The sequence below is a fragment of the Sciurus carolinensis genome, chromosome 12 (assembly GCF_902686445.1).
Source record: "Sciurus carolinensis chromosome 12, mSciCar1.2, whole genome shotgun sequence".
Taxonomy (NCBI): Eukaryota; Metazoa; Chordata; class Mammalia; order Rodentia; family Sciuridae; genus Sciurus; species Sciurus carolinensis.
Window position 1 is genome coordinate 113,324,400 of NC_062224.1, and position 288,358 is coordinate 113,612,757.

The 288,358-nt window shown below is 39.1% G+C and overlaps 6 protein-coding genes across 22 annotated transcripts; 4 read left to right on the forward strand and 2 right to left on the reverse strand.

The window, feature by feature from the left end:
* Positions 1-11,982: 11,982 nt before the first annotated feature.
* On the forward strand, positions 11,983-147,491 carry Kifap3 (kinesin associated protein 3). Of its 3 annotated transcripts, XM_047520463.1 has the most exons (21): positions 11,983-12,222; positions 37,862-37,993; positions 42,110-42,264; positions 44,735-44,790; positions 45,353-45,494; positions 49,483-49,582; positions 51,046-51,170; positions 52,862-52,960; positions 58,999-59,177; positions 64,251-64,413; positions 84,945-85,045; positions 91,918-92,026; positions 93,181-93,293; positions 94,004-94,169; positions 94,746-94,871; positions 97,415-97,513; positions 102,100-102,185; positions 114,257-114,446; positions 120,815-120,914; positions 143,198-143,266; positions 146,870-147,491. In XM_047520463.1, exons 1-20 carry the CDS (start codon positions 12,191-12,193, stop codon positions 143,241-143,243), a joined length of 2,319 nt encoding a protein of 772 aa, XP_047376419.1. In that variant the 5' UTR covers positions 11,983-12,190; the 3' UTR covers positions 143,244-143,266; positions 146,870-147,491. The 3 variants fall into 3 exon arrangements, with proteins under 3 accessions (XP_047376419.1, XP_047376417.1, XP_047376418.1); XM_047520461.1 differs by lacking the exon at positions 143,198-143,266; XM_047520462.1 differs by lacking the exons at positions 11,983-12,222; positions 143,198-143,266 and adding an exon at positions 36,862-37,091.
* On the reverse strand, positions 144,945-168,355 carry LOC124961633 (putative uncharacterized protein WWC2-AS2). Of its 5 annotated transcripts, none has more exons than XR_007104313.1 (2): positions 167,455-168,355; positions 144,945-145,232 (listed from the first exon to the last, which is right to left on the reverse strand). XR_007104313.1 is itself a non-coding variant. In XM_047520470.1 (2 exons), the coding sequence occupies exon 1, from the start codon at positions 168,040-168,042 to the stop codon at positions 167,575-167,577; it is 468 nt and encodes a 155-aa protein (XP_047376426.1). In that variant the 5' UTR covers positions 168,043-168,355; the 3' UTR covers positions 163,418-164,966; positions 167,537-167,574. The 5 variants fall into 5 exon arrangements, 1 of the variants encoding a protein (XP_047376426.1); XR_007104311.1 differs by lacking the exon at positions 144,945-145,232 and adding an exon at positions 163,418-164,966; XR_007104312.1 differs by lacking the exon at positions 144,945-145,232 and adding an exon at positions 163,418-164,907 and having other exon boundaries at positions 167,100-168,355.
* Positions 167,342-200,003, forward strand: Scyl3 (SCY1 like pseudokinase 3). Of its 5 annotated transcripts, none has more exons than XM_047520464.1 (14): positions 167,343-167,764; positions 171,408-171,620; positions 179,312-179,497; positions 181,650-181,763; positions 183,673-183,729; positions 185,068-185,170; positions 186,367-186,478; positions 188,959-189,036; positions 190,162-190,301; positions 191,507-191,691; positions 194,891-195,062; positions 197,340-197,501; positions 198,208-198,854; positions 199,331-200,003. In XM_047520464.1, exons 2-14 carry the CDS (start codon positions 171,456-171,458, stop codon positions 199,388-199,390), a joined length of 2,181 nt encoding a protein of 726 aa, XP_047376420.1. In that variant the 5' UTR covers positions 167,343-167,764; positions 171,408-171,455; the 3' UTR covers positions 199,391-200,003. The 5 variants fall into 5 exon arrangements, with proteins under 5 accessions (XP_047376423.1, XP_047376420.1, XP_047376422.1 ...); XM_047520465.1 differs by lacking the exon at positions 167,343-167,764 and adding an exon at positions 167,870-168,362; XM_047520467.1 differs by lacking the exon at positions 197,340-197,501 and having other exon boundaries at positions 167,342-167,764.
* On the reverse strand, positions 194,995-236,200 carry Firrm (FIGNL1 interacting regulator of recombination and mitosis). 4 transcript variants are annotated; one of them, XM_047520456.1, is made up of 24 exons: positions 235,983-236,200; positions 233,434-233,473; positions 231,957-232,045; positions 230,184-230,288; positions 229,587-229,727; positions 228,533-228,698; positions 226,996-227,080; positions 225,314-225,452; positions 220,326-220,406; positions 218,493-218,557; positions 217,146-217,294; positions 216,753-216,882; positions 215,538-215,724; positions 214,674-214,756; positions 213,990-214,041; positions 212,548-212,637; positions 209,887-210,072; positions 207,817-207,939; positions 206,550-206,645; positions 204,824-204,937; positions 203,104-203,208; positions 202,519-202,599; positions 201,368-201,487; positions 194,995-200,341 (listed from the first exon to the last, which is right to left on the reverse strand). In XM_047520456.1, exons 1-24 carry the CDS (start codon positions 236,076-236,078, stop codon positions 200,144-200,146), a joined length of 2,721 nt encoding a protein of 906 aa, XP_047376412.1. In that variant the 5' UTR covers positions 236,079-236,200; the 3' UTR covers positions 194,995-200,143. The 4 variants fall into 4 exon arrangements, with proteins under 4 accessions (XP_047376412.1, XP_047376413.1, XP_047376415.1 ...); XM_047520457.1 differs by lacking the exon at positions 212,548-212,637; XM_047520459.1 differs by lacking the exon at positions 233,434-233,473 and having other exon boundaries at positions 235,822-236,099.
* A 33-nt stretch (positions 236,201-236,233) lies between these two features.
* On the forward strand, positions 236,234-242,469 carry Mettl18 (methyltransferase like 18). The gene is made up of 2 exons (XM_047520469.1): positions 236,234-236,366; positions 238,528-242,469. The coding sequence occupies exon 2, from the start codon at positions 238,735-238,737 to the stop codon at positions 239,851-239,853; it is 1,119 nt and encodes a 372-aa protein (XP_047376425.1). The 5' UTR covers positions 236,234-236,366; positions 238,528-238,734; the 3' UTR covers positions 239,854-242,469.
* A 35,948-nt stretch (positions 242,470-278,417) lies between these two features.
* On the forward strand, positions 278,418-286,579 carry LOC124961068 (E-selectin-like). Of its 4 annotated transcripts, none has more exons than XM_047519807.1 (13): positions 278,418-278,498; positions 279,115-279,498; positions 279,968-280,075; positions 280,242-280,427; positions 281,113-281,298; positions 281,395-281,583; positions 282,476-282,664; positions 282,789-282,977; positions 283,165-283,341; positions 283,835-283,933; positions 285,053-285,074; positions 285,176-285,257; positions 286,120-286,579. In XM_047519807.1, the coding sequence occupies exons 1-12, from the start codon at positions 278,462-278,464 to the stop codon at positions 285,231-285,233; spliced, it is 1,824 nt and encodes a 607-aa protein (XP_047375763.1). In that variant the 5' UTR covers positions 278,418-278,461; the 3' UTR covers positions 285,234-285,257; positions 286,120-286,579. The 4 variants fall into 4 exon arrangements, with proteins under 4 accessions (XP_047375763.1, XP_047375764.1, XP_047375765.1 ...); XM_047519808.1 differs by having other exon boundaries at positions 285,176-285,248; XM_047519809.1 differs by having other exon boundaries at positions 285,179-285,257.
* Positions 286,580-288,358: the final 1,779 nt, after the last annotated feature.

Sequence of the window (288,358 nt, forward strand, 5' to 3'; positions counted from 1 at the left end):
TGAAAATTAACAAAAGCTGGCAAGAATGAGGATAAAGGGGAACTGTTATGCACTGTTGGAGGATATGCAAATTAGTACAGCCATTATGAAGAACAGTATGCAGGTTCCTCAGAACGCTGAAAACAGAACTACCACATGATCCAGGGATTCCACTACTGGGTACACATCCACAGGAAATGAAACCATTGTATCAAAGAGACACTTGCATCCTGTTCATCGTGGCACTATTCACAATAGTCGAGACTTGGAATCAACTGAGATGTTCATCCGTGTTGAAGTAGATTAAAAACATTAGGTATATATGCACACTGGAATACCATTCAGTCATCCAAAAGAATGAAATTGTGTCATTTGCAACAACATGGATGGAACTGGAGGTCATTATGTTAAGTGAAAAAAGCCAGGCACAGAAAGACAAGTACCGCATGTTCTCACTCATTCAAGAGTTGATCACCTCAAAACAGTGGAACAGAGGTCACTAGAGATTACAAAGGGTAGGGAGAAGGGGGTTTGGTAAGAATAAACAGTGGGTACCAAAGTACAGTTGTGGGGAGTAGTTATAATATTCTATAGCATCTAGCACCATACGGTAACTACAGTCTAAAACAAATTTGCATTTTGAAAAAACTAAAGGGGAAGGATTTGAAGGTTCCCAACACATACAAATGATAATATCTGAGGAGCTGGAATTGCTAATTATCCTGATTTGATCTTACACATCATCTACAAGTACTGAATTACTGTACCCCATAAATAAGTACAAATGTCAATTAAAAATAAAAAATGAAATTAAAAGTAACCTACACTAACCTACAAGAGTGATTAAAAACAAAATTAATGTATTAAAAATAAAGTCAAAATAAGAAAAATCAACAAAGAAATGAAGAAACATGAAAAAATTAAAAAAGCAATGAAGATAGGCAAAAGTTACAAAATTGGTTCTGTTTCCAAATATGCAGTTATTTCTAGAACACACTTGCTGTCTACACAAGGAAGAAAAGAAAGGCAGAAGGGCGGAAGGGAGGGAGCGAGGGAGGGAACAAGGGGTAAGTGAGTTGGGAAGGAAGAAGAAACAAGGAAGAGAAGGGAAAGGAAAATGAAAGAAGTTTTAAAGTTGAGTTTAAAATGGACAAAATTCAGCTTTGGCTCCACGCTTAAGCTGAGATGATGGAAGACAACATATCTCAACCCTAGAAGCAAGGATTTATTTTTCACTCAATTTTAAAGTTACTATTGCCAGCTGGCCCTTGCTAGGAACTAATCTGGAATGAACTGGCGATTCTGGTTCTGTTGCCAGTGACCCAGAGTCTGTGTCACAATGCTCAGGCTATGGCAGTCCTTTTGTTAAGGAGGTGAAGTGGGAGCACTCCTCGGTGGCCAAACGCCTGCCGAGCTGTCCCAGCCGAGGTGTGCGCCAGCTGTAGTGAGGTGCATTTCAGCTCTCAAAATTTTCTCTTCAGCTAGGGAGGCTTCAGAGGAAGCCCTGGAGGCTAATAGAACCATTGAATGTATCCCGTCCTGTCAGGAGGCCTTCGGCTATTACTTTGGCTCTGAATTGTGCCTGAAACGCACAATATGCACCAGAAAAGTGTGTAGTGAGTGAGAGATGGCACTCACTCGGTACCTCTAATGCAAGTGAAATAGAGATGTGGAATCAAAGCAATAGATGGAAAAGAGATGGTGGTCGTGTTCTTTTATGAGAATAGACGTAGTAGGTGAGAACAGCTCAAAATAACAGAATCCAGGGAGAAGAAAAAAAAAAAAAGACTGGAGATGCAGCAGCATGGTTGAGACACTGTAAACTTGTTCTGTAAACTGTAAACTTGTTCTGTAAACTTGAACTGTAAACTTGTTCCCCATTGCCTTTTCTAAGACTTGAATCCTTTATACTGAGCTCTCCATCTTATTCTTCTGAATAGGCATTAAGTGCCTAATTAATGATTCTCCAGTACTTCCTCCTTGGTTTCTACAGATATGTTATAGCTCAAACATTGAATGTATTGCTTTGAATTGCATTTATTTGTTCACTTTGTGTGTATCTCTACTGGAGTTAGATATCATTTTCTAAGTAAGAAATTTGTCTATTCATTCTTGCATACCTAAGTCTATCTCAATGTTTTCTCATAAGTTTTGGTTACATTAATAAATGCATCTGATCTAGCTGTATATACTTGGAGCCTTTTTCTTCCTTCCTCACCATGTCATGTACATTTCTCCAACACACATACACACACACATACACACATGCACACACAAATGCATAATTTGCTATGCTGTCTTGCAAGCAACTTCCACTTGAACTTGTATGTGTAAGTCCACATGTATGAATTAACAAACAGGTGTGTGTAACTAAACACACTTAGCTAACACATTCATTTGATCACATGCCTTTAAGGATCATCAGGTGGGCCCATCACATAATTATTTCTTAAAGTACTATTCAGACTGGAAGAGAATCTGGAGGAGGAGAGAAGCACAGGGATTCATTACTCATTTTCCTAATAGTCACTTCCCTCCCTATCCTGACCCTTGGAACAACCCAGTGATGTCATAGTTCTTTTCTTATGTCATATAGGTTGTCAGTAGAGATGACCACCTCCAAGAAGGGATTGTATATTAAAGGTTCCTCGCACCTGAAATCTCCTTTGCATTAACATGTGCAACAGGAGCTCAACTTAACTTGAAAAGTGGGAAGATGGCTGCATTAATAGCCAGTGGACGTGGACTCTTTGGACCACAGTGGCCATTTGATGATGTCCCAAAGGCAGTCACGAGGTAAGGAAGAAGTTTCTATAGATTGTTGAAACAAATCAGCATTGAAATGTAAAAGCAGGGTATTTGGACCATTGAATACCTAATTTTTACATGTCTGTTTTCTGTTGTTGCATGGATAAAATGCAGAACGATTGCTAGTGCTAAAAGTCATGATTTTCAACATGACTCTCCTGTATTAAAATCCTTCCATGGTGCCCCATACCTGTAGGAAAAGACCCAAATATCATACTCTCCTCTATCAGATTCTATATAATTATATCCCAACTGGCTTTTCCAAATTTGTTTCACTCACACCTAAATCTCTCTCTTAAACTACACCATGGTATTTCATGCTTTGTACTTGCATGTATTTTGTCTCTCCCTAGGTCATCCCTGTTATGTGCTCTTTAAACAAACTTTGTCAGCTAAGAGTCCCACTCTGAGCCTCTCTTCCCCAACATGAGCAGATTTCACCCCCTTTGGGGCCAGAATTCCACTCATGTCATGCTGTTACTATGTCATGTCTCAATATGTTAAGCAATTTTTTGAGTGTACATACCTGACAACTATGTGTTCCTTGAAGGTAACGACTATGTTTCACACAGCAGTGGTTGTTACTTATTGAACAATTACTGTGTGCTAAGCACTGTGATTGGAAATATAATTAGAAACAAAATCATGTCCATAAAATACAACGTATGCAGTAGAAGAAGAGAGAAGGCACTCTACTAAGTCCTGAGCTTAGAGAAAGGTGCCAAGAGGAAGAGTTTTTCTTGGAGGAATGACTTGAAGTACTAACACAAGGCTCCCTGGGCATCGAGGCCAGGGTCTGGTCCCTGCTAGGACAGTGCCTCACCACTGAGCCACATTCCCAGCCCTTTTAGACTTTTCAAGACAGTATCTCTTTAAATTGCTCAGGCTGACCTCGAATTAACAATCCTCCTGCTTCAGCCTCCTGAGTAGTTGGGATTATAGGTGTGCAGGCTAAGTACAGTATTCAATATATACAGTTGACAAATTTCAGATGCTGTCAAAATAATAATAACCTCTGGCATTTTCATATAACTTTCAAGTTTGAGTCTCTTATACAATACTAGTTTATTTTCTCCTCACCACGACCTTTTACAGTATATTTATCACAATTTTTCTAAGAAGTAGACAGTGCTAGTGACTTGTCCAGAGTTAGTATTAATAAATAGGTTGTAATGAATGAATAATAGGTAGGTAGGTAGGTAGGTAGGTAATAAATTAACTAGGTTTTTCAGACACTTGGTTCAGTCAGTATCAATTACTGCCATTTATGTGATAATCGCTCTGCATAAATTTAAGTATGCTCTCATTTAACATCATAACCACTGTAGGACAATGGATCATTATCGTCCTTATTTACAGATGAGCAAAGTATGGATTGCTTCTATTCATGTTGCTTGGAATTTATATTTTTTATTAACTCAGGTTATTTTTCGGTCTTCAAATATTGGCTTGTCCCTAGTCTACTCTTTGTTTCTAGAAGTCATATCAAAGACTTATGAATATAGTTTATCACTCCTATCTCTTATTTTTTAAAACTAGTTTTCCCTATCACTTCATACTATATCATGTTACTTCCTTTTATTATTCACAAATTTTCTCTTTAGTGGTGTTTAAGGTGCTCTTTAATCCATCAGTTTGGTTTACTAAATTTTTGCCTTGTTTGTTGTATATTCAAAACAATTTTATTGAGTAATAATTTATGTACAATATAGTAAAATGATTGAAGCATAGGTATACGGTTAACTATGATCGCCCACCGCCCGCGGGGATAATCACAACGCATACGCTCTTCTCCATCACAGGAAACAAAAAGGGCTTTATTCCACAAGTCTCAGACTTATATTGAGAACATCAGCCTATCAGAGAGTAGACTACCAGGAAAGTCAGCCTATCAAGGAACAGTCTCCAGGCAGATACCAGGATCGCCTCACATACAACAGCCAACCAGAGTTACTTCCTAAAACTTGTTTTCGAGTGCAGCTAGGTCTGGCAAGCTGCCAGGCGCCATCTTAGAGATCAGGCCACGGTGCGGCTCTGGGGCCCTCAGAGCCCGCCCCTGACATCTCCCCCTTATTCTTTAAATAAAGAAAAGATGACTTGGGACCATGCCTGTCTTAGGTTGTCCATGGCAAATTACATCCTCACCCGTCATTGGAATTCTGACCTCCAGGCGTCAGAACCCTGTCTTAGGTTGGTATGCATTTCCACGGATCTTACCCGTCTTTGACTACTGGTCCAGCATGCTTAGCCATACTTGGGGGGATGTGCCTGTCTCAATGACTGTCAAAGCCTGTACTATAGCCCGTTGATGACATCGGGCATCTTGGCGAGCTCTGATTTGGCTGCGTATAACATAGGCTATCCCTAAGCAGATAATAATCAGAACAGCTACTGTTCCAGCCCACTGTTTTATCAATCCCAGGGCTTTAGATACCGATGTAACTTGAACCTTGGTGGCATTGACTCTGAGTATTTCAGCTCGTAGCTGACTGGTTAAATTATCAAACGTAGATGACCAATTGCCAGTAAGGTAGACAGAGAGATTTTTAGATAACATAGCCGCAGAGCTAAGGTTATTATAAGCAATAGGGGTGACACACACTGCTCTTAAAGGATAAACACATCCCAGTCCCAAAAGTTCTTGCAAGATATCCACTTGTTCTTGTAGTAAGTCCACTCTTTGATTTACAAGGAGTATGCCTGCTGTTAGATGTTGGTTTAGGGTCTCTTTAGTCTGTAAGGCTGCAGCTGTATTTTCGGCCAAGTGATTATTGTTGCTGTCTGTATGGTTGTGTCAATGCTGCTGCTGCAGAGGCTGCAATGGCAGTGATCACAGCTGCTGTGATGCCAAAATCTCTTCTGTTTCTTGATAATAGCACTGGCAGTTCTGTATCTGTAACAGAGACTGGGACTGGTAGGAAGGTAGGAATACGCATTAAGACTGCCCATGAAAACCTGGAAGCATTCCAACATTGAGAGAGATAGCACAAAACTATAGTACAATTGAAAGAAACATCTTTTTTGTTTGTTAGCAGAAACATAAAAGGGGGAAAAAACAGAAACTGGCGTAGGTGGAAACGTAATATTTCTGGTACAGTGGGCGCTCGATGCAGCGCCAGAGAATTTAGAGCTCCTCCATTTAGAGGAACTCCAAGTACATAGCCTAAATGATCCTCCTAAGAGAGCAAAGAAAGGTTGTAAGTTAGTATATCCTGAGGTCAAAGTGAAGAGTAGCCAGCTGTCAAAAGGATTGACACGTCTCATGCCTAAATGAACATCATTATTTGTAAAATTATCATTAGCACTGAGAGAGGTAAAATTGGGAGTGAAGAAAAACCCTTATTGAATAGGAGAAGCTGGTCCAGCATGTTGACAGTCTGTCCATATGGGAGGTGTGCTATATTTAGGGTTACATGGAGGGAAAATTCCAGGGGTATAGAATTTTGATCCCGTAGCATTATATTTGCGAGGCATTAATCCTGAAATTAAAACAGCATCTCCTGTTAAATTTTTCATGAATTCTGAAATGAAAGAGTCATTAGAGTTCCGTTGCAGTGCGAGCTTCCCTATGGCTAAAACATTTGGGGATTCTAAAGCATTATAAAATAGACCTTGAACTTGATGTTGAAGAACTATACAAGGGTTAGAAACATTTGCACTAGTATTAGTAGGTATATCAAAGCATAGCGTTCCAGGGAGAATTACAGAGGAAACATTGTACCGTATAATTTCTGGGTCATATAGAATGTAGTAGGCAATCCCGTAGAAGCATTAGTGCTAAATATGGGAGGGAGTAAGGAGGAGGTATTAGTTAAAGGCAAAGGATATGGCCAAGCTCTAACTATTGCCCATAAGTTCCAAGTCTGGCTGTCCAGTTTTGAACATGTTGAGCTAGTTCCTCTCCTGATAGTTCCCCTTCAGAGTTACTTCCCAATTCTTGTGTTTTTTGTGAGCGGCATGAGCGTTCCTCTTTTATCTCCTCTAAAACTTGACTTCCCTCTGTAAGGGGCTCAACAAATTTGTCTTTATTTGTGTCTAGACACCCTCTCACTAAAGACCATCTAGCCATAGTTCCAACAGGCAGTGGATCTTGTCGATCTGCCTTATGAAGATCCTCTCCAAGATGTTCCCACTGTGGAATATTTAATAATCCTTCATCTAAAAACCAAGGAGCTACCTTCTCTATTGTATCTAAGAATGTTCTAGCAGTTTTGGTTTTTAAAGATGTACCATTGGCCTTAAGCAGTTCCCGTAAGGGTTGTTGCATACGAACTTTTGATATTTCAGACCCCATCTTGTACAATGTAAGCCACGTTCCGCGTGCTTATCTAGTCCTTGAACCGCCTTTCGCTTAGTTCACTGTTTTTGGACCGCTTTCCACTTAGTCCACTGTTTTACTTTCCTTTTTGGACCGCTTTCCGCTTAGTCCGGATAGTCGCATACCGTGAACGTTAAGGCTGACTTTCACTTGTTTATTTTTGACCTTTTTATAACCAGTTTAACTTGTTAAAATTTTAGAATATCTTACCTTGTTTTCTTACTTATCCTTGTAAAGTTTTCATTCCCGGGTTTCGGCACCACTTATGATCGCCCACCACCCGCGGGGACAATCACAACGCATACGCTCTTCTCCATCACAGGAAACAAAAAGGGCTTTATTCCACAAGTCTCAGACTTATATTGAGAACATCAGCCTATCAGAGAGTAGACTACCAGGAAAGTCAGCCTATCAAGGAACAGTCTCCAGGCAGATACCAGGATCGCCTCACGTACAACAGCCAACCAGAGTTACTTCCTAAAACTTGTTTACGAGTGTGGCTAAGTCTGGCAATCTGCCAGGCGCCATCTTAGAGATCAGGCCACGGTGCGGCTCTGGGGCCCTCAGAGCCCGCCCCTGACAGTTAACAATGTTTTGTTGTTGTTGTTGTTGTTGTTTTATAACAGGGATTAAGCCCAAGGATGCTCAACCCCTGAGCCACACCCCCAGTCCTTTTTATTTTTATTCTTTTAATTTTGAGACAGGGTCTTGCTAAGTTGCTTAGGATCTTAGTTGCTGAGGCTAGCTTTGAACTTGTGATCCTCCTGCCTCAGCCTCCAAGATTACAGGTGTGCACCATGGCACCCAACATTTGGAGTTTTAACAGATGTGCTCAAGTGGGTAACAATCACCCTACGGTTCCCTTCAGGTTGGCTGAATTCAGTCTGTCTACTTCCTATCCCTGGCCCAAGACAACCCCTTGTTTGCCTTCTGTCATAATAGATACGTTTTTCTTTCTCCATTCAAGAATGTCTTATAAATGAAAAACATGTGTTTCTTTCATCAGAATGGTTTTGAATCTGATTCATGTTGCATATATCTGTTGTTGTTTTGTTTAATGCTGAATGATATCCTCTGGTGAATATCCCACCATTTGCATCAGCTGATGTGTTAATGGATGTTTGGGTGGTTTGCAGTTTTCTGTCATGAATAAAACTGCCATGAACACTTGTGAACAAGAGTTTTCATAGACATATATTTTCATTTTTCTTGGATAAACACCTAGAAGTAGAATTGCTAGGTCGTGTGGTAAATGAATATTTAACTGTTGAAACTGCCAAACTGCTTTTCAAAATGGTGGTACCATTTTGCATTCTCCCAAGCAATGTATAGGAACTCCAATTGCTCCACATCTTGTCAACACTTGGTACTGTCTCACAGTTTAATCTCAATCATTATAGTGGGTATTATGACAGTCAAAATTTGTCCCCTCCAAAAGAAAAAAAAAGATACATCCTCACATCCTATCCTGGAAGTTGTAAATATATTACCTTAAGTGATAAAAGGGACTTAACAGATATTATTAAAGTTAAGGACCTACCTTGACATGGAGAGATTATCCTGAATTACCCAGTTCAGTCCATAAGAGTTCTTAAAAGTAGAAAACCTTTCCCGTCGGTGGTAACAGGAAAAAAATATAAGAAAAAGAGGACCAGCAAGAAGCAGGATGGGGACTGGAGCTGTTATGGCTGGCTTTTGAAGATGGAGGAGAGAGGCCATGGGTGTAGGAATGTGGATGGCTGCAAGAGGTTAAATCAGGCAAGGAAGTGGATTCTCTTCCAGAGCATCCAGAAAGGAATACAAGCTTCCTCACACCTTGATTTCAGCTGAGCGAGTCCCATTTCAGACTTCTGACCTATAAAACTGTAAACTGATGGACTTGTGGTTCAGTCTGCTTGCCAGCAGTAGTAGTTTGTTACTGTACAGTGTAGGTGTACCCTTGTGTAGGTGCACAGTGTATCTCACGGCGAGTTAAATTTCCATTTCCATGATGAAAAATGAAGTTGAGTCATCTTTGCTTATAAGGTATCTGTGTACTTGTACACATCTTTTACTCATTTTAATTAAGTGGTTCAGGTTTCCGCCTTTTTATACCATGAATACAATCCTTTGGTCAAATATATTTACAGCAATACTTTTTCTCAGTCACTTTTCATTTTCTTTATGGTATCTTCCAAAGAGAAGTTTTAAATTTTGGTGATATCAATTCAAAATTTTTGTTGTTGTTTTATGGTTAGTTCTTTGTGTATCATGTCTAAGAAATATATGCTAGCCTATAATTATAGTCTCAAATATTTTTGTTTTCTTTTAGAAGCTCTATAGTTTTTTAGATTTTATGTTTATATCTATGAACTTGTTAGTTATCTTTAGTGTATGGTGCAAAGAAAAAAAATGAGGCCTGTTTTGGTCAACTTCTCCATTGCTGTGACCAAAACACATGACAAGTAAAACTTAGAGGAGGACGAGTTTATTTGGTGCTCACAGTCTCAGAGGTCTCAGACTATAGATGGCCAACTTCATTGCTCTGAACCCAAGATGAGGCAGCACATCATGGGGGAAGGGTCTAGCAAAGGAAGACTGCTCCGCTTATGGCAAGGTCAGCAGAGAAACAGAGAGATGTGTTCAGGTTTAGATGAGGTGTCCCCCAAAAACTCAAGTGTAAGACAATGCAAGAAGGTTCACAGGAGAAATGATTGGGTTATAGCCTTAATCTAATCAGTGAATTAATCCCCTGATAGGGATTAATCGAGTGATAACTGAAGTGGTAGGGCATGACTGCAGGAGGTGGGAACTGGGGTGTGACTTTGGGTATATATTTGTATCTGGGAAGTAGAGAACTCCTTCCCTGTTTTCTGATCATATGAGCTGCTTTTCTCTGCTACACTCTTCCGCCATAATGTTCTGCCTCACCTCAAGCCCCAAGGAATGGAGCCAGCCTTCTATGGACTAAGACCTCTGAAACTGTGAGCCCTCAAATACACTGTTCCTAATTTAAAATTGTTCTGGTTGGGTCCTTTAGTCACAGCAGTGAAAAAGCTGACTAAAGCAAGAGGGACACAGGGAAGATGCACCCTTCTCAGACACACCCCAGTGACCCACCTCCTCCAGCCCACAGTTACCACTAATCAGTTCATTTAAACTAAAAGATATAAAGATATCAAGATATCAAGATATAAAGATATCTTGATTAGGTTACAGCTCTTAAAATCCAGTCATTTCACCTCTGAATATTCTTACAGACACACAGAGTTCTTCAGGATACCTCATACCAAATCATAATGAAACCTATTTATTTTTCACATGTACATTCAGTTGTTCTGGTGACTCTGGTTAAAAGACCATGTGTTTCTTTTTAATTTGGTAATTTCACCAAAAATTAGTGAAACGACGTTCAGTTCAACACTACAATGAAAAAGAGGCTCTTCTCCATACTATTTCCACTAAATATTGCTAAGTCTCTAGATGATATGTATAAAACAAACATTTAAAAAAACTCTGACAGGTGAACAAAAAGCAGACCATATAGCAATTTTATGACTTAAGGACTGGCACAATAGTGACCTTCATGGATATTTTTCCTTCATATACTCCATGCCAGGTTCTGGAGAAGTCAGAAGCCCAGAAAACCAAATAGACACAGACCTCCAAAAATTCAAAGAAAGGCCTTCTCTCTCTCCTTAAAGAAACAGGAAAGAAGTAAGCTACCAAACAGAAAACATTTAAATGATAACTTTCTATTCCATTCAAACACTAAGAAAAAAAAACTGATTCTGCTTTCATCAACATAAGCAAAACCTAAGTGGAGGCCCTAGATTTCCACCACCCTTGAGCTGTAACGAGCTTCCCTCACCCCACTAGAACTTTTGCAACCCTCCTGTGATAAGACCTCTACCACCATGACCTCAGTGGAGACTATGTGGGGAGCAAAAATAGCGTACTCCTACCCCTACAGCTGTCAAAGGAGGCTGAGTAGGGAACCCAGAACATCAACCCCCACATGTTAGTAGCAGGATGGTACCCTCCCTTCCAGGGCAGTGTGGTCTTAGAGGAAGCCTGTTAGAGCATATTGAAAGAAGATCAAGCATTTCATAATGTAATATCCAAAATTCAAAAGTCATGAATCATAACAAGAACCAGGAAAATATCAACTTGAAATAATCAACAGATGCTGACACTAAGATGACACAGATGTGAGAATTATCTGACAAGTATTTAAAACAGCCATAATAAAAATGCTTCACTAAGAAATTATGAATAGGAATTTACACATGTGATATAATGGCATCGAATAATATGCACACATCATGTCACTATCCGTTCCCTGGTGTTCCTATTGTAGAAGATTTATGCAAGATACCACCATTGGTGAAGCTAGGTGAAGCTACACTGTCACGGCTCAACAATTTTTGCAACTTCCTGTGAATTTAAAATGTTTTCAGAAATGACCTGAAAAAGTAATTGCACTATAATCGAATGAGTCTTTTTCTGAGTGCTGTTGATCTGTACGTCCATCCTGAGGCCAAACAGACTGATTTGATTAACAAAGTCATGGTAGCATTTTTAATCATGATAGCCTCAAATCTGTTCCTCAAACCTGTGCAAAGTTAACTGTGTAAAGTTAACTTCTCTCAAATTCTAGTTTTGTTAAAGGAAACAGCCCTTTGTACTTCCACTCTCTAGGGGACAGGGACCAGGCAGCCACTCAACCACAGCTGCTCCACCAGGATCCAACCTTCCCGGGCAACCCTGTCCTGTCAGACGAGTCGCGGGGCGCAGGCGCGTCAGAGGCGGGCGGGGCGGCCGCAAGCGCATGCGCGTCGGGGGCAGGCGGGGCGGCCCTAGGCACTGGCGCATGCGTGTCGGGGCGGGCCGGGGCGTGTCTGGTCAGCGCGGGCGCGCCGGGCCTCGGAGCAGTGGGAGGAGCCCGCGGCCTCACCGTGGTAACGCCGCGCCGCCGCCGCCACCGCCCCGCCTTGCGGGCCTCGGGACTGTCAGCGCCTTTGCGCGTGAGGGTGCTCCAGGCCGGGTCCCGGGACAGCCCGCCGGCCTCTCCGCTAGCCGTGCCCCCAAGCCGCTGCCGCCGCCATGCAGGGGGAGGACGCTCGATACCTCAAAAGGTGACGACCGGGTCGCCCTGCCTCCTCCGGGCTCTGGGCTCCGTGCAGGTGTGCCGGTGGCCGAGCTGTCACTGCAGGGCTCTGACGCGGGGAGGCCGGGGAGGGGGTTGGGGAGCGAGGCTGCGGGGCGCCCGGGCCCGGCCCGCCCCGCCGCGCCTCCCTCGGGGCGGAGAAGCGCACCTTTCTTTGACTCGGGGCCGCCCCTCCAGGCCGCAGGGAAGGCCCGCGGGGGCCGGGCGCGAGCTCCCCTGCCCCTCCGGTCCTAAGGACAAGGCCCGGGGAGACCCCCGGCCTGAAGTCCCCCCGCCCCGCTCGGTGGGTTTTGAGATGATGGGGGAAGTATGGCAGTCTGGATTGGCATGTGGCATCGCAGTCTGCTGCTACTCGCTCCCACCCTTTCATCCATTTATGGTGCATACAATATAATTTTCGGTATAAATATTTATAGTATCAGTTACTCCTTGAAGAAAATTGAAATCTGTTTTTTTTTTTTTTAACTTGTGTCAAAGATAAGATCATTTCTGGTGAAAAAATAATAATAATAACCTCTCATTGGACCCAGATTTAGCAGGGACCCAACAGGAGAATTCTGAGTTTGAAAGCTCCATTTCTAGTTAAGACTCTGTTCCTGATGCATTAAATACACTGTGAAAATCACGTGTTTTCTTTTGAACACCATTCCCTCATCTGAAAATAGGACATATATTTATCTTGCGAGATAAGAGAACAAAATATGACGATATTTTAAAAGATAAAACATGCATGTTAGGTGGTGACATTACTTCAAGTCATGAATATAATTCATTGAATATGTTTTTCCTGGCTTGGCAGGCTCTGGTTATCACAGAGAGGTCTTTTAAGCTGTAATAGGCTCTTGAAAGAGACTCAAACAATAGTGAATTAAATAAACTCCACTACCTTTGCAAGACTGGGGAATATGTTGCTTATTGTTTTAATTTTATGTAAATGTATCTGAAACTGGGTAATAGCCAGACTTTATCAAAGATTTTTTAGAATGGAATATATATATAATCATAACAAATATATAGTTGACACTTATTTTTTCTCTGAATTTTGCTTACGTTGATCTTTAATATTCCCGGTTAAAATTTTTCTTAATATCCCTTGGTTAAAAAGAAAAATTCTTTCAACTTTAAATTCAAGATTGTTCTAGAGCAAAGTACTGCTCTTTATCATTTGAGATTTTCATGTAACATAGTTTTAATTTAGGATTATTGTACTAGTATGAACCCTTAGATATATTGTAACTTGTAATTCTCAACCTTTACTTTAAAGCCAGATAATCTATAATACAAAAAATAAAACTGAACCAATTGCTTATGTTTGAAGTAAGTTAAAGTCAGAGTCTGGAAAGGTTGAAAAATACATTTCTCAATTTTGCATAATCTGACAAAATTTTTACCTGCTTCAGGTTAGAAATATACAACTGACCTGTATTCAAACAAGGCTGATGAAAAATATTTGTCAAAGCTTTTCATTTTAATTATTGGTTCTTCAATAATGATCATGTATATTTCTAGCCATATTTTTACTTTTATATTTGTTTTTAACAAGCAGCAGAATGTTTCAATCCAATTCATTCCAGTTTTAACTAATTTCAGAAGTTTTATTGTAGCCATGATCTACCTTCTGAGAAATCTAGTTTATGTATACATATGTAATATTTGTATATATTTGCATGTGTAATGGATTATAGAATCAGAAATCTTGGGTTTCATTTTCATTCTGCTACCACTAGTGTTTTTATTTGATATCACTGAATACATACTGAATATGTAGGATGGTGCCTAGCATTATTCTGGTCACTGGTGAAATGACTAAATAGATACAGTTCATATCCTCAGTGTAATATACAAACAGGTAAAAGATAGCTACATTCAGTGATTTTTCTTTTTTGCTTCCTCTTAAAAATTCTGGTGGTTTTCCATTGTTTTAGGGTTAGAGTGTCTATCTTTTCAACTTCTTCTCTCTCTGCTCCCCTCCTACTTCTTGATAATCCATAATTTAACATTACAGAAATAACATCCTTTCAATCCCTATGTTTCAGTGTTTGGTTCCTGTATGCACATTCCTGTGTTTGGAACTTGCCCTTTTCTTTAGCTACCTCATCTTTCTGTTTGAGCCAAGATGTCATTTTTCCCAGAGAACTTTCCTGAGCCTCTTTTTCCCACCCCTGAATCCAGGTCCTATATGCTTGTTAGGTTCTCATGATACCTCACACCTTTTTACTACTTTGTTGTTTGTATTTCCTTCTGGTCCATAGACTTCATAAGGGTGAGGTACTGTTAGTCTTCCTGTTGTATCCCTAGCACAGTGCCTGGGACATTAATGAAGCTAGAATGAGACTAGAAAGAAATATGGGACAAATCATGTAGGACTTATGAGCTGTATGTAGTGAAGAGTTGAAACTTTATTGCAAGCATATTAGGGAACCATTGAAAGCTTTTGAGTGCATAACACGCCATTCATTCATTCAATAGTTATTTGAAATCCTACCATGTAGAAGTCATTCATACAAGTTATAAAACATTTAGTGAATGAACTATACTTTTCTCTGCATTTATGACATTTATATTCCAGCAAAAATACAAAATTTAAACACTATATTATGTGAAGCCATATACTAATATTTATTATATTTATCAATGCTGTATGAAATAAGTTTGTGGCTTTTGTGTCAAACTTTTTTTCATATAGTATAATCAGGGTCCATCTGCATTGTAGCATGTTTCAGTTCTTCGTTGCTTATTACTTAGTAGTGTTTCATTGTGTGGATAATACCACATTTTGTTTATCCATAACTCGGTCTTTTGATGGACATTTGGATTGTTTCTATCTGTTGGCCATTGGGAATAAAGTTGCTGTGAACATTACAAGTTTTTGTTTGAATACCTGTTTTCAATCTTTGATATATACCTAAGTGTGCAGTTGCTCTATCTTGTGATAATTCTTTGTTCAACTTATTGAGGAACCACTGAAGCATTTTCCACAGTGACTGCACCTTGTAAAAATGTAATATTCCCACCTACATTGTATGAGTTCCACTTTTTCACCTTCTCACCAACATATATTATTTTCTTATTTGTTGTTTTATTTTTGTTTGTTTTACAATCATGGCCATTCTAGGTAGTATAAAATGGTATCTTATTTTGATTTTGATTTGTATTTCCCCAATTACAAGTGTGTGCTTAGTCATTTGTATTTTCTTCTTTAGAAGGGTGTTTTAAATATATATATTCTGGATAGTAGATCCTTACATGATCTGCAGATATTTTGTTCTATTCCCTGGATTGTCTTTTTATTATTTTATATTATTTTGATAGTGTCCTTTCTTGTGTAAAAGTTTTAAATTTTGGTGAAGTCCAATTGATTTTTTTCTTAGTTGCTCTTACCTTTGATATCATCATTTCAGAAACCATTGCTAAATCCAAGATCAGGAAGGCTTCCTCTTATGTTTTATTCTAAGCATTTTATAGTTATAGCTCTTAAATTGATTTCTTATCCATTTTGAATTAATTATCATATATGGTGCGTGGTAAGGGTTCAACTTCATTCTTTTACATGTGCATATATAGTTGTCCTAGCACCATCTGTTAAAAAGATTGTTCTTTCCATTAATGGTTTGAGTATCTTTGCTGAAAATTGACTGTAGAGGTAGGGGTTTATCTATGGAATCTCAATTCTATTCCTGTGATATGAATGTCTATCCTTGTACTAATACCTCGCTATTTTTATTACTGAAACTTTGTAATGAGTTTTGAAATTGGAATGTCTTCCAACTTTGAGACTGGGTCTTCCAACTTTGTTGTTCCTTACTCAGATTGTTGTATTTAGGGGCCTTTGTGTTTCTGTGTGAATTTTAGGGTTGGCTTTTCCATTTCTGCAAAAAAGACTGGTGAGACTTGTAGAGATCATATTAAATCAGTAAATTACTTGGGAAAATACTGCCATCAATATTAAGTCATCCAGTCCATGAATACAAGATGCCTTTACATATATTTAGTTCTTGTTAATTTTTTCAATGATGTTTTTATAGTTCTCAGTACATAAGTGTTGCACCTCCTTGGTTATATTTATGTCTAAATATTTTTATGTATTTATTTATTTCTTTATTTTTGGTGGTGTTGGGTATTGAACCCAGGGCATTGTGCATGCAAGGCAAGCACCCTACCAACTGAGCTAACTCCTCAGCCCCTTTATTTTTAATACTATTGTAAATGGAATTGTTTTCTTAATTTCTTTTCAGATTTATCATTGCTAACATATGAAAATACAATCGATTTATTTTTTAATGTCTTGGTGTATCTGCAGCTTTGCTGAATTTGTTCATTAGCTCTAACTGGATTTTTTGTGCATTTTTAAAGAGTATTTTGCAAATAAAATGTGTTATCTGAAGATAGATAATATTACTTCTTTCTTTCCAATCTATCTCATTTCCTGGGTTGTCTTTTTGCTACCTTGATAGTACCTTTCTTATGCAAAAATTTTAAATTTTGATGACATTTTAAATTTTTAGGAAAAGTTTTAGATTTTTTTCCCCATACCTCATTGCTCAAGCTCAAATTTCCAGTACTTTGTTGAATAGAAGTGGTGAAAATAGACATCCTGGTCTTGTTCCTAATCTTAGGGGAAAGCTTTCATCTCCCCATGACTATATTAACTGTAGGTTTTCCATACATGCCTTTTATCATGTTAAGCAGTCTTTCTTCTATTCCAGATTTATTGAGTGCTTTTGTCATGGAAGGGTGGTGAGTTTTGTTGAATTTTTTTTCCTTCATCAATTGGAGTAATCATATATTTTTTCTTCATTCTATTAGTATGTATTACATGAATGTGAATTATCCTTGTTTTCCTTGTATAACTCATTAATGTGAATTTTCCTTGTAAAACTTACTTGGCCATGGTGTGTAGTCCTTTCAATATGCTGCTAGATCTATTTGTGATTATTTTGAGAACATTTGCATCCGTAGCCACAAAGGATATTTGTCTATAGTTTTTTGTAGTCTATTTGTAAGAATACAAATCACCTAGGTTATCTAGTTAATTGGCATATAGTGGTTCATATTACTCCCTTGTGATTTTTTTTTAATAAGGTCAGTAGTGATGTCCTACTTTCATTTTTTGATGCTGTAATTGGAGTCTTTTTTCTTAATCAGTCTGAATAAACATTTGCCAATTTTGTTGATGTTTTCAGATAATCAACTTTATTTCCTTGATTTCTCTCTATTCTTTTTCTCTTTACTATTTTATCTCTTATCTTTATTATTTTCTTCTGTTAGCTTGGAATTTAATTTTTGCTTTTCTTTTTCTGGTTTCTAAGGTATAAAATTAGGTTATTGGTTTGAAATCTTTTTTATTATAGGCATGTGCAGCTATAAATTTCCCTCTAAGCACACTACTTTTGTTTTGTGCTTATTTCCATTTTGTTTTGTTATTTCCATTTGCATTCATCTTGAAGCATTTTCTTATTATTCTTGTGGTTTCTTTTTTTCCATTGGTGGCTTAGGTATGGGTTGCTTAATTTCCACATGCTTGTGAACTTTGTAGTTTTCATACTGTTGTTGATTTCCAGTTTCATTCACTCGTGAATGGAGAACATAGTCTATATAATCTCAGTCTTTTAAAATTTGTGAGTTGTTAAGTTACATAACATAAGAGCTGTACAGAAGAATATTCCATGTACACTTAAGAAGAATATATATTCTGTTTGGGGGTAGAATTCCTTTATATGTATCTTAGGTCTAATTGGCTTATACTATTCAAATCCTGTTATTGGCCATCTATGTAGTTCTAGTCATTATTAAATGTATTATATTGAAGTCTTCAACTATTATAGAACTGTTTATATTTCCTTTTCATTCTGTCATTTGTTAGGTAGATATGTTTATAATTTTTATATCTTTTAGATTGATTAACCCTGTTGTCAGTGTTATGTTTTGGACATGAGGTACCCTCCAAAAACTCCTGTGTTAATGCAGAAATTTTCAGAGGTAAAATGATTACATCATAAGAGCTATACTGTAGTTCGAACCAGTCCATACTAGTTTAAATAGACTGGGTGGGAATTATAGGCAGGTGGGGTGTGGCTGGAGGAGGTGGGTCACTTGGGGGAGGACTGTCCTAGAAGGATGCTTCCTCCTCCCTTTCTCTCTGATTCCTTGCTGCCATGAGGGAAGTAACTTTCCTCTCCCATGCCCTTCTCTTATTGTGTTCTGCCCTACCTTGGGCCCAAAGCAATGGAGTTGGCCGTCTATGGACTCAAACCTCTGATACTATGAGCCAAAATAAACTTGTCTTTCTCTAAGTTGTTGTTCTTGAACATTTTGGTCATAGGGATATAAAACACTAAAACAATTAGTATATAGTGTCTTTCTTTGTTTCTTATAACAATTTTTAAAGTTTGTTTTATCCGATATTTGTGTAGTTGCTCCATCTTTCTTTGGGTACTAGTTTTCCATCCTTTACTTTGAACCTATTCATGTCTTTGGATCTAAAGTGAGTCTCTATAAACAGCATATACATGGGTCATTTCTTAATTTTCTGTTCTGCTAGTCATTGCCTTTTAACTGAGAGTTTAGTTCATTTATATTTAAAGTAACTACTGATAGGGATTTACATCTGCTCTTTTGCTCTTTGTTTTCTGTATGTCATATCTTTTCTGTTCTAAGGTTATCCATTATGTCTTTTTATTTTTTTGATTTGTATTTTTTACTGTTTTGATTCTCATTTCTTTTTCTATATATCTTTTTTAGTAATTTCTTTGAGGATTATAATTAACATCCAAGGCTTATAACAACTTTTGTTTGAATTAATACTATCAGCTTCAGTAGTAAATAAAAACTGTACTCCTGTCATATCGCGTCCCCTCTGGCCGCAGAGAGAGACACGACAAATGTCTGAAGCTTTGGAAGTTTATTGTGCACAGTTCCTCTCCTACGCTTCTCTTACCCCTAGCTTCTGCGCACTCCCAGCTTCCTTTCTCCCAGCTTCTTCCACTCCCGCGTACTCCCTGCTTCCAGCTCAGCTCCAGCCTCTGCCGCCGTCGCCGCCGCTTCTTCCGCTTCTTCCGTCCCCTCCGTTCCCTCGCTCTCCCACCCACCAGGCTTATATACACTTCAACCAATCAGGGGAGAGTACACGAGATAAACGCGGACAGCTGCAGGCATAGGATGGGTACACGAGGGGGGCATGCTCTAGTCACATCGTTAACTAGCCAATCATTGGAATTCGCTGGTTGTTTACTGTATAGCTGGCCGCTTTTGGCTCAGCGTCAGGCGCCATCTTGACCATGCCTAAGGCTGGGGGCTCTAGAAACCCCGACAGATCCCCCTTCTTTAATATTAAACTAAGGCTCGGGACCGTGTCTGTCTTAGGCTGAGTGGTCAGCATATGTCCTTACCCGTCATCAGAGCCTGCAGAGCATGCTGCAGCTCCTGTCTTAGGTCGGTACACAGCCACCTCCTTCATTACCCGTCCTTGACTACCGGTCCAGCATCAAGAGCCATACTAATGGGGGGCTGTCAGCCTTTAGGGCGGTCATGGCCTGATAAAAGATAATTTGATCTCTCTATGGGCTAGCTCGTAGATGCATGCCAAAACGAATGAAGAGAAGAAGGCCAAGGCAGAGGAGTACCACCATAGCTCCTAAGCTTGCCCGCTGTTTGACAAATCTATAAACAGAAGAAAAACCATATAGCCATATTAAATACAGAAACAATATACATCCCAATGGAGTTACAATATGGGCAACACAAAACAGCTCTCAGGGAATAAACACATCCCAGTCCCAAAAGTTCTTGCAGGGTATCCACTTGTTCTTATAATGAGTCCATTCTCTGATAGAGTCTCTATGGTCTGTAACGCTGCAGCTGCATTCTCGGCCGAATGATCGTTGTTATGGTTGTGTCAATGCTGCTACTGCAAGGACTGTGGTGGCAATGATCACGGCTGTTGCAATGTCAAAGCCTCTTCTGTTTCTTGATAATAGCACCGTCAATTCTATATCTGCAACAGAAACTAGGACTGGTAGGAAGATAGAAATGTGCAAATTGCACGGGTGGCAAAAGAACCATTCCAGTATTGTGAGAGATAGCACACGATTAGTGAACAGCCAAGAGGTGTCATTAGAAATGTTAATTGGTAGAAACATAAAAGAGAGGAAATACACAAGCTGACGTGGGAGGAAAAGCAACATCACAGCTAGGGTCAGCAGAACGAGTTGCTCTACTCTGGGTCTGATTTGTAGTATGATTCCAACGGCAAAGTGCAGAAATTCCTCCTGTTAAAGCAAAGAAAGGCTAGAAATATCCTTGTCACCAAAAACAGCACGACCTGAAAAATCATCAGTAGAATTGACAGGCTTGTAGAGAAATTGGTGAAAAACAAGAAAAGGAAGGATAAGAAATGTGTTAGTCAGAAATGAAAAATATGGCCAGGCTAACAATGGCCCATAGGTTCCGGGTTTGCCCTTCCGTCTGAGTTTTTGTTATTGGAGGAAGGCTCAGACTCGCCATTGTGAGGAGGAACAGCATCACTTGCATGCTGTAAAACTCTGATTAGCCTTTCTGGAATCCAGACTGGAGTCTGTTGATCCTGTGGGAAAATACAAATAGACCCTCGGACCCAACGAAGGACTGGATCCGGTCCTTTCCAACAACCTGTCAGGATATCTTTCCATTTTGCCCATACTTGAGGAGTATTATGGGGATTATAATGTCGATCAGCTGCAGAATGGCCGTCCCTATCCAGAGTTAAGAAATTTAGAATGAAAAGAACTAAATTAAGTTTATCTTTAGGAGACTTGTAGGAGGCTCCTATTCCCCCTTTTTGTTTATTTAGACAATTTTTTAAAGTAAGATGTGCTCTTTCCACAATGCCCTGTCCCTGAGGATTATAGGGGATGCCAGTGACTGATTGGATGTTAAATGTTTGTAAAAACAACTGGAAGCTTTTGGAAATATAAGCAGGACCATTATCTGTTTTAATAACTTTAGGTATGCCCCAGCCAGCAAATGCTTGTAGGCAGTGTTGAATGACATCTTTTACCTTTTCTCCAGAATGAGCAGAAGCCATAATGACCCCTGAAGCAGTGTCTACTGACACATGTACATACTTAACAGTACCAAATTCAGAAATATGGGTTACATCCATCTGCCAAATATGACCAGGCAGCAGTCCCCTGGAATTAACTCCAAAGGATTGTACTGGAATTAAAGGAGCACAATGTTGACAATTTTTTACTATTTGTCGAGCCATACATTTAGATATAGGAAATTTTCTGCTCAAAGTAGTGGAATTTACATGAAATTTTTCATGAAAGAGTTTTGCTTGTTCCTCTATGGAAAAAACAAAAATTGATTTGGTGGCCATATCTACCAAGTCATTAGCATTGGCCAAAGGTCCTGGTAAATTAGAATGAGCTCTAATATGTCCTACATAGAATAGATGTTTACGCTGCAGGATAAGGTTTTGTAGCGTAATAAAATAAGAAGCTACCATGGACATGGAAGAAATATGGGGTACCGTTTCAAGAACCTGTAAAGCGTTAACGATATATAAGCTATCAGATAGAAGATTGAATGGCTGATTATCTGCTAATTTAAAGGCTAATATTACAGCTGCAAGTTCAGTAACCTGTGCGGAGTTGGGTGGAACTATTATGGTGTGAAGTTGTTTACTGATAAGTACTGCACCTACTCCATTTTTGGAGCCATCAGTAAAAATGGTTACACAATCTTTAAGAGGCTGGACACTAGTCACTTTTGGAAAAACTATGGGAGTATTTTTACAGAATTGAATCCAGGGATGTTGGGGATAATGGTTATCGAACTGAGCTGAAGTGGAACAATATAATACTGATCAATCATCATCATTATTAATTAGCCATTTAATTTGCTGAGTGGAATAAGGAGTTATAATAATAGACGGATGGATTCCAAAAACAGTAATGCAAGATTCTATTCCCTTGAATATTACCTGAGCAACAGCTTGGGATATGATTGCAATGTTTTAGCCGGAGAGCTAGGGAGATTTATACTTTGCAGAGGTCCTCCTTGCCAAACTATGCCAAAAGGGGTATGCTTCTCTGAGATTATGATTAAACTTAATGGTTGAGTAGGATCACAACGATCAACGTAACACTGCTGAAGTCTATTTTCTACTAGCTGTAAGGATATCCGTGCTTCGGGAGTAAGTTTCCTAGGGGAATTCAAGTCAGGATTACCTTTTAATATATCGAATAAAGGTTTTAATTCCCCTGTGGATAATTTTAAATAGGATCTGATCCAGTTAATGTCACCTAAGAGTTTCTGAAAATCGTTCAAGGTATTCAATTGATCTGTCCTGATGGTCAACCTTGTTGGTCTGACTGTAGTAGCAGTGAGCCTTGTACCCAGATATTCTTGGATCTCCTCTAATTGTAATTTTTCAGGAGCTATCGTTAGTCCTCTCTTTTCTAATGCTTGAGTTATAAATTGTAATGCTTCTAACAAAACTTCTTTTTCTGGATGGCAAATAAGTATGTCATCCATATAGTGATAAATCAACAATCTATTAAACTTTTGTCTAGTAGTTGTTAACGCTTTATCTACGTATATTTGACATATAGTAGGACTGTTAGCCATACCTTGAGGCAACACAGTCCATTCGAATCTCTGGTCAGGCTGAGTGTGATTAAGAGAGGGCAAAGTAAAGGCAAATCTCCAACAATCATTTTTGTGTAAGGGTATAGAGAAAAAGCAATATTTTAAATCCAGAATAATAGTAGGCCAATTTTTTGGTAGTGCAGTGACAAGAGGGAGTCCACATTGGATGGGTCCCATAGGGTACATTTGTTCGTTTATGGCTCTTAAATCATGTAACAACCTCCATTTTCCTGATTTTTTCTTTGTTAAGAATATTGGAGTATTCCAAGGAGAGGTAGAATGTTGTAAATGACCTGCTTGTACCTGCTCTTGTACTAACTTATGAGCTGCCTCTAGCTTCTCTTTTGTTAGGGGCCACTGTGGAATCCAGCGAGGCTTATCATCTTTCCATATTATAGGGATTGATGGTTTATCAGTGGCCCCTAGGAAAAACCCAATCCATGAGAATCATTTTTTGGTGGAGGTAAAGGCAGTGGTTGGGTAGATCCTTGGCTATGTCTTCCTAATCCTTTTTTATCATCATATTTTGTAACATATTTCTTACAGGAGTCTCTTGGTAAATCTGATCAGTGGTGAGTTTCATATCCATTTGCTGCAGGACGTCTCGTCCCCATAGGCTAATAGGAACATTACAGACATATGGTTGAAATATTCCTGTGTGTCCCTCTGTATCTTTCCACGATAATGAGGAAGCACTTTGATTAGGGCTTTCTGCTACTCCTAAGCCTCTCAAGCTCTGAGCTGCTGTGATCAATGGCCAGTGCTTTGGCCAGACCATTGCGCTAATAATACTTTTGTCTGCTCCCGTATCTAATAAACCTGTAAATTCCATATTTCCCACTTTTAATTTTAGGAGGGGCCTCTGTCCCATATCCATAGTAAGGTTTATTAAAGTGGTTCCTGTTGATCCAAAACCTCCTTGTCTTTTATTTGTATTTTCACTGGGCCACAAGGAATGTCGACCGGGCAATATAAGCATTTGTGCAATGCGATCCCCTGGAGAGATGACCGTAATTCCTTTTGGTGAAGAGACCAAGGCTTTTATTTGTCCAGTGAAATCAGGATCAATAACCCCTGGGTGTACTATAAGTCCTTTTAGTGTTGAGGAACCTCTACCTAGTAATAGTCCTACACTGTTCTGTGGGATTTTTTCATGCCAATCAGTATCAATCATCTGCACCCCCATATCTGGGGTTAGTATGAGTCTGGAGGTGGCACAGATGTCCAATCCGGCACTTCCTGAGGTGGCTCTGCGCTCCCCTTCTCTGTGGGAGGATACCACCGTCGGGGAACTTGTTGAATTACCCCGTATATTTGTTGCGGGCCCCGGGGAGGGCCCTGTCTCCCGTTTTTTTGAAGTTCAGGATTCGACCCTAGGAAATTATCCTCCCTATCTCTAATAGGCTGACAGGCACTATTCCGATGACTTCCTCTTCTGCATCTTGGACATAGCCCTGGGGCATAAGGTGTAACAGATTTTACCATAGTTATCTCTTATCTTTTGTTAGGGCATTATCTCCTTGCTGCTGATTTTGTGCATCTATTGAAACGTATTGGCCTTCTCCTATTAACATTTCTATTGGGAAACCTTGCCACTATGTTTCTGCAAGCAGTTTCAACAGCTATTTCTTGCCACTGAGCTTCTCCAATTAGACATTGTTCTCCAGATAACACTGCTCTGCATAGCTGTCTCCAATAGTCTTAACTGCCTCTTTAAAGTTTTTCTAATGGTTGATGGTATCTCCATTTGCTCCTCAAATACGGGCAGGTTCTACAAATTTTGAAGCTCTTTTTATTAGGCTTAGGTTTCTCCAACCTTTTCCCCTTGTTCTTAAGTTTTCACTACCACTTGGTTATTCCTTTTGGGGGTTCTTTATGTTAAACTTAATTCCCTTTTTTCCCTTGTTCTCAGATTTTTTGAGCAATTATTTTCTAGGTCACCACCACTCAATTTTTCCTCACTTTATTCTTTTTAAGCGTTCTTTTCTGTTACTATTAAATCCTGTTCATGAAGATCCCCCTTGTGGCACACTGAGCAGCTTTTCTTTACTTTAGCTGTTTTTTTCCCTCAATGGCGTCCCATTGTTTTTTAATGGTTCCCTGAGGGGTTGCTGCATTCAGACCCCATTGTTACTAATTTGAATAGCTATAGTTATGGCAATTACAATAACAAACAGTGGCCTAGCTGCCAGGAGCAACAAAATTACTGAAAGGAAAACTATCAAGTGCGCATTAGAATTTTTATAGCGGCTTTTCACGTACTACCTAATTGGACCGCTCCAAGCGTGTTCCTACTTTCACTTTAATTAGACCGCGTTCCACGCGTCAGGACCGCTGATGGCGTGTCCCGATACCCCCCCGACCCCCGTTCTACGCGTTAGGATCCCGGTACCCTTCAACCCGCGTTCTACGCGTCAGGACCGCTGATGGCGCGTCCCGATACCCGCGTTCCACGCGTCAGGACCCCGATACCTTTCAACCCGCGTTCTACGCGTCAGGACCGCTAATGGCGCGCCCCGATACCCGCGTTCTACGCGTCAGGATCCCGATACCTTTCAACCGGACCGCACTCCGCGTGTCCCCAGGACCGCCAATGGCGCATCCTGACACCCTTTTAACTTTTTTATAACCGGTTCAACTTGTATACAAAAAAATTTTTTTCAAATATCTTACCTTGTTTTCTTTTATAAGGCCTTCATCTTCCCGGGTTTCGGCACCAGTTATCGCGTCCCCTCTGGCCGCAGAGAGAGACACGACAAATGTCTGAAGCTTTGGAAGTTTATTGTGCACAGTTCCTCTCCTACGCTTCTCTTACCCCTAGCTTCTGCGCACTCCCAGCTTCCCTTCTCCCAGCTTCTTCCACTCCCGCGTACTCCCTGCTTCCAGCTCAGCTCCAGCCTCTGCCGCCGTCGCCGCCGTCACCGCCGCCGCCGCTTCTTCCGCTTCTTCCGTCCCCTCCGTTCCCTCGCTCTCCCACCCACCAGGCTTATATACACTTCAACCAATCAGGGGAGAGTACATGAGATAAACGCGGACAGCTGCAGGCATAGGATGGGTACACGAGGGGGGCATGCTCTAGTCACATCGTTAACTAGCCAATCATTGGAATTCGCTGGTTGTTTACTGTATAGCTGGCCGCTTTTGGCTCAGCGTCAGGCGCCATCTTGACCATGCCTAAGGCTGGGGGCTCTAGAAACCCCGACACTGTCATTTTCAACATTCCTTTATATTGTTATAAGGTACATTTGTGATTATTATTTTATACATTCCTCTTTCAAATAATCTGGAGATAAAGACATTTCACGTTCAAAATATCATAGAATGACTTTTCTATTTACCTGTGTAGTTACCTTTACTACTGTACTTCTTCACATGGTCCTTTCACTTCAGACTGAAGGATTCCCCCTTTTAGCATTTGCTACAGTGTTGGTATACTATTAATGAACTCTTTTAAGATTTTGTTTGTCTTGGAATGTGTTACTTTATCCATCATTCTTAGGGTAGTTTCTCTGTATATAAAATTCCTGTTGACAGTTTTTTATTCAGCACTTCATGCCATCCATTGCCTTCTGTCCTCCATGATTTTTGTTGAGGTATTGACTGTTGATCATAGCAAAAAGGATCCCTTCTGCATAATGAGTCACTTATTTCTTGTTATTTTCAAGATTCTCCATCTTTGACTTTCAATAATGTGATTATAATGTGTCTCATTGTTTCTTAGGTTCTATTCCCTTAAAATTTTTTTTTCATTCTGTTTTTCTTTCTGTGTCTCAGGCTGGTTAATTTCATTTGACCTATTTTCAAGTTTGATGATTCTTATCCTATCTAGTCAAATCTGCTATTGATTCCCTGTTATAATTTTTTATTTCCGTTATTATATTTTTCAGCTCCAGTATTTTTATCTGGATACTTTATATATTTTGTTGATATTACTTACTTTTTGAAACATTTTCTGACTTCATTTAGTTCTTTGATTTCCTTCACCTTTTTTTTTCTTCCTTTTTTTTTTTTCTTTGGTACTGAGGATTGAACCCAGGGGGCTGAGCCATATCCCCAGTCCTTTTTTATATTTTATTTAGAGACAGGGTCTCTCTGAGTTGCTAAGTGCCTCACTAAGTTGCTGAAGCTGACTTTGAACTTGTGATCCTCCTGCCTCAGTCTCCTGAGCTGCTGGGATTACAGGCATGCACCACTGTGCCCAGTTCCTCTAGCTCTTTGAGCATATTTAAGACAGGTTTTCAAAAGAACTTTATCTAGTAATCCAGTATGTGTGCCACACCATGGACAGTTTCTGTTAAACACTTTTCTTCTGTGACTGGGCCACAGATTCTTGTTTCTTTGCACATTTCATAAGTTTTTGTTGAAAATTATATATGTTGGATATCATGATGTGCCAAGAAGGGAGGAGGGAGGGAGGGAGGGAGAAAGGGAAGGAAGGTAGGAAACAAAATACTAAAATACTTTTTAGTTCTTTACAGGTTGGCTCTGTTTGGGCATTCCTTTTTACATTTAGGTAGGTGACATATAATTCTACCTTAGTCTTCACTTCCTGCTTGCACAGAGCATAAAGATTAACTAGAGGTAAAAGTTTGTGGTCTTCTGAGGTCTTTTCTGCAGGGGTGCCCTATCCTGAGCATGTACATGGATTTCTAGATTCCTTTTCTAGTCAGAAAACCTTTGTTTCCCCCAAAAGTCTTTACCCCCTTAGACTTTCCTCCAGGATTTTCAACATTTTCCCCTTTTTTTGACTCAACTATTCTTTGCCCCAAGGGCCAATAATTTGTGTGCTTGGCTTCAATTTCATTGACCACATAGCCATATTGTCCTGATAAAGTTCCAAGTTAGGCAAAAGGGAAGCCCCTTGCAGCAGACTTTAAGGGGAACCCAGACAGTTTCAAACAGATAAACAAAACTCCTTGGGAGCAAGGTCTACTTGACTCCCTCTGGAATCAAGTGCCTGCAATGGGAACATGGACAGCAGTCCTCAAAACTACCATTAATTTTAACATAACTTATTTTTTGAGTATGATATTTATTAATATGAATGTATCAAAAATAACTTAAATGTATTAAAAAATCATTTGAATGGACATGGTGGCACATTTCTGTAGTCCCAGCTACTTGGCTGAGATTGGAAGACACTTAGTCGCAGAGTTTGAGGCCAGCCTGGTCAACAGAACAAGTTCTTGTCTTTAAAAGCGAACTAAAAAGAAAGAAAGGAAAGAGATCACTTGAGAGCTAGGTTGATTTCTCTGTCTTCAGAGGAATTTTTTTTTTTATGATATAAGTGGTACGGAAAAATCCCATGTCACCCTAACTAGTTCTCAGGAATTCAAATATATCAAGCAGGGCTTTTAATCTAATTGGGGACGAGTCTGCATCTGATTCACAATTACACCTGAAATGTAGTCCTCCCATTTTCCACTCAGTTTGGAGCTTAACAGTGTCACTGCTGTTTGATGCACCCTGAACTCCAGTTTTTGTATCCCTAGCCACATGCTACTAATAAAAGTTCCAAGCCTCTCAGTTACATCTTTTCAATTAGTAAACACCTCGAGGGAAAAGCAGCCTTGAATTCAAATTTACCTTTCTTCATTTTCTTCTGGAACTTGGTCATTTTTTTTTCTGCCGTGTTAGTGTTCCTATGAACTCAAACAGATACACATGCACACACGTGCACACACATATTATTCTCAGCATTTTAGATTTTTTTTAAAAAGGAGCATGATTTGAGCTACTAATCCTCTTAAGTTTTATATTTGTATAAAACTCCATTACCAAGTTTTATATTTATAATAGAAATATAAAATCAATTTGTTACCCACATGAAAAGAGATTATAAATATTTGGTAAATATAAAACATTATTTTTCCTCTTAAACTCTAAAATATATCAGACTTTTAAGCAGAAATTATAAAGCTTCTGTGTAGGCTTATAAGGTATGTAGATGCAATGCATGTGACAACTATCCCATTAAGGTGGGGGCAGGCAATAGACCTACAATTTTGTGAAGTAGTACAATATTAACTCTTAAGTACCTTGTGGAAAAAAAGTCAACTAATGTATTGTTTTCCTTATAGTAACCACTGAAAACAACTTAAAATGCATAGCTAAAACATCTAGTAGAAAAATTAAAATGGAATTTTAGAAACCCTAAATAATCCAAAAGATTATTTGAAAAAAATAATCAAAATATGGACGTGCCAAACAAAAAATATAAAGTAAAATGGTAGACCTGAATCCATCCATTGTTTGGACAGTAAGTGCTCTAAGCAGTGCTTTCCAATAAAGCTTTCCACTGATGGAGATGTCTTTTATCGGCTTTGTCCAATACTTTACTAGCTGTATGGCTAATGAGCACTTTAATGTGGTTGGTACAGCCAAGGAATAACATTTATTATTTTTAGGATGTAATATATTTAAATTTATCTTTAAGTAGACTCATAGGGCTAGTGACTATTATACTGGACAGTACAAGTCAGAACACTCTAGTTAAAAGCCAGGAAATCAAACGGATTAGAAAACACAAAAAGAAAGGAAAAGCAAGACCCAACTATATGTCATACTCAAAAGACTCACCTTTAAATATAGGCATAGATAAATTAATCCAAAGATGCTGTCAATAGTAAACATAAGAAAACTGGAGTGACTAAGTTATCAAATACAAGGACATTTAAGCAAAGTATATTATCAAAGAGAGGAGTTTTATTTTATACTGGTAGAATCTGCTACCCTTAGTTTTAAGTCAAATTCTAACTAAATTTTCAGGGAATAAATGATTCTAAATGTACACAACTCTTCTAAGGAATATAGAAAGAGGATATGCCATGACTAACTCCTGTTAAATTTTAGAAAAATTTTTATGTGAAGATCAGAAAAGGGACATTATTATGAAGGTAAATTATAAGCCAGTATTTTTAATAAGAATATATTATCAGGTTGTGTTTATCCTAAAAATATGGATATAGTTTAATGTACTCAAAGGATTTGATTTGGTACATTAATCAATTAAGAATAATAGCACATGGTCATCTAGTAGATGCAGAAAAACATTAGATGACTTTCACTACACATAAATTATTTAAGGAAAAAAGCTTAAGTCATAAATGAAAGGAAACTATGATATAAATGTTTTTCATGAGGAAACTATAGAAACATTTCCTTTAACATCAAGAATGAGCCAAGGAGACCTATTTTAACCACTTCAGCATTTCATAGGGGTCCTAAACAGGTAGTAACCTAAGAAAAAGTATAAAGATATGAAGAAAAGAAATAAAACTGATATTATTCATGAATCATATAACTGTAAAGAAAACCTCATGTTCAAAATATTGGAATTAACATCACAGTAGTTAAGCAAGTGGTTGGATAGACCCACTCTGAACTTCCCATCTCCAAAATTGAATTTTAAAATTCAAGTTAGAAAAAGTTATTTACAAAAGGAAATAACAATATAACATACTTTGGAATAAATCTAACAAAAAATGAATATGGCCTTCCTACAGAAATTGACAGCGGTTCATTGAAAGAAAATTAAAATTTTGATATATTTGCCATGTTTATGGACAAATGCCTTAAGAAGCATTTTGATTTATGATAGTATCACAAAAGGAATTTTACCTAATTTAAAAGATAATTCTAGAATTTTAAGTGGAGAAGCAGAGGTCCTACAATGCTGAGAAAAAAATTTAAAAACCAGGTGAGGGGCACATTTTTACTGATATAAAAATATATCAGTTAAAGCAGGCTGGGGTTGTGACTTGGTGATAGAGCACTTGCCTAGCAAGTGTGAGGCTCTGGGTTCGAGTCTCAGCACCGCATATAAATAAATGAATAAAATAAAATTAAAAAATCAGACCAGTTAATAAAATTAAAAACCTAGGAATAGATATGCATATAGATGCATAATTAATATTAGTCAGTAAATTAGTTTTTGTTTCCAAGCTCCAGGTTACATAGTGTATCAGTGGATTGTGAGTAGAACAGAATGTATTTCAGATGGTAAGAACAGGCATTAGTTCATGAAATTTTTGTTTCATTTATGTGTATGTGTACGTGCTTTTGTGTCAAAACAATAAAAAATTTAAAAGACTGCAGATGTTGCTAATACAATTGATTATTTCTCTGAAAAAAGTTTAAATTATATTCATAAACCCTAGGGAACACAAAAATAAAAAACAGGTAAATTGAGGAGCAAAACTGAGAGCAACAGAGAGGAAATTGATGACCTTTTCATAGGGTCAGGGTAGGAGCAAAAATCTGACTGGAATGGATTCACCAATGAATAGAATAATTAAGGCAGTTATCAGAAACAAAGTAGTTTTTATTTCCATTTTTATCAGTGCATTACAGTTGTACATGAGGAGGGAATTTGTTCCTACATGCACACAGTACAGCAATATAATTTGGCCAATATACATTCCTCAGTATTTCCTCTTTCCCTCCCCTCTTCCCTTTCCATGGTCCTTTTCCTCTACTCTATTGATTTCCCTTCGGTTTTTGTGAGATTCCCCCCACCCCACCTTTCTTTTCATGTTTCCCCTTTAGTTCCCACATATGAGAGAAAACAATACAACCTTTGACTTTATGAATTTGGTTTATTTCACTCAATATAATAGTCTCAAGTTCTGTCCATTTTCCAGCAAATAACAATTTTAATCATCTTTATGGATGAATAAAATTCCATTGTGTACATATACCATATTTTCTTTATCCATTCATCCATTGATTGACACTAGGCTGGTTCCATAGTTTGGCAATTGTGACTTGTGCTGCTATAAACATGGATATGCATGTGTCAGTAGAGTATGATGACTGTAGTTCTTTAGAATAAATAACAGGAGTGGTATAGCTGGGTCATAGGGTGGTTCCATTCCTAGTCTTTCGAATGTCCATACTGAATTCCATAGTGGTTGTACTAATTTATAATCCTGCCAACAGTGTAAAAGTGTTCTTTTTTCTCTACATCCTCTACAGCATTTATTATTATTTGTATTCTTGATGGCTGCCATTCTGACTGGAGTGAGAGAAAATCTCAGTGAAGTTTTGATTTGCATTTCCATAGCTATTAACGATGTTGAACATTTTTTCATATGTTCGGTGGTCATTTGTATTTCTTATGAGAAGTATCGTGTAATTCATTTACTCATTAATTGGGTTTTTTTTTGTTCATGTGCTAAGTTTTTTGAATTCTTTATATATTCTATATATTAATTCTGTATCAAAAGAGTAGCTAGCAAAGATTTTCTCTAATCCTGTAGGTTCTCTCTTTACCTTTTTAATTGTTTCTTTTGCTGTGCAGAATCCTTTTAATTCGATGCATCCAGTTTATTAATTCTTGGCATTATTTCTTGAGCTTTAAGGGTTCTAGTGAGAGAGTTGTTGCCTGTGCGTACATGTTGGAGTGTTGGCCCTGTGTTTTCTTCAAGGAGTTGCATAGTTTCTGTTCTGATTCCTGTGTCTTTGATCCATTTTTGTTGACTTTGCTGCAGGGTGAGAGAGAAGGGTCTAGTCTCATTCTTCTACCTATGGATATATAAGTTTTCCCAGCGCTGTTTATAAAAAGCCTCTATTCGAATGTATGTTTTTGACACCTTTGACAAGAATGTGATGACTGTCTGTGTCGGTTTGTCTGTCTTCTTTTGTGCCAGTACCGTGCAGTTTTTGTTACTATGGCTCTGCCAAAGGAATTTTGAAAGCAGCATTGAAAAGTCTTAATGAGAGGGACTTTTTTTTCCTTTTGGTTTCTAACTTGAGACATTTTGTTGTGTTTATTTGCAGATGGGGATGCCCAAAAAATTTGGAGAGACAAGAAAGGATCAGATTTGGTTAGGCTCCTCATTTTTTGCTTCTTTGCCCTAGACAGTACTGGTTTTCAGCTGTTGCTCCCCTGTCCTTTCAGATTTAGCATTTCTCCCGATTTATTTTTTCATTTTTATTTATTTATTTTTTGGTACTGAGGATTGAACCCAGGGTTTATTAACCACTGAGCCACATTCCAGCCCTTTTTATTTTTTTTATTTTGAGACAGGGTCTTGCAGATTTGCTTAGGGCCTCACTAATTTGCTGAGGCTGGTCTTGAACTTGCAGTTCTCCTGCTTCAGCCTCCCACATCGTTGGGATTACAGACTTGTCCCACCACACCTGGCTTTTCTTTTTCTAAATGAGATATCATTAGGCATTTCACTAAAATAAACTGGGATGAATTTAGTAGATTTCCACTTTGTATTTTCATCTTTTACCATTGTCTTGTCTAACACTGTATGAGACATATAAGCAGATAACAGAGTTCCTCTTTAAGCAGCCTATTGTGCCATACCCAAGCTGTAAACTGCAAAATGCAGAAAGATGCTACACTGCCAATTGGTAGGAATTGGATGATTATATGTTGAGTATTTGTGAAAAATATGCAGAAGATACTCAGCAGTCCTGTCAGCACGCAGAGAGTAGTTTGAACACTTTCTCCATTGGCTTTGTGATTTCTTGCATAGTTGTAAATGTACAACTGTTCATTAATCTTCTTATTTGGTACAACTTTATTTTGCAGTACATTCTTTTGACAGCAGTGTTTTTTTTCAAAAAGTACCTATTTATTAAAAGAACCACATTATTGTTTCTCAAGGAAAATGATAATGAATATGACACTATCGGCATTTATTATGTATGTTAGAGGTCATCATGCTATCCCATGATATCACATGAACTCTAGAAACAAGGATGTCCTTCAGAAGTCAGTAATTAAGAACACTGTGCTTAAGGGCTAGGCATGTAGCCCAGTGGTGATGCTCTTGCCTAGCATGTGTGAGGCCCTGGTTTCAATCCCACTACTGTAAAAACAACAAATAAACAAAATTCATTACCCAAAGGTGACAGTTTACCAGTGCAGTTATAGAAGGTATATTTTATATTTACTTTGTGAAACATGACTTATCAATGACATAAAAAGTACAAACTTTTTGTAAAATAATTTAGCAAATGTATAAAAACAAAATGAAGCAAAATTATTGAAATGTAGAAGAAATTTGAAATTTAAAGATATCATTTTGATGTCATTGTTATATGATGATGCTTCAAGTAGAAAATCATTTTATTCCAATAGTAGCTTAAATTTTTTTCACCTAATTGATGTCATCCAAGTAAAACCTTTTGAAATTGTGTCAGTAAACATTTGGCATCATTATACATGATATGTTAAATTCACTTTGCAAGTTAAGCATTTAAGATAAAGTTACTCATGTAGTAATATTACAAACATAAGTTTCGATGGACATCATTATGATAAAAACAATTATCTTACTAAATCAACAGTCCACAGTAGAAGTACATTTGCCATAGGTTGCATGCAGACATAATTCATAACTGTATCCCAATAGGCAGTTTTCTATGTACATATATAAATACACCACAGTGAATCTCCACATCTTAAACAACCACAAAACTGGGATCCTAATTAGAATAAGAAGTACTCCATGTTTGTATAAATATGTCAACATATACTCTACTGTCACATATAACTAAAAAGAATGAATTTTAAAAATAACAAATAGGCTGTGATATTTTAATGAAGTAGAATTTAAAATCATGATTGTTAATTTAAAAATATTTCTATGATGCATGAATGTAGAATAACTGAACTTAAAAATGTTTTGAGTCTTTAAAGAATTACTTTGCACATCAACCAAGGACCATAAAATAGTTTTGAAGGTGTTGTAAAGGATTCTAGAAATTTTATTCAATTCAGTTAGAAGTGTTTGTCAAATGGAATGTAAGTGTATGAAATTCAAAAGGCAGAATATTCCCTTAAAGCCACTCTACAGTAAGTTCGCTGAATAGTATGTATAATATGAACCCAGTTTGTAATACATGTATTTTTATGTATGCATTGGCAATGCCAGAGGGGAACTAGGAAGAGATTTCTTTTCCCACAGTCTATCAGCCGCCTACATGATGTAAATAATACTTTTACCAATTCTGTGTAAAATAATAATGTTCAAATAAAATTTCACCAGATTGCTACCCTTAGGTTTCTTCTATAAAGAAATCTATATCTATCACCCTTGTGTATTGTTACACAGAACAATTTGTGGATGCTAAAATGGCAACATTATTTCTAAGTTTTTGAACTTAGGTTTTTTTTTTTTCTTTGCTAATTTATGTGTTATTTTTCCTATAACATACCTAATTTTCTTTTGTGGTATGTAAATACATTGTAATTAACTTACTCATCTAACACAAGTAATGAAAAAGGAATGGTGACATTTTTTTAAACTCATTTCTTTGAAGGAAAGCAGGGGATCAGACCCTAGAGGAAGAGAATCATCTTTACCTGCAGCTGCTTATTGTAGAAGACCCACTTTCTATGTTGTGGTAGTAAGATCTTAGGATCTGCACTTGACCTCCTGTTTCACTTACCTTAACTGGATACAGTTTCCTCCTCCTCCCTGAGAAGTCCAGGGCTGGATTGCTTTCCAGCTTGCCAGGAAGCAAATAAACTACTTGGCTTTATAATTAAGACAGTGTCTGTAGTGCTGCATTATATGTGGTTTTTAGCTCTCCTTTGGTCTTTTGATTTCTGTAGTTTTGACTAGCTTGAGCTTCTGTTCATTATCTTTTAGAATCTGTACAATCCTTTTAAATTTATGTCTATGTCTGATTTCCTAATTCCTTGATTTTTGCTTGTTTCTAATTACTTTCATTCCTTACAAACTTTTTCATTCTGTATGTCTTACTATCACTTCAGTTACTCATCTACCTAGACTATAAGCTTCACTATAAAGTAGTCCCCCATTATCCATGGCTTGATTTATTTGGAAAATTACAGAAATGAACAGTTCACAAATTTTAAGTTGTATGCTGTTCTGAGTAGCATGATGAATTCTTAAGACTTCCTGCACCTGTACATGAATCATCCCTTTGTCTCACAATTCCATGCTTAGTCACTTAGCAGCCACCTAGGTTATCAGATTGACTGTCCAGATACTGCAATGCTTGTGTTCTAGTAACCTTTATTTTACTTAATATAATAGCCCAGCATGCAGGAGTAGTGATGCTGGCAATTTGGATATGTCATAGAGAAACTATAAAGTGTTTCCTATAGGTGAAAAGGTGAAAGTTCTTGACTTAATAAGGAAGGGAAAAAATTGTATGCCGAGGTTCTGAGATCTGGTAAGAACAAATTTACCCATGAAATTGTGAAAAAGAAAAAAAATCATGCCACTTTTCCTGTCTGCAAAAGTTACCACAACAGTATGTGCTAAGTGCTTAGTTAAATGGGGAAGGCATGAAATTATAATAGGGTTTGGGGAGTAGTTCCACAGTAACAGGCATCCACTGTGGTTCTGGGAACATTCCCTGTGGATAAGGAGGAACTACTGTTTTAATTTACTACCCTGTCTCTATACTTGTTACTCTTCATGCTGATTGCAGATCTTTCTCCTTATTTTCATAAAGAATTTTGGAGAGTGAATTGTTTAAAAATTACATTGATAATATGTGACGCCGTCCAGTGGAGTCAATTTGGCGCAGGAGACAAACGAATAGCAAGGCTCTTGAATTCCGAACGGTTTATTGTAGATTCAGGAAACCCGGGAACCCTGGCGCCGGAGGAGAGCCGGTTTATATCCCCTCCAGGAGGCAAAGGGTAGGACTGACGCCAATTATGCGAAGATTAGGTGAGGAGCTAGATGTCCGAGCAGGCACAATTAGGAGCACTTGGGAATACATGCCCACGCATTGTGTGCGTGGACTTAATTGAATACGGCCAATGACAAATCACCTGGGTGTGCTTATGTTAATCAACCTCCTCACCGCCTTTGTGATCAAAACAACTTCTGGCTGGCTTCCAGGCGCCATCTTGGCGTAGTCCGTATGGCATAGCCCCCAGCAAATATGCATGAATCAAATATTCCTAACTATTGGAATCAAACTAAACCCAAGGTCTCGTCATAGTTCTGTTCTTTCTCATCTGGCTAAAACGCCCCACTAGCCAGCTAGCTGGCTGTGACTAAGAGTGGGAAGTTTTGCTTGTTTATGTTTCTTAATTCTTCTAGGACAACTTATTTTGTCTCTTTAATTGACCAAGTGACTAGTGGTAATTACATCATCATTAGTTTGCTGCAATTAAGAATTCATTTTGTAACTTGAGGGGCTTGGGCAAAGAGTATACACAACCTGCCTATGGAAATTATTGCTGACACTGTGATTTATGTGAGTATAGAACATAACCTGTAAGTACTTTTTGTTTTCTTGCTTGTTTGAAATATCCAATGGTATCTTTTTAATTTTTAGCACATTAATTGTACAAGTTAATGAGTTTCACTGTGACATTTCCATACTTGCATATGTTGAGCCTTGATCATGTTCACTTTCCCTTCTACCTACTTTTATCCTCTCCTCTCTCCCCTCTTCCCCCTGGTCCCCTTGCCATTCCCTAATAGTCACTCTTCTTTTTTATTATATAATTTGGAGGTGATTGGGTAGTGATTTTATTTAGATACTAATGCTATAATTTATATAGTTATAGTGATGATATGCAATACCTATTATAACCTATATAATTTCTTCATGTCACTCTGATATAGTTAATGGGTTAATCATTGGGCAGGGTAATTTTTTTAAAACATAAATTTGGATACAACTATCTTTTGGGTTGAATAGCTGACTTTCAGGTGTGGTCATTCTCTCCAAAGCGATCTTAATTGCTTGTCTTTCATTCACTTGCTTTTATGCAGGATTCTTTGGGTAAATATATTTTTTCCAAGGTAGCACTATTCATAAAGGTACTTTCTGCAGAACTAGAAGTTATATGTATGGTAAAAGTTGGAGAAAACTTGTTGTTTCTTGTCCCAAGTTTAGAGTAAATCTGATTCAAAGACATATATTAATCCAGTCTATGGGTTTTAGAACTAGAAGCTAGATTAAAAACCATGGACATTTTATGAGTTCTTAATGTGGCTCTTTTTTATTTTGTGTTACAGGAAAGTTAAAGGAGGGAATATTGATGTGCATCCATCAGAAAAAGCACTCATTGTTCAGTATGAAGTGGAAGCTACCATTCTTGGAGAAATGGGGGATCCCATGTTGGGAGAACGAAAAGAATGCCAAAAAATGTAAGTTTTCTTTATTTGTGTACATTTTGAAAGTGGTGAACATTATACAAACTTTATATGAATCTGATACTGTTTTAATCTTCATAGATGACAAATGATTATAACATTCTTCTAGATGTATTATTTCATCTTAGTGAAAGAAAGATTATATTAAATTATAAATATCAAGTTTATTCCAGAGAAAATAGTGTATCTACTAACTTGTGAAACCAATCATAAAAGATATGTTTATTTGGGACTTGTTAGATTAATTTAGGAAATTTAGATCTTAGGGAATTCTGTGTTCTTTTTTCCCTGAAATTGCAAGAAATAATATAACTCAAGTATTGAAAAGACATTGAATTCCTCCTTTGGAAATCTAGTCCTCTGAAAGGTGTTAGTAGTAAGACAAGATTTTTCTGACTCAAGCAGTTGATCTTAGATCTCCCAGTGTCCTACAAACTTTCCTTCCTGCTTTGGCAGGAGTCCTTTGAGAACTGGCCTTTTTCATTAGCCTGCTATATTGGTGATTATCTCACCTTCCTTCTATAATTTTGTGGAAGTAGAGACATTGAGATTGCCTCATAATTTCTCCCTCAACCCTCTTTCCTTCATAAGATATTTTGGCTTGGTATCTACTTAGAATTCCTATCCTATCTTGGTGTAGAGTTAAGTATATACTGATTACTAGGAGTGCAGATGGTATTTAGCAAACTGAGAAAAACTAAGTATATTGTGGTGATTCTCAACAGGAAGTGAATTTTTCCACAAGGGGTCATTGGATAATGCCTGGGGACATTTTTAGTTGTTGTAATAAAAGGAGTACTATTGACACCTAATGCGTAAAGGCCAACCAAGTGCCACTAATCATGCTACAATGCACAAGACAGCCACCTGTGACAAAGAATTACTAAGGCTAAATTTCCATAGTGCTGCAGCTTAAAAACCCCAGTTTATAGTGGCCTTCGAAGAGAAGTTGCCTAGTATTTTACTAGGATCTCTTAATAGGTCTTCTTATTTGTGTTAGAAGGAGACTAAATTACGTTAATAAAAATGAGTCCTTTAGATAATTCAGTAGATTGAAGAGAAACACATGCTCATACAAACACTATAGATTCCAGCCCATGCTTTTTTTTTCTTCTCTCACATGTTCTTTCATTAGAGTTTTTGTGATTGCTTATTTTGAGAATATGTGAAACCATTTTATTATTGGAATTCCAAAAAAAAGCTCACAGGTCAGGTTCTTTGCCTTTAGAACCTCATATGTCCACACTTCAGGAGAGAAATTTAGTTTTGGTTCTTTAGAGTGCATTCGCTAGCCTCATTCAACTGAAATTCAATGATAAATTTATTCCTTTAAAATCTACAAACTTTCAAGATAAGAGTTACATTTGGTAGCGTTAGCTACATGGAAAGAGTTACTTCCAATTGTGGTTAAAGTGCATTTAAATTTTAATAAGAGAAAAACTCGGTAGGTTAACAGTAGATTGGCTGAGAAATCATATTGTGGTACTAAAAGTGAAGTGTGGTTCGTTGATTATCAGTCGTGAGAAACAGAAGCACCTCATAGATTGAGATAGGTGTGAAGTGAAACGGCCAGTGGAATGGCCCCCTCCAGAAGTCTTACATTTCATTCTTCCTTTAGATTAAAGGAATTTATAAACCTGTCCTCAACTGAGTTGAATTTTCTGAAGATTTCTTTATGAGAAAGTGATGGTCATAATCCAAAAATAGTATAGGCGATATTGTGAGTTTTTGATGTTCTTCATAGGCATACAATGCCTTCTAAACATTGATAGGATATAGCTGACACCTTCTGAAAAATTCTCACCCTCCTGAATTTTTCCTTGTTTTTACAATAAATGACAGATTTAGGAGAGAGACTACATGCTAAAAGCAGAAAATCTATCTTTTTATCCTGAGTGGAAAGAAGATGAATCAGATTGCTAATATATATTAGAGGCTGAAATCCAAAACACTGACAATAGCAATAACAAGATACCAGCAAGGATATGGAGTAACAGGAACTCTAATAACTGTTGGGAATATAAAATGGCATTCATTTTGTAAGAAAATGTGTTAGTTCCTTACAGAGCTAAACGTAGACAAACCACATGATCCAGCAATTATTCTCCTAGATATTCATCAAATGAGTAAAAAACATAAATACAAATAAAACTCAACATGTGAATGTTTATAGTAGCTTTATTCATAATTGCCAACAATTGGAAGCAGCCAAGACATCCTTCAGTAGTGAATGGAGAAGCAAACTGGTGCAGCCATACAATCAAGTGTTATTCAACAGTAAAAAGAAATGAATTGTCAAGCTATGAAAAGACATGAAGGAATCTAAAGATATATTGCTAAGTGAGAGAAGCCATTGTGAAAAAGCTAGATACTATATGATTCCAACTATATAACATTTTGGAAAAGGCAGGATATAAATATAATAAAAAGATTTTATATTGCTAGTAATTAAGGGGAGGAACAGGTGAGGAACAGGGCATTTTAAGGCAGTAAAATTATTCTGTGTGATACTATGATTGATATATACCACATACTTTTATCAAAACTCATAGAACACAAAAAGTAAACCCTATCATAAGCTATGGACCTTGGTTAAAAATTGTATGTATTGACTTTGGTTCATCAGTTGTAATAAGTATACCACACTAATGCAAGATAGTAATAATAAAAAATATTAAAATAGAAACTGAGGGAGGGATATGTGGGAGCTCTACTTTCTGCATAGTTTTTCTATAAACCTAAAACTTCTCTAAAAAGTCTGATAAAATTTTTTTAAAAATCTGTTCATAGTGTTTCTGTTTTGAGTCTTTTCCATCAGATTTGTTGAAATAGTCAGGATTTCCCAATCTTTGTTAAAATTAAGCATGGACATGTTTTTTTAGTTTTCTTCTAAATGGACCCTCCTTTCCATCTCTACCTTCTGTTGTACAGCTAAAACTATTCAAAAATATAATCAGCAATTTATAAGACTTTAAAGTTAGGGAGCAAAAACTCAAGTAGGTTAAAGAAAAAAAGATGAAGGACAGGCTACTACTAGGGTTCTTGTTAGAAACATTAGACATGCCACTCTAGCAAATTTAAGCATAAAGGAATTTATTAGAGACCATTAGGTGGTTTGCAGAATCCCTGGAGAACAAGATTTGGGTTGTCTATGCTAGTTAGGAATGGTATCTAAGGCACTCTGTTGGACTGGTTTCAGAAGAGATTATCTGCATCTAATAATGGTTTCACAAATGCTAAGTTTAGAGCATTCTCTGGGATGTCCACTTCTGCTCCAATAGCCTGATGTCTCCTTTCCCACAAAAATTAGCCATCGTCACCAAGAAGTAATTTACACAGTGGATGCTTGTGGGTTTTCTCTTTTTGTATGTAAGTCTCTCATGGGAGCATCTGCTTGACAGTTTTCTTGCCAGTTTGACTCTTCACTCTAGACCTGATGTTATGTCTTCCTAGTTTCCCCTCATGCCATGAATCCATTAGTTAATTGTCTTAAGACTCTGTACTATCTTTTCTTATTGGTCTCTCAGTGGATCTCCTGGGATATATTTAAAAGGAAGGAGGAGCTGGTTATTATTTTTAATAACCACAGAATTCCACAGAATTCTTCATACAGGTCTTAAAATGTTTCTTGCTTTTTTTATGTTTTAAACAAATACTACCAGAGCAACCAAATCTGAAAAAATCAATATTGTGTCTTGTTCCTAACTGAAAAAAATAAAAATGTGGGCAAGGCTAAAAAATTGTGTGTGTCTGTGTCTGTGTGTGTGTGTGTGTGTGTATTTATTTCTTTGTGGCAGTATGGATTTTTATATCCAGTAATGACTGAAGACTATATATTTTACATCAGAAATGCTGCTCTAAAATGAGACCTCAGAATGTGCTGTCCTGCCTCAACAGAAAAAGATTTTATGTTGTTTTGTTATTTTGCTTGTCCAGCTCAAAGAAAATCACTGTCTAGTATTTTTCTAAACCTAATTTTACCTAGTACTTTATTTGTTCTACTGAGATTCTATGGCCAGATACATATTATAATCTATAAACCATTTTAGAGTAGTGTTATTGAATCTCATACTCTGGAATAACTGAGTTAGAATTTGGATGTGCTTGCAGCATTCGTCTGAAGAGTCTCAATGCCAACACAGATATAACTTCTCTGGCTCGGAAGGTGGTTGAAGAATGCAAGCTCATTCATCCCTCAAAACTCAATGAGGTGGAACAGCTGTTATATTACCTGCAGAATCGCCGTGATTCATTGTCAGGAAAAGGTAGGTAGAATTCCTGGTGATTTTTTTTTTTTTTTTGGAGGTGGTGGTGCTGGGGATAGAACCTAGGACCTCACAAAGCCAGGCAGATACTCTGCCACCGAGCCACACCTACAGCCCAAGAATTCCTGATTTTTTAACATAAAACCAAAGTAAGTTGTTTGACTGGAGTTTTGACTATATATTTGAATGTTGGGTGAAGTGTTCTTTTTTGTTTTTTGTTTTTTAACTAATGCTCTGAACAAGTAAGCAAATGATAAAATAAATAAGCATTACTTTCCTTTATGCCAGGTTTTATGCTTTCACATAAAATGATCTGACCTGTTTCATTGTTTTTGTACTGAAGTACAATAAGAAATAAAAAAGGAATCTGTCAGAATGACTATGGAATAATAAAAGAAGATAATTTAGAGAAGAAACCTATTTTCTCCACTCTAACTACATAATATTTTCTAAATTTCTTAATTGATATTAAATTTATAATTTGAATGGGTTATGTAAGTTTTAAGAAAAACATATGTCATGTGCTATCCTAAAGATGTAACTTTTATGAATCTTCCTAAGGGAAATATAATCTTTTTTTCATTTCTCAATTCCTCTATTGTATCCTCGATTCCCTCATAAAAGAACCATAGCATTAAGGTATTGCAATTAAGAAAATGATTACAGAAGACATTTGCAAATAATCAGCCAGAAAACAAAGCAAAAACTTATTTCAGTGAAAAGTATCTCAGATTATTGGATACTTAGTTATTGTGTTTCACAGTATTTACTAAATTACATATCTTTCAATGTTGGTGAGTTCTAAAATATGGTGCTCTTAAAATAACATGTCAGTGTTTAAATTTTGATTGGATTATATAGAAAAATAAATAAAGTTTTGTTTGACTTTTTTCAAATTAGTCTTTTTTCTCTACCCAGAAAACAAAATGCCTTGTGTCTAATGTATACTTCCATTATTTAGCCCTAAATACACCTTCTAACACATATAAAATGCTCACTATATATTTGTCAAATGAATTGAATAGCTATACATTTATTTAAAAGCAAAAATAGGCATTTTGAACTTGATTGCTTCTAATCACATAGTAAGTATATCGGTGTATATACTTTTTAAATTAATAAGTGTTATATGAATAGAAAATATCAATACAAATTTTATTAAATATCTAAAAAGTACTCTTGTTAAGATGTCTGTAAATGATGAGAAATAGCATCTTCAATTAAAATGAAAGTAAGCAAAGCAAACCTGGTAGTGTTTTCAGATCTGTGTGTACTTATTGTGGGTTGTACAATATTAGTTAAAATTGATCTTTTCTAGTGGAAAATTCATATAATTCCAAAGGAATTTATACTAAAAATCTTTAAATTAGTGAAAGCCCTATCAGTGAGTTTTTAGGCCAAATCATCTTTTTCCCTTCTCTCCCCAAAATTAAAGGACTATGAAAATTTTTTTATTTATCATACATGAACAAAATAATTAAACTCATTATTTTCACTATCTAGATATTAAAAGTTGAAGAGATATGCAAAATGCTTTACTATATTAAATGTACACTTATTTTTAAAATTATTATTTTTCTTAACAATTTTGCTTGGTATTCAGTATTCCAAAGCCTTTTCCTAAAAGTGACTTAAACAAAGTAATAATTGATTATGTGATTTGTCACCTTAACTGATTTTTTTTCTTTACTAATTGAAACCACTATCCATTTGAGCCAAAATTTAGCTGTTGAGATTATATCACTCTAGAATGCCTCCTATCCTCTGAAAATAAGAGCTAATTCTATTATGTGTATATTTAGTTAATTATAGAATCAGATTTTCATATTTTTCTAACTTAACTCATTGTAATATGCATTACTTAGATCACAAAAGTATTTTAGATCAGTCTTTTTTTTTTCTTTAGATTTTTTTTAGATTTTTTTAGATATTTTTAGTTTTTTGATTAATTTATCTTTAGGTGGCTCTTTGGGAAAAACTATATAATATTTTAACTTGAAAGTTGATCTGTCATTTCTTATTCTTCACCTTTGTTAGTTTTTATTTTTAGTTTTAACATTACTCAGTTTTATTATTTTATCCATTATCTTTTTCTTTACCTTATTGATTCAACTATTTCCACCTTAAATTTGAATAAGGAAGGGAAAAAGAGAATAAATAGAAAATTAGAACTATTGTGCTTTTTGTTAGCAAGTCTGGCAGTACACATACCCAAAAAGTTAACCAAGAAGGAAGTTAAAATAGTTGCACAGCATAACTTGGGGATTATAGATTTTGTTTATACTCTCCTTGATGATATGATTAGAACAGATGGATGGATTTTAGATGAGTATTTTTATACATTGAAAAGAGATAGATTTCATCACTTAATATCCCCAGTTTAATTAGAATTAAACTCAGCTGTTGAAAATAAAATTACCCAGAAACCCTAAAAACCTAATTCTCCTCATTAAAAAAAATCTTTTTGCAGAAAAAAAAGAAAAATCAAGCAAGCCCAAAGATCCACCTCCTTTTGAAGGAATGGAGGTAAGAGTGTATGAATTTTGATCTAATAAAGGACTTTTTGTAAGGTATTGCCTTTTACTATAAATAATGCATACAGTCACATTAGTCAGATGTGGAATTTTTAAAAATGATTGAACCTAATTAGAGGTACCTGGGAAAGGTAGAAAATCAGTATTAATTGATATTTGATCAGTATGTAATTGAAAAATTATTGGTTGTGTGTTTTAGACATTATTTTGCTAAAATAAATTGTAAAAATGTTTAGAATTTTCTTATTGCAATATTTTGAAATACTTATTCTCTTACAATAGATACAAATTACTTTGTATTACATTTAAAATACTTCATTGACAAATTTCAGAGTTTATATACATCACATTTTGTTATTGTTACACTTCGGTGTCAGAGTCCTAGAACCAAAGGCTTAAAATCCCTATCTAAAAAAAAGATGGCTACTATGAGGTCTTTAGAAATTTATTTGTGATTATAAAGGGTAGTATATTGATCCCCAAATATCAGTTTTTTGGCAATGAATCTGTTGAGCATTAATTGTTGAACCTTTCTGCCTCTTATTTTGTTTCAGATTGATGAAGTTGCCAACATTAATGACATGGATGAATACATTGAGTTATTATATGAAGATATTCCTGACAAAGTGCGAGGTTCTGCTTTGATACTCCAACTTGCTCGAAATCCTGATAACTTGGAAGAACTACTATTGAATGGTGATTTATGTCTATAAACATTTTAAAAAATATAAAAATTATTGCAAAATAGTCCTACCTCTAAAGTTTATATTCATATCTTAAGTATTATATAAGTGCATATCCATGCATGTGTGCACACACACATGATTTTCATGTCTTGAAGATTTACATTCTGAATTCTAATACTTTTTAATGTATTTAGGAGTATTCTCACAATCTGTTACTTGTCTGTTTCTATTTCTGTTACTTATCTGTTTCTCAATCTCTTACTTATCTATTTCCCATGGTGTATCTTTTTTCCATACTTCTACTTGCACACCTTGTGTGCCTTTGATTCTAAAGTGTTTCTATTAGAAATAGCATATGGTTGAATTATAATTTTTTATTCATTTATATCCATCAAAGTGTTTAATCTATTTAAGATTAATGTAATTCTTCATAAGGTAGGATTTGCATCTAGCATTTTATATTTGTTTTCTATGTGATTCTTTTTTTTTCCTTCCCTTTGTTGGTCTGTTCCTCCTTTGTTCCCTTCTTTTATTTTAAATATTCTCATTTACATTTTAATCTCCTTGTTCTGTAACTGTGTTTTCCTGAGTTATTTTCTTACTGATTACCTGAGATTGCAATTAATTTCAATTTCATTCAAATTAATATTGATCTCATTTTAATAATATATATAAATATTCTCCAATATACCTTTTTCTTCCTTACTCTCTGTACTGTTATAGCCATACAAATTACATAGCTATATAAGTCCATCAACACAGTTATATAATTATCACTGTATGCACTTCTTTTTGTGGCTTTAAGTTACTGATTAATGTTCTTTCATTTCAGCTTGAAGGAGTTCCCTTAGTATTTCTTGTTGTAAAGTCTGCTAGTTATAAATTCTCTTTAAGTTTTTGTTGACCTTACAGTGACTTAATTTTCTTAGTTTTTTGAAGGATAATTTTGCAGGATATAGAATTTTCAATGGATTGTTCTTTTACCATTTTGTATTATCCCACTGCCTACTTGTCTCTCTGGTTTCTGATATGAAATCAGCTGTGATCTTTCTGAGGATCCCATGTGCATACTAAATTACTTTTCTTTTGCTACTCTTGGTATTCTCTTTGCCTTCATTCTTACTAGTTGACTATGATGTGCTTTATTGAGTGTTGTTGTCTTTGCATTTATCTTGCTTGAAGGTTGTTCAGTCTCTAGGAGATTCAAATTAATATTTTCCCACACAAAGAAAGTTTTTGGTCATTGTTTCATTAACTATTCATTCTGCCTGTTTTCTTTTCTACCTCTCGGACTCCCATTATATATGTTATTGTGTTTTGAGGTGCTCCCTAGGTCTGAGACTGTTTATTTTTTCTTCATTCTTTTCCTCATACTGAATAATCTCAGTTGATCTTTTTTTACAGATCATTTCTTTTTCTGGTTCATATCTACTGTTGAGACCTTCTAATGAATTTTTTGTTTCAATTAGTTTACTCTTCAACCACAGAATTTCTACTTGGCTCTTTTTTTATAATTTGTATCTTTGGTGAAACACTATTCTTACACCTTTATACACTTTCATTTGTTCTCTAGTCTTGGTTTGCTTTGAATATTTGTTTTGAATATAATTATAGTAGCTGACTTAAAGTCTTTGTCTTATAAATTCAACATCTATACTTCCTCATGTACAGTTTCTTGTGAATACTTTTATTTCCTGAGTATGGTCCACACTATTCTGTTTCTTTGTATGCCTCATTGATTTTGAAATAATATCATATGGCAACTTTGAAAATCAAATTCCCACTAACCCTAAGGGTTGTTATTGATACTGTTTGTCTATTTACTGAGTTATGTGAATTGATTCTGTAAAGTCAGTATTGTTTGCTTGTATGTCCACTAAAATCTCTCTCTCTTAGCTTAGTGGCCAGCTAATGTTTGGACGTTTCCTTAAATGTTTGGCAATAAGTCTCTGAGCCTTTGCTAAGGAGTTCTCTGTATTTTGGGGTACATCTTTAATGCTCAAGCAGATTGTTTAAAAGATTTTGTCTTCACTTCCTGCTTTTGCACCTTTTCTCAAGTTTAGCCAGAGATGAGAGATTAGGGCCTCCAGGTCTTTCCCTGGTATATACACAACCCTTCTCCTATGCATTGCCTTCTAGATTCCCTGGGATATACTGGAGCTTTTTAAACCTTGTGAATATCTAATTTCTCTTTTTTCCTTTTTTAAGTTCTTGGTAAGCCTTTTGTTAATCTTATTTTAAAAAAAAAAAAAAGCTGATAAGATTGTCTCAGGCAGTTGTTATGTTACCAACAGTAACTTTTTTGACAATTATCCTGAGTTTTAAGACACACCCCAAGAATTCGGGTTTTTAGCAAGTATTCATATAGGTCAGTTAGTGACAATTCTCTGCAGTGGAGCTTTGGGGAGCCTCAGACTCTTCTTCCCTGTAGCTCTTGCCAGGCTGCTGGTTTTACAGTCGTCATAGTTGTGATGCTGTTGGTTTTCAAGGAACCACAGAGCTGGACAGGGATAGAATTAGGGCAAGTTGAATTGCTATGAAACTCATTTTTCTTACCAATAATCAGCCAGTTTTCTGAGTTTTGTTAAGTTTTTAGTTAATTCCCATGGTTTTGAAAAAGTAGATTTTGGTAGTTTTTGCCAGTTTTCTTATTTGATCATGGAGGAGTGGATTTTGGGAGGTAGTGTGCCATTCTAGAAGTGCCTTAAATTCATTTTTGTTAAAAATTGGGGGTTAGGGAAGTAATTTTCCTTTTTTCCATATTAGAATAGCCACTTATTCCAACCCAGCTAGTGAATGCTCTTTCCCTTCTCAGATATTCAGAATGTTATTTTTATAATATGCCTACCATTCTTCTGTGGAATGGATGCTTTTTGAAAAGCTTATTCTTGAAAAGTTATCATTTGCCAAGTACTCTGCCCATGTATTCATGAATCTATTTTAGTGTTACCCTTTTTTCTACCCTTGGTCTATTTGATGTGTTCCAAACCAGTATAACACTGTTTGTTGTTGTTGTTATTGTTTCTTTTGTTTTATATTTTTACTAGAGTTTTAGAATATGTAAGAAAAATGCTCTAATTTGCCTTTTTTTCTTAAAAATTTGCGTTGTCAGTGTTATACCTTTGTCTTATGTATAATTTTGAGATACATTTACATATTCTGTGAAAAATCATAATGACATTTTGATTGTAATTGTTTTCAACTTATAGATAAATTTTTGGTTACATTTTGACCTTTTATCAACTTTAAGATTTCTTTTGGCTATTTATTAATAACATGTATGGAATTCCTATAATTATGTATTTACTGACATTATTTTTCTATACTAAAAGAGAAGGATGATGTAAAACAACTCTAATTTAAAACCAATGTCATTACTTTATATTTACTTAATATATGGTAATTTTCATTTATCAATTTATTAATTTTTACCTTCCTTTAGGTAAAAATATAGCAGAGATGCATATTAAAACATATGTGAGCTAATTTTTTAAAGATATTTATGACTGTTTGCAGATGATACTGAAACAGACATATTTTTCTGTGCAAAATTTTGTTTGATTAATTTACTTCAATGCAGCTAGTGTTAGTCTGCTAAGGTACTTATTTTTTCTAGATTTATTCTAATATTTTCCCATATATATTAAACAATATGTTAGAAAAAGTCATTACTACAGTAGTAAGATTCCAAGTGGGAATGCAAATCAAGAGATGAATGGCCTTTTTATTTTATTGTCACGCATAATATAAATGTTACTTTAAACCATATTTTACTTTACAGTATAGATTTGAAGCTGCCCATTATGAGTTTTAAATAAAAGTTTATATTATAGTTTTTAAAATAGCTTTCTGTATTGGAAAGAAGTATCCTACTTTTTTGTCCCAGTTTTATCTTAGCTTTGTTATTTATTCATAAGTCGACATTTAAAACCAGTCACCCTTTATATCAGAGGCAAGGAAAATGATTACCTTTGTATGTCTGTCTCCTTTTTCTTCAGAAACTGCCCTTGGTGCATTGGCAAGAGTCCTGAGAGAAGACTGGAAGCAAAGTGTTGAGTTAGCTACAAACATAATTTACATCTTTTTTTGCTTTTCTAGGTAAGTATAAAATAAAAGCACTAGTTTATCTCCATTGCTGTCTGTCTGCATCAGTTTGTAGATTATTGGTTCTCTGGGTCTTTCTTTATGTTTGCCTATCCTCTGCCTATGAACTTTTATTCCCTCTGTTTCCCCTTCTCTGTTTTGCTCTCAGTTATCTCTTCAGTCTGTACTCACCCATGCCAGCACACACACCCAATGGGTTAGGATAATGGCTTAGAGTTTAATATTGGCTCTATTTGAATCCAAGCCTGCTATTTTTCAACTGTGTGATTGTGATTACTTTATTTATTTGTGCCTCAGTTTTCTCGTGTGTAAAATTTGAATAGTAATAGTAGTAGCCCTTTCAGATAGTTTTTAGTTTTGGATGAGTAAAAATTATAATTCTTAATAAAGTCTGATCCAGAGTAAGTACTCAGTATATGTTTTTACATATACACATGTATGTGTAAATACAAGTACATATGTTATGTATCATATTTATTTATACACATTTTTAAATTTTAATGTTATTTATCAATTTTGTACATATTTATGGGATAGAGTATGATAATGAGATAATTTGTATACAGTGTATAATGATCAAAACAGGATACTTAGCATTTCTATCTCCTTAAATTTTTATCATTTCTATGTGTTGAGAACTTTTGAACTTCTCCATTCTAGTCCTTTATAAAATAGATAGTAAATTTTTGTCAGCTCTAGTCATCACACTATGTTGTAGAATATTAGAATTTATTCTCCCATGTAACTGTATTTTGATATCTGTTATCTAACTTCACTCTTACCCCCTTCTTTCAACCTTCCACTATTATTCTCTCTACTTCTATGAAATCAACTTTTTTCTTCTATATAGAAACAAAGAGGGACACTTAACATAGTATACTCCAGTTCCATCCATGTTGCCACAAATGACAGGATTTTATTATTTTTATAACTGAATAATGTTCCATTTACACACAAGTATTCTTAAGAAAAATGTTTATTAAGACATCATGAAAAATTTCTAGCAATTCCTAGAAAATTGCTTGCCTCCATTCTAAAGTGCCAGCATTAGGAAATAAATATTTATGGAATAAATTATTTGTATGAATTCATTGTCTAGGAAATATGTAAAACCATATTGCTAATACTTTACTAATTTATTCTGTTACAGTTTATTCATACTATCTAGTTTTGTTAGAAAGTAGTCTGAAAATTTATTCTGAGAATATATAAGTAGTTAATACTTTGATGCTTAATTATAAAAATTTTATTCTTAAATTCTTAAAATAATTATATGTTTGGTCAGTTTAGTATATTAAAATGTATTTAAAGTAATATTGTAATTTCAAATCTTCTAGTATATTTCAGATATATTCATTTATTGAAATGTGTTTGGGTTGTGCCAGTATTTGCTGAAACCAAATTTCATGAACCAACAAAATATATTCCTTTAAAAATATATTAAAATTTCTTTAAAGCTTTTCTCAGTTTCATGGACTTATCACTCACTATAAAATTGGAGCTCTATGTATGAACATCATTGATCATGAATTAAAAAGACATGAGCTTTGGCAAGAAGAACTTTCTAAGAAGAAGAAAGCTGATATCCTTTCGAATGCCATTTCGATGTGTGCTGCCTACTGATAAGGATGGTTTTGTTTTTTTTTTTAATTACCACTTTGCTTGGAAATCATACAAAAGTATGTGGAAGGTTAAAATAAAGATTCAGAATATCAGAATAAATAGTTTGACATAAGCACTTGTCTTTTCTGGATTAGTTAATGAAGTGGAAGGAGGAAGCCAGTAGAGGTTCAGGATAACTGAATAGGCAAGACTAAATAGCCCTGTTGTACCTGCTAAGATCCATTGATTAACTGAAGCATGGGTCACCTTTGTTGGTCATGTACTTCTGTTTGAATACAGAGGAGACTTTAATGGGAATTGATGTAAATTGTGTAATGAACCTAATTTAAAATTCTGTTTTTCTATTATGTTACATTTTTCTAGTTAAGTGCAAAAATACTAGTTTTTGGTTTTGGTTTTTGTTTTTGTTTTTTGGTACTAGAGATTAAACCCTTGTACTCTTTACCATGGAGCCACATCCCCAGTTCTTTTTATTTTTTATTTTGAGATAGGATCTCACTAAGTTGCTGAGGGTCTTGGTAAGATGTTGAGATGGTCTTGAACTTGCAGTCTTCCTGCCTCATCCTACCAAGTTGCTTGGATTATAGACTTGTGCTACCATACTTGGTGCAAAATACTGTTCTTAATAAATACAAGTTCAAGAAGACTATAGAATGATAGAACCTGTGAAACAAACCTCAGAAATTATGTTTTAACCTATATTACAATAATGGAATATTTTCTATAGTTACTTTGGAAAATAGTTACATAGTCTTCTTTAACAATGTTATTGTCTATGGTTTTAACCTATTCTGTGGTTTGGAATTCTAATTATTATAATGTTCCTTCACTTAATGAACCAGTTCATCTCCAAATAATTTCCATCCCTTTATTTAACTCTTATCTACTGAAGTAATATAGAATAAGGATATTCTTGTAAATTTTACAGTTCTCCTCTTATTTAAACATACATGTCATATTTTTCTATAATTTAATTTTATAGATTGAAGATTGGTTTATTCATATCTATACTAACATGACGTTTTACAGATCAGCAAGCCATGCTTATAACATTCATTTTAACCCAGTTTTTATTGATATCTTTAAAAAAATGAAAACATCATTCCTATTTTGCAGAATATCATACATTTCTTCACTCTGTTGTGGAAAAAGTGGGCCTTTTTCTTTGGTATGTTTTTCTCTTGGCATCTCTAATCTGAAGAGAGTACTACAAAGTTTTAGATTTAATCTGCATTCTTTGAATCCATTTTTGGCATCTATCTGAAGTAGAATCTAGTATTCTTAGTAACCGAATCATTTTCCTCAAGGCAATAATCTTGTCATGAACCCATTTGATAATCAGTTGAAAGTTGCAGAGTTGGCAACCTACCTAAAATATTTACACCCAATGTCTAGGAATTCAGATATTTGGTGAAATTGAAATATTTCATCATTCAAGGAATCTGAGGAAAACCTTGAATACTTGGCTAAGGTGTCCTGTTAATAATAGCACAAATATTGTGCAGAGAACATTTGAGTTAAACTGTTGGTTAGAGAAAATAACTAGATAAAGTTGCATATAAAACATTAATAGTGATATTTGTCATAGTATTTTTCAGTAGGTTCTCTTTGCTTCGATTAATGTGTATGATCCTTAACTTAAGTTTTTACTTGATGAAGACCTTGAAAACCAAACCTTGAGAAAGGATTATGAAAAAACCTTTAAAAAATACCAGGGGCTTGTGGTAAAACAGGAACAGCTATTACGAGGTAGGAATTTCTAAGCAATGAATAAAGCAAGAGTACTTACTCTGAATACATTTGTTTTGTTTCATTTTTGTCCTGCCAGTGAGCTATACCAGAAAAAGTGGAAAATTCTATAACTTTTAACATGCTTCAAGTTCTTCTGTCCTTAGTATGAATAATAGTGTTTTAAATTTCACTCTACTATTTTTCCCAATTTAGCCCCTAAATGTATTTTAATTCAGTGTGTGACCTTTTCAATGAGAATCTCTCTCTCGAATTCTTAACTTGTTTAATGAATTATTTAGTGAGTCATTTGGTTGCTTTCCTAGAAAAATGATGCAAAAACTTTCAAAATATTTCTTGTTTGATAGCAAATAATCTTTATTTATAAGCTTTATTGAGAGATACAAAATTTAAATAGTGGGGTTTTGCAGTAATAGATGAGATGCAAAATCTTATGATGATTAGTGAGAAGGATATGGATCTTTGATGTGTTGCATTCATTTTCTGGTTTGTTCATGACTATGGATATTTAATTTAGTTTGTTGGTCATTTGATTACCTTTGTACATGGAAATATTTGTGAACTCCCCAATTATTTTGAGTCCCTGTTAATAGCACTTTTAACTGTACTGAATTTTTAAAATAACTGAAGTTGAGTAATTTAGCTCAATCTGTTGAAGAAAATGCCAGATTTTCAAAGTTAATTTTAAACAATCTAGAAAATAATACATATTACCTGTGTCAACATAAATTCATACTACATCAGATCTAAAAAAAATCAATTATTTACATGTCAGAATTCCAAAGCACTAAGTTGATTTTTTTTAACAAGTAAAACTTAAAACTTTGTTCCTAAACAAATATTTTATTTTTGCATATATTTTATGTTCTCTTAAATGGCTTTATCAAATTATAATTATAGACAATAAAGTACATAATTTTAAAGTATACAATTTGGTAAATTTTAACATATGTAAGTAACAGTAAAACTGTGATCACAAGCAAAGTAAAGAACATGTCTTTTACTCCTAAAGTTTCTTCATGGGTATTTAGAATCATTCCCTTTCCTTCTCCTTTCACCCTGATTTTCAGATAATCACTGATTTGCTTTCTGTTACTTTAGTTTAATTTACCTTTTCTAGAGTTTTATATAAGTGGAATAATACAGCATATATTCTTTTCTGTCTCTTCTTTTGATCAGCATAAAGATTTCATCCATGTTGTTGATTTATCAATATTTTATTCCCTTTTATTTTTGAATTATATTTCTTTGTCTTCACTTGTTGATATCACTTGGAATATTTCCAGTTTTTGGCAATTACAGTGCTGGTATGAACATTCATGTACAAATCTTTGTATGGACAACTTCCTTGTTTTCTTTTGGTTACATACCTACTGATGATTTGGCTGGATCATGTGAAAGATGTATGTTTAACTTTACAGGAAACTGCCAAATGGTTATCCACCATCGTTTATGAGAGTTCCAGTTGTTTCACATTATCAGTGATTGACATGGTCATTCATATTAACTTTAGCTAATTTTAAATGTTTGGAATGATGCTTTATTGTGATTTTGATTTGAACTTCCTTACGAATTATATTGAACATTTCTTCATAAGTGCTTATCTGGTATCTCCTTGTCTTTGTTGAAGTATCTTTTCATATTTTTTATTATTTTCTTAATTGGATTCTTTATTTCTTTATATGTTTTTGGATACAAACCTTTATCAAACAGGTGCTACTCAAAGATTTTTTCTCAGTCTATGATTTAATTTTTCATTCTCCTAATAATATCTTTGAAGAGCAGAATTTTTTTTATTTATATTTTTTTAAATTTTTTATTTTTTTAATTTTTTTGGTGGAGCCAGGGGATGAACCCAGAGCTTTGCCTGTAAGGCGAGCACTCTACCAACTGATCTATACCCCTAGCCCCCAAAGAGCAAAATTTTTTAAAAATATTTTTTTAGATGTTAATGGACCTTTATTTTGTTCATTTATTTATATGTGGTCCTGAGAATCGAACCCAGTTTCTCACGCATGCTAGGCAAGCACTGTACCACGGAGCCACAACCCCAGCCCAAAGAGCAAAATTTTAAATTTTTATGAAGTACAACTTATTTAATGTTTTATTGGTCATGATTTTGATATTGTATCTAGGAGATCTTTTCCTAACCAAAAGTTACATTTTTCTCCTGTGTTTTGTTCTAGAAGTTTTATAGTTTCAGAATTTGCAGTTAAGTCTATAATACATTTTAAGTTAGTTTTTGTAAATGGCATGAGGAATGGATTAAATTTCTTTATTTTTGCATATGAATGTCTAGTTACTCAAACACTATTGATTCAAGACTATTCTTTACTGAATTGCTTTCTGTCTTTCCAAGCTCATTCTTCTACATATGTGTATGCACTTTTTTGCATTGTATCCTGTTCTGTTCTTTACTTTGCGTAGTTTATTGCCAGCAGCACATGTAATTCCATTTAGTATAGTTTCATTGATTTTTTTGTTTTTTTATATTCAATTGGTTTTTATTTTGATCTTTTTTTCAATTTTTTTATTTGTTCTAATTATGCATGACAGTAGAATGCATTTTGACACGTTGTACACAAATGGAGCACAACTTTTCATTCCTCTGGCTGTACATGGTGCAGTCACACCTGTAGTGTAATCATGCATGTATATAGGGTAATAATGTCCATTTCATTCCACCACCCTTCCTATCACCACACCCACTCCCCTCCCTGCACTCTCTGCACAATCCAAAGGTCCTTCATTCTTCTCTATCTTTATTATTTCCCTTCTTCAGCTTACTTTGGGTTTAATTTGCTCTTTTTTTTTTTTTAAGATGGAATCTGAGATCATTCATCTAAGACCTTTCAACTCTAATGCAGATGTTTAGTGTTATAAATTGTCCTTGAAGCACTGCTTTGACAGCATCCCACAGATCTTGATATGTGCCATTTTCCTTTTCATTCAATTCCAAATCCTTTCCAGTTATGATTTTGGTTTCTTCTTTGACTCATAACTTATTCAAAATGGAGTAATTTTGTTTCCAGATATTTTGTTTCTAGGGAGTTTCCTGATATATTTGTTATTGATATTTAATTTAATTCTATTGTTATCAGAGAAAATGCTTCGTGTGACTTGAATTCTTCTAAACTTATCAAGACTCTATGGTCTAGAATATGGTCTTTCTAGCGTGGATGGAGCTTTCTATAAATGGTGGTCAGGTAAAATTAGTTGATAGTGATATTCAGGTCTTTACATCTTGTTGATTTTTCCTGTTCCTTCCCTATTAATTATTGGAAAAGTAATACTAAAACATCTGATTGTAGTTGTAGATTTGTCTGTTTCTCCTAAGGGTCTATCAGTTTTCATTTCATGTATTTTAAGTCTCTGTTCTTGGGAACATAAAAACATAGGTTTGTAATATACCTCTCATAACCTGTCCTTATTATCTTTATAAATGTTCTTCATTATGAGTGGTAATATTCTTGGATCTGAAATCTACTCTTTCATGTATTAATATAGTCACTCTGGCCTATTTGTGAGTTGTATTGGCATGGTATAGATCCCTTATTTTCATTTTTAGCATGTCTTTAAATGAGGATGTTTCTTATTAACCACATGTGGTCAGGTATTGATCTGTGTGTGTGTGTGTGGGTGTGTGTGTACACACACATGTACAAGTAAGCATAGGTATGCATACTTCCCTTCCCCATTTTTCCTCCTTCTCTGTTTTCTTGTGGATTGAGGGTTTGTAAAATTCCATTTTATCTCCATTGTTGACTTAGCTATAAATCTTATGTAATTGTATTGATTGCTTTAAGGTTTGTATTATACATCTTTAATCATAAGTTGTCTATCTTGAAGTATACATCTTTAACTTACATAAGTCTGCTTTCAAGTAATATTATACTATTTTATGTTTAATGTTAGAACAATTCTCCTTTCCTGCCTTTCTGCTCTTGTTAACATTTATTATACTTACACTGTAAATCCTAGAATGCCTTGTAGGCATTTTTATTTTAAAGATGATCAAATCATAAGAAAATAACCTTATGTATGTGTATAGTTACCGTTTCCACTGATCTTTTTCTGTTGTATTGATAATGTATTTCTGTGTGGTAGCATTTTCTTTTTGCCTCTTGGATTGCCTTTAAAAATTCTTGTAGGACAGGTGTACTGGTGATGAGTTATTTTGTCTTTTGTATATTTAAGAAAACTTTATCTTTTTTTTGAAATATTTTTAACTTGGTTTTGAATTCTAGTTTGAAGGTATTGTTTCTCTATACTCCACTGTTGCCTTGCTTGCGTTGTTTTTGATGAGAAGTCTGCTGTCAACCCATCTTTGTAAGATTTCTTTTCCTCTGGCTGCTTTTAAGATTCTCTCTTTATCATTTGTTTCAATCAATTTGTTTAGAATCTTCCTTGGTGTAATCTTCTTCATTTCCTTATTCTTGCGGTTCAGTGAGCTTATTGGAATCCTGGGTTAATGGTTTTCAGTAAATTTGAAAGTTTTCCTCTACTTCTTTAGGGACTTCAATAGTCCACTTGAAGTTGCCATAGTTCTCTCATACTCTGTTTTTGCTGTTTTCCTCCCATGTGTTTTTGATAGTTTGTGATTATTTCTTCAATTTCACTAATCTTTTCTTCCATCTCTAAATTGCAGGTTAATGGCATCTAGTTTATAATCTCAAGCATTAGTTTCCATTGCTGGAAAGTTTGAATATTTTTTATATCTCCCATGTTTTTACCTAACTTTTAGAAGATCCAGAATACAATTATTTAACATTTAATATTCCCATTTAATAATTCTAATCTCTTTGTCAGTTCTAGGACAATTTCCATGGCTTTTTAAAAATACATATAGATTTCATTTTCCTGCTTCTTTGGATGAATGATAATCTTTGACTGTTCATGTGAAATCTACATTGTTGTGTGTTATATATTTTTTATTCTTGTAAACATTCTCTAGCTTTATTTTAGGAAATAAATTGAATTACTTTGTAAACAATTAGACCTTGTTGTAATAATTTGTTAGTCTGGACATAAGCAGCATGCTTTAGTCTAAATTAATTACTCTCCACTATTGAAGCAAGATCCTTCTAATGACTCTATTCATTACCCCATAAATTATGAGATTTTCAGTGTGCTTGGTACAAACAGGCATTATTTCCAGCCTGGTGTAAGTTCCATGTGTTTTTTCTTCTAATTCTCTCATTTGATTCTGATCCCAGCTTCAGTTAGATTGAAAGTGGTTTATATGGACACATTAAATAAAATGCTAAAATAATAAATAACATCAAGACTGTAAGAGAGCAAAAGGACAGTTTACCAAGTAATCTACATAATTCTGACAGAACCTTTTAAATCTTAACTCTGAAGCTCCCTGTCAACAAGGCAAAATGAAAAATGTTATGTTACATAATTTTTACTATCAGAAGGAAACAATCACAAGTTTCCTTTTGAGAATCTAAGCATTTTTATTATGGAATCTAAAAGAAATTTTACTTAGAACTAGTAGACATTGACCTCAATTCTATCTAGGATAATAGTCATATTACTAAATTTCATGTACCCTTTCCCTATGGTGACAAACAAAAAATTAGTTTGAATATGCAAAACAGATTTTCATATCCTTTCATGTGGCTGTACTTATGTTATATATTTTAGATTGCTCTTAGATTCAACAGACCTTAGGGGTTGAGGTTTGATGTCTTCCATGTGTCTAAAAATATTTTCCCTGTCTCGTTTTATTATCTGCTAACTTAAATACCTTTAATTGCTGTTTCATTACTAGTAAACTCTGGGCTCCAAGAAAGTAGGTATCAATGTCACTTTGGTTACTATATCCTTCTTAGCATCATAATAATATTGTTATCTTTATCTCTCATTCTAATTGTATGAAGAATATGAAATTTATGCCTCATTCATAATAATACATTTTTTTAGTGAGCCAATTACTAACCAGTTATAATTTTCAAAATAATATATTACCTATTTTTAATTGTTGATTAAATATGCCAAGTATTTAACTCTCATCTGTTTTACTTTTCTAGTTGCTCTTTATTTACTTCTGAATCTTGCTGAGGATACTCGCACAGAATTGAAGATGAGGAATAAGAATATAGTTCACATGTTGGTGAAGGCTCTTGATCGGGACAATTTTGAGCTGCTTATTCTAGTTGTGTCATTCTTAAAGAAACTGAGCATTTTTATGGAGAATAAAAATGATATGGTAACTTACAAAGCCCCTTCTTGAAATAGTCTATGTTAGCCATTTCAAGTTAGGATATTTTGGTTTAAAAATAAACATTTTATACCCTTACTAAAGCTATTCTGAATTTTTGAATATATATTTTCAATTGCAATAACTCACTGAAATTGCTTTATAATCCAGATAATTAAAGCTTTCTGTTTAAAAATATTTTCTAATGTACAGAATACATCTTGCCATATTAAACATAATAAGTAGAAAGTAGTTTAAACTTAAATTTGTACTTCAGGATCATCTGATCTTATTTTCCCCTAAATATTTTGCCTTCTGCATTTCTGATATTAGCATATGGAATTACAGTTTAGCACAGTCTCTTCTTTGTTGCCCACCATTCCAATTGGTAACTACAACTTGTTGATTTTGCTTCTTAAATATCTCCAGAAACTATACCTTCTTTATAGTTCCCTGTGCTATTGAATTAGTTCGTACCCTCTAAATTCATTCCTCTTCATTTCTTGTTTACTTTTTACATTAGGCTTGTTTGCCTTTTTATATTGTGTTGATATAATGATCTTTAAGAAATACAAGTTAAGAAATACAAGTTGAGCATGTATTATTTTCATTCTGTAGAATATATATAATGTGTAAATATATAAAGATAGATTTTCTTTTGTCGGGGGGTCGTGATGCTGGGGATTGAATCCACTGTCTCAATGCATGCCTGGCAAGAGGTCTACCTCTGAACTACATCCACAGCCCTGATGATAGAAAAAAATTTTTACCTGCTTTTTTCCCACATTAAGAAGTCATTGTTGACACATATCATATTAAAATAGATTACACATTGACCATACCTTATTTTCAGATTCTTAAGTTGTCTATAATTTTAGGTATTATAAATAACATATTTGTATACACATATTTGTATATACATCTGTTCTCTATATTTCTGATTACTTTCTTAGAGTAGATTCCTAGAAATGGCCTTAACTCCATTGAGGACCATTTTTAGAACTATGTGTCATTATGTGGCTGGTATAAGTCACTTTTCCTTCAAATAGTCTTCTAAATATTTTATAATTCAGCCTATTCTTTTTTCTTCTCTTATAATAAAATGAACTAGGAAATTGCTTTTGTTATATTAAATGCCATGCCATGCTCATTGAAAGCCTGAAATGAATTTATCAAATTCAATAAGTGCCTTGAATTGTGACTCTTGATTATATGAAATTTGATTTTACCTTGATATGTTTAATGTGTTTTTATCATTAATACATAATTCTTATTATGAATTATATACCTTCACATTGTTTTGAGAATGTGTGTATCCAAAGAGAGATTAATCAAAAACATTTTTTTTGTTATCACTGACTATATCAAAGAAGAATATGATGACATGATGATAGATACACTTCTGAGTAGTTAGAGTATGGCTAAGCAGTTGCTTTACTTTGCTATAAGTTGAAGTGTATTCTTCCATTTGTGTATTTAGATTAATTAGGTTAAGCATTTAGATTAGTAGTCTCAAAATTCAAATTTATTTACCATTGGCATGTGTCTGCTATGTGTATTAGATTTGTATTTAAGCATTGCATGTATGATTTCCTTCTGCCAAAAAGATCTTAAGATGATTGTTAAAATTGTTTTCTAGTGAAGTCATAGGGTTGGATGATATAAATCATCTCATCAAACCAACCTTATTTTTTCTCTTTATTGAAGAGAAAATACTGAAGTCCCAAACAATTAATTATTCATCCGGAGTCTTGAGAAGCATTTGATAGCCAGATTTTTATTATAGATGTTATGCATTTCATTTTTATTATGGAAGAAAGGCATCTTACAGAAGCAGGATTTTTAGAACTCAACAACACTAAACTCACATGGGTAGATTTGGTGACTCCAGCCTCTGTTTTTGCAGACAAGTATCAGAAGATCAGAGGCAATAATTAATTTACTTAAGGAAACAAGTCCCTCTATATTCTCTGCTTCATACTCTTTCTTACCTTCTGGGCAAATTTTTTAAAGTTTTGTTTTTGTTTTTAAAGACATCTTTAGCAAGATTAATAAAAAGGAGTTTTTAAATGTTGGTTTCCAGAACCACTGAGAAGTGTACACTTAAAGGCTGAAGTCAACTTGCTGATAGATTATTGCTAAACTGTCACTTTGTATGAAACATTTTCTAAAAATACTAATTAACTATAAATTGTACTTTATAGAAATAGAATTTAAAGGTATTGCATGTTGAGACAATTGCTAAATTTAGCTTTTGAAGTTGAGTTTTTTTTCATCATTCTTTAACATGTAGGCTACGTTAAATATAAGTCAAGAATTTTACCATCTGATTGACCAATAGCCCCTGCTTCACATTCCGTGGTATGCAGTGGAAATGCAAATTGATAAGAAACTCATCAGGCTATTGTATTGTGTTTTGTTGTACAGTGTATACATATGCTATTGCTTTTTCAAGAGAAAAATATTACCTAATTAGTAACAGCCTGTGGCAGAATGGGGGGAGTTGGCTGATCTATTTGTGAGGTTATATTATTTATTTAATTAAAGTGTTCTTTTTTTCTGCTGATGGGAACTAATACTGACCTTGCTTTTTAGTAATATATTTTAAAGCAAGTTCAGTTAAAACAATCTTTCAACTGGTAGTTTCAATTGAATTATCATATTTCTTATGTAGCATTAATATAATTGTATTTACGTAGTGTATTATTAGTGTAATAAAACAGAACTGAAATAAATCATATTAGAATATGATCTTAAAAGGAACAACAGAGTGTATATATGTTGCTTAGTTCCTGATTTTCTTACTAAAAACTTTTGGGAATTTTTTTCTATATTTTGGGCCCAAGTCTTTTGTCAGTTACAAGCTTTCTGTGGCATGTCTTTTCATTCTTCTGTGAGTGTTTAATATTGGTGAAATCCAGCATTTTAAAAAACTTTTTAATGGATTATGTTTTGCTCTTTCACTGAAACCTCTTTCCTTTGATTACTGAAACTTTTATTTTTGAAATCAGGCAATGTGAAGCCTCCCATTGTTATTCTTATTCAAAATTATTCTGGCTATTCTATATTCTTTTCCTTTCCATTTCCATTTTTAAATGAGCTTTTAGTTTCATGTTTCATTTTTGGAAGGTTTTGGTTTGGTTTGTACTCTAATGAAAAATATGGCTACAGTATTACTGTGTAGTGTACATAGACGTATGAAGGAAAAGGCAGATGTTGGTTGTCAGTTTAGCAGTTTTTAAAAATTTTGTGTTCATTCCTTGGCATGAAGTGAAAGAACAAAAGTAGAGCAAAGGCTCAGTCACTTATGTGATGTTTATGAGGGCAGTGAATGATTGCAAAAAAGATATGGAAAGGACAGTATAAATAAATTTTTAGATCTCCAATGAAAGGAAAAGTAGAGAAACATTATTCATAAATCCTTTTGTTATGATACAAAAAATTTGAACTTATATAGAATTTCTTAACTTTTTAACCCTTGCTTTGTAGCTAAAAGACGTGAGATGTTTTTATAACCAAGTTTTTCTGATTGCAACCTTAAAAAAATTTAGTGTACAGTTTCCATTACCAACTAAATAGTTTTAATGCCCTCTGTAATTTATCATTCTAATGAAAGATCTCTTGACACAATTTCTTTATCTTGTAGAGCTTGGATCAGCAAATTCCTTTAAATAGTCACATGGTCAATATTTTAGTCTTTGCCGGTCCTATGGTCTCTGCTGTAGCTACTCAACTCTGCTATAGCATGAAAGCAGCCATACACAGTCTATAAACTAATGAACTTGGCTCTGTTTCAGTAAAACTACTATTTGTGGAAATTTAAATTGCTTATAATTTTCATGTGTCATGAAATATTCCTAATTATTTTCTGCAGTTTAAAAATGTAACAGGCTAGATGTGTAGCTCAGTGTAGAGAGCTTGTCTAGCATGCATAAGGCCATGGGTGCAATCTCAGTACCACAAAAATAAGTAAGGAAAAGAAATATAAAAACCAAAAACATTCTTAATCTTAGGTTGTATGATAACAGATGGTAGGCCAGATGAGTTTCATTAGCTGTGTTCTGCTGATCCCTGTTGTAAATTTTAGCTATTACTTGTTAGCCTTGCTTCTTTTCTGAGTTTTTAAAGATTTCCAAATATCCAATGAATATCTCCTTAAATTAAACATGACAAAAATTAAAATAACTTTTTGCCCTCATTGTCCTAGACTTGTTTTTGCATCTGTATTACTGACTCTGCAGAAAAGGAACCTGAGATGTCTATTCCTAAATAAGACTACTTGCAAGACTGGCCCTGGCTGGTGTGGGGCACTTGGATTTCAGGAGTGTCTCCTTCCTAGGAAATAGTCTGACCATATCATCCCTTTGGCTTGAGATCATGAAGAACACCTGCTACTTACAGAATGGTGTGAAACCCCCAGCAGAGCATTATAAGCCTCTGTGATCCAAAATCTGTTTCTAAGTCTCTGCCAGTCCTCAGTATATGCTTTATACTGTTATTATGCCAAAGCACTTACAACTCCCTGAACAAGCTCTTACTACTAAATGCCTGTCCACTGGCTTTTTTTTCATCTGGTCAATATTGCCATTCCTCTCAACCAGAGAACAAACTCTGTCTCATTTTTCAAGAGTTATTCTAAATTTGAAGCCATCTTTTCTTCTACGTAGGGTAGTATCTTCTTTCATGTTGCTTCCAGAGCACTTTGTGCATTCAGTTTTTATCACACTGGGTCCTCATTGTTCTATTTGTCCATTCCTTTTAGACCAAGGAATCCTTGAGAAGGCCAAGATGAGATCTTGTTTTGATCTGGCATAGGGCCTGATTACATAGTGGGTGGTGTTCAGTTAGGCAGAGTATTTTCAACCATCAATTAATGCAGACAGATGAGGGAAGAAAGGGATGATGTAAGAGTCTAAATTTTCTCTTCAAAAGTTTGATATCAGGAAAGTTCATGGGTTGAAATGGAAATATAAGATTAATATTTTTAAATAGATACATATTAGGTTAAAACCAAAAAATAATTATTTGTAATCTTTTTCAGCTTATATGTAATAGAACTTCATTGCATATTATTTTACTTAGGTGGAAATGGATATTGTTGAAAAACTGGTAAAAATGATACCTTGTGAACATGAAGATCTACTGAATATCACCCTCCGGCTTTTACTAAACCTGTCCTTTGACACAGGACTGAGGAATAAGATGGTACAAGTTGGACTTCTTCCAAAACTCACTGCACTCCTAGGTATGCTTTCTAAGAATTAATGTCTGTTTTTTAGAATTCCCAGCATCATTGGGAAATTGAGTTCTGTGTTGAAAAGCCTCTGAACAGAAAGTTTTGTGTGTATATTCTTTGATTAGAAACTGAATAATAAAAATAAGCAGAATAAATGAAAAATTACCTGATTCAGGATTTCTGTGATATAATGGGATGAAATGAAATAGGAACTTTTGACTCTTTTATTTCATTAGCCCATATTGAACCTAAGTAAAAGTGTATAAGTGCTTCCAGGGAAGAAGAAAGGAAAATGGATTTTTTCTCTTCAGGATGTCTTAAAAAGAAGATATTATTTAAATTCTTATATCCTGCCATAGTTTTCTAATACTACTTACAAACACACACATTTATGGAAGTTCTTTGTCATTAAGTTTTAACTGTTTTTTCTATGTCATGAATTAGAAAGCTGTTGTACTGGAAGATTCGTTTATTTTGAATATTAAACTTAAGTACTTAAGCTATTCTGTTTTAGCTATCAACTATCAAGATACCTTGAACAAGGATGGGTTCAATACTGAATGCTTTGGTGCTCTTAATGAATGTTAGCCTTAGCAGAGCGTTACAACACCCTTACAGTCTACCCAAGCAACTCCCAAACTAGCTTTTCTATTCCTAAGTGACTGTCCATTTGCTTTTTTCCTCTACCTGCAAATACCATTGTCTTTCTTAACCAGAAATTAAATAATTCTAACTTGTCTTTTAACATTTCATCCTTTTATTTTAGTTCTGTAGTTTCTTTCTTTTTGCAGCTTTCTCCATATATTGAAGCATTGCACAAGAATGTTATGCATTTTAGAAGATATTCTGTTGAGGTCCACTTTCAAAATTTGCTTTTGGGGGAGTCAAGGCACTAGAGACATCTGGGGGAAGGGAGTTTTAAAGTCAAATTTAATTCATATGACAATTTATCATAAATCTGACTCTTAGTCGACTTTTTTGCTGCTCTGACTAAAAGATCTGACTATAACAATTGTAAAGGAGGAAAAGTTTATCTGGGGGCTCATGGTTTCAGAGGTCTCAGTCCATCCACAGTGGGCTCTATTACTCAGGTCTTGAGGTGAGGCATAACACCATGGCATTGGCTGATCTTAAAAAGTTCAGGAAACAGCACCAGAAGATAAAGCCATCCAGGCAGAATTGCTCAAAGTCAAACAGAAGATAAAGGCAGAGAAAGATAAAGAGAAGGCAATATATGCAAAAATATCTACTTAGTAAGGATTCAGTTTTGCTTCAATTTTATGCATTTATTGTATAAAGGCAGTATGACAATGTATGAAGTATTTTCTATATATAATTGCTAATGTGATTCCTGTAACATAGCAGTTCTTCATTGTTTACACTTTAAAATATTGATATAGGTTACTTCTTAATAAAAAGTGCACAAAAAAATAGTCATTTTAATAGGATGATATTTACAAAATAATAAGAGAGACTTTAGAAAATGTTTTGGATAAAGCAATCAATATTACCTGAGGCATAATTAAAGCTAGGTTGGTTTGAGGAATAATAAATTGCCATTTCAATTTCAGTATAGAATATGACTAGTAAAAAGTGAGAGACTTGAAAATGGGTTTATACTCATAATTATGTAAGATTATAAAGTTTCAAGCATTGTTAAGAAATTATACTTAATATGCTGATGGTGGGCATCATTGCAGGTGGGTTTTAATCAGAACTCAGTCTAGAAAATTAATCTGACATTATTATATGGCATGGACTAGAACCAGAGTCTGAAGACGAGATCAGTAGCATGCTGTAGTAAATGAGACAAGAAGCAAAGAAAACCTCAGTTAGAGCAGAGGTAGTATGTCAAGTGAGAAGTAAAAGGAAAGGCAGAAGACAGGGAGGGAGAAAGAATGAGTATGCCCAGGTTAATGTTCAGATGTGGGGAACAGTGGGAGGAGACATCGTAAAATCAACAACTGATAGAACGCTGGTCCAGGAACGGAAATGGGGAGGCATGACGGAGTGGTTAGAGCAAGACAATAATAGAGAAATCTGAAGCAAAGACACTCAGTGGACAGATAGGAGCATGAGTTCAGAACCCGGGAGAGGTAGGGGTGTTTCTTAACCCTTACCCATGTTGTCAAATAAGTAAAAAAAGTTGAGCAACAAAATCACTAAAGGAGACATGACGGAGAAAATGCTTATCTTTAAACAAATACATACAATATAGAAAGTTTAATCTGTTGCTGAAAAGTGATGATGATCTACATGTAGATTCTACATGTAGTAGGGAAATGAGGAAGCTTTGTGTGAGTACAGCATCTGAAAACCTTTATCTCTTTTTTGAATCATTTTTTTCGTGTTTCTTAATCATTTTCTTTGGAATATTGTGGATTCCTAGGGTACAGCTCTTATATACTTTGGAGAGTAAAAAGTTGGTACTGTTCTAACGCATCATGACCTAGCTAGAGGTGGACAATTTTAAAAGTTTTCTTCTCTGTTCTTGACTGATTTATGAAAGCTGATTCAAACTAAAATCATTGAGAGACATTTATGGTTAGCTCTAAGTAAATTCTTGATTTATTTGTCTTTGGTGAGTAAAATAGATAAATGGCCAAATAACATTCCACATAAAAACACCCATGAAAATTTTCTAGGAAACTGAAAAAAATATGTAAGAAAAAAATGTTTTGACTTGAATAATCATTAAAAGCAAAGAAGAAGTTGGTTACAGCTCAGCTCTTTTGTTATGTAACTAGTATTCACTATGAACTCATGATGACTTTGGACCTATGTGAGAACTAGAAGGTAGGTTCCTTGCTTGTTCCTGTCCTCATGCTCACTTCTTTTCCATCTCTGTTATTGTCACAAGTCATCAGATTTCAACTTTGGGCAAGCTCCTTCAAATGTACGTGGCTTTTACTTAGCAACTTTTCTTTAGTTCCTCCCTTTCATTGCATTTACAAGCCATGGAAGTAACTGCAATCCTAGTAAGGAAAAGAGAGTATCTATTGATACTCCAGGATCAAATTATGTGTATTTTGAAGATAAATTTAAGATATACTACAGAACTACACCTTCAACTTCTTTAAAATACTTCCAAATGTATACATAGTTGCATATATAATTATACTTTTTAATAACTATAAGTTTATATGTGCTTACTTTATATTCTTAATGACTTTAATAGAATTAGTTTTCTACTTGTTTCCATTTAAATTGTGGGTTAAATAAGCTTTGGCAGTTCCTTTATAAGATGAACCTACAGGGGAAAAAACATGTTGCTCATTTTAAGTAACTGATTCAGTCTGAACTGTTGAAACACAACCAAACTTTGCAGTCATTCTTCCTTTCCAACTTGGATACCCTTTATTTCATTCTCTTGCATAATTGCTCTGGCTAGAACTTCTAGTACTATGTTGAATAAAAGTGGTGAAAGTAGGCATCCTTGACTTGTTCCAGATCTTAAAAAGTTTTCAGTTTTATGCCCATTCAGTATGATGTTAACTTTGGTCTTGTTACATATGACCATTATTATATTGAGGTAGTCCTTCAATCCCTAATTTGTTCAGAATTCCTACCATGAAGGGATGTATTCTATCAAATGTTTTACCTGTGCCTGTAACAATCATATAGGGTTTTATTCTATTGATGGAATATCTTGTTTATTGATTTGCATGTGTTGGACTATCCTTGAATTCCTGGGGTGAATCCCACATAATCATGGTAAATAACCTGTATAATGTGTTATTGGATTTGGTTTGCTAGCTGAGGATTTTTTTCTTCTATGTTCATCAATGACATTGGCCAATGGTTTTCTTTCTTTTTTTTTCTTCTTTTTGTTGTTGTTGTTGTGTCTTTGAGGTTTGGACTTTATAGAATGAGTTTGGAAGAATTCTCTTCTTTTCGAATTTTTGTAATAATTTGAGAAGAATTTGTATTTTTAAATGTTGAGTAGAGCCAGACATGGTGGTACATGCCTATAATCCCAGCAACTTGGGAGGCTGAGGCAGGAGGACTGCAAGTCCAAAGCCAGCCTCAGCAACTTAACAAGACCCTATCTATAAATAAATAAATAAATAAATAAATAAATAAATAAATAAATAAAGTGGGCTAGGGATGTGGCTCAATGGCAGAGTGCCCCTGGATTCAATCCCTAGTACCACACAAACACACACACACACACACACACACACACACACACACAAGTTAGTGGAATTCAGCAGTGAGACCATCTGGCCTAGGGCTTTCTTTGGTGGGAGTCCTTTTATGACTGATTCAATCTCATATTGGTCTGTTCAGATTTTCTATACCACTCAGTGTTTTCTAACTCACTGGTGTCTCTTCCTTTAAATTTGAAGTATTCTATGTATCATTTCTTATAGGACAGGTCTGGTGGAGATAACAGTCTCAGCTTTTGTTTATTGGGGAATATCTTATTCATTTCTGAAAGATAAATTTACTGACTATATTATTCTTGGTTGGCAGTTTGTTTTTTTATCCTTTCGTACTTTGAAACTCTTATCACACTCTCTTCCTGATCTATAAAATTTCTGCTGAAAAGTCTCCTATCAGGTGAACTGGGACACCCGTATGTAGTTTCTTTTCTCTTGTTACTTGAAGAATCCTCTTTTTGGGCCTGAGGTTGTAACTCAATGATAGAGAGCTTGCCTAGCATGTATGAGGCACTGGGTTCAATCCTTAGCACCACATAAAAATAAATAAATAAAATAAAGTTAATGTGTCCATGTACAACTAAAAAAATTATTTTAAAAAATGTATACCCAGCAATCAGCTTAAAACAAACAGAAAAAGATCCTCTCTTTGTCTTAACCTTTAAGAACTTGATTTAATGTTTTTTTGTGTTGCTGCTGTTGTTTTTTGGTACTGAAATTACATACCCACCCTTTTTTATTTTTTATTTTGAGACAGAGTCTTGCTAAGTTACTCAGGACCTCGCTCAGTTGCTAACTCTGGCCTTGAACCTGAAATCTTCAGCCTCTGCCTCCTGAATCACTGGCATTACAGGCATGTTTTACCACACCTGGCTTGATTATGTTTTTAGGGCATATTTTGTTGAAATAAATCTTGACTGGTGACCTTTGTCACTCCTGTATCCAAATATTTGTATCCTTCTCTAGGATTGGGAGATTTTCTGTAACTGTCTCTTTGAGTGAAATTTCTCACTTTTGGCATTCTCAAGTCCCTCTTGAACCCAGTAACCCCAATATTTGCTCCTTTCATGCCATTGCAAAGTTCTTATAGACCTTCTTCATTTCATTAAATTCTCTTTTTCCTCCTCTGTGTATTTTCAAATAGCCTTTCTTCTAACTTACTGATTCTTTCTTCTTTTTCATCTATTTTGCTATTGATGCCTTCTCTCACATTTTTCATCTCATTTAGCAAACTTTCCAGCTGAAGGATTTCTGTTTGGTTTTTTGAACTACTTCAATGTCTCCTAAGTTTCTCTAATAAAGTGCTGAATTATTTCTCAACTTTTTTGAATTTTTCAAAAACAGCTATTTAAAATTGAGTTTTTCAAAAACAGCTATTTAAAATTGTTTGAGAGTTAATGTGTAGATAGCTGTTTCTGACACCTTATTTTATCCCTTAGGTGAGGATATGAGCTGAAAGTTTTTGATGCTTGTTGTCATGCAGTGGCATCTGCACATTCAAGAATTGGTTATTCTGGTCTTGATGATCTTTTTTTTTTCTTCTGGTCATTCCTGGAATTTTGAGCTGTTTTTCTTCTGAACCTGTGGTCATGCTGCTGTTTCACCACTAGATGGCACCTTAATTCCAGGTTTGCCATGAATCCATCATTGGTGTATTATTATCCTTTCGGCTCTAGGGGAAGCCCAAGCTCAAGTTTGTCCCGAATCTGAAGTTGATGCATTGTTCAGGATGGACTGGTTAAGTGCCTAAAGGGGATAATTTATCTCTGCACATATCAGCCTGGATCCAAGATGGGCCCAAATTTTATTATTTCTGTATTTTGACAAAGAGTTTCTTACATTTGATAACTTTATGTTACCATCTGGAAGATCTATCATGTCCAGTACTTTCAGCAAATGTGAGTATAGGTAAATCAAGTTAGACTTAGGAAGCTTAACTTTACTTACATAATTGTTAAAGTCTGTTCAGACTTTTTAGGGTGTTAACTCTTTAAAAGTAAAGATTTTTTGGCTCATCTAAGAATCAGATTTTCAAAAAAATTTCCTTGTCAAAAATCTTTAAGCCAGGATTAGGGCTATAGGTCAGTGGCAGAGCACTTACCTAGCATGTGTGCCACATTGGGTTTGATCCTTAGCACCACATAAAAATAAACAAAATAAAGGCATTCTGTCCATCTACAACTACGAAAGAAAAAAACAATCTTTAAGCCATTTGACATTCATGTGTCTCAAGAGAGCTTCCTTATGTCAGAGTATCCTAGGGCAGGAGATGGCAAGGAAATTCCTTGTCACAATGTATTCTTCAGTACCCTGAAATATGTACTGATAGTATTTAAAATACAACTTGAAAAGCTACATTTTCTTAGTTTTTTGTCTGATGTACTGGACAAATGTTTGTTATACCTCTGAATTGCTTTGTCCTGAATGTTTCATGAGCTAAAGTTTGATTGACACACTTGGGAATTGTTAAGGTTTGGATGTGAGATGTCCCCAGAAGCTCACATGTGATGCAAGAAGGTTCAGAGGAGAAATGATTGAGTTTTAATTGTTTTAACCCAATCAGTGATTTAATCCCCTGATAGGGTTTAACTGATGTGGCAGAGTGTGACTGGAGGAGGTGGGAATTGGGGCATGGCTTTGGGTATATATTGGTATCTGGCAAGTGGCGACCTCTCTCTCTGCTTTCTGATCACCATGTGAGCTGCTTCCCTCTGCTACAATGTTCAGCCTCACTTTGAGCCCCAAGGAATAGAGCCAAGCTGTCTGTGGATTGAGACCTCTGAAACTGTGAGCCCCTAACTAAACCTCTCCTCCTCTGTAGTTGTTCCAGCTGGGCCCTTTTAATCATAGCAGTGAAAAAGCTGACTAAAACAGGGATAATGTTAGTACAGAAGCCAGCATAAAAATACCTGATTGAAATGTGTTCTCTTGAAGGGCCTAGTTCACCATGACACTGGTTCTTGTATAAAGCTTAGACCTCACATGGCGGCAGAGGCAGTGCTTTCCAGAATGCCTACTTAATGATAATAGACTGACACATTGCATTGTTATGCTGTTTTCTGACAATTATAAGTTATTTACACTAGATTTTTTTTTGCTTGAATGATATTTATATTAATTTTAAATTGAGTAATGGTCTGAGTTTTCACATCAACTTTTAAAATATTAACTTGATTTTCAAAGAAAGCTAAATTCAAAGGAATAAGACTATAAAAATATACAAGTCTCATCTTACATATGTGAATACTTACACATTAGTTAAAACAAAAATAGAACAGGCACCACTAACCTAATGGTTTAGGGAGATTTAAGTATTACAGGTACCTATTGCTTTCCACAATTTTTCTACTATCTGTAAGTCTTCCCTATTAGGTAATTGTAGGAATTTAGTTGATCAGAGCATCAATTTAAAGCTTTTTAGTCTCACAACCCCTTTATAGTCTCTAAAATGATTGAAGACCTCAAAGAGTTTTTGTTTCTGGGAAGTTATATTTATGGATATTTAGTTAACGTTTATGTCTTTATAAAAATAACTATTTTCATAAATAGAAAAGTGGCACCACTTTACACTCTGCAGATCTCTTTAAAATCAGTCAAGCTTACTAGGCAACAGCTGACATCATGTCCTCTGTAGCACTGGATAACTCAGTTGTATGCTTAGGAGAGACTGAGAGTTAAAAACAGGAAAAGATTTTAAATTAAAAATTAGTAAACTATTGTATTAGTATTGTTAAAAATGTTGTGATTTTTGTAGTCCCCTTCTTGTGTCCTAGGACCACACTTTGAAAGCCAGTGCATAAGTGCATTCCTTTAAAGCTTTTAATGCCTATAAATTCTCCTGGTAATAGTATTAACAACTCACATTCAGCTACAAGATATGTGTGGTTTGGCTATACTTTCTAGTTTCATATCTGGATGTCTGAGCAGTACTAAAACCATCCCATTCCCCCAGGACAGCCCTCTTTCTCTTTAAACATTTAGTTATATTTCCTGTCTTGCACTGTCAGTGTATGAGTGTTCATCCTGCTTGCATCTTGGTGAGAAGCATTTTTCCCAATATTTTGGCACTTGTGAAGGAATTGGGAGAGGGTGGCATCACATGAGAGGATGGAGATGGCAGATCCTGAGCACAGAGAAATTAACCAATTTTAATGCTGCCCAGCAATCATACTACGTTTTTGGTCTGGTTATTCTACTCCTTTCCTAGGTGAGAATTTCATTCCTCTACCTTCTCAGCATTAGTGAAAATAGCTCTGTTCTCATCCTCATTCTAAGCTCATTACCCTGCTTTCCATTTTACTGAGAACATAGAAACGAGAGCTTCTCAAGTTCCTGTTACCATGGTTGACTCCTGCCTACCTGGATCTGCAGCTGCACTGTGTCGTCTTTCCCATTACCCCATGGTTGATGAACCTGCTCCTCCTGCTCTTGCCCCAGGCCTATGTCCACTCCCCTCTCCTGTTTAAGGTTCTTGCTTAGGCAATTCTTCTTTCCGTCTTGCATTACTATTTTTCCCTCTCTAGGGGATCTTTTCTGTTATCTTACAAATGTGCTGTTGTTTCTTCCAACTTTACAGAGATTATATGTGTCATTTTTTAACCTTCCAGCTATCTTGCCATTTATTTTCTTCCCATTTCAACTCTCATCAGAAGAAATCTTCATTTCCTGTCACCAGCTGTTCTCTTCCCATTCGTATGCATTCATACCCACCCCCCACTTCTCTCTTTTATCTTTTCCCCTTCCTGTCTTCTTTCTTGTCTTTTTCTCCCTCCCCTCATTTTTCTCCACACTTTTGAATTTTCTCAGATCAAGTTCTCCACCCAGGCCTTTCTCTCTCTCTCACACACACACACATACACACACACACATACACACACCATCACACCGCACTGGTTGAGTCCACATCAGTAAATCCGGTGGTCAGTTCTCACTGATCATATTTCTTAACCTCTGAGCGGCATTCGCTACAGCACACCCTCCTTTACTTGTTCCAGTGGACACAGTACTTTCAGAGTGTTCCTCCTCTTTACCACCCATTTCTTCTCAGTCTTCTCTTTTGCTTGCACCTCATCTTCCCAACCCATAAGCATTACGTGGTGCATAGTCCTCTGTCTGTAGTCACTACCTTGATGACTTCATTCATTCCATTGAAATACTCTGCCTGTGTTGATGATTCCAAAATGTAAAGAAACATAATCCCAGCCTCCTTTCTGACTCCCTAACTCCACACATTACCACTTTGAGGCCTGATTAGCAGATGAGATTTAATAGGTTCATAATTAAGCTTTCAATCTCTTCCTGACCCTAACCCAAATCCACTATTTTAACAATCTTTCTCATCTCAGTAAATGGACCTTCATCTTTCATAGTTAACTAGGTCAAAATTGGGGGAGTTAAAATCCTTGACTCATGTCTTTCCCTCCTCTCCTACGTCTAATCTGTCAGATAATCTTGTCAGTTCTGTATTCAGAATATAACTGCTCCCTGTCTGATCCCAGCCATCACCATCTCTTGCTGACTTAATAAAGTAGCATTTTAACTGATCTTTGGGCTTCTACTCTTGCTCTTCAGTCTCTTCTTAACATAGTAAACAGAAAGAAAAAATTCTATTAAAATTTAAGTTAAATTTTTCTCCACTCAAAACCCTCAGTTACTTTCCATCTCACTTAGTGAAAGAGACAGAGTCCTTACAATGGGCCACAGAGTTTACATGTTCTGCCCTGTATCCTCACCTCTGTGACAAGGACAGTCATCTTCTGGTGCTCTCTGGTTCTTTCCTTGCTTTTTATTCCTTTAATTCAACAGGCACTGTTTCTGCCTCAGGACTTTCATTCTTCCCGTTCCTTCTGCCTGTGATGTTCCTAGTTTTTTGCATGATCTTTTCCCTCACTGGTTTTAGACTTTCACTTCTGGTCCCCTATTTAAAATTTTAATCCCTGGTTCCTGATGCTCTCCTTACCTTTCCTGTTTTACTGTCCTCCATAGTGTTTAATCTCTTATAATACATATTTCACATAACCATCTATTTATTGTCTCTGTACCACTCACCTACCAGCACTACCAGCTGTCTGACTCTGAAGACTATAAGCTCTATGAAAATAAAGAATTATGGATTGGGGTTGTAGCTCAGTGGCAGAGCATTTGCCTGGCATGTGTGAGGCACTGGGTTTGATTCTCAGCTTCACATATGAATAAATAAAGTCCATTGACAACTAAAAATTTTTTAAAAAATAAATAAATAAAAAGACAATAAAGAGTTGTATCAGTGTTATCCACTCTGTATTCCCAATGCCCAGAAGAGTACAAGCACATTGTGGGCTCTCAGTATTGGTGGTGGTTAGATGTGAATGGATGAAAGGAATAAATTTCAAAAGAGCTAAGCTTGTGCCTTCCTTCTGCCCTTTATTAGCCAATGGTACTATGCAAATCAACTGAACTTCCCTGAGCCTTTTGTCTCATTTAGAAAATAAGGGAATAAAAAAGGGCCTGTCCCACAGGGTTATTCTGAGAATCAAGTGAAAGAATTAGCATTTATTTATTTCACAACTAGAAAGTTCCACAAATGTTAAGTCATGATAAGAAGGAAGAAAAGGAGGGGAAAGAAGATGCTAATGGTTGCAGAATGACCCATCAGGAGCACAGAAATTCATCACGGTTTTGAATATTTCTAGCCTGGTTATAGAGGTTTATTTTAAACATTAAAATAGCACCTTGATTTCACTGATAAAGTTTCCTTTAGTGAATTGTGTGATTTAGGACAAGAGCCTGCTTTTTTTATTGGTTATTTTTAGTTACACATGACAATAGAATCCATTTTGACATAATAATAAAAGCATGAAATATATCATGTTCTAGTTCAGACCCCAGGACCTCTACTTCCTCCCTTCTACAATTTTCTGCCTATTTAACTACAGTTTTTTTTTTTTTTAAATTAATTTCTTGTGGATGTTCTCAGTGGTGAGATTCCCTGTTATATTCATGTATGTCCACAGGAAAGTTATATCAGATTTATTCCACTGACTTTCCTTTTCCCATCCCCGCTCCCTTACCTTCAGTCCTCATTGTCAATTCCACTGAACTTCTAATCTCCCCCACCCTCTTATTGTGGGTAGCTTCCACATATCAGTGAAAACATTTGACCTTTGGTTTTTTGGAATTGGCTTATTTCATTTAGCATGATAGTCTCCAGATCCATCCATTTACTGGCAAATGTCATAAAGTCTTTCTTCTTTATGACTGAGTAAGCCAGCTATTTTAGTGACATTTTAAATGTGGTCCACAGACCAATGCTTAGTCTAATGTTACTATTTGTTACTGGTCTGTAATGAGTAAGTCCAGAAAGTGAAAGTAAGCATTTAGACATCTAAAGCAATTTCACCAAATAAGATTTTGTCTCTTGAATGAAACAACAGTTTTGGCCTTCTATTTTTGAACTCTGTTTTTTTTTAAATTTCATTTTAATTATACTTCACCAAAGTACTAGTCCTTAACACATAGGGAAGAAAATAAACACTGGCCTTCTACCACACCATCAGTGTGAGAAGCACTGTTCAGCTAGATAATAAGTTGAACCTTAGATTAGCATACTGTTCTTTATAAAGTATTAGCAGGTCCAGAACTGGGAAACCCAGCATCATAGATCTTCTGCCTTAGGTTCTTCCTCAGCTCACTTATAAATAGTGGGGAGTCTTTCCTTAAAATTCAGGGAATCCAAAGCCAGGCAGAGTGGTGCACACCTGTAATCCCAGAATTTGGGAGGCTGAAGCAGGAAGGTAGCAAGTTCAAAGAAAGCTGGCATCTTAGTGAGGTCCTAAGCAATTTAATGAAACCACTATCTCAAATAAAAAGAATTGGAGTGTGGCTCAGTGGTTAAGCACCTCTGGGTTCAATTACCAGTACCTTAAAAAGAAAAAATTATTTTTTGAGGAATTCATAGTGTTACGTACAGATGTTGCTAAGCTTTTTTATATATAATTATTATATATAAAATTATAATAATTATAATACTATTATTGAAGATTCATAATAAATATTCATTGAGTTCTAATATTAAGCATTTTCACACATAATCTATGAACCCACAAATAAGTTAACTAAAAAGTTAGCTAGCTCAGATGTCCTTTCCTTTAGTCACAGAGCCAGGCTGGTCAATGATTCAGGTATGGCACAGAATATTACTAGTACAGAGGCTATGGCACTGGTACTGTTAATATGAGCCATAGGTCATGATTTAAACCCCACCAGTTCTTATCTACATAAACTTAGGGGTTTTAAATCAGTATTTGTTTACATGACTGGTTTGTATAAAAGTAACTTAATGGGTTATGGCAGAAGAATTGGGATTCCCAGATTCCACAGAGCCTACTTCACAGTTTCACATGCATCATTTCAAAAGGATGCACATTTTCTAAGGGTAATGTTAGAACATATCATGTTCATTGGAAGACAAATTAGAGTTTCTAAGGTGTTCCAAATTGATATAAATGTGCCTATATTTTGTGAGTAGACTCAGATTGGTTTGGAGAGTAACAGTGGCACCTGATTTATTGTTGTCTAGATTACATTTAGGTAATCTGGGTTTCAGGGCATTTTACAGGGCTGTAGAAAGATTTCATCAGCATGTAGGAGTCGGTCCAGGTCATGAGTTAAGTGATAAATGTTGGATTTTTTTCCGGCTTAGACAAGTTTGATTTCCTTTGTTGTTAGAGATCACTGGAACAGATACTGTTGGACTCTAAACTTTGATCACATAGAAATTAAGGTTATTTTCTTTGACCATTCTGTCATATGTCCTTAAAAGAAAATTGACAAAGTTAAGTTCTGAACACCTTTGAAATTCTCCCATCATGTTAAATTTATTTTTTCATCATATATTATTATGACTTAATTTTTAATTCACCAAGAGTATCATAAAATGAAGAGGTAAAACTTTAGTTTTTGAAAGAGCTATATTTATAAATAGTTCAAACTTTTTTTTAACAGTTCAGATATAGTCAGAATAATGTTTTCCAAGTAGAAGGGTCTTTCCTTTTGAAATGAGGTTACTTTTGTGATGGTGTCTTTAAGAAACTTAAAGTAGATTTTTTTAAAAAATAACTGAGTTTGGCCTGGTTCTTACCAAACTGTTATGGAATTTCACACATCTGTTTCAGAAAGCAGCTTCTCTTAGACTACTGCACTGTTTCTCAATTTTAATAGGCCTCATTTATCCTATAAATAAACCTACATTTTCTTACCTGATCAAGTGAGCAAACAATAAGGGTCAGATGTGGCAAACACTTTAACAAAAAGCATATGTCCCGCCGTCAGGGTGAGGTGGAGTCATATCAAGATTGCTTGAAGTTATTAATGGTAGTAAAATTTATGCTTCCTCCTGTTTTCCCAATTAAATCAAGAAGCCTTTTTTCTTAAGATTCTTCTATCACCAGCTGTTTCCAATACTCTGTGTGTGAATATTGCCTGGGGTGTCTCCATTTTTAGATGATAAAATTTGACCAAAGCACATTAAGTCCATGGCATGGACCTTTAGGCTAGAAAGCAGTCATTCTTTGTTAAAGGCTTTATTTTGGTCCTTATCATTTTTACCACAAGTCTGCTTTGTAGAGTTTTTTACAAATAAGTTGTCGTAGTATCCTCTGGATGTAATCAAAGAATTCTATAGACAAGGTAATAAAATAATTGAAGACATATTGAAAAATAAGCTGTATAGTTAAAATCAGTCATACACTTTAAAGAATGAAAATCCATCGGAAGTATTGACTATTAGAGTACTCATTTTGTGAACAGCTGTTACTGAGAGAGCTATTTAGCTTCATAGCAGATTTACAGTTTGTTTCTTATTGTGTTAAATAATTGGGCACAAAAATCATTTATCCCAAATTATTGTTATACTTGTTTATATTACTAATCATTGTAACTTACAGATTATTTTTTTTCCCACTTAACGCTTGTTTAAAAGTTGTTGGCTTTTCCTGTCTTCTACTACTTTTGGTATTGGTCTGCTCTTCTTTTTCTAGTGCTTTGAGCTGTAGTGTTAACTCGTTTATTTGTTGATTTCTACTTCTTTTTTGGCTTTTATCTATTCATCTCAAATCTTTTTTAGACTTGCTGTTGACAATTTTTTAATAAAACTAAAGACCATCTAGTATAGTTGAAATCTTAAAAATTTGTTTATCTAAATTGCAGTGTAAGCTAAAGCTGTCTGATTGTACCAAGTTTGTATTTGCAGCATATGCCCTGATAAATTAGGTTCCATTATGTGGAAACATGATTTGGGAATGTTCTAAAATATATTCTAAATATTTTTAGTATATTTTGATATAGATATCGATGTTCAATAATTGTTGCAGTTGTCTTTAAAGCAGTGGTTTTAGCCTGTGGCATTTTCATTATACTGTATTCATAGGGCTTTAAGGGCTCTAACGCCACAGTAAACCTACAGATGTGTGGTTTTTGAAGCGTGTTGTGTAGGTTTCCAGAGATGTATCACCTTAGTACTGTTCTGCTCTAACATAGGTGTGCTTATATTCCCACTTCTCTTATCTTTGCATGGAGCCTTTGTGACTTCAAAGGGAGTGTTCTACTTTGAACAAAGACATGGAGTGTCGAAGGGAATGAGAATCTGGCTAATAATGTAGCCCATAACTTGTGTTCTCACTCTGTTTTCACAAAGTGTTGGGCTGGGTCTGCTTCAGGAGCGGAAATTTGGCTCTGAGTTCTGGTGTTCAAAACTCTTATTTCTGCTTGACTTAACTATGAATGGAAAATCTCAAGTGTCTTACAAAATTAGTAGCTGAATGGTGTTTTTACTAATCACTTTGGAGATGAAAAAACTGAAGACATTTTAAAATTCAAAACCAATCAGCATGTGTTTTGCCCTTTAATTGGCAGAAAATGGATCATGAGAGTAGCCCAGAGAGCTGATTTTTTTTTTCCCGTCCTTCAGCTGCTGCAGCTGAACTACAGCTGTAAATTTCTTTAAAAAGAAAAAAAAGGGCCAATTTTTTTCTTATAAACTCTTGAATGTACTTTATAAGTGCAATAATTCCCACAAAATCAGTTACTGGAGTTAATGACCAGTTTGTTAAGGCATTAACTGCCCTCAGCTGGGAATGACCAATTTTGGGGTGAATGGCTGCACAAATGCTAAGATAATTCAGTAACACTTTCAAATAATGATCCAGCTAATTAACGGTGAATTCCTGTGGAAAGCCTATGGAAGCACTTATGACCTCTGCATTTAATAGCCAGTGAGTTCATCGTGATTCATGTTTATTACCATAAATACCAAAGGAATCATAATGACAAGGACATTTTTTTCCACCCTGCCCTTATTACTTGAACAGATTTGACTAATCCACCTCTAGTCATTAAGAACCTAGTTCTCAAAAATATTCAGTCTTTGCACTGCTCTGCTCAAAATTCACAGAGCCTTTGGTGCCGTGCCAGCATACCGATTGTTGGCCTCCTGTTTTTACTTGGGATGCCATTAGGGAATAATTGATGTCTGTAAGTCTTAAAGGAGCCTTTTTGAAATGCCTGCCATTTGTAGGATGTGGAGGAATCATAGCTGGTTAGCTAGAGTTTATGGCTTTTACTCATGAATCTTATGAGAAAATCAGACCCTCCAACCCCCTTTTCTTGTAGAATTTATTTAGGGTATGTATTTTTTTTTTTTGAGGTTTATTTTTTTAAGAACTCAGATTTCTTTTCTTGCAGTGAATGAAGAAGACTATTTATTAGCTTATAATAAAGGATAAGCTCTTAGTTTTACTTGGACCATGTAATCTCTCCAAAGGCTGTTTATTGCTGTGTGATCTGCAGATTAGCCTTTAAGTAATAATAATAAATATTGGCTGCCAAAAGCCTTTACTTTCTGTGTTCAGCAGGCTTGCATCGATAAATCTAGGTTATTCTTCCAGACATCTTCCCACTCAACATACTCATTGTTGTCCCAAATTACCTTGTCCTTATAGCTGTCAGCTATCTGCTAGATGCTTTAAAGTTAAAAGGCTGCATTTTTTCAAGGAATTATCATTTATATAATAATTTATGGCACAGAATAAGAAACCTGTGGTTTATAAATTGTAGTCTTCATTCATCTATTGCAGTTCCTTAGAGGAGAAGAAAAATTTGTGATCTATAACAGTAGGCTATGAATGAGAATCAGCAAGGTAATATGGGTAACAGGAACAATTATAAAATATTTATGTATTTTTTAATATATATTTTTAGTTGCTGATGGACCATTTACTTATTTATTTATATATTTATATTTGGTGCCAAGAATCGAACCCAGTGCCTCACACATGCTAGCAAGCGTTGGACCACTGAGCCACAACCCCAGCCCTGTATACATATTTTTTGGAAAAAGAAAGCACATGCTAGTTTGTATCTTTTTTTCATTCACGAAATAAATATAGAAAGGGGAAGTTGATTTTATAGGTATATGTTAATTAGTTGTTTGAATTTTAAGAGACTATCTACCCAGATAAATTCTAGAATACACATCAGCAACTTAGGTTACCTTAGATCTGTCACCACTTCCTTTCATACACTTTCCTCAAGAAAGAAAGAATTTTTTTTGGTGCAGCACTTGTTGTATTCTAGTTCTTCTGTTCAGTTGTGCTTAGCCCAACATGAGGAAAAAATACCTGCGTTCATCAAGGTTTTATTTCCCTAGGATCCGGTGTTTAAAGGTAAACGAAGCAGGGGAGGTAATTGTAAGTTTTGTTTTCAGTGTTCTTAGACTTCTGTCTGTGTCCTTTCATCCACTTGATGGCCCATCACTGTTGACCATTGCCCACTCTAGGAGTGAAATTTAAGTTCAGATACAGATAAGGAAGTCTGAAAGGAGGAGGAGAGATTCATAATGTTGTGTGGAGGGCAATGAGAGGGTTCATTTCTTTTTATTAAGAAATTTATGAGAATGAGGGCTGAGGTGGTGGTTCAGTGGTGGAGCACTTGCCTAGCATGTGTGAGGCACTGGTTCGATTCTCAGCACCGCATATAAATAAAAATAAAGGTCCATCAACAACATATATATATATATATATATATATATATATATATGAAATTTATGAGAATGTGAAAACAATGATGAGTTCTTACTAGTTATGGGTCACTGAGTTGAGCCTCAAGTGTAAAATGGTTCTCCAAGGACTTACTTTAGAAACAAATAGCAGAGCTTTAACCAATCAAAATAAATAAACATACAAATGAAAAGAAGACCAGTAAAGTAGAGGAAGGAGAACAGGGGGAGTGAGGAAGAGAGGGAGGGCAAGGGGTTCTGGGTCACTAGGGACTGAAATGAAGTAAATAAATTTCCATGCATGTATGATTTTGTCTAAATAAACCCAGCTATTATGTATAACCGTAGTACACTAATAAAAGAAAAATATTTAAAATAAAAAGAAATAGCAGAGTTTTATAGGAAATAAGTAGGTAGAAACATAAATGATCAGTCACAGGCTTGGCCTATACCTAGGAATTCTGTCTAGCTCATCTCAGAAACCTCAGTTGCCTCTCAGCCTACTTTACTTCTACCTGTAGTTTTAGTGTAGAAAAACAAAGCAGCATACATAAGGAACAGTGATAGTACTACTCCCTCGGTAAAACAGAAAAATGTTATTGTTGACATAATGATAATAAGCAATCATATTTATCAAATTCGTTTAGTATGTGTCAGACTTTTTGCTAATTGCTTTACCATAATTCTCTCACCCAATCCTTGTATAACAACCTTTTGAGTTAGATAAATTTTTACCGCATTTTACAGATGAAGAAACTATTGCAGAATTTAAATAACATAGACAATGCCAGATAGCTGTTGAGGGGCAGAACCACAAATTTAACCCAAAGAGCCCACCCCCCAAGGCAATTTGCCCCTGTTAAGAACTTCCTTCATCCTTTCAAACCTACTTTATCTAGACAAAGGTTCTCTGGCAAATATCTGATTTCATGTCTGTGTTTCATTTCCCCAGAACCCCAGATCCAATGGATACTACAGAGGCCCTTCTAGAGGCCTCTCTTTCCTGTCCTGAGTCCTAAGGAATGATGATGATAACATATTTATTTGGCATTATTGATTTCACTCTCTCTGCTCTCTCCTGGAAGCCTTAGTGGATAGTACATACTACATGAGCTTTAGTCAGACCTAGTTCTGAATCCCAGGCTCACAACTGTGTTTTCTTTTTGAAAGAGACATAACTTGAATAAATGTTATTGCCTCATCTCTAAATCAGAGAATATCTTCCTCTTCCATTGTATGCTGAGCATGCAACAGCAATAATGCCATTGTTTGTTAACCCTTTCTCTTTCCCTATCTCTCAAAAAATTTTGATGTTAGAAAGATTGTCTATAACCTTGTGTTCCTTAAACCTTCTGTTTCCTTCATTCCTTTAGTTTTCAGCAAGCTTTTGAGAAGGCTGATCATTTTAAGAAAAGATTATAATAAATTGGGGACATGTTCAGAGTTGTTGTTTTAATAGACGATCATAGATGGTGAAGAATTAGGAAAGTAAGGGAGAACTTCCTAGAAGCTTTTACCTTTGACCGTGAGTATGAAAGCACACCACAAGCACCCAATTGGGACTGGCTATAGAATGAATGATACTTTTTGTGAGTAGACATTTAGATTTACTGTGTAAAAGTAATACAAATTATTGTTATGTTCGAGAACTGTTTCTTACACGTTATTCATCAACTTGCTACATATCTCTTAAAATTAAATCTTCATTTTCTCTTGTCTTACATGAAGGATATTGCTTTTTAGAATTTTTTTTTTATTGGCATTAGCAACAGACAGGCCTTCCTGGAGCATAGTTGCTTCTTATTTCTTTCATAGTTCCACAGTGAATTTTAATGGTTCATGATTCATGGTTTGGTTTGATGTCAAAGAATCTTTTGTATTGGTTATTTGGTTTGATGTCAGAGAATCTTTTGTATTGGTTATTGATCTCTCTTTGTCTCCTTTGCCATTTCATTACTTGGAATTCAATTTTTCCATTAATCTATTACATAAAATATCTTCAGATAATTTATTTGTAAAAATTAAGTAGGACTAGAACTTACAGATGAATGATAGAAAATAACTGAAATGGCAGGGAGAGAGACTGACCTTCAGAATACAAGTTCGCTTGAAGACCCCTTTTAAAAAGATTTTATCATACCTCAGTCTAGAGGGGAGCTAAATTTTGTGAAATGCAGACCAGAACCCAAGGGATGTCCACCTCCTTGGGGAGCAAAGTTGGATGGCTTTCATTATTCACCTGCACATCATGAAAATCTATGTAAACATGTTTTCCTCTGGCAAGTGTACTTTATAGCTCTAAAATAATTATAAATGAAGGCCTTCAAAAGTGTAAAAATATGATTTATTAAAATCTAACATTGCGGGACACAGTGGTGCACACCTGTAATCCTAATGACCTGATGACTAAGGCAAGAGAATCCTGAATTCAAGGCCAGCCTCAGTAACTTGGTTGAGACCCTATCTCAGAATCACAAATAAAATGGGCTGGGGATATAGCTCTGTGGTAAAGCACCACTGGGTTCAATCTCAGTACCAAAAAACAAAACGAACAAACAAACAAAAGAACTCTAGCATAAAAACCTATGAATCTTTTATTTAGATAGGATCTAAAGAACAAAATATTGGGGTCAGTAACACCACATTTGTCTCTACTTTTATCTTATTTGGAGGAATTTTACACTTTTTATATTATACTTCCTTCCAAATAAAATTGTACTCCTGAGTAGTATAAATACTACATTTTCTATAACCATTGACTTCCTAGTCTTCACCTTAAAAATTTTACTTTATCCTCCCATATTGTTAGATCTAAACTTCATATCTGTGCAAGTTTTCTACCACTGAGCTACCTCCCCGACACAGAGCAGTCTTCCCTTAGAAGTACTGAGACATTCTTACACTCTACTTAGTTTAACTTTTTGCATTGTATAATCATACATTTCACTTTTTATTATTATAAATACTATTCTACTTCTTTCTTCATTTGCATGATTTTTCCAGTTTCTGATTCATAGGAATTATATATGTTTTTGTTTACTGCTGCTTACACATCATCACTGTCAAAGTATTGTATTAATCCCATATTTTGATAAGGTTGTAAAAGTGGGAGGCCAATACCCATTTTGCTTTATATTGCTCTACTAAAAAAGAAATGTTTAGGGTTGTGGTTATTGTTTTTTTCTAAAAACATACCTTGTAAAATAGAAATTCTGTCTTGAAAATTAGTAACATTTTACAGGTTAATGAGTGTTTCAGACTTTGGATTTAAGATACGAAGTTTAAAATATTTTTCAAGATTGAGATTATGTATATATTACTGTATCTATGATTGTTTTTAATTCTAGGCAATGAAAACTACAAACAAATAGCAATGTGTGTGCTTTATCACATAAGCATGGATGACCGCTTTAAATCAATGTTTGCATACACTGACTGTATACCACAGGTAAGTGGTTTAATGTTTTAGGAAAAACATCGAAGAAATATAGTTTTTACTTTTTTCTCTTGATTTGTTAGATCTCCTTTTACTTAAAGAATTCTTCTTATTATTAACATAAAGTGTATGTTATAGAATACTTAAAAAGTATGGAACTATTGCTGGGAATGTAGCTTAGCAATGGAGCTCTTTCCTAACATGCACAAAGCTCTGGGATCAATTCTTATTGCCAAAAAAAAAAAAAGAAAAGAAAAGAAAAAAAAACAAAGGAAAGTACAGAACTATATAAAAATGAAAATAACTTTTTGTTTTTCCAAAACCCAGAGATAACTATTTAACATTTTGGTACACTTTCTTCTACATATTTAAAAATAATAATATAGAAGGATTATATATGGCAATGTAATTTTCATATTCTGCTTTATTTACTTAATAAGTAGACTCTCATGTCATTGAACAACCTTCAAAAATTATTTCTAATAGTTGTGTAATATTCTGTTTAATGACCATAATTTAAATATTTCTAAATAGTTTAGATTTTTTCAAGTTTGTTATAAAAATATATATAAGCAAATGAAAATAATATGGAAAAACATCATAGTCATAGTTTATCTATATCCCTGAATTTTTCTTTAAAGTTCCCAAAAGTAGAACAACTATGTCCAAGTGTAAGAACACTTGTGTCTTTGACACATTTTGACCAAATTACTTTCTAAGAAGGCATAAACATGTTTCCAACTAGCATTTTACTTTTAACAACAGTGGTTATTATTGTTTCTGTAAAACATGGTGTTTAATATTTGTTTGCTTGCACTTCCATGAATATTGGGGAAGTTGAACATTTTCATGTATATTATTCATATTCATTTGTAAATTGTTCATTTTTTTCTACAGGCGTATTAGTATTTATTATTGATAAAGTCAATATGTATAATAACTATTTTAGCTCTCATGTTATAAATATTTCCCAAGTTTGTCACTTGCTTTTTAATTTTGTTTATAGTTGACAGTTTCAAATACTTTGCATTCCTTTTATTTTAGATCAGTGTTCTCAAAAAAGATCTTTCTAGGGCTGGGGGTAGCTCAGTGGCAGAGTGCTTGCCTAGCATGTGTGAGGCACTGGGTTCAATCCTTAGCACTGCATAAAATAATAAACAAAGGTATGCTATCCATCTACAACTACAAAAAAATTTTTTTTAGAAAAAAGATCTTTCCAGTGACTCAGATGCTTGATACATTTCATATGTTAGGTCTGTTTGACTTGAAGGGGTTTACTGATTTTTTTAACACAGACTGTGTTGTAAGATTAGAGATTTTGTTTATATATGTGATTATACTCTTACGGAATTTACATTTAGGGAGTCACTCTTATGCCATTAATCATTAGTAAACCAAGCTCTACTACTTTGAATATTTGATGGTTTTAATACTGGTTGGGCTGCTTTTTTAATATTATAATTTTTTATAAAATAGTTTTCTAAAATAGAAAGAGCAAAATTGCAAGATATAGGTATGATAAAAATAACACACTTTAAAAACCACTTTTTAAAAAGAATATGACTAAGTCAGACTTACTAAAGTAATTTTTCTTAATACTCCTACCAGATAATTTCTTGACATCCTAATACGAATTATTGTATGTATGTTACTTTAAATTTATATGGTAAAAATAGATCATGCCTCCTTTTTTCATTAATTCTAATTGACATTCTTTATTCCAAATTAGAGAAATGGCATTAAAATTGAATTTGCTATTACATGTAGTTAAAAAACTGTTGAACTCTCTAAGATAACTTCCTAGACTTTCATATTGGGGGATAAACTAATTCTGATTGTTTACAGGAAATAGACATCCTTCAAGGAATACACAGCACATCTTATCTAACAAGGCAAGACTTCTTGTAGAGATAACGGGTGCCAGACTATAACCAGTGCAAAGTGTAATCACACTCTTTGCCAAATAACTTTTCAATAAAGAGTAGCCATGTCAAAGGGAGATCACAATTGATTTACTGTGGTCTCACTCCATGTGTTGTAAAGGTTCCGGCTTTGCAGTTTCAAAGGGTGTTCCTTTTTCCATCTCATTTAGTGTCAGAACTTCATTGACTACAGGATATGAATTGGAAGGCAGCCAAAAAAGAGTAATATTCTTGCAGAGATTGACCATTTTAAACAGATTAGATTTTAAAGAGAACAACATTAAATAAAAGACAAATAAATGCAAGCCAGGAAGGAATAGAAAATTTATGACATTGAATTTTGAGTTTAGAGTTATCCTACTGTTCTAGAATGTATAATCTCAAATATAAACTATAAAACTTTACTTTAAATGAATGTATCAAAAATAAGAGACTGTTTGGATTATCTTTTACACATTGTTCTGATTGCAGTGAAAAACTTTGTCCATGCCTTTTCAAGAACAATATTCCTGCATGTTTTCATTCCAGTTTTCTAACATCAAACAATTCAGCCACGGAGTTTTCAAAAAATTTGTGATCTATATTTCATAAGCAGAATTTTCCAAACTTATTCAGGATTCAAAGTTTTTAGTTGTTTTTTTTCCCCTTGTTTTTGTTTTGTTTTTTAACTTCAACTCTTATAAGAATCATAAGTTTATGTGTGCCAAATTATGTTGTAAACATCCTGAAGCTTTTTAATACAAGGCAGTATTTTGAGAAAACCAAATGATATTCTAGGATATATTTGCTCCTAAAGTGTCATCTGACCTCTAAATTGTTCTTCAAGGTAACCAGTTTTGACCTACTTAGGGAAAAGTTGACATGGATGTTGCTACCCAGTGCCAAGTTCTTTGCAGAATAAAAGAATAATATAAATATCAGAATTTAAATGAAATTCTCAAAGTTTCCTTCAGGAATTAAAAAGTTATTTTTGTCAGAGGTAATGTTTATAATACTCATAAGGCAAACTTGTGACAGCAACTAATTAACCTGCTTATTAAACCAAGTCATATCAAGGTTGTCTGAGAATTAATGTAGTATTTTATTCTCTTTAAATTATGCACATTAATTTTGGTTTAGTACAGATCTTTACTTGTTGCACATGAATTTTTCAAAGAGAAGCCAAAAATAACTTTGCAAGTAGAAAAGCAATAGCTTGGTACTAAGTCATATTCATTTAAATAAGAGAATATATAGTATGTGTTCTTTAATTACATTATGTATGTGTGTGTATATATATGTACACACAGTTTATAAAATCCTTTTATATATCTATACATGTAAAGGGGATTATAAACCGTAAATCACTTTACAAAATAAGATACTTGTAGTAAAATGTCAAATCTTTCTCATCATTTTCAACTCATTCATAGTCCAGTTTAAATACAACCATTCTTATGTGTGTTTTATTGGATAAACTTATAATTAGATTAGAATTCACTTTTAGGAAATAATTTAGCATCCAGAGTAGGTGATTATACATACAACCCGACTTATAATCTCTTCCAATATTGTATTGCTTTGCTTTCTTTGTACTCTTTGTAATTATTGCCTCTAATTATACCATGGATTCTAATTTTCTTTCCGTATTTGTTACTATTTTGCAATATTTGGGGCCAGGTCAAATACATGATCTTAACAGTCTCAGTGGGTAGATTGTTTCAGGTAAGCATACTTGGGATAACCAGGAGTTAATGGTTGTATTCTAATAATAGTTAAAAGTGCACATTAACAGTTCATTGTTATTTAGACCTCTGAGATGTATGTTTTGTTTAAATAGGTGCAAATGCCATCCAGATGCTTATAAAAGTATTTATTGGTAATAGAATGGCCAATCAAAGTACATGGTTAGGTAGTGATGTCATGGTGTTATTTAATATTTTACCCCAGAACAGTGTGCAAGAGTCTTCATGGCTATCCACATGTTTTCCACCGCAGTTGTCCTATTCGGCCCCTCTTTGATCTACATGCTTCTTTTTAGCTGAATGCTGGTAAACGTCCTTTCTGACAGCCCCCTTTGCTCTTGCCTGCCATTATCTGCTGAAGTTCAGAAACCAGAGCATCACTTCAAACAGGAGAGTGAGGGAGTAGCCAGTCAGAAGAGATTCCTGAGGCATGCGAAGTTCTGGCATAATCATTCAAAGATGTTTGGGTAGGGGAGAGGGGGTGGTAGAGGTGTATGTGAATGCAGAGAGCTGTGGGGGTTGGCCTCTGGTCACTGGTAAATAAGTGAAGTCAGGTGCCAGAGAGTCTAGACACAGTGATTTCAGTCGTGGGTCTTTGGTATCTGATACTCAATATGGGACTTGTCTGATTGAACACCATTGCCTCCTCCTTGCAAAGGCTGAAGCCCTTTTAGTGCTTTCCTCTTAAATTAGTAAAAGATGAGGAAGGACATAGTTAAAATAGAACAAATCTAGTTTTAATATTTCCTAGTTGTCAGCAATTACACTTTTGAAGTGCCAGGGGTAGTAGTCATATTAGAGACAATGATGCACTGTTGCACTTGGAATTTGAACTAAACTGTTTTTAAATTTGAGTGTTTTAATTATAAGTGAAATGTGTCTCTTTCTTATTATGAGGAACTAATTCACATTTAGTTCAAACCTCTCAATTTTGAGGCCAGGGATTGGGTAAGATTTTAAACCATGCATTATTTTAAATCTATTTCTACAAAAGATATAACATGGAAATTACTTTTTTAAAAAATTCTGGCCTTCTAAACAAATCACCTGTAACTCCATTTTCAAGGACAATTGTCATACTGCAAAAGTTAATTTGAAGGAAATAAGTTTTGTTAGCAATAAATATCTTTGTCTTCTTAAAACATTGCTTTGGCATAACACTTTTTCTTTATTAGTTAATAATAACACTTTTTCTTTATTAGTTAATTAGTTTAATATTTCTCAATATTAGTAAAAGTTTGGAAGGAATCTATAGGTTTTGAAAAACAGTTTGGAAAACATGCATTAGAGGAGTAGCACACACTTTACTAATTTGTAATTTAATTTTTATTGACAATTTTATTTGTAATTTAACTTATTAACTAATAGGCAGCAAAATTTGTTAGATATATATCTAGTAAATTAAGGTTATTTTATTTTTGCCAAGGATCTTTTTACTCTATGGCATTATGAAGTGTTAATGGTTCTTTGCTCAGAGATTCCATTGATGGCAACATTTGTGACTAAAGAGCTACCTTCTGGGAAAGGGCCTGAAATGTACCAAGCATTCAGCTGCTGTACTGTCTCAGTTTCAGCATACAGAGTAGTATATTTTAGTAGACTTATATTTAGTAATTGGAATGGTGTATTTATTATTCACTTACTATATATAAGGAGGCACTATGTAGGATTGATAAAGACATTGTTCTAGAAAGGCGTTTCCCTGAGCTAAAACATGAGTATTTTTTTAGGGTGTAAATCTTAAGAAGAGCTTCAGTATGTTATTAGCAATTTGGAATTGAGAAATTATCTTCACATAATATACACCGTTCTGTCTGTTCTCCAATCCTGGGTGACTAGCTTCTCCAAAACACAGCATGGTACTCTTCCCTTCTCCTTACCATAGCAGCTGTCACACCTGGCCAGCACAGGTAGCCCACCTTTCCTTCTTCATTTCTTTCTTTGCTGCTCCTTCACACTTTCCTTTCTCTTATCATTAAATATAGTTATTTTCTCATTTTATACCCACATCCATGTTATTGAATCTAGCTTGCAGCTTTGGTTATCAATCATATATAACGATTTCTAAAATTGTATCTCCAGTCCAGACATTTCTTATAAATTTAGGCCTGTATTTATAACTTTCTCCTGAATATTCTGCCCTCGACTGTTAATAGGCAGCTTAGACTCAACATATCTATAGCCAAAAGTACTACCTTCCCCTTAAGGTTTTCTCCTGCCCTAGTTTCCCTTTTTTGGTAGATGTTAGCACCACCATCCATGTTGTTGTTCAGGACAGAATCCTGGGAGTTGTCCTAATCCTCTTCTCCCTTAAACCCAGTATCTACTCAATTATTAAATCCCATTTTGATTCTGTCTGCTACATAGATCTCTAATCAATCCTCCTAACTGTCCCCACTGCAACCATCATCTCACCTGGACTTTTCCTCTAGTCTCCTACATAATTTCCCATATTTTCTTGCCCTGATCACTCTTATTTTTCACACTGGTCAGATCTTTTTGAGGCACAAATTTTATCCTAACACCTTCCTATTTAGAAGCCTTTAATAGCTTCCAATTATCCTTAGGATGAAGTCCCAAATCCTTAACAAGTACTTCAAGACCCTACATGATCTGGCTTTTACCTTCCTATTTCTCAGCTATTTCTCTTTCTCCAACCTTGCTCACTTTCTTTTGGTCCTTCAGAAGAATTGGGTTCTCTTGGGGGTGGGGGGAGCAGGAAAACCAAATGGATATCAGTAGAGGAAAGGAATCAGGGAAGAGGGAGGAGGGGGTGAATTATTGGGGAGTGATAGTGGCCAAATTATATTGTTATATCGTGTGCATGTATGAATATATAGCAACAAATTCCATCATTGAATATAACATGTCCCAATGAAAACGTGGAAAGAAAAAAAAAAAGAGTTGTGCTCTTTCTTTTGTTGTGACCTTTACATAAGCTATTTTCTTTATTTGGTATGCTCAAATTCCAAATAATATGTTTAATTCCTTACAAGCAGAGGTTTTTATTTAATATTACTCTTATATTTGCCACTGTACCTGGAAGTTTATATTTAATGCTGAGCATCTAATAGTTGATTATTTACTTATGCAGCATTGAAGAGTAAAAACTTGCCAGTTTTGTGTTTTAATGTAGATTATATTACTTTCAATGTACAATCTAAGATAACACATTATAAGATATTGCTTCTGGGTTTGAATTTTGTTTGAATAAAGTGTTCCCTCTGCTTTTTGCTAGTTAATGAAGATGCTCTTTGAATGTTCAGATGAACGAATTGACTTGGAACTCATTTCTTTTTGCATTAATCTCGCTGCTAACAAGAGGAATGTACAGCTTATCTGTGAAGGTTAGTGACTTTGAGCTTCATAGGTAACTTCTGTAGCATATGCTAATTGGCATATGATAGAAAATAGGAAAAAAGGAACTAAGAATTATAATAGTTACGTAAATCCTATTTTTAAATAAGTTTTTTCATTATAGCTATAATTCTTAATGGTCAATAGAAAATAGTGTACGTCATGAGAGAAACACCCTTCAGTAACATTTTCAAAATTTAAAACATTTTCTAGGTTAAAAGAAACTTTATTTGCAAAACATTCAATTACAACAAAAGGTGATAAAATACAAGTGTACTAGGTTATGTGTCTACAATGTCTTTGTAAAGTAGCTTGTCATACATTATAATGTTTCAGAGAATAGTTAATAGTTTTGCTTATTTGAAAAGTTGTAGGTGCTCATTATAAAAAGTACAAGTGAGCAAATAGGAAAAATTTAACCTTTACTCTTACCATTCAAAGATAAATGTTAGATTTTGGTGAAATACTTCTGTGTATTTTCAAATAAAAATGTGAATCTCTAAATATTATTTTAAAATGAATATCTTGAATACCATTACATGTGGTTAAAACCTTTATAAAACAATTGTTAGTAGATACAAAATAGTTCATTAGAGGATTTTGCCAGGATTTATTCTATTTTGGATGTTTGGTTTGTTGTCACTTCTTTTGTTACAAACAATATTGCAGCAGTTATCCTTTCTCTGCATCTTTATGCATTTCAAGTTTTATATTCTAAGGGTAAATTCCTGAAGTACAATTTTTTTTCTGGGTCAAAAGATTTTATGTTTTTTAAAATTTCACTCTGCATATTCCAGACACAAAAGAGAAAATACTGTATGAATCTGTTTATATGAAGTTCTAGATCAGGCAAAACTAATCTGTATTTTAAAAAAAGAAACCAAAAAAGGAGACAAAGGGAAAAACTGAAAAGTGTGTCTGGGGAGGAGGATTTGACTGGGAAGGCGCACAAAGAGAACTTCCTGTAGTGAATTAAAATACTCTACATCTTGATATGCAGTATGGATTGCATAGGCATATATACCTTTGTCTTCCAGTTCTATGCTTAGGATTTGTGCATTTTATTGGATGTAAATTTTTGTAACAAAAGAAATCTTTAAATTTAAATTAACCTAAATTTTAAAGAGAGAATTTTCTTTTTCAGGAAATGGGTTGAAGATGCTCATGAAAAGGGCTCTGAAGTTCAAGGATCCATTGCTGATGAAAATGATTAGAAACATTTCCCAGCATGATGGGCCAACTAAAAATTTGTTTATTGTAAGTATAGTTTTGGCTTTCTGTCTATTAAAATAGACTGTGAGTTATAGTTTTAAGTTGCTGCATTTGAAAAGATAACCCTTAGTGAACTCTCATCAGATACTTATTCATAATCCCATTGACTCATCTGCCATAAACTTGTTAGGTTTAGCCTGGTGTGGTGGCACACATCTGTAATTCCAGGGGCTTGGGAGACTGAGCAAATTGGCAAGGCCCTAAGTAACTTAGCAAGACCATCTCCAAAAAAAAAAAAGAATAAAAAATGGGCTGGGGATGTAGCTGAGTGGTAAAGTGCCTCTGGGTTCAGTCCCTGGTACCAGAAAAAAGAAAAAGAAATCCCAATCTACCTTTCTTATTTATTTTTATTTTTTTTAATTGTCAATGGACCTTTTATTTATCTATATGTGGTTCTAAGTATTGAAAACAGGGCCTCACAAATGGCAAGCAAGTGCTCTCCCACTAAGCCCCAACTTCAGCCCGGGATCTGCCTTTCAATGCTGATTTTGTTTTGTGATCTCTACTGCTAATCCACCACTCCCACTGCACTTCTTGCCTCATACTAGCTCACCATAAGCTCCCTTAGCAATTTAACTCAATATTATTAAAACAGGAGAATCACATTTGATGTTTACTTTTAATTCCTATGGGTTAAATTATTAGATTGGTTCTTCTTGTAATTTAAATCTGAATTATAATTCTGTTTTATTCAGGATTATGTTGGGGACCTTGCAGCCCAGATCTCTAATGATGAAGAGGAAGAGTTTGTGATTGAATGTTTGGGAACTCTTGCAAATTTGACCATTCCAGACTTAGACTGGGAATTGGTTCTTAAGGAGTACAAGTTGGTTCCATACCTCAAGGATAAACTAAAGCCAGGTCTGTTCTAGGTATTTCACTTTTGCATTATCACTAAGGTCTTTCTTTCTGTTATGAACAAGGCTGCTAGAGCAACATTTTCAACTATTTTTATACTAGGCAAAGCATATTCTTACGACAACTCTGTTCTCCCAGAAGGATGGTTATTAGTCTCCTCTTAGGTGAACATTCTCTTTTCTCTCTCCTAACAATATTTCTTCTTAATATTAGTTTTTCCTTCCTTATCCTACCTTTATTATTGTTTTTTAGTTTTTTTAATCCTCTTTTTAATTACCAAATACCACCCCTGCCTCTATACATACATACACACACATGAAGTTTTCAAGCATTCAAATAAGTCTCTTATTTTTTGTCTGCATCACCATTCAGCTATGTTTTCAAAGACATTTTTCCACCTTTCTATCATCAATGAACGTGGGAAATTTGGGGAAAGGACAAATTTTTAAGTATGTCAAAGATTTATAGGAACTAAGTTAACAACTTTAACTATCTTTTCTGTGAATTGAAGTTTGATGATATAATTAGATTTGAATAAGGACATCTCAATGAAAATTTTCTCTGATTTGACTTTTCTAGGTGCTGCAGAAGATGATCTTGTTTTAGAAGTAGTTATAATGATTGGAACTGTATCTATGGATGACTCTTGTGCTGCATTACTAGCAAAATCTGGGATAATCCCTGCACTCATTGAACTGCTAAATGGTAATTATCTTAATTTATTTTCATGCTAATGACTAAGCAGTTTATTAGTTTAAATTTTCATGTAGAGTCCTCAGCATGAAATAGTATTTACCTTATTACATTAATCAGAAGAAATTTAAATAGTTAAGAAAAATGAACAAAATACTGCTAACTGGGATTGGATAGAATAATGTCAAAGACCTTTAGACTGCAAAGTTCAAACTTTCTATAAAGCATTTTAGGTCCAGTTTTACAGATACCGACCTCCCCTCACCTTCTCCCCTCATTAATAATCTATCATTTCTTCTTTTTCTTTTTGTCAGTTTTAGTTCAGTCTGTTCTCTTTTTATATCTTGATCCTTAAGTAGAAAAGTGCATCTAGAAGCTGACTCTAAACACCATATCTCTGTGGATCCAGAGGCATTGTCTTCTAAGCGTCCTGTGATGGTGAAAGTGCTCCTTCTACATCTATGCTGGCCGACATATATAGCATTGGACAGTTGGAATGCGACTGTCAGGAATGAGAGTCTGGACCTCTAGTTTTATTAGCTGGGGTGGCATTCGGCCACAGTGCTGATTGTCCCCTTGAATTCGTATCGCTCTCAAGGGGCCAGGACCCATTGCTTTCTGTATCGCATAAAGATCTATCTGGATCTGATATCATCTCATTAGGACCAAGTTCTCTAGCATCTTTACACTGAACGAAGTTGATACTATGAATCTTTAAATGGCTACTGTGAGACACCTAAAATCTCAGTCCTTACTACGGCAGGTGTGATGTATGTGCATTTTGTATTGATTTTAGTAGATGTTTTGGAACTGTAACATACATAAAGAAAAATACATGACTTTTAGGTGTATAGTTCAATGAGTTTTCAAAGTGAGCAGATCCACGTTGCCTTACCCACATAGGAAAATAAAACATTGCCAGAATCCTAGAAATACCTCTCCCCTTCTCCCAGTCATTACCATCTCCTCCAGAGTAGTTCCCATCTTTTTATCACTGATAGATTAGTTTTGCCTGAGTTTGAACTTTATATAAGTGGAATCTAGTTTATTTTGTCCCTCATTTTATTTGTGAGATTCATTTGTGCTATATATACAGAAGATTGTTCATTTTCGTTGCTATATATAGTATAGTATTAGAAATAATTAAAAGAGAGACAGGTAGTTGGGAGATAAAAGTGAAGAAAATATAACTGACAGAATGATAATGAAGATTTTGTGGAGAACTAGAGAGAGTTGAAGCAAAATGATCAATGTCCTGGAATTGCTGGTCCCACCGTGATTTAATTGAGAGAGCCAAGGTATGTGAAAGGGAGCTAAGAGTTAACTCCGAGTATTCTACCATGCTTTGGTTTATCTGCTGTGAGGCAGGGGCTACATAATATTCTTTTTAAAGAAATATATGGATTTTCTCAATTAAAAAACCCTTGGGGTTCAGTGAAGGGACACTATATATCGCAGGAGTATTTAACAGTGACAGTTTCAACCCATATTGTTTTAGGAAGTTAGGGAGATCATTTGGGGCAAACTGGACTTTAAGTGGCCCACAGTTTACTCCACACAGTTAATTATAAACCATGTTAACCAAGAAATCTCTTTCTAGCATGTCATTGAACTGTTGGCAAGAGTTGATGGCAAACTACAGTGTTAGTATATCAAATTTCATAACTAGTAGTTAAAATTAGATTTTGCTTTTAAATATCAATCAGTGAACATCAACCATTCTGTTATTTTTGTGTAATAAACATTTATGAATTAGTCTTTATTATTATATAACTTTTTTATGATTATAATGAGATTGAACCTAAAAGTATTCATCTCATGCCAATATGTAAAGTTAATTTTGTGAACATTATTCAACCAAAGGAAATACCTTTTTATAATAGTCCACTTGCTGCCAAAACTTAGAATGCAGAAGGTGTTTTTTTAAGAATTGTTTTTCTCATATGAAATCAACATTATAGAGATAAAATTCAGATGAACTTATTTAAATTAGAATTGTTTGAAAAATTCTTGTGATGAACAGAAAGAAACAAGTGGTGGTAAGTGTTGCCATTTCACATTAGGGGCACAGAAGTCAATGTAGTCTGTTTTTTTCATGTGTGTTGGCAAAATGCAGGGAAGGGAACAGAGAAGCACGATTTCTATTCTTTTAAATCAGTCTTCTCCCTCAATTCCTTTTCAATACTACCTGATCTTTTCAGATGAACTATCCCAAGTAGACTGATTAAACCTCTGAATTGATGTAACTTCTCTTTTTCAAAATCTTCAAATTTTTCTTTGTATTTCAAAATAATTAACCTACCTAATTTAACTACTAAATTTCTTAAAGCTTCTATAAATATACCATCATGAAATTTCTCCACTGATCATAGTCATGTATTTTAGAAGGAACACCAGAGACATAGATGATTATGTGTTGCCTATATATTATAAATATTTAAAACTGTTGTCCCTTATATACTTGCCACAGTGAGTTTATCTCTCTGTTATTCCCAGTGATTCTCAGTTTGGTATGTAAACATTATTTTTTCATATGCAGTTTTGTTTCCTTTTAGCTCAACAGGAAGATGATGAGTTTGTGTGTCAGATCATCTATGTCTTCTACCAGATGGTTTTCCACCAAGCCACGAGAGACGTCATAATCAAGGAGACGCGTATCCTTTCAGTGTTAGAGTAGAGGTCACATCTCACGTCATCAAAAACATACATATTTCTTGTCGCATTTCATGTAAATATTAAAATATTAAATGCTGTAGAAAATATTAAAATTAATATTAAAAATTAAAGTAATAAATGCTGTAGAAAACACAAAACTTTAAAATAAATTTAGAAGACGCACTATTTTCCATGGTACTGTTTACCCTAAATCCATACAGGTTGAACATGACTAATCTGAAAATCTGAAATTGAAAATGCTCCAGAATCTGAAACTTTCTGAGTGCCAGCATGACACCACAAGTGGGAGAGTTGATGTCATATAGCATTCTCAGTCAACACACAAGGGTACTAAAATAGTCTTCATGATCTGTACATAGGGGTCTGTATGACACATAAATTGTTTCATGGTCAGACTTATGTCCCATCCCCAAGACAACCCGTTATATATAAACATATTCTAAAATCTAAGTAAATATAAACACTCTTACTATTTCAGATAAGGAATGCTCAACATGTATATAAATAGAATATAATGAGAGCAATTTTATTAACTTGTCAGATTTTGATAACTAAGAAACTTAAATATGTCAGAATTTCCTTCTCTGCTAATATCACTTCACTATCACAGGCTCCAAGGTCTGTCCTTGGTTCTCTTGCAGTAACTTTTTTTATTCTATATTGGAAAACATATCTGTTTGCAGGACTTCAGCTACTCAACTGTATGTTAAGTATGTAATGTCTGCAAAACTTCTCAAGCCTCAGACTTTTGTTGCTAACTGCTGTCTGGATGTCCTCATCTAAAGGGGCCTTGCTTGGTGTATTCTAAGAGCATTGTGCTGGGGATCAGAGCCTTGCACATGCTAGACCAGTGCTTTACCACTGAGCTATAACCTCCACCCTCATGTAGCCCTAAATTTTAATTACCTTTTGCCATTTACTAGCAGTAGTACCTCAAAAAACTAGGTGACTTCCTTAGCACACATTCTTACATCAATAAAATGACTGTAGTATTAAATAAAAAGGCTTCCTACTTTGTGGGTTTGTTGTAAGTATTAATGGATTTAAGGTGCCTATTATAGTTCCCAATTCCCAGAGGTACTCAGTAAATAGTAGTTAATCATTACTGCAGCCAGGGGTTACTCTATACAGTCATCATCCTTCCCTAAAGAGCAAAACAGTCCTGCCTTCTGTATTCATTGTTAATAACAACAATGTCATCCACACAACCCCTCAGGCTGAAAATGTTAATATCTACTGTTACTATTCATAATTATCATATACTGTACACAAGCGCTGACCATCAAACACATACTAATTTGTAAAATCAGTCCTGGTTCTCAAGTCTAGTTGAAGAGATAGATAAGTAAATAAGAAATATAAAACAGTAATCCAGTATGTTCAGTGTCATAAAGACATGAGTATATGAGACACATGAGTATATATAATTAAGTCTGAGATTTTCTTTCAGTACATCAAATTTCTTATCATCAGATATGACTTACCTTGTAACTTACTGCTTTTTTGTATATTTGTCAACTTCAAATGCATTCTCCCCCTTTATGTCTCCTACCCATCAAAGATTTATATAGTCTTCTTAATTAAGCCTTTCTAAATTCTATGCCTCCCTTGTTCCCAGTAGGAGAGTTCTTCCTTTTTTACCTCTAAAAAGTACTTTAAATCATCTGTGTATATGCTTGTCTCTCCCAAAAGACTTTGACATCCTCAACCTTTATCTTATCTTTATTTATACCCAAAAGTTAACACAGTACTTGATATTTGGTAAATACTTGTATGGTAAATGAGTGCTGGTACCTCACTGGTTAATGTCGAAAAGTAATATCCTAAAAGACTTTTTAGTTTTAAATGATGCTAACATAACTCAAAGCATTTTATAACTCCTCTGGTGTTACATTCAAAGCTAACAATACACACTTTAGGTATCACCTTTATAGGAAAATTGCCTTGCTTTTGAGGGAAAAATTAACTTTTGGAAGCATATAAAGGCTCCAGAAGTTAAGTCTGGGGAATAACAAGTCTAACTGAAAGAATATTCATTTTGATGAGGGCTATCAAAATCAAATACTGGTTTGCCTTAAAAGCTACATTAGAGAGATCTTTTATCTTAAAGTAATAAGTATTTTTAAATGTAAATTATAAACTGACTTTCCCAGGAAGATAGATTCAGAATGTACATTTGAATAATATTAAAATCATTGAAAGAAATTAACTTTTCCCCAGCTGTATTCCATGAAACATATTCCTCGAGTATTAACACTTGCTTAATGAAAAATAGGGTTCTGAATGAACTTGGGAATAAAGTTAAACAGACTTTCTTGCTGCAGGGTCTTTTTGGAACCTGCGTGTATAAGCTTTTACAGGTCTAGAGTCTCTGGAAGGCTATTTTATATAGAGAGAATATCTAAACTGTAACTGCAGAAGCCACTACAGAAAACAGTCAAATGAAAGCATAGCTTTCCTTCTTTGAAAGACAGCCTGTTTGCAGTTCATTTCATAGGGTTTTTTCCTGAGGATTAAAAAATGAAGTATTTAAAGTACCTGCCAAGTGCCTCACATATAGTAAATGTCGCTGCCTCTGCTACCTACTCAGTAACTTAGTAGCCAAACTCACAGTATTAAAGGAACTTCTGTTTGACTTTTCTTCATTCTAAATTTCATTTTCCCTCAAGTTCAATTTTTACTTAATACCAATGTATTTGGGGTCTATACTTTTTAAATAGTTATCCTGAAGAATACAAAATGTTGATAATGGTGTGAATGGTCAATAAAAGACTGGATGAATTAAAATTTTTACAAAAGCATCAAGAAATACTGCTTCAATCTGATGCTTTCTTCCATGTTTTAAGATTAAATATTGTTCAAGTGCTTCTGCCAAAATAAAGAACTCAGAAATGTTTTGGTGTTCAGAAACCAAGATTTTTGTTGATGTCAGTGACAAATATATCTTGTTGCAACTTGTCACATACTAAACATTATTAAAATATTTAACTTCACCTTTAAATAAAATATTTATTTTAGCCCATTTTACTGTGATTTCTTGTGGAGCCAGTATATTTAAACATTTCAAATAAATAAAGAATGTGTTAGAAAGAACCCATTCCTTTTAAATGAAGAATTTTTATAGTGAATATTACCTATGAATAATAAAATATATCTTTATCTGAAATAACTAGTTTGTCCTCTTAAATAATAATTTAGCAAAATATAGAACTGTAGGTTGACAGTCATTTCCCTCAGCAATTTAAAGGCACTTTCCCACCCGTCTTCTGGCCTTCATTGCTACCAGTGAGAAGTCTAATCTGTCTAATTATAATTATCTGCCCCAAAGTCTGCTCTTAATTTAATTTCCTTTCCCTTTAGAAATAACTTGTCTTTTTTTCTAGAAAGACCAGAAGAATGTTCATTTTCTTTAACATCAAATTGTTTTACTAGACTTTGACTTGATTTGTCATCCTTAGTAGACTTTTCTGAGTGTACAAATGTGCTTTTCCTGTTTGTAGTTTTAAGTCTTTTTTTTTTTTTTTTTCCAGGTAAATTTTCTTGAATGATAGTTTTCAGTTATTTGTTTTGTGCTGTTTCCTTGGTTTTCTTTTTTGAGGTGTCTATTAGGTTGGCTCTTCTTTGCCTATCTTTAAGATCTGTAATTTTCTAGCCTTTTTTTTTTTTTCTTATGTTTTGATTTCATAAATTTACTTCCTTTTTGCCTCATTTCTTTTAAGATTTTTATCTGTTGTATTTTGTGTTATTTTAAATTTAGTTTTATATATCTAAAATTATTTTTACTTTCATTTTTTGGTTCTTTGCTAAATTACCTTGTTTCTGTGGGTTTTCTAGTTCTGATTTATGTTGTTTGTTCATATATATTTTAATATTTTCTTAAATTCTTATCTCTTTCAAAATGCTGGGTTCCATCTTTCTCTTACATAAAATGCCTTACCTTGATTTCTCTTTCTTTTCCTCTTCTTATTATAACCCTAAATGGGATTTGACTGTAATTATTTTTTGTTGTTCATTTTTTTTAACAGTACCATAACATACACTCTTTATTTTTGGAGTTATTTTTGGCTGTTGTTCATTTTTGTGTGAATTCCATCTCCTGAACTTCTAGGAGGGCAGAATAGATCAAGAAAGCATTGATAGCTACCCAACTCTAGTGCTCCCTCTTCAGTTGTTTTCATGATCTTCATGTTTCAAAACGATAGCCTTTCTAGGATTTATTGCCTTTGTTTCCCTTTTCCATTTTTATGTAGAATTTTCTTTGTGTGTGTGTATGTGTGTGTCCCTACTAGCCTTATTTTTTTAACAAATGAAATATTAAATGTATTAATTATTTTATTTTAAAATTTGAATTAACCCAAAAACTGGTTGTTCTAATTATAGCAGCATGTTACAAATGACTGTTTTTTAAAGTATTAATATTAAATCCTTTAATTTATCCTGAAAAAAAATTTTTGAAGTTAAATTTCAATTTAGCATTTAAACTTAGAGAAATGTGGGATTTTCTAATATGACTAAAGAGTCATGATTTCAAATGCAGTTTGTATCTTTAACCATTTTTATTCAGAGGCTCCAGCATATCTCATAGACCTCATGCATGATAAAAACAATGAAATCCGTAAGGTCTGTGATAATACGCTAGACATTATAGCGGTAAGTAATTATTCTCTAAACATGTACAATTGCCATTGTTTTAGGGAGACAAAGACATTATACACCTAATTTGAGCTACTCATTCATTGTTAACACAATTTTGTATTTTGGTAAGGTTCAGGAAATTCTGATATTAATTTTCTTTTAATACATTAAACCCATTGGCATCAACTTCTAACTGGACGCTCCTTACTTAAAGAGTACACATGTTCAGAGTTTAAGCCTTGATCTACATGTCATTTTGGAATCTCCTGGTGTGTTTTTTTGTTTGTTTGTTTGTTTTTCTGTAGGATTGGGAAGTTTGATAATTTCTGTCAAAATTAATAATTTTATAGCCCTTAATTTTTTTTAAATGAATCTTGTGTTAACTATTTGTTTCAGTTTAAAAAAATGTTAAGTTTAACTTAAGGTTTTTAAACAGATCAGACTTTCTAAAAGAATAAATTAACTTAATTTTTGTTAAATGCATAGACTTGCTTTATAAGTTGCTTTGGAATGAGGGGAAATATAAAAACCTTCATGTTATTAATGACTTTGAGTTTTTTTTTTTTCTTTTGGTATCAGGGATTGAAGCCAGGGGCAATTAACCACTGAGCCACATCCCCAGCCCTTACTTAGGGCCTAGATAAGTTTCTGAGACCGGCTTTGAACTTGCACTCCTTCTGCCTCAGACTCCCGAGTTGCTGGGATTATAGGTGTGTGCCACCACACCCAGAAACTTGAATCAGAGCATGATCTAAGTCTTGGGTTAGAAACATGCTGACCCTGCTGTCTTTTCTTGAGAAATTATGCTGCTCCAACAGTCCTCTGCTGGTCTTAGGCCTTATGCCAGGGATATGCCAGATTCTATGTATTTAAAAAATTTTTAATATATATTTAATATTATATCTTTAATAAATATATTAATATATTTTATATATTTAATAATTTAATGTTTAATTTAATATATTTATATATTATTTTTAATATATTTAAAATATGTTTATACATATATATACACATATATATATATATATTTTTTTTTTTTTTTTTTTTTTTTTTTTATGGTGCTGGGGATCAAACCCAGGGCCTTGGGCTTACAAGGCAAGCACTCTGCCGACTGAGCTATCTCCCCAGCCCCTATATATATTTTTGATGTGAAGACTTCAACAGAGGAAAATTGGCAAAGTGGCAAAGTGAAATTTGGGATATAACCACTAGCTCTGTTCATATGACTCCCTGAGATGCTATCTTATCACTTTTGAGTGAATACAAAAAAAATTGGAACAAGTAAATCAAAGGATTTAGTTAACCTAATCTATGAATCTCTAAACTGGATTTACATTTAACTATTGATGTCTTGCCACATAATCATAGATCATTTCACACTGTGGAATACCTTAGTCTGAAACACTTACTTAGAAAAATCAGACTTATTAAGCTGAGAGTATTTAAAGATATTGCCTATGGATGATTCATGTAATGTGGCACTCCTGCTGTGCTGCTAAACTGAGTCATTCATAGATGATTTTCTCAGAAGCAAAGTCCAGTAGAGCTAATAGAAGGTCATCAGGCCATGGAAACATCCCACATTCTTCTAGAAAAACAAACAAAAAATAACATTGCTTTGCCTTTCTGTTCTTATGCTCCTATACTGTCCAAGACCCTGGTTCACTTTTAACCAGATAGTAGAGAATTTTAGTAGGTCTCAAGGCTTGTATGTCCTCTGTTGGGTAGGGATTCTGGTCTTAAATTAAAATGGGCCTCCTGGAGTGGCGACTGTGTTTATAATACAATGGACTGTTCTCTTACCTGCTGAATAATCTCAGGCAGATTACTTAACTTCTTAAAGATGTGCTTTACAACGATGCTTCTGATGATTATAGAGAAGATACATATGATACATCTACCACATAATGGTCAGTTGGTATTTTTTTTTTTTTTAAGCTAGACCGAAACTCAGACCTTGCTGAGGACTTTATATGTGAATTAAATATCTGGGTCAACATTTTCCTTCCTCAGGATAATTAAATATGTATGTTATTTCTTTTCACTTTAATTTTTTAAATGACTGGAGAAGGTAATCCATTCGCTATTTGGAATTTATCTGTGAAAAGTTATTTGGTATGAGAATTTTGGCTAGGCATATTACTATTTATAGTTTATATTTGAAGTTGTCCTGTAAAATGACTGAATTCAGTATTTTTAAACTTCATGTCAGGGCATTTGAACAGGACGATTAACTGAAAGACCTTGATTAAGATCTTTAAATAGGCAGCTGCCATTTCTAATATGGAGATACCTCATTTGTGACCCATGTTCTGAATCTGTAGTGACTTATTTGAATTTAGACCCAATTTTTAAGTTAATCTCAGACCAAAGATTTTCTCTTAACTTGCTGAGCATCCTTATTTGGGAGAAATTCGAGGAGTTAGCCACTTACTGCATCATACACACACAATTGGGAAATAACAGCCCTTCTTTGGGTGTTTGAGCCCAGGCTCTGTTACTGATCACAACTGAGGGTACCAATTGCTTGTCCTTAATATTTTTCCAAGAATAAATCAAGAGCATGTTTTTAATTTGAAACAAAAAGTTCAATTAGACACAGCACAGATGATTGAAACACTAGAAAAAGACTACTGAGGGAGAAGGTGAAATCTCTGTCCAGTTAACACTAGTCATGTCTAAATAACAGACTTCTTAAATAGTTTATTAGAAACCTGCCTAGGACATGAGTGGATGATTTAAGACTTCACTGCTTGATTTTAATTTCCTACTATTGTCAGAATAACTGTATGGTATGATAAAAAATCTAAAGTATATATAGGGAATGGGAGTATTGATAGCTCAAAACCATTCATCTTTAAGGAAGCAAGCTTTGCTGCTCAAGACAGATAATGTGGAGTAACACTAAGAAAAATTAGATGCTTTGCAAGCCTTTGGGGTGTATGCCTTCTTCAGTAAAGAATTTATCCCTGAAAATTATGCAAATGTTGACATATTGATGATTTATTTAATGTAATTGGGCCCATGCCCTGAATTGATGAGTTGAAACAGATGTGTGATGATAGTACTCTGTACCAAGCATGGCGACATTACTTGTATTATATGACGAAGTCTTTGTGACCCCATCTGCAGATTGTTGTCTGTGACTCGGGTACATATAGCTTGGGGAAGCAGGGAATTGTATAGGTGCAGAGGAACCAGGAGGCAGAGAGAGAGAAACCTAGGTGCCTGGTCTTCCAAAGGGATAATGAAACAGTCCACTCTTGCCTTTTCTTTTCCAAACGCCTTAGAAATCATAAAAGGAAGAACCTGCACATTTGATCTAGAAAGCATCTAAAAACTCAGTAAGAAGGCTAGGGATGTGTCTCAGTGCTAGAGCACCTTCCCCCTGGCATTGGTGAAGTCCTGGGTTTGAGCCCCAGCACTGCCAGAAGAAAAATCTTGATTACATCGTGATTCTTCAGTGTTTCTTCAAATTTTGTGTTAAGTGTGTGAGAACTTCAAAAATTCCTCCCCAGTTGGCAAATTAAAAAAAAAAAATCCCTTCCCTGACATTTCTGGGTTGTCAAATATTTAATACTTATTTACTAAGCACATAGTACATATCAGAAACTAAGATAGACATCAGTAATACAAAATTCAATAACATGAAGCCCCTTGAATATAAAAGTTTACAATCTGGACTAGAGAACACCAGGACTCTGTCATCTAAGCACGTGAACTAGTCTTCCAGGAACTTCAGTACTACACGGCTCTATCAATAGATGCTCTCGGCTAATGACACAATGTATCTGCAGTGTGTATGAGAAAAGGGATGTAACTAGGCTTTCCGGTAACACTGATGTATTTCTTGGCAGCAACACATCAGTATATGATTTCCTACTATCAAAGGATTGTGTCACTGATATACTGAATGGTAGTTTTCCTTTTTTAGTAACTCTATGATCATGAGAAGACTATATGTGTTTTAATCTCAAATTAATACCTAACTGTAGTATCTTAAACTTAAAAAAATAAGATGGTGTCTTCATCTAAGGATAAACAAAATTATATTTAAAAAGGTTGACTTATTAAAATGACATAAACCAATATGAGTTTAAATGAACCTCTACTTTGTTAATTGTTAAGAGTACCTACAAATTTTCCTGAAAAGCCTTGATCAGACAGAAAAACTGGTGTTTATTAATAGTCTTGACAAGAAGCTTAAATACTCTAGAAAGTGTCTTACAACACCTTGAGAAGTAGTTACAGGAGTTTCATGGGGTTAGAATTAGAACTGAGGCTTTGAAAAGCCAGGAAATGGGTAGAAGGTGAATAAAATGGGAGAACAGTAGTTAACTTTCAGTTGGTGTGCAGGTTGTGTATGGATGTAGAACAGGGATTTTCAAGTGAGCAGTTGACAGAAAATTTTAAAATTGTCTCTTTCCAAAGGGGTTCTTGCTTGTTTTACAGGCTTAGTAAATTTTTATTTTTCATTGTGAGTTTGATGTTTTTATTTTTTGAATTTCATATCATCAAATTGGATTTAATGAGATAAGTTTTGGTAACCCTGTTTTACAGTTCATTTTATATTGCACAAACAAAAAGACAGAAATTTAGGATATTTTCCCAGCTTGTTAGAATTTAAATATATAAAAATTTACTTATACATGAATGTGTGTTTCTTATGCATATTACTTTATTTTTGTTCCTTAATTGGCAACAGTTGGACTTAAAAGATTCAAAGCATAGTATGAAAGAGAAAAATGATGATTTCTTAAATAAGTTTCATTTAGTTCTGTCTTTTATTTTTTGGCCTAACATGGCATATTTGAAATGATATTGTCTGGGTTAGCCTCCCAGTATTTTAAGCAGAGGTAGTAGGAGATAATTGTACTTAGAGGTCTGATTAGAAAATGCCATGGCCAAGACTAGAGGTGACACTAGGGATGGTTCTATTGAGAGATAGTATGTGCATAAAAGTCAGTCAGTTTATTATGTGTGTTTAATTTGTGTGCGAATCATTTGGAGAAATGTTTTTCTAAGACATAAAAGCATCTTTTTAATTGCTGCTGCCTTAATCTTAATGAATAGCTAAATTACTCTAGACCTGCTTTAATTTAGTATGAAAAATTGTATTAAATAAACCATATTACAGCCTCAATTAAGGGGCTGCCACATTAAAGGAGAAAGGAAAATCTGTTTTCCATCAGTTTTGTTAGAACACAAAGCAGATCTATGTAGCCCTATGTTATCCTATAGTGTGTTAATCAGATACAAGGTGTGACGGAAGCCAGTGACAAAGAGTTTTCCTGATAGTGAACAGACTCTGATAATAGGCCAGTTAAGGCTTCATAATGTTTCACTGGTTAAGTAGTAAACAAAATGATGTAGGACTTCAAAAAGGATGGCACATTCCATGTAAAATCAAACCATAAGTCCTTTGTGACACTTAAGAATTTATGGAAACTGAGTGCTTAAGATCATAATGTCGGAAGCTGAGAAGAGAATATGAGACAAGGCACATTGTCCTCTAAACACAGGATAAACTCGAGGCTCAAAGCCAGAACACAGTATAATCCTCATGAAATGTAGTGATTCAAATGTGGACATAAAACAACTATATCCCTAGAATATTTCCACAAAAGCTTGTTAGGTTTTGATGACATATCTTAGAGGTGACTGAACTCTGATATCTCTTGAGTTCTAATAGTTGCTGCCTGTTAGAGTGTGGGCAGTGGGCATTACCAGGGAGTAGAGATTGGGAGAGGGTGTTAGAATTCATTTTTTTAAGTCTTTTTTTATTTGTTCTTTTTAGATATACATGACAGTAAAATGTATTTTGACATACGTCCATGAAGTATAACATATTCTAATTAGAATCCCATTCTTGTGGTTGTACATGATGTGGAATTTCATTGGTGGTATATTCACATATGAACATAGGAAAGTTATGTCCAATTCATTATACTGTCTTTCCTATTTCCCATCCTCCCTACCTTCCCTTCATTCCACTTAGTCTAATCCACTGAACTTCTGTTCTTCCCTCCTCACCCCCATTGTTTGTTAGCATCCATGTATCAGCGAGAACATTCGGCCTTTGGTTTTTTTGGGATTGGTTTATTTCATTGTAGCATGATAGTCTCCACTTACCAGCAAAAGTCATAAAGTCATTTTTTTATGACAGTAATATTCCATTGTGTATATCTACTACATTTTCTTTATTCATTCATCTGTTGAAGGGCGAGAATGGATTTTAATTAATTATGTTTACCTTAGTAAACACTTTGACCCTGGATATTCATTTTGAGTTGCTTTTTATACTATAGCAGTATTTTTCAATTATTTGAAATAGTTATTTCACTGACATTATGAAGTCATGACATTAATTATAGGCTTTTATTCTTAAAATATTAGAGCTTGAATAAGTCCTAGACTTGTGTCATTGTGTAAATGAAGAATCTGAGGCCAGCAGAGATTAAGGTACCTTGGGACAGGTGCCTACTCCAGTGGGTGGCAGAGCCAGCACAGGGAACCAGGTCTCCTGACTCCTAGTCCAGTGTACTCTACAGTACGCCTGCCATGTCATTGACACTTGTCAGTCCAAACTCTGAAACATAAAGAGACTGATGTTTCCCTCAAACTGTGTTGTTGGGGATTCCCAGAGTGTATGTGGAAGATAGGATAAGGGCATGAGAATATGGTCCATTGGGATAGGACTAAGCATTTACTTGGCTTTCACTGAGATGGAAGAGGGAAGAAATAAAAAGGAAAAAAGTTGTTTGTGGGGTAGGGGAGATGGAATGTAAAGTTGTTAACACATTTTATCTTGGGAAATATATTTTAAGATTCTCTTTTTCACATTTTTAGCCTTAAAAATGTCTTTTATAATAGAATAATAGCAGTAGGTGGCAATTGACTTAATATCGGTTCCTAAAATGTGATTTTGAACTTTTCCTAAAATTTAAATATTGAGACCATTGGCTTAGCCTACTAATTTACTGCAGTTGCTAAATAGAATCTCAATAGCCATAAGCTAAAGCTTTGATTTTCAAAAAATCCAATAAATCTTTTCAGAAACATAAAGATGAGTGATCCGCTTCATATAGCAAAACACTGCTATCTCATTTGATTCTAATACTTACCATCAAGGAATAAAATGTAACTATTTAAATGAATACTGTGTTAACTAAACACATATTTTATTCTAAGATGCTTTATTGGTAAACATTTGAGACTTGAGGCTATATTATCACAAACTATAACAAACTTATGGCAAAAGTACAATATCTTACTAGTGTTCCATGCTTAGCCTCTAAATTTAAAAATACGTATATTTAAAAATATTTTTCAAAAATAGCCAATAGTATTGGAATTTAGAATGTCATTAAAAACTGGTGGGATTGCCAGGCATGGGGGTAGGAATGGTAGTAGAATGAATCGGACGTCATTACCCTATGTGCAGGTCTGATTGCATGACCTGAGTAGCTCTCCTGAGTAGCGTATACAGCCAGACGAATGAGAAGTTATGCTTCATTTATGTGTGATGTGTCAAGAGGCATTCTGTTGTCATTCATAGCTCATTAGAACAAATCTAAGAAAACCGGAGGGAAGCCAGGTGTGATGGCGCTCTCCTGTAATCCCAGCAACTCAGGAGGCCAAAACAGGAGGATTGAAAGTTCAAGACCAGTCTCCGAGACTCAATGAGGCTCTAAGCAACTTAGCAAGGCCCTGTCTCAAAATTTAAAAAAGCGTTGGGACTTCAGTGCAGAGTTAAAGCCCCTGGATTCAATTCCTATTGTCCACCCTACCACACACCAAAAAACAAAACAAAACAAAAAACTGGTAGGATATATACCAGTATTTATGGCGATTCCATCTAGGTAAAGGTATTGACTATTCTTTTATAATTTTGATGATGAAAGTATTCCCTTTGAAATTATGAAAATTCAAGTATTTTCAAAAAGTCGTGGTATAATTCTTTAAGACTTTAAAAATAGAATTTAATAAAGCCTACCTGCTCAAGGGGGTTTTTTTGGCCAGTTTTCAATCTATGAGCTATAACAAAAAAAAAAAAAAAAAAAAAAAATATATATATATATATATATATATATACACACACACACACACTAAATCTTGAAGCCACCTCTTACGAAAATGCTGCTTGTCATTGTAGTAGGATTCTATAAATATCGTTGGGTCTTTTTGTAAGACATAATTTTCAATATTCTGGGTAATGACAAAGTTTCGTATTTAATAATGTTCTGTCTCATATTTCCTGAGGAAAAAACTTGTTTTGATTTTTTTTTTAAAGAATTGAGAAAACAACCGTAATATTTGCATTGTGAGACTGTAAGTAGTATGCTACAGTAAACATACTATTCATAGATATTAAACCTATTGTTTTATAGTAAAAATTACTTAAAAATCAGAATAAATTACTTTTAAAGAAGAAAATAACAGTATAATCTACATTATTGCTAATGTGCTGTTCAACCTTATAATGCTAAGAGAGGTTCAATCACAAACTGATACAAGAGAGAGATGAAGACTATAGAGGAATGTAAAGTCAGTCTTGTTACATGTGGTGTTAGGTTCTGTGCTAACTTACTGCCTTAGAAAACCAGTTTTACCAAGAGAGTGTCAAAAGTTAGCCATGGATGCTCATGTATGTTTTTGGTTTGTGTATTTGGACTTCTGTCAAATAGTTTCTTTAAAAATAAAACAACACCCAAAATGCAAAGAACCCAGTCAATAAATGGGCCAAGGAACTGGGCAGACACTTCACAGAAGAAGATACACAGGTGATCAACAAATATATGAAAAAGTGCTCATCATCCCTAGTAAATAGAGAAATACAAATTAAAACCACCTTAAGATTTCATCTGACTCCAATTAGAATGGCTATGATCAAGAACACAAGCAATAATAAATATTAGCATGGATGTAGGGAAAAAGGCACACTCATACATTGCTGGTGGAGTTGCAAATTGGTGCAGCCACTCTGAAAAGCAGTATGGAGATTTCTTAGAAAACTTGGAATGGACCCACAATTTGACCCAGCTATCCCACTCCTTGGTTTATACCCAAAGAACTTAAAATCAGCATACTACAGTGACACAGTCACATCAATATTCATAGCAGCTCAATTCACAATAGCTAGATTGTGGAACCAACCTAGATGTCCTTCAGTTGACGAATGGATAAAGAAACTGGTATATATACACAATGGAATATTACTCAGCCATAAAGAAGAATAAAATGATGGCATTTGCTGGTAAATGGATGAAGTTGGAAAATATGCTAAGCGAAATAGGCCAAGCCCAAAAAACCAAAGGCCAAATGTTTTCTCTGATAAGTGCTTTGCAGTATATAAGGAGGCAGGTGTGGTGGGGGGAAGAGAAGAATGAAGGAACTTTGGGTGGTGTAGAGGAAAATGGGGTGGGAGGGATAGGGGCAGAAAGATAGTACAATGAAACAGACAGTATTACCCTGTGTACGTGTATGATTACATGAATGGTGTGAATCTATATTATGTACAACCATAGAAATGAAAAGTTGTACCCTATTTGTGTACAATGAATAAAATAGTCTGTAAAAATAAAGATCTTAATAAAAAAAAAATAGAGAATTCAAAACACAATGAAAATCATTATCAAATTACTGTTCCCATTTAATAAAGTATAACAGATCCAACATCAAAAAAATAAAAAAAACTTGAGCTTGTGCATGTAAGTTCATGAATAAAAATACTGCTGTGAGCTTGTAGAATGGTAAGTCTGGAGGTGTCAGAAGAGCTACTCTTTGTGAAGAGACATCTTTGTTACTTTACATATTTCTACATTTATATTTTTTGTTATTGTCTTTAGGATAATAAAATCTTTAAGAGGGCATAAGATGACAACTCAGCAGGATTTTTTTTCTTCATAAGAACATTACCTACTAGGCTAACTACATTTTGTGAATATGTCATTTAAGGATTTATTCACAGGTATTCTTAGGAGGCAGTCTTCATTCACTCTTATTGAAATAGCAAGTTCTACATTTTATGTTGTTTCATTAACTGATTTATTTTTATTGGTATATTACCTAATAGTGGGATTCATTATGCCATATTCACTCGTGCCCATAATTTGATCATTCCCCAGCCTTCCCTTTCCCTCTTCCTGCCTCCCCATCCACCAATCTCCCTTCTATCTTTATTTTAGTTAGTGCATTGTAATTATATATATGCAGAATTCATTGTGGTATATTGCTTTTTGGATAGCATAATTTGATACATTTCATTTAACACTTGCTTTTATACTAGGAATCCATATGCTTTGATATATTTTTGTCATCTTTGAATAAGTCTTTATTCAGATAATTTAGTCAGATTTTAATTTTTTTTTACCAAAGTGAAAAGTTAGCTTTCTGCTTTTTACCAAATAGAACAAGCTCAAATTAGTTCCAGTGTTTAATGTGAATTTAATAGAATTTATGATACTATAAGACATATTCTTGGAATTTGGGTGACCTGTGACTGACTCATTTTTTTAGAAAAAAGCCAATTAATATGGATTAGTTTCTTCCCCAAATACCATTTTGCTTTCTGTTTATGAGCTAAATGTTTACCTCACTGGGTGTAATTTATAAGTTCATTCTTTGCTTCCACTGTACATATGATAACTTTGTAAATTATCTAGCCACTTCTAATATGACACTATCTTTTTTTTGTAACTAACTTTAATTGCCCACATACACAGAGCCACATATTGAACCAAAAACTATCCTTTTGGGGTAGAATCAATTTTTTTACTTTTTATTTTTTTTCATTTTTAATCAATTTTAAAGAGGCTTAGATTTATATTTAGCATTTAGGCTAAATTACTCAGAAGTGGCCATAGCATCTGTATTTATAATTAGGCATCACTTAATACTTAATTTTGTTGTTTTTTTTGTTGTTGTTGTTGTTTTTGGTACTGGGGATCGAACTCAGGGTCTTATGCTTGCAAGGCAAGCACTCTACCAGCTGAGCTATCTCCCCAGCCCTTAATACTTAATTTTGAAAAAAACAAGGTGAACTACTAAAATCTGTAACCAGTGAAACTGCTTGTAACAACATCTCTGTGAGTGTTATTTTTCAACTTCTTTCTTTCCCTAACACTTCTCAAGTATGGCTAGGTCAGAGAAAACATAATTAAGAATATACTTTGTTATTTAATATAATATCCATTATATTATACTTTTTACCATTATTTATTCAGTAATTTAACCTATTCACATTGTTAGAGCTGAAAGTTGACATTGGAGGCCATTTATTCTCATCCAGTGTAGAATTCATTCTACAGTGACCCTGACAAATAATTTTTAAAAACATTATTTTGTGAGTGAACAAAATTTAAATTCAGCAATGCTATTTATTTTCTGTAGCAAGCCATTTCAGCAGTTAGAATTAGTGCTTTAATAGTGCTTTCTTCCCCTGGTGATATCTAGACTAAAAATATATATCAAAAGAGGTCATTTAGCCACCTGTCATTAGTGCCACAAATAATTATAGCCACAAGAACTCATGGGAAGCAAAAGTCTTATCTAAATTTGGGCAACATTTAGATTGATATTTAAAGAAGAATTTAGGAAATTTAGATTCTTCCAGTGTTTCTCATTGTCATTAGTGATTGATACTCCAGAGACTTATTTAATATATATTGAATTGCTTTTTATTGGCTATTATATAAAATAATTCTGAAAGATATTTTTTAATGTGTCCTCTGACACAAAAAGATTCTAAAAATTTTTGGGCGAGCATGGAGGCTCACACCTGTAATCCCAGTGGCTCAGGAGACTAAGGCAAAAGGATTGTGAGTTCAAAGCCAGCCTCAGCAACTTATCGAGGCCCCAAGCAACTCAGTGAGACCCCCTCTGTAAATAAAATATTATAAAAGGCTGGGGATGTGGCTCAGTGGTTAAGTGCCTCTGGGTTCAATCCCTAGTACCAAAAAAAAAAATTTTTTTTAATTTATAAAAAGGGTTCTAAAATTCTTTTCTCATGAGATATAAGTATTGCTACTGAGTACCAAGAAATTGAATTCATGTAATAATAGTTGAATACTTGTTTTCAATAGGAGTATGATGAAGAATGGGCTAAGAAAATTCAGAGTGAGAAGTTTCGCTGGCATAACTCTCAGTGGCTGGAGATGGTGGAGAGCCGTCAGATGGACGAGAGTGAACAGTACTTGTATGGTGATGATCGAATTGAGCCATACATCCATGATGGAGACATTCTGGAAAGACCTGACCTTTTCTACAGCTCAGGTGGGATGATAGCCAAAGTAAACCCTTGGTCTGAATGCTGTAAATACAGATTTTGGTCTGCCCATCTTCCACATTCCCAAGTTTATAAGCGCTTCTTTGAGTACATAATTGGTCTTCTGCTGATAATTTCAGGTCTAACATGTATATACACCAAACAAATGTAATAATTCACCATCATTTTTTCCTACTTAGTCTTTAATGTGATCTCCATTTAAAAAGAGTGGGCAGCCAGGAAAATTAATTGCTCTTAGAAGTTTATTACTTTCTAGAATGTTTCACTTAAACTGACATTGTCAAGATTTCTAACTTCTGTTTTAAAATGTAACATTCATTTTCCTCTATCCTGTGTTTATTAAATGTATAACTTACTAATTTATGTTTTGTTTTCCTATGTATTTAATCTTAACAGTTTAATTTTGCTGTAGTTTCAAAAAACCAAACTATTTGGTGAGTATTGGAAAGACTTTTAGATACTTTATAGCAATGGTTTCTTCCAAACTCTACTGGAGTTTTCAAGGTAAAATTTAATATTTTCATGAACCTTACATAGATGATAACTTGTTGATTATGTCATACTGCCTTTTTCCACAGTTGAGTCTGGAACAAAGATGGGTAATTTTTTTGCATATTGTGGCTTTCAGTATTTTGCACTGTTGTCAATATTAATATTACTCCACTGAGGTCTTTAATTGAGAAGAGGAAGGAAAAGGTTTCTAATGAGGAAATAAAAAGCATTAGAGCTAGGGGTATATAGTTCAGTGGTAGAATGCTTGCCTAGCATGTGTGAGAACCTGGGTTCAGACACTAACAAACACTGGAAAAAAAAAAAAAAAAGCATTAAAGTTATTATATCTGAGGGCTGGGGATATAGCTCAGTTGTAGAGTGCTTCCCTCGCATGCACAAAACCTTGGGTTCAATCCCCAGCACCACAAAAAAAAAAAAAAGTTATTATATCTGAATTTATGACTTACCCTTTATTTTTCCTACTGTGTTTTTGCCATAAATTTATTAAGTGCACTCAATATAAATTTTATAAATGCTTAACATGTATTATAAAAACTATTTGTGTGTGATCAATGAATGGTTGATTGTATAAATTACCATCACATGTAATCACTAAAAGTTAACATCATATCTAATCACTAATACTATTCACATATTCATCCATATGTTTTCATAATTGAGTTGTGCAAATTTCCTGTAGATAATGTATACTATCTTTATATTTGATGTAGATACATGAATCCTGGAAAATTTATGCTTAGCCATATTTCACCACATAATTGTTGCCACCACATGAACATATTCATGAGTAGTGCATGAGTCCTAATCTTGCACCAAAGACAGTTTAGTAATAAATTATTTTTAAGTAATACTGGAACAATTTTTTTTAAAAAGCTTCACATAATGATCACACCCTACATTTTTGCAAAAAGTATTGTTATAAAATCTCCAACTATTATGCAGTGACATATGGGTACTTGAAAAATTGAATAAATTTCTTCCTAACTGAACTTTACAGTAGTTTTGAAATGCTGCTTTGTGTTTCAAACCAGATGGAATAAATCATTAATTTCAACCAACCAGAATTTCTTAGTTCAGTAATGGCAAGCAGCTGTTCCCTACATATTCTGTATTCATAAAGTAAAATATATGAGATAAGAATTTTTTTGTTTATAAGAATCAGAATATTCTTAGAATCAATTTTCTGGCTTTGAAATTTGATGGGTACCTGACAGTGTGAATCAATTACCAGTTTCCAAAGTTGAATGAAACTATTAACCACTTCACTGTTCAAATTTGTTGTTTAATACAATTAAATTTCAGAACAGATTTTTTTTAAATTATATCACATTCTAAAATTAATTAATTTAAATTAACCTCTTAAAATGAAAATTATTGATATTTTTCTACTTTATAATGAAAATGTATAATTTATAATTTGTGAAAAACTGAATTATATATATTTTTATATATCAAAATTTAGAAAAAGTAGTAACTGTGATAGAAAAATAAGTAAATTTAAATACTTTTGAGGGATGAACAATATCATTAGATATCCCGAAGGTTTTTTATTTTTTAATACCTGTAACCTGATGATATGGTAGGCATTTGACAGAAATTTCATACTTTTAAAATGTAGAGATACAGTTCTCGTAGCAATCTATCTGTGATTTTTCAGTTCATGAATCATTTTCCCTGAGTCCAGAGACTAAATGAATGTGTCTAGCATTTCTTGATTTTTCTCATGGAAATCTAGATAACATCAGTTCCTTTCCATGTGTTGAGTGCCATGGTATCTCAGAAACATCAGATAAATTTGTAGTGCTGCATATACTTTTGAATGCTTGAGCCATTTTATTAAACCCCAAGTCTCTGTGAAAATTCAGACTCTGTGAAAAGCAACTCTAGTCTATATTATTCCCTGGATTTATCTTTTATTTCAAAATGAAATGGCATATACTCTTCCTAGTCATTTGTATTGCCCTCTGTGTTTTCAAGCTGTTAAATATCAGCCAAAATATATCTAATATTTCCTTTGCCTTTTTTTCTTTAAAAAGAAATCTTAGCCAAGCATGTTGGCTTATACCTGTAATTTCATCAACTCAAGAGTTTGAGGCAGGAGAATCCACAAGTTCAAGGCCAACCTCAGCAACTTAGTGAGACCCTGTCTCAAAATAAAAAGTAAAAAGGGTTGGAAATGTATCCCAGTCATAAATCACCCCTGTGTTCAATCCCCAGTACCAAAAAGAAAAAAATCTTAGCGTTAAGAACCTAGCATCTCCTTTAGTTACAGTATTTTTTCCTAAAAAGTCTAAAATTATAGTCATTGATTAATTTCCTTTGTTATGAAAATAAAGCTGTTTGGTACTTTTTAACCATAGAGGAAGTGTATTATAACTTATATAGCTGTACTGCTACTACACATTTCTAAATGACTTTGGAGCTTCTTTTTTTATTCTTCATCAATTATGAAGCATCTTATATATTCCTGGAATATGAAGCTTAAGACAGTTTGTTTCTGTCTCAAGATCATTATAAAAACCATAGTCTTTATTTACCTGTGTTTCTATGACATATCAGGTATAGCCAAATAAGTGAAGATTTATTGTTGTAGTTATTTCTATTTCTCATTTTCTACATTATCAACGTCTTTCTCCTACACAGGCACAATTTCATTTTTAGCTAGTTTACCAAAGCCCAATATTACATTTTCATTTGATTTTGAGAAAAAAATAAGTTCATTTCAGTAACAATATATAAGAAGATTACTGAGTTTTTAAATTTTTTACTTGTATTCACATTGTCTATAACCAGTTTTTTAACTGGCTTTCAGAATTCAGAAGTCAATGGATGTGCTTTGATTCTGTCACTGTTCCAGCATGTTCTTCATTTTGTTCATAGCTGTCCTATTTATCATCATCACTTGAAAACTCGAGAAAGGTGTGTCCCTCAGCGATGTGTTCTATAGCTAGGCGATTCGTGTGATTTGATCACCAAGTGTATGTGTATAGCTTGGAGTGCTTTGGTGCACAGCATCTGTTTTCCTTTTGTTCTCTGGCCATTTAAATGTTATATAAAATTCTTTGATTCCTTGTTGCTATATATCATTGAAACCAAACAGAACTTTAAAGGACACTATTAGGTTTATCAAGGATTGATAATCAAGAAGATAGAATTTTTAGTGTTTCCCTAAAGAAATAATTTTGGTTGCAAATTCTAAGAATAAATATTTCCAAAGAAGTTGAGGTATGTGAGATGAGACTTTAATGCCGCTTTTACACCTTATTTTAGAGAAGAAAAAGTACCCGTTGTCAGAGCTGCCTTTAAGGACACCATTAAAGCTACAGTTTATTTAAGCTGCAGTGTACTGGTATTATTGAAAATAAACTTCATATAAGATCAGGCTTATTATATTATTAAGCTAGTTGTATTCTGTGTTTATGAAAATCTGGCTACACCTTAACCTCAAGCATTTTCAGTTGAACTGTTTTGATCATGTCCCAGTTTGTAGTTTCTCTGTACACCATTATCCTTTTGTTACTCTTTGTTTCCTTTAAAGATGATGGGAAATCTGAATCAAGATATGATTTTGAGAATTTGATCAGTTTTTTAAACTTATTTTGTTCCTAATCTGGCTCACTTCAGTAGTTTGTATTTCATAAATATAAACCTTTTTTAATATAATGTACATATCTTTTCACTTGGTTATATTTATTTCTTAAAATACTGTATTTCTGAGTGTTAAAGCTTCTATTGGCATAAAGAACATCTTTGCTTTCATTTTCAAAGTGTGGAATACCTTTTATTACACATTTGTATGTACACACCTTTGATCCTCTAAATTAGCGGTTTATTAAAACTTGATCCTCAATTATTTAGTTTTAACAGTTATTTTGCTATTTTTATCTTAAACTTGTTAATTTTGGCTACATTTTCACAAACTCTTAGATACATATGAAATGGATTTTTAAAAATCATTTTTAACAGTCTGAGATGTCGTGGCATTTCCAGTGATTTCTTTTTTTTTTTTTTTTTTTGGTACTTTTTCAGTGTTATCAGGTCTTTTGACTAGAGAATCTTTAAGTGGACATAAAAACTGAGCTAAACATTACTGACACTTTTAGTGGAAGCTCAAGTGTTTTATATCTAGTAAAGTAATAAATTAATACAAAAGGTATCTGTTAATAATTCAATTAAATAATAATCAAGGTCTTTAATATATGATGTGTCACAAATGAATATATGTACCAAATGACGAGTAGTAAGGGAGGCTGATGGAAATAGAGATTACCTTATTCATTTACCAGTTCTGTTACTTGATCTGTACTTCCTTTAATACCTTTTCCCTCAGATTTTGTTATTTAAATACTACCTGTATTTCAAGACTCCAGTCATTTACAACTCAACCCTACCTCTCCCCAGGTAGGGTTTTTCTAAAATCCTATAAAACATAGTTCCCACCACAGTTTCTATTGCCTCTGCTATTTATTTCATATGTCTACTCTTGTATTATTATTTATTTAATAAATCATATTATTATATTTTTAAAACAAAGGTATATATTATAATTTTTATATCTCCCACAGGCTCTATCACAGTGTTATTATGCATGTGCTAGGAATAAAAACAACCAGCTGGTAACTGAGGTAATTTGCCTACTGTGTGCCAGCCTCACCAGTGGTTGCAGTGGGCATGACCTGACCAACATTTTAGCTAGACTCTCCAGCCCTCAGACGTTCAGAAAAGGAAGCTTCGAAAGTTCTCACAGCCACTGAAGTGTTTGCTCAATGCATATGACAGTCCTGAAACCATCATACCCATCTTTTTTTCTTCAAATGTTTTTATTCATGATTATATAAAAATAACTTATCAAGATTCCTAGATTGGAGCAGTTGAAAAAGTAATGCAACTTCAAAATCTGCACACAGAAAAAGAGAATAACAAAGTCTTAGATTTAAGAAAGGAAGCACTTTTAAACAAATAAAAGAAGAGCTGGGCTTGGGATGTAGCTCAGTGGCAAAGTGTGTGCCTTGCATTCACAAGGCCCTGGGTTCGACCCGCAGTTCCAAAAAAATAAAATGAAATTAAGTTAAACTAAACTTTAAAAAGAGCTCAAAAACTTAGTAATGTAGAGGCCATTTTTAGTAGAGTGAGTCAAATATATCTGGTAACCTTAGGGCACTATTGTGTTAATAAATGATATTTATAATAACAATCAAGTCACCAAGAAGTATTTAAGTTTTATACAGTATACCCTTAAGAACACATGGTGTATAAACTATATTTATGAAAATTCTAGGAAATTTTTTGCGTTTTAACATTTGTCATTTAAGTTGTCAAGCATCACTGTTTAAAAATTCACTTATTTAATGTGTCTAACTCCCTAATCATGCTACACCATTGAACTGTCTTGGTGTAAAAAGTAAAATGTACTCAAGTATTGCTCTGTTACAGACACCATGCTGTTCAATGCTTTTGCCTGTTCATGCTGTTTCCTTAGCATTGACTGTCCTTACTGTCCCTCCACCCCTAGCCTTACCTCCTTACCTCTTCCTGTCTTTTCCACAAAACTGTAAGCCCTTGAGGGCAGAGACTGTCTCATCCATCCCTGTGCTAGTATTACCTAGCACGTGGTTGATGCTCAATAAATGTTGAGTTATTGTGCAGAACTGTTGTGAACAAACTTTTGAGTGTGTGTGGTCTGTGAACACTCCTGGAGAGAACAGCATAACATGCTAACATGCTAATATATTTCTTTCAGATTAAATATGCAGGTTATTTTCTTAATGTGTTGCTTGACAGGGTAATTTCCTTTTTATTCCCTACAAATACATTTCACAAATACCATTTTTCTTCTCTCTAGATGGATTAATTGCCTCCGAAGGAGCCATAAGTCCAGATTTCTTCAACGATTATCATCTTCAGAACGGAGATGTAGTTGGGCAGCATTCATTTCCTGGCAGGTAAACAGTCTTCCAAGAAAAATCTGATGTATGGTGTTTCCTTTGAAAACCCAGAATTTTTTTCACTCCTCATTTCTCTTTTTAATTAAGAGGGGGGTAAATCTTCAAACTTTTCAAGAACATGTTTGATTTTAAAGTAATTTGTGAATTCACATTTTTTTGTGTAGAAAAATGGAGATCACAGATTTGAAAAAAGTATGCTTCACCATTTTGGAAAATATGAAACAGACCAGTACTTTTGCCAAGTTAGTGAATATAGACTGTTTCTTGAGCACTTCCCAAAACCAATAAAATGAGAAGACAAGATGTGTATTTTAACAACTATTCATATATTTCTGTACTTAAAAGTTGATGCTTTGATTAAATTGAAGACTTCTCTATCATAGATGGAATTCAAGTAAAATATTTAAGAAAAAAATACATGACAAGCCAGTGTTCTACAGTTATTATAAAGTTCTGCATCGCAGATATCCAACTTTATTACTAATGGTATATAGATTTTTTTTAAATCTTGCTTAAAAAATGTAAACAATATTTTCCTCTTTATACTATGCCTAGAGGGCACAGTATTTTAATTCAGACTGACTGTTGAAATTTCATATTAAGCTACTTTAGTGAACAGTTAAAATCTTATTTTCCCTTAAACCTATTTATATTTCATTTCAATTATGGATTTAATTTCTGCTTCTAAAATGTATTTTACATTAGAATAAAATGTTTACTATTTTGAGAGGTGCATTATGTATTTTTTAAATGAACAAATAAGTGTGACCAACAACTTTAAGTAGTCATAATTCAATTTAATTCAATTATAATTCAATTTAATTCAATTATAATAATTGTTGCAACCATTATTGATCATCTGTTATGGAGAATCTGTTTTACTAAAATTAATTTTTTATTTTAGCCTCACAGCAACATTTTAAAGCAGAATTATATCTGTTGTACAGATAAGAAGTCAAGGCTATAAATATTTTAATTAAGTAATCAACTTACACAGGTAGTATTATAGAGCAAAAATTTGAACTTGGGGTTTATAAGCCACCAAAACTTATGTTCTTTACAGCATAACATGATCCTAAGTCGGAGGAAACAAAACATACAATAGTGACTTTTAAAACTTTTTGACCACAATCCACATTAAAAGAAAGAACTTTTCAGCATTGAGAGATGGGGGTGTATGTAGCTCAGTGTAGAGCACTTGCCTAGCATGCTTAAGGACCTGAGTTCAATTCCCAGCACTGCAAAAATAAAAATTAAAGAAAAAAAAAAAAAAAAACAGGGAAAAGAAGTACCTTTCATATTGCAGCCTCAAGCACATATACATATTTGTTTATATATATGTGCCTACCTCTATACATGTGTGTAAAACAAAATTTCTTAGTGATACTTATTCTTCTTGTAATTCACAATGATAAATTAACCAAAATCTTTTAAAATGATATTCACTCTTACTACCTATAATGTACAATAGCATGTTGTTTTATTCTATTTCGTTTGTTAAATGGAGATTGCCACCACTAAGTCGATTTCACAGCTCATTGATTATCTTGACCCAGAGTTTAAAAGCATGGTAAAGAAACAAAGGAGTATTACATGAAGTGCATAGTTCATTGTTCTATTATGGACTGTCAATAAATAGTAGCACTTTAGAAACAGTTTCTCCGGTACACTGGTTGTCATGGTAAGAAATTCCTTGCCTCAGGAAATAAAAGCTAACCATGGTTAAATAACAGAAAGCATATGGCTTTTGATTACTTAATTATTGAAAAAGAAGCTCTGTTTAATCATTATAAATACTCTGTCATGTGACACTTGACTGTATAAATGTCTTCTGAAACATAATTGAAAAAGGAAGAAATGATTTGGGTTTATGATCCAACATTTATCTTAAATAATTTTTCTTATGGCATTTATATGATTAATTATTCTGCCTTTATAATTATAATTCTTTTCATTTATATCTTACTATGAGCAAGACAGTATTCTGCAGATACTTCCAACCTAAAGAAAGCAAACTGCTATTGATTATGCATTACTTATTTGAAGAAGACCTGCTTTCATTTTTTACATATTGTGTGACTTTAAAGAAACTAAACATTTTCATTAAAATTGGATATACAAAATGACAACTTTATGAACCCAACTCAGCAAAATCTCTCATTTCTGGTTTTCAAAATGGTCCTTTTATTTAAAAATGTTTTTAGAGGTATAATGAGTTGCTAAGTTATATAATTAGGTCCAAAGATTTCAGGATTTTATTGCTCAGTTCATAATGTTTTTAAATGACTGGGAAAATCCTATTAGAACCTTCAGTTCCTTTTCATGGGTCAAAATATTTAAGTAGCTTCTTTTACTTCATAAAAGACACATCATAGTAATGTTGACCTAAAGGATTAGTTAGTAAAAATAACTATAGACTTCTTCAAGTCAAAAGAGTAATAAACCTATTTATTATTAATCATTTTGATTTGAAAATTATTTGTTCTTTAAAAGCACACTTCCTCTAAGAAAGTTAAGTGTTCCATCTCTTGTATTTTGTAATCCTTCAAACCTTATATCACATAACTGTATCACTTTTTTATTTCCAGAAAAAATAATTTACAGTGGATCTTAGGTCAGGTATTTTTTTCATTTTGCAAAGGTTCATGTATTTTACATTGCTATGTAATTATTCACATATTTCATATGACAATTTTGCTACTTAATGTCCCAGATGTGAAATTTTAGTAACTACCTTTCAGTTTCCAATATCCAATAGGTAAATTTAAAAATAATTAGATTAAATAACACTGACTTAAAACTTGGTTGGAAGTCCTTCATTTTAACTGATTTTCAATAGGACTGACTGTTTTTCAAGAAATGTTAAGCAGAAATTGTTGAATTCCTATTCTTCATCATCACTATGAAGGTGAGAATAAACAGACGTGATGAAGAATTTAAGCTACCTATAAAAGAATAATGTCTTAATTGGGATCTTAAATATTGAAAACACTAGTTCTCTAAATATATGTAAAAAGAGGAAATGCTATTTACTGAAAGCTTTTTTTCTCTTTAAATCAGAAAAATGGTCCATATGACTTATAAATTCTTTCCCTGCTTCTTTATCATATGGCTTTGATAAATAAGCACAGTCAAGTTATCTGGAAAAAGAATAATAAAAGATTAATGTATGAAATGTGAATTTTTATCATTACCAATGTCTCTAATGGTATGACTGACAGTGGTATATGGTGAAACATGGAACAGAATGTGATACTGCCAGGGGCTTGCTCCGCGGCCAGCTCTCATGGTTTCCAATCTTTGCTGGTTTTTGAACATGTCAATTTGAGCAGATTCACATAAAGTACATGATCTCAGGTTCCTGCAAGGTAAAGAATAAATTGCTAATTGGTATGTCACGAGGCCTTTTTTGTTTTTTAATTGTTCAATGAATTTTTTTTCCTAAATTGACAAAAGTATAATAATAAGACAAATGTGTTAAAATCTGAGAAACCAATTGGTGTTTTTCTTAAAATCCAAGTCAAGGGTCCTTCTTAGTCTGCTTGCCTGCATTTGTGTAATATATCAAGGCAGTTTAATTGGAAACAGTGAAAACTGTTAAACTCATTTATCTCATTCTGCAAGAGAGACTGGATGTTTGATAAAATAGATAGTGGCAGTTGACAGCGAATCCTGGGTTTTAGACATGTATCACTATTGGTTTGAACCTCTTGGCGCCAGGATTTCCCGACATTTAGAGTTAATGCAAAATGCATTAGGGCTCCAAGGCCTTAGCTATGGAGTTGCCAATCCCAGGGTGTCAAATGTAAATCTTCCCCTCCCCAAATCTGAACTGGTGTTAGAAAGTAAAGTGGAACTTGCTATTGAATCTAATTAAAAATAATAGCACCAAGACTAGCTTTTTTTCCTGTTATATACCATGTATCCATACCATACTTTTGGACCGTTTTTTTTATTATAACTCTTACTTTTCAAGACTAACTAGAACCTCATGTTAAGAGTATTTTTAAACTGCTTCCAGCTTTTACAAATCAGTTTTTGTTGCAGTAAAAATGGTCCATTTTTCTTTTATAGGAATCCAATTTTCATAAACTGGAAAAAAAATCAGAGACTGCTTAGGTTTCCTTGGGGCTTTGAAAAATATTTTTCAGAGAGCCAGGCGTTCTTTGTGGTTGGCAGAGTGATGTCATTTACTGACCATTTCACTGAGGTCAAGATGAAGTGGATATGAGCATTTTCTGAGCCATCTGACTCTTACACTTCCATTTTCTCTATGTGTTAGAGCCTCTCTTTATTCTTTCTTAGAATAATTCAGCATTAACATTTTGTACATTTAAGTTTGTTATATATTAATACATAGGTACCTTTCATTCTCATCTCTTACTTTTTCAAATATTAAATCACAGTTGAAATGTTAGTTATACTTTTAAAAATCATACCAAATAGAAGTAATGCATTACTTCTTTAAAATACACTTGTATCTAAATTCTTCAGTGTATGATTTTTTCCTAAGACATTCTACATGTAAAAATTAGACTTTTTTTTTAACTGTAAGGCCACCTTAATTATACCCAGTACATAGTTTTCTCCTTTTTTTTTACTTGAGAAAAATACTTTCAAATTCTATATTTTCTGCCTAAAAGATATTGTGTAGCATTTATAGAACTGTGTGTTAATTGACAGAGCTACATATTATGAGTTTGCCTTAAAGTAGTTATTCAAAAAAGCAGTCAAATTGTTGTCCATGTTACAACCCTCATTGGCCAAGCTTTGCTTCTTCTTTACTGAAAAATCTTTTTTATAAAATTGTTATTCACATACGATGTTTTGATAGCATAAAATTGGATATGGCACTGCCACATCTATAATTCTGGTAATTCAAAGTAGATGGTAGGGTTAAGAATATTTGGTCATTCCATTTATTTTCATTTGCTTATATTGAAACATGATAACCGAGCTCTTGGTTTATTCTTAGTGTGTAAACCTGTCTTGATTTTAAGAAAGTCTATTATTAAATAGTATCTAATATTAAAAAACTAAAACTTATTGAATGTCTTATATATGCAGGATGTTGTTACACATCTTATTTACTCTATGCTTTTGACAGGTGCATTTGATAGGTCCCTAATATTTGTTCTTAGCTGAATCTAGGTTGGGAAGAGTCTGCAAGAGTTGCTTCTCAGATTAACAGAGTTTGGTCAAATCATGATTAAAACACAAATAGTAGAACTTCTTTATAACAACAGCAGGACTGGGTAATAAGACAGTATCCTATTTCAGTTGTATGATTCAATCTGAAAGTACCCAGAACTATGCAAATTTGTATAATAAATATCATTACTCAAATGACATATTTTAATATATGTAAACATCTCTTTTAAGCCTAGTAATAAATCCTGTCTGCACCTAGGAAATAAATACCTATAGAATAAGTACCTATAGAAATAAAATAAGTTATTTCCACCTTCATCAGTATTAGTAAGGAAAAAGGTGTGGAAACTTTTTCTTAAAATAGATAAAACAATTCCAATAAATAATGTCATATGACATAGAAAATTATACCTAAGGTAATGAAGTTACCATTTTACTTCTAAACCTGGGAATGATAAAAAAAGGAGAACACGAGCAGCAATAGCTGTGTAACAACACGTTTTTAATGAGAATGTCAAATCAAGGCAAGCAAACGTTTTTATAGCAGGAGACACTTGCTTCAACACCATCCTTACATGAAATCTCATTTTTCTTTCTGAATACTCCCATAACAATTCTCCCAGTAACTTACTTTTTTAAGAAAATGGAATGCCTTTCAAAGAATAAAATGTTTATCTTTTTTAAAAATCTAAATCTGTGTATACAAAGACTTTTATGTCCTCATATATTGCATTTGATCATCAACAAGCTTGTGAGGTAGTTACTGCAGAGTAGTGTTTTTGTTATTTTAACAATGTGGAAATTAAGACTCAGGTTTTCAAGGGACTACCCTCGAATGAAGTAGCTAATGAAGAGTGAAGACTGGTAGGAGCCAGTACTCTGTTACACCTCCAGATGGCAAGCAGATATAGCAGCCTCTCAGTGAACGGAGCTGTAGAAAGTTTAGATTAAATGTTATTAAAATTCAGAGTAAGAGATGTAGCATCTGTTGTGCAACACCACAAATTGTGTACCTATTCTGTGTTAATGCATTTGGCACAGTTTACTGCAAATTGGTACTTCAGATTTTTCTTGGCAACAAACTGCTAAGACTTCGTTAACACATTGAGCAATTAGCTCACTACCTTTAAATTCTCTTAAGTAGTTCACTAAATTCTCTACAGATTAAATTCAGTTGTATAAAAAATAGTGAAATGAATAGAATTATTTTAGTTGTAAAGTGTAGACTCATGCAAATCATTTATTTGGCTAATTAACCAGTGTACATTTTTGCCTACATGATGCTATGTTTTTATTCTTATTACAAATGAATCCTCATGGACTTATTATACATCGGTATTGTCTGTCTTATTTGTTTAGAATTTTTATAAAGATGACTAATTTCTGGCATTGAGAAAGCAAGAAAATTTAGTTCCACTACTTGGACACTAATGATTTGTATTTCCCAGGGAGAATTGAATTAGGTTTTATTAGTAAATTGGGCCTATAACATTTAAAGCCAGATTTTATTAGATTATCACACATCGGCATTAGCAAACTGTAAACTTTACTGAAATATAGAAATAGGAGCCAAAAGTCAAGGCATAGAATTTTGTAAGCTTGGGAAGATGTTTTACCCTAGAGAAATTATAGTCCTGAGCTGAAAAACTATTTTCAGTTATTTACTTGCCATTAGAGATTTAGAAGCAAAAGAAGTTGGTGACAGAACTGCCCTCATCAATTTAGTGTTAATTTCCTATCTGGTAATGTGAGCAGAGTTTTCTTAGGTATGCACACTAGCTATTTGTAGAGCCCAAAGATACTCCTCCCCCCCCAAAAAAATTTTTTTTTATTGTCACTTTATTAGGACTTTCTTTTAGGAGAAGAAATTGAACACAAATGAATCTATAAGTAAAATAATCTAAATATGACTATATCCTGTAAAAATGTTAACACATCTATTATAGTGTAGCTTTGTACTGAGAGAATTGACATGGGAGTTAATCCAGTCCTTACTGGGAAGTTAATTATACTACCACCATTAAGAGTGATTATCTGGTGTTAAAGTTCATACATTTTTCACATGCATTAAATACATTTTTGTTGGCTGTACAGATATAAGAAGTAGTTGTAAATTTAATGGAGAGAAAATCACAACTTTTAAGCAAAGATGACTGCTCATGATATAGTTGGCCTAGAAAATGCTCTCGTTTAAAAATATGAGATTGTTTAAGGAAACGGAATGCCATTTACCTTTATGGTGGCTGGCTTATTCAAACTCTAGTGAGAGAACCCACAGTGCAGCAATTGGTGCATAAGCACTGCCCCTCCAAAAATACAGGAGAGCAAGAGCAGCATATCTTCTAGCTCCCTTAAGTGTGGATTCAATAGTGATGCTATCCTTGCTCCTTAACTCGGGATGTTTCCTAATTTAAGTAGGTTTATTTGATCCCATCTGTGTATTAATGTGATTTAAGTATTTATGAACAATTTTTTTTCTTATTAAAAATATTAAACTAGCTGTTTTTCTTAATTTTTTAAAATAGTTGAAACTTAGGGCCTATCAGTTTTTATATGTAATATTAATTAATTCCCATATTCTTCACATCACCTATAATCATTCCATATATGAGCCATATGGGCTATATAAACTGATTTGCACTTATTTTGACTAGGAATTGTGCAGATTGTAGATGAATTATTAAGTTTATACACTAACTACATCTAAGAGTGAAGTATTAAGTCATAATAAATGAGAAAGGAATGTGCAGATGAAGGCCTACCTGCTTCAGTAAGTTTAGTGGTTACCAGCTCAGTTTCAACTAAAAGAAAAGTTTTTTGTTGTTGTTGTGTTTTTAAAGGGGGGTGGGGAGTCTATAAAACCTCTTATAGAAGTATCTAAGACAAAAACAAGGAAATATAATGTTCTGAACTCAGCCGGTCCAAACCACTTGAGCTGCTATGACAGCTCATAAAACTGAAAGTAGTTTTTAACTGGGCTCTGTTTTACATTGCCAAAGTGAATTTTCCTTGCAGGAAGTAGCCAGAGGGTTTATTTAGTTTCCAGTCCATGGCTTTGATCTTTCTGTACTGTCACATCTCGGGTTACATAGCCCTTTTTCACGGCAGTAAATCTGCAGCAGTTAATGAGAATAAAATTTCCTCCTCCTCACTGCTCGCATGCTGCTAATGCCAAACCACAGCCAACTGCATATTTGCAGCATTTCAGCTCCATGTATGACAACAGTGCAATCAGTTTGATCTTGTTGTCCTTGTAATTCATTTTATTGGGCTTTCTTCCTTTTTAAGTGATTTACTTTATCAAGCAAGTCAAGTGGTTGCGAGGACAAACCTGGAAGGAAGATGAAGAACATTTGTGACTAGGAGGCGGTGTCCCTGGGGTGCAGCAGGGAGAGCAGGGACGGACTTGCCTGCAAGCCACCATTACGGTGCGGGTTGGCCTGCCGAAAGCTCTTGAAAGATCAAGCCCTGTCTCCTCAGATAAAATAGTTTGTTATTTATTTGGTTGTGTTGAATGTTTAGTTTCAATGTAAATTTATAATTAATGAGTTTATTTAAGAGTCAGAACATTATTTTTCACTTCTTGTTATAAAGAAGTATTTAAGGAAATTTCATAGTATTTAAGGAAATTTCAAAAAACCTGACCTCCATATTTTAAGTGCTAGTCTTAGAATAAAAATAGCATTAAACATCTACTGAACCATCTTATCAAATGGATCCCTACACAAAGAAGAAAAATAATCAATATCTTATTTAATAAATCAATAGAATTTCAAAATCACATTTAAGTAAGCTGAATTTTATGTTATGTGCATCTATATAGTGAAGTCCAAAAAATTAATTTCTCTTTTGTTATGATTACACCTCTCAACATTAATTATTTGGTTCTGAGAATATACATAAAATTTATTTTTCCCTTGATAAAATAGAGATGTTGGTAAATTATAAGATCCACTTTGGAAAAATGCCAACTACTGGCTACCCAGTAAGAAGGAGGAGTGATTTGAAAACTTAAGAGAGGAATATAACACTCATCACCAAGCCTCTCAGAAGGTATTAGGTATAATGTAAAGGTGTTGGGCTTTACTGCAACTTGGACTCTTAGAATTATTCTTTTCAAATAGCCTATCTGTGTCTACTTAAACTGTAGCATCATAGTTTGCAAAATGTGGAAAAAAAAAAAAAGACGATAGCTAAAAAGAGAATTAATTAGACTGTCTGGTGGGCTATTCTGCTGTTCATTTGTTTTTGTCTTTCTGCCGCTGTAAGTCCATTCAAATCCAGGTCTTGAGAATCCACAGAAATTTTCCGCACAAAGTAAACATATTACTTGTTTTTTGTTTTTGTGCTCTTAAAACTTTTAAAATTAAAAACCCATAAGCCAGAAGCAGTGGCGTATGCCTGTAATCCCAGTGGCTCAGGAGGCTGAGGCAGGAGGATCACAAGTAACAAGGTCAGCCTCAGTTAACTTGGAGAGAGGCCCTAAGCAACTTGGCGAGACCCTCTCAAAATAAAAAATATAAAGGGCTGGGGATGTGACTCAGTGGTTAAGCACCCCTGGGTTCAGTCCCCAGTACCAAAAAAAGAAAACAAATCTTAAGTGAAAAGACTTTATGTTTTCAGAACAGTCAAGTTTCAAGTGCAGTTTCAAGTAAGATTACTGGAAGGAATAGGAACCAGGCAGGCCGCAGTGCCAAACAGACTTCGTCTTCATTCTAGCTGTATTGTTTGAAATGTCATTTCCTAAACAGTTTCAGATCCACCGGTGATCTAAGATATGTTCATTAATAATGATGATGGCATTTATTAAAATATACTTAGTGCCAAGCAGTGATTTTTAAGAAAACAGAAGCTTATAGCTAAGCAATTAGCCTAGTCCATAAACCTTTATTTTTACCCACCTTTCATTCTCCCTTCTGTTACAATGAAAGAAGTGTCCTTTATTCAAAGTCTAATCAGTCAAAGTATTTTTACCCTGGACCCCATTCGCCCCTCTTGCCTTCTCAAGGACCTCTCTCGTGTCTTTAGTCTTGTTCCCTCTAGTGTGTCATTCCTGTCAGCATGCACACATAACTTGGAATCTCCTAATTTGACTCACGTCACATTCCAACAGCTGCCCATTTCTCACTTCCACACGTGCACAGTTTCTCAAAAGACTTCCATTCACTCCTCATCCCACTTCTCCAGTGTTGTCAAATCACCAGTAGTTTTCGTATTGCCAGGTCCAATGGACTCTTCTCATCTTTACGTCTCACTTGTTTTTGATAGTTATCTAAGCCCTACTTTTTGCAACTCTCTCTTTCAGTTCTTAAAGCACACCATTTTCCAGCTGTCCTTCTATAAGGCCTTTTTCATTCCTTTTCAGTGTTCTTTGCCGGCTGTTTTCTTTTCTGTGGTTAGGCGTTGGTCTCTTCAGGACTTCAGCTCTGTTCTCCAGCCATACCCTACTTTGGGGGCATCCTCTGTTCCAGCTACATCCACCACCTCTGGAATTTCACCCGCTCCCATGGGCTAAATGCTGTCCTAAGTATCCTTCAGCTGAGACACCATTCTTATCCCTCTGCTATTTGAGGTAGCCGACTGAATGAACGTTCCAACTGCTGGGCAAGGGTGTGGCTCATGGTAGAGCACTTGCCTAGCATGAGTGAGACCCTGGAATCAGTCCCCAGTAGTGAGAAAAAAAAAGCGTTATCAAATTGTTAGTTTTCCCCATATAATAAACAGATTCCTTCCCAATCATCCTATCTCAGTAAATGTCGCCACCATCCGCCAAGTTGTTCCTGCCATAAACTTGGGAGCTTCCTCACTTCTTCCCTTTTCCTCATGGTTACTTTCTGTCCACAGTGCAGACCATCTGCAAGTCCCATTTTTTCCTATCTAGGCTGTCTCAGATTTGGTAATTTCATTCCCACCATAGATACCTAGTCCAAGCCACCATCTGTCACCTCAGCCTGGGAACTGTTTGTCCTGCTTCTGCATTCACCCTCCCTCACACTCCTTATCTTGTTTGGTGTTTTCACAGTTGCCATCCTGTTCTTTAAGGTATCAGTGACGTACTTCCCACCTGCCTTCATGGCCTCCCCTGCCCTGTAATCACGTGCAGACTACTTACCATGTTCTGTGCCTGTCCTGCTTTGTTTGACACTGCTTCTCCAGTCTCGCCTTCAGGTGTCCCAATTGCTTACAAATTACACCCATCCCATACTGCTTTCTCTTCCTCCCTTGCCAAGTCTTTCTTACTTTATCACCTTTGTACTTAACTTGAATAATCTTCAGACTTTTTTAAAATAACTTGCTGCTTCTTATGTCTCAAGTCTCCGCTCAAATACTACTACCTTAGAGTCTTTTCCTCACAAAACTTTCAAAGAAACCCCTTTCCCTCCATATACCCTAATGGTTTGTTTCTTTGTTCTCATGTTAATCTTCCTCCCTCCATAAGAATGTAATTTCTAAAAGGACAAGAACCTTGACTATCTTGTTTAAAGTTGTATCCACAATACCTGACATACACTAAACTCTGAGCAGATGTTTGTGTAATAACTGAGTTGTGAAGATTAGAGCCAGTATTCAAACATAGACATGTCTTACTGCATTTTCCATTTGATTTTCAATATAAGCTGTTTTTTTAAAGAATTTATTAAATTACATTTAATCTTTACTATTTCAGTATCATTCTTTCAAGTGTACAATGCAAAGCATGTATTAAATATATATGTATTATATATGCTATGAATAGTATTATATGTTCGCATTTTTACATTGTTGGTAGGAATCTGTGCTTCATGGGACACATTTTAATAATCTAGATCAGGTAGGGGAAAAACCTGTTTTTTAAACTATTTTATTTTAAAATATGAAAATGCTTCCTTCATAATTAAGACCCAGTTAAGGGGTTCTTGGTATACTTGTATTATAATACTAAGTCTCCACTTAGAAGAACTCATCTACACTTAATGGAAGCATAATCTCTATCATAGAAAATTTTATTTCTTCTCTAAAATACTCATATTATCCCAATAGTACAAGTTACAAGTTTAAAAAATCATTAATAGTCCATCTAATTTCACTTAGCATAAAGAAACATCATAGCTTTGCCATAACAAAGGAAGAAATAATGTACTAAAATTCTTATTAGTAATGGCAGTAACTGTCTATTTAGAATTGCAAAATTATTATTTTCCTAGAGTTAAATATTTGAAATACAAATTTTTCATGCAGAAAGATGAGTAGAATATGTTCAGAAGTCACATGATTTCAAATGTAGCCAGTCTCATTGCTGACTTGCTGTAAATATTTTTTCAGTTTTCTTGTACCTGGAGGAATGATGCCTCCTTACTTAAACATCAGTGTGAAGTTCTTTTTAAGAATTTTTAAAGTTGTGTCTTTAGAGAACACTGCTGAAATCAGAGTATTATAAAAACATATTACTCTTTATTGTTAAATAGCATAAATTCTATAGCAAAAAATTCTACCCAATATTTTAAATGAATAGGTTTCCTTGGCCTTGTTTCTTCCCTAATACCAGGTTATGGTTGGTAGTAAATCAGAAGTATAGCATTTATGCTGATGGGTTTTGGTGTTCTTGCTATGATTTCTAAAAGATACTTTTAACTTCTACTTAAAGTTTCTATAATAACAATTGAAATTAACTTTATGGAGCATAAGGTAAAGAATCAACGTAAGAATATGTCCTAACACTTAAGTTTTCCTTTACCCATGACCTTTTTAAGTGACAAGCACTTGAGTGAGAGCAAGGAAAGAAACCATCCCTTTCCTCTTAAGAAGCTTATAGTTCAGGGTTAAGACATATTTTTTTTTATATTTATTCAAGCATTCTACTTATTATCACTTCAACTTTCATTTTTTAAAAAATATCTAGGGAGGGCAGTATTACTAGGCTTAGAAAAAGAATTAACACTAAGTACAGCTTTAGTATTTGGATAGCAAAGGTGTTTTACCTGTCCTACCCACTTTTATGTTATTCCCACACCTGGAGTAAATGTGTGTGTGTCTTCAGTAGAACAAACGTCTTAAATATGTTAGAATTTTGCTTAATTTTTAGAGGAAACAGAATTAACCATATTTAGAAAAGAATGCCATATTTATCTTAGATAATGAAGCCCCTCCCTCTTTTCACTTGGACATTGTTTTTTGGTGTGTCGTCATACATAAATTTACTTCCATTACAGGAGCATATAGACATTTTGTATTTCACAGAAAAACAACAACAATCCAATTAGATAATGTGGTGAATTTTTTTTTTAATTTTATGGCATTTTGAGCTAAGCAGGGCAATACTGACAAAGAATCACATTATCTTTGAAATACAACCTACTAAAGTTATAGGCTACTTAATAAAACATTGTACTCAGATGGCCTAATAATTTATTAGAGTTTAATTACTTCATTATCAACCATAAGCAGTTTGGAAGAATTAGTCCAGAAAACAGCCTGTTGTAGCTTATAATAGAAATATTGCCCCTTTTAAAACATGTCAGTGTCCTAAAATATGTAATGTGAATAATTTTGAGGTTTGGGAGAGCCATTGTATCAAGTTGGTTGTACGTGTTGATTTCTAGGCCTCCCATTTCATGAGCAGAAGGTTCACGGAGTAGAAACTGACTCTTTGTTTTAGGTAGGTGGGTAGGTGCATACATACATGTACACACACACATGCGTGTCTGGGGAAGGGGCACTGTTGGCCAACACCAGGTAGGCACTACAGTCACTTTAAACAGAACCAGTTTTTTCCTTGCCCTGTACACCTGAAATAGCTGCTCTAGGTAGACTTCTACACTGATTTGGAATACTGCCTAAGACCCAGATCCTCCCCATGTGTGGTACACCCCCGTCACCCCAAAGAACTGTCAGAGTTGCACAGCTTGCTTATGAGTTCCAGATTGTCAGGTTGGCACAACCCCCAAGACAGTGAACCTCACACAATGAACATACTCCACCCTAAATATTCTCATAGCCTATGTACTTCTCTAAGAGGAAGCAGTGCTACCAGTACACCTGGGTACAGGAATGTGTGCATTGTGGGAAATGCCACTTTGTGAGAGATAACTGAAAACCTTACCCTTAACTTACTACTTTAAAAATAAATTCACAGAATATAGAATAAGATGAAAAAGCACATAAACAGCACTCCCTATTGTTTTATCCCACTAAGGTGTTGTATTGTTTGCATTAATCATGACATAGAATCTGAAGGGTTTTGACCAAATAACTTTATTTATACAAGCAGTCCAGTCTTACTATGATAAAAGAAAGGTATGATTGGCCATGGCATGATTTTAGTGCAATGGTAATTAGTATGCCTATGTGTAGGCATAAATCTCTATGACTTATGTAAGAGCCTTGTAAAGACAAACAGGAAGTGTGTGTAAGAAGCATGCCAAGTATGCTGGAGTGTCTAACTGTCTGGACTGTGTGGCAGGAACTAGAATCTCCTCAACATTTTTAAGGAAGACTCCATCATTTTCATATGTCTAACAACACTAACACCAAATATATACTCTAAGAGCATACTAATCTTGGAAGACACTTGGAAATATGAAAAGTTCAATGTATAGAGATACTAAAAGTGATAGCCATTATTTTACAAAGATTGAAACCGTGACAAAGTTGCAGATATGGATAGTAACAAATAGTATCAGCAGAGACAGAGTCCCAACCAGACCCTTGTTTCAAAGTCATTGTGCCCCACCAACTGATGAAATTCAGGAGTGTATTATTAAGTTAATTTTCAAATTAATTTTGCTGCCTTTAAGAAATGTAATTGCCCATTCTTAAATTAAGGGAAAACTACCCACACATCAATGATAAGAAAAAAAAAATAGTATAGTGTTTCCTTATGCTCTTTAAAAATAATTTTAAGATATGGTAATAGGATATGAGTAAAAAAACTTGTTAGAATCATATACTTCCACATTCTAAGTCTGCACCAAATTTGCTTCACACCAACAGTGTATGCCCAAAGGGTGGTTAGCCCTCTTTGAAGATGATAGAGCAACACCTTAAGTCATCATCAGAAGACTTGTGATTAAACAGTCTATTATTAGCCTTAGCCTTAAGTCTAAATACAGTATACATTTCCTTATTTTTTAATAAGTACATAATGTAACAGTTAAATATATTCTTAAGGAAATAGAAAGCTTATGAGACTAATGTGGAGATTTACTTTAGTACCTACTCTAGTACTAAATACACTGCTAATATGTTACACTATATTCTGAGATCCTAAAGGCTCTAGAGGACGCTAAATATTTGAAACATTTATCTGACATATATTTATTATGGAATTACTAAATTAGTGATTGGAAAGTAAACAAATAACCTCTGTCAACATTGATCTTTAAAAGTATCCTAATAAGACAAGGAAATGCTTTTTTGTATATTTGTAATTATAAACTTATTTAGAATCAAAATTTTAAATTTTCATGCCTAGCTATTTTAAAATATGCGTTTTGGGCTGGGGAGATAGCTCAGTTGGTAGAGTGCTTGCCTCGCAAGCACAATGCCCTGAGTTCAATCCCCAGCACCACAAAAAAAATAAATAAAAATATGCATTTTAATGTGTTTAAATAGAACTAGGGATGTAACTCAGTGGTAGACCACTTTCTGGCATGCACAAAGCCCTGGGTTTTGATCCCCCACACCAAAAGTAAATAAATAAATAAATAAATAAATAAATAAATAAGTTCAGTTTCTGTTATCCATAATTTTGCCCTTGATTTTGGAAAAATATTCATCAACCTCTGCTTGATTTTTATCTGCCAAACAGTGTGCCTGTTAGGTAGCCAAAAAATAAAAGCAAATGAATGGACTAAAAATAAATAAATAAAAATAAATGGGAAACTTTAATATTAAGCATATTAAATTTGATAAGATTTCTGAGTTAGTTTTTTTTTTTTTTTTTTTTTTAGACAAACACCTATCTCCAATGTAAGGTAGTAAAATAACTTTGGAGACATGAGTATTAACAAAAAATTAACACTAATTTTTTATTTAAGAAAGAATGGTATTATGTCATTAGGGCTGGCATGCATGTTAAATGGCCAAAGTGCCTGCTTGATTTTGTTCACATGTCCTATTTCTGTTTTATAAAGAAAAAAGGAAAATTGATACAGCCCTTTTTGTATAATACTTAGGATAATTTTAGATTCTATTCAATTTTTTGAACTTGTTCACTCCAATAGAGCATTATGACTGAGAGTTGGGTTGGTGCTTAAATCACAGTAACTAAAGGTCATTACTCACATTTTAACCAGTTAGTCCAGCTAAAGAGTTTTTAGTACTAGCATTAACTTTTGAATTATGTTTGAGGTATTCGACTTTACAGCATGTTTAGTTTCTTTTCATTTCTTATTAGTATTTTTCAGTGCTTAATAGTCTCCTGCCCCTACCTCCAGCAAGAACTCTCCTTTCTGTTCAACATCAGAAACATTTTCCTTTTTGGCTTATGCTTGCTAGCTCCCCAAGCAGTATAAGCAAATTGGAAAGTTCAGCTGTCATTCTTGGAAGGTCATAGATCACACTAGCAGTCTGAGTAATCCAAGAGGTTTTAAGTATCATAGCATTTAGTTTAAAGTGAAATTTGCTCTGACAGGGCTGGCAGACCAATAGGAAAAAGAAATATTTGTGCTTGCAGAAGTGCATATGTAGAGACCAAGAGTATAACTGATGGCTGGAAGTGATTTCAGTCTAAAAAAACAAATCATTAAGAGAGTGCATAGGGGTAAAATACACAGTTCATATTTTAAAGAGTCTCAAAATGAACCAGCAACTAAGGTTAGCATTACATAGTAATTAGTTGTGGTGTTCAGGATTTAACTCACTCAGTCCCAGGCAGTATGGTCAAACTCTCACTGAGAAACCCTGCTCCTAACTCGATGTTCTCTACTGTAAGCCTACAGCAGTCATCCTTGTACCTTAGAAAACCAAGGTATTATGACAGATTATATAAATGTTGAACCAGGAACAGACAGTTATTTAAAAGAGGTGCTAATGACTCAGTTTATTGACCCAGAGGTTATTTGAGCCTCTTGGGTAAGTTCTTTTAACATTTGGTGGCATGAAGTGAAGCAGTGTCTGAATGAGAACTGCCAGTTTCAAGAAGTTCTTGTACCTAATTGAAGAAGTGTAAGTTAAAAATTAGAGATGTAAGAAATTAGAGTGTAAGTTAAAAACTAGAGATTGGTATAGAGAGCCTAAGACCATTATAGGTCTAAATAAATATTCACTTCAGCTTCATAGTCATATCTGACGACTTCCATTGGTCACCTATTAAGAGTGTTGCTTCTATTAATAGCTACAGATAAGGACAAATAAAGTGTCGTCTAGTAGTTCCAATTACTTCTTTCAAGTCATTGTTTTCTTCAAGAGAGCCAATGTTGAGTCATAAGAATACAAGGCTTGTAATTTTTTTCCTTGAATGTGCAGAGCAGATAAATAAGAAAAAAAAGAAAAGATTTCCAGCAAGATGGCAGACTGAGCTCCTACATAGATAGATAGAAATGGTGGACGAGATGTAACCAACAGTTGTAATACGTGACCAAGTTCCCAAGAAAGATGGGGGAACCTCCAGTACCAAAAAATAAAATAACCATCCACCAGAGTATTGAAGTAGGTATAGGTTATGTGGTACTGGAAGATATAAATGAATCCTGTATAAAGCCTGAAACTTCAGAGGGCTGTTTTTCTTACCAATTGAAAGAAGACTAGATGATTTTAATTCACCAGCCCAGAGAAGGGGTCAAAATTTACATCCCAGGCTTTCAGTAGGGAGGACAATCACCCCTGAGAAGAGAAAGCCTGAGCTATCTCCATGCACATGAGTAAATTCTGAATCCATCCTGTGCATCTAGTTCAGGAATCCCCAAGTTAAGAAATTAACGGGTTGGTCAGTCTGACTGTCCCTGGTACATTATAAACAAATGCTGTGAAAGTCCCTGTAGAAATAAATATTCCACAGCTCAAGGGCCAACAGACAGGAAACGAAGACAAAAACTGAAATTGACCACACAATAAGAAACTTGCAAAGCACCTGAAGAAAGGACCATTTTGAAGGAGAATCATCAGACACAGAGCATTAGGGAACCCAAGAGCTAAGAATCTCGAGGCAGGTGCAGTGGTGCATGAGTGTGATCGAAGCTACTCAGGAGGCTGAAGCAGGAGGGTTGGGAGCTCAGGGCCAGCCCCGGCAACCTAGTGATACGCTGTGTCAAAATAAGAAATAAAAAGGTTCAATGGTAGAGCACCCCTAGGTTCTGTCCAAAAAAAGAAGAGGAGTCTCCTTGGGACTATAAAATGTACTATTTAAGATACCACCTATGACATTTCTCCCCATTAAGAAATAATCATTAAAATAGTCTCTAGATGAGCAAACAGATTAAGGTATATAAGAAGAGGTATAAATTGAGATTTAAAAAGAGAGAAATGGAATTTCTTTACCATTTGGAATAAATTAGTAACTATTTTACATATGCTCCCTAAATGATGAGTACAAATTAGTTTTTTTTCTGGAGTATTCAGCATAGTAACTAAATTGAAAGGATCTGTCCCCAAGGTGGTTCTTTTTTCCCTTAGAACTGATTGACAGATGTCTTTTTTAAAAAAATTTTAATAAACTCCAGGTGAGTATTTTAGATACAGCTTCCTACCATTCATATAATTTGCCCTTGATTTTTGGAAAATTATTAATTTGACTTCACTAAAAATTTGATTCTTCGACATGATTTAGTATTCAGTTTTATTACAATGAAAAAAAGTTTATGATTAAACATGAAAAACTAAGAATAAAAATTAAAAGGAAAGTGACAGCTAAACTTGATCTATATTAGTAAAACTCATTTAAAAGGCTCATTAACTGTGCTCTTTGATTTTATTTTCTCAATAATTCTTTGGTTCAAATTCAAAGTTATAAATAATACCTTTGAGCAACCCAAAATATATATACACTTATTACAGGTAAATTTATAGAAACAAGATAAGAGGCCATTTGCATAAGTTCAATGAAGATTTTGGAAGATATGCTATGATATTAGTACTTTAATATGCATTTACATTGTTTTTCAGTGTCTTAGACAATTGACATCTTTTCTTCTATTTTCCTAGGCCCCCACTTCCACAAAATTTTTTTGCATATAGGTATTCTTATCTAAGTTATTTCACATTAATAAAGTGAAGATATTGATTATCTAAGGAATCAATGGAAACCACATTGTGGCAATGTTAAATATACAGAGAAGTTTCAATTTCCTAAGCCTTGTTTTAAAACTGGAAATACATTGTGGGTACTCAGTGGTAATACAAGCTCTCCATCTAGTGGTTATTCTGTAAATTACATGCACTTAGGTCTCAATCATCACTATAGGAATGTCAGGTATTATTCCATAGGCATTGTCTTATTTGACCTATGCTTGTGCTCTGCTTACTACAAGAACTTCAGAAAGAAAATGTTTTTCTTCCTGTTAAACAGAGTCTAGCTTCTGTCGGATTTTAAAAAAATTGTTTCTGCACATGGCTTTTTTAAAAAATATTTTTAGGGCTGGGGAGATAGCTCAGTCGGTAGAGTGTTTGCCTTGCAAGCACAAGGCCCTGGGTTCGATCCCCAACACCGCAAAAAAATAAATAAAAATAAATTTTTAGTTGTAGGTGGACACAATACCCTTCTTTTATTTATTTACTTACTTACTTACTGTGGTACTGAGGATTGAACCCAGTGCCTCACGTGCTCGGCAAGTGCTCCACCACTGAGCCACAACCCCAGCCCTATCAGATTTTATCTACATGGAATACTACAGTCTCTTAGTTATTTGATGAAGGATTTTCCTGTACTAAAGAGGCAAAAATTGTCTCATTCCAGTTATCTATAACCTTGAAAAGCTTCACTTAGTTTTGAAATTTCTCCCCTTCATTCTTAGTTTCCAACTACTAAAAACCAATTTAAACAAAAAATTACATTCTTTATTGTGAAATGCAGCATATTTGATCACTGTTTTTCTACCAGTGCCTCTCTCTAGGTTCTCAGTACTTCACATTTGAACTTCCAGAATAGTGTCCTAAATATTTTCCAGGCTTTTGACTCCCAAGCTCCTTTCCTACCACAGATAAATTTCTGAAGCACAGAATTACTTTGTTCTCTTTCTTGAAAACCATCAGCAACTCTTGGAAAGCATGTAGTTCTTGGCACAGTTTGTGTAGAGTTTCATCGTCTAGTCCTTGGCTCCCTTCCTATCTTGCTTTCCTGTCCCTTGCTTTCCTCCTGAGCCTAAGACCTTACTATCACTTGTGGTTTGCTGTTATTTGCCCCATTCTCTTTCTTGCTCAGGCTGCTACTCCATCAGAATTCTCTCTTCACCTGTGAGATCCCACCTGTCCTCACACTTACCTGGCCTGCATTCAAACACTTGTCGAATGGCTGCTCCCTGTCAGATTCCATGCCAGATGCTGGGGAGATGCCAATGAACAAGATGGATTGTGCACTTGGTGGGCTTATGTTCTGTAGGAGAAGGGCTATAAGCAAAATGTGGTAACAGGTGTGTTCAAATCAAGCTGTCTTCCCTGAAGGCACTCTAGCCTCCCAGATTATTCTACGGCAGTTTGTTTATGTCTCTGGCATACTCACATTATACTAAATATCTGGCCTTACTCTTTGTCTGCATATACCAGCAAGGGCAACATCATATTATTGTGAGAATATTTGCTATGTGTTCACTGCCTCCAAAGCTTATAGGCAGGGACCATGTCTTACTATTGCCTTACGAGAGCACAAGCACCACTGAACAGATTCTAGGAATTCAATAACTATACTCTGGATGGACAGATGGATGTACAAAGAATCACAGTTGCATAGACCTAAATTTCCCATGACAAATTTCATGTAAGCTAAAATTAGTCTAATGATCTACTTATATCTACTTAAGAATATAAACATACTAATTTAGATTCTGTGTTCAATATATTAATTAATAAAAACAATGAAGAGTTCCAGAAAACTATTAACAAATCATTTCATACAATTCTATAAACTCCAGGGAAGTTTTGTCTCATGAAGCCAGCTCATATTAAGTCCTTTCAGTTGACAATCCCAAATTCCAGCCAGGCACAGTGGTGCATGTCTATAATCCCAGTGGCTTAGGAGGCTGAGACAGGAGGATGGCAAGTTCAAGGCCAGCCTTAGCAACTTAGCAAGGCACTAAGCAACTTGGTGAGACCCTGTCTCAAAAGGGGGAGTAGTTCTCTTGGTGAGACCCTGTCTCAAAAGGGGGAGTAGTTCTGGGGGAATGTAGCTCAATGGTAAGTCACCCCTGGGTTAAATCTCCAGTGCCAAATATATATATATATATAAATATATATATATATATAAATGCTAAAATAAATTCAACCCTTAATTCTTTATGAATCAATCACAAAGAATGGGTATTAAGTAAGAATCACTATCCCCTATTTGTAAATATATTGTCCTAAAGGATATTATCTTGGGAAGAATAGAATCCCTAAAGACAGAGGTAAACTAAAAAGATGAAATTCAGTATAGTAGTTATAAGAGACATGATGGTGTGTGTGTGTACGCACATACATATAATTATACCTGTACCTATACACTCAGTCTTAGCCAACTTGATGATAATTAATGACTCCTGACAATTTTTAAGAGCAGTACGGTTTTGATCTACATTTATAGAGGGTCAGAGATAGGCTCTCATATTCTGTGCCGATTTTAGACTACATCATAAGTACGGTGTTAATTTCGATTCCACTTTAGGGTAAACACTAGAAAACCAAAGTGATTGTAGAGTGCAAATTAGGTGGTAATGATATGAGACCACGTTGTGAGGACCGAGTGAGCGAGGCTGTGAGGCAGTCACGTCCAAGAAGAATCAGACTCCTCGCATGGCCCAGAGGGCACTTCTAGGACTGCTATGAGTGTAAAAAGAACTCACCAACAGTGTGGCATGTCCATTAGAGAGGATCTTTTCTCTCATTTTTTTATAGCATCCACGAATAAATTTATTACTTGCTTTGTATTTCTATTGCTGACTTAGGAATTTTAAAGAAGAGAATGAGTTGTGTTGCTTTTATCTAATTTAATAAAATAATGATGATACTTTTCACTTACGCAGCACTTTTCATCCAAGGATTTCAAAGTGCTTTACAAATATGCACTAATTAAGCCTCACAAACAGCCAGAGGTAGGTGATTTTCTTGCTTTCTACAGGAATGTTGACTCGGGCAGTGGCCAGAGCCCGAGAGCCCGGGTCCCTCCCTGGCTGCATTCTGTGGAGCGTGCTGCATGTGAAGCATCACTTGTCTTTCCCAGACTCCTTTTGCCCCCTCTGAATCACCTTAGGGTTAGAATCCTAATGAATGTTGTTACGAATGTGCCTCAAGTTCAGTCTTTGCTTGCTGTGTCCATTAGATTTCTAAATTCATAAAACAAGCTCTAGATATGGTTTCATATTTGTTGTTGGATTTTAAGTATAATTTTTCACTTGAAGGAAATTTTCATTTTTCCTTCTAGGTAATCAAAAACCATCATCCAGGTTGATTTTTTTTTTTTTTTTTTTTTTTTGGTCTTACCATTCTTAGTTGCCTTTCACAACAAACCATGACCATTTTCTTTGGACTAAAATTGGGTATTTTCAAGAAAAGATACTGCATTTTGGTAATTCAAAGTTCCAGTAAAGGCGAAATGATACAAAATAAGAAAAAGTCATATAGTGGGTACATATGCTAACGTAGAAGGCCATGCAGCTTTTCTGTGGAAAAGCAGAAGGAAGAGACGGTTCCGTGCAGATGCCGAGTGGGACGGGTGAGAGCCTGCAGAGCCAAGGGTAACTCCTGCTCGCTGTGGAGAGTGGTCACACAGGGAAGGGCTGGTGCGCCTCCCTTGGTCCCCAGTCCCCAGTGACCCCAGTGAGCATGCTCGCTAGAGCCAATGGTGCTGCTTCCGCCCGTGGCTGCTGCCCTTCCAGGGGAACTTGCTCGAGGAGTCCGCCCGCTTCTGTTTAAAGGAAAACCACCATTAGCTCTTGGTTTTGAACCAGACTCAACATCAGCGAGGCTGCATCCTTATCCCAAGGAAGAAAGTAAGCATCCACACATTCCAGAAGAGTCTGTTTTTGCTTTAGCATTTAGAAGTCTCCACACTATATTAGGAAGATCCAAGTAAGAGATTAAAGAAGCAAACTTGTTTCAGAGTGAATTTAATTTAAAAGATATTAATTTGCAGAGATAATTGATCTTTCATAAATGCAAAAGGACCTACAACCTCTGTCCAAGTACCCTCCAAACTGGTCATAACGTTTTAGATATTCTTTAAGCAGCAAATTCATCTGTGATAGAATGATGGATAATTCTTAAAAACTTGGGCCTGTTTTAAATTTTGACCCTTGAAATTCTTCCACAAATGATACAGAAGAAGCTAAAAAGGTTAACCTGACCCCATGCTTTGTAACACACACAGATATCTCTGGGTAGGCTGTTTGCCACAGTAGCTTGAAGACTAGACTTCAGGAACTGAGACGCACAGGGTCAGGCTCAGACTCATCAGTACTCATGGGCCAGTCTTGCTTTCACTGACTTGAGAGTGCACAAATTTGTCAGTAATGCAACTAACATACTCAAAAAGAAAGAAAAAACAGAATAACCATTTTTTAATTCACAATGAAAAGAATAGGCCATTGGACAGATCAGGTAATGTGTAGTTTACCGTTCACTCTGCTGGCAGACTACATGAGAAAATAGTCATCAAAATTTTGCCTATTAGTCACAGATTTAAAGAGGGGGACAGGAGTTAGCAGTTTGAGTGGAGAGTGGCCTCAGCCTCTGAGAATCAAAAGTCCTCTTCCTCATACAGACTGTCCTGCCAAAAAGGTCACATTCTCCTGATGGTTATGGGTCACCATGTCACCAAGAAATGGCTTGGGCTACTCCTACCAGCATCATAGCTGAGAAGCTCCTTGTCATGTGCCTATGAAGTAGACAAACATCCTGTGGAGAGTGGAGGGTGGAGGGTCATCTGCCTTGAGGTGGATCCTAATGGTGTTGCCAAAAGGCCCTCTGTGGGGCCACTGTGAAGGTGCTTTTGAAGATTTCTCCACTGTCACTGTGCCTTGCCTTCCCTTCTTCTTCAGAGATCTCATCATAGCCCCTAGACTGAGAAATGAGGACAAAATTAATTAATTAACCGAGGGCTTCTGATTTCAACCTCATAGGAGTTGCCAAACACACACACACACACACACACACACACACACACACACACACACACGGATTGGCTGAAGGAAGGTGATATGCAGAGAGATGAAGAGGAGGAATTCACTGGTTCCACTAACCTATGAAACAACTTTTCAGCTATTACCCTAGGATAATATTTCCCCTCCTCTTAGAATTTAACCTCTCTTTCCATGAAAGAATTTTTATTTTTAAATAAAAAGCAGACTTAAAAATTCCAACCAACTTTGAGAAAATATGGGCAGAGTTTTTGAGAAAGGAACCTAAAAATGTTGGCTTGTCCAGGATCACACAGTACAAAAAATAATCTGACACTTTTCTTTCAGAAATTGTTCTCCCAAGGAATAGATTCACACAAACAATATGTATTATATGTATTTTGATTCTCCTTTTTACTCTTTAATTCTGTCCACACACACACACACACACACACACACACGTCACTTGAAACCTTAACATTTTAGAATTACTTTTAAAGTGTTTCAACTTAATCTCACTTTGATAATGCGAGGAAGTCAGTGCCAATATGAATATATTTTAATCAGATTTTGCTGAAAAGTATCTTTCCATTTAATACAGTCTCACATAATCTTGAGTCATTTAAATGTGCTTTTTTCTGGAGCTTACATTTCCACATTATAAATGGTTTCCTTTGACTAGAAGTCAAGCCCACTAGCATTCACTGCATGAGCTGTGCATGAGCATGTTATAGCTACCATATTTGCCTGGCAAAATAAGCATTTTGTCAATTTTCTAATTGATTCCCTGGTCCTTAAAAAGTACTTTGAATAATGGATTTTCTTCTAAATAATTTACTCATAGACTGAAGAATTTTTAATAATCATAAAGTGTATCTGCACTTCAGACTATCTTTCCAACTCTGAAGGTTATCTTTGGGCTTCTTTTATTTCCATAGAATAAGTGGAAGCAAAACATAATTGTCTTGATGTCACTCAAAAAAAAAGATACACTATTCAGTATATTTTTGCATTAAGGAATCAGAAGGTTTTGAAGATCAAACCTGGACAATTGTCAAATTTTGTAGAATTCCTTGTCTTGTTCTTTCAGACTCATGATACGATTTGACCTGGGTGAGAGCTCACTGTTAAAACTCAAATTGCATGTCCCTACAAATAGTAGATTAGTCCTATATCTTCAAATTAAAAAGAGGTCTTATAGTAAATAGCTAAACTCTCCTTACTGCATTTTTAATTTTACCATTCCCTAGTAGTGTATTACTGATCATTGCTAGCATGCAGAATCTTTTCATATTCTGTCGTAACAGCCATTTGTGAATAACTTATTAAATAAAACTTTTGATCTGATTCTACAGTTTATTTTTATTAGTACCTGATGACAGGTTTCTGACATCTTGTTAGAGGTAAATATACATATTTTAATGACTATATTAACTTGATCAATAATCCTTGGTAATGATATCTCTGTAAATCACTATCACTGCTAGAAAGAGAATCTTGGAGGTGTAACTTCTCAGCCTCCTACTTGACCTGCTTTGTGGATGTGCAGTGAAAATTACAGCTGCTTTCTTTTTCTTTCAGCCTTGGAATAGATGGCTTTGGCCAACCAGTTGGCATTCTTGGACGCCCTGCCACAGCCTACGGATTCCGCCCTGATGAACCTTACTACTATGGCTTTGGGTCCCGATAAAGCCATCCCTTTCCTTGTGTACTCTCAGCTTAGAAGTCTGTGTGGGTTGGGTCAGCGCTGATCTTGGCCTAATAATGCATGTTGATACTATTGTGGGTCTGTGTTTCTTCTTACTTTCCACGTTGTTAGCTGCAGAGGAACTCCAGCCCTTTCTGTTTTCTGTCAAGTGAGTTGATGCTAGCGCTGTTCACTCGTCCAACCACATCTTGATGCTGAAAACCATTTCCCATGAGACTCAGAAGTGAATGTTGAAAAGCTACTAGACTGGAAAACAAACTCTACATTATGTACATTAAGTGACTAATTTAATTTCTATTAAAAGGATGCATAAAGTGCAAATGAATGAGCCAAAGTCACATGTCTGTATTTACTGCATTTCCTTAGGAGTCACGTGCTTACATGTACTTTCTTTTCTTACTTGCAAATGCTTTAGTATTTCATATATATTGTTGAGTATTTCATATATATACTGCTTTAAATTTTGTAAAAAGAATATCACCCTTTTATTCCATACTATATGCCTCCAAGTTTCCTTCACAAAATTACTCTGAGTTTGATTAACAATGGAACATATGCTGTGAGTGATTATGTGTATGAGTATAGTCTTTTAGGCTATTTGAATTCATGTTTTTCTAATTGTAAGATAGAAAATGGGAACAACTAGCATAAATGAAACAGGATTAGTGTTGTGCTTATGACTTTTATTCTTCCATTTAGTATATAAATATGGAAAAGCTTGATTAAGAAAAATTAAGGATCAGAGTATTTCACTCACTTAAGTATCTTGTTCACTTCTTTTTATAAGAGAAATGTGGGTGGTAGGAGTAGAGAGAGCAGTGTAATTAATATAGTTTTCAAAATAATCCATCAGTTTTACAATATTGAAAATTTTACTTGAAAAATCAAGCAAATAAATATAATCCAAAGAGAGTTACTCGATCTTGTGCTACAGAAGAATATATGAGGTTTGAAAAGGAATACATACATCAAAGACAAGACTTCTGTCCTTGAATTTAAAATCCCATTGCTCTAACCACACTATGTAGCTTAATTTATATTTTAACATAGAATAGTAGAGCTGTAAAGGTCCTTTGAAGTGAAAAATCACATGAAATTTCATTGTAATCAACAGGTGTTTCTTAATTACCTAGTTTGTGATATGGAAGTCTACATTGCTCTAGGGAACATGAATCTAAGACATGGTTTATGCCCTTCAACTCACAACCGAGTCGATCTTTTTGAATGTGTACAATTATTTGTCTTAATTTAAGCCACAAAATATTGCAGCTGGACAGGGCCTTAGAATCAGCCCTGTCCAGCTCTTGTTTTTACCGGTGAATAGAACAGAGAACAGGAGAGATGAAATGCCTTTGCCCATACTCTTGAGTTTAGTCAGGGATGTGGCCTGACACCTCCCTTCCAATGTAGCTTCTCAGTTCTAAATATCTTGCTGGGTTATTTGTCAAATGTACAAATATAGATATACATAAATGGAATTAATAGAAAAATAAAGCCACCATTCTGTAGTTCTAACGTCTTTCACGTTGCTGTAGACCAGTTTGAAAGGGCCGTGTTTCCATGGCATGCACACTTTCCCTGTGTATTTTCATTATTTTAAGCCTTCACAAATTAAGAAATCATGATCTTTTCATTGCCTTATTTATGAAGGTAAGTTTTGCTAGTGAGATTAATGAGGAAGAATATCTAAAATTCTTATATACTTCAGATTACAAACAGTTTTGGTATTGAGCACTTTTAGAAATACCATATATAATGTATTATCCTGACCTCACCAGATTTTGACTGGAAATTAAGATCATTCTTAACTTCAATGACATATACTGGAAATTTTGAGAAAATTTAGTTAAAATTTCCATACAAATCTTGAAAGGTAGAATATCTTCAAAGAAACAGACTGCCTTCAGCCTTGTGTGCATATGAACCCAGGCCTCCTGGTACATGTTGGGCAGGATCTCCATCACGGAGCTATGCCCCAGCACCCTGCCCTCAGAAGTCTGGCATTGAGTGGCAAAAGAGGTAAGAGAATGAGCCATAGAATTGTTTTCATTGAGGGCTAGGTTTAGAACTCAAAAATGTTACACTTGACCAACTTAAAAAAAAAAAAAATACTTTGGCTTTGCTTTCTAAAGAAGATGGGTATTCTCAAAAAATATTCCAGAAAATATACCTCCCTTCACTTTTCATGAGGGAAAGTGGTGCTGTGACTGACTTTAAGGCAAATCTGGCTTTGGAACTAGGAAACAATAAAATGACTGGTGTGGACACTGAACTCTGATTTGCAAATATAGTGATTTTGAAAACAAATGCAAGTGATTGCATATTACTCTTGAGAGTAATACTTTCACATATAGGGCAAAATAATTCAATAATGATGACATGATTTTAAAACCCAAGAAGTTAATCAAGGGAATAATATTAGAGACTTGCAAATAAGTAATCTGGGGATCAACTCTGAAGAGAAAGGAGGAAGTCAGAGCCATAATTGACTTCTGAAGCTCACACACATGCCTTATACCTAGAGGGAACCACTAATGTAAGGTGCCTAAAACTTTGAGTTTAAAATCCGTGCAAGGGCTGCGAGCATGGTTCAGTAGTAGAGCAACTGGCCTCACAGGTGCATGGCCCTGGGTTCAATTCCCAGCACCACAAAAATAAAATCTATGCAAGACATAAAGTCTTCAGATGCATATAAAATGAGCAGATGGAAACATAAAATAGACCAGTCTTTTAAAAGTGTGTCAAACAAAAAATGACACATCCAGCCTGAGCTTTGGGAAAGAAGGGAGTGTGTCCCCTGAAAATTCAAACATATTTGAATCTTTGAGTTCAAATTTGCATAAGCGGAAAGAAACAAACCCCAGTTCTCCATGGGAATGGGAGCTGCACCCCACCTTCCAAGGATTTTCACAATTTCTAATCAACTGAACAGGAGCCTCCAGGGAAACAATACTGTGAGGAAACCAAGCCACAGAGAAACAGCAGAAACGAGGGACAGCAAGACGGTGCCTCCCCCATCAGACCTTGTAATGTTCAGAGAGAGAGTATGAAACAAATGTGTTTAAAGTATCCAAAGAAACAAGTAGGGAATCAAAAACATGAACAAGACATAAAAGACAAGAAAGGTCAGACAGGGACAACCATTCTAGATATTAAGTGTATTAATAGTTAATTCCAGTGGATGAGTTCAACAGGTTTGACACAGACAAGAGGAAATGATGTTATGTTTTTCAAAACCAGCCAAAATGTGCACTGAGATAAAGATTCAAGTAATTAAAAATGTGTCAAAGTCCATGAAACCAGTCTCCTGGAGCCAGGATACTGACCTATCAGCAGCCCCTTGTCCCTACCCCTGGACATCATGGGACTTGGGCCTCCCAGTGTATTTCAGAATTGAGAACCTGCCGTACTTACCTGACCAGCTGAGAAAGGAATTACCTTGCCAGGTAAAGAGCGGGGAAAGGCAAAGACCCAGGAAAGGCTCATGGGAAGAAATAAAAGACCAGAAATGGACATGAGCTGAACCCCTGCTCCAACCCATCAGCCTGTTGCTTGCCTGCACCTGCAAAGCAAGGATGGTGAAAAGCAAGCCTTCAGTCATAGCCTTTCACAAGGGAGCCTGCTTCTCAGGAAAGAGAAATCAAGATAATAAAACCATCGCGAGCAAAATAGACTCTGCTGAAGACACCTTGATATATAAACTGTGTGCCTTCCTGTGGTAGCTGATGATGAAGAAACCCATTTTGCTAAGTTCAGGTATGGCTAGTCACTTTGGTTTTTCCGAAGTTAAAGGGGGGAAATAAAGTGTGAGTAATTCTTAAATGGTGTGGTGGAATTCATAGGACTTTTAAAAGTAAGCCTGGTACTTTTAAAAGTACCACACCTTTTAAAAGCGCACACCTGTAATCCCAGCAACTTGGGAGACTGAGGCAGAAGGATCACAGGTTCAAGGTCAACCTCAGGAACTTAAAGCCCTAGGCAACTTAGCAAGATCCTGTTTCAAAATAACAAAAAGGGATAGGGGTGTAGCTCCATGATAAAGCACCCTGGATTCAATCCCCAGAAAAAAAAAAATTATTGTAATTCTAGGTCAGAACTAAATCTGCCTTTCAAAAGGAAAAAGAGCAATCAAATGTCATATTTAAAAGTTCCAGAAAAGATTATAAGGGATGAGGCAACACTTGAAGAGATATATCTTCAGAGTAAGAAGGGAAATTTTCAAAACAAGAAATACACACACACACCTCTGCATGAAATTGCAAAAAAAGAAGTGGCCAGAGAGAAAGAATACTTAAAAGATACTGCATTTAGGCAGAAAACAGATCTCAAAAACTTTAGAAGCAAATAGTCAATTGAAGATCTTCAATGAACTGATAGAAAAGAACTGCCAACCTCCAATTGTACGTAGGCTAAACTCATTTGAGTACAAAGGGGATGGAATGAATACATGAATATAAGAAAATACAAACTTTAAGGCAAAAGCATTAGAGCAGTCTATCAGCTTTTGCTACATAATAAACTATTCTAAAGCAGTGACTTAATACCCATTCTTGCCATTGGGAAAGTTGACAATTTGGCCTTACTTGTTCGTTCCCTTGTTCCAGGGGCCAGAGTTACACTGCGTTAAAAGCTAACAAAGGCAGCAGCACCATTTTCCAATGACTGTCTAGCAAGACTTGCCAGTCAGAATGTTCAAGACCATTGAGTACAGTGGCATACGCCTGTAATCACAGCTACTTGGGAGGCTGAGGCAAGAGGATTGTGAGGTTGAGACCAACCTGGGAAATTTAGTGAGACTCTGCCTCAAAATAAAAAGGGCTGGGGACCTAGCATGGTGGGGACATACCTCCAGATTCAATCCCCAGTACTGGAGTAAAATTCAAAACCTGCAGTAGAGAAAATTTTAAAAGCAGTCAGAGATTTTAAAGGAGGTCAGATGTTTTCTCTCATATGCTGAAGTTAGAGAGAAATAAGGAAATAAAAAAGGGGGGATCACATGAAAATAGAAGGGAGATCCATGAAGCAGAGGAAGGGAATTGAGGGGGAGGCGGGAGGCAAGGGAGAAACTGTGGAATGAAATTGACCAAATATGTGTATCTATCAATCACCAATTAAAAAAAAAAAAAAACAATAAGTTAATGGAAGAAAGACCAGTAGAGTAGGAGGAGGGGAGCGGGAACGAAGAGGGGAGGGAAGGTGGAAGTTACTGGAGATGGTGATGGATCAAAATGAACTCATTGTTATGTGTCACTAACTCACTAATAAAAACACTTAGAAAGACACATCAAACACAGAGGAGAAAGGATCAGAAACAATTTAAATAAGAAGACAGTGGCATACCATCTTTAAAGTACTGAAACAACTGTCAGCCTGGAAGCCCAAACCCAGTGTGAAAGTTGATTTTATGTGTCAACTGGACTGGGCTGAGGAATGTCCAGATATGAGGTAAAGTTTCTGGGTGGGTGGGTGAGAGTGTTTCTGGAAGAGATCAGCATTCAAACCAGCAGGCTGGGCAAAGATCTGCCCTCTCCAGTGTGGATGGGCACCCTCCAGTCCATGGAGGGCCACCCAGAACAGAACACACAGGCAAGGGAGAGTGAATTCTCTCCCCTCTTGACCTGGGCCTTCCATCTCTGCCTGCTGGCATCAGGGCTACTGCTTCTTGAACTTCAGACTCTAGGATTTATACCAGCAGCTCCCCCTCCCCTCCTCCACCAGTTCTCTGGCCTTTGGCCTCAAACAGGAATTACACTATTGACTCCCCTGGTTCCTAGGCCTTTGAACTCAGACTGAGTTACATCACCAGATTTCCCTTTTCTGCAGCTTGTAAATGTCATATCATGGACTGTGGCCTCCATAATCTCACAAGCCAATTCTCATAAGCAGTGTCCTCTTACGTAGGTATCTTATATATCTTATATCCCTGTATCTAGCTATCACCTGTCTACCTATCCTACTGGTTCTGTCTCTCAGGAGAAAACTAATGCACCCAGTAAAAATATCTTTTAAAAATGAAGATGAATAGACATTTTCAGGTCTAGAAAAGTTGGAAGAACTCATCACTAGCAGATCACAGGACATAAATGCTTAAGGAAGTCTTTCATTTAGAAGAGATTCCAGGTGAAATATGGATCTACACTAAGGAATGAAGAACACTGGAAATGGTAACTATGTGGGCAAATATTCCCTTTCTTCCTAGTCTCAAAGCCACAATCCACCGTGACTGTGAATCACATCTTGAGACTGGGGAAGGAAAAGGGGAAGAAGTGAAACAGAGAAGGGAGAAGCAAAAGAAAACCTGTTATCAGGTCAGCTAGCCACGTGGCTACCACAGGCCCACAGAAGAAATACTAATGCTCCCACAAGCTTATCAAGCATTTATTTTTTTCAGAAAAATTAATTTCTTTTCAAACAGAGCAAATAATCACATTGGAACACAGAGTTCTGCTCCAGCTCAGGTTTGGGATAGTTGTCTTTCTTCCATTAGAAACAAAATAACTTGCTCAAACCCCATCAACTCATTTCACTAGTGCAGAGGTCCTCAAATATTTGCTGACCTGAGAATCGACTGGAGGGTTTGCTAGGCGCTGCTGATTCTGCATCTTTGTCCCGCAGATGTGGCAGCTGCTGACGTTGAAATGTGACCACAGTTACTACATAGTTCAGGCGCCAGGACACAGGGGCTCTGCTTCCACAGAAAAGGTGCAGAAGGTACCAACCTGAGTTCCTGCACACACATCACACACGCAAAACCAGCTGTCCTGTGGTCAGAGCACGGGTTGCTGAGCAGCCAGCTGGTCAGAGAGAGTGTCTCACCCCTCCTATGATTATTAACACTGCAGCCAAGATGGTGACAAAAGGGAAAGTGCGACTTCTCTTCACCCTGCTTAGTGTCTTCTTTTTCTTATTGTCCACCTTTACCAGATATGAGCCACCTAGTTCCTCAGTTACCTCTTCCTGCTTCTGCCTTCACCCACAATGCCAAGCCAGGCGTGGTGGTAAAGGAAAGTGTTTACTTAGCCCACACAGCCCTACTCCCCTGCTGGGAAAATTAATTTTCTCCTCGGAGGGACAACTCCCAACTGTGTTTCTTCTTTTGCTTGGGAACATGTCTATCGACCCATCAGCTAGAGAGGGTAGGACAGGGAGCTAAATATAACCATTCTGAAAATCATTCTTCCTTTTCTGTATCTGGTTGGTATCATTCCCTGATGTAGATGGAAATGCCTTAGAATGTCTCCAGAGGTTGAATGCCTTCTTTATATCCTTTGTTTAGCTCCCTAATCCATTGGTTTACATTTTACCCATTCTGTATCAATTCAGGTTCCCCACATCTTCTCAACTGTCTTTAAATAGGTCATGCTATCATTCCATTACTCCAATTACACTCCACTGCAAGCAAAATAAAAACAAAAAAATTCCACTGTCTATCATGTTACTTGTTCATTGTTGAATAGATTTTGTGGTTAATAAAAGATGGGGGCTTCCTGGTCAGTGTCAGTGTCTCAGGGGGTGCACACCTTGCCCACAATTCTTCTGACACTCAATTGCACTTCAGCAAGTCGCTAAGGCCAAGGCACCTGCCCCTGCTAGCCCTGAGTGCAGTGAGTGAGTAATGAAGGCTGTGTCCTTGTTTTCCACCCACGTCCCATGTTCCTTCAGAAACAGTCCCCTGGGAACACAGCCCTAGGATCTGCTCATGATACTTGACAAGCTGTAACACTAAATGGGAGTGTATTTTATTTTTATTTGGCTTTCACTAATTTAGATGTGAATTTTTGCACCTCAGTTACACACACGGGGGTGCCCAACACTCAGGATGTTGCATGAGCCCCCCCTCTGAGACACTTTCATGAAAGGATTCAGTGGATCAAATTCACCCCATTGTCTCAGTCTTCCTTTCTATGGGCTTTTGGATCAAGTTAGAGCATCTATTGTGTGTTTACAAACTTCCTCATTTGCTTGGTATCTAAATATATGGCCAGTCTTTTGAAACCTCTTTTTCCTAAATTAGTTTTTACATTAATTATCTAGCCATTTTGTTTCCATTCACTTGACCATAGAGCCAGTTCATCAGGTACAATCATGTGGCTTCCTATTCTGTCTTCCTTGAAACTTCCTGAGCTCAGCACATTGTGCTGATTGGTGTGGTCCTTCGATGAGGGAAGGTGGAATAGAAGGCAGAGCCCAGCATTCAGCCTAATTTCAGGTTATGGTGGCATCACCACCCTTGACCTAAAAGTAGTCTTTGTTTCCACTGCAAATCATGCCAGAGTTGTTTCCTTTTAGCAGAGGTTTCCCCTTGATCTCAGTTGACATAGCCATCCGTTCCGTCCCTTAGAATAGCGGAAAACCCGTGTTTGCATTGCCACGTCCTTGTGAATGTAACAGTTTGGACTTTTCCTTGAAGTGCCACTGTTATTTTAATTGGGTCAATTTCTGGGTCATTGCTCTGGAATGTTCAATGTTTAATCTGATCCAAAGTCTATTAGAAGCTTCTTTGCTATGGTTGTGAGTACCAGACTTTCCACTATGAGACTTTCCAACCAAGAGACTTCTAACTAGATAGAAAGCAGTTGTTTTTCTAAGGCTACACATTCGTCTGTGTCCCCTGGAATTCCTTACATCAAACTCCCACCTCTGGCTGCTGCACCATTCCTGAACCCACAGGGATCAACCTCAGTTCTAAGATTCAAAATCCACAGCAAGTAATGCTACCAAAGAAAATTCAGGGAATGACAGGGTCAGCTATTTTAATTGTCTTGTATCCGTCAGAGTTTGATCAGAAAATGAATGGCCTGACTGATACAATGCAGCATATGGAAATTATTACAGGATTAGCACTTATGTAGTGTGGGACTTGGTGGAAAAGTCTAAAACACTGTTTCTTCTGTGTTTCAGAGAGACAGAATTGCTTTAAGTTGCTGCAAATCACTGGCCTAGCAGTTGGGGATGGAATAGGAAACCATTCCAAGGACACAAAATAGGCTCAGAGTAAAAGGAACTAGCAGATGTACCCAGCAGCATTTCAGAGTTGCTGTGAACCTGTAACTGCTCGGTGTGTTTGATGGCCCCCTTTTTGTGGTTATCCTGTTCCCCACCAGGGGGAGCAGAAGAGCATCAGCGACTTCAGCTCCTCTCAAAACAGCAGAGAGCATCATGCATTTACCACCAGGGGGAGCAGAAGAGCATCAGCGACTTCAGCTCCTCTCAAAAAAGCAGAGGAGCACCAAGCATTTACCACCAGGGGGAGCAGAAGAGCATCAGCGACTTCAGCTCCTCTCAAAAAAGCAGAGGAGCACCATGCATTTACCACCAGGGGGAGCAGAAGAGCATCAGCGACTTCAGCTCCTCTCAAAAAAGCAGAGGAGCACCATGCATTTACCACCAGGGGGAGCAGAAGAGCATCAGCAACTTCAGCTCCTCTCAAAAAAGCAGAGGAGCACCATGCATTTACCACCAGGGGGAGCAGAAGAGCATCAGCAACTTCAGCTCCTCTCAAAAAAGCAGAGGAGCACAAAGCATTTACCACCAGGGGGAGCAGAAGAGCATCAGTGACTTCAGCTCCTCTCAAAACAGCAGAGAGCATCATGCATTTACCACCAGGTGGAGCAGAAGAGCATCAGCGACTTCAGCTCCTCTCAAAAAAGCAGAGGAGCACCATGCATTTACCACCAGGGGGAGCAGAAGAGTATCAGCGACCCCTGTACCTCTCTCAGATTCACTCCTAAGCCCAGCAGTTCTTCTGAGAGTTGATTTTGTAGCTTCTCCTTTCGTTTTAATTGTTCTTTTCAGAAAACTGTTAGTATAATCAGTTGCTAGGGATTGAACATGCTAGGCAAGTGCCCTATCTCTGAGCTAGGCCCCTGGCCCACCTAACTTCTTTTAACCTAAATACAAATCAGGAAAGGGATTCTCCAAAGAATGCTGCTATTTGTGAACAGCAGAGCATATAAAGGCAGCATGCATGTCAGAGTGGCCAGGGGGCATATTCAGCAACTGGGAAAAGAGGAAGTTTTAAAGACCAAGTGAGAAGTAGCATCACATCAGATTCTGAGAAAAAAAAATGACCTTTGGCCACAGTAATCAATAGCAAGAGCAGCCATGTTCATTATATTCATTATTATAACTGTTTGCCCAAGTGTGGACAGACAGTGGCAGTGCTTTCTGAGTAAGGTTTCAGTGGCCTCTTTTGCAAGCTTATGGGTCTGGCAGTTTTTTGTGCTACCATTGGGCACTCAGGTGTGAGAACCTTCCTTCTGGACCTCTGGCCTTCTTTACTTTTGTTTTGTGGGGCTGACACGGGGACTCCATCTGAATTCTGGTGGCTTTGTGTGTCTTTCACATAGCCCTTCTTGGCCTAATGCCTGGTATGAGCACCTTGTTCCTGTGCATGGCTTAGAGCTGCTCGGATGGCCTCAGGTTCACACCTGGTTCCTTTAGTGGTTTGCAGCTTTCCTACTTCTCAGAGAGTTTAAGAAAGGCAAACAAGCCTTTCCTCTTCCACTCCTCTCCTGTCAAAAGCAGAAGTGGTGGTGACTGTCCCTTGAGCTTTTGTGACACCAGTGTTTTTCTTGTCACTTGGCTGTGCACACTGTCATGGCTTTACTGCTGACAATGTCACTAGACTGAGGAATTCATGCCTCATGGACTCTATCTACTCCCTACTGTTACCAAAAGCTCAGTCCTTTTCCCCAATGCCAATCCAATAACTAGGACATGTTTGTAGGAAAAGAAGTTTTATTGCTTTGCTTGCAAAGGAGAAACCGAGGGGACTCCAGTTCTGGTAGTCTGTCCTTGCACACCACGGGCAATGCCTTTGTGCATCCTCAACTTAGTTTCGACTGTTCAGACTCCTTACCATGCAACTGCATGAATGCCTGTACATGCAGAACCTCTTTCATCTGCTTCACCCCTGACGGACCAACTCCACCTGCAGGACTGAGTAATCATCCAGAAAAAAAAAAAAAAAAAAACATTCAAAGGTCAGATCTTGTTCCAGTAAAACATTTTTCTCTTAGACAGGATTATACCTGTAGATGGTCCATTCAGCCAAGGTATCTGCCCAAGAGACTACTGGTAAGATCAATGTATCATGGCCCATGTCTTAAAGGGCCAATAACAGATACAAAAGATGGGGTGGGAGGAGAGGGAGAAAGAGATAAGAAAGAAAGAAAAGAGAAAAACAATCAAACAAGCAAAAAAACCAGAGATGATCAGAAAGGATCCCCAAAACCATGGTAACAGATGGAAACCTGCAAAACAGAAAGACCTGCACGTATAGAATTTCTTCCATTTACTTTGTCTCTGACAGACCAACTCCAACTGTGAGACTGTATAGTAATTTAGAAAGCCATTCAAAGGCCAGATCATTACAGTAGAACATCGTCTTTTTCTTAGGCGTATACCTAGAGGTGGCCCTTCTTCCACTCACTTTACCTCTGGCAGACCAACTCCAACTTCAAAATCATACAAAAAAAGAAACACAGAGGCAAACAACCACAGAGGACCCCCCAAACCATGAACATTAGACAGGAACCTTTAAAATAGGCCAACCAAGATCTTTCCCAAGCGACTACCTATGGGAACAGCACAGTACTGCCCATGTCTTAAAAGGGGCAGTAACAGATACAAACAAACACACTGAGACAACCAGAGGGAATTTCCAAACCCAACACCAACAGATGAGAACCTAGAACAGACTAGAAGGGAGGGGAAAAGTCCCTGGGTTCCAAGTCTGACTTAACACTGACTCCCACACCAGTGGTGCCACAGATGTTACCTCAAAGGGAACCAGATGAGTGGAGTCAAGGGTCTTGGTTTGTACTCTGGGGGACTTACCAGATGGCCAACGGTGTCGCAACTCTACTGCATCGAGTTTCATTTTTCTCAAAGTGGGCCAAGATGGAGCAACCTGTACCATTCAGGGAGAGAAGGCAGGAGTTCTCTGAAGCAAATGGAGCTTTGGCAGTGTTGGGAAAGTCCCTCAGTCTCTTCCTTTACTCACAGGAATAACTCCTCCAGTTCAGCCGGAAGCAAACTCATCTGTCTCCTGACTCTCCAGTAGTTGACTCTCAACAAGTTCCCACTACCTTGCATCAGCATGAAATTGGTGTTGCTTGGAGGGCCAGGCCTTCCCAAGAAAGCAGAGTGGGGTCAGCTCTTGGGTCCCTTTGTAGTCACCAAATTTGTTACCAAAATCTCAGTCCTAGTTTCTGATGCCAATCCAATTACGAGGACATGGTTTTAAGAAAAAGGAAAAAGAATTTGTATTGCTTTCCTAGCAAAAGAGAAAAACAGGGAACTCCTGTAGAGCTTGTGATTCTGCCCATCAGGGGGACCAGGGGTTTTAAAGAGGGGAGTCAAAGGAATTCAATGAGGGAGAAGATCAGGGAGGAGAAGGTCAGGGAGGAGAACAAGCAGGTCAGTTTTCCAGCAGCGAGGGACATAGTCAAAGCATAACGTGGACCCTGTTACCCTACCATGGAAGGCAAAGTTGGGAAAGAGAAGTAAATGGAAGCACTAAAAAGATCTGTGATGAAAATAATTATTAAGAAAGAAGGGCTGGGGAGATAGCTCAGCTGGTAGAGTGCTTGCCTCGCAAGCACAAGGCCCTGAGTTCCATCCCCAGCACCCCCCCCCAAAAAAAAAAAAGAAAAGAAAAGAAAGAAAGAAAGAAGAGCTGGGCTGGGGTTGTGGCTCAGTGGTAGAGCACTGGCACGCGTGAGGCCCTGGGTTCGATTCTCAGCACCACGTATAAATAAATAAATAAATAAAATCAAGGTCCACCAACAACTAAACGAATATGTGTCAAGGAGTGCTGGCAGGGCATGGTATGCACACACCTAAAATCCCAGAAACTCAGGAGGCGGAGGCAGGAGGGTGGCAAGTCTGAGGCCAGCCAGGGCAACTTGGTGAGGCCATGTCCAAATAAAAAAACACTTTCAAGGCTGGGGGTGTAGCTCAGTGGTAGGCCGTCCCTGGGTTGAATCCCCAGAACCAAAGAAAGGAAAATAATTCAGAGAAACTTTAGTACCAAAATGGGGAGCAAAAGCTTATCAGCAGGGCTCTAAAGTCTTTGGGATTTGCTTACTTGTTTTTATATATTGCTGCCATTGTTGGCTTAATGGCCTAAGGAGAATACACTGGTTACCATTAAGTTTGTTTATTGTGCCAGGCAAACTTATTTGCATTGTTAATGAATAAAAATTAAGAAGTTAACCACTCCTCCTTAAAAATGGTAAGGAGCAAAAGCAGTAATATGCCCACTGCGGTGGTGCACGCCTAGAATCCCAATGCCTTGAGACAGGAGGATCCAGAGATCAGAGCCAGCCTCAGCAACAGCAAGGCACTAAGCAACTCAGTGAGAGCCTGTCTCTAAATGAAATACAAAACAGGGTTGGGGATGTGGCTCAGTGGTCGAGTTCAATCCCTGGCACCCGCCTTCCCCATCCCCCCAAAACAATGTAGTAACATAGCTTTGTCAACATGACTCTAATCCAGAACTGCACAGAAAGCAAGCCCTGGTCATCTCCTTGGCCTATCTCAAAGTCAAAGGTAATTTTTTTTTGCCTCAAAAACACACAAGAGGCCAGGTGCTGTGGCACACATCTGTGATCCCAGTAGCTCCAGGGGCTGCGGCAGGAGGATTGGAAGTTCAAAGCCAGCCTCGGCAACTTAGTGAGGCCCTAAGCCACTTAGCGAGACCCTGTCTTAAAATAAAAAATGAAAAGGGCTGGGGGTGTGGCTCAGTGGTTAAGGACTTCGGGGTTCAATCCCCAGTACTCCTCTACCGACCCCCCTCAAAAATATATATGGCATAATAGATAAGCAAATTGCTGCATTTTATCTAACCTAAGATACCATCACATTTAAGGAACAAAAATGCATTTGCTAGTCACTGAAGAAAAAAACACTCTTTATGGTAAAATACATTCAGAGTTCTCAGGATGTTAAAGCAAGAAAAATCGTTGTTTTTACAATCTATAAAACATAGTACATGGCTGTTACAGGCGGGAAGTGCTGTGGAAATATGCAGGAGTTACCATAAGAAGAGGTACCAGGAGTGGTCCCGACAAAGGGCAAAGGTCAACGGGGCGAGTCAGGGTCCAGAGCATGTTAGAGGAGATTTGAGCATCAAGCACAGTAGAAGGGAGTGAGAGACTCGGCCTAGTTGGTATCCAGGAAAAGGGAGTGGGTGCAAGGGAAGAGGGGCAGAGGTCCTGGGGCGGAGCTTGCCCGGCATGCTGAAGCCACCACAGGAGGCCGGCATGCGGGGTCGGGCTGTCACCCAGAGCTCGGCCCTCGGCCCGGTGTCCATCCAACAAGGCCACAGCTTTGAGAAAAATGAAAAGAAGTTTTATTGCTTTCCTCGCAAAGGAGAAACACAGGGAGGCCTGTCCCAGAGGCTGATTTGCGCATCAGGAGGAGGAGGGGGTTTGAGGAGGCCATGGAAGCCTGCAGCCCACGTGTTCCCTGTCTGGAGGGTCATGTGGTGCCAGTGGTGCGTGCTCAAGAACAGGGAGGCGAAGGTCGGGGAGAGAGCAGAAAGAGACAGAAACATGTTCGTTTTTAAAATAAGTCGCAGTGGCAGAGCAGGACAGATCTAAATCAACACAGGCGTGTCTCTCTCGCCATGCTGAAGTGTTTCAGAGGAGATATGAACAACGTAACAGGGTGGTTGCCCCAAACTCCTTCCTGGAGCAAGATCCCAAGAGGAGTCTTTGCATTTTGAGTTATGAAGCAGCGTGCACTTCAGGCTCCGGCACCTGTAAGATTTGCATCAGAAGTCTGTGCTTCCAGGGCAGACACCATAAGCACTTCCGCTCACTCCACCTTAGTTCGATGCTAGTGTCTCCGAAGATAGCGAAGTGAATTTTCATCCTCCCTGCTTGCTGGCTGCCATGTCCTGAACGGCCTTCTTCCACCACACCCTTCCCCATGACTTGCCTCACCTCAGCCCCTGAGCCATGGAGTCAGCCCACCATGGACTGAACCTCTGACCCCAGTAACATAAATAAATGTGTATAAAGAATGCATCAGAGGACTCAAGTTTTAGGAACAGACAGTTGAGGATGGTGGAACATGAGGTTAAGAGAAAAATTCTCTAAAGTGGGCCCACTGTGCTGACCCCTCATACTTTCTTTTCCAAGAAGCAATTTACCTACATCCCTGCCCAGACTATGTGGACAGGACATGTCACATTCCTCAGCTAACCACCGGTTCACTGCAGGAGAAACGCAGGCCCAAAGTAATGTTGATAAGAGGAACTCAAGTGACCCTGAGGGAGGAGACTTGTATCAGATCCCAAAACTCTGGGAGATAAGGACAGTTCCTCCTAACCATGACTTCTGTAAGAAGATATGGTTAAGCATCCAATTAGAACCGGTTGGCATGAGCCAAAGTGACCTAGAGTTGTCATGACAGTGGGCACTCAAAAGTCTGATGTCACTCTGCTGGCAGTTAGAAGTCAAGAGGTGGACCTGGGTGGGGCTCTGGAAACTTCTGTGGGATCCCCAATAAAACTGGACTGCAGAAGAGGAACACTGTCCCTCACCTCTCTGAGAGGACCCACTCTGTCCATTGAGAGTGTCCCCTTCCCTTTTCCTATCCCTTCAATAAACACATACTTATTGCTCTGAGTGATATGTCTGAAATCCTTCTTGATCAGAAGAATTGGGGTTTGAAGAAGGAGTCTTTGTAGTGCCTCAGTTTCTCAGAAGGCCCCAGCTTCATAACACAAGGAGAAATCACCTCTCTGAAACTCAGAAACTGGCATGTCGACCTAGATCAATGCAACTGAATCAGATGGAGCCGAGATATTTAGGCCTCAGGAGGTAAATAAAAGTACAGCGTGTCAGTCCAAAGAACCGCTCCAAGGAAAGTGTGGCGGTCAGACCTGGAGCAGGAAGAGCGACTCCTCTGAAGTAGAACAACAGGGCCAAGAAGCTCCTTCCTCCTGCCCGTGCATCTGGAGAAGGCAGTCAAGGGTGCACGAGGTCTGCCTGGTCGAAGAGACCAGCTGCTAACTGTTGTGCTGCCTGGTTAGACTTCACGTCTTGGTGGTGTCTCTGGAGTTTCCAGCCCTTTTGGGAGGGCAACATCACTCTCTCCTTGAACTAACTAAGTTCTGAGAAAGACAGTGGCTGGAGCTGGGAATAATTCTGAAATTGAGAGACTGCATTACCGAAGTGGTATATCAAATCACAGTTTGTTATGTAACATAAAGTCTAAATATAGAGGACAGAAAAAAAAGGTGAATCTGTCACCAAAATGAGTAATGTCAAGAAGGGTAGAGTGGACCAACATGCTCCATGATCAGAGTACAAGGCTCTAGTGAATCTGTTACCGAAAACTCGGTCCTTGTCCCCAAGACCATTCCAATAATGACACAGCTTTGAGAAAAAGGGAAAAAAATATTTTATTGCTTTGCTAGCAGAGAGAAACACAGGGAACTCCTGTCCCAGAGGCTGTGATTCTGCCCATCATGGGGAATGGGGAGGGGGGTGTTTAAAGAGGTGATTCGAAGGCCACACCCCATGTGGTCTCTGTCTACAGCTGTAATTCGCTTGTTAGTTTGGGAGACAGTCATTTCTTAGACCTTCTGGTACCATCCCTAAGCCTGAATTACTGTTCCTGTGGTGAGTGCATGCTCAGGACAGATAACTTTACCTCGGATGGGGAAGAAAGGTGATCTTGTTTCCCCAAGATTAGGGAGAGATTAGGGAGGAGGAGGGAGAAAGGAAGAGAAAGAAACACATCAATTTTAAAAATAAGCCCCAGTGGCTGAGCAGCAAGGGCTATATTCAAAGCATAAAGTGGACACCGTTACAAGTCCAGTAATCTATACACTTGGGAAAGGGACACCAGGTTTAGCATTTCAAACCAGTTCCAGATGCAGATAATTTGTGAAAGATTTTGTCATTAAACTCTAATTAGGAGGCTGGACACTCTATGTGCTATTAGAACATGGTCCTATCTTCCTACAGAATCAAGTGTTCACTGGACAGAATTATTTGCATCCTTGCTGGACAAAAATGTCTGAGTTAACCTGTAACTTCTGTAAGTCTGGAATCTAATACAGGGTCTTCACAGGTGACTTTTTAGAGACTGGAGTGGCATCAGGAGGGAATAAGTGAGGAGGTGACTCCTTGGGAGTTTCTCCCTCCCACTCAATCGGCAGTGAAGTTCCCTTTGTCATTAATATTTGGGGAAATGAAGAAGTGCTGGAGGACAGAGGCCACCCAGGAGCTCTGCCACATAAGGGCTGGGGAGCAGGGACAGATGGTGACGCCACAAGGCTGAGAGGTAAGGGTCGAGGGAGCCAGGTGGGCACCTCTGCTGCTGCACAAGAGTCACGTGCTGGTCGACGGGACTTATTTCTAGTCCCCTGATGAATCCTCCCGGGACAGCATGACATGCTAAGGGGATCCCACTCCTCCCGTCTCTCACCTCTACCACCTTGGCTTGTTGGCTTATTGTCCCATGGTGCTTGGGTGGCTGCCATCACGTCACCCACATTCATTCCCCTGACCAGGAAGGCGGAGGCTTTCCCTGGCGCACTGCCATCACCCCCAGGTCCTCTAGGATGCTGCCATTATCCCTGGAGTCCTAGGCCAGAGGACTGACTCCAGGGATCCAATAAATCAGTGTGGGCCACAAGCCACAAAAAGCAAGCAGAAAAGGTAACTTTAATCTGCGTAGCTACACTGGAAGACAGGGGTACCCATGTCCTCAGCCTTATCCCCCAGGGACTAGAATGACTTTGAGATTTTATACGAAGGGAAATGAGGGCAAGGGCCCGGGTTTGCACAGCTTCCAAAGCAGGTGGCCTTGATCAAGTGTGGTCTGCCCACGGTGATCTCAGGATGGGTCCGGCAGGCCTTGTTCAGGATGAGAAAGTTGCTGTTGCCTGGGGGTAATCACAAGATGTTTATCACATCAGTTCTTGTTCTGGAATCCAAGGAGACACTGGAGAAAAGAAGATGGATGCAAAATGGAGGCATAGATGCCAAGTCTTTAATTCAGTGTTCAGCCACCCATTGGACACTTGTAGGTAAAAAGTGAAGAGCCTAAGTCCTTCTTAACCGTGTCTCACTGGCCAGAACCACCCAGCTGAGAGGCTCAGAAAGAGATCATTCGGGTTTCTTCACCTCTATAGTGAAGGTGAGCAGTGAAGTGGGAGGAGACTGGGGTGGATGCTGGAGCTGGTAGCCCTATGCCATGTGTGTCCTATGATTTGGCTTTTTTTTTAGGTCTTTCTCTGGGAGTAGCTATAAACTCTAGCTCCACCCTGATGGGGTTTCAGGGGATTTAACTATGGATGCTTACACAGTGCCTTTCACAGGATACTTCTGATGGACAACCTAAGCTATTTCTGCATGGCCGGTGTAATATTCTATGTGGTTTAGCTCGCTGAGCTACAACCTAGGAGCAGCTAGCATTCTAGGTTGTTAAGGATCCACCTTCCTGGGAAGCCAGCCAGCACCACACCAAATGTACACATTCCAGAGACGAAGCCACATATACTTTAGCCACCTTGAATTCTGGAGACACCAGATGTTTTGGTCATTATCATGGTGCCAGAATTTTTTCTTTTAAAGTGGCAAAATAACAACTTGTTATTTATGATGATGAAAATTAGAGATGGCCTAAAAAAATATGCAAGATAGGTGAATTGTCTAAAACATTTTGAAGATTGCTCTCCATTTTTTAAACCAGATGTAAAAATTTAAGGAGCCCTGGGCCCTTCAAGAGGCTGCCTGAGGCTTCACCCTAATGACCATGGCTTTACCACTTATCTGGAGGGTTTCTGGTTTGCAGTTGCTGCTTTTGAGTACAAAGTAGAAGGATCCCACACTGTACTTCTGTTTCTCAAGATCTGGTGCAAGATGGTGGTCAGACTGCCTAGAGCTGCACTCAGTACTGTAGTCCCTAGCTACCTGTGACTAAGATGATCACAATGTGGCTAGTTTAAGCTGCAAAAAATACACTTCAGTTTGAAGACAGTACCAACAACCTATTGTTACTAAGTGTCTCTACTACCTCTCTGGAGGGAAAGAGGGTAGGCTATAGTGCTCACTATTCCAGAAATAGGGATCAAATTAGTAGGAAAATTGGTTTTATTCAAAGCCAGCTTTGAAGGAAGATAGAAGAAAATTGTTTCAAAAGTTCCAACTTCAAAGTCCCTGAAGGCGAATAGAACTTTTAAAGGAGAGGAGGCGGGGGAGAAGGGAGGGGCAGCAGTGAAGTGAGATGAAAGGTAGGAAATGTACCCATGCGAATTTAGTTAACCTGTGTTAGGCCAGAGGAACCCTTGCTCCCAGCTTCTTGGCCATGGAATGGGACAGCTTTTTGGCTTTCCCTCTTAGGAGGAGGAAGCTCTTCTTAATTCAGAGGGGGGCCCAAATTCAGTCTGCTTCACTATGAATAAATAATCTCATTAATAGTTGTTTATGTTAGGCTGGGGGTGTAACTCAGTGGCAGAGGGGCCTTGCACTCTGGAGGACCTGAGTTCGAGCCCCAGCACAGGAAAAGTAAGTTTATATTGAGTGTATGTTTAAGTAACAATCTTCTGGCTATCTTGAGTTGAAATATAATATCATAATTAACTCCATTCTTTCTACTGTTTTTACAGTTGCTACTAGAACATTTAAAATCGTGTGTGCAGCTCACATTCTATCCAGAGGACGGTGCTCTTCGTGCAGCCTGGACTTCACCAAGCTCATGTTTGTGTTCATCTCCTCATAAATACTTGTTTAATATTTTATATTAAATAAATAAATATTTATAAAAATATTAATAATATTTTGTTTAATACAAAATTCGGTATGTGTTCTCCTTTAACCTGAAGACATCATGGAGTCCTTTCCTTATCCATCGTAAATCTCTCCAGCTACTGCTGCGGGCCAGCGAGGATGTTTAAGTTGCACACCCCCAATAATTCAGGCTGGGCGGTCAACCTGTGGCTGTCAAGCTGTAAGTAGCAGCGCCCACAACCAGAGGGCATCGTGCAGACGTTTAGCAGCGAAGTTTGCGCCACGCAGCTTCACAACCGTTACGTAAGCACACTTTATTCTCCTAACACCCTACAGGGCCGCTAACCTTAGAAACAGTCTCTTCTCCTTTCCGCGGAACCGCGACCCCGGTCAGTCTCAGGATCCGGCCGAGGCCCCGGACCTCTGACAGCCTCCGCCGGGTCCGCGAATACGATTGGCCAGCGCAGCGCAGCCAATCAGGAACGCGGGGCGGGGCATCGCCTCCCGAGAGTCCCCGCCCCGCTCCACGCTCCTATTCTCCGCCCCGCCCCTCGCTACTGTATTTGTTGGAGGCCGCCGGCGGCCATTTTGGGTTCGGGCGGAAACGAAATTAAAAGTGCCTGGTTAAAAAAGCTAGAACTTAAAATCAAGACAGACGCGCATGCAATACAAAGCGCGGCAGAAGAGACATCTTCACGGACCAACCTAGCTGCGGAGAGCCGTAACGGAAAGGCAGGGCCGTCCTGGCGCCCACACTCAAGATGGCAACGGCTTGAGAGTCACCTGTGCGGCGCTCTACCTCGGTTCCGGGTTCGTTCGCCTCAGTGCTGGCGTCGGAGGGGCGAAGCCTGGCATTCGGGCCGTTTCCGGGCCCGTCTCTGTGGTGTCCCAGGGACCCGACCCCGGAAGGTGGTGGCGTGGGGGCTGCGGCGGGAGCGCGGGCGGTTGGTGTCAGCCGGGGCCGAGGGTCGGAGCCAGGGCCCTGCGCCTCCTCCCCGCCGCCCTCCACAGGTAAGTGGGAGCCTGGCGCCGGGGCCGCGAGCCGGGGCGCCGCTGCGGGTGGAGCCGCCGTCCGCCGGGGCGCGGCGCGGAGGGCAGGCCCAGACCCGAGCCCGGGCGGCGACGGCGGCGGCTTTGTACCGAGGGCGGAGTCGAGGCTTCCTCCAAGCTGGCGAGCTGGTGCCGCCGGCTTCCGAGCCGAGTCCTGCGGCGCGAGAGGCCCGCCGCGCACGCCCGCCTGGGCGCTCCAGCCGCGTCAGGCGCCCGTATGGCCGGACCCGGCCGCGCATGGCCGCTCGGCGCAGCAGCGCGCACCTGCAACAGGTGCGGCCGGGCCGAGCTGCACGGCGTGCCGAGCGCCCGGGGCCTCGCCGCCCGCCATCAGCCTTGCAGCTCCTGAGCGAAGGGACTTGGGACCTGGACGACCTCGAGGAGTTGCTGGGAAAGGACCCGAGAGAGGCGTTTGCCCAGAGGAAGCGGGTGCCGTGGTCGAGTGCAGGAGTTGCCTAGTGACCTAGAGGAGGGCTTTCCCTATCCACAGGTGGCCCATCCAGAACCTGCAGTGCCCCCAGCAAGCAGGAGGAGGAGGCAGGCAGGCACGGCTTTCAAGGCAAGACCGCCACGATGGTCCAGGCAGAGCCTGGAGAGCGGAGGGGATGGGTTTTGCAGAATATCTGTGATGTGGTATTAGAATGTCCTTTTCTACTTCTCATGGCCTTTAATTTCACGGCTGACAGGCAGTATCTTGTGTTTTTCTCCTCCTGAAAACAAAGAAAAAAAAAATCATTTTGGTAGTCCACGTGTTGTTAGTCTTACATTTCAGTAAGTTGACTTTAGCTGAGTTAGTTTTAAAGGCATCTTTAGTAGTAGTACCTGTGCCTCTTCGGACGAGTCGTGTGAAGAATTAGAATTTCTTCTTTAAGGCACTCAGAGTGCAGCCGTCAGCACAGGCTTGCATTTTCCTTTAATAAAGTACGAACTGTTTGGAGGCTTTAACTACTACACTGTCCGGCCGACCCTGATGGTATTTGTCATTATTATCCGTGCTTTCAGACAATAAAATGGCAGATTTTCTCTCGAGTTCCTCAAGAAATTAGTGCATCCCTCTTAAACCTGCAAGTGATATTTCTTAGGGTCTTAGACCTCCACACTGCTATGAAAAGTTGCTGGTTTTAATCTCTTCTTTACATTTTCATAATTTTAATTAACTATAGTGGTGTTCATGTTATTAAATCAAAGCTTAGTAGATGCTGTAAGGCCCAGTGTTCCCACAGAAGTATTTTGCTAAAACTAAATTAAATGTCCGTTACTCCCACCTCTGCTGACTGCCATGGATCCACTGCCCTGAATCCTAGTAACTATCTTATCTCTTTTGGGGACTAATGTTGAAACTAAACAGCATGATTTTCTGTCAAGAGGATACTCATTTACTTGAAGATCCTTATTTTCAGTTTTCTCTTATTGTCTATTGAGATTGAAAAGTTAAATTTTTTGGCTTAGAAAAAGCAATTATGTGAGCTTCAGATAAACACTTGAGAGTAGCACTTCTGTAATGTTCCTCTAGTTTAGTTAGTTTTTCAGGCAGCATTTACAGAAAGGTAGTTTTCTTCTCATGAAGTGGCAATTGGTTTCAAAGAGCTTGAACCCTAGCCTTCAGGGAGCAGAGCTGACTGTAGGGTGTTGTGAGGCTAGGGTCCGGTGGCCTTGAGCTGGAGGGTGTGAAGGTGCCCTAACACATGACCATGCTCTTCTCCCAGTTTTTGTTGCCCTGCTGTCAACCAGCTGCTTCTGTCCTTGCCAAGTTTCTGCTCTCGGGTGGCCCTGACTTGCCCAGTCCCAGCCCCACCTCACGGCTCCTTCTACCTTCAGCCATGCTGCTCCTACACAGAAATCTCTCTTTAAGCTCAGACTCTTGGGGGAGAGAGTGGTCTGACCAGTTCACCTCTTCTTTCAGGCCCTGGGTCTCAGACCTGGCTCAGCTGTGAATCCACTGCCCTTCCGCCCATTGTTGGCACCAGCCCAAGCTCAGTCTTCCCTATTCTGCAGGAGGTGGGCACACCTGAGCAGCACCCCCCATTTCCAGATTAACAGAATTTGCCTCACTTTTCTCCAGTACCTGACATAAATGATACTTTTCATCCAAGTAGACAGTGACTGTCTCCTGTAGTTGAGGTATTTGACATTTTTAGCACTGTTTTTTTACTTCTCAGGATAAGTTGTTAGGTAGGAACTCAGTGGATTTATTACAAAGCAGAATTCTTACCCTCAAAAAAAAAATTCCCAGTCTATGTATAATGATTGTTGGGTTTACGTTTTCCCCAGAATTATAGATTTTTAACAGAAATGTTTAAAGTCCGTGTGGAATTTTTGGCTGTGCTATTTAGATCTAGCAATTTGCTTGCCTCATGACTAGCATTAGTTAGAAATCTTTTATTTTTAAATTTTTTCATATTATGCTAAAGTGAAAACTAAAAACTGATTTCACAAATATTCTAGACATTTGTTGTTTGGCCTACACAGGTTTAAAAAAATTTGGGGGGGACAACATTGAATAATATTGACATTCCCACATAAATAGCTGATTCTCTGTTTCTCACCATAACTGGTGTGAGCTGACTGCCCGTGGACTGCAGACCTGGGTGGGGCTCTGTGGCAGTGCTGCCTTCAGAGTGCAGGCCTCCCACAATAGTTGCTGGTGCACACCCAGTAGGCCTCTTGCAGCTCAGTGAATTTCTGGGTCTGTTGTAGAATGACATGTTCATGTTGTAGAAGGTTTGGGAGGTCTGTGTGTTTATGTATGCATGTGCATATATATTTCTTTTAAAGAAATTGTATTGAAGCATAATCATATAGAAGAGACTGAACATAACAGGATTTTATAAGTTTTCACATTTATAATCACCCGTCAGTACAATTGTAATCATACTGAATATATCCTTCCCCCCACAGGTTTCCTCACTCACTCACCTTTGTTCTCTGTGACCCCTCTCTAGGCAACCACTGATCTATTTTCTGTGATAAAGTAGTTTGCATTTTCTAGAATTTTATGCATGCATGTTTTAGCATTTGAGATTATACAGTTTTTCCTCTTCCCCCTTTTTTAGCATAACTTTGAAGAGGGGTGCGATTGTACTTTTTCTTTATTGTAGTTTGTATTTCTTTAATGAGTTATGCTTTCTTTCCCATTATTCTACTGCTCTTTTAATCTTTTAGTTTCTATGAACTGCTCATTTGTTAATGTTTGTATTGTTTTCCTTTATAGTGACATATATACAGAAGTTCTTTTGTTTTTAAATAACCAAGTTTTACAACATTTTTCTTTGTGAGGCAGGATTGTAAGTTGGTCAGAAGTGTGAATTACTGTGTTTTATTTTTGGTTACCTTTCTAAGAAACTGAAAGTTCACTTATATCAGGGCTTGGGGGTAGTACAGTAATTCCACATAACTGTAGGTGATGTGCATTTTCTCTGGAGTTGTTAGTTGTTCATGAACAAGCATTGCTGATAACTTGCCAAGCAGTTAACCATTTCTGTTGTCATATGTGCTAGTTATGAGCATGCAGAAACAGGCTTGCGTGGCTGTTTCTGGAGACCCTGGACAGCTCTGCTCCTGTTGCAGATGGAGTTAATGTTTGCATTGCTTTGTCTTCTTTTAGATCCTTTGGCTGTGAAGAGGAGCTGCAGTCCTGCCTGCTGCCTAAGGGATGGGATCAGAGAACAGTGCTTTAAAGAGCTATACGCTGAAAGAGCCACCATTTACTTTGCCTTCTGGACTTGCTGTTTATCCTGCTGTACTGCAAGATGGCAAATTTGCTTCAGTTTTTGTGTATAAAAGAGAAAATGAAGACAAGGTTAATAAAGCTGCCAAGGTACCCTAATAGGTGATGGCTTGATAGTTAGTGCTTTTTACTGTCTGTTCTGTTTTTTAAAAATGAAATGAATAGAGATCAAAGGAGGTAAGGCATAAGGAATGATATTTTGTTATTGATGGTCTGTAACAACATAGTTGCCCTTGTTTTGTGGGTTTATTTCCAGCAGATACCATAACTGAACCCAAACCTCAAAAAACTCATTGCAGTGGTTTCCATCAGCATAGCTTATTTTTCTAATGAGAAAGGGAGATGATTTTTTCATGGCTTATCTAAGAGGGAATTAATCTAGTTTAGCAAAAATGCTGTAAGCATTGTCATATTAATTAATTTGTTGTTGATGAGCTTGAGAATAAAACATTTTAGGAACTTTACCATGTTTTTCTCTCCTTAGACATTGTAATATGCCAGAAAAAGTTTTACACAGGTGTGTTTGACAGAGAGAATATTGGCCCTAGGTTCTGGTACCTTGGACAGGTTGTTAACTTCCGGAGGCTTTAGTTTCCTCCTTAGGAAAGAGGTTCTTCTAGTTTACACTTAGTCAGTGCTGCTCCTGGTTGAGGGTACCAGGGCATTGGCATGTTGTCTGAGCACTGTCAGGGAACCCCCAGGTCTTAGAAGGAGAAATGATTCTGGGGCTGGGGTTGTAGCTCAGTGGTAGAGCACTTGCCTAGAAGAAGAAGAGATATAAGAATATAAGAAGCACTTCTACCTTGGAATATTATTCAATGAAATATAACCTGAAATCTTTCAGAATTAGAGAAAAGAAGGTATTAGTTGATATTTCCTTGCCCTTTGGCAGCCATTTAGATTATCTTCAGAAAGTGTCTAAAAAGGAAAAAATATAGTAGTATTCATTAATTAATTCTTGAGTGTTTGCTATGTCAGGAATACTTTCAAGTTGAATTTAATATCTTTAGTCTGTGTAACTTATGATCTGTATTACCATGGTATCAGTGAATAGGTAAAACATACCTATTTCATAGGACTCTAAATGATTTTTACTTTCTTAATGGTTATAAAAGGTTATATTAGTAATATGATTTTGGCGGTTTACTGGTCACACTAGGTAGTTATTTGATTTTGTGTCCTTGGTTAAGTGTGAAATTAACAATTATAAGATGGTTCCCTAGGAAAAAAACATGTAACAGTCTTTTCATTCATTCAGTCATCATTCCTTCATTCACACATGCATGCTGTGCTGGGTATTAAACCCAGGGCCTCACACAGGTCTGGCAAGGACTTGATCACCGAGCTATACAAGGCATTTTGTTGTAATGTTATGTGGTAAAAAGTATAACTGACTCTCTTTCTGGGTAATTTTTGCCTTTTGGTAAAATCGCATTTCTCTCTTTTCTATCTCATATTAGAGTAGTTAATTACTTTTGCTTGTGATTTTGCAAAAGACAGAATGTCTTTTTTTAAAATAATTGGTTAATGTCCAACGAACTTCCTATGTTTTCTTCTCATAAGATTATGTCCCCCTCCACCCCTTTGTACTGGGAATTGAACCCATGGGTGCTCTGTCACTGAGCTACATTCTGGCCCTTTTTATTTTTTGTATTGAGACAGGGTCTCACTAACGTGCCCAGGCTGGCCTTGAACTTGCCATCCTCCTGCCTCAGCCTCCCAAGTTGCTGGGATTACAGGTGTGCACCACAGTATCCAGCTGTTTTTTTTTTTTTTTTTTTAAATAGCTTAGATTAACCATATCCAGTTGGATACTAGAATTTATAATTTATAATATTTCTTATTTTTTTCCTTAAGACTATGATTTTTAAAAATCAAATCTGGCATATACACCCTGAAAGTCAAATACATCATATCATAAAATTTTTAGAGGGAAGAAAACAAAGATCCATTCTTGATGTGTCAGCCATTCTGTAACTTTGAAAACCTCAGACTTGAATCAGGGAAATTTTGGAATGGCAACGAAGTGATAAGGAATTTACATTGTCAGAATATTTCTGATAATCCCACAAACTAGGTCACAGTACTGAGAAGTGTATAGCATTGAGTGTATTAGGTTTTAGGAATGTGATGTCCTAGATATCTGAAATACCAAAGCAGTGTAGTTAGCTCAACTCTTGTCAGTGTTTGAGTTCTTTATCCTGCCATTGAAAGTTCAAATGACTCTTTGAAGCAGATAAGTGTTTTCCTTGGCAAATATTATTGGATACTATTGTTCTTTCTTTACTATTATAAATTTAAAAAATGATAGTCATGGTCAACTGTTATGAATAAATATATAACTGGTGTGTGTGTGTGTGTGTGTGTGTGTGTGTGTTTCTGAAATAAGATGAACTGCAAGTGTGTGAGCTCTGGTCACAAAGCAGTATGAAAATACTTAGGCCCATAAGAGCTCGCCCGGTCTTGAATTCCTCAGCTGTCATTAATAGTGTCATTTGCTCACTGGTGATTATGACTCATTTCTAACCAACAGCCTGTTGAAGAATGATAAATTCTAAGTCTGAATTTGGTTATGGTAGTTTGCTATGATCAAAGTGCTTAGTTAAGGCTTTGTGGTAATTACAAGCCTATAAAAACTACTCCTCAGAGTCCACATAAGGTGCAACATAGGACTCCATACGTAAGTATGCAGATGCCATCCAAGTACACAGTTTGGGAGACATGGCATTTGTCCTGCGTCGGGCTCAGGCTGCGTAGTGGAAGGGTTGGTTGAAATAGTGGAGAGCCTGCACGGTGTGGGCATGACCGAGCCGTGTCTGCTGGTTGGGCAGGTGTTCTCGTCCTCAGGTTGACACAGCCTCGCTTCCGTTCCCTTACAGACCTCCTTTCGCTGTTTGCAGCTTCCATTTCATTGTAAACCATCTTGCCTGTGTTAACTGTTTAGAAGTTATTTCTTCCTCTCGTAATCAGATCCGGGTTCTCTCACAGGTCTCCTGCTCACTGTCCTTCAGAACTTAAGACTTATTTGCCTGTTCCTCAGGTACGATGCAACCGTCAGATGGAACTGGTCATCTCCCGATTCCCCACCACACTTCTCAGACTTGACTTTCTTGCTCTTTCTCCTCTGATGCTTATAGTCGTCTAACTTTATACCCAAACTAATTCTTTAGCCCTTTTTTTCTTTTTCCTGAATTTTATTTCTAGTTTATGATCTAATCTTAAGATATGGTATGTAAAGACAGAATGTCCCAGATTTGCATCTTTTTAAAAATTATTTTTAGTTGTAGGTGGACTAAATAAATACCTTTATTTTATTTTTATGTGGTGCTAAGGATCGAACCCAGTGCCTCACACCTGCTAGGCAAGCACTCTACCACTGAGCCCCAGCCCCCAGATTTGCATCTTTAGGGTAGAAGGAATAATATTTTTTCCCGAAAAATTGCTCTCTAGTTTAGTCATCTTAGCTGTTTTGTTGTATCCATTCACATAGTGTGAAAGTATAGATTTTTCCTTGTTTAGAAGTGTGAAGGTGGATTTGAGCTATAGATAAGAACATTGAGTCAGTTAACTTTATGTAGTTCTCAAAATGAAGTTACCAATCAGGGTCAGAACAACAGTGAAAAAGCTAAGCATCTAAGGCTTGAAGTAGTTTTCTAGATGGTTGAGTTATTACTGATTCCTGAAAATGGGGATAGTTTATGTTCAGGGCTAGAATCCCACACTGAAGATCTCTTTGTGGATAGACATAGATTAGCACAGATGTTGATGCTTGTGTGTTGATGTCTATTAGTAGATGTCCTTGCTTAGCATGGTGTTTCAGAGTGAGCACCTGGAGCAGGGAATGGATTCAGCAGGGACTCGTAACTTTGGGGCACAAACGTATAAGACATTCAACAGGTCACCTCCACCGGATCAAGAGCCATTGATTTGCTTAGCTGGTGTCACTGAGAAAAACAAAGTTGCTCTCACCAAGTGCAACTTGTTCCCCATGTTCTTGGAAGCAGCTTCAGGAAGAAGCTTGACTCAGGTATCTGTTTTGAGGACTGGGTTCAGAGCTCAGTGGTAGAGCGCTGGTTTAGTATGTGTGAGGCACTGGGTTCGATTCTCAGCACCACATATAAATAAATAAATTAAATAAAGGTCCATTGACAACTAAGAAAGTATTTAAGAAGAAGAAAATGTTTTCTTTTGATTAGCGGCTGGCCCTTCCTTTGAATCTGCATGGTTCATGCAGGATATTGAATGTATCCAAGGGGGATGACCAGTGTGGTTCCTGCCAAGTTAAATGCCTTGTTCAGAATCATGCAGTGCATCATCTCCTCCTCTTTCCTTTATTAAGCAGGAACTCACTTTGGGTCAAGACTTTTGCTGGGGCATGTAGGGTAAAAAAAAAAAAAACTAGCAGAAGCAAATGTGAAAAGTGTCAACCAGGTGACCATTTATTAACTGTTTCCCTGCTAGCACTGATCCAGGTAGCTCCTACTCTCTACAGGTCTCTCCTGTGTACTAGAAGAATGAAAGAAGGTGCATGAAATCAAAGTAATTAGAGTCCTACGACAAAAGCTGAATAAAGAATTTTCCTTGAGCAGCCAAAAGGGAAATATTTCATGTTTGCTTTGAAAATTATTTGAAATGATTCTTAAAATGAATCATTTTATGATAGCTGGGCATGGTGGTGCACACCCAGTGACTGGGGAGGCTGAGGCAGGAGGACCAGTTCAGAGCCAATCTCAGCAACTTAGCATGACCCTGTCTGAAAATAAAAAAATAAAAAGGGCTGGGGATGTGACTCAGTCGTTAAGTGCCCAGAGTTTAATCCCTGGTACGGGAAAAAATGAAGAAGGCAGAAGAATGTATCATTTACATACTAACTAGCTCCAAACAACTCTCAAGATGTTCTCTCCAGCTAGCCACACTCATTTGACCAAATAGCTGGCACCCTTTGGGACTCGACTGGGTCTCTGCTGTGTTCTGTTTGCATGTGTGTGAATTGTTTAAATGTACACAGTGGCACATAGACCTCTAATCTCAGCAACTCGGGAGGCTGAGTTATGAGGATCTTAAGTTTGAAGCCAGCCTCAGCAACTTAGTGAGACCCTGTGGAAAATAAAAAATAGAAAAGACTGGATGTAGTTCAGTAGTAGAGTGCCCTTGGGTTCAATCCCCCAAATAAAATAAATGAATAATTTGAAATTAAAATATTAGAGAATCAGACATGCTCAGAAGATTCCTCTCTGACTCCCTGGAAGAAGTTTATAATAGGTTTGAGCCAGCTGATATAAAAATTGTAGCAAGGCTGGGTTATGGACTCTGATGCTGTCCTTATTCTTTCAAGGAGGTATTTAGAACATTCAGTATCAACTACTTATTTGTGAAAACAAAACCTGGTGGTAAATTGAAGGTTACGTTCCCAGTGAAATCCTCCTTTCAGTCTCCTCCCAATCCAATGATTGGCTTCAAAGAATTCCCATGACCTGAGGACTGTAAATGATCGACCTCAGAGCTTTAAGGTCATGTAATATCTTTCTGAAAGATTAGGTGATTTGTCAGGAAAGCCAGCATTTCAGCAGTTTAAGTTTTGTTGTAAATAAATGATAAATTTTTACCTGAGGAGAGAATTTTAGACTCTGGATCTCGTTTAATTACTCAAATGAAAGTTCTTATAAAACATGTACTGGGATTGGAAAACCCAGAGCTGATGGGGCTACAAAAGAACCAACCAGAGAGGAAAGAAACCCTGCAGATTTAACTCGCCCAACTCCTATGTTCAGACACAAAATTGTCTTATGCTTGTCAAGAATTTGTGTTGGGCTGAAGTTGTGGCTTGCTTGTCTAGCATGGATGGGGCACTGGGTTCAATCCTCAGCACCACATAAAGACAAATAAAGGTTAAACTCTTAACAGCAACAACAAAAAAGAGTGTGTTTACTGTCTGTCTGCTAAGAAAAGAGGTGATGGAGGGGAGTATTTCATATTGGGGACTTCTCAAAATGGGGTATTCCTACTTAAGGTATTGGGCAACATTGTAATTCTGGAGAAAAAGCATTGGGAATATCTAAATTTTATCTTCTGGTACTTTGTTTTATGTTTTACAGAATATTTTATGTAGAATATGAAAAAATATATATAGATCTGGCCCTTTGGCACACAACTATGTTGCCAGCAACTTGGGAGACTGAGGCAGGGGGATCTTGAGACAGCCTCAGCAGCTTAGAGAGACCCTGTCTCAGAATTGTAAATGACTAGGGATGAGGCTTGGTGATAAAGTGCCCTTGGATTCAATCCCCAGTATAAAGCAAAAACTAGCATACATATATAAGGTACTTAACTGACATTCTTACTGGTGAGGACTATGAACACAAAAAGACAGTCCCTTTTCTAGATAATAAAAAATTAAAAATTTGAAAGAGTTTTTGAATATTTTAAGGAATTAAATAGATGATAAATAAGGTAGTAAGTAAGAAAACAGTATTAAAATGTTTAGTAAATTTGTTACTGGTCTGTGACAAGGTCTGAAACTTTTTTTAGGTGCTGGGATTGAACTTAGGGCACTTAACCACTGACCCACGCTCCTAGTCCTTTGTTTTTTTATTTTGAGGCAGAGTCTCACTAGGTAGCTGAGTCTAGCCTCAAACTTGAGGTCCCCTTACCTTTGCCTCTGAAGTTGCTGGGAAAACAGGTGTGCACCACCACGCCCAGCTCGGGTCAGCAAGCTTTAACTTAGGATGGGTTTGACATTTTTAAAGGACTGTTAAAAAAAAAAAAAAAAAAAAAAAAGGCCAAAGAGGCCATCTGGCTTCACTGAACTTCTTAAATCTGTACATTTAAGTATTTGGCCACATTCGTGTTTTTAGCCACTATAATTTTTATGCTCCAATTCCTTTTTCCTCTGGTTTTTGGACTTCAGTTATCTGCATTAGACTTTTGTTATTGTCGTACAGGTTCCCTGATATGCTCATCATTTTTTAGAAGATACTTTTTCTCTTTGTTCTTCAGATTGGTCACTATCTTCAGCTCATTGACTCTTCCATCTGTTCCATTAAGAATCGATGGCATTCTCACAGTTCTTTGTTAGAGCAAGTGTTGGATCGCGTCCTGGATGTGTTGCACGCTCTTGTTCTGTTGCGATGCTCTAAGGAGTGTGGAGCTCCTTGGTTTAGCAGGGAGGCGACCCCCTTTGGCTCAGGCCTTGGGTTTTAGGACCACTCCCCTGCACCCTCCCTGTGAATGGAAGTTCAGATCTCAGTTCACTTCTCAGAGCTTGTTGTGCTGCTTCGGGTCTCTTCTGTGCATGTTGTTCAGGGGCTCGAGGATTGTAGCTTTATAGAGAATCAGGGTGTCTCCTCCTGGGTCTCCCCACCTGGGATGGCCTCCGGGCACTCCCACCCGCTGGGGTCCTCTCTGATTCCTCTGGCAGAAGGACAGCAGCACTTGGAGTGCCAGTGCCTGCCTTTGCTGCACAGTCACAAGAAGCGTCGGGCTCTCCAGACGGAAGCTCGCCTCTCGTGCTGCTCTCAGGCTCTTACCCCCTGTTGCCTGGTGACGTTCTGGCACTGTATTGAGAGTGGGCAGCAGCGCAGCTTGGGAAGTCTGGGCTGGGAGAGAGCTGCAGGTATCTGGAGTTGTTTCTGTTGAGAAGTTGAGTGAATTGAGGACAGAGCGTCCATCCTCTTTGCCTTGCTTGAAATGTGGGCAAGGCAGAAGCTGGAGGCCCGCGGCGCGTGCGAGGCTGCTCTGGGTCCAGCCATTCACTCCATCAGCTCTTCTGTTTATGTTTAAAGCACTTGAAGACACTCCGTCACCCCTGCTTGCTGAGATTCCTGTCGTGTACCGTGGAAGCAGATGGCATTCATCTGGTCACTGAGAGAGTACAGCCTCTGGAAGTGGCCTTGGAAACGCTGTCTTCTGCAGAGATCTGCTCCGGGATCTACGACATTTTGCTGGCTCTCATCTTCCTTCATGACAGAGTGAGTGACCTGTGCAGTCCAGCTCAGGGTTTGACGGAGACTGGGGGGATGGTGTGTGCGGCAGTGCCGTAAAGCATGGCATAGGTACAAGCTGTGAGGAGAACAGCACATTAAGGGGCAAGAGGAGCTACAGATGGTTTGTGGAATGGGCAATTCATTCATTGTGAAACTGTCCCTGGACAGTTGTTTCTAGTTTTTTTGTTTGTTTGTTTGTTTTTTGAAGTTTACCATAGTCTTTCCCCTAGTTTTTGATAAGTTTTTACCTAAAAAATAGCTATAGCTGGTACCTAGTTGTCATTTTTTGTTTTTGTTGGTACTGGGGATTGAACCCGGGGGTGTTGTGAAACTGAGTTACATCCCCTTAACTTTTTATTTTTGGTTTTCATTCGGGGTCTTGCTAAGTTGCTGAGGCTAGCCTTGAACCTTTGATTTTCCTGTCTCAGCCTCCTGTGTTGCTGGGATTAGAAGTGTGTACCACCATGCCTTGCTCAGTTGATACTTGTCAAAACAAAAATTTAGCATTACTGTTGCTGTAGACCAAAATTCCTATTTGTTCTTAGGAATTTTGTGCAATTTTATATTTTGAAGAAATGACCATTTCTTAGGAAGAGGCAGAGTTTATACACAGTCCTGTCCCCCTTGGTGGGACCAGTTGAGAGACAGCCTCTTAACTCTGGAGTATCCAAGCTGCCTGGCCTGTGTTGACATTTGCTGTTGCTATAGTATGGGTCCTGTGTTTACTTCTGATCTATTTCTTGACAGCTTTATTGAGCTACTATTTCTTGTTTGTTTTTATTTGTTTCAGCCTCACACATGCGAGGCAAGTGCTCTCATTGAGCCATCTCCCCAGCTTTTGAGCTGTAATTTCTTAATGGTGTTTGCATTCTGACGCATTAAGGTCTTCTCCAGCTCTCCAAAATGAAAAAACACCAGTCTTAGGTTAGAGACATTTGCATTTAAATCATTTCAGTGTACATTTTAATTTTTTTTTTTGTTTATGGGAGGCAGACTCTCCAAATGTCATGTGGGGTGTGTAATATCTTAAAAGTATATTTACATGGACTGGGGTTGTGGCTCAGTGGTAGAGCACTTGCCTAGCACGTGTGAAGCACTGAGTTCCATCCTCAGCTCCACATAAAAGTAAATAAAATAAAGGTATTGTGTCCATCTACAACTAAAAAAAGTGTTTACAAGTTCACATAATAACCAGTATTGTTAGGCTTCACTGGGGAGGAACAGCTTTGGTGGAGCAAGGCGTGCCAGTGGTAGGGGTGTATGTAGGGAGAGTCCCTCTGCAGTCCTCGAATCGAATTCTTTCCAGAGGCTACTGTGGTGGTTGGTGTATTATTGCAGAGATGTTCTTTGGACATACAAAGCAAATATCTCTGTGCTTATTTTATTTTCCTCAAGTGAAAATACCATATGTATTATTCTAAACTTTTCTTTACATATATTTCAGAATTTTCTGTTTAAAAATATGTACACATTTGATCTCATGGGTAGAAAATTTCAAGAGCTCTTCTGTCTACTGAAATGATTAGTAGTTTGGGAAAAAACTTAAATACTCACACCCTGTTCGCATTTTCTCCCTTCTTATTTAATTGAACTGTTTTTCTAGTTTTAAAATTGACGCTTCTGTGGTCTGTGGGGCATTTCTGCTGGTCCTATCGTTCCCTTTTCCTCTTCTTCAGGCAGAGTTTTTTTAATGCTTATAAGATTTCAGGCGAAGTGGATCTGGGTTCAAAATAGATTGTAGGTAAGATAGAATTTAGAGCAGAAAATTAATAAAATAACCTCTGAGGGCAAAGATAAATTTTATCTTTAAAGACACTGGTGCAAATGACGTAGACCCTAAGGACTGGTGGTTTTGCCTTCCGGGATACCTGTATCCTGATTTCCCTGGGCTGGGCGTGGCGACTGCAGTGGCTGGGTCTTCCTTCACCTGCTCAGCAGGCAGGGAGGCACCAGGAGCCTCCCCAGGGCACTCTCCCTCTCTTCTGAGCTCATTCCGTTTGTCGTTCCTTAAAGCATAGTTTCAGGTATCCGCAAATGGGAAGATCTTGTCATGACCTTTTTTTGGTAATTAGTAGTTTTTTAAAAACAACTTCTTCAGAAGTTGGAGTGGCAGTCCTCTTCCTGTTTTTTTTTCCAGGGACACCTCACACACAACAATGTCTGCTTGTCATCTGTGTTTGTGAGTGAAGATGGGCACTGGAAGCTAGGAGGAATGGAAACTGTGTGTAAAGTCCCTCAGGCCACTCCGGAGGTAAGCCAGGTGGTAGGCCTCGTCCCCAGCATCGTGGCATCCTCCGTGTGCTCTTGCCCTGGCACTGCCCCCCAGCTTTAGTGCCATGTAGGTTTGGAGGCTGGAACTTTGTCAACGCCCATGTTCACGGAGTTGTAGGTTCTGTTCCTCCAGGAAGCACTAGGGATCACGTAGTCTTCTCATTTTGTGGAGGAGGAACCTGAGGATGAGGGAGGTAAAATGGTTTTGTTCAGCCATTTTGATTAAAGGCCTGCCTTTCTGCTCCTGTGATCATACCACATGATGCTTCATGTTGAAATTAACTTCATGCATCTGTTTCTGCATCAGCAGCTGAGCTTCCTGAGAGCTGCGAGCCTCTTACGTTTACTTTTCATATCTTACTCCTTTCAGGAGGAGTGCCTGTCTTGGGTTAGGCATTCAGGAAGTTCTGTCCAGCGACTGGAGTTGGGACTTGTGCATCTTAACTCTTGGTGGGCTGGGTTGTTGCTCCTGGGGTACAGCCTGTGATTTTGTCTGACAGATCAGCCTGCAGAGTTTCCTTCTAGATTGATGAACTGTTTTTTTCTGTTTTATTTCTTCTTTTTGTCATTTGTATGTTTCTGATGGACTTAACTCTTTCTAAAAAGGAAAAAGGTAAAAACCGTTCCCATCCCATCCCCCTGCTGAAGTGGTGACTCGGTCTGGTTTCCCGGGTTCTCCTGTGTCCCTTGCACTCAGCTCTGGCCCTGTCTGGTGGGCACTCCCCAGACTCTTCCTCAGTCAAATGCAGTACTCCCAGGTCACCCCTCTTGTAACATCTGCCCCCGTTGGGTGCTGTCTTCTCTGAATTCTCCTGTGTGAAATCAGCATGGCAGCACGGTCCCATGGGTGTGTTCCACAGAGGAAGTCCTTGGGTGCACACAGGGCCCTCCCCAGCTGACCTCAGCTCCGCTCAGCACCTGGAGTTCTGCTCTGCTTGCAGTCTGACCGTGAAGCCAATCTGCTCCCACCGTGCTGTTCACTTTATTCTTTTCTTCCTTGTTGTGCCATTCTGTTACTAGACTGCTTTTCTTCCCCTTGACTCCTGAAAATGTCAGCTCATCCAAGATCCAGCTTGAGTCTACTCTCTGAATCCTCCCTCCAGGCATTACCCTACCCTACGTAATCAGCCTCTCCTGTGCTTCTGTGTCACGCAGCATACTTACTAGAATTCCTGGTGTACCTTCTGGTCTCTGAGCACCTGGTGGGGGTGGGGAATCTTGCATTCCTTTTGTATTCCTAGTGCATAAATGGTGTTTGGATAGAAGCTCTTCCTTGATTAGGTGAATGAATGTGCTTATTCTGTAGATATTAGTTTTGTCTCCATACTTACAAAGTCTTATGTTGCAACAAGACTCAAAATTCACTTGATTTAGTGACAAAATTAATAAGAGATGTATCTGGGCTGAAAAGCCTTTTTTTTTTAAATGGGATCTCACTGTGTTGCCCAGTCTGGTTTCAAACTTGTGGACTCAGGTAATCCTTCTCCTCAGCTTCTTGAGTAGCTGAGACTACAGATGCATACTGTCACCAACAGCTGAAGAGCCTTTGAATTCTTAATGTCCATACAGGAAGAGAAAGAAGCATTTCTAATTTCTATATAAGGAAATCAGATGCACAGGTGCTTCTCAACAGCACAGGGTGTGTGTTAACCAGCTGAATGACACAGAAAGGAAAATTGACTTTTTTGTTGACTAAGACTTGCTCCGTGCCAAGTACTGGTTTACATTTTTAATTGGGAAGATTTTAAATTTGCACATTTGATGTGTGACATTGATGGAAAGGTTTCATTGCTGTTGTTCCTATTGCTCATGGCTTTTGTAACTAGGTGTAAGAAGTTGCTTCACCAAATGTGTATGAATTACTTTCCTTAATTTATTTCTCTGTCTAGTTTCTGAGGAGTATTCAGTCAGTCAGAGACCCAGCGTCTGTCCCTCCAGAAGAGATGGTAAGATGATACACTTCAGATGTGATCAAGGCCCCTTTGTGCAACTGAGTGTGAAACGTCTCCCATTCCTTTATTGAATTCTAGGTGCCTCATCATTCCTCTGGCCTTGAGCTTCTGGGTCAATCTTACTATCACAGGGAGCAGCTTACAGTTTTTGACTGTGTAGATCCTGTGATATTGTTTAAAAATGGAGCTACCCCAGAGTGAACAGGGAGGGTGTCAAATCCACAGCACACTGGCTTGCACTCTGCTGGAAGCCGTGATGTCGGGCAGGTGGTGTCCCTGGCCCTTGACTTCACCTCAGCCCAGCCAGTCATCTGCGTAGCTGGTCCTTCCTTAGGGTTCCAGGGTGTGTACAGGAGTGGGCATGAATATCCTGGTTTTGGTACAGAAAGACTGTTCACAAATGAATTCAAAAGCAGATGCCCCCTGTAAGTTTGTTCTTACAACCACTATAAATAAACATTAATCCCTAAAGACATACTTAGTGTCTTTACAAAAGGAAATACACACCAACTGTAAACTGAGCATGGACCTTTGACTTGAAATGAGTCAGGGCAATCCATGGCATATACTGGTGTTTTTCAAACTGATTGATTTGGGGGTTTTAAGATAGTTTAAGGGAGTCTTGACCAGTATTTTGGGGGGTGGGGAAGGGAGTGAAAGAGAAATCATCACTGGGCACCTTAGTATTATTTTATGAAACTTGTTTTCATTGTGCATGTGTTTATATGCATACTGTATTAATGTGTGCACACTGCATTATAAGGTAAACTTTTTACTCTGGGTTGCAATTAAATATATTTCTGAAAGCCACATGTATTATGTTGTGATCTTCTAATTTTCTTTTTGATCTTATTTGATATTTTAAAATCTTTGATAAATTTAATTTGCTAGGCGTTTTTAAGATTTTTTTTTCCATCATTGAGTCCTATTTTTTTTATTGGTACATCTCACTTATACAGAATGGTGTGTTTCACTGTGGCATATTCACACCCACTTGACCACACTGCTTTATCAATTTCATGACCCAGTACCTACTTTACCCTCCCCTTCCTGGGCTTATATGCAAGTGCCACTGTGCCTAGCTTATTGTTGGTATCTTGATGATTGCCATTCCAGCTGGAGTGAGTTGAAATCTCAGCATAATTTTGATTGCATTTCCCTGATTGCTAAGGATGTTCACCATTTTTTTTATATGGTGTACTAATAGTTTTTAAAACTATAAATTAGTGTGTGGTACTATGAGGTTAAATTTGAGTGTAATAAATGCAAACATGGGAGAGAGTTAAAAATGGTTTGTAATGCTCTAGTTCTGATAGTCTTTACTGTTTCTAGTCTGCAGAGTTCAGCCCTCTTCCAGAGTCCCACGGACATGCCCGGGATGCCTACTCATTTGGAACATTGGTAGAAAGCTTGCTCACAGTCTTACATGGACAGGGTGAGTTGGAGTTTGTGTTGGATCCACTGAGTAAGTGAGAAAATAATTCAGGCCTGTTCTGCAGAGAATTTGAAGGACTGCAGTCTTTGATCATAGTAAGGAACCTGTTGCTTACCATGCAGTTTGTTTAGAGCAAATATTAATAGCAATAAGGAAAGAAGCTTTGCGTTTTGTTAGTGTCAGTAGTGAAAAGAATCTTAAGTAGGAAGCACTTTGAACTATGGCTTTCAGTCTTCTGTGAAAACTTTGTTGATGATAATATTTTATGATCTAAAGACTTCCTTAGTGAGCCAGCCAATAAGTAAATATATGCATTAATATTAAGATATAATAGTCTGAATAATAGAGTAAGACTCAAAGATTTTTATTAAGTTAATTTCTAAGTCAGGCTTACCATTTCTTTAGTCTTTCAAAGTCTTTCTGATTTATTTTTCATGTAATTTACTCAGTACTTTGTTCTTTGCCTCCTGAAGCCCTGACTACTAAAGACAGTGTTTTCCATTCTTTCTCTCCATTCTCTACTTGCATGCTTGGCAGCCTGAACCGCTCTCCTGTGACCACTCCAGGCTGTAATTCTCCACCTTTTGAGTTTACTGAGGTGCATGCTGCACAGGGCCCTTTGGTGGCCTCAATTTGACTTGCCCACGCCTCATGCAGTGCTGAGGTTGTTGGTTCTACTGGGCTTATGCAGTGTTTGAACATGACCTCTGCCATTCACCTCTTAATCCTAAATTGTCCTAGTCTGAGTACTTGGAACACAAGACTAAGGCATCCATTGTATTTAATGAACGTTTAATGAACTCACTACTCTCCCATGCACCTGGAGTGGTGGCATTTATGTGCCATCCTTGGAAGAATTGAAAATAGTCATTCAGATAATTCTGTTCATGGATGAGGAACCCTGGTTGAGAAAAGTCCTCCTGCCTGCCACTTGGTGATCCTTCCTTGGGTTGAGCCGGGAACATGAGAGGGTCTGAAAGGGGAGGCACTTGTCCTGAGGTTGGGTGTGTTGGCAGGTTGGCTCTCTACACGTGCCAAGGACTTGGGCTTAAAGCAAGCAGGAATCTGTTTAGCAACAGCCAGGGCTTTTTTGTTTGGGCTTTTACAGGTTGGTTTTTGTTCTCATCAGTCTCCAGCTATAGAGGCCCTGAAAAGAGGGCGAAGCCTTGGAAACTAACTGTCGCTCTGGATTTCAGTTTCAGCGGATGTTCTCTCCAGCTTCCAGCAGACCTTGCACTCCACCTTGCTGAGCCCCATTCCACAGTGTCGGCCAGCGCTCTGCACTCTGCTGTCTCATGACTTCTTCAGGTGAGGGCTTCTGGTGCTTCCCCCTGCTGCCAGTCACTGGGGGACTTGGAGGACCAAAGGGAGCAGTTCCTGCTGCCGTTAATTATTAGGAGACTGAATTGTGTCCACAGGAGAAAAGAGGGAGAAATTGGGTTGCCTTCGGGTTCCCATCGAAGATAGGAAGTTGAGAGGTTCCTGGTTGTCTTTCGGCTGGGGCTTGAAGTCATCCAGCCGCAGTAGGGCTTCCGTTAGGAAGCTGACCTGGGTCCAGCAGCTCACGGCTCTAAGTCAGCCGAAAAAGTTAACAGCCTCGGCCTCCCCTTTCTGTGGCCATTGTAATATTTATAAGAATTGTCGTTTTGAATTTTTCTTATTGGGAGGGGATGTGAGTTCATTTTTCTTTAAGCAGAAGATTTCTTTGTTCAGTAATACGTGGTGGAAGAACAAGGAAGTTGGTTTAGAGGGAAGAGTACAATGTAACTTAGTACTTTCCTTGATTCAGAGGTGTTTTGAACTTGTCCTCAAGGTTTGCTTTAATTGTGTCTCACTTTTTATTTCCATGACTGCAGAACTCTCCAAGTTAGTCCCATACTCATGGCTTTTATTAGCAACTCTAACTTTGTTGGTTTTCAAACTAAGTACCCTCTTGTGTTTGCAGTTAAGGAGCCTGAGAGAAGCGGAGTGAGGGGAGAGTTACCCTAAGTAGTTTTTGTAGGTATTGGGATTGTTTGTCCTGTTTCAGAGAAACTTCAAAACCTTTCCCATTGAGGTTGGTTATTTTTCCTTTTCCATTTTATTTTTTTAACTGAAAAATACAAGATGTATGTGTTCACTTTTATGAATCTTTTAGCCAAGGTATTTCCATGTCCTTTTGAGTGATTATTAGAAATTCTTTATTTCCCTTGATATTATTAAAGTCCTTACAAAGAATAACCCTTCGCATTAGATTCTCTCATCACTCTGTGTAATATGAGTTCTTATAAAAACTGCTAGTTGGAGAGAGAGAAGAAAGCCAAGACACCAACCAGCCCCTCTCCCAGGTGAGCAGGCCTGTCGGGAGGCGGGGCCTGCCCACGCTGCCGGCCCCCTCTGTTGGATTTGGTTGAGACATTTGACTACCCCCTGCTCAGGAGCTAGAGTGCAAAGCAGTTGACCCTCGCACAGCCTGGGTTTGAAAAGCCATGGTCTCCTTATACGCGGGCTTTTTATTTGAGGGGCAGAAATTTTTGACAATTTGAAAAAAACCTTACAGATGATGTTTAGCCTAGAAATGTTGAAAATAATCAAGAAATGTTGAAAAAAATTGAGAGGTGCGTCATGAATGCATGCAATACACGTAGATCATCTGTTTTGTCTTTTACTACTGTAAAACATACACAAATCTATTATAAGAAGTTGAAATGTATCGAAACTTGAGCTCAGAGCATATAATAGTGCTGCTTGCAGTTGAGAAATGTAAACAGATGTAAAGATGCAGCATTAAATCACAGGGCATAAAACCAACCACAGCACATACTGTGCCTCAGACAATTTCATGTCGCCTCCTTGTGCTGTTGCAACAAGCTCACAAGTGTCAAGCACCTGCTTTGTGGGACTTGTGAGGCTAACTTCCGCATGACGACTCATCTCTCGAGGGAATTGTGTGTTGTAGTAAAAGGTGGTCTCGCGGTTCTTACGTGACTTTCACCGTGTATAGGACATATAATGTACATGATGTGTGCTATTCCACTGTTTACGCTACCAGTAAGACTTTGGGGAATAGTGGGTACCAGTAGTTCTGTCTGGGAGTCAGAAGTTCTGTGTGGGCTGCCTGCTGCCTGGGGGTGGCGCCCTAACCCCTGGGCTGTTGGAAGTCAACTACAGTAAACAAGACCTGGAGGATGATGGCAGCTGTGCCCCAGGCCTGCTCTAGAGTCCCTCTGCCTGCTGTGCTCCTGCCTGGGGCCACTGTCCATAGGGCAGATATGAGCCACACTCCCTTGGAGCCGAGAGATCCACAGCTTTGGGGCTCTGGAGACTGCATAAGCCACTGACTCTGCCTTGCCAAAAAAAAAATGACTTAACTTATAGCAAGAAAAGGGAGAAGATTCCTGACTTACACAGAAATCCTACTTTTCCCAGTCAGTCTTCTTCCACGGTTTTTACCTCAGAGGAGAATTGGGAATCAACACCTATTTTGTAATGATAATGTCATTTCTCCCAGGATATTTCATTTAACAGTATCCTGTTACAAACAAAAATTTGGAGGATTTTTGTGACTTTTAAGACCATAAAGCCTGTTAGCATGTGTGGGTTCGTTTGTATCCCCTTACAGGTCTCTTTCAAATTCTTAAAATATTAGATTCCCATAGTGTTTGTCCCATAAGCTACTTAGAATCTTTTAAATGGCATAGAGAATGTTTCTTTGTTGAAAATTACAATAGTGTGGTCTTTGGTTATGACTTCAATATTTAACCTGTCTAATCTGTGGTTCTGCATTATTTTTTCTTTCTGGCATTTAGAAATGATTTTTTAGAAGTTGTGAATTTCTTGAAAAGCTTAACATTGAAGAGCGAGGAGGAGAAAACTGAATTCTTCAAGTAAGTTCAGGAAGTTGAGACCTTAAATTCGGTAACTTGGATTAAGTCCCTATAATCATTTGAGGAGATCTGGAGAAGAGGAGCCTGTCACTTGGTTTATTTCACATTTATTGAACACGTCTTACCTGTCAGGCCTCTGCTAGGCCCTGGGATACACCGCTGACGGCCAGTGCTCTAACAGGGGCGGGTACAGCGTGGAGCTTTGGCGGGGGTTCTGGGAACACCAGTCAGTTGGGGAGGAGGTGTTGGAGGAGAGCGGTTCAGACAGGGCAGCAGGAATGCAGGCACCAAGGCAAGACCCTCATGACTTCTGTGGGGACAGCAAGCAGCTGCCCTGCTGGAGGGCAGATTCCAAGACTAGGACAGGCAGGAGGCGACCCTTGCTCATGGCAGGAGTGGTCTGTCACTGGGGCCATGGAGGGTGAGAGCAGGCTGTGCCAGTGGAGGGGTGGCGTTGGAGCTGCGTTCACCCTGATCCTGCCGGAGGGACGCTGGGGCAGGGACTGGGCAGGGCCTAAGAGGAGGCCTGGAGTCCTTGGTGACTGGGAGGAGGTGACAGTGAGTGTGGCTGTAGCCCCAGTCTGTGATAATGTCCGGGGTCTGAAGGTGATAATGCATGAGGAGTCTTGCTCCTAAAAGGCAGGAGGCAGGGATATCTCTTCAGGTGGTTGTATGGTGAGATGATATCACTGTGTCTATTTCTCAACCAAATGCTTTTATGTATGTTGTTTTAATTCAACAAGTTTAGAAACAAAAGCCTGTATTTTGTTTACTATGAAAATTTTAGATAATTGAATATCTTGCATTTTTTAAATTTAAGAAAGTGCGTGAATCTAGAAAGCCTCTGCTGTCAGGGGTCATGGGGGACACACTTTTGCCACTGTCGGGGTGTTGCAGGTGCTCCCTAGCTTGGCCAACAGCGTGGCAGCTGGCTGACCTTGCACTTTCTGCATGTGTCTCCCGGGCCTGGCGTCTGCCCTGCCCCTCACCTCTCCTGGCTACCTTTCCAAGTGCGCCACTTGGGTGGAAGTGGGACAGAGGCTGCATGCAGCTGACCTGTGCGGGAAAGCTGATAAGAGTGTCGTCGTTAGTTTCCCAGGCTTTCCTTTGCTTTTTTGTCCTCAGATTTCTGCTGGACAGAGTCAGCTGCTTGTCAGAGGAATTAATAGCTTCAAGGTTGGTACCTCTTCTGCTGAATCAGTTGGTGTTTGCAGAGCCGGTAGCTGTCAAGAGTTTTCTTCCTCATCTTCTTGGCCCCAAAAAAGGTGAATTCTTTTTCAAAGTGGTTTTGGCGACTAAGAAGTTTTGTGATTACTAGTCCATTTTTGAGCAGAATGAGATTACTGAATGGGTTAGTTAGATGTCTGGTTCTAAAAGCAGAGAGCAATTGTTGACCTCTAATATAACTTGACTCCACCTGGGATCCCAAAACCCAAAGGATGAATCTGGAGCATCTTCCCTGAGGGTCAGACTGATGGCAGGGTAGTTACAGACATACAGCGTGACTAGAGTGTGAAGCACACTTGGGAAGTTTGAAGGTCAGGTGTGTATCTTCAAAGAACTATTGCATTTGCTCTGAATCACTTAGGCCTGTGCCCCTGACTTCCCAAGAGCAACCCAGGAGTTTAATTTCCATTTTCATTGAGAAGGTTGAAAAATCACTGAGATCAGTTTGCTACTTGGCTACAGGGTTTTTCCTGAATGTGAAATGGAATTCTTGCTTTGAAACTATGACTTTACAGCACTATAGATAGTAGCACATCAGGTCAGGAATGCAGCATTAATACAATAACTATAGAGTTTTCAGTTGGGCAGGACCTGCTTTTAGAATTAATTTTCTTAAAAAAATTCAATTCAACAAATCAGTGTATTAGGTAGTTTTACACGTTAGAATTTGATCATATCTCTGATTCATCGTCATTCCCTCCAGCCTTGAATTTCCCTCGGTAGCTCTTTCATCCTGTTACTTGGTGGGTCTCAGACAAGGGCGAACCTCTGAATCACTTTGCTGCTACTTTTAACGCTGAGCTGTTCGCCTAATGCTCTGGGCTGGACAGAGCCAGGACCCAGGCGTACACATTGAGAGGCCCTCATCACTATCATACTAGGATCAAAGTCCTTGGCAGCACTTAAGTGCTCCTAATTTTGCAAATAAAATTGCATCAACATTGATGTGTTACTAATCTGATGTAGTGTAAGAAATTTCTCACTGATTAAACATAATTTTTCAAGTTGATAATTCAGAATCCTGTTAAAATGCAGGCTTTCTATGTAGTACGTTGTGTGCTCTAGCATTTTAGAAACATTTCCACGAAGCATAGTGCTTAGTTAAACCTTGAGTGGTTTGGGGTTGATAGAGGACCCTTTCTTGGCTTGGGGCCTAAGTGTTGAGGAGAGTACGTAGTACGTGTGTTCTGGGCTATTTGTGAACGATCCACTTTCTCACCTGTAACCTCCACTTTTGGGGTAGATAATGCCCAGGGAGAAACGCCTTGCTTGCTCTCGCCAGCCCTGTTCCGGGCACGGGTGATCCCCGTGCTGCTGCAGCTATTCGAGGTTCACGAGGAGCACGTGCGGATGGTGCTGCTGTCTCACATCGAGGCCTACGTGGAGCACTTTACTCAGGAGCAGCTGAAGAAAGTCATCTTGCCGCAGGTCAGAGACCAGACTAGCAGTGGGGCCACACAGCCTTCCTCAGGCGGTGTGAGGGAGTGGGCCCAGGGTGCTGGGTGGTCCTGACTGGTTCTGGGCTGTGCTCAGCACATCCTAGCTTCTGTCGCTGCCTGTTACCTGCCTTCTGTGTCCCTGCTTTGCCTTCCAAAAAGGACTCCTGTCCATCAGAAGACCTGACCCACTGTAACTTCATCTGAAAGTCACATTCTACGTAGTGTGAATTTTATAGGGGTGCTCTTCAACCTAGTACAAGATTTTAAAAAAGATTAAAGATACCAATTACATGGTATCTCTCAAATAATTTATTTTCCTGAGATTCGCACTCCATTTGTGTTCAAGGATCCTAATCAGCAAGAAAGAGGCACCTCAAAACTTGGTGCCTTGAAACGACATTTTATTGATCCTCTTGATTCTTTGGGTTGACAGGGCTCCCAGCTTGTGGAACAGAGATCCCCGTGATGCCAACTAAGGCTGCAGTTATCTGGGGCCCCACCAGGCTGACACATCCAGGGTGGTTCTGTGGACCTGGGAGAGGATGGTAAAAAGGGTAGAACTGGCGGGGACTCGGCGAAGCTGGACCTTCTGCTCTGACCTCTGTCCCTCCGTGAGACATTTGCACATGACTCTTCTAGTAAGGAAGGGGGACTTATTTCATGGCTGCTCAGGGCTAACAAGTCATTTATGCCATATCCTCTTGGTTAAAGCAAGTCACAAAAAGTCCTTCACCGCGGGCCACTGTAGAGCTTAGCTGCGCAGCCCAGCACTTGGTGCTCACGCCCTGCAGAGAGCTGCAGGATAGAAGCTGTCTGCAAGGTTTCTAACTCTGAGTAGATGTCGTCCAAGGCCTTGGATTGGGCAGTGGTCAGGCAAAGGACAATGGAAGCTCCCTTGTGTAGGTCTCTGCTTCCCTGTGGGAGGTGCGGGCTGGTGTCTGTGTTGGAGAGTTCACTGGCAGCAGGTGCAAATGGACCGGGGGGCCTGATGAGCTGGGAAGCTGTGGGAATAGTCCTGCTGAGAGCGGGCAGGACGGGGGCTGTGGCAGCAGCCATGGGGGGTGTGGGAGGATGGAGGGGCAGGACCCTGGCTCTCCCTGGGTGGAGAGGTGTTGAAGAGGAGGGGTTTTGCTTGGGTGATTATTTTGTGATTCCCATATTCAGTCACTGGTCTTGTGCTCACATGCACAGAAACACACCTGCTTCACCTGTACAGCCCTCTCGCTGTGACCTGCGAAGCAAGGCACTCAGTAAACCGTATGGAGGTGTGGGCAGCTGGGAGGAAAAGGCTGAAGAAGGAGTCCCAAGAAATAAAGACAAAGGACACAAGAATGTGGTTTAAGTCAGGGCTTGACAGGTGGAAAAGACCTGATGGGTCTGATCCTAAAGGAAAAAGCCCGCGAATGCTTGATTTAGAGTGGAACACATCAAAAGGGGATTTATCGTGAGAAAAACCTTTCAAGATACACCAGAAGCGAGAGGCTGTTGGAATGGCCTGACTGGGGATGGACACCTGCTCAGTCGTTCTTCCTCCTCAGGCAGCTGGAATCCCGAGACTGTTGGGGTACACTGGAATCTCTCTCCGCCTCTGGGAATTGCGTTTGAACCTGGGACTGTGAGCCAATAAATTCTGCAGTATCACAGGATTCCCACTGAGCAGGGCGTTGCCAGGGCAGTGAGTGCTCTCAGATGGGTTAGGGTTAGGGTTAGGGTTAGGGTTAGGGTTAGGGTTCAGGTTCTACTTTACACGTTATACTATACTTTGTAGTTTTTGGTGATAACTTGTCTTTAAGACACGTAACTCTTATCCCTGAAATCTCTAAAGTTCAGTGTTAGTTATGTAAATAGGTCCTTATGCATTTACTGTGACACTCCTCAGGAAGCTGTTGGCCTCAGTCCTTCACCCCCACTCCCTGTGCAATGTGTAAAAATTTAGAAGTCCGACATTTTCTTAACTAGCTCCAAGGGGCACGCCTCCACTTAGAGACAGCGCAGACACATGTGCCCACCGTTCATTGCGGCTCCCAACACAGCTGTGTGGACAGCGCCTGTGTGCCCACACAAGTGCCTCTCTTTACTAGTCCTGCTGGAAACCTCTGATCTCACGTCATACTAGAGGTGCACACAACTGGGAGGCAGGCGAGTTGCCCTGGCCTTGTCTCTGGCCTTTCCTGATACCTGCACACAGCCACCTTAGTTGAGATGCTTTTGATGCTTTTGCAAGTAACCTTTTGCCCTGGCCTTGTCTCTGGCCTTTCCTGATACCTGCACACAGCCACCTTAGTTGAGATGCTTTTGATGCTTTTGCAAGTAACCAAAATCCATGTTAAACCAGCTAAAGTAAAAGAGGAATTTAGTAAAAGGATGTTAGACTACTTAACATGGGAATCGAGTGCAGCTGGGTCTCACAGCTGTATGGTCTTCATTCTTTTCGTTTCCTTTTATTTTTTTCACTTTTGAAAACTCTCAAGATGAAGACCAGCTTTTGTTGTTTGGGTGTTCATATGGCCAGCTGTTGGTGGTCCTACAACTTCAGGTTTCCTCTCCTCATTTTAACCACAGAGATGACCGGTTTCTCTAAATTCCAGCTTAAATTACCAGGCAAGAGATTATGATTGACTCATTTGGGGGCAGGTGTTATCTGTGTCATATACAAAGATTTCCAAGATTCCACCCTTGGGTGTGTAGAGCTGGGAAGAGAGTCAAGGACTAGGAATGGACCGCAAAGTGCCCTGGATGGGTGGTTCTGAGTGGCACATGGCCAGTCTGAGCATTAGGTTCTGAGTGAGGCAAGTACAGAGATGAACAGTTAACACTTAAAACTGCTTTTGTAGCAATTCAAGGGAGTAATTTGTGTTTTTTTCTAATGTTATTTTACTTGGTTTTGATTTTTGTTTTGCAGGTGAGGACTGGGGATTGAACCCAGGGGTGCTTGATCACTGAGCCACATTCCCAGCCCTTTTTTTTTTTTTTTTTTCCCTGTTTTGAGACAGGGTCTAAAGCCCTTGTGGCCTCACTAAGTTACTAAGGCTGGCCTCAAACTTGCAATCCTCCTGCCTCAGCCTCCTGAGTTGCTGAGATTATAGGCATGCAAATACATGCAGTTCATCAGCAAGCACATTGCCTGACTACAGAGAGGAAATAGATTCTGTGGCTGTCTACACACTAATTCCCTCCTTGCCTCATAGGTGTTACTGGGCCTGCGTGATACTAGCGATTCCATTGTGTCAATTACTCTTCATAGCCTTGCAGTGCTCGTCTCTCTACTTGGACCAGAAGTGGTTGTGGGAGGAGAAAGAACCAAGATCTTCAAACGCACTGCCCCAAGTTTTACTAAGACTGCTGACCTTTCCCCAGAAGGTAAGAATGATTGAAAAGTCTAGCTGCTTGTTCTTTTTATTTATTGGATCTTTACTATCACATAGGTAAAGCAGGAGGTTTTGTTCAATTAAATGATACAAAGAAGTATAGGAAAAGGTCGGTTTCCCTTTTTGACTCCTTGTAGGGGTGGAGGTAACCGCTGGTAGTTTAGTGAGAACCCTTTCCTGTCTTTCCTTAGTGCTGTACCTGTGCATTTACATAGGGGTTGAGAAAACCACAGTGCCATGCTTGGGCCACGACTTGTTTCCGTGTGGGGACTTGTCTCCAGGTATGTGCAGGTGTAGCTCATACCTGGGTAACTGCCTGATAGTTCATTGACTTTAATTCACGCTGACCTACTGACTCCTGGATATTGCACCTGTTTCTGGGTTTTTAATCACCTGAGGGGTGCTGCAGTAGTTAACCCTTACATATGCGTCTTCATGCCCTTTGGGTTTCACAGCAGTAGAAGGTGGTCTCAGCAGGAGACCACTGGGTGAAGGTGTTGTCATTCAAGTAGACAGCATCAGTTTCCAGAAAGATTGTAGCAGTTCTTTAACACTAGATGTTTTAGTTCCTTTGGTTTTTCTTTGTCTTTTGGATGAAAAACTGGGTTTTGTTTGTTTGTTTGACACTTAAGACATCTTTATATTTTGGCCTTGTAAGAACATTGCATCTATATAGCATTGTTGCTTTTTTGCTCCTTTGTATACCCTGAATAGGACCTTGACCGTAATATATAATTCCAGGCATTTAACTAGTTCTGATTGTCAGTAGATAGCAAGGAGATGGTTATTAGCAGCAAAGTGGTCTATAGCCTTTTGTCTAATACTGATGTCAATCAGATCTTCAGAGCAACACTGGCTTTCTGAAGTTTTGAGAGTTCAGTTCTTAGTGCGGATGAAACCAGAGTTGCTGTGGTCAGAGGGGCTTGGAAGGGTGCTGGGGACAAGACCAGAGATGCTGTTGCATTTTCAGCTGTGAAGTACACATACTGAATCCAGTCGGTCTGCTTGTTATCAGACTGCGTCAAACAGGAGAGGCATCTTTCTACATCATAGGGGCTGGAGGCATATAGATTTGGGGTATCTGTGTACTGACTCGGCAAGAGCTCCCACCCCTTGCACCTCTCTTGTTGGATGGAGTTATCTAACTGTTGACATTCTGTATTCTGAAGAGACATTTGGATATGTGATCCAGCTTATAGTCTTTTTTTCTTTTTTTAATCTGCTCTAGTTAGTTATACATGACAGTAGAATGCATTCTGACACATCATATACAAATGGTACTGTGTAGTCCTAAGACAGCAGAGCAGCAGTACCAGACGGGTGCTTCTTAAGAGGTCGTCCTGAAGCCTCCATAGACAGATATGAGGCGTAGTCCCCTTGACTCTGAGGGGGGTTCCTCCCTGTGAGACCTGGTGAGCCCTGCGAGAGCCCCTGAGCCAGCTTAAGAGTCAGGCGGAGGCCTTCTGTGTATGATGGGCTGCTGACGTCCAAGACCTTGCGTACATGGTCGGACTCAAGAACAAGGGCCAATACTGAGGTTCGCCACGGGTAATCGGTCTGCCTGAAAGGACGCTGGGTGAAGAGACTGGGAAGAGTGGCAGCAGTGCAGTGCTGGCAGCGGGCAGGGCTGTGGGAGCTGGAGGGCTGCCAGTGGCCTTTTGCCCCAGGCCCTTCCACCCACCCCTCACTTTAAGGCAGAGGAAGAACTGAGCCAAAATTTTGCTACCATCTTTCTGACCAGTGTCAATCTTGTATATAAACATTCTGGTAAATTGTAAAAGACATTTTCTTGAAACCCCACCCCTCACCCCAGTTTGGGGTTAAATATTCAGAGCATAAAATTCAACCATTTTTAAGTGTGTACTTTCAGTGTATCCAATACATTCATATTGTTAGGCTTGTATACTTATTAGACTTTTATTCTTAAAAGGAACTTAGAATAACTTATGGTTTATCATCACTGAACTGGCTATTTTTAAAGGCTGTAACTTTTGCACTAGGGTATCCTAAAGGTTGTATATCTGTTTAATGCTTGAATCCCTTCTCTGCCATCACCACTATGGAGAGGAGATAGCCTGCTGATAAGTGTACCTGTAGGGACAGGCTCTGTTCCACTATAGAAATGTCTTTTCATAGATTTGCAGCTGTTCTTTCATCTGTGTTAAATATACCCATTTCCCTTAGCTAACTGCTGCTCATCAAGCCAGGTGATAGATCAATAAGAAATTTACTATCCCTTTCATTTTCTGGAGTTCTTATTTACCTTCAGATTCTCCCGTGCACGTCGTCTGCAGCCAGCACAGTCAGATCCCGCCAGCCTTGGAGAAGCCCTCCTCTAGCATATTACCCAAATGTTTCTTTTCTGGCAACATGCCCATCAGCAGCAAGAAGTACATACAGCAAGATTACTACAATACTCTTTTACAGACAGGTAGAAATATTAAATTTACAGTTTCCATTGCTTGGATATATGTTTTCTTGAGAGTAAAAACTAAGTTTAAATTCTGAAAATCTGGTCAACTTTGGTCTCATCTCTCCAAACCGTTGGGTACATTCCTAACCTCCTCTGGATTACTGGTAAGAAGAGCGAGTCAGCGTTACCTGAATTCTTTTTTGCACCATTTGCTTTACTTGGGGACTCGATGCCTCAGTGCATCTCCCAGATTGTACCAAGAGTGATGGTGCCGAGCAATGTTAACAGGCATGCTGTGAAGAGCTCTGCCGCTAAGTTGGTCTGGGAAGATGGTAGCAGAGCTGAGGCACTGCGCTCTGACCACACTTAGGGAGATCCGCTTACAACCAAGGTAAGTTCAGTTAGGCACGCTTCCTTGAGCACACGTTTTCTTCAAGGTGTGTGCGTTACCATCTTGACTTGGCTTAGAGCATTTGTATATTACAGCAATGAGCAGTACGTTTGAATATTTAGTAAAGGACTAAATCATCCAGTTTCTTACACATGATTTGCTGTCATTGAGTTAATAAAATGTAAACACTACACAGTAAGAGGGCAATTCATATGACGTCTTTGGTGTTATTTTGTTGGTTTGGTATGCATGGATGTCTCCAAGTGAGCAGACCTGTACCCTTACTAGTGCTAGCGAGAAGTCTAATGGGAATTCTTGTCCATATCCTCACAGGTGATCCATTTTCTCAGTCTATTAAATTTCCCATGAATGGAATCTCAGATGCTAAAAGTTCTTCAGAAGACAGTGAAAACCTCCCCTCAGACTCTAAAAGGTCTGAGGAGTGGCCTGACTGGAATGAGCCCGAGGAACCCGAGAAGCAAACCGTGGGCACACAGATCTGGCCTCAGGAACCCTGTGATGCTGCTGCTGCGGAGCCCAGAGGTGGAGGGGCTGAAACAACCCTGGGAGCGGGGGTCCCCGCTGCACTTCCTGTTACCTCAGGGGCGCAGACACCTGTCCCTGGTCCTCTTCCGGAGGAATCTAAGCCTTTGAAATCAAGCCCACCCCAAAAGACCAGTTTTGCACAGAGTGGGGATGACCCAGACAAAATCAAGCCACCAAAAGTATTGTCACAAGAAAGGCCCCTTAAACTAACATCAGAATTTGGCTTAGGAGAAGAGTTTACAATACAAGTGAAAAAGAAGCCGGTACGAGACCCTGAGTTGGACTGGTTTGCGGATATGATCCCAGAAATTAAGCCTTCAGCCACATTTCTTATTTTACCTGAACTGAGGACAGAAATGATGGTCCCCAGCAGGGATGATGTCTCACCCAAGATGCAGTTTTCCTCAAAATTTGCTGCAGCAGAAATGACTGAAGTGAGTACTACTTTTGGGATTAAGCTGCCTTTAACTTAAGGGTTTTCCCTCAGGTGCAAGTTTATAGTAACCAACCTGTTTTCCCAATGAAAGAAAAGAAAGATTGCTGTACATAGTGGTTAAAATGATCAAGCTAAGCACAGAATAACAAAATTGGTTCCTAGGAATGGCAGCTTTCTTTCCCCAGGAGGGGCCTGGGCACAGTGCTTCCATGGTCTGGTTGTTGCATGAATAACTTTGTTATTTGGAAAACAGATTAAGCCAAAAGTGGTGTTACTGGATTGCAGGGTTGTGAAAAATTCTTGCACTGCTGAGGTTTCCTACACCGGAACCAAGGCAGTCTTGCTTTTCAGCTTTCAGTTATTTAGCATGAAGCACTATATTCTGGCATCAAAAAACAAGTGCTGGGTCTTTAAAACTTGATGCATTTGGATATGAGTTGTTCAGTGGGTTGCTGTTGGTGTGTTTTGTTGCAGGGAGAGGCTGAAGGCTGGGGAGAAGAAGGGGAGCTGAACTGGGAAGATAATAACTGGTGACAACGGGTATGACCTGAACTGTAGGAGGAATGATTCCTTAAGAAAAAAATCAATACCTCAAAAGCAGGCTGCATGGACAAAACCCAGAAGCAGCCTGCTCTTCCCATACCAGGAGCTCTTCACAGTCTGTGCCAACTGACGTGAGGCCAACCTCAAGTGCTAACCGACCGCGCGGGGTGGTCGGAGGCTTAGCACTGCTTTCTGCGAGGAGGAGCCTGTGGGTGTTTGCGTCCGGTTTCCATGAAGAGCAGGGTGAGGCAAGGCTGAGCTGCTGCCTTTCCAGGACAGTTCTGGAGGTAAAGACAATAAATATAAACATTCAAGCTGGTGAGCTTAATTTTGTGCCATTTCTTGAACTGTGAGAAGAGTAGCTCTATTATGAAAATACAGCCTAACTGAAAAAATTTTAGCTATAAATTATAAATGACTTTAAATTGCTAAGGTTTCCTTAGGCAGCTTATTTATTTGTTTACAGTAGTACTTTGAGTGAAAGGTCCTCTGTGGACCAGGGCAGTTACTGACTGTTCACATGTATTACGTTGTACCAAAGTTCTTAATGAGAGTATCCCTCACAATCCTGTTCTCTAAATGTCAATAAAGACTATTTTCACTAGATTCATCTTTACAAGAGCTGTTTTATATGTGCTAGAAAATGTGCAAACATAATTAAATCAGTATTTTCATTTACAAAATATCCTGGCAATTGAGAGTATCAAACTTGGTTCTGTCTGCCAAGGATGGAGTCCATTTGGTTCAAGTTTCACCCTGGAGCACACGTTTTATCTTCTCAATCCTTTCTTGCAGCGTCTCCATTTCCATTAGAAGCCAGGCTGGAGCAGGAGCCTTCCGTAGCAATGACTCTGTTGCCTGCAAGGCCCCTGCTGCTTCTTGCAGTGCCGACCTGTACTCCTCTTCCAGGGGGACCTCGTGACGGGCTCTTTTTGCGTAAGGCTAGAAAAGGAGAGAAATGTGAGACACCACCAAATGCCCATTCTAAAAAACCCCCTTCTCGTCATGGATCACAAGGACGGGAGGGCCCTTCTCCCACCTAGTCATCTAGAGTGATCTACAAAGGAGTTTTGGTGTCCTGGTTTGTTCAAGGTACACGAAAGGACCCCGTTCCAAATGGCTCCTGATCCAGGGCTGCCTGGTCCAGTAGCTCACAGTGCGCACTCTAGACAGAGCTAAGTCTGTCCTTAGGTAAAAACACTAAGTTAGTACTTAATGAGTAACTGGAGTCTTTCAGATGCTTTTGGAGCTAGTTAAGAAAATATCACACTTCTAAATTTTTACACATTGCACAGGGAGTGGGGATGAAGGGTTGAGGCCAACAGCTTCCTGAGGAGTGTCACAGTAAATGCATAAAGAACCTATTTACATAACTAACATTGAACTTTAGAGATTTCAGGGATAAGAGTTACATGTCTTAAAGACAAGTTAACACCAAAAACTACAAAGTATAGATCCTATTATAGTTTATCCTTCCAAATGCATTTCCAGTGCCCAAAACAGTATTTTGAATAGCAATAGTGGTGTCAGATTTCTGCTTTCTTTCCAGTAGGTAATGTAGTTTTTTAGACATCACAAAAAATGAAGAGCTGGTTTGACGAATGAGACAGGGTTCAGACTACAAACTACTAGGCAAGTGGTTTTCTTCTGTGGTTCAGAAACTGCGTTCCAGCGTCCTCCGTATAGTCTGAAACTTGGTCCCGGCAGTGACTGCAAGTAATCGAAGGGTGTGTTGAAAGTGCGTATTTGGTATGATGTTTAAAATGGTTTTTTCTAGTCTTCCTGTTTAGTATGTTGGTAACCTTTCAGGCAGCATATGTGAGATATAAAACAGAATTTTACATATCTAGATCTATCTAATTTGAAATTCAACATGAAGAAAAGAACTGAACCAAACTACTTCATTCTTTAGCAAATAATAATCACAGTTTCCCACAGGCTTGGCGCATGCAGGAAAGCAGCTCCTACCTCTGAGGACGACCCCTTTGCTGCTTCTGCAGTCATGTCAGCAAAGGGTTCCCAGAAAATGTCTTTTTCCTGTTTCACACGTTCCACTTTTGCAGCTTCAGTTTCATCTACAAACCCTGTCTGCCAAGACCATGAAAAACCAAGGAAACACCAGCAGATTAGCATTCACTAGATACCGAATGGTGTTATGTTCAGAAGATAAAAAGATCAGATAGTGTGTGTGTGTGTCACTCAACCTGTGAACTCATGTGGTGTGGCTAAAAACCCCTCCAGAGTTTTCTGCCCTACAGAACTGTCATCTTTCCAAGAAAACAATGGTGGTCTGCCAACCTTTAAATAAGCTAAGACCCTGGCAAGAGCAAATGTATGCATGTACTTAAAGTACAGCTTAGATGCAGTCAAGACACATGTCGAATGTTACATGTGTGTAATATATCATTAACATGTATCCTTGTGTATTAAACATAGTCCAGTCTAATAATGGGCATAATATTAAGTGCTTAAGAATAGTTTTTATTGGATTCGTGATCTTAAGAGTTCTGTTAGTACTCCCAGCTATCCCTTAACTGACATCTTGATAGCACCATGTAAGGTTTCAAAGTACATACAAACATTGGATCCCTATGATTCAGAAATGTGGTTCTAATTGTAAAAATGCCTTAAACATGTCACCATCTTGGCCTCAATCAGTACAAAAGCCTAAATTATACTTAAAATATGATAACAGATCCTCAGAGCCTGTATAATCAGCTGCTTCTAATTATGTTTAGCAACAACAAAGGGACCCTCAGGTGTCACCTTGCTGCCTGGACTATCAGTGCCACTCGACCCCAAGCTACAAGCAGAGTGCCTTCAGGAGTGTCACTTCTCTCACTTACATGTTCTCAATTGTTTCACGTGCTTGGGACTGAACCAGGTATCTCCAATTTTTCCCCCTACAGAGTAAGTGCAGAATTCATTTACGTTTCATGTACACTTTATAGCCTTAAGTTAATTTTGTGCATGAAGTAGTTTCATGGCATGGAATTTTCTACTGTGGCACTCAGAAGTGTTGGGCCTTTGAAGTGCTCTGAGCATTCTGAAAAGTTTAAGCTAAGTTGGTTACAATTACAGTTTCAGAAAAGAAAGAAAAGGTAATGGGATATACATACCTTCTCCAGAAAGGATACGACTTTGTTTCTAGTTTCTTCAGAACTGAGACACTGTGGAACTATCTCTTCATGATTTGTTCCCTATTAAAAGATTGAGAAACATGATCAATTTTAATATATTTCAACGACTTGCAAAGACCAATGTTTTAAGAGCTACCCTAATTAAAATTCATTTAAAAAGAAAATATCCAGTGCTTTAGGACATTCAGAGATTGTGAGCTCCCAGTACTGCATTAAATAGCACAGTCTAGTGTTGCAGACTTCCCCTCTGCTCAGCCTTCCTAGCGCCCCTGCACAGTCGGGGGGAGGGGTTATTCTCCCTGCTGACCCAAACAAGCAGGTTTCAGTTCTTCAGCCTAGTCCCAGGACAGTTCAAGATGAGAAGTATCATCCTTCAACCCAAAAATACTTTCTGCAAGACAACACCCCGTTAGTCGAGTACTGTGAAGGCCTCAGTTGAGATCCTGTAAAGCAGATGACTCACTTCCTCCAGCAGAGTGTTTTACAACTAAGAGAAGCAGCTCCCTAAGTAATTTTTGCACCTTCTTCGGTGGTCACTGACAAATCGGTCTTCCGATTTCTTACCTCAGCAAACCGAGTAAATGCCTCCAAGGCATGTTGTTCTAGCAGCCAATTCCTGTCGGCTAGCAGGGAGGTGAGAATACAAGACAAGCTGGGCAGAATTTTATCCTAAAGAGAGAACCAAACCTTATTGAATACAGAAAAACAAACCCAGTGGAGTACAAATAGCCACTGCTGTAGCTCCTTAGAACCCCGTCCTGCAACAGCCTCCCACTGGACGGCTACAGGCCCCGGTGCCTCTGCACTGGCTTCCCCGACTTCTGGCCTGTTCCCACCTGGAGGCCACATTTGCTGTTTCCACTGCTCAGAAGATTCCCCCAGATGCTGTGGCGAGCTGCCTCATCCCTGTCCCCCTTGCTTTACTCTCTTCACAACACCGCCTGTTTCACACGGTTGCCTCTGGATAGGCGGGACCTGGGGGTTCACTGTTCACTCCTCCATTGTATCACCAGTGACCACAGCACCTGAGGAGCCAGGGTTGTGGCTCAGTGGTAGAGCACTTCCTGGCACATGTGAAGCACTGGGTTCAATCCTCAGCACCACGTAAAAATAAATAAATAAAGGTGCTGTGTTCATCTGCAACTAAAAAAACAGCACCTGACAGCAATCATTCATTCATTTTCTTGAATGAACAAATGAATCCATCTTATCTCATAGCTTTAAATGTCTCATATACTCAGAAATCCTCAAACTTTCTTCAGGCCCTGCCTTATCCCAAGGAACATGTAAGGCATTGCAATTTCTGATGATAAAACGTTTGTTCCACAGGTTCTGGCCCATGCAGGGTTCTGGCTGCGTGAACACAGCAGCACTTTGGAATAAACGTTTCATGGTAAAAAAGACAGCTCAAGTGCAAACATCTTTGCCAAAAAAAATTGAAATGCAGCTGTCAACATCTATACCCATGAAATAACGATGTGATGGAATCAGATGGCATTACTGGTGTTTGCTTGTGAATGAACAAAAGAGCCCTTTAGAAATTAATGTTTGATTTCAAAGATTCTTAATTAACAGGTATACTATCCATTATATGCATGTTCAGATTATAAGAGAAAGTTCTTAATTGTGAGCTCTTTTTGTAGACTTTCCCTTGGAGGTAAGAACAAAAAAAGTCAACTATCCAAAATTGCTGTGATTTTAGCAATTTTAGTCACGTAGGAATGAGGAAGGCAAAACTCTCCCTTTATGAGGAGCTTCTTTGCTTTAAGGTCTGTTTTAAAATTCAGTAGGCATGTATTACCAGGCCACTGTAGACAACTTTGTAAGTGAATAGTCACATGTCAGCTCTAAGTATTGCAATATTTTCTACAACAGTCTTTCAAAACTAACAGGTGCTCATTCATGAATATGAAGCCAAGAAACTCATATAAATGCAAAATTTTCTAATTACACTGTTGGACAGAAGGCATGAATTTCTGCCTTCAGAAACTGTAGCTGATCCCAACTGGAATGAGAATCTTGTATCTCAGACTACAGATGAACTATTTGAAACTTAAAATGAGGGTGTTTTGACAGTCACCTTTTCCTAAGAAAAATGTTTCTTTTCTCCTGTCACTGCCTGTAATCCATAAAATTTCAGAAATAAAAAGTCTAAAAATTCATCATTAAATTCAGTAGAAGTAGCATCATACATCTCAACATAACTCTGCTATACACTAATAACAAGCTGCTAAGAAATTTTTGTTTTTATCATACAGGAACAACAGTTAACAAATATTATTACCTGGAAGGCTTGAGGTATAAAAAGTTTTCCTAGAGACGAGACAAAATCCAACATTGCCAAACGCACGTGGTCAGGAGGCTCTGATTTAAGTACTGCGGTCTGCAAAGCCACTACCTGTGGAGACAGGATGCCCATCTCAGATGTGGGCAAGGATACCGAAGAGAACACCCACACGCCCCAGGGGTCGGCATTAGACAACTGAATGCAGGAACCCTTTGAGGATCCTGGTCACACGCCTGCCTCCGAGCACTGGGGAAATCTGGTTCCTGAAAAAGGCTGCATTACCAATCCTTTAAAAATTATTTTGTATTTTAAATTCTACTGAGAGAAGTTCACTGTTTAAAGCCAAGCCTTGCAAACTTTTTCTGTAAGTTAGGGCTAAACGGTTAATACTTAAGGCCTTGCACACAACATAATCTCTGCTGCATATTCTTTTTTTTTTAGCCGCCCACCCCAGCCATAGTACCGGTAAAGCCCCTGGGAGCTTTATCACTGAGCTACATCCAGGGCCCTTTTTATTTTCAGACAGGGTCTCGCTAAGTTGCCTAACCTGGTCGGCCATCTGTCTCAGCATCCCAAATAGATGGATTATAGATGTATGCCACTGTGCCCCACTAAACATATATTCACGAATGTAAAAATCATCTTTGTTCTTAAGTTGAAAATGAGTGTGAAATCAGCCAGGAGGCCAGAGTTTACATAGTCCTGATTTAAAGAACACTGAGGTGAAGTCTATAAAGGAAGCAACACCTGTATGAACAATTACATTGAAATTTTAAACTTTTTGGATTTTAAAAAGGTGGGCACATTAAAATTAGCAGTATTTAATTTTTCAAAAAGAGCATTAAAACTTTCAGAACCAGCAAATTCAAATTATTAACATACAGTGAGTCAGTAATTTTACTGTATTCTCATTTTAGCAATCCATGTGATAAAATAGAAGAGTACACCTGTTAGGAAATACCTAAGCTAATTTCTCTATGTACATGTCACTGACGAGGTGCTAAAAACAAAGTTATTGATAGTTTCCATTCTTTCTGTTCCACCCACCACATACAAAATGACACGTCATTTCTTCCATCATTTTCCTAAACAGGAAGGGTTAGGTTACTTTCTTAAACAACTTTTGTTTCTACCTGACCCTGAGCGAAAGCTGACCCCCTGACTTGGAGGACCAATTCTGGCTGTATGGCCTCATTCCAAAGCCTCTAAGTGGTTTCAGATAAGATGGCTCAGAGTTTCCAAGGAAGAGCATAACTGAAGCACCGCCAGGCCCCGACAGTGACCCACGCTCTACGTCCCACCAGACGGGACCCAGCAGCATTAGGTCCAGTTGGCAATGCTCCATGGTCTGCAGCTGCTCGGAGGCCTGTGAAGAGGCTGCGGGGGGCTCAACTCTGGAACTGACTCCCACCTCAGGACTTTTTTGGGCAGTTAACAGCAACCACAAGAAGTCAAGACTACGAAGTAGTGTAAAAATGCTTTCATTTTTCCTGAGGCGATAAGACATTTATCCTGAGGGGATAGAGAAGAAGAGGCAAAGGCTGAACCAACACCACTACCGGAGGAGGAAAAGTGAGACATGCCTGGTGAAGACAGGTGGATCTGTGCACCTCATTCAGTTCAAGGAGGGGGTTTCAAAACAGTAATGAAAAAGAACTTTCTAGGAAGTAATACCAGTTAACACACTCCTCTGCAAACATGTCAGCTTGGTCACTATTCTTACCTGACTTATCAGCGGAGGATCTAGAGTCTGAATGAAAAATCCCATCAGAGGGAGTAAAAGGCTGAAGGTCTGCTGAACACAGGGCTGACCTATCACCTTGAATAGAAAAGACGGTTTTGGTGAAGATTTTCACTGCGTACATGTCACTGACAAGAGGTGCTAAAAACAAAGCCATTGCTAGTTTCAGTTCTTTCTGTTCCACCTGCCACATACAAATTTACATGCATCTCTCCACCATTTTCCTAAATAGGCAGTGTGAGTTTCTTCTCTTAAACGGGAATAGCCACACCGATAGCTGCTTTTCACTGGGCACCTCGTATACACCAGGCAGCAGGCTTAGCGCTGTTTATTCCTCCCCCGTGCCTCATGACACCTCCAGGAGAAGACTTTACCACCCTCACTTCACTAATAAACAGATCAGAGAAGGTGAGTAACCTTCTTGAGATCACCTGGCTAGGAAGAACAGCCATGATTCCCATCAAGAGCCAGCTCTAAGGGGGTCTAATTACGTTTGCTCCCTAGTTTTAAAATTCCATTTCTCCATAATGATTGCTTATGTCACACTATAATAAACTACAGCCCTAGTACAGAAAGGCTGGGTGAGCATTCATTGACTTGAAGTTAAAATGGTGTAGGAGGAAATCTGACCACTAACAATAAAAGAGGACCTGCAAAGTCATTTCTGTTATTTCCTGGAATGATACACACTGCCTGTTCCCATCAGCTGCTACAGATCACACATTTATTTCTATCTAGTCAAAGAAAACAGGACGCATTTAGACTTTTAAACTAAGAAACAAGTTTACAACCATGTGTAGGAAGCTTATCATTGGAATTTTGAGTTGATCGCTTAACTTTTTGGTGTTGCTGGGTAAGAGGAACACAAATGAGCCCAGTCCCTTCGCTGTGCTCTTCTACCTTTAAGTCAGAGCACGCTCCACTACCCAGAAGATTTTATAAAAGGCCCTAGAATCAGAGACAGGCTGTTAGCCCAAGAGAACACAGAAATTAAGAGTGGAGGAAATTTTTAAAACAGGGTCCAGTAAGTCGTAAGAATGGGTGGAGCATCACCATGACTTTACTAGATTGTCACCATAACACTGTGACACTCTGAAAAAGAACTGCCTGAGAATCAGTACTTTCAGTTCCAATCACAAGTAGCACCTAAAGAAATCAGACAAACATTACTCTACAGGGAAATTTCCAATGTTCTTTTTGCATTATTTTAAATTTGTTCTTCCATGAAATGATCATTTGCTTCACTTACCTGTTTAACATTTAAAAAAGCCCAAAGCTGACTCCCAGCTTCCATAATTGCAGTTTGTTGTCCAATATCCAAAGTTTCACCAGCAGAATTACATACAGCAAGCAAAGCAGAAAGTACTTCCTTCTAAATTAAAGACAAAGGGAAAGGACCCGCATTTAGAAACCAGTCAGACTAAAGGACCAGGAGCCCAATTACCCGTAGGATATGTTAGTGCCTTAGAGCTCCTCATAGAAATCCCTGAGGAGTAATGCCAAGAGCCAAATCCATCTTTCTAGTGATTTAATATAAATGCTTTATTAAAACTAACTTTCCTTATACACAGAAACATATGCTTCATTTTTCTAAATTTATTTTTTCCCTTTTAGGTTGAAAATTTAATGACTTAGAAGTAAGTACTGTATTTTATTTGTTTTTTACTTTTTTAGGTACCAGGGATCAAACCCAGGGGTGTTTAACAATTGAGCTACATCTCTGGCCCTTTTTTTATTTTGAGACAGGGTCTCATGACCTTCAGTTGCTAAAGGCCTCACTAAGTTGCTAAGCTGGCTTTGAACTTGCAATCCTCTTGCCTCAGCCTCCTGAACCACTGAGGTTACCAGGTGTGCGTGTGCCACAGTGCCCAGCTGAAATTACCGTATTTTAACGAACAGGTTTCATACAGTAGTCAGTGTGGTCAGCCTAATTTAAATTACTCATCAAGGAAAGTTCTGTCTTTTCATATTGTGCATTCAGTAATCTTTATAGGTTACTAGATTTTTATTGTTCCTGTTATTTTAAAATTGGAGATGCCTCCATAACCCTGCATTTAATAAGGAAATGTACTACTCAGGAAGTGTAGTACTTGGAAGCTAAAACTAAAAACTCTTTTCTGGACTCATGGTTGTCTACATGTATTCTCAGATCTCCTTCTGGACAGGAATGGAGCTGTTTGTGGTAGGGTGGGATCAGGGGTTGCGGTGAAGGCCTCATAAGAATCTAATAGTAACAATGATTTTTAATACATTATACTTAAACAGTCATACTTAACTTTATGAATGTACCATACAGCTCCTTAGTTAAGATTTACCTACTTCCTTTAAAAAATACACATGCTCAACAACCTGCTGGACAAAAGTTTTGGTCATACCATAAAGGATTATTCAATTTTAGACAACTGTGATTTTTCCTAATATAAAAGAAAAGAACTTTTGTCTCTACTATAGAAAGTAGTGCACATAAAGAGACTCAGACCCTGCCAACTGAGCTAACTGGGCGCCTATAAATTAGTGCACATAAGATACAAAAATGTAACCCACTTCTAATCGTACTTAATAGTTTCTCCAAAAGAGCTTCCCTTGGATATATGTAAATGTCTTAAATTATCATAATAATGAACTATCATTACATAATAGAATATCAGAACATTAACTCTCAATATGGAAACCCATATCCTGAGAAAACCCTGAACTCTTCAGATTGTTTTTGCATGTCCTGTTCCTACCTTTCCTTGATTTTTCTCTACTTACCTTCTGCTTAGGCAGAAGGGTGGGGCAGAAGGTAAGTCCACAAGAACAGAAATCTTTGTTTTGTTTAATGCAGTATCCCCCAACGTCTACAAAACACCTGGCACCTAAGAGCACTCAAAACACACTTGCTGGATCGATGAGCGAGCGCACACAGACAGGGACCTGGGAAATGCGCGACATGTACCGAATCTACTCAACTCGCTTTATCTTAATCACACACTTCCTACTCCTTACGGTACATGAGTCTTTTCTTATTCCATCATCTTATAAGGGGACATTCTGAGTAGAAGGATCCATAAAGGCTCAGAGTAGGCTTACATAAACTGGAGGTTGTATTTTGTCAGACACATCTGTTTGATGCAGATGTCAGCAAAACACCTCAAATAAATTATCTTGTTTCAACATGTCTGGAGCAAGAGGGAATGCCCCTGCCCCCAGTATGATTTGCACAATTCAGATAATAAGCTTCTCAGAGATCCCGACAAATCTAAAAACCTTGCTGAGCCCTAAAAGCAGAGACTATCTTCATATTACCAGCTGAACCAACTGATCAAAATCACCTTACCAGAGAGCCGAGTTCTCTCAGAGTGCAACTGCTGCCCAGCCACTTCCTGCACTGTGCAGTGCCCACTGTGGCCACCTCACACACAGCCTGTCTCCTCAGGTCAGCAGATAACGCCTGGAAGGAAATACACTGCCACACAGGCAAATTTTCTGCTTCTTTTGGAGGAAATTTCTGGATAAATTCCACCTGAAATAAATCATTAAGGAAACCAGAGTAACATCAGACAACTAGATGAATGGGTGCATAAGAACTAAGTATTAACGTCCATATTTAATATATAAAAAAGATTTTGGGTTGGGGACGTAGCTCAGTGTAGACTACTTGCCTAGGATGCACAAGGTCCTGAGTTAAACGCCCAGAACCACCACTGCCAAAAAAAAGTAAACAAATGAATATAAAAAATAAAAATAAAAAAGCATTTCAACTGCACAATAGTATCACGAGGTACCATCCAAGGTCACCTAAATGAGTATGCATTTGCTTCCAAAACAAAAGTTTAAATGAAGCACGACATAAATGCACGAAGAAATAATGAATAACATATTTCATTATTAGTCACATCAGGTACTTTATCTTGTTCCTACGCATTAGGTCTAATATTTTCCTGAATACTCCTCACCTTGTACAGTTAAGTCAAAAGTAATATTCCAGTACACCCCAAGGTTGACTTGGCCAGCCCTCCCAGTTCAGTACTTTCTCAACTGACCACAACAGAGAGCAGAGAAGGAACTAGGTCGGCCAGCTCTGTTCCTATGGGACGTACCACACAGCTGCCAACAGCAAGCCGCACACCAGACCCATCCCACCACTGAGAGGATAACTCAAGAGGCATGGCTAACAAAAAGCAGCACTGCTTTGTTAAAACTCAAGAATCAACAGACTAGACAAAAATGGGAAATGTAAGTTCAAAACAGTTAAAATGTTAGTTTTGGTGGAAAAACAATGGTGCACTTAATTACTAAAGTATAATTCAACTAGGAAGTATATTAGTGTAGTTTTTAAAGAAATGAAATAATTCAATTTACAGTATCTAAAATTAACATATAGGAAACTCTTCCTACATCAAGAACTTTTAAAAAGTCCCCTAAGAGTCTCAAAATTTGACAGCGTCACACACAGTGGCACACACCTGTAATACCAGCAACTCAGGAGGCTGAGGTAGGAGGATCCCATGTGTGACTGGGCAACTTGGCAAGACCCTGTCTCACAATAAAAAAAAAAGGGCTGGGGACCTATGTGGTAGAGCACCCCTGGACTCATTCAGTCACTGGTACCATGAAAACATAAAAACAAAAACAATAATGAAATTGACACAGAAACTTTTCTGTCATATACTATACTTGTATTTGAATTTTCTTTCTTTCACAAAAAATATTTAGCTGTAAAAACAAGCAAGAGAATATGTGGCTACATGCCGTGACAGAGGCTACAGCCAGAAAAGTGAATCCCTTGATAAGCTGAGTATCCACTGTAACAAGCAGCTTCATTCATAAGACCAAATGGCATCAGGGCAGCAGAGAACCCGGTTGCCTGGTGAGCACAGTTCAGACACTGCCCTTCTTGGCAAATCTCAGAGAGTACATGACTTAGGTTCCCTCCCAAACCTAAGTTCTGGGTAGTGCCCTGACAAGGGCAGGCAAAATGTGTTTGCAGACAGAGTTCAAGATTCTATTCTGAGGCCAAAATCCCTGTTTCAACATGACTTCCCTCCTTAAAATTGAGGAGAGAATGAAATATGTTTTTAGTGTCTTTAAGGCTTACTAAATTCTTTTCCCTTCATTAGAATTTTTTTTAATAAAACAGGAGTATTTACAGTTATATACCAAAAGAAATAATGTGATATTCACTCCCTATACTGAAAGAGAAGACACATGTTAATGTCCATATACACTGGCATTTCCCCTCAAATTATCATCAGAAGCACTTTAAAAAGAACTACCACTGCGAGACTGTTTTCCGTTACTGCTGTACCACTGATACTAGCCCAGGAGCCCAACCAAGGCCTTTGGGTGATAAAGGCCAAACCCCTTCACCGAGCCAGTGGTTCCTCAGCGTGGAGCCATGTGGGAACCACACAGGGCTGCACACCACGATGACAGGCCTCTGCCTTCACACCCACCACTCCACTCACAGCTGGTGTCCAGGAACCTGTGTTTTTAAAACGCTCCTGCGTGGTCTTGGACACACGCAGTCCTAGGGGTGGCACAAGACTACAGGGCTCTGCCAGGGAAGTGCCTCTCTCGGCACAGTGGGTTTTCCTCACAGTGGCAAACAGCAAAGGCTTACCATACTAAAAGTTCCCCCTTAAAAGTTCAACTTATGTATTATGAAAAAAGACAAAACATCATTCAGAGCGCAACATTCTAGCTCTTCAAAATAAAAGGCGCAGGGGACATAGAACCATTTCACTGCATGTTTCTCAAATACATAAAAAACTAAGGGAAAGATACATTTCAGAAGGATGGAATTATCTGTAACATGAAGCAAGGGTATCAAAAATGACACCTTGCAAAAGCAATAAGTCCTCCGTTGGTTAAGAATTTATTATCAGAAAAGATGTATGCTCAGATCATGTCGACATTTAAAATGAGAATAAAGGGAGACGGGAGTGAGCCCAGGACTCAGTGCTGCCCCAAGAGGATGGTCAAGATGGGTCCTTGCCTGCTGCGAAGGGGCCATGAAGAAAAAGAGGCGCTTCAACAGCAGCGACAGGTGGACGAGCTGACGGCACTCTCCAGGGCAAGCTTTTATCTGGAAAAGGCAGGAGGGAGAGGCTGATTTAAACCAGATGTACACAATAAGGAACGTGCCAAGACATTATCAGTGGCACTTTCTGGGGGATAAGATCACAGATAATTTGAGGCTTTTTATTTTGTTCCGTGAACCTAGGTTATTTCCACCATGAGGGAGAAAGCTTGACATATTTAAAAATATACTTCACAATTTCTGTTTCTAAATGCCATTCTGATAATTTCGTATGTTATTCCTCCTTCTCAAAAGACAATTAATTCATGAAAGTTTTCAAGGTAACAGGAGAACTTATATTAAAGGAAGACTGACATAAAAATCAACTGACAAAAATCACTATGCGTTTTGTGTAGAATATGTTAGAGATTCAGTACTGTAAGTGAAGATCCAGACTATTAGCCTCAGAGACATACATACTGGACATTACACATGTTCAGGCTGATACACTTCACTGGATTTTGTCTGCAAAATCCTTAAAAAACAAATTAAGAGCTAGGTGCAGAGGGGCACACCTGTAATCTCAGCGACTAGGGGGCTGAGGCATTTGAAGCAAGACCCTTGTCTCAAAATAGAAAATAAAAAGGGCTGGGGGTGTAGCTCAGTGATAGAGTGCCCCTGGTTTCAATCCCTAGTAAATCCCCTGCAAAAAAAAAAAAAAAAAAAAAAGGTAAACCAAGAAATATATAACACAATCATTCTACAAAGAAACAAAAGGTGGATGTTGGGTTCACATAAGATCTTATCAAATACCAGGGACAAAAAAACACAACAAAAAGGTCATCGTACATGGAACACATCAAACATCTCAATTTAAAAGCAAAAAACTGTCAATATTATAAAAGAAATCACTATTAAATCATTTTCTCTGTATTCCCATTGACAAAATATGACTTCTTCTAAAGGCAATGATTACTGTCCAACAGTCCCTCTCAAAGCATCCTGGCTCAAAGAGGTACAACAAAATCAAGAGTCACTGACTCCTACTAAAAAGACAGAGGATGAACTCTTGGCCATCGATGTTACAACCAACTCTTATTTTCTACTTTGCATTCGATTTTAAATGTATGCTTACTTAATCTTATCTTTTTTTCCTAGAACAATTAGTGGAACTCTAAAATTTTGGGAAAAGAAAAAAGAAAAAGAAAAAAAATTTCCCTAGTTTTACACAAATTATACTAAAAGTATGTTACTATTACATCTTTCTCAATTCATCAGCATCAATGCAGAGCTAGAAACTGTCGGGACAATTTCACTTCCAGACTGTTTTCCCTTGGGCCATTCCCCACTCTTTAACACTGTCATGTCCTCAAAGAAAATATGCAAGGTGGATGCCTTGGGCCCAAGAGTCTACTCACCAGATGAGCCACGAGGGTGACATGGTATGCACAGAGCTCTGCAGTCCCGTATCTGCCATATAAACAGAAGGCGACTGGGTTTCCGCAATCATCCAGAAAGGCAAGAGATAAACTTTCAAAAAGCACTAAAGACTGTGATGAGGTCATCAAAACTGCTTACAGGTTGCATATCCCTCATCCATGTTAGGACCAGAAGTGTTTCAGACTTAGGATTTTTAATATTTACTTACTCATGATGAGATAGTTTAGGGGCGGGCCCCAAGTCTAAACAAGAAGTTCATTATGTTTCATGTACACCTAGCCTGAAGGTAATGCTATGCAATATTTTAAATAATCTTGTACATAAAACAAGGTTCCATAGTATGCAATTTTCCACTTGTGGTGCCATGACAGTGCTCAAAGCTTCACTGACTTACGTGTGCTCAACTTATATTTTTCTGGCTAAAGAATATCACAAAATTTAGTAGGTACAAAATTACCTACTAAATACTCATCTACTGGCTTGTACAAAGAAAGAGGGAACTTGCTTCCTACAATTTAGTGCTGTGGTATGAAGTTAAACCATTTTGAGGTATATTAAAGGATTACTAGTAGTTTTTCTATAACTTCACAATTATAAAATCATTTACTGTCAGTCACTACTAAAAAACCAATCCAAACACCAAAATGCTGAGTATTCTGTACCGAGCAAGGAAGCACCATGCATCCATTGCCAATAAGGAGGTGATCATATTAGCACTGAGCACAGCATTCAACAGAGCAGCATCCTAAGGAAAAACAAAAAGTTAGTTCATTAATATGCTGAAGTTCATGATAAATTATCATTAACATGACATTCCCAACAAGAAAGCACAACGGCATTCTCAATGGCAATGCTCTAGCTTCTAACATCACAAAGAACCTTCGATGACATTCCCTCAGCATTTAAAAAGCACCTAGGACATGTTAATCATCGTATCAGGTCAAGGAGAATCAAAACTGGTTTTACATGTTAAACCCACAAGGACTCACAAGAATTCTTTAAGTAGCCTGAAATCTTTAAAGCACCATAAATACAATATATGCTTATGTTTTTTTTTCTGCCTTTAACTATTCATATATAATATTTAATTTAATATATGCTAGCTATACCCATTGTATAATATCTTAACTAATAAAGATCCTTAATTAAATTTTAAGAATTTTCCTAGAATTTTCTTACTTTCTCTTCTAATCCAATTCCATTAAAAATAAAAAACGTTCACATTATGCCTAAGGTCTATTTACTTTGTTTATGAAATTAAGTTAAATTAAGTTTTCCTCTTCTCACAAATATTTTATCATACTTCCCACGCAAAATGTTTCTTCAAGTTTTTTAGCTAAATATTAATCTAAATACTATAGGAACTGAGGATTACATTTCCTAGACATCCAAGTTAAAGGGTAAAGTATGCAATTGAATGAATAATCACTAACTATTCCCACATTTTCTTCTACACATGAATCACAATTTCAGTGAAAAGAGAGCAAAAGTATGACTCCACTTGTCTCAGCAAGCAGCATGCTTACCAGCTGAGGAAACACTGAAGGATGAAAGGAAGCAATGAATGCACACAGGTGAACACAAACGTGCTGGTACAAGGTGACAGCCCCCTTGGCATGCCCTTTGCTCTGCACTCCCTGCAAATGAACAGGCAGAGAGAGTTCACCAGAACACTGCTGGAAACTGTGGAAAATGGCCTCAAGTAGAGATCTCCTGCAGGGAAAGTCAGAACATTGAACCCAACATCAGCAACACTTATTATTTAGCAGGTAAAATCACAATATATCACATGGAGGGTTATTTTAGCAAGGCAAAATGTCTCAGGATGTGCAATCAGTAATAGTTGCTAATATATGTGAACATGTACACATGAAAAAAAAATATATTCCCTGTTAGAAAAGTTCCATAAGGGAGAAGAATTTTCTTGGACATGAATTTCATCATTCACCAACTGTATATCATGCAGTGAGTCATACAAAGTTCCTCAGGGAACTTGAAAAACAGCAAAATTAACTATTATAGACTTAAGAAAGAAAATAAGCATTATAATTCAGACAGGGAGGGGCCATTGTAAGATAGAAATGGTGGAGGAAACTTTTATAAAGGAATTAAATAACAAATTAAAAATAGGTAAAATATAAACAGCTAAGGACGAAGCATGTGTAAAAAGGCAGACACAGATAGCCACTCTGACGCATGTGTGACAACGAAGGAGAGGATGAGAGGAAAAGCAGAGGACGGCAACACAACAGGCCGGGCCGTTAGGCAACACTGAGGCGTCCCGACCCTGCCTTAGGCTTTGCGCAGGAGAAAAGGAAGCTCAGAGGGGCGGAGGAGAGGGAACTGGAGCGTGGCGATAACCCAGGAAGCATGGCACCGGGCCTGGACCTCAGGTCACAAGGAGGCGCAGGACACTGCAGTGCCCAGGAACGACCAACGGAGCATCCCTCTCCAGGCTCATTTTTATGTCCCTGCTTTGGCATCTACTCTACTGTGGTCAGTGTTCATGCTGCTGGCCACTGGGCAACAGACCAGAAACACCGAAACAGAAACACTGAAGTGTTTCCAGCATCTACTACAGATTGAGGACACTTTATACCTAGTTTTAAAAAGCAGTTTTGCTACACAGTAACTGTTAACTAGAAGATCTGACAGAAAATATTTAGTTTTAAGACCATTCAAAACAATAAGGTATTGTGAACTACTAGTAATAGGACTGGAGGTGAACAACACGTTGCTACCTGGCTGCAGCTTCTGGGACCTGGCCTTCTGTGCACCACAGGGTCTGCAGGTCTTCAGGCTGGGAGGGCAGCTTATCCATGACAAGGACCAGGAGTAGGCACTGTGGGAGCTGCAGCTCACAGGGCAGGTCTTCCGGGTAGAACCGAGTCACACATTAAGATACAACAAACTGCTGAAAGCATGCCCCAAGTATTTTCAATAAGTGTGACTGTGTTACATAAAGAAATTAGAGGTATGATATTTTTAAATGAGAAACATTTCAATAAAAGTAGAAGGAACTTTAAAGAATTTTTAAATTTTACAAAACAGTGACTACCTAAGGGGAAATACCTGCCTCTAACATGGTATAATTATAGGAGATGACTTAACATTAAATCTGCTTTGTAGCTTACCTAATTTATTGTCCAAAACTGCCTGTGCAAAAGGCTGGAACGTGAGCAGCTGACTGACCAGTGGATCCAGCGTGGCCAGGAAAGCCCCGGCTATTTCCTCCTGCTGTGCTTTTGAGATGCTGGCTGCATACAGGCTTGGAGGGAACTTGCTGAAGAGAACGCAGCTCATTAGCAGCTACCTTCTGAATTCAGACAAAGGTAAGTAATGCAAACTAAGGTGCCAGTAGTAAATGTATATTTTACATCTATTTCTATAAAGCAGCAATATAATCAAAGTACTGAATTGATAGAATTTTATGGAGACTTCTGAACCAAAAGTTAAAATTCTACAAAATTAAAAGTTCATCATCTTGGAGAAATCCGTAGAACTGTCTTTTTCTTTTTTTCTTTTTGTGTTTATTTGCTCGCTGTGCTAAGGGTCAAGCCCATTGCTTGGTGCAAGCTGAGCAAGTGCTCCACCACTAAGCTCCCTTCCCAGACCTTTAGTACTGTTTTGATGCGTTTAATACCATTTGACAAAAACAGAGTAAGTAACAATACAAATACTAAATTAACAAGTGAAAACACTGTACACAAAAAAAGATAACTTCTGACAAATTCTGGCTTCATTATGTCTATAAAAGATTTTTGGGGATGCAGTTCAGTGGTAGAGCACTTGCCTAGTAAGTGTGAGGCCCTGGATTCAATCCCACACACCACAAAATAATGGGTGTGCCAGATGGAAGCTGACCTTTTGGAAGCTAACTTTTAGGTTAACAACCAGACAATAAATTCTATAATAAAGTTCCTTTCTGTGATTATACTATACAAACATAAAAATAAAACTGAAAACATTTAGCCATTATGTCTTGAGATGTATATTTTCATATCCGTCCTCTCTCTCCTCTCCTCTGGGACTAAACTTACATGTATGAAAGGTAAATTAATATTATCCCAAATGTAACTGTTCTGTTCTGCCCTTTTCCATGTTCAGTTAGGATATTCTACTAACTTGATTTTAAGATTGCAGTTCCTTTCTTCTATTGTGTTTAATCTGCTATTAAGTCTATAAAATTAACTTTAATTTCAAATCTATCAATAAATTTCAAATCTATTAAATAAAAAAAGTCAATATAATATATAAACATATACATCACTTGGGTATCACTAGTTAAGTACACAACGTAAGTAAAACTCACAGGGAATCCACGCGTCACAAGATTCCCTCTCCACTTATTTTAAGCAAACAAAAAAGAATTTACTCAAACAGTAAGAAAAACTACTTGTTTTTACTTAAAAATGATATATCCTTAAGTTTTGCATGGAACAAGTGGCACTGTTACATAATCATAGGCATTTTTTTCTTACCTGTGTATCTGAAGATAAAGCTGGTGCAATGTGCAGCAAGAATCAGAGAGGAAAGGAAGAAATTCCTAAAATAAAATAACTCTTTTCATTTTTTGTAAGCGACATGACTTCCTGATACATATTTTGTCCCAAAGGCATGTAAATAAAGTAAGATTCTGGATATGCCCATTTAAAAAAATGTACATGATCATGAGAACGAAGATTAGGCTAACCAGGTACCTAAAATTCTTCACCAGAACCACAACTAGCAGCTATTACTTACTGAGAACCTACTATATGTAACCAGACTCATACCAAATGACATTACATACAGTAATTTTAGTTCTCTCAAAAAACTTACTATACATTATTATCCCCATTTCACAGAACAGCAAGCAGAAGCTCAGATATCAACATCACATAGCTAAATAAGGCCGGGAGTCAAGCCAGGTGTGATTTCTCTATCCATCATGACTCTCAGAAACTAAAAGTTTAGGACGCAGTGGTGTGTGCCTGTAATCTCAGTAGCTTGGAAAGCTGAGGCAGGAGGATTGCCAAGTTCAAAGCAAGCCTCAGAAACTTAGTGAAGTCCTAAACAACTCAGCAAGACCCTGTTTCAAAAAATAAAAATAAAGGGCTGGGATGTGGCTCAAGGCTAAGTACCCCTGGTTCAATATTTGGTATATAAAAAAAGAAACTAACAGTTTATATGGAAATAGAGATACAAGATAAAGGGAAAAAAGGTAATGGATCATTTAAAAAAACTTCCCTACATAGAAGACTTGCCTTTTTAAAGTGGCATGACTAGAGATAATTTTACCTTCCACACACCAAGCAAACTTAGATGGCAACTACCCCTGAGGGCCACTGGTGAACCTCCCAGCCTGGAGAGAGAGCCCGCAAGCCGCAGGAGCCCGGAGCAAGAAGCAGACGACTACTGTGAAGGGCGCCTGCCAGAAGGACCAGCTGAGTCACACGTCGAGCAGGGAACAATGCACTGGGGGCCAGTGTGCCAGGCATAGAACCAGACTGTGGGAGACAGTCCCTGGAGACCCTCAGGCTTCCTCAGAGAGGAGGAAGACACTCAAAATCAGATTCAACTTGTTTTTGAAAAATCATTAACATCCCATCCTAACCACGTTCCTCTCACTGGCTGCTATTCACTCCAAATAATATGCCTGGGCAACTAACTCCGTCTACCCTACTCAACCTCCTGTATCACTGCTGTCCTCATGACTCCAGCCACGCAGGTCTCCTTACAGTTAGGGCAGTTTCAAAGATTTGAACATTTAAACTTTAACAACCTAATTTAGAAATATGTAAAAACAATTTGTAAACAGTATTTAAAGGCAAATTGAGTTATCTTCTGAAAATTGATTTTTGTTTACGAAAATAATTTTCTCAGAGATGTGAATAAAAATAACAATGATAGTGCAAGGATGCATGGCTGTAATCCCAGCTACTGAGAAGGCTGAGGCAGGAGGATGGCAAGTTTGAGGCCAGCCTCAGCAACTTAGTGAGGTCGTGGGCAACTTAGTGAGACCCTGTCTAAAATAAAAAATAAGAAGGGCTGGGGATGTAGTTCAGTAGTAGAGCACCCCTGGGTTCAATCCACCCACCCCAACAAACACACACCAAAACAAAAAACAATGATGATGGGATCAAGTTAAATAATACAACAGATGCTCCATATTTAATGACTAATAACACAAAACCATCAACAACCCTTCCAAATACACTTGATAAAATAACTTCAAAAGATTGGTTTTGTTAGGACTAGTAAAAATGGTAATTTATAATTTAGTGTAGATTTTACATTAATGCATTATAAAAAAAAAAACAAACTGCCCTTACCTTAGTGTAGTGCAAAAGGGAGTTGGCAAAGAAACGACATAATTTGAGTGTTTTCTGAAATAATCTGTAGTCAGCATTATCCTATTCAAGAAAAAGGACATAAGGTATTATAATAAAAATAAGAATGTAATTAATTAAACTTACAAATGAAGTATTTCTAAAAAGACCTCTTAATAAATACAGAATATAAAAATTTTCCAAGAAAACATTATTATTCTCTATAATTTTGGCAGGAGCACACAAACACACACCAGAGGTATTTACAAAAATTAAATTCTACATTATTGAAAATAAATAGTGGTCTGATAGCAAAAGAGGTGATCTTTCTTGTTGATTTAAAGGGAAAGAAATTTAATTTATTATTCATTGCTATATAGGAACCAATAGTCAAAAGAAAAAGGCACTGATATATAAAAGAAAACAGGTGAGATATGAAAAGGCAGGTCTGAGAAAAGAAAATACAAACAACCAATAATTAATGCTGAAAAAACCCAGATCATACAGGAGGGAGAAGGATGGAGGGTTATTTGATTTAAAAAGCCAGAGAGGAAGGAGGTTGACAAGCACTTTCTTTTACCATTGGTAGAAGCATGAACGCCACATTTTCTCCATTTTTATTAAGAGTGCAAGTGTTAAAATATCCTTTCTGGAACTATCTCATAGTAATACTAGTACTGCTAGGCAATCAAAGTTCTTGATATTGTGAAAAGTGAAATGAACCAAATGTCCGTCACGTGGAAAAAGGGTAAAGGTATTTATGGTACATTCATAAAACTATAATACCATACACCTATTCAAAAGAACAGAGTAGATATAGTGTCATGGAACACAGAAAACCCTAATATTGATTAAGAGCTTTACATTATTGCTACAAAATCAAAACAGATAAATTATCTTCAATTTTGAGAATTATTTCATATGAAAATAACTTACTTAATGTTGAGTATGATTTTTTTTCCAACAATAGCAAAACCTTAAACCCAATAAAAATGGAATCACATGATCCATTAATTGAATAGGATCCTTCATTTTGAACTTTACCAAAAATAATTGGAAAGTTTTCCTCAGCAGAAATACCGTTGATGAAAATTTACCTTTTTTTTTTTTGCTCAATTTGCATATGAGCTCTCAAGAGTGCTATCAAGTATAAAAGGAGAGTGATTAAAGATGAATCTACACTGACTTAAAATGAATATCCAGCATAAATGTCATGTTCCCCTAAGAAACCTCCCCTGATTTCATGGTTGGGTCCCTACCTTAGGCTCCACTCCCATGAGCCACCTGATCACTCTATCCTATAAGCACTTAGAATTATCTGTTCAACTCCCAAGCTATGGGAAGGGTTAGTGTTGGGGTTGGAGTTGGGTTTAGGGAGGGGGGCAGGAATGGAGGAAGGAAGGACTGTACAGATGGAGGGGAGGGGAGGAGTGGGAGGGGTGGGGGGAAAGGGAAAAAATGGCAGAATGAATCAAACAACATTACCCTATGTAAATTTATGATTACACAAATGGTATGCCTTTACGCCATGTACAGACAGTGAAACAACATGTATCCCATTTGTTTACATTAAAAAAAAAAACAAAAAAAAAAACTCCCAAGCTAGACTCTAAGTTATTTAGGGTAGAGAACGTGTCTAACTTAGCACTTGCTACATTTCCTGGCACACAATAAGCACTCTGGAAATACTTTATAAAACCAATGAATGAATGGAAAGACAAAATTTTATCAATTTGTTTCCTTTAAATTTCTCCCCTCATTCACAGAGAAATTGTACAAGCTTTGGCTGACACCCTCGTTTTCACATCATTACTAAATACCACACTAGTATTTAAACAGTTTTTATTTTGATATTTTTTAAAAGCAAGTGAATAACACATATACATTAATAGTCCCACCTTGATTTACCTAACTGTTTAAAACAAAATTCGCATCCCAATGGAACAAAGAAGGGACAGGAAGTATAAGCAAGGAAGACCATTTTTCAGTGTTTTAAAATGTGTACCCATTCTTCTTTTCTTTAAATACTGATGAATTATAAAGGTAGAAGAAAATAAAACTTAGTATAGGTGCCAGATGTAAAAGCATGTGCTTATTTTCTGAATACAAATTTCTAAAATAATTATATGAACAAAAGTTGGAATCACAATGGAAACTATAAATTATATGGTAAGGGCCTTACAAATAAATCTCTCTATCTTTATAGAAAAACAATCCCTGGCCCAGGGCAGTGGTGCATGCCTGTCATCCTAGTGGCTTGGGAGGCTGAGACAGGAGGATCGAGAGTTCAAAGCCAGCTTTAACAACTCATCAAGTCCGTCTCTAGATAAAATACAAAAAAGGGATGAGGATGTGGCTCAGTAGTCAAGTGCACTTGGGTTCAATACATGGTACCAAAAAAAAACAATCACTGGTGGCTAAAAAACTGTATATTGAGAAGTCTAATTTGATATCTTCTTTTTGAAACTAAATTCAAGACAATAGGGAATAAATACCTTATGGACTTTAGGGCTGTTATGGGCTGAACTATTGAAGTTCTGACCCTTAATACCTCAGACTTTATTTGGAAATAGGGTGACTGCAGACATAATTACCAAGTCAAGGCCAAGCTAGAAGGTGTGCGTTTAATCCAATGTGCCTGTGTCCTCATGGAGATGTGACACACAGTAAGAGACACATGAGCTCTATAGCCACTAGTCGAGGAATGCTGAGGGCCACGAGTAACACCAGAAGCCAGAGAAGGGTGGACAGGCTGTCCCCTACAACCTCTGAGAGAACCCAGCCCTGATGCCACACTGAGGTCTTCTTGCCTCTAGTACTATGAGAGAACACATTTCTGTTGTTTTAAGAAATGCCATTCAGTTGTGGTCATTTGTTGTAGCAGCCCCAGAGGACACAGGAGCAATGCTAGCATGCCATACTACTATTAAATATAATGGCTTTATTTTGACATTTTGAAAGCAAGGTGCTACGGTCTAAATTTTGGTGCCCTCTCCCTTTCAAATTCCCATGTTGGAAGTACCTGGGGAAAGAACAAGTCAAGAGGGACACTACTCTCACCAGTGAGATCTGTGCCCTGATAATACAAAGGAAGGGAGCTAGCTGCCTTTAACCACACAAGGATGCAGCAAGAAGGCAAGGCCTTGGAAGCAGAGAGCAGCCCTCACTATACACAGAATCTGATCCTGGATTCCTAGACCACAGAACCATGAGAAATAAATTTCTACTATGTATGAATTTCGCAGCTTAAGCTAGTTAAGAAGCAGTCTAAATAGATTTAAGATACATGTAAAAATTACTTGGAAAACTTTTGATTCCAAAATAAATATGAATAGTGAACAGCAGAGGGCACTGCTGCTCAGAATTAAGAGTAAAGAGTAGAGCTGGGTCCGTGTCAGAGCTCCATTTCAGCTAATGGACAGTGAGTGGAGCTGGCCACATTTACCAGCCCCACACCTGCACTGATGAGTAAAGCCATGAGAGCTTGCTTAGACAGCAGAGTTTTCAATTTAGTTTTCTGATTTTCATGTGTAAGTAGTTTATACAAGATAAACATATTTTAGTACAAATAGCACCTGAGCGGGTCCCAACTCTCTTCTTGCCACTATAAACTACTCTGTCCCTGGGGTTTTCCTTGCCTTACTCCTGTCCAGGAATCTGTGCTAACTCTACTCTCCAAATACCAGCTGTGGAATCTGCAATGTCCAGAGAAGCAAGAAGGAAATTGAGAAGGAGGAGGTTGGGGTTAAAGACATACAGGGTGCAAGGGACAAAGATGGAGAAGGGGCAACCTCTCTGGACACCCAACCGAAGAACTCCTCCTGTCCGCAAGTGAGGGGGACACGGAAGGGCAATGAAGGAAGTGGGAATAAAACAGAAAGGGGGAGACAAAGACAGTCTCTAAAGGGAGGACAGACGTGGGAAAAAGGCAGCGCCTTCCTCAGCTGCCCCGCACTTCCTTCTCTCCACCTTCACTCTCCCCCAAGGTGGGATCTGTCCTTCAAGACCATCCCTGTTCCAGAAGACGTTACCAATTTGGGGACTCAGAGGAATCTCACACCTCTATCCCCACAGCCACCTGGCAGGGAAGAACACTGGCACACAGGAAGTCCCTGTATCAGCTTGCAGGGCCACAAAGAGGCCTACTGCTATTGGAGGAGGAAACAGTTACTGTTATGGTTTGGGTATGAGATGTCCTCCAAAAGTTCCTGTGTTAATGCAGGAATGTTTGGGGCTAAAATGACTGGAGTACCAGCTGTAACCAATCAGCCCATCCTGGTTCAAATGGACTGACTGCGTGAGTAACTACATGCAGGGAGGCAAGGCTAGAGGAGGTGGATCATGGGGACATGCCTGGGAGGGGACATGTTCCCTGCAGCCCCTTTCCCCGTCCTCTTTTGCTATTCCTGATCCCACCATGAGCAGAGCAGAGGTCCGTCCCTGGGCCCCTCCCCCATGACGTGCTGCCTCGCCAGGGGCCCTAAGCAGTGGAGTCAGCTGTCTAAGGACTGAGATCCCTGAAACTATAATTCCCAACAATCATCACAGATGTTTAGACCATATCTATTTCCTGAATGGTATGTCATTTCTTGAAATGAAAATAAACATAAGTATATTTAAGTTTTTAAAGACTGATACACATACACATCACTAAAGGTTGCATGCTTTGGTGAAGAAAAGACAGAAAGACTGTAGGTAGCTGTATGAGAAAGTTGTTAAGTAAAAACAATCAGGATTATAACTTATTCTAAATAAATAGAATAAAAGGATTCTGAGAGGATGACCTTGACCAACCAGTCAGTGCAATGTGCAGAGGAGGGAGGGGGGACTCCAGAGGGGAGCAGCCAGGACACCAGGCAGCGCTCTGAGTGGCAAGTAACTACCGCTCTAAAACACCCCACAGGTGAAAAAAGGAATAAAGCAAAATCCACATGTCCACATGAGACTTAGTAACCGCCAAGGGAAAGAGGAGACTGTGGGACAGACTGTACCTGCACATCTGACTGCGCCATCTGCTCAGCCAACTGCAGACAGGAGTGGAAGGAGGAAAGAATGTCCTCACACAAGCTAGTGACAACAGCCTCATGTTTCAACAGGCTCTTCAAAGCTGACTGGTGTTTAAGGCTCTGCCTAAAATGAATAAAACGAACACAATCACAAGTAACACAGCAAGTAACTGAGGGCCATAAAGATATCTGCTGTATACATTTTTTAAAAACCACAATGCATCGTATATATGAGAATGGTGTAACCAAGATGTGCCAACTTTACATCTGAAGCAGGTGCTTATTTTTCATTTCTCTGTAAAATATTAACTGAGTTCATACTATGTGTGAGGCACTCTTCTATGCCCCAGGGATAAAAGGGAATACCATCTATGCTGGTCTGCATGGAACTTGTGGTCTAGCATAAGAATGTGAAATAATCATAAAAATAATTAATTACAGTTGTGATAAATGCTGAGACAGAAAAGTCAAAAGTGCTACAGTTGAGAAAGCTGATCTTATTCTTAAGGTTATCAAAGAACACAATCACAAAGACGACACTTAAGCTTAAAACTGAAAGACAAGCAAGCAGGAGTCCCAGAGGTGCAGAGCAGGGGAGAGGGGCACTCTAGGCAGCGGAAAAGCTGTGAAAGCTCCGGGCCTAGAGGACTTGGTATGTTTGAGGAACGAAAAGCAGGGAGAGAGCAGCCGGCGAAGGGAGCAGTGTCCAGAGAGGATTACTTTGTACCGTGGGAGAAATTTTAAGCAGTAGGGTGACATGATTTGATTAATTTTTCAAAAGATCACTCTAAATGCGGAGTAAAAAGTGAACTGGAAGGGGCAAGAGTGGGGCAGACATAATGGCAATGATGTTGGTGGCAGTGAGACTAACTCACTGGGCACAGTCTAAGCAATTTAGTGGTGAACTCAACACTTGCCACAATCGTTACATCCATTCTCAGATGGGCAAATTAAGCACAGGCCCAAGGTCTCAGGAAGAGTAAGTGGTTTCAGAATGGACTTAAGGACATGCAGTATGCCTCCCAAGTGACATTCTCAACTAATACAGTATTACTTATTGGAGAATTAATGCCTCAGTGGTATAAGATAAGCATCTAAGACCTCAAAGAATGACACCAACCTTTAATATTTTATGCAAGTGTACAGATTCTTAATTATTTTAACATTTCAACTGTGTCTTTTCTCACTCCTAAGAACCTGATGAATGCTACTGGGCACTCTAAGAAACCCTTCAAAATGTTCCAGTTTCAAAAAGTCAAAATTACTTTATAAATGGAGATAAGTTTGAATGGAGATAAGTTTGAAATGTGTGTAATGAAGGGATTACAGTCAGTTCTAATTAGTTACTCATTTACCCAATCTTAGAAATACCTGATAGTTGTTTAACAATAATATCAGCAAGCAAGTGGTTAAGGTGTGGTCTGATTCAAGTCCATTGCTGTGGAAGTACTAGCTAACTAGGTAGAATGTTTTTCTCTTTTTCCTTCATTTTTCCATGTCAGAGGAAGCAGTATGAATAAGTCCAAAATGGTTTGGAAGTTACATGTAGGATATCTGCATTGCCAGTGAACAATATACACACCATACAAAAATGTTCAAATTGTAATCTAATATGAATAATTAGTATATGTGATATAGGAAATATTTATAAAAATTAACAGACTTACTTAATTATAAACTTCCAAGTATTGGCATGAAATGCTTGATCCATACTGGAAATAATAGAGCAGATATCCAATAGTGAATGAATAACTACAAAGAAAGATAACAAAACTCTTAGGATATAAAATGTCATATAGGGTAGTTCTCCTACATTTAAAAGCATCAACTAAACATTTCAACATTTGATTAAATTAAACTAGTAATGCAGTTTCAAGATAATTTTGTCAAAATAATAATTGGAAATAAGTGCCACACTTCTGATTTAAGAGTTTTACAAACTATGGAAAATTAACTTTTGAAGTTTAAACCTAACCTATAATTTAAAACCAAAAACATCCAGTAGAAAAGTTGTGCCCTATTACAAATGAAATATTCTATAGACACAATTCTAATTCAAATTAACAAACTAAGAAAACCTAACAAGAAAGGGTTAAAGCTAATTTATATGGTATTCTTTTAAGATTTTTACCTGCCTATGGCAGACAATTTTGTAAAAGTAGCCATAACAGCTGCCCTTCCAGTGTCCATACTCTTTCACAGTGACTCTAGACATGGTCCCATGATTTGCTTTGGCAAAGGAGACAATAATAGAAATGAGGCAAGTATAAGTTTGAAAAGTACTTGCACACTGGGACTCGCCCTCTCTTGCTGTTCCTGGAAACCCTACAACCATCATTAGGTGACTGAGCCTAGGTTACTCCCCAGATGAAGTGACACATAGGACTATCTCAGTGCTTCTGCCTCTGCCAACAGCTAAATGTGAATTGAACCACTGACTGCAAATGCATCAGCAAGTCAGTTACACTACCTGGGGCAAAAGAAGTTGTCTCAGCTGACCCCGGTCCATACTGCCGACTCACAGACTTGTCAGTGAGGAAAACAATGGCTGTGTTAAGCCAACAGATTTTCGGGGTGGTTTGTTACAGGGCAAAAGGAACTTAGTACACTACACAAAACCAAGCTACTCTCTTTTTTACAGTTATGAGTATAATCTTTACCCTTATATAGAATATGATTGTTTTTCAAATTCTGGGTTATAATACATTAGTGAGGGCAATGTTATAAGTAGCAGTTCTTTAAAAATGAAATAGCATGGAGTGCATTATGAATGAAATAGTTATCACTTGGTAATAAGTCTGTGGAGTACATATTCACAGTCACATGTATTTTTATAAATTCTGGGAAGGAATGCAAACTATTTCTTGCTATGGATTACAGTAAAAAAAAGTCTAAAAGCTACTGTCTCAGAAGATAGACTAGGGGGTATAAAGTTGCACAGCTTTCTGTTAAAACATTGAGGGGAAATTACCTACTATAGGCTTTAATTAAATATGCAAATCCATATAAAGACATGAAAAATAAATTTTGCAAATTTCAAAATTTGGAAGAGTAAAACTTCATCCAGTAAGAATTAAATATTTTTTATGCATAATGATTAAATATCATGAAATCACTAGAAACAATGTTGGGTCTTATAATTTAACTGACACAGCATAACTGTTATTTCACATCACACAGTTATACTGACTTTTCTTCACTCACCTACTACCATATTCAGAACATCATCATTCTCATCTACTGAAGGATCCATGTAAACCATGTCCAGCAATTCCATCAATTGCTTCTGAAGAGAATAAGCCTCCTTGAACAGAGCCTGGAGAAGGTCTGAAACGAGGTGAAAACGCCCAGAATAGACGGCTTCACTATTCTGATCCCAAAAATAAAAACATAAAAAAATTTTTTAAAATGAGAGGAAAAAGCAGATCATGAACAGCTCAACATCCAATTTATTTTAACACCTACTACTATCAAAATCCAGAACTGTAATGCTTTAGTGAACACCCATTTTACACAATGTACTTAGAGAGCTGTAACTGTGTGTAAAATCATTTGTAATTTTCATGACCTAGCAACTACAGAACTAATAACATTTGAAGATAACAATAGGTAAGTGCATGACATTTTTGCAAGTGACCACCAAAGAGAAGTATTAATGAACTAGCAATTTTCATTTACCCAGCAAACAGCAATATCAAAACTGCCTGTGTTTTACAAATTCTTTTTTTTTGAATGTGAAGTCTATTTTTTTTTTTTCATTTATTTATATATGGTGCTGAGAATCGAACCCAGTGCCTCACACATGTGAGGCAAGCGGTCTCCACAACCCCAGCCCTGCTTTACAAATTCTAGGCCAGTTTTTGTGCCTTAAAGCTGCCTGAGGAATGTAGAGATGGACTAAGTAAGGGTTAACTCCCTCTGTAATGGGAAGTTAATTAAAGTGATTGATCACTGACCCACAAATGCTTTATGACGAACAATTTGAGGATCCTGGTCACTCAACACAAATCCTGATCACTTCTTTCTTTATAGAGAAAAAATAGATAAAATGAACAACAAACCCTCAAAAGACCACTTTTTATGTCTTCCTTCTACCCACTGACTTTGAAACATTTACACACATGCTCTTTGTTCTATGGAAAAGCCCATCCCAATAACCTTAGCTAAAATACCAAACCTTCCATATCAACATTGTTTTACTCAGCCTCGTTGCCCACTGACTGTAGGCTGTTTACAGTGTACTTAGACCATTACTCACCTTACAGTGTTCAAAGGTACTTCTGATTACATGAAGGACTGAGGAGGGGAGACTATGAATACTTTGTAGAATGATGGATTCCTGTGTGGCACAGACATGCTGAACACATCCTGTAAGAGCTCCTACGACCTGCACCATTGTCTTGGAAATAGGAAAGAAGTTTTAGTCTAAGTGTGTATTTTTGTGTGCACTAAAAAGGTATCAAACAGGATGCTGGGTGCTAGGAATAAAACAGTGAACGAAACAGACACTCCACTCCTCTTCTCAGTCTACCCCAGGACCACAGCACTGCAACGACTGGCTAGCCACTTAAAAACTCAACCCACACTTCAAAGCACGTGGCAGGTATTCTACACACACCTCAAAACTGCAGGCAGGACAGGTATCTTGACATGTCTCCTTGTAAGAATGCAGATATTTACTCAACATAAAATGGTATAAAAATTCAGAATGCAGTATTCCTATCTTTACATTTACAAGCTTAAATTCAGCATTAGGTCATTAAACAAAGAATACATGGCTAATCAACATCAGCATAAAAATTCTCACTCTTCCTAACCCTCCCCCCTCTCTTCCTTTCAAATAGGTTTGACTTACCTGTAAAGTATTCCTTAGAGTGTTCTGGATTTCTAAATTTTGGCTTGACAGTCCTCTGGCTTGACTGGTTAATTCACACATCATGTCATCAAATAACTTTACAGTCTGTAAAAACAAATGAGGTCGGTAGAGTGCTTGCCTTGCAAGCATGAGGCCCTGGGTTTGATTCCCAGCACCGCAAAAAAAAAAAAAAAAAAAAGAGGTTATAAATAAATAGAAGTAACAGAATTCACTAGGAAAGGAAAGATATCTTTAAAGAGAAAAAATACTATAGCATGATTTGATTTTGCATTAGCAACATCAACAGGATATGGTCCAACATAACAAATGCACTTAATTAAGTAAAAAATAAACATAAAAAGTATTTCTGCAACATATCCCCTAAAACAAGCCCCACACATAAACTGGTTTATTTCTGTGGTTTGAGTCTACTTAAAAATGAAAAAAAAAAAAAAAAAAAAGTCACTTGAGGTTCATTTGGGGGATGCAAGAAATAAAAGCACTACTCCTTACATACAGAAGATGACTGCCCTGATGAATCACCATCCACGTGGTGTCTTACAAGGGTATGTTCTGGTGGGCATGGATCTGTACTGCAAAGCCCATGCACCACCCACTAACACTCAAACTCCTGACTTTTGACCAATTCAAGATTCCCTTCCTACACAAGGGGTAGCCTATGTGGCCTCACAACAAGGGCAACTACCTAATATCTTAATACTCAGATCTTTCTAAACTCGTTAAATGGCCTAAACCCTGTAAGAACAACCACACAGTCAACAATGCAATAAAGCTACAGAGGACATGGTCACCCACAGGCCGGAGGACACTCACATCCCCTTTTTTTTTTTAAATTCATATTTATTGTAAACAAATGGAATAGATCTTGTTCTCTGTTTGTACATGAAGTAGAGGCATACCGTTTTTGTAATCACACATTTACCTAGGGTAAAATTTTTGATTCATTCTATTATTTTTTTTTCTTCCCCCCCATCCCTCCCACCCCTCCTACCCCTTCGCATCCCTATTTTCATCTATAAAACAGCAGGACCCTTTTCTGGTGGTTAGAAACAAATTTTAAAAGCTTTTCAGACAGAAAATAATCCAGTGATTATGAGTAAAAGGGATTCTGATGATTATCTGCTTAAAAGCTATCCCACTCCAATAAAAGACAAGATATCACTAATAAATGTTTAATTTGGCACCAAAGTAGCTTTAGTTCTCTCCACTTAGAGAAAGAAAAGTATGGCTATATTTTTTTCAGAGAAAAGGTATACCTCACATAAAGAGATGTGTACCTCATATACACCTAAAAAGTAATAATATAGTCTGTGAGCTTAATATTTTCTAATTACTTGATTTTACCAATATTTCAGCTTTTTTCCCAAGAATTCTTTAATAAACTTTGCCTTCCATTTTTCCATGAGAAATTTTTATTACTTATTTGTACTTCAAGTATGTTTGATATATTAGAAAAGTAGAAGACTAAAGAAAGACTAAATTATAAACTGAGTCTAGATTTTGTTTTTATTTATTTGTTTTTTTGGTACTGGGGATTGAACCCAGGAATGTTAAAAACCTCTGAGCCACAGCCTTAGCCCTTTTTATTTTGAGAAAGGTTCTCACCAAGTAGCTGAGGTTGGTTTTGAACTTGAAATCCTCCTGCTTTGGGCTCCTCAGTCACTGGGTTTATAGGTACATGCCACCATACCTGGCCTGAGGCTAGACTTTAACAAGCTTTATAACATGCAGATTAACATAATAGTACTATACCTTTGGTAACACTTGTGAAAAGAAAGTCTGTTCCAATGTCAGGTGGTTCATGTGAGGTAAAAACATTTCTACCATAATCTTCAGAATTTCTATAAAGCAAAATAGTAACACACCTTGTAAAAGCATTAAGTCATGTCAGTTAATAGTCTTTACTTCTTATCAAATATGAGAATATGTAAGTACTACCAATCAAAGCTCTGTACAGTGTCACAATGACATATTCTATATGGAGACACTATTAAGCACTTAGTAGCAAAAGGTATCTATAATAGCAAAAAAGAAAAAAAGATGATGACAACCTACATATCCAGCAACTGAACACCAGTTAAGTGAATGTGGACACAACTACTGTCTGCTATCACTAAAATATTTTAAAACATTAAAAAATGTTCCCAATACTTTACAATTAAACAAGAAGCTTTCAAAATAATAAATATAATCCCAATTTTAAATATAAAAAAAAATGTCTAAAGAATGAGATAGGTTGACGAGAATATATATGAATAAGAGACTGCCTTCGTCAGAATTTTGTTTTGTTTTGTGCGGGGGGGGGGGGGACGGACGGACGGGGGGACACCGGTGATTAAACTCAGGGGCAATCAACCACCGAGCCACATACCCAGTCCTATTTTGTATTTTATTTAGAGACAGGGTCTCATTGAGTTGCTAAGTGCCTTGTCTTTAAGGAGGCTGGCTTTGAACTTGTGATCCTCCAGCCTCAGCCTCCGGAAGTGCTGGGATTATATGCATGTTGCCACCACGCCCAGCACATCAGAATCTTAACGATTGCAGATTAGTGGATATTTTATTACCTTTTCTGTTTTTTTTGCATATTACAATGTTCTACAATGAGTAACTTACATTCAAGATAAAAAATATATCGGTCACTTAAAAAATCAGATACAACAGAAAATACATTCAAAATTATAAAATGCCACAACTCAGCAAAATTTCAAATATGCTAATTCAAAATCTGAGTAAACTGAGCAATCTACCTACAGTCTTAACTCTCTAACTCCTCTCCTAAGAGAGTAAATCTTATCAAGGTAAAATGATAAAAAGATGAAAAGGAGAAAGTCAACTTTCCCCAAATGTCATCACCTAGACGATCAGCTTTTTGTAACTCAGAAAGTATGTTCTAAACAACATTAATCTTGTTAGATGCTGAATATTACTAAGTAGACTGCAAACTGCTTCACATGGCTGTAATCACAGTTTAACATTGAAAACTGACGATGTGCACAGACACAGACAACAGATCTTTTGGCATTTATCCAAAATGGATTTTAAAACTTTAAGCATTGTAATTTGAAGGAATTTGTTCATTTTAGGTAATGGATGGTTATAGAGGTTGTAACACAGAAAATGATTAAAGTTGAAGGGAATACAAAATTACAAGGGCCTACCTATCGATATATGTGGAATTCAGACCTAATGACAACAAAGTAAATCATACAAACAAATTAATTTTACTTACGAACATGCTCAATCCAATTCTCAGAATGTTGATACATAGAGTAAAATAATTAAGGAAGATACAGTATCACAGTAATAGAATATTCATTATTGAGAACAGGTTCAAAAAGAACCCTTTTTGTAATTTAGCAATAATCCATGAGACTGTAATTCCTGGCCTACTTTTACTTTTAAAGACTTAATGCTTATTAGGTAAACAAAAGTGATGTGAAAATACTTAAAGGAAATATTTCAAAACTACTCAGGGATAAATTTTCACTGCATGTGTAGTCATGAAATATTTTTGAGATAAGAAATACTGCTACTATAGGATACACGCAGTTCTGGTTTCCAGTAAAGACACTTCTCTCTCCTTGGCATTTCTACTTCATCTGCAGCTGTCTTACATCTTTTCACGTTACTTGCATACCCATCTTACCAACCTTACTAGACTGAAATCCTTCTGAACAAAGCAAGGGCTTCCAATATTTTACTAATACATTATCCTATGTTCAATACAAAAGTTAATAGTAACCACCCTGTAAACTACATTGGTACTAGAATTAATAGTATTGAGAATTACTAGAATCGTCTTACTATAAAAACCTAAGGATCATTAAAGAATATGCCAACAAGAAATGTGGATATTCATAATCCCATCACCTAATACAAGAATTGATTCCTCTTCTGAAATCTTTGCACATACTTTTACAACAGCAATCAAAATGAGGTAGTCTCAAACCTATCTGAGTTCAGTAGGGCAGAATTTGCCTTACAGAAAATGTCAGATTTTTCACCCTAAGTTACTATTATATAAACATGCAGGTGAGGGTCGGACAATAATATGTAGAATGCAAAATACCAAAAATGATTACACTGGGGTGAGAGGACTCTGGATGTGTTACAATTTTCTTTCATTTGTCATAAACAGTGAAGATAAAATTTTACCTTCTACCAAAAAAAAAAAAAAAAAAAATAGTGTCTGAGGCTTCCAAACCCTTTTATCACTCGCACTATTTTCAGCACTTTACTAAACACTTATTATAAGCCAGGTAGTTCCCAATGCTGAGGAGAAAGCAGTGAACAAACTTTAGAGTGTAGTGAGGAAAAACAGGGCAGGGAGAAGCAAATTAGACAATTTCTATTAATGACACTCCTCTCTAAAAAACTCAACTGGGCAATGTGACAAAAATGGGTTTGGGGGAAATCTACACCAAGGGCTCTGAAAAAGCCCCTCTAGGGAAGTAACATTACCTGAATAAAGAAATGTCCAAAAGCCTGGGAGAACCAGTAGGCTGAGCATAATGATTCTGATGCAGGTGAGCCTGATATATTTGTGGACATACTGTAATTAGCTAACTGTGAGAAAAGAGCAAGCCTCAGATCATGGGAACCTTGAAGGTAAGTTTGAATTTTACTCCTAATTTATTAAGAAGCCCTTGCCAGGTTTGGGGGGAGGGATTAAAAAGAGAAATTACACTACCATTGTTTTTCACCTACTTTTTTTGAAGAATGAATTATAGGAGGACATAAGTAGAAACAAGGAAACTACTAACAATAGTCCTAGTGGTAGGAATTTGGAGTCAGAATGGTAACAACAGGGAGAGAGATAAGTGAGAGGATTCAAAATACTGTTTGTGGTCAGAAACATCAGTTTGCAGATTAAGTATGAAAAATAGAGAGGATTCAAGGTTTTGGTTTATAAAATCATTTACTTAGATGGAGAAAACTGCAGGAAGAATACATTTGAGTTTTTTCGAGTGAAGTTTGAGATGCAAAGTAAGGTAGGGATGTTGACTTTCAATTTCATCAATTCCCCCCTAGAACCCTGAAGGGAGAAAAAGGAACCCTGTCGCTCATCTTTGTTTCTCCCAAAACCTAACGCCCCGCCTGACGCACATTCCCGTACTCTGCACGTTTTCTGAGTGGGAGGGTGGCTGCTTCCAAGTTGAAACTCAGTGCAATCCCATATCTGTACAATGACTAAAGAGAGGCACTGGTACCTCCTGGGATTTTGCCAACGTCTTGCTGAATGACTTCTTTGTGATACTCATATTTATTGGGGGCTTTAGCTGTAAAAATACCATTTGTCCAATGTTAGCATTTAAAAGGTCGTTTTGTATTCGCTCGAGTAATCACCTTGTGACTCGTAGGGCTGGGTCTCCACTCACATTTACAACCACAAAGGCTGAGACTAACAAAGAACTACCTGCCTTGGCTACAGTGGCATTCAGCGACTCGAAGGCCGAGGAAAGCCGACAACTGAAGCAACTCTAAGCGGCAACGGAGAAAAGGCAGTGGCCGGGAAAGGCGCGGGGCGAGACTCATTCACCCACCACCTCGAGGTTCGGCACCCGAGCACTGTCCCCTGGGGCTCTCACGACACCGAGGGGGCACTACTCACACTCACCACCCACTGCGCGGACGGAAACCCCTGCGACCTCGGTGCCACTCTACTCCAGACCCGAGCTCAGGGCACCCCGCCCCGGCCAGAGCAGCCACCTCACTGCGGGAAGGGTGCACGGCACCCGGCGGCGCGGCTCGCCCCCACCCGGCCCTCCGCGAGGATATGAGCAGCCGGGGCAGGACGGACGGCAGCTCCCGCCGGCACGTCGCCTCGGGCCAGCCACGGAGCTCCTCCAGCGGGGCCGCGCGCTCCTGCGACATGCTGCCGGCCTCGGCGGATTCAAGCGGCTCCCGCCACAGCCGCACCGGAAGCCCCGGCTTCCCGGCAGGCCTTGCGAGCGCTGCGCCCGCGCGGGCACCACAGAGGCGCGCCTGGGCGCCGAGGAAGCCGGCGCGTCTGGCCCCCGGAGGACTCCACTCGCTGGTGCGCTCGGCCGGGCGAGGCGGCGCGGCGCGGGTCTCAGTCCTGCGATCCCGGGGCCCGGGGCGGCCAGTGTCCCCGCGTCTGGGTCGCGGACAGCTCTACCTGGAGATCCGTGCTCCCGGGAGGTGAGGGAGTCCCCAGGTTTCTACCTCTGCCCCGCGGGGCGTTGCGAGTGCACGTGTGGCTCGGGTTGGCTGACCCGCGGCGCGGCAGGACGGACGCGGCACCCCTGTCACCCGTGTGCCCCCCGGCATGCTCTCGTGTCACCCGTGTGCCCCCCTGCGTTCTCCCTCGTGTCACCAGCGTGTACCCGTGTGCCCCCCTGCGTGCTGCCCCGTGTCACCACCGTGCCCCCCGTGTGCTTCCCTGCGAGCTGCCCCGTGTCACCTGCGTGTACCCGTGTACCCGTGTGTCCCCCTGCGTGCTCCCTCGTGTCACCAGCGTGCCTCCGTGTACCCCCCTGCGTGCTGCCCCATGTCACCAGCTTGCCCCCATGTACCCGTGTACTCCCCTGCGTGCTCCCTCCTGTCACCTGCATGTCCCCATGTACCCGTGTGCCCCCCTGCGTGCTCCCTTGTGTACCTGCGTGTACCAGTGTACCCGCTTGCTCCCATGCGTGCTGCCCCGTGTCACCAGCGTGTACCCGTGTATCCGTGTGCTCCCATGCGTGCTCCCTCGTGTCACCTGTGTGCCCCCATGTACCCGTGTGCTCCCCTGCGTGCTGCCCCTTGTCACCAGCGTGCCCCCGTGTACGCGTGTGCTCCTCTGCGTGCCGCCCCTTGTCACCAGCGTGCCCCCGTGTACCCGTGTGCCCCCCTGCGTGCTCCGTCGTGTCACCTGCATACCCCCGTCTACCCGCGCGCTCACCTGCATGCTCCCTTGTGTCACCTGTGTGCTCCCGTGTACCTGTGTGCTCCCCTGCATGCTGCCCCGTGTCTCCAGCGTATCCCCGGGTACCCGTGTGCTCCTTTGCGTGCTCCCTCGTGTCACCTGCGTGTCCCCGTGTACCCGTGTGCTCCCCTGCATGCTGCCCCGTGTCACCTGCGTGTCCCCGTGTACCCGTGTGCTCCCCTGCGTGCTCCCTCGTGTCATCTGCGTGTCCCCGTGTACCTGCGTGCCCCCTTGCGTGCCGCCTCTTGTCACCAGCGTGTCCCCGTGTACCTGCGTGCTCACCTACGTGCTCCCTTGTGTCACCAGCGTGTCCCCGTGTACCTGCGTGCTCACCTGCGTGTCCCCGTGTGCTCACCTGCGTGCTCCCTTGTGTCACCTGTGTGCTCCCATGTACCCATGTGCTCCCCTGCGTGCTCCCTTGTGTCACCAGCGTGCCCCCGTGTACCCGTGTGCTCCCCTGCATGCTGCCCTGTGTCACCTGCATGTCTCCGTGTACCCGAGTGCTCCCCTGCGTGCCTTGAGTGAAGGGAATGAGGATTCCACGTGGCGGATTGTCGTGCGAATTGGAACAGATGTCCTGAAGTGTCTGGCACAGTAGATTCCGAGAAGTTGCTCAGGTTCCACCTTTGCGGTCCTCCCTGCGTTCTTCTGTGCCCTTGTTTTGTGTCTGTTCTGAGGCCACACTAGTCTGTTAATCACTCCGGGCTCAGGCCCAGGGCTGCTGGTCTGGAAGAAATGTTCCCAGTGAGGACCTCACCTGCAGGTTTTTACAGGGATGTTCACCTTCCAAACTACAGTCTTGAACTCTTGTATTATTTGGGTTTGGGTTTGGGTTTTTGTAACCGGGATTGAACCCGGGGCACTTGACCACTGAGTTACATCCTCAGGCCATTTTTTAATATTTTGAGACAGGATCTCACCAAGTTGCTGAGACTGGCTTTGAACTTGGGGTCCTCCTGCCTCAGCCTTCCTTGTTTTTTTTTGTTTTTGTTTTTGTTTTTTTTGTTTTTGTTGTTGTTTGTTTGTTTTGAGGCAGTAACAGAATGAAGTAATTCTGGAAGTTTAGGGAGTGAACAGGTTTGGTTACAGTCAGGATCGTGGGAAGACAAGGTCCTAGGCTGTCCTGTCTGAAAATCCTGGGCTTTGTTCTGTGGCAGTGGCTGCTGCTGTTGTTCCTCTCTTGTTTTTGCAGTTTATTTTCTTCTCCAGCTTTTGAACCTTAAGGTGTGTGTATGTATATCTTTTCTCAAATCTCCTCTCTCTCTCCCTCCACAGCTTTTCTAGAAAAGGCAGCTGATTATAGGGTAGGGTAAGGGGGGCTGTTTAATGTTTCACTTTAGTGAAATGTGACATTTTGCTTTAATCATTTTATTTATTTATTTACTTTTACTCCAGGGCTAAATTCAAAGAGGAGCAAAGACCTCCAAAAAGTCTTTGGAAATGTCTCTAAGTATTTGTAATGGTATATAAGCAGCCAAACAGGAGATGACCTCAACAGAACTAATTGAATAATAGAGGCAGGTTTTTGTGGGCCATCAAATTCTGTCCAGAAGTCAAAGACTCTTCCTTCGAATTCAAGGACCGTGTGCATTTAATAAGAGGATGACCTTTCAATTTAATTTCAGTATAGAAGACCATCTGGAAAACGAATCAGCACCTCTTGGGAATGGAGCTTTGACTCTGGATTCCTCAAAAGCATCACCTGCCTCAGAGAGTCAAGGAGAACCAGGAAGCAGAACATTTTCTGCAAGACAGTCGGGGTCACCTGAGGAGCACTTGTGGGAGCGTGAGTCAGTGGAGAACGCAGCTCCCTCTCAAGACGCAGACAGCCCACCCAGTGCAGCTGACAGCTCAGGGGACCTGGGGACACATGACGAAGGCCCCTGCTCGAGAGTTGCCAAAGAGCATGCTGTGCCTAGAGATTTGAAGAAAGTGCTGGAAAATAAAGTCATAGGAATGTTGCCAGGTCTCCACCATGTTAACCTATCAGTAGTGAAAACCACCTTGTTGAAAGAGAACTTCCCCGGAGAAAACATAGTTTCAAAAAGCTTTTCTTCACACTCTGATCTGATTACAGGCATTTATGAAGGAGGCTTAAAAATCTGGGAATGTACCTTTGACCTCCTAGCTTATTTCACAAAGGCCAAAGTGAAATTTGCTGGGAAAAAAGTGTTGGATCTTGGCTGTGGATCAGGGTTGCTGGGTATAGCTGCACTCAAGGGAGGGGCCAAAGAAATTCATTTCCAAGATTATAACAGTTTGGTAATTGATGAAGTGACCCTACCTAATGTAGTGGCTAATTCCACTTTGGAAGAGGAAGAGAATGATGTAAATGAACCAGATCCAAAAAGATGCAGGAAATCAAAAGTAGCCCAAGAACTGCGCCAGTGCCGTTTCTTTTCCGGGGAGTGGTCTGAGTTTTGTAAACTTGTGCTGAGCGGTGAAAAACTCTTTGTGAAATATGACCTCATTCTCACCTCAGAAACCATTTACAACCCAGATTATTATAGCGCTCTACACCAGGCATTCCACAGACTGCTGGGTGAAAATGGGCAGGTACTTCTGGCCAGCAAGGCACATTATTTTGGTGTTGGTGGAGGTGTTCATCTCTTCCAGAAGTTTGTAGAAGAAAGGGATGTATTTGAGACTAGAACACTTAAAATAATTGATGAGGGACTAAAGAGATTTCTAATTGAAATGACTTTTAAGCAGCCCAGTTAATATTCGCCGAGTCTCCTAAGTGAAATAAACAGAATGACTCCAAACTTCTGTTTTGCTATTGTTTTTTTCCTGAAATTATGGTATGTGTTTACCAGATAATAGACCAACTATGTTAACAACCTTGTGTTTGCCAGGTGAGACTGAGAAGCTGTCCTTGAGCGTTGACAAGATGGCCCGGCAATCATTTTGTGGGAAAGTTGTCTGTTTTCGTTCCATTTGCCCTTTCCACACCTTGGACTTTTCATGAAGTCGTTCCCAGGAAATCCTGCCGTTTCTTATCTCAAGTTTGTGAATTTCTTCCCAGCCTTTTTTAGTTCCTTGTTCGCATGAAGTGTCTGACCAGATTTTTAAATAATATTGCATTTCTAAATGGCACTGAATCCAAATATGAGGTTGAAGGCCTTTTATAACTAGGAAGGTTTTATTTTCATATTCATTTACCTAGGAGGCTGAGCAGTTGAAATGAGGAAATAAGAATCTGATGGAGTATAAAAGTGATACAGAGAACTTAATGTTACCCCCTTGTAGCTAAGTAAGAGACTCTAGGGTCTTGGTAGGAGAAAAAAGAATAGGAAAAGAGAATTCTGGGGTGTGTGAACTCCTTATCAGTTGTTAACTAATGTGGGAGGGGGGAGAAAAAGTATTTTACTGCTTTTGTTGATTTTGGTGCAAAAATGTTCACATCACTGAAATTGAGATCTGCTATGCTATCTATAATTGTCAGCTTTTTTCTTTTTAAATCTAATCCTCACAAAATTTTTTTAAACCCTCACATGCTTTCCCCCACTTTCTCCTATCGGTGCATCACAGTTGTTCATAATGGTCAGGTTCATTCTGACACAGTCATACCTGCAGGGAATTGATCACTCCGTTTCAGTCCCCAGTGCCCCCTCCTGGTCCCTCCCCTCGCCCCCACCCCATTCTCCCTCTTATCTTTTACTAGTCTACCTTGCATTCATTTGTATATATTTTTTGAAGTTATATTCCATGTATGTATTATATGAAAAATACACTCTACTGTCATGTATATCTAAAAAGAACAAATTCATTTATATATATATTTAGTTGATGCTTTATAGCTGTGGTATAAATGTTTTTCACTGTGGTATATTTATACACACACACAGTATGATTTTGTCAAATTCATTCTGCATTTCCTCCCTTTTTCCATCCTTCCCTTCTCCCCCACAATCTCCTATTCCACTGATCTTCCCTCTGTCTTTATGATACTAACACCCTTTTTTGTCAGCATTTTTTCTTTCTTGGAAGTACCTTAAATAATACTACATCTTAGATTTAATTAAATGTGGTATTTATTGGAAACCTGTCAACTAGGTACTTGTTTAGTATCTTGCTTCATAATTATAAACTCATAGGATGTATGTCAACCCCAGTTTAGTAGTGACCATGATAGCTAACAGTTTTTAGCTTATACTATATGTATAACAGTTTAGCTTTACACATACTAACATTTAATATTCCAAACAGCCCTGGATTAGGCTCTGATTTCTGTCCTCATTTTATAGCCAAATTGAAACTCAAAGGAATTAAGTAATTTGCTCCCAATCATATTCCTCACCTTGAACTGGAATCTCAATTAAAGACATTTGGAAATGACACAAACCTCCTAAGGGTCTCAACCCTGTCAATTCCTTTTTTCATCACAAATGTTTCTTAACACCTGCTTATTATTCTACAGTGAAAGTCACAGTTAAAGAAGTCTGTATCAAACCTGGTATGGTATATCCCTGTAATCCCAATAACTCGGAAGGCTGAGGCAGGAGGATCACAAGTTCAAAGCCAGCTCAGTAACTTAGTAAGACACCATCTTGAAATAGAAAGTCTGGGTGGGTAACTCAGTGGTAAAGTGCCCCTAGTACCATAAAGAAGAAAGTTCACATCATCAAAAACTAAACACACACACTGCTAACATATATAGGATTACATATGTTCTTCCTAACTATGACGTGTAGAAAGTCATTTACAATCACTTTGTGTCTCATCAGGTGAGTGTACAGTGGCAGGCAGTGGCACGCTAGCCACAGAAGACGGGCAGTAGCTCCTGTTAGTCCCTAGAGTGCCCTTGCTGGAAATGCCAGCTGCAGTTCCAGTTGCTGGATGAGGTAGTTCAAATGGGCCGGCCAACTGCATGGGCTGGCGGGGAGGTTCAGGCAGTGGTAAACCTGCGATGCATGACTGGTGTTTTCAAGAGAAACTCGAATTAGCCTTCAACATGAGGCCTGTCCAGGAGTAGCAGAGACAGACCCTGAGCAGAGGCTCTGGACACAAGTTCAATCCCTAGAAGTGGGTCCAGCAAATGCAGAAGGTATCAAAAAGAAGCTCAGTCCTGCGAACTAGATAATTCTGAGGTAACAGTCCAAAGGGGACACACCTAACCAAGACAACTGGCAGGAAGAGGACTTGGGATGTGAATTATGGCTACAAATCCAGGAGAGGGATTTCTTGTTAGATTTCTTGAGCAAATGATTTGTTTCAGGAGACATACAGGCTAAGACAGTGGGTTTTGTAGTCTCATACCTTGAGTTTAAAATTGTTTTCCATATTCACAATGAATCCCATTAATGTGTATGATTAAAGTGTGTTAATAAAAATAGATTTTAGAAACCCTAAAAATTTGCAATCTCCCTGTCTGTAAAACAGAGCTTATAATAGTATCTTCCCAGATGGAGTCTTTGAAGAATACAAGTTAATGTTGAATGGATCCTATTACCTGTTTCCTGTGTAGAAATGAAAGTTACTTCCAAGAATAATTTGTCACCCTCTTTTCCTAAACAGATAGGAAGTCCTACTCACTTTTGTTAACAGTTAGATTTGTACCTTTTGCATTTTACAAATCCCAGCCCAGAACGTGGAGAAAAAACAAAGTTCCAGACATGCCACTGTTCTGTGTCAGTCTCACCCACCACCACCCACCCACCCACCTGGCCTGGCCTCCTGGCCTCCTGGCCTCCTGGTTCCTGTAGAATCTCTAGGGAGCTCTGGTGTGCAGATGATTAAGAATGGATAAGGTGCATCCAGGCCCCAGGTGGGGTTCTGGAGCGCGCTCACGGGTGCTGTGTTCTGCCTGTGGGTTCCCATTTCTCACCTGTGTTGTTCCCTAAGTTTCAGCTCGCTGTCCCACAGGTGGCTCTCCATTCAGGGTTTAGAACTGGGGGTTAGGGAATGTGGCTGTGCTGGCCGAGGGCGGTGACTCCCCATACCACATGCAGTGCCAATGATGTTCCGTTGCAGTGGCTGCAGATGTGTGCCAGCTGTGGGGCTGGAGGGTGAACTGAGTGAGCACCCAGGTCTTAGCTGCAGCCCCTCCACGCTGGTTCACTGGGGTGCTGAGTAAGCACTGGAGAAAGGACCACATCCTGACAACGCCAGCTTGACCCTCTGCCTCCACTTCGGCCGATGTGCTGTGCTTGGTGTGAGTGTTTATGGCGGCACTGAGCTTGCAGGACGCAGGGGCTCTCCTCTGGTAAAGCCACATGTTAAAATCACCCACAACTGGGGCGCAGCCCAGCAGAGTGGTTGCCTGTGCCACGAAGGAACTATTTATTTCAGTCCAGGGACACAGCTTCCCTTCAACCATCATAGCTGGGGAGCCACGGTACATTTACCAGCCTAGATACCCCTCACCATTCCAATTTCTGCCTTTTCGAGAAATTAAAAGTGACTGCAGATAACCCTTATCTTTCACTACAAGGGAAGTTGTCTGAGAGAAGTGCTTTTTCAGGATAAGGATTATTACTTTGTTTGAAATAAAAACTATAATACTGACCAACAGTTTTGGTGACTTAAGTATTCCTGAAGGGCGTGGGGCGTCTGGCCCTCCAGAACAGGACCAGTGACCTGCACACACACTGAAGGGAGACTGGCTGTCCTTTTGCACAGCATGTACTGGAGAGATGGAAGTGAGCATGTGAGATGAGAGCCTTTGGCAGTGTGCACGGCACAATCAGGTGTACCGGGCTCATGAAACCCCAGACAGCTTGCCACACTGCTAGACCATGTGGTGCCTTTATGCTAAAGTTCCCTTCCTCCAGCCACTGAGAGGGTTCAGTCCCTTTGCCTCCTCAGCTTCTCTTAGTAGTGCTCTGGCTTAGTCCCACAAACTTCCACTTTTCCAACTGACAGGCCATAGGAAAATGGGCAATGGATGAGTCAACACTAAGAGAACAACTAGAGTACTTCCTGTGCCCACCAGGTAAGGGAAGCGGCTGTAAGAGATGGTTTTTCTCCTTGAAATGATTTGGTGATCATGACTGCCACTCTGGAGGGAATCCAGAATGGAGAAGAGAATTGGGTTCTAGTTATTCTGCAGCAGGTGAATACAGAGAAAGTGTTTGAACAGGGGTTAGGGCTGCAGAGGCAAGTATTCCCCAAAGAGCCTCCCCTGCGCACTGGACATGGGGTGAGCACTGGAGTCCGTGGCTGCTGGAGCCCGTCCCCTCGGCCCTATCCAAGAGTCTCAGAGTTTTCAGCTGTCCTGGGTGCACCACAGCAGCAGCAATAACTGCAATTCTGAAAGCCTCCAGTTAGCCAGGCAGTATGGCTGCAGCGCCAGCAATTTTCTCAGACTACTCTCAGATCTCCAGCAGGTCCCAAAAGTAAACCCCTGGTCCCAGGTGGTCATGGATCATTCAAGAGCCCAACCTCTCAAATCTTTCTGAGCTGAAGAAAAGAATCTGATATGCTCATGTAGACAACAAAATGGCCCACTGGGAGATTTGAGAAATTTATTTAGTCAAAGAAATAGAATAAAAATTATCATCCCTACCCTATCTTGTCTGGTCAAAGATTGCCCTAATTCTTGATGTGTATGGAAATTTCCCAGAACTCCAAATTCTTCTATTTTTGGCTAAATACCATCTAGCAAATTTCTTTAATTAGATTCTGAACTTATCTGTAAGTAGCAGGAAAAATGTGTTCAGGTGAGGGGGCCTTTTGAGGGAAGAGCCTGGGAAAGTCTGGTAGAATAAAGCCTGGAATTCAAGACACAGCCTGGGAGCTCTCTGGTACCCCACGGTCCCCGAAACCGTCTCTGCCCGCTTTTTTATTACGATTGTTTCCCACCCTCTTTGTGTTTAAAGATTCCTTTGGGGAGATGCATTTTTCAGCAACTGGCTTTTCTTTCCCGAGCTTTCCACAGAGTGAACTCTGTTTCCTGTTTTCTTTGCCATCCTCAAACTTTTCCAGGACTTTCAGAGACCCAAAAAGATTCTCTCACCCATGGAAAACACCTCAGAGGCACATTCCCTAGGAAGGCTGGCACAGATGTTCCTAACACTCCAAATTCCAGTTCCTTTACCAGAAAATGCAAGCCTGTATCCTAAATATTAAAATAACTACTTTGTAATGGTTTTTTTCATTTTCCAAACATGGAAAAGACATTTTGTTCTATAACTTCCCCCGCAAATACTTCTGCTAAGTCTTTCATCTTGTCTACCAACAGTGCAACACAAAGAGGAATGACCTTACACTCAGAGCCATTAGCCATCCTTTCGCCCTGGTGATGTTAATGCTTGCTATCAGCTCTTGCTATTCTTGTAAATAATTTACTCAATTGCTTAAAAATAAATAACAAAGGCAAATGTCAGAAGCCCAACGTAAATTCTTTAGTCCATAATTAGTTTAAAAGGACTTCCTGAATGGGCTCCCTGTTGGGTTCTACATGAATAAGCCCACACAGTTCTGCTCTCTGGAGTATTTTAGCAAGGAAGAATGGAGTCCCTGCTGGCAGTCCCAGCTAGGTTCCAGGGCCTTGTGTTTAATTTTCCCTATACTTAAAAGCAAAGAGGATCCTACCCTACTCTGAAGTCTGTACACATTCTCCTTCCACCAAGGAATCACTGAGTACTTACTGTATATAGAGAAGGTAACTTCCATTTTCAACAATTTCAGTCAAAGAAATGTATTTCTTTCTTCGTTTTTCCTCTTCTCTCTCTCTCTCTCTCTCTCTCTCTTTTTTTTTTTTTTTTTTTTTTTTTTGATACCAGGGATTGAACCCAGGGTTGCTTAACCACTAGGTCACGTCCCCAGCCATTTTTATTTTTATTTTTGAGACAGAGTCTTGCTGAGTTGCTTAGGGACTCACTAAGTTGCTGAGGCTGGCTTTGAACTTGCGATCCTCTGACCTAAGCCTCCCGAGCTGCTGGGATTGCAGCACTGTGCCTGGCAGAAATGTGCTTCTCACAGAAGAGCATGTCGTTTTGCGTACCAACTCCACACACTGCTGGTCGCATCGCTTCTCCTGGGCCTGTTGTAAAGGCAGGGCGATGAGGAGACATGTCCCAGGTGTGCTCCTGTCTTGTCTTCCCGCTCTGCTGGGACCTGAGTGCCTCCTTTGTTAATCAAGTGACTTTGTCAGACTTATCGTGTGAAGGGTCAGAGATGAGCCAAAGGGAGACAGAACCCTAGATGACCAACAGCTTTGAACTCAGCGTCAGTCATCTAGTGTCCCAGAGGAGAGGAGAGGAGAGGTGCACAGAAGCCAAACCCAAACAAACTTGGCGGGACAGCAGAAGAGGAGACTGACAGGGCAGGGGCTCGTCCTAAAGCTGGGAGAGGGAGTGAGTGCGGGAAAGGCAAGACGGGAGAGCCCGGGAGAAAGCCAGGCAGGAGGGAATTCACACACTGGCTGAACCTTTAACAAGTGACAGTGAGACATTGCTGACGATGCCAAGTGGAGACACTCAAGGGACAGGGTTGGCAAGAGCCCAAGGAGAAGCCCTGGCTGACAGCCTGAGGGGACTTGCCGTACCCTGCACATCACCCGTGGGAGCTCGGGGTGATGGATGACCGCTGCTCATTATACCTGAAGTCACTGGCACCCCAGCATTCCTGGGCAGCCCTGGCCACGAGGGTCATGCCCCTGTCAGACATTCTAGCACTCCAAAACCGTACTGCTTGCTGTCAGCTTCTTCCTACCAACCCTGCAGCACTGTCCTTAACCTTACAGTTTTGTAGAGAAAGTCATGATTGAAAAAAATCACTCCACAAACACCTCAACTCCGGCTCATGTGTCAGGCACTGGACTCAAAACTGGAATTTAAGATAAAATGATACATTTTTGTGTCCTGGGGAGCCGCTGAGCAAGGTTGGAAATAGTAACAACTACTGCACCTTTTGCAAGGATGTTGCACCTACTGTGCACCAGTGTCTCTGTAGAGTAGGACCATGTCCCTGTGATGGGGTGCAGAAGGTCGAAGGGGAAGAGGATGGGTGAATGGTTTCCATCCATTTTCTGGTGAAAAGCGGTTGTGTTTTCAGACAGAAACAGAACTTAGAAAGTTGACTTGCCTCTCTTTTTTGACTCCAGATTTTAAGAATGGAAATGGTTTCTGATGGTAAGGGGACAGAAGGCTCCTGAGAAGTTTAGGTGAGATATAGGGAAACAGGTTGAAGGGGAGTAGCCTGAACCTCCTAAGAGGGAGGTGGGTGGGCACGCCTCCCCCTTCCCCAGTTAGAGTCTCCCCGACTGCCAATTCCAAAGGGCAGGATTTTGTTTTATTAGGGGAAATGACTAGTTTCCTTATATACATATATGCAAGCAAACAATTAACAGGAAAAAGGAAAATAGCAAATAATGACAGCCACACTGGGACATTGCTAAGAGAGAGAAGAAATGCCTTTGGAACAGGGTGGGAGACTGCTGAAAGAGACGGTGCTTAACCCCAGACTCAATATATGTGGATTCTCATCAAATGGAAGTGGGAGAGGAGGGGGAGGGTGGAGAGCTGAGCGCTTAAACAGGCAGAAGGAGGGTCTGTGAAAAAGCAGTGACTCTGAGACGTTAATGTTGATTGACATGTTAACCTGTGAATTCGTTGAGTATGTGAGCACCTACTCTCTGCCAGGCACGGTTCTGGGCACAGGGGCAGAGGAGGAGAGCCTGCATTTCCAGCAGACCCCCAGGAGCAAGGCTCCAAATCACTGAGCTCTGTGACCGCCGTCAGATGTAAAGCTGGCACCACTGGTAAGAGCTTCCCAATTCATCCTCATTCTCATTAAAAGATTTCACCAATTAAACATCTTCAAAACTTCATTCTGCCAATCCAAATTACTTGCTCTATGGTCACTTTTTAAAAGAATGACATTGTTTTAAAATAGCCTAACACATGTTAGTACTTCAGTTTTAAATTTTATCAAGAAATACTCTCTAGGAGTGAGTGCAGTTTTCTGAAAGCCTATGTACACCCCAGGTTCAAGGACGATGCCGCCTTTGCCATCTGTTAGGCAGATAATTAACCTCAGCACAAGCTCCTGGATTTCACTCATCACACGTGTGATCCGTGGATGGAGAGTGGCTGTTTCCTGTGAGGATGTGACTGTGATGCACTTGAAGGACTTTGGGCTCAGGCGGTGGCCTCATTTGAGCCCAGCAGAAGGAAGGGCTGCTGGGTCTAGCAGACCCCAGGCAGGGGCTGGAGGACTTGTGGCATCTTCACCTGAGGGTGCCGTGGCTTCCTGCTGCTCCTCAGCTGCCAGGCCCACCTCAGGACAGCAGCACAGAGCAAAACAGGCCTCCGAGAAGGGAGCAGACAAGGCGGCTGACGCCACCGGAGCCAGGAGTTCTCAGTCAATGCTGGGTTTTTGTCCTGTTCACCTCACTGAGTTGTGAGGTTCGTATGTGAAGTTGTACGATGAAGTACGATCTGGGGATTGAGTCCCATTGAAGCCTCCGTTAGTAATTTGTGCTTCCTTTTGTTTTCCACATTTGACCACAATAATATTGCCATGTGGCCTCTGCCAAAACTGAGTGCATTGCTTCCTCTGTTTATCCCTCCCGGTCAAGGAGTGCCCCGTTCCCCTGCCACTTGCCAACCCAGGTGGTGAGTACAAGCGGGAGATGGTTTCCAGAGCACCCATTTCATCCTGTGTCTTCCCTGATTAAAATCTCAGCTGCTTCCCATTTTCTAAGACAATCATCTCCAAAGTGAGTATAGAAAACAACTCATGGGAAAGCAGGAAGAAAATACTAGATCATATCATTGCATTTGTTTTCAAATTTAAAGCATAAGAAAGAAATCAATTCTCCATTCGTCTCCCATGGCATAGATGCACCACAGGTCGGTGTGACTTCCTGCTGCTCTGCCACCTCGACTGGTCTTCCTTCACATTGTCTCAGGACTGTCGTTCACATTGTGAGGACTGTGTCTCAGGGCCGGGGCTCAGGGCACCATAAGGCAGTCATGAAAGTGGGCTCATTCTGGAAGACCTTCCAGGGGAACTTTTGAGAAGGGCCACGCTGGGGTTCTGCATGTTCCACAGCTGCATGCCCTAGCGGACTGCGGGCAGAGGGTCTAGGTGTCTGAGAAAAAGGCCAGTGTCCAGCTCCTAGCGCCTTGGCCCCAGAATTTTTGATGACGGTTCTCTCAAGGATAAAGTTCACATTCCTTCGTCTGCATTTAAGGCTCTCGGTTTGGCCCGAGCTACCACTTCCATCCCGTTTTTAGAACTCTGCTGTAACTATTCCTCCCCAATCTCTCTCTCGCTCTTATTATCATAGGTTACTCACCCCAATTACCTCCACCCAGTTCCTTTTTTCTTTCTGTTTTTAACATTCCTATACTTCACTCAAAGCCTACCTTAAACCCCAGGTCCATGAAACCCACTCTGACCTTTAACCCACCGTGAGGGCTTGAACTTCTCAAGACCGTGTCTTTATAAATCTACTATTTAAATTAAAAGCTTGACAGCAAGACCACACAATTTCTCATCCAAACCAGGACGCTTTTGAGAGTGAAATGAAACAGTTGTTTTAACGACTTTTCCAGAATAACAGGGTAAACCAGGACTGTTTGGACAAACCAGCACAGGTGGTTCCTGGTTATAATGCTTAATGCCCTCTCAGGAAACTTCAAAGGTCTTCAAAGTTCGCATGATATATCTTAAATTCTTCTATTAATTTGTGATTTCCCTAAACAGGAGTTCAGTAAATATTTATTTACTAAAGTAATATTACCAAGTACTAATTTACTAAGTAATATTTACTAAGTAAAATTGATCTGAAATTCAATTTTAATTGTGCCCTATATTTATATTTACTCCTAGGAGGTTCCTCAGTCCCTCAGAAATTTTCTTTTGGTGGGTCCATCTAAGACTCAAACTAGAAGTCCAACTGTATTTTGTTATACCAGAGCAAATGTTCATTCAGTTTCCTTGACATAGATCAACTTATAGAAGCGGGGGCAAATGACATAGAACAGATAAGAAATAAAGACCTGCCTCTTGTTGGGGAGGAAATTCCTTTTACCCTAACCATATTGCTGAGTGGGTTAATTGGTATGTCAAAATTTTCTTAACATTTACATGCAAAAAAAAAATCAAGATTGAAAAAACTAGCTCTTTAATACAACAAAGAATAAAACGTTAAACCATGGCGTAGAAAAAATTCTCAAACAGTCACCAAACTCTCAAAGCTTGCTGCCAAGTTGGGGAAGGGCTGAGAGATGGGGAAGCTGTCCAGAGGAAAGGAGCTTTTCTGATGGTCTTGAGGGGGCCTCTCGACCTCTCAGCCTGGTCACATTTACAAAGGAGTCAGGAGCCAGGATGCAGCGTTACCCTGTGGTCAGTCGTGCCTGGACTGGGCCATCTGCACTCGCTCCCTGTTCACCCCCGTTTCTCAGGCAATATCTCAAGCTCTAAACCCAGGAAGTCTGACCCTTTCTCCACGATGTTTCTTTATTGTGATTTTTTGCTGATTCGCACTGCAGTCACATCTTAGGCACTTATGCTTCCCCAACGGCCCCTGGCAGAGCTTCCCTGGGCTCCACTGGCCCTGGTGTCCCTTCCCAGCACCACATTTTCACACAGGGCACAGATCCAAGAGGCCAAGGTCCTTCGGATGTGAAGTGCAGACAGAAACTTCTCTCACCTCCTTTTCTAGACCACATTCCATTTGTTCAAAAGCTTTTTCAGGTTTTTAAAAGTTGTTTCTTTCCTCTAGCACAGCATCCACTATCACCTGCTCTGGATTTATCATGAGTTCATTGTAGATCAGACCAGGATACAAAACTGGGGTAATATACTGTACGTAATTAGCATGACATCTCCTATCCATCACCAAAGGATCTATTACAGAGTCAAACTTTCTTGAGGAGGGTCAGTTCTGTACCGGGTAGAATTGCCAAATAGAATACAAATATTTCACCAGACATTCTAAAAAAGCAATTTTCTGAAATTCACTTTTATCTGTGCTCTGTATTTATGTTTGCTAACTCGAGGAGACCTACTCCTAGGAGGTTCCTCAGCCCCTCACAGAAATTTTCCTTTGGTGGGTTCATCTAAGACTCAAGCTAGAAATCCAGCTGTATTTAGTTATACCAGGGCAAATGTTTGTCCACAGTAGATCAACGGATAGAAAGGAGGCCAAGAAGTATGTCCTATGACAGAGGACAATCACTTTGATCCTGATAAGAAAGTGACCATTCCTTGTCATCATTCACTGGGTAGCCATAGGCCTTCAAGTCCCAGAGGAGCCCGAGACTGGAACTGTGAGAAAGAAGCCAGGCAGAGTCCTGGAAACCAGTGAGTGGACAGAAGGAGAAACCGATGGTCCAGTGCTGGGGCTTGGCCAAGTGACGTGAACACCACCAGACCTGGCAGAGTGGAAGCCAGCAGTGATGTGGAGGGATTGGAATGAAAGCTTAAGTGGATCAAACTCAAAAGCAATTGAAAGGAGAGAGTCTGAGGGCAGAAAGCACATGGAACTAATTTGCCGAGTTCTTCCATAAAAGGAGCAGAGTCGTGAAGTGATACCTGGAGGGAGTAGGGGACCTGGAGGAGGGCTACTTAGGCCAGGGGATGAAACAAAACAGAGGATGTTTGTGTGGCGATGGGCCAGTCCTGCAGGAAGCGGGGACTTGACAGAAGAAGACTTGCTAGGGTGACACCCGGGGTTGGCAAGAGCTGGTCACATCCAACATGTAAGTGGGGCTGTTGGCCTTAGAGAGAAGCACGGAGGAGGTGAATCCAGGGAAAGAGGATCGTGGAGCATATGGTACCGTTGCGAGGGGCAGAGGGAGTTGGCAGAAGCTCCTCTGATGGTTTCCATCTTCTCAGAGAGATAGGAAACTTAAGAATGAAGGCAGGGGAGGAGAGAACAAGGTCTGAGGAGAGAGGGAATGGCGTGGGACCCCTACTCGAATTTCCACAGTGCTTCTTCACATTTTGCTGACTTGGATCAAGATGAAAAAGTAGTTTGGCTTCTGCTGGGGGGATTTTCAATGTCACGGTTCAGTGCTTTGTGCTTTCCTGTGCCAGAGAATTGCTGTTTCCTCAGTTTTTATTGTTGATGAGAACAGACATAATATCTGGTCTCTGGGGCTCCGAATGTTTCCACCATCGATTAGCCGGTCGGCCACGTTTCCCCAACTCTGTACGCAGAGCTGCTGAGAGGAGAGCGCAAGGCTCTTCATTCCCGACTTTGGAGGCCTTAAAATGGAACCAGGTGCTCCTCCTTGCTTTTCCACTCTCTCTAGCGCGCGCCCTTTCTCTTTCCTTTCTCTTTTCCTCTCATTTTCTCTCTTACCCTGCAGGGAGACACTGTTTGCTTAATAAACTCCCTTATGTGAAAAAAAAAAAAAAAAAAAAAAAGGAACCAGGTAGGAAACAAATACGAAAAAAACCTCTGCACTTAAATGACAAATGACAGAAAAGCTTTTCTAGGAGTTCAGAAAGATAGCCAGGGTCTGGAGTTTAGGACAGGCTTCCAGAGGCAGGTCCTGAGGCAGGGAAGCTGCTAAGTTTGAGGAGAATATGAAGAGGTCCTGAAGAAGAGGCAAGGGAGATGGAAGAGACTGCTGCACCGAGGGAAGCACCACTCAGCCTGGCGGGCATGCTCGTGAAAAGGTAGTTAAAGCCAAACTCAGAATCCTGAGATCCCTGTGAAAACTGAGAGCCAGGGCCCACTGAGCCACATCCCCAGACCTTTTACTGTTTTCAATTTTGGTTGGCGAGGGGGCGGTTACTAGAGACTGAACCCAGAGGGGCTTCGCCACTGAGCCACATCCCCAGCCTTTTTTATTTTTAAACTTTTTATACATTTATTTATTTATTTGGTACTGAGGACTGAACCCAGGGGTGCTTAGTCCCTGAACCCCAGCCCCAGCCCTATGCATTTTTTATTTTGGGACAGGCTCTTGCTAAGTTGCTTAGGACCTCGCTGACCTTGAACTTGGATCCTCCTGCTGCAGCCTCCTTCTTCACTGTAATAATAGATGTATGTGACCTCACCCAGTTTGGGCTACATTTTGAAGAGGAGTTGTGGATAAACAATATCTATACAATGTATCTTATATGACTGCACTGCCATTTATAGTCTTCATCCATATTTTTTAAACACTGGTTTCTAATTTTTCGGTATCACAATGTGCATTCTTATGTGTAAAGCTGTGTGTATACTTCTAATTATGCTGGCCAAATAGGTCAGATTAAATAAAGGTTTTTAAAAATTTCTGATCTATATTATCAAATTACCCCCCCCAAAAAAATCTCTGTGGACCATTGGAATATGAAAATATCTTTTTCTAGAAATATTCACAGGACAATATTCTTAAAGCTTTTTGCTTAATTTTGAGGAATAAAAGGGAAAAATTTGCTCGTTCAGTCACATTTCACTGACTGTGAGGTCGATGAGTTGAACTTTCTCACATATGTATATGAATAATTTAGACGTTTTTGTTTTGAATTTCTTTCCAGTAGTTTATTTTTATATGGGAAGCATTCATTGTTTTCTTGTTTTGTAAAGGTTCTTTATATATTATATATGTATTTGTCACAAGTGGTGCACATATTTTCATGTTTGCCAATTACTTTTGAACTTTGTTTATGGAAATTTTCCATATAAATTAATTTTTTTAAAAAATCAGCATTTCAAAAATTTTTCACTTATGCTAAGGAGGCACTACATTAAAAATGCTCCATCAAAAGATTAGATGAATCAAAATTCATATTTCTTTAAGTATTTAGTGTTTCTTTTTTTTAAAAAAAATGGAACCTATCTGGAATTTATTGGAGTATAGATGCGAGGAAGGCCCCAAGTGTGATCTCCTAGCCTCTCCTCCGATTATCTAGACCTATCCTTTCTCTGGAATTATGTCAGGTTTATCCTGTTTTAAATCTTGATCCTTCTTGAGTGTAGTTTTGGTCTTTCTATTCTTTTTCTTTTCTTTGCTGCCGGTTGCTGCACTAGTCTTAAATAGTTACAATCAATGTACTTTTACAATTTTGTATCCGGCAGGCTATGCTTTTCTTGCTTTCTTTTCTTTTCAAACCTTTTCTGAGGGTCTTGAGGGGTGGAAGTCACTCTTCAAACACGCTTATTTTCCCCAACTAAACATTTTGATCATTCTGATGATTTGTAACAATCCATTTGATATTTTGTTTGATATTATATCAAATGTATAGATTAATATGAAGATAAATTAAAACATGTTATGGTTTGGATGTGAGGTGTCCCCCAAAAGTTCACATGTGAGACAATGCAAGAAGGTTTGGAGGAGAAATGATTGGGTTATAGCCTTGACCTAATCAGCGAGTTAATTCCTGATGGGATTAACTGAGTGGTAACTGGAGGCAGACGGGGTGTGACTGCAGGAGGTGGGCATTGAACGTGGCTTTGGGGTGTATATTTGTATCTGGCAAGTGGGGACTCTCTGCTTTCTGATCATGATGTGAGCGACTTCCCTTCTCCATACTCTTCCGCCATGATGTCCTGCTTTACCTCCAGCCCCAAGGAATGGAGCCCGCCTTCTATGGACTGAGACCTCTGAAACCCTGAGACCCCAAATAAACTTTTTTCTACAGTTGTTTTGCTTGGTTCCTTTAGTCACAGCAGCAAAGAAAGCTGACTAAACACCTCAAATATTAAATATTCTAATACTATATACTATATATAGTATTAAAACAAACACCTCAAATATTAAATATTCTAATACTATATATAGTATGGGACATTTGCCTGTTTATTCAAGATTTTTTTCTTAAGGTCCTCATTTATGTTTTCCAATTTCTTCACATGTACAAATTTCTTCAGTTGATTCCTATGCATCATCTATTCTTTTTAAAGTGCTAAAGTGAATGGAATTTTTCCCACTGTATTTTTAAACCACCAAGTGGGAAAATCATTTTGGACATTTCCCTTTCACGGCAAACTTGCCTTCTCTTGGCTTTATGACCCTTCTCCTTCCTGGAATACCTTAGGTCAGCCAGGGAAGCAGCCTAGAGGAGTAGAGACAGCTTTGGGTTGGAACCAAGCTCTTGGTTTTGCACCTTTGCAACTGTATGACCTTGTTCCAGGTGGTTTACTGGATCTAGCATCTGCCAGTTCAAAAAATTGACCTTATGGCTTTGTTATGTAAATTAAGTGAAATAATATGTGCTAAACATTTACTAAAATCCAGCCCCTAGCGTGATACACATGATAGATGCTCATAGTTGTTTTCTGAATAAATGCTGCAGCGGAGAGCCAAGTCCCCTGGAAGTTAGCCGTGAGCATCTTTTCCTTCTCCTTTCTAAGAGAAGAAGGAATACAGTATTAGGTGAAACGTTACAAAGCAACTTTTGATCTGAAATCTCATGTCCTAAGGGAACAAACTCCAGAGCAGGGAGACTTAGGGGTGGTGGCTGACAGATGAAGGGAGACCCAGAAGCCCCCACGTCCCTACCTCCCAGCCTCGTCCCACTGCATCTCGATGAAGCAAACAGCCTGTGGTTGTCCAGACAATCCTCCCCCGGGTTCCTTTTGAAAGCACCCTTACGTCTAGATACTAATAGTTTCATGCAAATCCGTGGAGCAAATCACTTGAGAGACAGGGACCACGATACCCCTGTGCCTATGGAGAGAATAGACACAAAATGTAGAAAATGGGGCTACGACGATGAACCTCACTTGCATGACATATCCCCCTAGTAATGGCCCTGGGAAAGGGAAGCCATCTGCAAATGACCAACTCTCGTTTTTAGTGAAGGGTATTTCCTATTAGTCAGTGACCATTGTGGCTTATAAATATGACCATTGTAAGTTTGCTAACTGCACTGCAATCCCCCAGAGGCTGGTCAGACCTTGGTAAACTTAGCAAATGGACAGTTTTAGGAACAAAGGGTCAAGAGGTGAGGTACAGCAGCCATCAGACTGGGGAGAGGAGCTAACACCCTTCATCTTCCCACGTTCGCCGCTGAAGAAAACAACTCTTGTTGAGAACTGTCTTCCCATCATCTAGACTAGTCAAGTGCAAGAGTGATTTTCTTGCCAGAGCTTTGGAAACAGTTATCTCCAAGAATCTCAGTGGAATCTGAACTTTCTAGATAGAGACTCAGGTTTTCTATCCTGAGGAGGAAGCAGTTTTGCAGGATTATTGGCCAAAACCAGGGAAACACCAGAAATGTTGTACTGGATGTCAGTATCAATGGTCACGGTTCAAATGCTGAGCACACGATGACATCCCGTTTCCTAGGGACTCACCGTCATCAAAGTTAGAATAAAAATCTACACCCTCCAGTCTCCAGTTTGCTTCTGGTCTCCCACCTGCACATCCCTCCATGCAGCTGGTAAGAACTGAGAGCATACTTAAGAGAAGAGCTACGTGAAAGGAAGCAGGAGAGTCTTCCTGGTTTCACGCTGTACGTTTCCCACAGAAAGACAAGATATGCTAGAAGTCTGTGTCTCTTCCTTTCACATAAAGATGTTTCTGAAGAAGTGTCTCCATGTGTGAGTTGTATTCCTCACTTTTCATTTTCTGCTCACCTTCTAACTGAACTTTTATCTCACCACTCCAAAGTGCTACCAAAAAGGCCCTCCCTATCCCCAGATTCAAAGGAGGCTTCTCTGTGCTTGCACTCAACTGTCCAGCCCTGTGGGATGTGCAGCCCACTGACTGTGCTCTCCTCAATCTCCTTGGTCAATTCCTATTCCTCCATCAACGGTGCAAATGTACCCCAGAGTTCTAGGCCTTCGTTGTTACTCTCCTTGATCTTTTTCTTTTTTGGCGCTGGGGACTGAACTCAGGAGCTCTAAACACTGACACACATTCCCAGTTCTTTTTTGGAGACAGGGTCTCCCTTAGTTGCTGAGGCTGGCGTTAACCTTGTGATCCTCCTGCCTCAGCCTCCCGAGTGGCTGGGGACAACAACGTGCTCCACCGTGCCTGGCCCTTCATTGTTTCTTCTTCCTCGCCTACTCTGAGTATCTCATTCACTGCTGTGGTTTTACATATGATGCATATGCAAAGGATTCTCTAATCAATTTCCTTGTCCCTTTCCTTTCTACTGAGCTCCATGCACATATAATCACTTGCTAGAAATCTCTACTTGGGGGCTGGGGTTATGGTTCAGTGGTAGAGCACTTGCCTAGCATGGGTGAGATGCTGGGTTCTATCCTCAGCACCACCTAAAAACAAATAAATAAAAAATTTAAAAAGTTAACTTAAAGAAAAAAAAAAAAAAAAAGAAATCTCCACTTGGATGTCTAATAGGCCACACAGAATTAATTTGGCAAGACAAGCTTGTGATTCTAACTCTCTCTCCCGATCTCTTTATCTCAATTCATGGTACTCACTCATTCATTGCTCAGGTGTAAACATGGGAACCGTTATTAATTCGCCCCTTTCTTTACTTTCATTTATGATTCACCATTCTACAGCTCTTCTTCTAAAGTGTATCTTAAACACTTTTATTTATGTCTATCACTATAATCCAAGTCCAAGCTATCATTGTCTCCAGGTGGGCCCACCAAAATAGCCCTTGTCTTGTTTAGATCTTGCTTCTTACAATTAATTCTCCAGAACTATCTTTTAAACACATAAATAAAACATCCCTTCCTCGCTTGAAACTTCCAGTATTTTCCAGATACTCTGGACACATCTGATTTCCTCATCATGACCCCCAGGGACTGTACCCCCTGGTCCTGCTGTGACTGCAGGCTCAGCACCCACCACCTCTTCCCTCCTTGCTCACTGTGTTGTAGGTGCACTGACCACCCCTCCGTTCCTTGAACAGGCCAAGCTTCCTCCCAAGGACTTTCATACTAAAGGGTCTGTGCCCACTTCTTAGTACATAAAAGGCTCTCAACTGATATTTGTTGAATGAGTGATTAAAGAAAGCCCTGTGAGCAGCTCTAAGGTGCAGCACAGGGTTTTCAAGATGGTGTCCTGCAGGGACAGGGCTTCCTTCCCTGGTCTGACTGCTCACTGCCAGCTTCCCTCTGAAGCTTGTCCTGTCACTACAGGCCCCTTCTGGACTTGTGCACATACATGCTGTTCTTGCTGCCTTGTTGTCTTCCCTCCTCTGCATCCTCCTTTGCCGGGCTATTTGTACTTAGGTTTTAAGTCTCAACTCCGACTTCGGCTTTCTGATGGAGTGGTGGTGCTATCTGGTGATCTTGCCAAGCTGCTTCCTCTTCAGAATAGAAAGATGAAAGTCCTCATTTAAAAAGTCCAGAGGTCTCCTTGTCTTCTTGGAAGTGGAGATTGCCATAAAAGGCAGTACCAAGAAATGCGTTGGCGGTTTGGACTGAGACAATGGGGTGACAATTCTTAATGAAGACTTTTTATAAGTCATCTATTATCATAGCAATCAAAAAACAGTTTTAGTGACTAATGTAGTAATAAAAATGGAAAAGGTTGGGTTAGACAAGGTGTTTCCTATGCAAACTGATGACTTTGGGTTCCTCGTCCCTCTGCCCTTGGGTCCCTCAGCCCGTCACTGCAGATGTTTTCTAAGGAGGGATTATGTTTGGGAATTGCTCACTCATTACCAAGTTTAATAAGCATGTTTCTAAGTTGATGTCAGATATCCAATTAAGCTGGGAAATATCCCTGAACTTGAGAATGGAAGTTCGTCGTTGATGAAAGGCATTCCTTTCTTAAGGGTGGACAACTGAAGAGAAAAAACAAGTAAACATCACCATATTTACAAGTCTACTTTAATATTATGAGTATCTTTCTTGATTCTTGAGTGAATGAAGTTCCCCTGTGCACTAAACTTCTATCACAAAATACTTCTTGGTAATCATCTTTCTACCAGCAGATTAGCAAATAAAATCTCAAACATGACTGCAATCCACTGAAAAGCAGTAGTCTTTTTACACTTTGGCATTTTTGGTTTTCTTACTGGTGCGTTACAGTTGCACATATCGATGGGATTTGCTGTTACGTGCACACATACAACCATACAATTTGGCCAGTATCACTCTCCAGCATGTTCCCCCTCCCTCCCACTTCCCACCCTTGGTCAGTTTCCTCTACTGACCTCCATTTGACTTTTAGGAAATCCGCCTCCATCTTTGTGGTAGAATAAATTTGTTGAATTAACAGGCTGTTGAAGAAAATTAAAAGGAAACAAATCAACATAAAATAATCACAAGATCATATTTAAGTAAATATGAATTATAATATCAAGTGTTCTAAAATTCAAAGTAGGTTAAAATCTTGGAACTGCTGGCCTTCAGAACTATGAGCTGAAGAACCTTTAGTGTTAAAAAATTACCTATTTTTTTTTTTTTAGAACCAGGCAGTAGGACTTATACTAAGTGCTGTTTAATTGCATTTTTAAAATTTTTTTAAAAATTTATTTATTCTAATTAGCTGCATATAACAGTAGAATGCATTTATACATTTTGATAGATCATAGATAAGTGGAGTGTAATCTCTCATTTTTCTGATTATACATATCGTAGGATCATGTTGGTCATGCAGTCATACAGTACATGAGGTAATAATGTCTGTTTCACTCTACTATCATTCCATCCCCCAAACACCTTCCCCTCCTTTCGCTCCCCTCTACTTAATATAAAGTAACTCTATTCTTCCCTATCCCCCCCACCTTCTTGTGAATTATCTTCTGCATATCAGAGAAAACATTGGGCCTTTGGTTTTTTTGGGTTTGGTTTATTTCACTTAGTATGATACTCTCTAACTCCATCCATTTACCAGCAAATGCCAGAATTACATTCTTCTTTAAAGTTGAGTAATATTCTGTCATATACATAGCATTTTCTTTATCCATTCATATGTTGAAGGGCATCTAGGTTGGTTCCATAGTTTAGCTATTGTGAATTGAGCTGCTATCAACACTGATGTGGCTATGTCACTATAGTATGTTGATTTTAAGTTCTTTGGGTATAAACCGAGGAGTGGGATAACTGGGTCAAATGGTGGTTCCATTCCAAATTTTCTGAGGAATCACCATACTGCTTTCCAGAGTGGTTGCACCAATTTGCATTCCCACCAGAAATGTATGAGTGTAACTTTTTCCCCCACATCCTTGCCAACTTGCTTGTATTCTTGATAATTGCCATTCTGATTGGAGTGAGACGAAATTTTAGAGTAGTTTTGATTTACATTTCTTTAATTGTTAGAGATGTTGAACATTTTAAATTACCTAATCTTTCATGTTTGGTTATAATAGCCAGGCATGGGCGCATGCCTGTATTCCCAGTGACTTGGGAGGCTGAGGCAGGAGGATTGCAAGCTTAATACCAGTCTCTGCAACTTAGCAAGGCCCTATGGGACTTAGTGAGAACCTGTCTCAATAAAAAACAAAAAGGGACTTGAGATGCAGCTCAGTGGTAGAGCACCCTGGGCTTAATCCCCAGCAAAACTCCTATAGTTACAGTAACAGAAAACAGGTAGGGTAGCCATCCACTAAATTAGGTAAACTTATAACTCTTATGGCATTAACTTTTGGGTATACATGCATTATTTCTAATTTTATTTTAAAATAATTATGAATTCATAGGAAGTTGCAAAGATATATGTGTCCTGTGTCCACTGTACCGGGCTTCCTCCAAGGCCACAAGGCGACAACCGTACAGCTGCAGTGCACTAGGAAACCCCAGGGCCACATTGGATGAGTCACAGAGCCTCCTCCGTCGACCCGGGGTTCACACGCTGCTGTGCACAGGTGTGTGTGGTCCCCTGCAATTCCAACTCGGGTGCTGTTTGTGCCACCACACCACAGCCACAGCACACAGCCCCCACATCGAGGCCCTGGCGCCTCCTCTCCTCCGTCCACAGCCACCGCAGCCACCGCTCCGTGGAGAGCAGGACGCATGGGGATGCATGGGCCACGAGGAGGAGCCGATTCCCTTTCACTCCCTCCCCTCTTCCCCCGAGGTGCAGCCACGCTGCTGCACAAGCCCATCCTTCTTGTCTCTTTATTGCAGGTGGCGTCTCCTCGTGTCCATACAGCTGCTTCCTAACCGTTTATCCACTAAGGACACCGCAGGTGCATCCAGTGAGTTTATGGACAAAGCTTCCAGAAAACATTCAAGTGCAGGTTTCTGTGTAAATGCACGGTTCGTGTTTTACCCATTTCTCTTGGACAAATGCTAACCGCAGTTGCCATCGGCCTGGTGAATACACATTGCGTTTCTTATGAAGCTGCCAAATGAGTCCCAGGGCTGCTGACCATCTTCAGTCCCTCCAGATTTTGGTCCCACATCTCTTAGCTCCAGCTGCCTGCATGGAAAACTCACCTGAAGGGCTCATGCCTGGCCCTCAGCTCATTGGAACCCAAGCTCCTCTTCCCCACATGCCACCCTTTCCTCTGCTACTTCTGTCTAGACCCCAGGACTGTTAGTGCCCACGCCAGACCCTGGCAGCCATCTTGGACTCCTCTCTCAGCTCTTCCCACATTCCGTCTGTCACTTGGAGCTCCCTGTTTTCTCTCCTGTCTGAAAGAGAAGAGGAGATAGACTGTCATTCTGCAATCATCAATGCCCAGCGTTCACATAGGATTTCCTGATGTGCCTATTTTATCAAGCTGAGACCAAGCTGTTGACAGCGCATTATTGGGTAAGGCACAGAGAGGTGGAACAGACTAGCTGACCATGCACAGCCAGGCCTGTGGGCCAAGTGAGCACCAATCTCTGCATGGAGAGGTAGATTGAGAGTAGAGGCCAGACCTACTCTGGGCAGAGCCCTGGCCTTGGGCAAATGAACGTCGATGCATCTAGGAAGCAGCTTGGCGGTGCAGATACCATTCATTGGCCTCAGGAGGCACAGTGCGGATCCATTGTTGGTTAAGATAATTTGTAGACTGGCCTCTAGAAGTCACCTAGGCATCGAATTAATAGTTGTGCCCTATCAGATTAGCAGCTAAGTCTCTCCCTGAAGATCTGATGAGCTCATGTGCTTGTTTCTGGTCAGAACTTTGAGATTTAGAACCTTTACTGACTAACTGCACATAACTAGGTACGTCAACCACGTGATTCCAGACCCCGAAGTAGGTCCTCCTCCACTAAGGAGCAAAGTGTCTTTCAATCAAGTTCCAGAGACACAACTTAATATTCATCCCGCTGACGTGCTGAAACAAAGACCCTGCCAGTGCTGAGAAGCAGAGTGAGGAAGTGCGCCTCCAGAGTCAGGTGTGGATCCGTGTAGTGGCCCCTGAGCACCACCTCTCCCGCCTTCCTTCATCTGGGTAGCCGGTTCCACTCTGGTGGAGCCTAAGCCGCTGGCCCTGTTGCTCTTCATATAAAGGGTCATTAAGACGTTGCTTGTGTTGAAATAAATCACTAATCCCGTCCCTAGAGACTGTGTAGTGTGAGTTCTTGGCCTAGATGGAGGTGAGGAAGTCAAACCGGGGCCCTACAGTAGGGATGATGTTCAGGAAATTTCCCATTTAGGCTCACTTCCAATGGGCTTTGTTCAGCTGGTGCCCTGGGACACTAGAAGATGGAGCCATTGACGCTGTTTTTCCCTTCATTAGAGCCAAGTTCCATCAGGTTACTGTGACCGTCACTGACAGTCTCAAAGGGAAAAACTCCCAAGACTCAGCCTGAGACACGCGAGCAGCGAGGGCTTCCACCACTTGCCGCCTGGCCTGGGGTCGGCTCACGTGCGCTCCATCTCTCCTCTGGCTCCTCAGGGTCAGGCTTGGGCTTTGCACAGGGCTGGCATGTGAGGAGCCTAAGCAGGAGGACCAGACGTGGTCATTTTCTAGAGAGCCAGCAGCCTGTGAGGCCTGGCCTCCTGGGCCAGACGTGGGTAATGATCCAGAAGGAGCGCCCCTCCCTGCCCCTCCCTCCCCCGTAGCTGCATTGGCTCTCCATTGCTGCAGTAGCACGTCACCACAAATGCAGAGCTTCCAAGAGGAGCCCCTGACTCCTCGTTCTGTAGGTGAGAAGTCTGTGCAGGTCCCTCCTTGCTGAAATCAAGGTGTCAGTCGGCTGGGTTCCTTTCTGGACCTTCTAGGGAAGGATCCGTTTCCTTGGTTATTCGAGATGTTGGCAGAATTCAGTTCTTTGCGCTCAATGGACTGCTTGGAGGACTTGGCCCGGTTTTCCAAGGCTACTCTCATTCCTTGTCCTCTGGCCCCTTCTTTTATCTTTGAAGCCAGTTCCATTGGGTAGAGTCGCTCTCATTCTTCAGATCTCTCCCCTCTTCGTTCTGTCTCATTCTCTCTAATCCAGTCATGAAAGGTGTTCTGTTTTAAAAGTAGCATGGGGTACACTGGCCCACTTGGGTAATCCTGGATGATCTATAAACTCAAAATACATAATCATATCAGCAAAGTTCCTTTTGCCCTGAAAGGCAGCATATTCACAAGGTCCAAGAATTCAAATTTGGGAATCTTTGGCGTTCCAGTTACTGTCTAGCACACTATCCGAAGGAAGAACACTTCATTCGTTTATTTAAAACTTGCTTTTCATGCCTACCCTAGACAACTTGGGAGGCATCCGAAGCTCTGTCCTGTCTTTCTTGTGTGTGGTGATGGAGAAGCTGACGTTGAACAGCTTTGTTGAATTTCCTCTTGACCCATGCATTGCCCACAAGGGAAGTGGCTGGAAGAGAACTCATGACCTAGGATGGCTCTGCTTCTGTGCTCACAGCTCAGGCACTGGGTGCGAAATGAGAATCCGTGATCCAGAAGTGCTTCTGTGGGCGTGTCTTTCAATCAGAAAGAATCTGGGGCCATTCCCAGGGCTTTTGGAGTGTGCTGTGCTGACACACAAGTAGACGTACATGTGGCTTTTGTTCTACGTAAGCTTACAGTTTAGTTCTGGAGATGAGACACTTTAAGCAGTTCGAGACTTCTCTGAACACTGTCTTATATGATTAAGGCAAAAGCCATGCTTCAGAGCACAGGGGCCTGAGAAAGACACAGCCTCCTGAGCCAGGGCCTCCCCGTTTACGTCAGCAGCCAGGGGTGGGAGGCCTGGGGTCCAGAGGGGGGACACCAAGTGCGGCCAGGGCAGCTGATCACTTGAAGGGCTATAAGAAAAGGCTGCACTCTATTGTATATCCTTTCTCTATAGTCTGCTACCTTTCTTCCTCAAAAAAGAAAATACAGAAGTTAGATCAAAACACTGGCGTTCAAAACGCAGACAATACCAACGGCTGGGCGGCTGGGCGATTGTGGAGCAGCAGGAGCTGGTGGGAGCGTGGTGGGCAGCACCGTGGAAGGCAGTGTGTGCTCCTCACCAGGCCAACACACCCTCCCTGCATGACCCAGCTCCTTGGACTCTACCCCAGAGGTTAAAGTGCACGCCTCACACCAGCCTGCACAGAGAGGTTCGCGACAGCTTTACGCATGATCCCGAACTTGGAAGCGGTCCAGATGCATAGCATCCAGAAATGGACCGACGTTCAGCCCCGCAAAGAAACAAACTCTCAATCCACGAAAAGACCCAGAGGACACTTAACTACCCATCACTAAGTGACAGAAGCCAGGGAGAAACGGCCCCACGCTGTATGGTTGCAACCCAATGACATTCTGGAACAGCAAACCTTGGAGACAGTGGTTGCCAGGGGCAAGTGGGGAGGGAAGGGGCCCAGCAGGAACAGGGGAGTACAGAGGATTTTTAGGGCACTGAAGCTATGCGGCACGTTAATGTAATGGTGGCATGTGTCATTATGCATTTGCCAAAACCCATAAAATGCACAGAACCACGAGGGAACCCTCAGGTAAACCTGGGATGTGGAGAGCAGGGGCGGGGGATGTAGGGACACTCTCTGTACCTTATACTCAACCATGCTATGAAAACTTTAATAAGAGATAGAAGTTTTTCCTTCAAAAAATGCAATTTCTACTATTTTGTGAGCATCTGATTTGCTTCAGACACCATGACAGGCTTTGTTGGTCCTCTCTTGTCACCACAGTAGTCCCATGCAGTAGGGTTGTAATTATTATTCTACAGTTGGAAAATGTGCTGTTATTTGTGAAAGGTTCGCAAGGCCACCAGCTGATAATTGAGAATCTGGGGTTCTACCCTTGCTTATCTGGCTCCAAAGCCTAGCTTCCCTTTACTATATATACCGCACCATCATCGACTGATAAGCCACAGAGTATTATGCTCTTTTGTAAATACAACAGAGTGAATGTATTTAACAGTCTGGGGACACTTGATCATGGTCACTGAATTTTCAAAGAGGGAAAGCTATCTGACTCAGGAAATAAAAAAATAAAAAGAATATAGCTGAGAAAACAAGAAGTAGGGAGGAGCCCAGGAAGCTGCTGGAAGCGGCTCACAGGCAGCCACACGCAGAGATCCTGGTTTCCCCTCGGGGAAGAAGTCCCCTTTAGAACAACTCTCCCACGGGGACAAGCCGGGCTCTGGGTGGCACCACAGCAGCCGCGCTGGAGGGGAGTCCGTGGTTGGAGGATGGAACCAGCACCAACGTGGAACCAGGCCCACTCTTCAGACTTTTGTTAGAAACAGGCTAAAACCTAGAACATTCCAAACCTTCCTAGGGGCAGAGCAGAGTCACTGAGGGACAGAATGCCCAGTCAGTGAGCTTGGAGTTGGTGCAGTAGGAACAATCCATTCCGGAGATAGAAAGATGGAACCCAGAGGGACAGAACTAAAGAGCAGCAGGGCCCTGAGGAACTGCACGCGGTGGGGAAGACAGGCAAACGGTTTCTGACTGGCCACACCCACATTCCCACACCTGAAGCACACAGTTTGCCTGCACCAAGCCGCTGGCCGTCAGGATGATGACATCTGGCCCAGTGCCAGGGGGTCGGCTGTCCTGTCCTCGGTGGTGTGTGGCTCATTCCTTCAGCTTTCGTGACACGTATTTCTAGTGCCAGCCACTGTGCTAATTGCCACATAAAGTGATAAAGTGAACACTCATCTCTCCAGAACATGAAGGGAGTTGTATTGAAGAGTTGGAGGCCGAGGGCTACTGAGCACTGTTTCCTGAGGTCCCCTGGGGAACCGCCTGGCCACTCCCCACCCCTTACTTAGAGAGCTCTGCAGGAACTGGCTGCAGCTGCCTCAGCTCCTTCCTTCCTCCTCTTTGGGTTCTGTCTGTACACAGCAGCCCATCTTCTGTTCTAGGCATGGAGTGTGAGGTGTCTACCCTGCAGGACAAGGCGCAGGCTGCCCAGGTGAGGTAGGTACGGTTTGGGTAGGCCTCACCTGGGCGGCAATGCTTCGAAGGCAGTTTGGTGAAGACCTCAGCCGAGTTCACAGAAATGCATGTCTATACTAACATTTATGGTGGTTCAGCGCTCTGGGGCCTGGAGGTACCACAGTTTGGGGTGTTGCCTTGTGCCTTTTCACTATTACAGATAACACTGCCATGAATAACTTTTCTTTTTGTTGCTACATCCCTAGTCCTTTTTATTTTTCTTTTGTGAGAGGGTTTTGCTAAGTTGCTTAGTGTCTTGCTATTGCTGAGGCTGGCCTTGAACTTCCTTCTGAGTTGCTGGGATTACAGGTGTGCTCCACACACCAACCAATGAATAAAACACACACACACACTTACACACACACACAAACTCTTCTATATGGGTTTTTCTAAACAATGAAATAACATTGCTGGGTCAGTGGGTAAAATTCTCTCAGGTATTGACAAAATGGCAACCAGAACATAGGGTAAAAATTTTACTTCCACTAATATTTCACAGAATATTATCTCTTTATTTGAACTATTTACCCAGTCTCATAAAACTTGTAGGGTCTCTGTTGAGGCTTCCCCACTCACCCTTATCTCAATACTGTCAGTCGATGATAAATGCCTGCGGACTGTCAGCTGCCTGGGCAGTTGCTGAAGCAATTGCTGGAATATTGTCTTCCGTCTCCTCGATAGTATCTCCTTAATGAGGTACAGGCAACACAAAGATAACCAGTTTTCCAAATGTGTGATTTGAAATGTGGATGTCGCAACTCAGCAAGGCTTATTATTAACCAGCAATATTTTTCACGTCTTGAGGGTGTTTGTGGAGGAGGAGGAGGAGAACAAAATAGCCATCTTCTGAGGCTGAGGCCATGCACTGTCGATCTGCAACGTGCCCACGCACGAGTCTGTTACCACGCCCTGGAGTGATTTTTCCACATAACAAGAGCAACTTGCACAGGTGCAGGCTGCAGAGTTACAGGACACTCAAGAGACAAGTGAGGCACGGGGCACAGCCCCCAGGACCACTTTGCAAGTGGCCGAACTGGGACTTAGGGTGGCTTACATTTCAACTTGGATGAGCAGATTCAACTGCTCAGAGGAAACTTGATTCCCCTCCTCTGCCTCCGCTGACGTTGGAGGAATCCTCCAAGTGCAGGAACAGAAGATGGGGGAGGGAGTCAGCAAGGACTGCTGCCTGCTCAGGTATCTGTCCCCTAGGGCCCTCCCCAAGCTCTCTCCTTGGAGGTGTGGCCACCTCCAAGGCCTGCAGGGGGACACTGACCCCTCCATGCATGGGAGTGAACTGTTAACCACAGCTCTCCACAGGCTGGTGACGTGACAGGGCTAGACTCCTTACTATTCTCTTTGAGACTGAATTGCTATCTTCATTTCACACCGAGGAGACTGCCAACACTACAGTAAGGACAGAATTAACAACACACGCTGTTCTTCCTTCAAGTGGCAAACTTGTCAAAACAAAGCACAGAAATGTGAAACAAAATATCGAAACAGCAAACTAAACCAAGATTCTGCCAATTTAACACGATTGTTTCTGTGCATGGACTTTTCCCTATGTGTATGTATTTTTCTAGAAGTTGCAATTAGGCTCTATATAAATTTTGTGTTTGGCTTTTTAAATTTAGCAGTTCTGGGCATGATGTGATGTGATGTGCCAGTAATCCCGGCTACTTGGGAGGCAGAGATGGGAGGATTGCATATTTGAGGCTAGCCTCAGCAATTTAGCTGAGTCCCTGTATCAAAATAAAAAGTAAAAAGAAGCTGGGCACAGTGGTGTATGCCTGTAATCCCAGCTCACTTGGCATCCGAATTGTCTTCCACACTCCCCTAGTGAAATTAGTGGAAATACTAATGAGTGTTTTAGCTGTGGCACAGTAAATGACTCCCTAATGGCTGTTACGTGGTTTCCAGAGTTTGGCTGCCTGAATCAAATGATTAAGGTGTGTGCTAACAGTGTTTTTCTACTATTAGAGTATTTCCTGAGAATAATTTCTCCAGAATCATACTGAACAAGAAGACTGTAAACATTTTTATAGCCCTTGCCACCTGGTGCCACATTATGAGGCAAAAGGACTAAATGAATCTCAGTGACACAGGAGGAAGGGTCGAGTTGGACATCTCACGGACACCGTGCTGTTCCGACCTGGCGACGTGGTGAGTTAGACACCCTGAAAGACCCTCAAGCTACAAGAAGCCAAGCTTGAGTGCCATGCAAAAATCACCCCCCTGAATGAAGAAATGAGTTGGCAAGAACGGATGGAATGGGAGAGCCTCCGAGGAGTCCGCACCGACACCCCTGGAGAGCCACGGGCCCCTTTACCGGGTCCCTTGACACAGAAGAACGTGCGTGCTGTGCCTTCCTTCCTTCCAGGAGCATCGTCCTGGGGCTCCCGCAGCTCCGTGTGATCCGCTCCTGGAGATGCTGAGCTTGGGCACCAGGTGAGAGTGGTACCTGCCGGCCCTCCCCCTGGGAGGCACCCTGTGCCCTCTGGGATGAGCAGCGCGTCTGCTGCTCCTGGACCACCTTTCCCGTGTGTGGCACGGCCATTAATAACACAAGCCGGAGCAGCGACCACAGAGGTAATCCAACTGCTCCAGCTCTGCCGCCTCGCCTTGTTTGCTGGTCAGAGTTCTCCACTTCCCTCCCCTCCTGCAGCCTTGTGGATCCTCATTGTTTCCAAGGTTGTTTCTGCCACTCCAGGTGTCCCAGCGATAGGCCAGCAAGGGTCTTTCTGAGAGGTTCTGTAGGTTTTCAAGAACTTGCTCACTTCTGGCATGGTAAGACATGCCGGGCTGCCTGTTCTTTAACTGATGGAGACCAGAATCTGTTGTTTCTCCAAGAAATCCCTCTGCAAGTCGTGAAAAATGTATGTGGAGAGCAAGTTCTGGCAAGTTCTGGGTATGCTCACTTCCGCCAGGATACCACTGAATCCAGGCCTCGTCAGTGGGCAGAACCAGGGCAAATGCGTCTTTAAGTTATTGAGTTACGTGGTGATGGCACTCATGACCAAGCCCACGGTCCTATCTTCCTTCTGCCACAGTGATAATCTTGGTTTCAAGTGACATGGATGCACTTATTCATTTACCCCATCCTATAAAAAAGTGGTGTCAGGAGTAGTATATCAATAACATTAACAATAAAATCCTACAAGTTGAAGTTCAAGATATTTGTGTAATTCCTTCTGTCCTTAGAACCGATCCCCTGAGTGTGTACCATTGGAGTCTGATGCTCCACGGCCATTTGGATTATTTTCTCTCTTGTCTGATTTTATGTCATCACTTTGGTCCATTGTTAGGTTCAATTATATCTTTTCATATTCAATTTTAGGGGTTATCTTTTTTCTTTTCTTTTAAAAAATGTTATCCTTCTTGTGTTTATTTTTGTAAAAACAAGCAAACTCACAAACATTTTTTTTGTATATACTCTTCGACTTCTTGATCTTTTTTTTGTACTGGGTATGGAACAGAGCGTGCTTTACCTTTGAGCTATATCCTCAGTCCTTATTTATTTTTGTTTTGAGACAGGGTCTCATTAAAATGCTAAGGCTGGCCTCAAACTTGCAATCCTCCCATCTCAGACACCTGGGTTTCTGGGGTCACAGGTGGGCACCTGTGCGGACTTTGATTTTTTTAAAAAATTATTAATTAATAATGTGACTGAACAGCACTTTACTCTATGGCTATACCATAATTCACTCAATTGTCTTCTATTCTGTCCATGTAGGTTGTTCCCAATAGTTTGCCACTAAACATCAGACCACAGTGCACTTTTAACTGGCATGTACCTTCACCACAGGTTCCAGAGGTGGGATCACCAGGCCGGGTGCTCTTTTGCCCAGCTCCTCTCCCTGCAGATGGCACGGCCTACATCCGCAGCAGTGGGTTCTGAAGCCCAACACTCCCCACCAGCTTCACCGAGGTCTGGTGCCCAGATTTCCAGACACCCGCCCTGTGGCCTGTCCTCCTCCTATCACCTCTAATCTCCCTCCATCACCTGCCCATACCTTTAGAATGATTTTACTTTGCAAGGACTTTATCTTTGGTTCTCTTATGGCGCCAGGAATAGTGCAGGCTAGGAGTTTATATTTGCCTTGGACCTTTTATGTTGACAACATTTTAAGAAAAGCTATTTATTTGGATCAATCTGTCCAAGACAGGAATATTTGGCTTCATATACATAAAACACTTAACAAATAATAACAGCTCTAAAAATGATTAGCTATGAAAAATTCGGAAAATATCATGTTGAACTTTGCAAAAACAGAGCCAAATTTATTTTAGGGACCCATACTCAGCAAAACGAATCTCACAACAAGTTTTCCTTACCTTGAACTTTTACATGGTTTTGTACAAAGGGAAAATGAGTGTCCAAGCCAACACCAAAGGTTGTAAGATTGGTGGAAAATAACAAGATGATATTGTATATTTCTGGGTATGTAGGTAGAAGGCTGAGAGAATCCTACTCTTGCAAAAATCTGTGTTCTAATATTTTTGCCCACAGGACCATTTACTTCGGAGGAAAGCCAAAGAAGCGTTAGTATATTCAGTGGGTTCTTGGCTTACAAAAACACTTAGTTTTTTCAGCTTTGATGTTGAATGGACATGAAATTGGCAATTTGCAAAAACTGGAATTTAAATTCTGTAAATGTCCCACAGAAAGGAAACTTTACAAGTTAGTGAGAAGTCTCTTCACTGATGCCTGAGCTGTTTCTCCAGGGCTCTGTTACCCTTAATTATAGATACATACTTCATAGAGAAGAGGTAGATGCTGTGCATTTCCATTTAGATTGTCCCCAGCATTTTGCTATTAAATCACAGCATAAGGAATAACCTCGTGCACAAGTTTTCATAGTTTTAGGTACAAATCTGAGAACAGCACTGGTGAATATGGAGCTATGCGGGTGGGGGCTCCTCTGCACGGCTTCCTAGTGCTGTAACATGTAGCATGTGCTAAGACTCTTCAGAAGGGAGCTCTGCCGTATGGTGTTTCCCGACTTTCTGACCATGGCTCTTTCTCTGAGCACCTCTGGAAAGCAGGAGTCTACTGAGCACATCCAAGAAGCCATCACTGGTGCCCTTTATACAATGAAGGTCTCTGGGAGTTTGGGCATCCGTGTCACAGGAATGTCACCTGTCCTCTCTGCCACCCTCCAGAAGTCAGCTCACCCTCTCCAGAGCCTGGGGGGGGGTGGCTTTACCATGGGCAGCACCCACTGCTTGTTCCCCCTCACTTCTTCCAGGACGTTTTCTCAAGGAAGGGGCTCCATGACACTAGCTTAGACATTCCCACCCAGACTGACAGGCTTCAGGAGGGAGGGGTTTATTATTCCAATTCAAGGGGCCCATCAACTTCCCAGGTGCCTCTGACATAGCCAGCTATGGCCGATGGTCTCTGAATGGTGACGTCTAACTCAAGAATCTACAATATCTTCACCTACTATACTGGGTGACTAAGTCAAGTGCTTTACCCAGATCACCTCATCTCTCTGTACTTTTATGTTTAAATCACAGCGTTATGATGTAAAAATAGGCCCATTTTCCAGAGAACTTCCTATTTTGCATGTGCAGAATTGGCAGGTCAGACGGCAGGTTCTTGTTGGTACCCAGAACATTCTGCTGGTTTTGCAGAGGTGCATACCTGCAATGGCGAGGCTTTGCCTCTGTTCCACACAGCTTCCCAGCAGTTCAGAGAGATGGGGAATTTGGTCCACTGGACAAAGCAGACCCTGGGATTGGACTTCTGGATATTTCAGGGGTTAAGTGGTTCATTCCTCATGATTCTGCAGCTGCTCCATTTCTTCCACACAGTTTAGCAACAAAGCTTATGACCCACTGAGCTCTAAGAAAGCGCTTCACTTCCCAGAGCTGACAAGGCTCTCTAATTTAGGGAAGTATTCCAGGTATTGGAATCATAGAGCAAGGTTCTCCCGTGACAGTCTCCTCTCGCTGGCTGGCCTGAGGCATCTTGTCATGAGTTGTGGCCATAAAGCTGAATTTCTTGAAAAGGTATTGTTCATCTCTTCCTCTCCTCCTATCTATTAGAAGCAGAGAAGCAGCTTGCTGGCTCGGGGACATTGCCCTCTGTATTCCTGTAACCCTCCCCAGGAAAGGATATGTGGGGGTTTGAACTCAGTTTTCTCTCCAAAATCAACAGTGTTCAACATGCAAAGGAGCCTTTGAACATCACAGGCCCAGTAAGCCAAAGCCCAGAGCGGGGCCTCTGTTGGAACGTCAGCCCCGAGTCTTCCCTGGCCCCCTCTGGCCCACGTGTGCCTGCAGCTCGCCCTCAGGTTCATCATCTCGTCACTCGGTGCTCTGCTCCACAGGAACCGATGCTTTCAAACCCTGGCGTTCCCAGACCAGGGGAAGGGATGCAGCTGGCCATCCTGACGCCTGTCTCAGATAGAAGCCCACTGCTTGTGGGTGAGCCCACCTATGCACACGGGCAGGCGGAGCGGGGAGGCTGGCTCAGGCCCACCCTTCTGTCTATCGGCCTCATCAGAAGACAGGTCAGCTTCCTGCTTTTGTGCTAGCGTGGGCCAGTTTTGGTAGAAGGTTATAACCTCCTGGCATGGTGGCCAGCCTCCATTTACACATCTCATAGAATTCTCAGATATTTTAAGGAGGGTTATTTCCATTCCTGTGTTTTATTGGTCTTTATCATTGTACATAATGGTGGGGATCATTATGCCATAGGTGGACAAGCACGTGCATAAACTGGTCAGGCTCATTCCCCAGGACCTTCTCTCTCCCGTCCTCCCAGGATCCTCTTGCTCTACTGCTGCCCCTTATATTTTATTATTATTATTTTAAATCATGTTTTAAAATCATACATAAAGCTCTCCTCAAGGTGGCCTGTGGGTACCTGGGTGAAGCACGACTTGGCGGATCCAGTTCCCAGCACTTCCGTGCCTGCCCTCCCTGGTGGTCCCTCCCTCGTGGTCCCTTCTATTCCCTGGGAGCCCTGCGGAGGCTCTGTGCTTAAGTAGGCCTTCCTCCCTGAGCAGGTAGGTCTTAGGGCTCAGCTCTGTCTCTGGAGTCTGAGTTGCATCAGTTCAGGGCAACTGTGTGCCCGAGGCCTCCCGTGGTCCTGTGGGCCGACACCACTGGCTCTCCCCTGGTGCGGGACGCGCAGCCCCTGGCTCTGCGTCCCCGAGCCCACCCTCGGGTAGCTGGGCAGCTTTCCCCAGGGCGCGTCCCTTGGCAGTGAGAAAGCGGGAGGAGGAGCGCCAGCCTTCCTCTCGGGCTGCCAGGGGCCTGAGCCTGTGAGGAGGGCCCAGCAGCGGAGCCAGCCTCACGCACTCCAGCCCGGGTGCGGTCAGCACGTGGTTTACATCATCCGCTGAAAGCCAGGCTGGGTCAGGGGCTGGGGAGAAGCAAATGCCCTCTGCGAAGCCGGCGTCTTGACTCTCCGAATCGTGCCTGCACTTCAGCGTAACTAGGGCAGCAGCGACCAGGGAGGGCGGTGGCCGGTAGCGGCCTCCGCATGGAGAGCGCTGCGTAGGCCGGGCCCAGGCTTCTGTGCGCTGGCCGTGCCGCTGGAGCCCCTGCAACCTCCGGCCTGAGGGCTGCGCAGCGGGCAGGGCGGCCAAGCTGCAGGTCTCTTAAGCAGCCGGGCAGCAGCCAGAGCACAGACTGGGCGCAGGCGGGCGTGGCCAGGGCCCGCTCTGCCACCCAGGGCCCACTAGAGTGTCTTTAGTTTGCCATGGGCCGGCAGCTTCCCCTCCCTGCCCGGAATCTGTGAGATGGTGAATGCGTGTGGTCTAGGTGTGGGAGGTTGCTCCGGATGATGCGAAGCAGACAGCCCACCACGTCTGTCCCTCAGAGTACGTGCAGGTGACATCACCGCCAAACTCCAGCCGGCTCTTCCTTGGGGAGCGCTTCCTCTGGCCACAGAGTCCACCTGGAAGGGCAGGGAACCAGCCCTGCAGGAGCAGCCTCCCCCCAGACTGCCCTCTCCTCCCTGCTGGGACACGCTGAGGTGTCTGTACTGTCCCCCAGAGTCCCCTGAGACCTCCCACACTCTGATCCTCTCCTCTGGAAACCTTGCATTGTGTCCATGTGAGCGCTGGGGACCCCTCATTTCTAAACTATAACAGTTCTGCAACACTTTCTCATGTGAAAACTTAGGGTCGCTTCCCTGCTGAGATTCGCATTAGGCAGGCATGGAGTCACCAAAGACGTGGATTTGAATTCCAGCTCTGCTGTTTACTAACTGAAAAACTCAGGTGAATAACCTCGGTTTCCTTCTCTGCAAAATGCAACTCATGTCTACCTTCACTTTGTAAAACCTGTATGAAGCAATGGGTGTAAAGCGTTCATCTGCAGCAGCACTGTGCATGGGTCGTGATAGGAACTGTTTCTAAAAGCTTCACAGCAAGGAAAAGTAGTGGACACTCCGTCTTAAAATAGTGTTTTCCCTAATCATCATTATGTGATAATGTCACAGCCAGCAGGGCTGCAGTCCAGCAACCTTGGCTCCCAGAGGGGGAATTTGAGACTTGATGAGGCAAGAGAATCTGTTCCAAGTCACAGAGCTAATTAGTGCACAATTGAAATCTCTTGGGTTAAATCACTGCATTCATTGTTATCAAGTTAATCTTGCTATTTCCAAATAAAAATGCTACCTAATTATTTAATCAATTATCATTTTAACTAGTAAATATTTTAATTAATGCATACTTCCATTTATGCAGGTTATTTCAATTTCTTTAAAATTTTTTTATTTGTTTCAATCACCAATTATTATAGAGAGCTAGAAAATTCAGGATTTTCTCCTACTTCACTTCTTTGAAATCACCTATTTTTACTTTGGGGGGGAATGATATCTTTTCATCACCATTTGGTGTCCTTTTTGATCTATTTGGAATTGTTTCATTTTGTTTCTGAAACAATAATTTCAAAGTGATGCTTTAAGAAGTGACCAGGCTAGACCCTTCTGATGTGAGGCTCTGAGAACAAAGCTAATAATACTCCTGTAGGAAACTTCTAACTTACAAAACAAGCAGCACAGGGGGCCAAGGACAACAAGTCAGGGGGCTTTTCTGAAATCCAGGGTATTTTTTCTCCTGTGTTAACAATGGTCAGCAGTCTGGCTACATTCAGGAAAAGTTCTGCTAATTAACCTGCCCACCCATGTTTGTTTCTTCCGCTCTGGGAATTCACCAGAGTTGGCTCATTTGGAAGATATTCCCATTAGCAGAAGCTTCAAGATAAGGTGCTGCCAAACAGGAAGCACAAAACACATCAAAATTCTAAGTCTCAGAATAATCCAGGAAGCTCAAGAGGAGCATTAGTAGTGAAGTTGGAACACCCCATCAGAGCCACCTCAGATATTCAAAGTACAATTTCCTGGACCCCATCTGGACCAACTTAAGTCACAGTCTCTAATTATGGACCTGAAGATGTGTATTTCAAATAAGATGCCCAGGAGATTCTTCTCATACTGAGTTCTGAGAAGCCGAGGTCCAGCAGGTGTGGAGAGCAGAGCGTGGGAGTGCCCAGAGCTCCTACCCCACCCAGGGTCCAGCTGTCTGCGCCCCCCAGCGAGTGACTCAGCTTTCCTGGGAAGAGAATTTGCAGGGACACAGACCAATTCTGCATCAAGTGTACTTACCTTCTGATTAGAATAGAACTGCCACTCCATAATACAGTCGTACAGCACATTAGTTTTATTTCACAATTTTCTGTGTGCAAGAATTTCTTGTACTCTGCTCATTCTACAAATAAGATTGAGGCTGGATTAGGATTTCCCCTCTTTACCTAAGTCTCTGCAAAGGTGACTTACTTATTATTAAAGTAGATTTTTTTGGTGGGGGAGAGAGGGTTAGCAAGGCTGTCAAAAATAAGCACTTTGAGGTGACATAAACCTCCCCAGAGGGAGGACAGTGGGAAGGCCCAGGAGACAGGAGGCCACTGCCCGTGACGTTGGCAGTGAGGACCCAACACAATTGGACTCTCCACAGAGGCCCTTTCACATGTGGTTATGGACAGTGCTACCTTCCAGCAGACCTCCGTCCACAGAATAGCCACAGTTAAGATTCTAACATTGGCCTGGGGACCCCAGGCCTCACACTGGCTCTCCCTCCCTCCCTCAGGGTCGCCCCTTCACTATGAAGGCGAGACGGCCCGGGGCCCAGACACAGGAGCAAAAGTGGTTAACACTCTCCATGTCCGATTGAAGGGTGTGGAGGGGGACAAGGGACTTCCAGGAAAAGGGAAGACCAAGCAGGAACACTTGGCGCCTGGGAGCCGACAGAGCAGCCCAGGAGGCGCAACCCGGCTGGGCCTGTGTCTGCGCCTCCTTCTTTTTTCTTTCCTTTCCCCCGTGGAGCGGGTGGGGAGGCATCCCTCAAAGGGAGGTTGTCCCGGGGACACTCAGCCACGTCCTCAGAGCTTGGGAGACTCTGGAGCCGAGGCCCCTCTCGCTGGCCTGTCTCTGGGGGAGTTTTGTGTAGAAGGGGGATAATCCTCAACAGCTCCCCCTACTCAAGTCTCGCCCAGTTCCTCTCCCAGCCCCTGCCCAGGTGAGAGCCCCTCCTGAGACCCTCACAGCACAAACGGGGGCTGCCCAGAGTCCCTCTGCTTCCCTCCCCTGGTCCTGCCGTCCTGGGGCCTCTCCAGGGGAGGTCGACCTGCGGCCTGCTCAGCGACCCCGGGAGCCTGCGGAAAGCCCTTCCTTCTCAGCTCCCACCCAGGGCCAGGGACATGGGCACCGTCCTGGGAGAACGCAGGACGCTTGGGAGGGAGAGTGGACCTAACCCGGCTTAAACGCCGGGTTCTAATCACCCTCCTCACCAACCTCTCCCGCTCCTTTCTCCTGTCCTTCCTGTGATACTGAGTTTCTCCCGGAAGCTTTCTCAGGACAAATTTCCAGCAGTCATGTTGCCCTTTGGCCTTGGAGGGAACTCGATTTTGAGTCAGTTTCCCAAGGGAGGTGCGGCTGGAGGTGCACAGCTCCCTGCAGGCAGAGCCAGCCTGCCTGGTTGGTGTCCTCTGTCCACTTACTCCCTCCTGCTTATGGTTATGAAACCGATTGCTGTCACAAGAAAATGTGACATTTATATATATATATATATATATATATATATATATATATATATGATGGAATATTACTCAACTTTAAAGAAGAATGAAATTCTAGCATTTGCTGGTAAATGGATGAAGTTAGAGAATATCATACTAACTGAAATAAGCCAAACCCCAAAAAACCAAAGGCCCAATGTTTTCTCTCATATGCGGATGCTGATTCACAATAAGGGGGGGGTGGATAGGGAAGAATAGAGTGACTTTATATTAGATAGAGGGGAGTGAAGGGAGGGGAGGGGTATGGAGGTGGGAATAATATAGAGTGAAACAAACATTGTTACCTTATGTACTTGTATGATTGCATGACGGATGTGTTCCTGCAATATGTATAATCAGAGGATGAGAGATTACACTCCATTTACGTATGATCTATCAAAGTGCATAAATGCATTCTACTGTCATGTACAACTCATGAGAAAAAAAATGAAAAAAATTTTTACAAAGAAATAAAAAAAATTGAAAAATGAAGCCCAGAAAAAAAATTAAAACAATACAAAGGCAATACGAAGGAGAATTAACTTTAGGGCAGCACTTCTGACATCACTGTAAGTTTTAGCATTGTGGATATTACCAGGAAACTTCTGGATGCCATTGAGGATTTCCTCCTGGCTGGATTTGGAGAGTCTCCTGTTGCTCACAGGAAGTGGGTCCTGCTATAAAGGGCCCAGCAGAGGCGACGACGCTCAACAGGGCTTGGCTGACTTCGCATCAGAAACACCCAGGAGCAGGAGACAGAGCATCGCCACTCACCTGAGCAGTCCCAGCCCAAGGACCAGCGCAGAACAGTAAGTGCAGCCTTCATTGCAAGAGCGGCCTCGGGCCAGGAGGCAGATTCATCAGTATGAACCCATGTGCAGACAGCCTTCTGATAAGAGATCCGTGCAAGCTTTAATTGTATTGGGGTTAAAGCCTGTCTTGTCTCTTTTGCCTAAAGGAGGAAAATCTTAAATTTTGTATTTATTCATTCCAGTAACACCTTTCAGATAAATACGTGGCACTGGGATCCTTTATCCTAAACCTCATGCTGGTGCCTTAAACATCAGAATGATTTGAGTAACTGGCTGCCTAACTTTTCCTTCTGTAATCAATTTTTCTCCCCAGGAAAACTCCAAGTCTAGCCCACTGGTGAGAAGAAGCCTGAAGTCATGATTGCTTCACAGATTCTCTCCACTCTCACTTTTGGTAAGTCGCTGTCATGAGACGGGCCAGGGCTTCTCATCTCCTCCCGACTGACACCGGAGACCAGGTTATTCTTCCTGGTGTGGGACTGTCCTGTGCGTGCTGGATGTTTAGCAGCAGCCTGGCCTCTACCTGCCTGGCGTGAGGGAAACTGACTTCTTAGTGTCCTATTTCCATCTGTGTAAATATCGATCAAAAATGGTCTATGCAGGCATTGTGACAATTCAGTGATAGATAGTTTAGGTGTCTGGGGGCATCTGGACAAATCTGAAGAAGGCAGCAATCTGACGGTCATGGTGACTTCATATTCCCAAAGACATGATTTTGGTTCTGAGTGCCTCGCATGGCGCCTGGTAGCTCATACTAAGGCTCAGTACTGCAGAATCAGAGGCAGAATCACAAGGCTGTTGGGAGGGTGAGAACAGAGCCCTGGGGTGGCCAGGCGCAGAGCGAGGCACAGTGATGCTGCTTTCTCTCATATTGCCTCCTACTTTTCCAAAGGTGAATGACTTTGTCATCCTAATCCAGACTATGCCCAAAATAAGACAACAAAGACCCAGTGAGCAGAGTTAGACCCCAGCAGGACTAAACACTGCCATTCTTTCTCGCTCCCCCCCAGTGCTCCTCCTTAGAGAGAGTGCAGCCTGGACTTACGGTGTGTCCACAAGCAACATGACTTATGACGAGGCCAGTGCTTACTGTCAGCAGAGGTACACACATCTGGTCGCAATTCAAAACAAGGAGGAGATCGAGTACCTGAACGCCACGTTGAGCTATTCTCCAAGTTACTACTGGATCGGAATCAGAAAGGTCAATGGCGTGTGGGTCTGGGTGGGGACCCAGAAGCCCCTGACCAAAGAAGCCGAGAACTGGGCTCCAGGAGAACCAAACAACAAGCAGAACAACGAGGACTGCGTGGAGATCTACATCAAGAGACCAGAAGGTTCCGGCATGTGGAACGATGAGAGATGCAGCAAGAGGAAGCTTGCGCTGTGCTACACAGGTAGGGAGCTCAGGCCGCCGCGTGCTGAGGACTCGCAGTGGCAGCAGCTGGCCTCCACTGTGGTCCGTGGCTCTGAAGGATACGATGTGTCCCGGCTAAGGTCCCCTTTACTCCTCTGTGCAGACGTAGGCAGGAACCTGTGTACTGTGTGGCCTGAGCGCACACGGGAGGGCCACACAGACCCAGGTGGCAGCTCAGTCACTCGTTTAGTTTTGGCAGGGGAACTGTCTTCCGGCTAGTGACGCAGGGACACCCAAGCGTGGTACAGCTGCAGCTCCTCCCCACGTCTCCAACATTAGTATCCGATACAAAAAGATGAGCCTGGAGCTCAGATCTGGCATTTTGTGCAGCACCATTAAAATCCCGGGCACCTGGTACCCTAGGTGATGCCCACTGCACACTGCTGATCCCAACAGTAACAAATTCTTTACAAGCACAACAACTGTCCTGGTGGCTTGTGTTCCTGCAGCTGCCTGCAACCAGGCCTCCTGCAGTGGCCATGGCGAGTGTATAGAGACCATCAACAACTACACCTGCAGGTGTCAGCCCGGCTTCCGTGGACTCGAGTGTGAGCAAGGTAAGTTGTTGTCACCTCCCCCTTCACTTGGGACCGAGGCCCCTTCCCTCCCAGCTGCTCTGGAGTGTGGCCTGCATATCTTCCCTCCCTGGACCAGTCAGAGCCTGTCTTCCTCCCGCTGTCGGAGGCGAGGGCTGGGCAGAACTCACCTGGGTCCCCTTTGCAGTTGTGACCTGTGAAGCACAGAAGGACCCTGAGCATGGAAGGCTGGATTGCACTGCACCCTTTGGGACCTTCAGCTACAGTTCCTCCTGCTCCGTCAGCTGCGATGAGGGCTACCTGCCAAGCAGCACGGAGACCAGCCAGTGTACATTCTCTGGGGAATGGAGTGCTCCTCCTCCCACCTGCAAAGGTGAGCCTCCTTCAGACGCGAGGACAGTCCCCACTCACCCTCATCGACCCAGGCTCTTATCCAACCCCAGGGGAAGCTCTTTTGGTGGTCATCTTAGTCAATCATGCTCTCTCAGCCATGTATGTTGTCTCTCAGGGACACACTTGGTTTGAGAGAGGTTTATATTCTGTGTTTGAAGTGGGCATCTTAGGTTCTGGTGCCTTGTAAGCACAGAACCACCTGCAGAATCCTAATGGCCTCCCTTCCCTTCTCCTTCCCTCTCTGCCTTGGCCATGCAATGGGACTAACTTAAGACAGGGACCATCAAGCAGGCTCAGCATTTCCCTTTTTTCTCTCAATCTTACCTTCTGGAGCAGAGGCAAAAAGTTCAGGCCTTCTGATCCCACTGAATTTGTATGTCACCATTGTTTTTATCCTAACTAGTCAAAAATACTGATCGGGAATTTATTTTTTCTTCATATTTGCTTTCTTGTCAATAGAGACAATTTTGCACAAAGTAAAATAGATAGGAAAAGAAGGATCCATTAATAAAAATGAGCAAAAACTTCTTTGTGGGGTTTATGTTCCCAAGCATTGACTTTGGGATCTACTTTCGAAAGTGACTGTCTTCCTGTTATAAATTCCAAGCCAATAGGCAGTGAAAATAGGCTTCTTTGAAATTCATGGAGCTCTTTCAACTCCCCAGTGGTTGAGTGTGATGCTTTGGCACACCCACCCCACGGCACTGTGGACTGTGGCCCGAACTCTGGAAGTGTCCCCTGGAACACCACGTGTGCCTTTGACTGTGAGGAAGGATTTGAGCGCGTGGGAGCGCAGAACCTGAAGTGCACCTCCACCGGGAGCTGGGATGATGAGAAGCTGCGGTGCAAAGGTAATGTCCACACGGACAAAGTCAACATTCTCTTTCTCTTCCTACACTCGAAGTGGCAGCCAGCCTTGCTAATGTACATGGGTGCCTGCTTTGCAGCTGTGACGTGTGAAGCCATCCCCATGCTGCAGAACGGCTCTGTGCACTGTGTCCACTCCAAGGCTGGAGAGCTCACCTTCAAGTCGTCCTGCAAATTCACCTGTGACGGGGGCTTCAGGCTGCTGGGGCCAGCCCAGGTCGAATGCACAGCACAAGGCCAGTGGTCACAGCAAATTCCAGTGTGTGCAGGTGAGCAGAGATTGTGCCCTTACACGTTCCTTTCTAAAAGAGCAGTGATCTCCGAGCTTGTGCAGGGAAAATGAGAGCAGATGTCAACTTCAGCCATAGGTACCAGATTTGATGGACAACAGTCCTACCTTTGCGAGTCATGTGCAAGAACCAGGGAAAAGACTATGTAATTCTGAGTGAATGCTTTGCTGGTTTCTTAAATATGCTATGTTAACATACACTATAGACATTGGCATGGAATAGGCAGAATTCTTAGTCTAAACAAAATCCCATTAGAAAATTTAGAAAGCAGAATGAGAACATGACCAGAAGCTAAGCTCTTCTCATTCCTTTCTTCTGCAACTACCAGTGACTAGCAATGAAGAGGAAGCCCCAGCATGGGCCGGTTGTGGAGATGGCCTTGCACACACATGAGCACTGAAACTTAGCTCCAGGATGTTGGAGACATGCAGGTCCCATTACCAGGCATGGTTTCCTCATTAGCTAATGCAGCTCAGAATGATTTCCAGGGGAAAAGAGCGGCATCAAAGCCAAGCTCCAAGCAGGCAGATTTTCCTGGCGCCTTCTTCTCTTCCTTTCTTTTTGGCCCCATCTGCAAGCATCCAGGATCTGTAAGTTGTCCTCTGGCTGCATAAAATCTTTCCTTTGACTTAACTTCCTGTCCATGTCAGAAGAACAGTGCTCAGTTTCCTGTTAAAGGCTGCTCTTTAGTATGTGCCATTACAGGTGAGGGACTGGAACTCAAAACAGCCAGCTTCCCAGTTGCTCAGGGAATATCGAGGAATCTGGACTTTTTTGAATGTTGCTTGGTCCTAAATGACCTGGGTGGTCAAATACCAAGCAGTCTGCAGTTTCACAGTGGTATTTTCTGACCACCATTTTGATGTCTCAGCTTTCCAGTGTGCAGCCTTATCCAGCCCGGAGCGAGGCCATGTGAATTGTCTTCCTAGTGCTTCTGGAGGCTTCCAAAATGGATCCAGCTGTAGGTTCTCCTGTGAGCCAGGATTTGCTTTGAAGGGATCTGAAAGGCTCGAGTGTGGCCCCACTGGGGAGTGGGACAGTGAGAAGCCCGCGTGTGAAGGTACCGACTTTGTTTCCATTTGATTTAAGATAAAAGCCACCAGGGAGCCCAGGCTTGGCTGCCTGGAGAGCCCTGCGGCCGCCTGGCACACACAGGCTCCACAGGGCTCGCTCTTGCCTTCCAGCTGTGCAGTGTGCTGCTCTCTCTGCGCCCCGGAACGGCTCTGTGAGGTGCACTCCTTCCCCCACTGGGAAGTTCCCCTACAAGTCCTCTTGCACCTTCCACTGTGAGGACGGCTTTGACCTACACGGATCAGCTCAGCTGGAGTGCACATCTCAGGGACAGTGGACACACGAGGTCCCCTCCTGCCAAGGTAGGGGGAGTTCAGGTCACATGCCTCGTAAGATTGCGACCCTCAGTGGCTTCAGGGGCTTTGGTCCTAATTTCCTACATGCTGAGTCCTATGCAGGGTTGATAAGCTGCACTTCTTGGTGACTTAGGGTGCTTTAGAAGCTTCCAGCAGTTTTCCTAACCTCCACCCTTGTGCCTGTCATTTACAGTGGTGCAGTGCTCAAGCCTGGCAGCTCCAGGAAAGGTCAACGTGAGCTGCAGTGGAGAGCCTGTGGCTGGCACTGTGTGTGAGTTTGCGTGTCCCGAAGGCTGGACGCTCAATGGCTCTGCGGCTCTGACGTGTGGTGCCACAGGACACTGGTCTGGGACGCTGCCTACCTGTGAAGGTGATGCATTGACTGAGGCTGGCTGCCGGGTGACCAGAGAGAAGTGAGGGAGCCCTGTTGCCATAGCGATTAAAGATGCCTTGTGTCCATCTCAGAATGGTTACCCAGCTGGGCACATTTATGCTTATGGAGATAGGCAGGAGACGGAGACTGGGCATGTGGGCGGAAAGGGGAGAATTCCGACAAATGGCAAAGGAGACCTGGAGAGGAAAGGAAGAGGGGGAAATGGAAGAGAGAGGGGGCGGGGGAGGGAGAGGTAGAGGACACAGGTGCAGCCAGCGTCCAGCAGGCAGGGTAGAGTTCTGCCTGGCAGCGGTGGGCAGCCAAGGCGGGCTGGACGGGTCTCAACAGCCTGTTATGCCACCTCTGCCTCATGACTTGAACCAGACAGTTCAAGTTACCCGGGCACCAATGTAACAGAAAAGGTGACGTGGACGGGCAGGAAGATCTTCAAGCCAGGTCCTCATGGCCACCCTCCCCTCTGTTGCCGTAGCTCTGCCCGAGTCCAACATTCCCTTGGCAGCTGGACTTTCTGCTGCAGGAACCTCTCTCCTGACAGTGACATCAGTTCTCCTCTGGCTTCGGAAGAAAGGTGAGGGAGTTGATGAATGTGCTCCAAAAACATTTTCAAAAATATCATTTTTTCCTGATTGTTGCCATATAGTTTCTCTTGTAAATTTAGACAGTTACTACAATCTAGCGATTGCATGAACACTAATATACTGCTTTATAATTAAGCAAAAGTCTTAGGAAGAGTTCAAAGGCAACTGAGATTTTGAAGAATTTTAGGAAATATAAATGTTAACCTTGCTAACATTGTTCAACCCCAAAGGGCGCTATTTGCATTGACTTCTGTGTTGTCTCTGAAGTTGTGAAATGGGACTGGCATAATTCGTGCTCTGGGGAGGATGGATAAATGCTTCCTTAAAAGATTTGGGCTGGGTGGGGTGGCACATGCCTGTGATCCCAGCGGCTCAGGAGGCTGAGGCAGGAAGATTGCGAGTTCAAAGTCAGCCTCAGCAAAAGCGAGATGCTAAGCAACTCAGTGAGACCCTGTCTCTAAAAAAAATGCAAAATAGGGCTGGGGTTGTGGCTCAGGACCCGAGTGTCCCTGTGTTCAATCCCCAGAACCTCCACCTCTAAAAAAAAAAAAAAAAATTATTTGGAACACAGTCTTAAATTTAGAGATACCTCCTAAGGATTATGTGAACACATCTATTCACACTCATGACTTGTTTGGTTTAAAGAGAAAAACACTATTTTAGAAAACTTGATCCCAGGGATTGAACCCAGGAGCTCTTAACCACCGAGTCACATCCCCAGTCCTTTTTGTGTTTTATTCTAAGACAGGTCCTTGCTGAGGCTGGCTTTGAACTTGCAGTCCTCCTGCCTCAGCGTCCTGAGTTGCAGGGATTATAGGCATGCACCATTCCACCCCACAGAAAAAGGTTAAAACTAAATTTTAGACATTTGAGAAATAAGGTTCTTCATGTAAAAAAAAAAAAAAAAAAAAGTCCTGACTTGGGGCTTGTCCTTTGAAGGCTGTGCACTGTGCATTTACTTTAGTAACCTGGTCGTGTTCCCGCTCTGATTGTTACAGAGCCCAGGTGCACTGAGCTTGCAGGCCCTGATGATCAGGTCATATTGTATCTGGATTTGCAATGTCCTTAAAAGTCATTTGGTCTAAAGGATGGTTTTCTTTCTCTTGCAGCAAGGAAATTTGTCCCTGCTAGGTAAGCTGCATTCTTGCACAATGCATGCTGTGAACATTCTAAACATTTTCCTCCCTTCCTGCTGGAACAGTGGCTCATTAGTGTTCTTATGTATCCCACAGCAGCTGCCAAAGCCTGGAATCCTATGGAAACTACCAGATGCCTTCAGACTCCATCTAAGCTCAAAGGACTCTGGTGAGACTTGTAAGTGGAAGTCACGAGGGAACATTCTCTCTAGGCGCTCTGCTCATCCTTGGGCCCCTCCAAACCTGCCATTTCCCACAGGGACTCTCCATCTCCATGGCACTTGCTGGAAAGTCATTTTGTTTCTTTGCAGGGGAGGGAAGAAACAGAGATCTGGCTTTCCTGGGGCAATTCCTCTATGAAAGATAATAATGATGGTGACAGTTGACCCTTATGTGGCACTTACTGTGCCCTAGAAACTGCTCTAAGCTAGGAGCCCCATGAGATAGGGATGACTACTCTATTTTTCCTCATTTTGAAGGAGCAAAGGAGGCAGAGAGAAGTCAAGTGACTTGCCTGAAGTCTCAAAGCTCCTAAGTGGAGGAGCTGGGATGTAAACCCAGGCAGTCTGGTTCTAGCATCTGTGTTCTTAAGCATCTGCTCTGCTTGGGAGGATTTGTAATGGTCAAGTGAAGTCCCTTGCAATACTTAAAAAAATTAATAAACAATTTTTGCGCAGTTTTAAGTGTATAGAAAAATTGAGCAGCGTTTTGTCATCTTTAGGGTTATCTGCATCTCGTCCTAGCATGACTCCTTGGGTGCAGTTGATGGAGCAGTAGAGATGTAGTATTATTAACGTCCCAAGGTTACTTTAGGGTTCACTGTGTTGTGCATTCTGCTGGGTTTAACAGATGTGTGATCCCTGTAGCCACCATGAGGGTGCCATGGAGAATAGTTTCCCTGTCCTAGCTGAAGAGCACTGGCTGTTGCTCTTTGGGTGACCCCAGCCAGAGTGCACGCTGTCTGTGCTAGAACGTGTACTCTGTTGGCACCTCCAGTATGCACAAGTGTCCTGATGACACATGTTTGCTTGCACTTGCAGGAACCCTGGTGCATCCTGGGAACTAGAGTGACTCACTGAAGACAGCAGAGCTGTCCTGGGCCCCTGGCCTTCCTGGACATTGTACCTGTGCCTTGACAGCTGGGACCACGACTTCAGTGGATGAGAGTTCAGAGCCAAGGACAGCCTTCCACTAAAAGACACAACGCAGAAGAAAGCCTTCTGTTTCCTATTCCCAGGATAGAAAGTGCTGGCCACTGAGGAGAGAGGATCGTCTTCAAAGCAAGTTGAAGAGACCAAAGCTCCGAACTCTCAGAATTCCTCTCCTAACTCTCCCTGGAGGCTCTGAATCTCAGTGGAGAAACAATGTTTCCTGGCTGTTTCTCTTTAGCCCCCCACAGTGTTGCAACTGCTAGTTACAGAATTGCCTTCAGAGGGGTACATAATAATTATCAGCAGTGTACAGGAAACCAATTAGCCATAGATATTTTACTTCCAACTTGGGAAAAATGAAAAACAAAAAACAAACAAAAAACATGACAAGGTTTTTAATGCCCAGAGGTGACTTTGCAGGCGCTGTTGGTGGTATAAGGTGCAAATCCTATTTAATACTGAGTGGAAGGATCACCAAGCACCATCTTAATCATGTTTACTTCTACAGGACTCAGTGCTTCTAAAGTGTTCCTAGAGGTTGTGCTCTTCCTACTTGCCTTGATATAGCATGCTTCTTCTGAATTCTTAATTCAGGACAAGGTTTAAAGGGACTTTTGACATTGGCCGTGTAGTCGGCTATGATAGTGTAAATGATACTGATCTAGGTTGCTGCCTTTTTATTAATGAATTCAAATTTACATCTGCAGTAGATTTATGTATAACAACCATGCAAACCAGTGTGTGTTCTGAGGGTTTTACTCCAGTTGTGTAAGACATGATGCTCTCAGGAGGGTAAAAACTGAACAGAGGGTTTGTATTTTTTCCATAGTTTTTCACAAAGTATTGCTTCCTACAATGAAAAACTTCCATGAGGCCAAAATTTCTGATTTGATAAAAGCATCGATGCAAACAAATGAACATACAATTTTGTGACTTTCTTTGTAAAAATAAATGTAGATGTATGGATGTAGTTTGCCTTCCTACAAAGGTGTTTGTTAGTTGTAAACACAATTCTCTTTTTTACATAAGATTTTAAATCCCTAATAACCCACCATGTAAAGCACCAATTTCCAAGAGTGACATGTCTAGTGATTATTTTCAGTCATTTTATTCTGCATTAGGTGTCCTGGAAGAGGGGGAAGCTTGTGTGCATGAGCATTGTTTCTAAGGAGCATTGTTTCTAAAATTCCTAAGGAACTTCCAAGTATCACTGACAATGAGACAGTCCCATCAATAAGTGCCAAGGCTGCCCACACCAAAGCTTTCCCACATTTCCTTAACTTAGCATGTTGAAAAGTAAAATTTCAAGTAGGTACTGACTGAATATCATCAGCGGCAGAACCAGCAGCAACCAGGGAGGTGTGATAATGATGAGAAAGCAGAGGTTTCTTAAGAGGCAGAAGGACTCAGGGGAGGGGGGACTATTGTGATCAAATTACATTTGGAAAGAGTTATTATTTCTGAAATTGCTCAAATGCAGTAAATATTTATATTTACATTATAAATGACTGATGAAATATAAATGTGGTCTGTGTTTGGTTTCATATACTATTTTAAATTATGGTTTAAAGTATTTTGCGGTTTTAAGGTATGTATTTATTTGAGGTTCTGCCAGATTTATTCTACTTGACATAGCACTATAAAGTTTGACAATAAATGTGTGTATTTTTATCTTTGTATAGGCTCTTTCTTCAAATTCTTATTGCAGCTGGGTGCAGAGGCACAAGTCAAAATCCCAGAGGCTCAAGAAGCTGAGGGGGCCTGTGGTTGTGGCTCAGTGGTAGAGTACTTGCCACTTGGTAGCATGTGTGAGGCACTGGGTTTGATTCTCAGCACTGCATATAAATAAATGAATAAAAATAAAGGTCTATCAACATCTAAAAAAATTCAAAAAAAAAAAAAAAAAGAAAGAAAGAAAAAAGAAAAAAAGAAGAAGAAACTGAGGTAGGAGGAGGAGGAGGATCACAAGTTCAAGTCAGTCTCAGCAATGTGGTGAGACCCTATCTCAAAATTCAAATGAATAAATACAAAGGGTTGGTGTGTGGCTCAGTGGTTGAGTGCTCCTGGTTCAATCCCTGGTACCAAAAGAAAAAAAAAATGCATTTAGATAAAACTTCAACACAATGAA

What these genes read in the sequence shown, in the direction of transcription:
- Kifap3 (XM_047520461.1), top strand. Translation starts at nt 12,191, where the DNA reads ATGCAGGGGGAGGACGCTCGATACCTCAAAAG. An exon ending in TGATTCATTGTCAGGAAAAG is followed by an intron (nt 42,265 to 44,734) that starts GTAGGTAGAATT and finishes ATCTTTTTGCAG; the next exon opens with AAAAAAAAGAAAAATCAAGC. An exon ending in ATCTTTTTTTGCTTTTCTAG is followed by an intron (nt 49,583 to 51,045) that starts GTAAGTATAAAA and finishes ATTTCTTTAAAG; the next exon opens with CTTTTCTCAGTTTCATGGAC.
- LOC124961633 (XM_047520470.1), bottom strand. Translation starts at nt 168,042, where the DNA reads ATGCGCGGCCGGGTCCGGCCATACGGGCGCCTGACGCGGCTGGAGCGC.
- Scyl3 (XM_047520464.1), top strand. Translation starts at nt 171,456, where the DNA reads ATGGGATCAGAGAACAGTGCTTTAAAGAGCTATACGCTGAAAGAGCCA. An exon ending in CTGTCCCTCCAGAAGAGATG is followed by an intron (nt 183,730 to 185,067) that starts GTAAGATGATAC and finishes TACTGTTTCTAG; the next exon opens with TCTGCAGAGTTCAGCCCTCT. An exon ending in CTGTCTCATGACTTCTTCAG is followed by an intron (nt 186,479 to 188,958) that starts GTGAGGGCTTCT and finishes TCTGGCATTTAG; the next exon opens with AAATGATTTTTTAGAAGTTG.
- Firrm (XM_047520456.1), bottom strand. Translation starts at nt 236,078, where the DNA reads ATGTCGCAGGAGCGCGCGGCCCCGCTGGAGGAGCTCCGTGGCTGGCCC. An exon ending in TCATGGCCCCTTCGCAGCAG is followed by an intron (nt 210,073 to 212,547) that starts GCAAGGACCCAT and finishes GATTTATTTCAG; the next exon opens with GTGGAATTTATCCAGAAATT. An exon ending in TTATACCTCAAGCCTTCCAG is followed by an intron (nt 203,209 to 204,823) that starts GTAATAATATTT and finishes TTCTCTCTTTAG; the next exon opens with GATAAAATTCTGCCCAGCTT.
- Mettl18 (XM_047520469.1), top strand. Translation starts at nt 238,735, where the DNA reads ATGACCTTTCAATTTAATTTCAGTATAGAAGACCATCTGGAAAACGAA.
- LOC124961068 (XM_047519807.1), top strand. Translation starts at nt 278,462, where the DNA reads ATGATTGCTTCACAGATTCTCTCCACTCTCACTTTTG. An exon ending in TCTCTCCACTCTCACTTTTG is followed by an intron (nt 278,499 to 279,114) that starts GTAAGTCGCTGT and finishes GCTCCCCCCCAG; the next exon opens with TGCTCCTCCTTAGAGAGAGT. An exon ending in TGGACTCGAGTGTGAGCAAG is followed by an intron (nt 280,076 to 280,241) that starts GTAAGTTGTTGT and finishes TCCCCTTTGCAG; the next exon opens with TTGTGACCTGTGAAGCACAG.